Source organism: Nematostella vectensis, chromosome 2 (genome assembly GCF_932526225.1).
Source record: "Nematostella vectensis chromosome 2, jaNemVect1.1, whole genome shotgun sequence".
Classification (NCBI taxonomy): Eukaryota; Metazoa; Cnidaria; class Anthozoa; order Actiniaria; family Edwardsiidae; genus Nematostella; species Nematostella vectensis.
Genome location: NC_064035.1, coordinates 19,635,115 through 19,879,749, shown reverse-complemented (window position 1 = coordinate 19,879,749; position 244,635 = coordinate 19,635,115). Strand labels below are relative to the sequence as shown.

Sequence of the window (244,635 nt, the reverse complement as noted above, 5' to 3'; positions counted from 1 at the left end):
ACGCAAAGACAATGGCCCCCTCCCCCCTACCCGAGAGAAAAATGCAATGCCTCTAATACACAGATCAATATAGGAGTGTCGAGAATTTGGGAAAAAAAGACCAATATACATTTCTTATATAACTGTTTAATATTTGTAATCGTCGTCTTGTATACTGCGCGGCCGGGGGATATAGGGGATTTACAAAGATGGATATGGCACAGTCATCGAACATTTTTTTGTTTTTCTAGCTCTTTATCCAGAACGCTTCTCATACGGACTGAACCATTGGCATTAGGTAGTTTTATTCCCTTTGTAAAGTAAAACATGTATTTTTCAAAAATCACCAGAAATAACTAAACACAATTTCCGGATGCAAAGCAGACCAATGGTTTCCATAAGTCAAAACAAATCCATTCAACCCTAAGTGAGAAACCCGTCATTTTCTTCTTACACAATAACAGTATTTTATCTTAATTTACGAATAAATCTATAATGGCCTAGCTGGTTTTCACGAAAACATATCACGCACACAAGAATAAAAAAAGAAAAAAAGAAAGAATAAAATTTTTAATTTAATTATTATACTCATCGCAATTCATCACTCGAGACGAAACAGACGAAAACCTCTCTTCCCTAAGAGATCCTATTATTCACCAGATATACTGATGTGATCATTCTATTCCTGTTTTCTATGTTCACTGTTTTACTACACCAAGACGTGATGGCTGAAAAAAATTTACCACCCGATTACTCTGTTTTCTTGTGCAAATAAAATGCGCGCTTTTAAATAAAAATGGATTCATTTGCGAGGCACCTGTCTGCTATAGGAACACATGACTAAGTGACTTAATACTGGAGTGGAATAATTACACACCGGCCTTGGACATCGCTCGAAACCGCGGTACAGATTACATTGTACACAAGAATACAGTCTCAGAATACAGCAATAATAATAACGTGTTATTATATTTCTACTATGAAAAGAACGTAATGCTACTATGACCCATCGAACTGAATGTGAGACCAGCGCTGTTCTCACAGTAATAACAATCAATAAACATACACATCAATAAAAAAGACAAGAATAAAAAAGACAATAAACATACACATCAATAAAAAAGACAAGAATAAAAAAGACAGTCTCTACCATAAAATCCTATTAGACAAACATTTGCACGTTTCACATAATAGTTTCTCTTTTTTCAAATTTACCTTCGTCAGCCCTAAACGACAATTTTCGCTTGCGGTTTTCGGTAGTTTCATGACATGCAAATATTGAAAGAAACTTTAACACCGCGAAGGACACAGAAATGCGGTTACGAATTGTTAGGGCGTGGCCCCTTTTATCGGGTACCCTGTGACCTTCCGACGGAAATCCAAGAAAAATTAGATCAAACTTTTTGCTGATAAGAGCGATAACAGCAAGTGGGTTTGACGTCCGTAGCATTTGTACGCTTTAGCGTGCTTTGGCGTCTCGGATGTATGAAAAGAGCTTTTTACATGTCAGGGGTAGTTTGAGATTTCGGGCCGACAGATAGCCGCCCTGTGATCTTTGTTACTGACATGCCTATGACAGCTCTCTATCATCCATAACATTTTCCCTCGTTTTTGGTCATTCCTGATAAAAGCCCTCGAAACCAAAGGAAATTTAATAGATATGGGTTCGTGATAGTGGGAGGCTTTGTCACGCTCCTCTGGCTTTGTCACGCTCCTCTGGCTTTGTCACGCTCCTCTGCAGCATGACTGTGCATTCTGGCAATATTAAGAATTTCGGCAAAATGGGATTACCCGTGAACTAACGGCGCTTACAACCATCGGGTTATCGCCCTGAGGGCTCCGTCCTTTTGAAATACAAGGGCTTTGGTTTTATTTTATTAAGCCCATGAGAGAAATACAAGGAATCTTTCTTTACGTGTTACGTAAAGTCTAAAATGCATTTTTTTTTCAGTATATCGCACAGAACACGTCGCTCAAAAAAGGTCTCTACCTACCTCAAAATAAACTGAAGGAAATGGAAATCCAAAAATTAAAGGACGTACCAATGGCCGTCGAATAAAGAGCTTATGTCAAGTATTTGAACTAATAACTCAAATAACAACTTGCCCCACTAAATCACAAATTATAGTAACTAGTACATGTTTAGAAGGGGTAGTATCTTATACATGAAATCATTGACGCAAGCTCTGTATCCTCCAGTACACACGTACGTACTGTTAGATAAAAATATGGCCAGCATGGACTATGCACTGGAATCTGTCTTCGTCGTGTGTGGTAAATGATAAGGAAGTATTTCAAGGACCCAATGGACATCTAGCCATTGGTAAATTAGTGTTATCAGAAGTTTTACGAACGGACCCCAAATGAACTAGGGGACAGATAAGTATAAGAGGCTTTTAAGAAATAAGACAAAAAATCTTATTATAAAGATATCCTTTTATTGCAGGATTAAAGGAATCATATATCATATGGTGCGTACCCGAGGAAGACTGGGTCCCGGAGCAACATATTTGAAATAAGGAACTATCCGTATTTGAAATAAGGAACTATCCGTATTTGAAATAAGGAACTATCCGTATTTGAAATAAGGAACTATCCGTATTTGAAGTAAGGAACTATCCGTATTTGAAATAAGGAACTATCCGTATTTAAAATTAGGAACTATCCGTAAATAAGGAACTATCCGTATTTGAAATAAGGAACTATCCGTATTTCAAATAAGGAACTATCCGTATTTGAAATAAGGAACTATCCGTATTTGAAATAAGGAACTATCCGTATTTGAAATAAGGGACTATCCGTATTTGAAAAAAAAGCTTTGTAAAGCTCCTGCTTACTATATATTTGTCAGAATTTTAAGGTTTTACAACCTCGAAAACGTCTCTCTCTTTGCCCCCTCCCCCCCCCCCCCCAAACAATGTGCAAGTTAACATCAACCGTCTTTTTTTTCTAGCTTAACATGACCACCCCTGACTCCCACAACTCCCCCCCCCCCCCCCACCTCTATCTCCCCTCCATCAGTATTGAGGTATTTTGAACCAACTCCGACGCCCCTGCTAAACTAATATTCCTTACCACGAGCGCATATATGGTTTCTGTGGGAAGTAAAATAGTATTATTATTTTCATTGTGTTTTGTTGACTGAATTCGCTAAGTTAAGGGAGGTATTTGAGGCTGTGAGACGCTTGAGTGTAGAAAAAAAACATAATGAGTTTGGACTGCGCTTGCTGCTGGGAAGTTTCTTCTTAAGCCTCAGTCCTGGGTTATATTTGCTAAAGAAAAGGATTAGCAACGTGTTTTACTAGTCCAGACCTTTGAAATTCTATTTCCCGTTTGCACTTGTAGGTGTCTTATGGTCCCCAGACAGAGTCCTGTGTTGTCGGTATCACCACGACACTCGGGATTTGGATTAACCAATTACGTCACGGCTGACCTCTGCGCATATGAGACACTTGTTACTTCTGCGTGCAGCATTTGAGAAGAGTACAAATCCTGACATTTAGGGGATTGTACAGCAAGTCAACCAAGGGCTGTGCACAGACGTTTACATCATCATGTAATATTCTTCGACTGCGCACAACCCCAAGAATACGCTGTAAGGAATCCACAAACTTTTAAACACTTGACCTTGTACCCTTAGTTAAGAAATGTGGACAGTCGCCTCGGATTAACTCTCCTCGATTCTCTCATCGCCAGCTAACACAAACTGTAATAAAAGCGGCCCAAACCTATGTATCTGTTGAGCTTCGATGGACCAAACCCATAACGGGTGGACGGTGAGTTAAATCCAAGTACCCCAAGACTAACGTATGAGTAGTTCTATAAGTATATAGAAGAATGTATGAGTCAAAGCGATGTTAATGTAATAATATCTATAGTACAAAATAAACAAAAGAGCTTAAAATATCGTGTTTCACTCCTATATTTCATTATCCCCGGATTGAATGCCCATTTAGAGAGTTTGATGCCCCGAAGAGATGTGTGTTTCTATTTGTACAAGAAAGGACCCGTCACTTTGTGAAAATAATAAAACATTTTCACATAATGTTGGGAAAAAGCTGTTTTGAATCTATTAGTCTGTGTGGTTGTGGTTTGGTTTTGCTGTCCCATGATACTTCTAGTATCTCGTATTTTCATGTTGATCACTCTTTGTGATGTTTTAGCAAAGATGAAAATCAACGGATCAAAACTCCTTTATGCGGATTGGCGCAGATGAAAGCGGCGATGCAAGAAAACAGGCGTTTTGCAAGCGATTTTGCGATGCTGTTATTTCTATATGATTTAGGAATTCCTCATTATAAAGTTTGGATGTTTAGATGAAGACGTTATTTTGCTGGTCATTATATGGATGGACTGGACTCGAGAGACTCGATTGCCGGTCTAAGGGATTGAGGATAGCGCTCAGGAAAAATAATGTTTGTTTCTAGCTGAAAACTGTTATTTCATCTTGATGAAGGGAGCTTTGGCTTTTTTCAAGTGAGCTATTGTTTAAGGTAAAAATTTGTGGATATGGGTACGCCTCAATACATTTTTACGCCATCTTGGCTCGTTTGGTGAAATTTCTGTTTCATTGCCAATGCGTGTGTTTGTTTTTTAAAAGATGCAAAAGTCTAATGGGGTTTTGTGTATTATTTCGACGATAGTTGATGACGGACGCACCGTGATCAATAGTATAGATATGAACACAGGGAGCCCAGGCCAGTGGCTAACAAAGGGCTAGTTCCGCAATTCATTTTTGCTGTATAAACTCTTCGAATATTGTATTTTAGTAATGGTTATAATTATTCAAAAGAAATTCCAAAAAAGCTAGCTGCCTTGTTTTGCTGTAACACCGAAGTAGGTAGGTATATAGATAAGTCGTTTTGAGGCTCCAATCTGAGTCAGCTCTGCATCCTTTCGAAGCCTTCTTGTCTCCAGGTCGTACCCCACAACGTTGAAGGTCTTCTGGAATATTGTCTGCCTTTTTCGCGGGCTTATCCGCTGGTTCGACACTCAAAGCTGTCATTGCGAACGACACGTGTTTAAAGCGCTGGTTGACCAGCGCCCAGTCCAATGCCTAAAAGATATGAACAACTTGTTGTTTTACAAAGCTGCCAAATTAGCCAAAAGCAAAAGACTTCGTAACGGAGCAATAGGTGGTCCCCTCTTTGGCATCGGTGCTTTTGCTTCTTTTAGATCATTTTTAATTTTTTTTCTGCTTTTTTGTCTTTCTATGTTGTTGTCTCTCGCCTGACTGTTTTTGTTTCCTCTGCATCCTGTTGATGTAGAAGTCGGGAGCTCCACTTCCACGCAAATCCCAGCTCTTGGTGCACGGTACGTAGGTACGAGTGGCCTTCGTTGAACTGAACTAAGCCCTTTAAAGAGTACACAAACAATCGCAACAAAATGCAAATCAGAAGAATAGTAATAAAAAAAAGAAAGAAATATATAGTTATAGTCGCTGTTATCTGACCCGCCATTAAAAATGATTTTAAAGATTTTGCCTGCCAATAACGTTATTGATGCACTCATTATGCCTAGAGGAGCCCAGTGAACGATCAAACGGTTGCATGGCATTACCCGAGCCCCCGAGTCTTTCTCGTTTCAGGTCTTTGCCGCCTAGTAGGATGGAGTGACGATAGCCATCTGGCTAGACGCAATAGGCACCATGCCCCGCACTCCTTGTGATCCCCAAATCTGCATGGCACGATGGGGTTGATTTCCGTTGTCAGGTGAACAGCACAAGCAAAGCTGTATTTGACATGCTGTATGACCAGGACCAAGGTCGTGACCCCTCCCTTCGTATAGTGGTTTTGCCAGGGTACACGTTCCGTGGTCTTACCACTTCTCCATTTGGGAGTTGACTTCAATTCGGCAAATGACGGTGGAGTCTTCGCCACCTATCAATACACGATAATCATCTCACTTGCACATTCCGTCGGTGATCGAGGCCTTAGTTGATTTTGCCAAGCCTTTATGGTTTAGCCGGCAGTCATGTGGTCAAATGCTGACACATTTTCCTTTTCTGAAATTTCCGGTAATAGCTATTCCGTGTGGCGTAATCAATGCACTTCCCTGTGCTCAGCCCTACCGTGGTGCCCTGCCCAGGTTTCGAGTTATTGGCCCTCCGTTGCATCCAGCGTCATACGATCCTTTGATGCCATTATCATTTGTCCTCTCCTACGCCCTCCAGTGCTCACAGCTATGCTTTTTTTTGTTTCTCAACTTTTATTTTGTTTTCATAGAAACTTACATACATAACAATACAAGTGACACAACAACATGTATAATAAGGAAAAGAAAATAAATTACCCCACCCCGTCCATCCCCAATTTTATAGAATTTTTGTTATCAGGTAATAGCAGAGCCAGCGCGGAGCTCCATAGGTATAGAAATATGGTAAGCTGTGCGACTTGGTTTTGAGGTAATCGCGCGGTTATCCTGTGGTGTCACAAATCAGCCAGCCAGTAATCAAGCCCCAAATCTCAGGCCCCTCTAGGTCTTACGCTTTTATGTGTTTTTAGTTCAAAGTTCGTATCATTACAGAAAAAAGGCAGTATTTAATGAGAAAATATGCGGATTCAAATGGGCTGAAGTCTTTTAGGAACGTACCGAATGTACCTCGTACCGTGAGGTACGAGCCGATGGTAAAATCTACCCGAGTGTTTGTGAATCCGCCCGTCGCAGCAGTAAAAAGAGGATGGCCACACGAGTATACATGTTGCCGGAAACATTGAGGAAACATGTTTTCTAAATGTTTCCGAGGGTGGCCAAACGGCCAGGAAACATGTTTCCTCCGCAGCGCCACGCGCACTGTCTGTTAATCAAGGACCCGCGGTATAAAAGGCGCAGACTTGGTCCACGTCAAGTACAGAGCTCCGTAAATATCGAAAAAGCAGAGCCGTAGATTAACTTTGATCATTTCGAAGTTGAAAATAATGTTCTGTGTACACAAGTTTGATTATTTATTATTATCATAAAAAGTAAAGAAAAAAAGACGTCACAAGTAGGGATCGAACCTCCGGTATCTGACGTCTTAGACAAGACAGTAACACAGAAGTCCCTACAATAACTCGTAAATGCTTTGCAAGCATTCACGAGTTAAAAACAAATGCAACCCCTATTACCTATATTTTTTGCTTTTATATTGTCTGCATCTTGCATACTTTCTAATGTGTTTATTTATCTTTATTCAAATAGTTGTGGATAATTAGTAAGGTTATAAATGACATGATGAAAATATTGTTTTGAAAGAAAAAATAATAAATTGTTTTTATTTTTATTTAGGTGAAACCAACCAACGATTACCTGAGGGCCATGATTGATTCTAAAGACTGGAAGGCACGAGAATAGGCAAATGTCTTAAAGATAATATAGTAGGGGATTTCTTACTTTTTTACAACAGTTTAATAGTTTTTTAGAGCAACTTGCTCTAAATGATCTCTAAAAAAAAACATTTTTTCGATCAAGCTAAAGATAATGAGGAAAGGGGAAATGTTATGAGAGTGTTGTTGCATTACTGTTATTCTTTTTATCAAAGATATAGTTCCATTTCTTTCTTTTTTCTCTCTCTGTTGACTATTTTTGTACGCAATTGATATTTGTTGCTTCCCCTCTGCACCCTAAATAAATAAAAATAGGTTAGGTTTGAAATTAGACATTTTCATTTATCACTTTTTTCAGTAATATCAAGGGTTTTGTTTAGAATTTGCTTCCCAAGTCAATTTGATCTCTTCCATTGCATTTAATTTTGGAGTAGCATAAGCATGTGTGGATCCAGGGTTTCTATAAAACAGCAGGCCACCTTGCTAAATGCATGACTGTAATATCCTGCGTGATGGAGTATTACCAGTAAGTGATAGACGAAACTTCCGTATGAAACCTGAAATGTATATCTATATCATTCTATCTTTGGAATGCTGTTTCATCCATTATTTGTTTCTTTGCAAGGACAAAGCTGGTCAGAATGTAGCTTTGATACAAGTGTACATTTATTAATGAAACTTCTATAAAGTGAAGGGGTTTTTATTAGAGCAAGGTACTTAAATTATAAAGATAACAGGGGGGACTGGGTGATTTCATAGAACGGGCTGGGCGCCCCACGTACATAAATAATTGGGGCAGCCGTGTGTAGGCCGGGCGCGCCCCACGTACATAAATAATTGGGGCAACCGTGTGTAGGCTGGGCGCGCCTCACGTACATAAATAATTGGGGCAACCGTGTGTAGGCCGGGCGCCCCACGTACATAAATGACCAGACAATTGTGCATGTAGGCCGGGCACGTCCGTCCTCAGCGGCCTAGGGCATGCCGTCTGGGAAAGCAGATAAGGTTTCACGTACATAAACAACTGGGGCAACTGTGCATGTAGGCCGGGCGCGTCCCACGTACACAACTCTTTGGGCCGAAAAAGCGCTGGCCCCCCTTGTGTGGTAACATGTGGGAACCTTGAAATTAAACCCACGTCTGTCCTATAGTGTTATACCGAGCCTACGGAGGATGAAGTGCGGAAAAGATTACTGCAGGTGGCTAAAGGTCGGCCATGCAAACACGTGTGGCCAGAGGTGCATGGACACCTACTGCAAGGTGCACCTCCAAAGGCTCCGTAAGGGAAGCCCCTCCCCGTGCCGTGCATGGTCTGCGGCATAGGGACGCAGTCGGAGACGCGGTTGTGTCGCCCCTGCTTAGCGAATCGTGTAGGGCAGATGATGCGCAGCACAGAGAGGCGCGCTCGGGAACAGTTCGCACTCGTCCTGTCTGACATCGTAGCCCGCGATACGAGCAATTAGAGACTGAGTGGCACAAGGCATACCCAAACACTCGTCCTGTCTGATATCGTAGCCCGCGATACGGGCAATTAGAAACTGGGTGGCACAAGGCATACCCAAACATGGACGCTTACATAGAGGAGATTCTCAATAGCATGCAGGGCCCAGAAGGCTTAGATCCCGAGAGGTACTACTCTCTCTTCGTCGGCGGCGCTCATCTTCGGTTCCCAAACGTGGATGCCACTTATCGGGGCCAAGACATAAGCGCCGGTGTTTACCAGGAGATACGAGATCTTGGTGGAGCAGGAGTCATTGCTCCAAAGCCGGTTATGCGGGGGCCTGATATCAATGACGATGGCTCGGTGTGGTCGGTCTCGCACGAGCGAGAGTCTCTGCGGGCAAACGCAGTGTTGCCACCGGTGCTTGAGATGGTAGATCCTGACCGGCGTTACAGACTCTTTACGGTCGTTGGTAAGGCCCCCGCAGAGCCATTGGCGCCAATCACAGAGGAGGAAGGGCGCTCGGAGCACAAGATTGGTGGGTCATTAGTCAAAAGAGGATACCAAATCGCAGTCGGCGCCCTGGAAGGTATCGATGCGGGTATTTGGGAGAAAGGACGAGAGTACCTCGTTTACGTGAGATTCGAGCTTCGCCCTTTACCTGAGCAAAATGGGGAGCCTGGGCCAATGTTTGGACGAGAGGGGAGTGACGCCTTCGCTAACTGTGTTGTGAGTTATGTTGCCGACGTCTTGAGGAATCGCAGTACCTCACGCTCCCTTGGTCTCCCTTGATCCTCGAGCGATTTGACAAGAAGCTGGCTACTACGGGATGCACCAAAGAAGACCTCTTTGAGATGGAAAAGAAGCTCAAGATAAAGCTAGTAGCTGTGGATGCCCTGGGCAACGTTTATGTGGGACTCGGGGAAGTACAAGACTAAGGCGAGGCCTTGCCACAATAACCACGCCTGCGCGGAGCTTCCGACTGAACCACCTGCGATCACGAGCGTTCACGGCCTAGACTTCGAGGCTGAGGATAAGCTTCGTTCGCTACGTCAGGAGAAGGCTTTAACCAGTGCCGCCACGAAAACGCGCGAGGCAAAAGTGCGAGAGGTGCTCATTCGCTTCACAAACAGGGCGATCCCAAGAGGCACGAGGATCTGGTTATGCGGGCGCGTTTTAGTCACGCACGAGGGGAAGCTATACCGATCGGAGAGAGATAGCGTCGCGATCGACAGGGCGTTTACGGATGAGACGGGGCATGGTCCTCAATGGCTCCCTGATGATCACCCAGCCTACCAAGAGTACACCGAAGCTACGCACTCGATGGGCGGCGCAATAGGGTATCGTTTCAGAAAGTGGATCCAAAGAGAGAACATCAGGCCAACGCCTCTTAAATACAGGGACGTCTGGCAAGCGGCGCAGGTTGAGTCCAAAGTGTGGAATAGCAAGGAAAACTTAGGGGCGCAGCCTCATGCGCACATCGGCATGCGTGCGGCGTACCTAGGATGCGAGGACAGTGTCTTCGGCGGCGCCTCGGACGCCATTGATGTGGTACGACTTCCCTACGAACGTGTATCGTATCGCGGATGTTGTGGGACGGCCATTGAGCGAGGTTCTTCAACTAACCGGGGTCATTCAGTTGACCGAGTTGGAGTTCTCTGAGTCCTGCCACCCCTACACTTCCGGGAGGGTAGGGCAGCACTTGGAGCAAAACGAGGGCTGGATCACCACGCCAGAGCTCAAGGACCTGTTAGACTCGATTGACCTCGTCATGGCCACGGCGAGGAAGGTATTGTATAGTGTCGGACTGACTCCGTCAGGTTCATCACTCTAGCGCGAGTAGCGAAGACCCGCAGTATCCTGAGGGTCGAGATCTCGCTGTCCGTTTCGTAGGCAAGTGCGCTCGCCATGGCGACGAGTCCTCGATCGTAGTTCGTGACCGTGAAGAAGCCGTGTATCTGTCAAACCTCCTTGCCGGAACCGACCACTTACTTAACTTCGAGCATGCCGACGGGGCTCATCTGATCCAATACAAAGACGGTGTCCGACGCTCGCTTGGGATCCGAAGAAGTCGGGGAGCTTGGCCAAAGAGCCAAGCACTGCGCCGAATCTGCCGTGCGATCTAGTGGCCGCAACCTCTGCAAAGATGTATCTAGCCGGTTAAGGAGGATCGGGGAAGACCGAGTGGGCGGTGAGCATGTTCCGCGGCCGCAACGTTGTGGTGCTCATTCCCGAGAACTACCTCGCCCACGACCATCGCAATAACCCGCGCCTCGCGGTGAAGGCTCAAACGTACCACCACTACCAGCGGAGAAGCCGGTGGAGGAATGGAGACCTTCCGAGCTGGGGCACAAACTCGACCATCTCGCAGAAGTGCAGTGCAGACTAAAGTGCTACTCGCCATCCTAGCCACGCGGCCGTGTCAGGTAGTGTGTTGTGGCGACTATGGGCAGGTCCCGCCCTGGGAAGATAAAGAGGGGCCTCACGATATGCTCGAGGAGTGGGCACAAGGGAACATCCGCTGGTTCGAGTCCGACTACCGCTGCCCGTGTGAAGATGGAGTCATGGAGCCTGCCCTCCTCCAGGCTCCATGACATAAAGGACCGGATTTGGTGTCGGTCAGATTCCCAACAGCTTGAGGTGTTTCGAGAGAAGTGGGATGGGGTAGCGTTCGACGCGGCGATCGAGCAGGCCCACCCAAACGATATGTGGGTGTGCCCGACCAACAAGATAGGGGCTCTTGTTCAGCAGCGATTGACAGAGCACCATAGGAAAAATTCCCGATTGCCAGCAACCATCTTTGAGCCCGATCCTAGCGTCGCGCATCGTTATCGCAAGCAAGTGCGGCCAGTGCCCGTGCCAGGCAAAAGGGGTGAGAAAGTCGACGCATACAAAGGCACGGTAGTCGAGGTTCCTCTCGACGCGGTCCTTAACGGGCTTCCCCTCGAGTGGAAATACGCGGGCTTGGGAACCGTTCACCGGGTGCAGGGCAAGACTATCCAGACTCCAAGACGTCTGTTTATCATAGACCACAGCTTAGAGGGCTGAATCACGAATGCTGTATACACCGGCATCTCCCGCGTGCGGCACGCCTACCAGATAGTCCGCGTAATTCCCCCCGATAACGCCCCTGGTGCCTTGGTTCCCACAGGACTGCAGGCTACGCCCAGTGAAGAGCTCATTATAGCGCGAATCAAGCGATACGCTATAGACGACAGGCAAAAGGGTCGCACAAAGTACACGGGATCGCACTACGTTCTAACGGTAGACCACGTACCCGGCATGATTGCTGACGCGGAAAAGAAGTGCACGGTCTGTGGCACTCAGCTTCTGTTTCAGGGATACACCAAGAGCCATCCCCAATGCTTCAGTATCGACAGGCTAGACGACAGTCAGGGTCACTACAAGTGGAATGTCAGACTCACTTACCTTAGCTGCAATAGAAGGCACAAGCGCTGATCACGCTAGCGTCACGCTAGGGTGACGCTAGCGCGATCAGCAGATTTTTTTTATCTGTTTTGTCACGCTACGCAACTGCGAACGCGTGAAGCCGTGCTTAGAGTACGCCGTGTAATACAACACTGGCTGTTTGTCTTGCCGGATGCAAGCTCCTTCGAGTACTGCGCACGAAATAGGCGCTGTGCCAGCCAGCGATGGAAAGACTCGGCGAAAGCTTGGCTCCTGTGGTGCCCTGGCTCAGCCCGTCGGACCTCCACCCCGTGGTCTGTTAGGAGCTTTGTAGTACCACCCTTGAACTCCGTGCCGTCATCAACCATGAGGACTTTAAGCCATGTGAGAGGTCCCTCTGCATAGACGTCAGCGAGTTCGCGGGAGACGACGGCCGTGCTCTTAGCCCTCAGTGGGCGGGCGGCTTTATATCGTGAACCAACGTCAACGACAGTCAGGGCATACTTGTACCCGCGGTCGGTTGGCAAGAATAGCAGGTTCGACTGGTGGATACGGTTTGGTATCTGCTCCGAGAAGTGGGCGTAGGTAGTCGGAAGAGGGGGTGTCTGTGTGTAGCCCCCGACGGGCTGCGAGCTTACCCACCTGCGCACTCGATCTATGGAGGCTGAGCCCTTGGGAAGTTTGGCATGCAGAGCGGTCACTCCCTGGAAACCACCTCTGGTGTAGTATGTAGGACGAAGGAACGCATCGATCGCAGTGCTTCGCCGCCATTACGTGTGTATCGCAATACATTGCAACAGTCTTTCTGAGGCCGGTCTGCAATCATCATATACGTATACGTATACGTATACGTATACGTATACGCGTGCGCGCAGCATGGAAAAAGGCCGCCTAGATGCAGCGCCGGAACGGCAGCTACATCACAGCAAGCGGCTGGCTGCGTAGCCGATGACGAGAGCGCCGGCGCCAATGTACGCCAACTCGGCGTTTTTCTGCGTTTTGCTGGGGATGTAGTAGTCGGACAGCTCAGGAGTCCGCATCGACTCCAGGGATTGTTTTGGCCGGGTCTGGTTGTAGAGTTTGAGCGCGTAATCAGTGTCGGTGAAGTTTTGCTTTGCGAGGGACCCTCTCTCGCGACTTTGAGCTTGCCAATCGAGGATTTTTTGTCGCCGCTGTTGGTAGCGTCCATAGTCTTGTTGGTGTTTCTCTAGGGCCTTGTCGTGCCTCTCCTTCTCAGCTAAGGCAGGGCTCTCGTCGTTCGACAGGAACTTTGCTAGGTAGTTGCCACCAACGAATGCTGTCGCGTTTAGGACGGCGCCGCAAATAGCGATAGAGGCCATCGAGTAGTGTGTGTACGTTTCACGTACTGTGTGAACGTATGCGCATGCGCATGAATCGTGCAAAGCACGCACGAGTCTAATACATGGCCTACATGTGCCACAGTACACTACTACATGGGCAGGATCTTCTGGTCCTCGAGGTAACCCTTCAAAGCGACAGCACCTGCAACGGCGGCAGTCATTTTTGCGTAGTTCATGGCGTTCGCGGAGGGGTCTTTGGTGAAGTCCTCGCGCAAGACCTTGCGCCCAACCCAGCCGATACCGGCGACGAGGCCGGTTATGGCTGCGGCGTCGGTGATGGTCTTTGTAATCTTGCTCTGCTGCGTCGTCGACATTGCGGTGCACGGACGTGCGGATATGGGTGGGGCCCTCGTATCTAAATGTCTGCTTACTCCATGGATAACAGCCGAGATTTGCACTGTCTGGGAGCGCAAAGCGCTGTCGCCGGAACGGCAGATCCTTGGTCTGCTGTGCAGCCGCCAGCGGCGGCCTTGCGGGCGGAGTCACGTCGTCGGTAGCTCGCTGGTTAACAGCTGGTGTACGAGTGAACGCGGCAGCTAGCTCCCGCCTACGTATGTAGAGGCCGATCAATGACACTAGAAGACCAGCAACCCTGATAACCGAGCTAGCCGACCAGGCAGAGTTCCTTTCCGGGACTGGTGTGTGTATGCCTTCGGCGCGCAAGCCCCCGCATCCCTGCGGCTCGCTAGCGACCGGCGACCCAACGTGTTGCACGACACGAAGTGTCTCTTTCTTCGCTCTGTTAAGTCTGTTTCACTCTGCCAAGCGCCTTCCAGCTTCGACTCGCCCAGGGTGTTTAGGCCGGGTCGCGGGTGGTTCGGGGCTCGTGATTCTCTTCGCCAACGCCGAAGACGTACGTGCAGATTCATGAGGAGCTTGTTTGTCAGGTTCCGCTGACCCATTTGCCGTTCCGGCAGGCTGGGCACTAGTACTTCCTTGAGGTTCTTCCATTTGTGTTGACACGCGGTGTCAACTACTTGGTTGCTGAAGAGGTGGCAAGCTTTCAAATGAACGTCTGCTCTGGGATGGCAGACTCGCCACTGTGCGTTTGCCGCCCCGGCAGGCAAACCACTGGTGAGTCCGCGATTGCTACCTCGTGTTGACACCGCGTGTCAGCGCTTGCCGTTCCGGCGGTGTTCACATGACGTGCTAAGTGTAACGCCCCGACGGCTAAAGCCATCAAACGACCGCAGCGTAGAGACAGGCTTCCGCACAATGTGCGGAGCTCGTTGTTGATGATGTAGTCGGACACTAGGTCATTGTGAAGATCGACCACACTGTCTATCGGCAGCGCCATGCCTACTAGCTTGGCCGTAAGCTTCAGAAAGCTGTCTGCCAGGGCGTCTGTAGTCCGGCTGGCTAGAGCGGTCTCGTATCGCGTTTGACGTCGTCGTGAGTCAGGGCCTTGCCTACCATTTCTCTCTACTTCCCCGAGGCTACGAGAATCGCGAGTTTCTCCCTCGCGTCTGCTATCTCAGTTTGCTCACCTCCGGTTGCCGTTCCGGCAGGCTGCGCCGAGCAGCCCAACGACTCGACGGCGCTCCCGTCGCTCATCATGCACTTCTGCCGTGGCTAAGGTGCAACACGTGTATATGTGTGCACACACACGTTATGCTCTAGGGCGGTGGTTTACTGCGCTTACCGTTCAACTAGCGTTTCTCCTGGAAACGTGATTTTCAGGAGGCTCACGAGATTTCGGCCGACGTTGTTCACGACGGTATTATTTGCAGGGCCTGAGATGGAGAGATCGAGACCGACCCTCAAGGAGCCAGGCACGAGCGTGACGCTTTCCGATAGCTTTGGGACCGCCACATATAGCGTCTCGCCTGGGGAGGCCGTCGACGGGTTGAGAGTGACCCCGGTGAACAGTTCTCTCGGCTTTCAACCCTAGAGGAGTTTTGGGTGTTCGTTGGGGGTCAAGTTTATCGCTGACTGACATCACGTATTACGTATCGTATATATATATATATATATATATATATATATATATATACAAAAGTACGAAGCCGCGTGGCTATGGTGCGGGCTGTTAGACATGTAATAATATAGCATAGCACGAGTTATGCGCACGCATCATGGGTGATGTTGACGTCGACATTGACGATACCTTGCCGGGTGCGTCCGCCGATCGCGGAGCGGGGGACGACGAGACGACGACCCTTATCCCGTTTGACCCCGACGGTGGGGAGTCGATCCCAATGACGAGTACGTCATCGCGTATGCATGCTGCGCATAGAATGGCTACGCGAAGCGCAATGCAAACGACCGCCGAAACCTCGTTCATCACAGAGGGTGCAGCGACAAGACTCGGTCTCCAGTCCCTCAGGGAGAAATACCCAGACCTTAACGAGAATCTGATACGGTTCCAGTCAGACCAGAGGGGAAAGACGCTAATACAGCTTCGCAACCTAGGCAAAGGAGGTTGGTCTAAACCAAGACAGCTGTACAATGAGGAAGGGAGCGTTCGACAGGACGTTGCAAGGCTGAAGGGCTTTAAGCTGGCGATGGGGTCCGTGGCAGAGGTAGACGCGGTCATCCAGGAGAACACAGAACGAGTCCAAGAGCTGCAATGGGTGGTAGCCACAGACAGGGAGACCATCGACGACCCTAACACGTCAGAGAGTCGCCGCCAAGAGGCCCGTGAGCGCAACGAGGAAAGGCTATCCGAGATCGACGAACTAGAACGCGAAAACCGAGAGCCCGGGAACCAAAAGCCGCTAAGAGAGCGCACCAAAGCCATCTTCAAAAAGCACGGCTTTACCGCCACCGCTATCGGGTTGGCCGTGGCGACGACGATCGCGGCCATTGTGAAGTCGCTCGGCAGGTCGCTCTCCTCCGTGGCCAGAGGGGTCGGTATCGGGCTTAAGGCCATCGGGAAAAAGCTAGGCTAGCTTCTCCCTGGGCTAGTAGGCAGCATCGCAAACTCCGGGTGGTAAAGTAGACGTGAAACCTTAGAAATCCCCTGATGACAGAGGGGAGCGTAGCGAAAGCGGGGTCGGTTAGGGATACCCCGCATCCGGCGGTTGCGCACCAGACCGCAAAGTTGAGTTGCTGTGGCCAGTACCCATAGGAAGGCTCCGATAGCCACCGGCGAGACTCCTTGAAGCGGACTTGTGCGTGACTACTGTCTCTTTGAATATGTCTCGGACCCTAGTCGTGAATGATTTGTCCTCAGCCACGTGTATCTCTAGCTGCGTGAGTAGTGGGGTGATGTTTGAGGCCGTGCTCTCCACGGGGGTCGCGGGCACGGCGTAGAGCAGCTTCTGCGCGAGAGTCAGAGACCTAGGGAAATCGGTTTTTTGCGCGTTTGAATTGTTCGGCTATAGCATGTTTGATATGTTCGGCTATAGAGGCTCCCGCCGCAACTGCCGCCTTCTTCGTCTCCTCCTCCTCCCTTCGGGGAATCGCCTTCTCGTTCAGCATCCGCCAGGCTTCCCAATCCATGCTCAGCCCTATTAAACACGAAGGCGGGCTATGTTCAACACAATGGTGGTCCTACATGCTGTGTTCACCGAAGGCGAACTGACGCTCATCTTCGAGCAGCCGATAAGGCGCCCACGCTTCGTGGCGCTCCGGCAGTGCTCGCTGTTTAACAGCTGGTATAACCTCGAGCGGGAGCATCAGATAACGACTATAGCCTCCCTCCTGTCCCGGCACCACACGGCCGAGTCCATCGTGGAAACGATCAACCGCGCTGAAAGCAAGATTCTGACCGCGAAGCTGGATCCCCTAACCGGAAAGATCGCGCTCATGTCCAATTGCGTTGCGTTCCTGAATGCCGAGCTTTGCGCACTATTTGGCCCAGAGGCTAAAGACGATCAGTTGGGTGGGCGGGGCCTCGCACTGCCCTTGGAGGGGCCCACTTAAGGTGGCTTTGCCGAAAATAGAGGCCCTCTACATCTTCTGCGATATCGTAGACCGCATGCAATGCCTCGCCTTAGGCGAGCCTTCAAACGTTCTCGCTTGCCTAGAAACCCGCGGGAGGCCGCACGAGAAAGTCGTCTATGGACCCGACATCCCCGTTTGCGCCGCAACATCTTCCTCTGAGTTTGTCTCGAGTATCCAAATATGGATCAGGGATGACCGCGGTAGAAGGGTAGACTTTAAGGGCAAGCCTGTTCGTCTCCTTGTATTAGAGCTAACCTAGGCCCGCAAACGCAAATGACGCCTACCGCTCCGGCAAACATCGGCGTCGACGTGCAAAGCTTCCGACTCCAGAAAATATGTGACACTCAGGCGGTTATAGACAACGAGATAACGCATCATCGACAGGTGCGGAAGAAGTATAAGCGCGCCTTTGCCGTTACCCATGCTGTGTCTGTGGCATCCGGCATCGCTGCAGGGGCGCTTTCCAGCGCCGGGGTGGGGTCTCCTTGAGTGGGATAGGGGTTCTGATCGGCGGTCCGCTGGCAGGGGTCGCTGGGCTGGTCGGTGTCGGTGTCGTGGGCGCGGGCGCGGGCGCGGGCGCGGGCGCGGGCGCGGGCGCGGGCGCGGGGGTGGTCTCTAGGGGTCTTACGAGCAAGGTGGCTAAACACAAAGACACGATGGTTTTAGCGGAGAGTAAGAAAAACTCCATCAGCGAGCTGATCTCTAAGGCTCTGCAGGACGGGCATATCTCAGACGAAGAGTTTCGGCTAATACTTCAGGAACAAGAGAGATACTACGCGCTCAAGGCCGCTATCAGAGATCGACACGGCCTCGCACCGCGTGAGAAAAAAAGCAGGAAAGGGCCCTCCCTGGAGACACGCGAAAAGATGAAAAAGAGGCTGCGAGAAATTCGCGAGGAGTTCGGGAGCGAGGTGTTCGAGTAAAACTCAAGTTTAAACGTCACGCCAGCGGCTTTGAATTTACGGCCGTTATTCCGCGCCCCTTAGGTTGGCGGCCCTCCTCGTTTTCACGGCCCTAGCACACGTCCCCGACACGATTGCTAATTACCCATCTACGCGGAGTGATTTACCCATCTACGCGAAGTGGTCCCGACGTAGATTAATAATTAATCTACGCTTCACCGAAAGTCCCCAGCCCGGGTGGGGCTGGGAGGCCCGGAGGGGCGATTCGCGCCTCCCACCCGCTTCACTGAAAGCGGGCTGGGAGGCCCGAAGGGGCGATCCGCACCTCCCACTAGTTTCGCTGAAACCCCCCAGTCCCCCCCAAAAGAGTTTAACCAAACTGTTTACTTTCTTTGTAGAATTACAAAAGTAGTAAAATATTTTCATCGTTTGTCAGTATATGCACTAAAGAAACATTTTTTATGCGTATTAAAATTCAAAATGGTAATTATTTATTAAATTCGGTTTTCTATTCCAACAGCTATTCAGTTGCGACCGTACGATTTTTTACGCTCTTTGCGTGACCCACGATCGAGCACCATGTACTAGCATAACAAGATCAAATACTGAGATGACAAGAGCTTAAATAAAAAGACGGGCTAATCTTATAATTTATTAGGACAATAAATAACACATCTTTATAAAATAAAAAACAAGCGTTTTTTCGTCAATATATTCAGCATCTTCTTTTTCTCTACTTCCTCCACTTCGTCGCATCGCTTTCCCTAACATTCAATCAGAGACTTTTTTTCACGGCTATTTTCTTTGAGTCCAACTGTGACTTAATATAGGCAGGTTATGTTTAACGTTCACCGGCTGCATTGGCCTACGGAACTGAATAGCCGTCCCTCGACGGCCGTCAGAATAGAATAGATGCGACGGCCGTCGGAACTGAATAGCCGTCGGAATAGAATAGATGAGACGGCCGTCGGAACTGAACAGCCGTCGGAATAGAATAGATGTGACGGCCGTCGGAATAGAATAACCGTCTATGATTGGCCTACGGAACTGAACGTAAAATAATGTATTCCCCCCTCAAAATTAGTATTACCCTAAAAAATACTGCTAATTCCATACCTACCCTACTACTCTTAATTTAAACGTTGCACTCCTGCTGAGCGTAATGTTGCCTTATTTGTTTCAACCTCAAACTCATGCAGTCAAGGTTGATTTGATTTAGAGTTTCTGTCTCACGAATCAAAATCAACATAGCATCTGACTTGGAACAACAAGACATGCTCTTACCATGCAGTACAGTGGCACAGTTGTGCTCAGCGCCGCACAAGCCTTATATCTGGCATGCTGACCTTATTATGATGTTTAAGTGCAGAATTTTTTTTAGATTCAGCACAGCAGAATTGCAATGTCTGAAACGTTGCTCTTGTTATTGCTATTGTATGGTCTTACACTTGGTGTTTATTTGAAGTGGTTGATAGACCTGGATATTATGTTAAGCCAACCATTGTGACTTGGATTTATTTGTCAATTATTGTGGGCCTGGATATTATGTTGAGCCAACCATTGTGACAGGCCTGAAGCACGATGCTGAAATTGTTCACACCGAATCATTTGTACCCATTTTATATGTTATTATATATTATATTATTTATATTTTTATATTTTATATTAAATGCATGGTAAGGCAGAATCAGTTTTAACACATTAACTTTGCTGTGTCTGAGTTCTTTTTTTGTTCTTATTTTAAAAACAGACTGTTTACCCTTTACCTTGTCCTAGCTTGCAAAGTGATGTCAGTGTTCTTTATTCTGAGTACACCATTTGAGTTCTTTTGAACCCCGGAACTTTAGCTCGGGTGGATTGGAAGCTTGAAAGATTAGAGGGAGGGGAGTAGAGGGAGGGCTTATTTTAGAGGGTGACTCTCTACACTGGGAAGGGTATTTATTATACGGAATCGGCATCACTAATATGATAGAGCATGATAGCGCTTCGGTAAAGGGGCCTCTCTGTTAGAACGGCTTTGATTCCTGGAGACATGGATAGTATCTTTCTGTTTCTCAGCCCTGAATTTGACTCGTTGAACGTATGTGAGCTTATTAAAAATGTCTTTCCACTGCTTGGAGATGGGCAATTCTTAATTGTGTTTTAGGATTTTAAGAGTAAGAGCGCTCAGTATATACGAAGTTAAAAATATTTAATTTTATCAACAGAACTTTGAGGAAGCAGTCAGTTTCAACAATGAAGTCAAGCAAGGTCTGTCCAGCAGTTTGTTTACAAAGGACATGGGGAAGCTATTCAAGTGGATAGGGTAAGCAATGGCAAGTGATCAGAACAGAGCGGACACGGGGAAGCTATTCCAGTGGATAGGGTAAGCAATGGCAAGAGATACGAACAGGGCGGACATGGGGAAGCTATTCCGGTGGATTGGGTAAGCAATGGCAAGAGAGAAGAACAGGGCGGACATGGGGAAGCTAATCCAGTGGATGGGGTAAGCAATGGCAAGAGATAAGAACAGGGCGGACATGGGGAAGCTATTCCAGTGGACGGGGTAAGCAACGCACAAAGATAAAAACAGGGCGGACATGGGGAAGCTATTCCGGTGGATTGGGTAAGCAATGGCAAGAGAAAAGAACAGGGCGGACATGGGGAAGCTATTCCAGTGGATTGGGTAAGCAATGGCAAGAGAAAAGAACAGGGCGGACATGGGGAAGCTATTCCGGTGGATTGGGTAAGCAATGGCAAGAGAGAAGAACAGGGCCGACATGGGGAAGCTATTCCGGTGGATTGGGTAAGCAATGGCAAGAGATAAGGACAGGGAGGACATGGGGAAGCTATTCCAGTGAATGGGGTAAGCAATGGCAAGAGATACGAACAGGGCGGACATGGTGAAGCTATTCCAGTGGATTGGGTAAGCAATGACGAGAGATAAGAACAGGGCGGACATGGGGAAGCTAATCCAGTGGATGGGGTAAGCAATGACGAGAGATAAGAACAGGGCGGACATGGGGAAGCTAATCCAGTAAATGGGGTAAGCAACGCACAGAGATCAGAACAGGGCGGACATGGGGAAGCTATTCCAGTGGATTGGGTAAGCAATGGCAAGAGATCAGAACATGGCGGACATGGGGAAGCTATTCTAGTGGATTGGGTAAGCAATGACGAGAGATAAGAACAGGGCGGACATGGGGAAGCTATTCCAGTGGAAGGGTTAAGCAATGGCAAGAGATCAGAACAGGGCGGACATGGGATACAGTAGATTGGGTAAGCAATGGCAAGAGATAAGAACAGGGCGGACACGGGGAAGCTATTCCAGTAGATGGGGTAAGCAATGGCAAGAGATAAGAACAGGGCGGACATGGAGAACCTCTTCCAGTGGATGGGGTAAGCAATGGCAAGAGAAAAGAACAGGGAGGACATGGGGAAGCAATTCCAGTGAATGGGGTAAGCAACGGCAAGAGATAAGAACAGGGCGGACATGGGGAATCTCTTCCAATGGATGGGGTAAGCAATGGCAAGAGATAAGAACAGGGCGGACATGGAGAACCTCTTCCAGTGGATGGGGTAAGCAATGGCAAGAGAAAAGAACAGGGAGGACATGGGGAAGCAATTCCAGTGAATGGGGTAAGCAACGGCAAGAGATAAGAACAGGGCGGACATGGGGAAGCTCTTCCAGTGGATGGGGTAAGCAATGGCAAGAGATAAGAACAGGGCGGACATAGGGAAGCTATTCCAGTGGACGGGGTAAGCAACGCACAAAGATCAGAACAGTGCGGACATGGGGAAGCTATTCCAGTGGATGGGGTAAGTAACGCACAAAGATCAGAACAGTGCGGACACGGGGAAGCTCTTCCAGTGGATGGGGTAAGCAATGGCAAGAGATACGAACAGGGCGGACATGGGGAAGCTATTCCGATGGATTGGGTAAGCAATGGCAAGAGATAAGAACAGGACGGACATGGGGAAGCTAATCCAGTGGATGGGGTAAGCAATGGCAAGAGATAAGAACAGGGCGGACATGGGGAAGCTAATCCAGTGAATGGGGTAAGCAACGCACAGAGATCAGAACAGGGCAGACATGGGGAAGCTATTCCAGTGGATTGGCTAAGCAATGGCAAGAGATCAGAACATGGCGGACATGGGAAACAGTGGATTGGGTAAGCAATGGCAAGAGATAAGAACAGGGCGGACATGGGGAAGCTATTCCAGTGGAAGGGTTAAGCAATGGCAAGAGATCAGAACAGGGCGGACATGGGAAACAGTGGATTGGGTAAGCAATGTCAAGAGATAAGAACAGGGCGGACATGGGAAACAGTGGATTGGGTAAGCAATGGCAAGAGATAAGAACAGGGCGGACATGGAGAAGCTTTTCGAGTGGATGGGGTAAGCAATGGCAAGAGAAAAGAACAGGGAGGACATGGGGAAGCAATTCCAGTAAATGGGGTAATCAACGGCAAAAGATAAAAACAGGGCGGACATGGGGAAGCTCTTCCAGTGGATGGGGTAAGCAATGGCAAGAGATAAGAACAGGGCGGACACGGGGAAACTATTCCAGTGGATGGGGTAAGCAATGGCAAGAGATAAGAACAGGGCGGACATAGGGAAGCTATTCCAGTAGATGGGGTAAGCAATGGCAAGAGATAAGAACAGGGCGGACATGGGGAAGCTAATCCAGTGGATAGGGTAAGCAATGGCAAGAGATAAGAACAGGGCGGACATGTGGAAGCTATTCCAGTGGATGAGGTAAGCAATGGCAAGAGATAAGAACAGGGCGGACATGGGGAAGCTAATCCAGTGGATAGGGTAAGCAATGGCAAGAGATAAGAACAGGGCGGACATGGGGAAGCTATTCCAGTGGATGGGGTAAGCAATGGCAAGAGATCAGAGCAGGGCGGACATAGGGAAGCTATTCCAGTGGACGAGGTAAGCAATGACGAGAGATAAGAACAGGGCGGACACGGGGAAGCTTTTCCATTGGATGGGGTTAGCAATGACATGCACCATGTAGCAAAGCTACTAAGATAATAACTAGAAGTTTCTCACAGAAAGTGAAGTGCTCGCTGCAAGAGACTATGGAGGAGTCAGAATAAAGGCACTTGTTGTACGTTTGAATGATGGGGTGGGGATGATATATATTAAATACAAAGAATTATTGCAAACTCAACTTTTAATAAACTTCAATATAAACTGTTAACTTTTACAAGTATGAGGTAATTGTTATAATACTATAAAAATGAAACAATAGTTTTAACAATGTGTACATTTATCACCTATTTTGTCAATGAATATCAGTATTACTAAATGACATTTTCTTGCTTAGGCCTAGTTCAAACGTCGTTGTATAAATGAGCCGTATTCAATGCAAATGCGTGCAAATGAATTGATTGTTTCATCTTCATTTGCACGCATTTGCATTGAATATGGCTCATGGATAATACGACGTTTGAACTTAGCATAACAGAGGTTAGGTTCACAAGTTTAGGTTAGGTTCACAGTTTACAATTAACTGTCCGCTTTGGGACTTCATTGACACTGTTCTTCGAAGAGAACTTTCAAATAAATCAAGTTATCTCAGTAGAAATTATCCCATTTATCCATAAAATTAAAAAAATAGTTTTTTCTAGCACCAGTAGACAACACTTTTTTGAAAAAAGGAATAAAATCAAATAGAATCATTGCTCTACTTACTGAATAAAATCGCAGTTCCACTCTACTTCCCACGTTGCAAGCACTACGTTATACCAACGTCGCACAACAAACACGTTTTTGACTACGATATCCAAAAATATGTCTATCACCCGAAATGCCTTCTGGGAACACCGGGGATTTGGGGAAACTATTATAATATTTGGGGATTTGGGAAAACTATTACAATATTTGGGGATATGGGGAAACTATTATAATATTTGGTTATTTGGGGTAACTATTACAATATTTGGGGATTTGGGGAAACTATTACAATATTTGGGGATTTGGGGAAACTATTACAATATTTGGGGATTTGGGGGAACTATTACAATATTTGGGGATTTGGGGAAACTATTACAATATTTTTACTGTTGAGTTTGGTAAATGAAGTACAACATGGTTATATCGCGATTTTCAAAATAATATTTATTGTTTGTACACGTCTAATAATCTGGCATTTTATAGGACTAACATATCAATTACAATATTTTGTCATTTGAAGAATGATTTGCAGACTTTTTTAGCCGGTGTGTACAAACCCTTTATCCAACCTTATGCTATTTCGCATAGGCGGCGAGAAGCACACCGGACATACACATGGTACGTGACTACTCCATGCGTTATCATTTTCTTGTGTGTGTGGGGAGGTAACTTTGTATCAATCTTTCCCTGCAGCACAATCAACTATAGCGAGGATCTTCCGCTTGCGCAAGGAATAAAGTTCGGTTAGGTCAAGCGGCTGCCAAAGGAAATGAAGCACCACTAAAAACAAGTTTTCGATGGCAAACGTCAAACAATCGCAGGCTTGTAACAAAAAAAATATGTGTCTTAGTGTCCTAACTTATGAAAAGTCGAGGTAACGTGTCGAAAGGGTTGAATAAAAATTAAGTCACTTGCTAATCCACTGTGTTTTTTATTTCATTTTTGTCGTTCGTGTGTTCGTCTGATGTGTTTAGTTGCTTACCTTAGGTCATGTACAGACTTTTTTCCTTTATAAGTGGATGATGATTCAGTTACAATCATGTTGTGGAGTTGACTGTAAACTTGATTTGAACGTTCTTCTCGCAGTAAAAATCGGTCTCGTGAGCTTCTTGTTAGTCAAGACTATCCAAATAAAGTTTAGTTATGCACCTTGAAGAACTCCTTAAAAAACAAAGTTAGTATGCGAACAGGCGCTCTTCTTGCTAGATTGAATCACTGTAAGTTCGTTTAAGCGCCCTGCTTCGACTTAGCTCCCTCCGTAAAGTGAAAGATAAGTACCTTCTCCACCCAAAAATAAATGCAAGGATGACCAAACTCGCGGCTTTTACTATTCACAAGACACTTTTTCTAACCAAGTACGAAAAGCGTCTTACTGTTTGATGATTTAGCTTGAATTTTTATTTTTTTTTGCCTCAACGATACTTTAAAACTTTAAAAAGCCGTTAAAAGCCAATATTTTTATCAATCACAATATGAACCCTTTTTAGTTTGGGTCAAACGCTAGCACATAACAGACCGCTGGGTTACCTGCGATATCACGGAACTTTTAACTTTTGATTTAATTTTTGAAAGTCTGTGGTATCGGCCATTTCAACTGAAATACTATAAAATACAATTCAAAGAAAGAAAAAAAAACATTCCAGTATTTTGTCAATCTAAATATAAACCTTTTTCTGTTTGGGTCAAACCCTCGCATAACGGAATTTAAAATAAATGAGACCACTTACAATTATAAGAGTGCACTTGGTTAGCTGCGCTATGTTGTTGGCTCATAATGGCGTGATTTAAAGATATTGGCTCAAATCTGCTCTCAGTAATATGCAAATATTCGGCAAAACAAAAATCACAATACAAGTAGGTCTTATATATAACTAAACGTAAGGTGTTATAAAAACGATAGATGGAGAGTGTATTGAAATGTTTATGTCTAGAATGACAAAACATTGTGGAATAACAATTAACCGTTTGAGATGTTTTTAGAGCAATAAATAAACATCGATCTTTTGCCCTTGGTTTACTTTTTCCCATGGAAATAAATTGTTCCATCATTGCTAGAAGTAGTGCTCGCTGCATCTTTGAGTCAAAAGCAGCTAGTCCCGAGTCCATAATTTTTGAGAGTTGAGTGATGAAATGGGAAACAAACTCATAAAAAAAACATTCCAATCTTTCGTCATTCTAGACATAAACCTTTTGGTTTGAGCTTCAGAGCCATAAATGATCCCCGGGGCAATAAATGATCAGTAAAGCGCTCTTTCGCCTTTGATTTACTACTTTCCTAGCCTCTTTTACCAGCTGTTTCTTTTGATTTCATTTTTTTAAAGTCTGTGGTATTGCCCTTTCCAACTGACATACTATGAATTACTCAGCTTCTGCCTTCTCATGACCAATCCAAAGAAGGAAAGACAACAAAACATTACAGTATTTTGTCAATCTAAAACGAATTAAATGGACGATTTCAATTTAAACAATGAACACTTAAGATTCATGAGCAGCTCTTTTTGCTCGGATACCTACGCTATTTTATTGGCTTTTAGTGGAGTGATTTAAAGATATTGACGTGTAATGGCTAAATCATGTGATTTAAAGATGTAGAAGTGTAATGGCTTAATCCTGTGGCGTAAAGATGTAGAAGTGTAATGGCTTAATCCTGTGGCGTAAAGATGTAGAAGTGTAATGGCTTAATCCTGTGGCGTAAAGATGTAGAAGTGTAATGGCTTAATCCTGTGGCGTAAAGATGTAGAAGTGTAATGGCTTAATCCTGTGGCGTAAAGATGTAGAAGTGTAATGGCTTAATCCTGTGGCGTAAAGATGTAGAAGTGTAATGGCTTAATCCTGTGGCGTAAAGATGTAGAAGTGTAATGGCTTAATCCTGTGGCGTGAAGATGTAGAAGTGTAATGGCTTAATCCTGTGGCGTAAAGATATAGAAGTGTAATGGCTAAATCATGTGGCGTAAAGATGTAGAAGTGTAATGGCTTAATCCTGTGGCGTAAAGATGTAGAAGTGTAATGGCTTAATCCTGTGGCGTAAAGATTTGAACTTCAATTAAGACGGTGTTGAAACACCACCAGCATTTCTGTTCCCTCAATGACAAAAATAGCGGTAAACACCGGGTCACATCTTTTCTGATCATGATGTGATCACGGCGGGCCCAGACGGCATTCCATTCGCCCATCTGCTATTTAAAGTGTTGAGACCAGACTGTTTCAGTGCGTCTTTATACCTTATTTCATGTAATAATATTAATATTGGCAATGCGCGCTTATGGACGCAAACTAGCAAGACTGGGGACACAGAAGGGGTGAATGATCGGGCAATAAATCCTATCCATATGTAGTACATGGACACCACACCGTCAAAAAATCTTAAGCCTTTTGTTGACTTCAGTAAATACTCAAGATGAGTGTCCCATGCCAGTCGTGTGGTATAAAAACACAGAGCATGTGGAGCAAAAACTATTGCTAATTAATTGCGAACATCATTTTATTTATCTGGAAAATCAGATGTAATCTAAGATACCTGAACGCTGATTTTAGTTATTTTTGACTGTTTAAAACTTTACGAGATAACACTAGAACCAGACTTCAACCCATTTAATGTGAGTACATATTTTCCTGTTAGCTCAAAAGCAATATCAACGGAATGTTAGTTTAAAGAATAATCACTTGAGATGTTGAGCACTCTTTCGCTTGATTTACTGCGTTAATCCATTGGCTAACAAAGTGGTTTGATTGACTTAAAGATTTTGCAATAGCACTGTATATTCATTCCTTTACACAGAGCTCGCTGTGAATTTGAGTCGACAGCAGCTCTGAAAAGCTGCTAGCTATTATGAGGGCGCTACTTTTGGGCGTTTGCCTATTCACACTCATCTATGCAGACAAAAAGGAAAAACAACAAAACACTCCAATATTTTGTCGACCTAAATATAAACGCTTTTCTGTTTGGGTCAAATGCTAACATCACGGGATGTCAATTTTTAAAAAATGACCACTTAAAATTAAAGAGCACTCTTTTTCGCTTGGTTACCTGCATTGTTTTCTTGGCCCTTAGTAGAGTTATTCAAGGATCATAATATTATTGACTTCAGTAAATACTCAAGATGAGTGTCTTATACCAGTCGTGTGGTATAACAACACAGAGCATGCGCAGCAAAAACTATTGCTAATTAATTTCGAACATCATTGTATTTATCTGGAAAATCAGATGTAATCTAAGATACCTGAACGCTGATTTTAGTTATTTTTGACTGTTTAAAACTTTACGAGATAACACTAGCACCAGACTTCAACCCATTTAATGTGAGTACATATTTTCCTGTTAGCTCAAAAGCAATATCAACGGAATGTCAGTTTAAAGAATAATCACTTGAGATGTTGAGCACTCTTTCGCTTGATTTACTGCGTTATCCCATTGGCTAACAAAGTGGTTTGGTTGACTTAAAGATTTTGCTATAGCACTGTATATTCATTCCTATACACAGAGCTCGCTGCGAATTTGAGTCGACAGCAGCTCTGAAAAGCTGCTAGCCATTATGAGGGCGCTACTTTTGGGCGTTTGCCTATTCACAATCATCTTTGCAGACAAGAAGGAAAAACAACAAAACACTCCAATATTTTGTCTACCTAAATATAAACGCTTTTCTGTTTGGGTCAAATGCTAACATCACGGGATGTCAATTTTTAAAAAATGACCACTTAAAATTAAAGAGCACTCTTTTTCGCTTGGTTACCTGCATTGTTTTCTTGGCCCTTAGTAGAGTTATTTAAGGATCATAATATTATTGACTTCAGTAAATACTCAAGATGAGAGTCCCATGCCAGTCGTGTGGTATAAAAACACAGAGCATGCGCAGCAAAAACTATTGCTAATTAATTTCGAACATCATTGTATTTATCTGGAAAATCAGATGTAATCTAAGATACCTGAACGCTGATTTTAGTTATTTTTGACTGTTTAAAACTTTACGAGATAGCACTAGAACCAGACTTCAACCCATTTAATGTGAGTACATATTTTCCTGTTAGCTCAAAAGCAATATCAACGGAATGTCAGTTTAAAAAATAATCACTTGAGATGTTGAGCACACTTTCGCTTGATTTACTGCGTTATCCCATTGGCTAACAAAGTGATGTGATTGACTTAAAGATCTTTGAATAGCACTGTATATTCATTCCTATACACAGAGCTCGCTGTGCATTTGAGTCGACAGCAGCTCTGAAAAGCTGCTAGCCATTATGAGGGCGCTACTTTTGGGCGTTTGCCTATTCACACTCATCTATGCAGACAAGAAGGAAAAACAACAAAACACTCCGATATTTTGTCGACCTAAATATAAACGTTTTTCTGTTTGGGTCAAATGCTAACATCACGGGATGTCAATTTTTAAAAAATGACCACTTAAAATTAAAGAGCACTCTTTTTCGCTTGGTTACCTGCATTGTTTTCTTGGCCCTTAGTAGAGTTATTCAAGGATCATAATATTATTGACTTCAGTAAATACTCAAGATGAGTGTCTTATACCAGTCGTGTGGTATAACAACACAGAGCATGCGCAGCAAAAACTATTGCTAATTAATTTCGAACATCATTGTATTTATCTGGAAAATCAGATGTAATCTAAGATACCTGAACGCTGATTTTAGTTATTTTTGACTGTTTAAAACTTTACGAGATAACACTAGAACCAGACTTCAACCCATTTAATGTGAGTACATATTTTCCTGTTAGCTCAAAAGCAATATCAACGGAATGTCAGTTTAAAGAATAATCACTTGAGATGTTGAGCACTCTTTCGCTTGATTTACTGCGTTATCCCATTGGCTAACAAAGTGATGTGATTGACTTAAAGATCTTTGAATAGCACTGTATATTCATTCCTATACACAGAGCTCGCTGTGCATTTGAGTCGACAGCAGCTCTGAAAAGCTGCTAGCCATTATGAGGGCGCTACTTTTGAGCGTTTGCCTATTCACACTCATCTATGCAGACGAGATACAAACGAAAGGTGCGTTCGTGTCATTTACACGAGGACTGGTTGAGAGAGGAAAGTATTATAGATTTGTCTTACTTTTACTTTCTACCGAGTGACAGACATTTATTCCAGAATAACTGACAATTTCATACAAAGAGAGAGAAAGTATTATATACTCATTTCTTTCTAATCTTACAAGCGTAAACATTTATTTCCAAAATTAATGAAAATTTCGCTCAAAGAGAGAGAAAATATTGCCGACTATTTTTCTCATACTACTCTGATCTGTACTTCCGAGTGGTAGACATCTCAAAAATTACTTGCATGCCTGTCTTAATTTGTGGCTTGCTTTACTTTACTTTTGTTGATGTAGTTCTTTTTTCAAGTCAATTTTATTCCCGCCAGGTAAAAGTGCAGAAACGCTTATTACTGGTGATGTTCTCCCGGAAAGCGGGGCGTTGATGGACGCTTCATCAGCCAAAAATGTTAGGCCTGAGCCGAATAAGGAAGACAACAGCCAATTTACCGACGATCGAGTTCAGGTTCCAGACGATCAAACTCAGGATCCCAGCGATCAAAATCAGGATCCCAGCGATCAAGATGAGGACACTGGCGATCAAGTTCAGGACCCCAACGATCAAGATGAGGACACGGGCGATCAAGATGAGGACACTGGCGATCAAGTTCAGGACCCAAACGATCAAGATCAGGACCCCGAAGACCCCAACGATCAAGATCAGAACCCCAAAGACCCCAACGATCAAGATCAGGATCCCAAAGACCCCAACGATCAAGATCAGGACCCCAAAGACCCCAACGATCAAGATCAGGACCCCAAAGACCCCAACGATCAAGATCAGGATCCCAAAGACCCCAACGATCAAGATCAGGACCCCAAAGACCCCAACGATCAAGATTCTGACGATCAGGAAGACCAGGAACCCGATAATGAGAAAGAGAGGGATGTGATGTCTCTTCCCGCGGAAGAAGACACTGCTGTATCTGAAGCCGAGAAAATACAAGGTATGTCACGCAATGTATGTCACGAATTGTTTAGTTTTTGTAAAACGCATACCTATCCTGCGCTTACTCAAAAACAAACAAAAGAGCAGCAATACTTTTTAATTTTTTTTTAAATTAAAGTCCCGATTATGGTTCAAATCATTATTAATTTACAAACAGAACAGCTGTGCCGAGAACCTTTTTGATAAAATAAATCATTGTTCGAGAGGTGTCCTTCGTATCCCTAGAAGTACAGACAGTGTTACTGCGATTTCCAATATTCTGCGAACTCTCGTCAATAATTTCCAAACGCCAAAAAGATATCTGGCTTCCGTCATTCAAACTAACGGAATTACAATTGGTGATATTTGATTGGTCACCGCCTTGCAGGGGGGTGGCGTGACTTGAAACCATTTCAGTGCTAATGAATCCACTTCAATTGTTTTGAATGACGGAAGCCAGAAAGGGATTTAGCTGTTGGAAATTGTCGGCGAAAGTTCGCAGAATATTGAAAACGACAGTAATTATTGTATGTATATTTTTCTCATTCGGGATATTTCTTTATAAAACTACAGTAATTATTGTACGTATATTTTTTTAGTTCATTAAAGCTCATTGTTCTACTCAGGCAAATTTTGTCTGACAAACTATTTGCTATAAGTGACCAATACTGCAAATTCACCAGTAGAACACAAATAGTTGGGCTTCAGCCTTTGAGAAGTATAAATTAAAATAAAAGCTCACTCACTCACTCGATCGTAGGATCGTTGGATCGAGCATCCGTAAACTTTTTGTGGTCTTTCTGTTCTTTCGCAACACAGCAAATTTTAGATCTTACTGTAAACTTCCGGTGAAAGCTTAGTACTCTAAAAAAGGCCGTAAAGTATATATAAGCTAGTCTTTACAGAAAAGTCTTCGATGTGGGTTGAGCGTGCGCATGCGTCTTCGTCACTCACGTCAATCGATTTTCTACGGTTCAGTCCAATTCAAGTTGTTAGTTTACAAATCAAGTAAAATGCTAGCAAAGCTTTTAAATCTCCTTCTTCTTTTACTTGAACATTCGCGTCTCTGGGTTTTCGCGTTATTTGTGCTGAAAAAGCGGATAGCCAAAGCTGGGACTTTTAAAGTCAGAGAAACACAAGGAATCAAGAATCGATGTAGCTTGATTAATTATGTCGGGTATTTAACTTCTTTTTTCGGAGAAAATAGGGCGAAAATTGACATGCTAGCAAAAGCAGTTAGAACAGTGAGATACAAAAAAGGATAAAAACTAATTTTACTCAGTTTTTACTTCGGTAATGCCTCGGTGGTATAGTGGTTCTGTCGCTTGTTAAGACCTCAAAGACCGGAGGTTCGATCCCTACTTGTGACGTCAAATTTTTATTTTACTTTTTATGATAATAATAAATAATCAAACTGTTCTTGGTGTTTCTTCACACCGAAAAGAAAGGACATTGTTATGTACTCCCAGCATCTTGGATGTGTTAAGCCTTTGTTCAAAATTCATCCTGTATATGTTTCATGCACACAAGAAAATAACTAGAAAAACAAATTTGCATTCACGAGTTGGCTCACAGAGCCCTTTGATTTTGATTATTTACAAGAACAAAATGTGAATTCTACGGCCGCCAATGCGTTGTTGCCGTTCATTTAAGAGTTCTGCAATAACAATCCCATTGTAAGTTAGCCAGCTAATGATTTAACTATGGTTAACCTTGGCCGTTTTATTTAATCATCCTAGCATATTGATTTATCAATCACAGTTTCAGAAATTATTTTAATATAGAATAATATTTTATCGAGCGCTAACTACTATCAAGGAGGGTTGTCTTTAAAATGAAGTTCTTTTTTATTCAGCCGGATGACTGAAATAAAAGGTCAACATAATAAAAACTAACCGTTAAAAATTAAAATTACTGGGATTAAAATGATTAATTGAGAACGGGATAATCAAATCAATCCTTTTCGCGGCTTTATATCTGCAGTCAAACCAGGGTGATACGGAACTATTCCCACGTCCTCTGGGAAGCACGAAAAACTAAAAGCAATGTAAATAGAAAAAATCGCATACATTCTTTCTTCTAAGCATTCGTAAAAAAAAATGATATATGGATATGTGCAGATTTTACCTTGAATAGCGCACTTTTTGCTAAAGTTACCAATTTTAGCATAGTGATAGTTTTTAATACCCCTTACAATATAGGCTATAGAGCCAAGCTCAGTTCGGCTTTAATTTTTTATTAATAATGGATATTGATTTGGCCCCCATTTTTAACCGGAAGTAAACTAACTTTTTCCAAAAAAATAAATAAACTTTAACAAATTTTAAGAAAGTTTACTTATAGACGAATAAAATATAAGACAAAGAATGCATCTAAACCAAAGCTTTCTGAAAGTAACCGCTAATATTTCATTTTTGTAACTTTTACGGTGACAGCGACTTTGAACCGGAAGTAGTCAAGTATAATACTGGCACGCTTGTTTCACTTTGCGCCTTTCAACAAAAATAAAAAAAATCTTGTTTCAGGAGTAGTTTAGGGGAATCTTTATAAGATAGGCTATGGAGCCAAAAAAAATCTGATTAAATCACGGATTATCTTGGGATATCAAAATGGCCGATAATTCAATCTGGAAGTGAAAATCACGCGTCGATACTCACTATTTTTGAAAGTCGTCAAATGAAATAAAAGACACATGTAGCCAGCCCAAGTATACCAAATATACACGCTCAATAGCTGGACCAAGAGAAAAGAAAGAGTAGACAAAAGCAACTGCTTATGTGACAAGCCTGGCGGGGATACCAAGAACCACGGAAGCGGGCCGCTCCACCTGACGTTGACTTCAACGTTTGTAAACGACCGCTTACATAGCAAGTGCTACAAGATAAATAGTTTGTAATTGTAGGAACCGTTAATCTGGCGGCCTTGGAAGCGCGCTTATTACTCTCCTTGCCTTTCTTCCTTATTCTACAGAACAGTCAAAGGAGTATCTCTCCAAATAAATACTGGTAGAATTTCACGCATTTACAGGCGTGATACTGTATCCTGATGTGCGGGTAGGGGGAAAAGATAGTACTTGCTGTATTCCCCGAAGCCACAGATGCTTTTTGACAGCTAGCCTTCAACTGCTTCAAGCCAGTCGAGATAAAATGTTTAGCAACACTTGAGTGCTTTCCACTGCTACTATACGACCAACAAGTACAGAGAGTCGGAAGTAGACAAGGCAAGAATGTGGCTCTTCGTGAAGAAAGGAAAAGCATTTGATGTAATTCTACCGACGAAGGCAGCTCTGCCTTCAGTACTTCCGTCTTTTTTGCAGAATAGACAACAGTTGCCATAGCCGCTTTGGACAAACGCTACCAGAGCTTTTCAAGACGTGCCAATAAGCCAAGAACTATACAGATGAGGAACTAAGAGCTATTAGATGCAAGATAGGCTGCCCAGCACGCTGCACTTGCACCCAAGCCAGCATGAAATGTTCAGCCCTTTGCAGCTCCACTGAATCGTATAACGATAAAGCTGTAAGATATCTGAACTGTATTAAATGGAGATAACAATTCTCATCGTAGCTTGTAATTACGTTAGACCGACGTATATGAACCCTACTCATTTATCATTTGTGTGACTCTATTAAAATAAATGCCTTATTGCTTATTCGTATATGCATTAAGCTGGTTTTATTAGAGTGTACAGAAACGGGTTTGGAAACTACTTCCGGTTTAAAAAAAAGGTAAAATTAATAGCAGAAACCTAATCATTTTTGCCTTTTTTACAACTTAAAAGTATCAAATGGATTTCATGGATTTTTTTAGTCGCACACAAGATGTGCATCTCTGTGCTTTCAAAAATGACAAATTTAATCTCCAGTGCAAAATGGCGACAATAAACCATATTAGTCGGTGATAAAAGCCGATTTTATTTTGGCTCCATAGCTCATCTTATAAAGGTTATTTCAACCTAAAACTGCAATAAAATTGGTGTCTTTTGCTAGAAGGCGCGGGGTTAAATAAACGTCCCAGGTTTTACTATCGACTACTTCCGGTTAAAGTTGGCTATCACCTATAAAGTTCCAAAAATGACAATTTCGCGGGTATTTTCAGAAATCTTGGATTTAAATACATTCTTTGACTTTCATTTTATTCATCTAGTGGAAAACAGTACCAAAATGTGCAAGTTTATTTATTTTTTAGAAAAGGGTAGTTTACTTCCGGTTCAAAATTGCGGCCAAATCAATACTCCTTATGAATTGGAAATTAAAGCCGGTCTGAGCTTGGATCTACAGCCTATCTTGAAAAGGGGTATTAAAAACTATCACTATGCTTAAATTGGAAACTTTAGAAAAAAGTGCGCAATTCAGACACATATCCGCCGGACTAACACATCTTAACGTTTTTGGCAGAACAGACTTAGAATATTTGATAGAATAATTTGGAGATTTGCGACTACTACTATTACCAGCCAAGTCCAATATGGGGTAAAAACTGCAGTTCTTGTCGCACATAAAAAAATCCTAGTGTTAACAGGCCGTCATATTCGAGAAGACGAGCAGATGACTGAATTACGCTAATTAGAAAGCAATTTCATTACTTCATTGTGTTTGCTCTTCTTTTACGTCGGGGTTTTGATTTTTTTAATTTAACCAAATAAATATATAACCATCAGTTATTGTTACATATTTTATAACCTGTATCATATTTGATAAGATATTTGCAAAAATGATTACTCTTGCGGGGTAGTCACTATCATGAAGTATGTGAAGTACGTCTTTCTCGTATTTCTAAACTGCTAATACTGCTAATACTATTTCCAAACTTATAATACTAAGAAAAACTGTTATTTGTGGTGTTATGATAAATCCATGAGTGACGCATAAAGTCAAAAAAATAAAGCCAAGTTTGATAAGCACTTACCTATTTTCATATGCACTTCTAGCTTCAAAAAAGGCAATCTGCCCTCGATACAATCCACGCAACCAGCGATGCTGCGGCAATAGATACGTCTACAACTTCAGGACCCACAAGTGCTGCCATGGGCGCGTCATTCCCATTAAGCTGCCGTGTAAACGTCGCTGTGGAAAACTTTGGTACAACCCTTATCATCAACGCTGCTGCGCCAAAAGATACGTCTACAACTTCAGGACCCACAAGTGCTGCCATGGGCGCGTCATTCCCATTAAGCTGCCGTGTAAACGTCGCTGTGGAAAACTTTGGTACAACCCTTATCATCAACGCTGCTGCGCCAAAAGATACGTCTACAACTTCAGGACCCACAAGTGCTGCCATGGGCGCGTCATTCCCATTAAGCTGCCGTGTAAACGTCGCTGTGGAAAACTTTGGTACAACCCTTATCATCAACGCTGCTGCGCCAACAGATACGTCTACAACTTCAGGACCCACAAGTGTTGCTATGGGCGCGTCATTCCCATTAAGCTGCCGTGTAAACGTCGCTGTGGAAAACTTTGGTACAACCCTTATCATCAACGATGCTGCGCCAACCGATACGTCTACAACTTCAGGACCCACAAGTGCTGCAATCGGCGCGTCATTCCCATTAAGCTGCCGTGTAAACGTCGCTGTGGAAAACTTTGGTACAACCCTTATCATCAACGATGCTGCGCCAACCGATACGTCTACAACTTCAGGACCCACAAGTGCTGCCATGGGCGCGTCATTCCCATTAAGCTGCCGTGTAAACGTCGCTGTGGAAAACTTTGGTACAACCCTTATCATCAACGCTGCTGCGCCAACAGATACGTCTACAACTTCAGGACCCACAAGTGCTGCCATGGGCGCGTCATTCCCATTAAGCTGCCGTGTAAACGTCGCTGTGGAAAACTTTGGTACAACCCTTATCATCAACGCTGCTGCGCCAACAGATACGTCTACAACTTCAGGACCCACAAGTGCTGCTATGGGCGCGTCATTCCTATTAAGATGCTGTGTAAACATCGCTGTGGAAAACTTTGGTACAACCCTCGCTTTAAGCGATGCTGCGCCAATAGATACGTCTACAACTTCAGGACCCACAAGTGCTGCTATAATGGTGTCACTCCCATAAGGCTACCATGTAAACGTCCCTGTGGAAGACTTTGGTACAACCCTTATCATCAACGCTGCTGCGCCAACAGATACGTCTACAACTTCAGGACCCACAAGTGCTGCCATGGGCGCGTCATTCCCATTAAGCTGCCGTGTAAACGTCGCTGTGGAAAACTTTGGTACAACCCTTATCATCAACGCTGCTGCGCCAACAGATACGTCTACAACTTCAGGACCCACAAGTGCTGCCATGTGCGCGTCATTCCCATTAAGCTGCCGTGTAAACGTCGCTGTGGAAAACTTTGGTACAACCCTTATCATCAACGCTGCTGCGCCAACAGATACGTCTACAACTTCAGGACCCACAAGTGCTGCCATGGGCGCGTCATTCCCATTAAGCTGCCGTGTAAACGTCGCTGTGGAAAACTTTGGTACAACCCTTATCATCAACGCTGCTGCGCCGGCCGATACGTCTACAATTTCAGGACCCACAAGTGCTGCCATGGGCGCGTCATTCCCATTAAGCTGCCGTGTAAACGTCGCTGTGGAAAACTTTGGTACAACCCTTATCATCAACGCTGCTGCGCCAACAGATACGTCTACAACTTCAGGACCCACAAGTGCTGCTATGGGCGCGTCATTCCCATTAAGCTGCCGTGTAAACGTCGCTGTGGAAGACTTTGGTACAACCCTTATCATCAACGCTGCTGCGCCGGCCGATACGTCTACAACTTCAGGACCCACAAGTGCTGCCATGTGCGCGTCATTCCCATTAAGCTGCCGTGTAAACGTCGCTGTGGAAAACTTTGGTACAACCCTTATCATCAACGCTGCTGCGCCAACAGATACGTCTACAACTTCAGGACCCACAAGTGCTGCTATGGGCGCGTCATTCCTATTAAGATGCTGTGTAAACATCGCTGTGGAAAACTTTGGTACAACCCTTATCATCAACGCTGCTGCGCCAGCCGATACGTCTACAACTTCAGGACCCACAAGTGCTGCCATGGGCGCGTCATTCCCATTAAGCTGCCGTGTAAACGTCGCTGTGGAAAACTTTGGTACAACCCTTATCATCAACGCTGCTGCGCCAACAGATACGTCTACAACTTCAGGACCCACAAGTGCTGCTATGGGCGCGTCATTCCTATTAAGATGCTGTGTAAACATCGCTGTGGAAAACTTTGGTACAACCCTCGCTTTAAGCGATGCTGCGCCAATAGATACGTCTACAACTTCAGGACCCACAAGTGCTGCTATAATGGTGTCACTCCCATAAGGCTACCATGTAAACGTCCCTGTGGAAGACTTTGGTACAACCCTTATCATCAACGATGCTGCGCCAACAGATACGTCTACAACTTCAGGACCCACAAGTGCTGCTATGGGCGCGTCATTCCCATTAAGCTGCCGTGTAAACGTCGCTGTGGAAAACTTTGGTACAACCCTTATCATCAACGCTGCTGCGCCAACAGATACGTCTACAACTTCAGGACCCACAAGTGCTGCCATGGGCGCGTCATTCCCATTAAGCTGCCGTGTAAACGTCGCTGTGGAAAACTTTGGTACAACCCTTATCATCAACGCTGCTGCGCCAACAGATACGTCTACAACTTCAGGACCCACAAGTGCTGCCATGGGCGCGTCATTCCCATTAAGCTGCCGTGTAAACGTCGCTGTGGAAAACTTTGGTACAACCCTTATCATCAACGCTGCTGCGCCAACAGATACGTCTACAACTTCAGGACCCACAAGTGCTGCCATGGGCGCGTCATTCCCATTAAGCTGCCGTGTAAACGTCGCTGTGGAAAACTTTGGTACAACCCTTATCATCAACGATGCTGCGCCAACAGATACGTCTACAACTTCAGGACCCACAAGTGCTGCTATGGGCGCGTCATTCCCATTAAGCTGCCGTGTAAACGTCGCTGTGGAAAACTTTGGTACAACCCTTATCATCAACGATGCTGCGCCAACAGATACGTCTACAACTCCAGGACCCACAAGTGCTGCCATGGGCGCGTCATTCCCATTAAGCTGCCGTGTAAACGTCGCTGTGGAAAACTTTGGTACAACCCTTATCATCAACGCTGCTGCGCCAACAGATACGTCTACAACTTCAGGACCCACAAGTGTTGCTATGGGCACGTCATTCTTATTAAGCTGATGTGTAAACATCGCCGTGGATAAAGTGCTGCCGTGGGCGCTTGATCCGAAGAGGTAGACGTTGTTGATGTCTGCAGTTTTTATGAAGAATATCATGCATGGAAAAATAAAAAAGACCGAATAGTGGACATGAACCAAACCGACTAATGGACAGGATTTCTTTTTACTTTTAGTTTGTTAATTTTTGAATAATTTAAAATGTGTTTTTTGTCTTGATTGTCAACATTCAACGCATCTGTTACTTGTGTTGAGCTCCCGTTTTTGTGAGCAAAAGAGCCCCCCTCCTCCTCCTGCACACCCCCTCACACACACACGCACGCACGCACGCACACACACACCACACACACACACGGACACACACGCACACACGCACGCACGCACACACACACAAACACATATTCTAGAGCACACTTGTAGAATAAAGAACAAACATATGTGAACATAGAGGCAGACGAGACACACAAGGGAACATCACATAGAATGAGAAACAGACGGAGAAACTCACACAAACAGATCTTGTAAACGTTCAGGTTGTAACAGCAAAAAAGTAAAAACCGGTACCTCCCCCAGCCAAGAGTGGTCAGAGTGGCCATAGTTGGTCTAACCCAAAAATTAGTGGTGACACTTGGTGACAAACTTTCTCACTTTCTCATAGAAACTTCGAGTATTATAATATAACTTTATAGAGGACCTAAACAACACTCTTAGAACAAAAAAATGTTTGTTAAAAAAATATTTTGTTGTTTACATTAGGTTTTCAGGTTGGACTAGTTTTCTATACCTATTGTTACCGTAACTTTAAAAAGGAAAAATGATTTATAAAAAAAGCTAAACCAAAAACAGTTGTCTCTTTTGCTTTGTTCACACAGGCAGGGTGCACGCACACACCCCCTTGTCTGTAATATACACCCCCTGTCTGTTGCACACACCCCCCTTGTCTGTAATACACACCCCCTTGTGTGTAATACACACCCCCTGTCTGTTGCACACACCCCCTTGTGTGTAATACACACCCCCTGTCTGTTGCACACACCCCCTTGTTTGTAATACACACCTCCTGTCTGTTGCACACACCCCCTTGTGTGTAATACACACCCCTGTCTGTTGCACACACCCCTCTTGTCTGTAATACACACCCCCTGTCTGTTGCACACACCCCCTTGTGTGTAATACACACCCCTTTGTGTGTAATACACACCCCCTTGTGTGTAATACACACCCCCTGTCTGTTGCACACACCCCCTTGTGTGTAATACACACCCCCTGTCTGTTGCACACACCCCCTTGTTTGTAATACACACCTCCTGTCTGTTGCACACACCCCCTTGTGTGTAATACACACCCCTGTCTGTTGCACACACCCCTCTTGTCTGTAATACACACCCCCTGTCTGTTGCACACACCCCCTTGTGTGTAATACACACCCCCTGTCTGTTGCACACACCCCCTTGTGTGTAATACACACCCCTGTCTGTTGCACACACTCCCTTGTCTGTAATACACACCCCCTGTCTGTTGCACACACCCCCTTGTGTGTAATACACACCCCCTTGTGTGTAATACACACCCCCTGTTTGTTGCACACATCCCCTTGTGTGTAATACACACCCCCTGTCTGTTGCACACACCCCCTTGTGTGTAATACACACCCCCTGTCTGTTGCACACACCCCCTTGTCTGTAATACACACCCCTGTCTGTTGCACACACCCCCTTGTCTGTAATACACACCCCTGTCTGTTGCACACACCCCTCTTGTCTGTAATACACACCCCCTGTCTGTTGCACACACCCCCTTGTGTGTAATACACACCCCCTGTCTGTTGCACACACCCCCTTGTCTGTAATACACACCCCCTGTCTGTTGCACACACCCCTCTTGTCTGTAATACACACCCCCTTGTCTGTAATACACACCCCCTGTCTGTTCCACACACCCCCTTGTGTGTAATACACACCCCTGTCTGTTGCACACACCCCTCTTGTCTGTAATACACACCCCCTGTCTGTTGCACACACCCCTCTTGTCTGTAATACACACCCCCTTGTCTGTAATACACACCCCCTGTCTGTTCCACACACCCCCTTGTGTGTAATACACACCCCTGTCTGTTGCACACACCCCTCTTGTCTGTAATACACACCCCCTGTCTGTTGCACACACCCCCTTGTGTGTAATACACACCCCCTGTCTGTTGCACACACCCCCTTGTCTGTAATACACACCCCCTGTCTGTTGCACACACCCCTCTTGTGTGTAATACACACCCCCTGTCTGTTGCACACACCCCCTTGTCTGTAATACACACCCCCTGTCTGTTGCACACACCCCCTTGTTTGTAATACACACCCCCTGTCTGTTGCACACACCCCCCTTGTCTGTAATACACACCCCCTGTCTGTTGCACACCCCCCATTGTGTGTAATACACACCCCCTGTCTGTTGCACACACCCCCTTGTGTGTAATACACACCCCTGTCTGTTGCACACACTCCCTTGTCTGTAATACACACCCCCTGTCTGTTGCACACACCCCCTTGTGTGTAATACACACCCCCTTGTGTGTAATACACACCCCCTGTTTGTTGCACACACACCCTTGTGTGTAATACACACCCCCTGTCTGTTGCACACACCCCCTTGTGTGTAATACACACCCCCTGTCTGTTGCACACACCCCCTTGTGTGTAATACACACCCCCTTGTGTGTAATACACACCCCCTGTTTGTTGCACACACCCCCTTGTGTGTAATACACACCCCCTGTCTGTTGCACACACCCCCTTGTCTGTAATACACACCCCTGTCTGTTGCACACACCCCTCTTGTCTGTAATACACACCCCCTGTCTGTTGCACACACCCCCTTGTGTGTAATACACACCCCCTGTCTGTTGCACACACCCCCTTGTCTGTAATACACACCCCCTGTCTGTTGCACACACCCCTCTTGTCTGTAATACACACCCCCTTGTCTGTAATACACACCCCCTGTCTGTTGCACACACCCCCTTGTGTGTAATACACACCCCTGTCTGTTGCACACACCCCTCTTGTCTGTAATACACACCCCCTGTCTGTTGCACACACCCCCTTGTGTGTAATACACACCCCCTGTCTGTTGCACACACCCCCTTGTCTGTAATACACACCCCCTGTCTGTTGCACACACCCCTCTTGTCTGTAATACACACCCCCTGTCTGTTGCACACACCCCCTTGTCTGTAATACACACCCCCTGTCTGTTGCACACACCCCCTTGTTTGTAATACACACCCCCTGTCTGTTGCACACACCCCCTTGTGTGTAATACACACCCCTGTCTGTTGCACACACCCCTCTTGTCTGTAATACACACCCCCTGTCTGTTGCACACCCCCCATTGTGTGTAATACACACCCCCTGTCTGTTGCACACACCCCCTTGTGTGTAATACACACCCCTGTCTGTTGCACACACTTCCTTGTCTGTAATACACACCCCCTGTCTGTTGCACACACCCCCTTGTGTGTAATACACACCCCCTGTTTGTTGCACACACCCCCTTGTGTGTAATACACACCCCCTGTCTGTTGCACACACCCCCTTGTGTGTAATACACACCCCCTGTCTGTTGCACACACCCCCTTGTGTGTAATACACACCCCCTTGTGTGTAATACACACCCCCTGTTTGTTGCACACACCCCCTTGTGTGTAATACACACCCCCTGTCTGTTGCACACACCCCCTTGTCTGTAATACACACCCCTGTCTGTTGCACACACCCCTCTTGTCTGTAATACACACCCCCTGTCTGTTGCACACACCCCCTTGTGTGTAATACACACCCCCTGTCTGTTGCACACACCCCCTTGTCTGTAATACACACCCCCTGTCTGTTGCACACACCCCTCTTGTCTGTAATACACACCCCCTTGTCTGTAATACACACCCCCTGTCTGTTGCACACACCCCCTTGTGTGTAATACACACCCCTGTCTGTTGCACACACCCCTCTTGTCTGTAATACACACCCCCTGTCTGTTGCACACACCCCCTTGTGTGTAATACACACCCCCTGTCTGTTGCACACACCCCTCTTGTCTGTAATACACACCCCCTGTCTGTTGCACACACCCCCTTGTGTGTAATACACACCCCCTGTCTGTTGCACACACCCCCTTGTCTGTAATACACACCCCCTGTCTGTTGCACACACCCCCTTGTGTGTAATACACACCCCCTGTCTGTTGCACACACCCCCTTGTCTGTAATACACACCCCCTGTCTGTTGCACACACCCCCTTGTCTGTAATACACACCCCCTGTCTGTTGCATGCACCTCCCTTGTCTGTAATACACACCCCCTGTCTGTTGCACACACACCTCTTGTCTGTAATACACACCCCCTGTCTGTTGCACACACCCCTCTTGTCTGTAATACACACCCCCCTTGTCTGTAATACACACCCCCTTGTGTGTAATACACACCCCCTGTCTGTTGCACACACCCCCTTGTGTGTAATACACACCCCCTGTCTGTTGCACACACCCCTCTTGTCTGTAATACACACCCCCTGTCTGTTGCATGCACCTTCCTTGTCTCCTTCTAGAAAAGCTCTGTTACTCTGGCATTAGAGGAACTCCTTTGAAGTGGTTACAAAACTATCTCGCCAACCGCAAACATTATGTCCAATATAATGAAACTATATCAGCTAATTTTGCGGCACTTGCATAAATAGAATTTTCCTGTTACAAAAACGAGTCGCACGAATTATTACTAACTCTTCTTTTTGTAGCCACTCTGAGCCATTATCCAAGCAAGAGCGTTAATTGATAGTCTTTGATATACGCCTATTTCACATAAAGTTGCACTCGAAAATCCACGTGTCGTAACCCGAGGTGGTTCATGGGTAGCTTATCAACGGATAAATCCTTGCATCTTAAAGCCATGTAAATGTTCATAAAAAACGTGAGCAAGAATTCTGCAGCTTTTGAAACCTGGATTTGTATTTTATTTACGCTTATTTGCTTAGATACTGAGTACCCATGAAGCACTGCGGGTTACGATGCAAAGATTCTCCGAATGCAACATTATTTTCAAAGGTGTAAACACCTTTGAAATTGCTTTACTTATGCGTAAATTTGATAACAACCAATTACCCCACACTTTCGATAAGATATTTAAGCTAAACAAACAAATCCATAACTACAATCTTAGAAATTCAAATGAATATCGTACGTCATTAAAAAGAACAAGACAAAGTCAATTTTCAATTTCTTACATGGGTCCAAACGTCTGGAGCAATCTAAGCTTAGAAGCAAGACAATGCAAATCTTTATATATCTTCAAAAAACCTTAGAAAGAACAAAATTATTGAAGAAAAGCAGCATTTTTTATTAATACTTGACTTCCGTTCATTTCATCAAAATAAATACAAATTGTATAATATTTTAAGTTCAAAATCATTGTAAACACCAAGGGGTCTACGCATATAAAGTTTTCTTTTCAGTAGACTCCTCGTCGTCTAAATAATGGATATGTAAACATGCAACACTCAATTGACGAAATTACCATGATTGATTCATTTCAAATTTCTTAAATTATTAAGCGAAAATAAAGCAAATATTTGATCGTTTGAAGCTCTGCTTTTAGGCCATGCCTAAATCTATATATAAGGTGATTTTTTGTGGTGAACCAATCAAAAGAAGCAAGAATAACAGGTTTTACTTGTCCATTACTCACATAAACTTTACCTGAAAAGCTATGTACTATTTAAAACACAAGAACATATTTCTCTTTCAAGGTTGATTTCTCAAAACTTCAGAGCCAGGATAAAACTAAGTAAGTAAATTGTACTACAGGGGGAATATGTTATTGTTAATATGTCAAAACAGTTGAAAATAGTGCCTTAAGATTGAGATTAAATCTTATATGGAAAGCAAAATGCAACATTATATAAACCTTCATGACGTCATGGGGGTTATATATAAACCTTCATGACGTCAGGGGGTTTTATATAAACCTTCATGACGTCATGGGAGTTTTATATAAACCTTCATGACGTCAGGGGGTTTTATATAAACCTTCATGACGTCATGGGGGTTTTATATAAACCTTCATGACGTCATGGGGGTTTTATATAAACCTTCATGACGTCATGGGGGTTTTATATAAACCTTCATGACGTCATGGGGGTTATATGTAATCCTTAATGATGAAGTAATAGCTTTATATAATGCTTCATGTCCGTTAGTCTGCAATTGTTCTTCTATATTACCCCCAATATTTCCTTGGAGACGATTTCCATTCCCTCCTCTAGCTTTAGATTTGTTGGGTGTATTGCTAGGTATAAAGCCTTTATCACCCACCCAAAGAAGGACATCCAATTGATTAAACATGCCAATTGAATATTGATGAGTGTTTTAAATCATACATAATATTCAACCCTTAAACTAAAATCTTAAAAAAATCAATACTTCTCTCGAAGAAATCGGAAATCTTATTCTCAGAAGAAATCGGAAGAGAAGAGTTGAGTAGAGCTGAAAGTGAGAATCAGAGGCGATGTTCAAAGTAAGTTGTTTATGTACCATTTACACACAATTCTTTAATAAAAAAAACACCAGACAGGATGAGTCTGGTTGAATAATCTTTCAAAGCCTATTGTGAATGACGACGCAGACCAGGAAATGGAAGCCGTGCAGGTGGAGGTCACAATAAAGAGAAAAAATAACGCGTTTTGGTTGATTTCAATTTCAATTTCGTCGATTTTGCGTCACGACAATCACACTAGACATAAAAAGTCCTTGATAAACATATCTAATGATTATTGATTATTCAAAAATAAGTTTTTTTCTTAATAGAGTATTACTGATATCCCAAGTTGATAAAGCATTTATTAAACGTCTGCCGCAACAGATCAATCGCTGCATTTGTTTTCAATTCTCCTTTTATAAGCTACCCTATTACCCAAAACACACAAATGCAAACAAATATCGAACATTTTAATTCATGTTTAAACTTCTCATTTTTCGAACTGGACAAATAATATATTGGTACACAAATTTGATACTAATTTTCCAAAGGCACTTTTTTTTAACCTCGTATTGATTTATAGCTTTTCTACACCACGCCTAAGCAGACCATCTAGTAAGCTTTCTCTGAATTCTTTCTAGCTATGCCATGTATCTTTCTATCCTTTTCAGGACCATACACTCAGATGGTTGAAGAAGCGGAAAGCTGGTCTCTTCTCCTCTCCTCGTGAAAAATTACGCACTTACAGAAGATACAACTGTTTGAGCTACCATTATTGCTGGAATAAGTGCTTCTCTCTAGTAAGCGCATCGCTCGTGTTGCTCTTTATATAGGCTCCGATGTCTAGAGGGAACTGTACGTTAGAATAGAAGAAACAAAACCGACAGTGCTACGCGCCACAATTTTTTTTATAATAGATAGCTTGTTTTCTATTTAGAGATAAAACAGATGTCGAACAGATTTATTTTCAAATTAGCGATTCCGCCGTATAAGGGCCTCGCCTGGGACATGAAAAATTAAATAAGCAGTCGCTTGACAACTAGTATAAGGCGCCCCAATCATGATCTAAGGGCTGAAGCTAAGGTAAGGCGAGCGAGGCACTTCCCTTAGTCATGGTCTCAGGGCCGGAATAACGAAATATCGGAATAAAAAAAGAAAAAAAATTCCACTAAAATTAAACGTCCTAAGTATTTTAATTGAAATCCTGATACAAAAACAAAGGTTTTTAATGTCTCGTTGCTATATTTCCCAGTCCAGTTAGTGTTGATTCTTTTCGCTAGGGCCTAACTGGAATTTACCCTCTGTTGAAGTCACACGTGAATAAGGTCGAGTCAGCAAGAATAATCGTTGAATTCTTTACATACTTAGACGACATCAGCCAAATGAGATATCTATGATGAGATATCTAGGGTAATAAATCTAGCGATACACACCTTCAGAAGGAATTAGCCTTTTTCCATCCGCGCCGGTCGCAGTAGCATCTGCTTTGGATAGGTAAGAAACGGACTTTCACACAACATTCTTTTGTCTAAGGAGCCAATGATTTTCCAATCAAAGTCCAGTTACCATAGATTTTAATTGCTTCATCTTACGTATCTTTCTTTGGTTCTTTTCAAGACCAGAAACAATCAGCTGGTTGAAGAGGCGGAAAGTTGGTCTCCTTCCTCTTCTTGAAAGTTTATGCACTTTAAATACAAGTGTTTAAGCTACCGTAATTGCTCGAATAAGTGCTTCTCTTTGATAAGCGCCTCGCCTAAACGTGTTGGACTTTAAGACTACGATGTCTAGAAAGACTGTACGTTAGAATGAAGTATAAAAAATTGACAGTACTTTCCTCAACAACATTTTCAAATAGATTTTCAAATGAGCGCCTCACAACTAGCATAAGGTGCCCCAGTCATGGTATTAGGGCTGTAGCTAAGGTAAAGGTCATTTTTTATCGGGGGGAGGGCTTCTAAGTTAAATTTATTTCTGGTTGAAAAGTTGCAACCCTCCCCCAATCTAAAGCACAAAAATGGTGACCCTTGTACCACTGCTTAATGTAACAGCTGCCGCTTAATGTAACAGCTGCCGCTTAATGTAACAACTGCCGCTTAAGTATATATTATTACATTAAGCGGCGATTTTTGTTACATTAAGCGTTAGAGTTACATTACAAAATTATTGTGTGTAGGGGGGGGGGATGATATAGACATACCCATAGGGGTATGGAGGGGCGGCGGAGCAGGCCTTAAGAGAGAGTTAGAGTTAGTGGAGACTTAACTCTCCTGATAAAATAAAGGAAAAATAACTACGACTTTTTTTTAGAAACGAGTCATTTTTGTTCAAATTGACTCACAGTTCTTCTATTGGCCTTGATTAGCCTTGATTCATGTTCATGTCTCTTCAGTTATACATGAATCAATGGCTTTTCATTTTTTCATGGGCTCTTCTACGAAAGATTAAAAAAATACCCCTAAAAAAATACCTGAAAACCAAAAATTGCTACCCTAAAAATACTCTAGAAGCAAAAATTATCCCAAAAAAAATACCAAAACGTAGATTTCAGCATCCTATTGTATAACAAAGTCTCAAATGACAAAATTTCAAAGTCTTTTGTTTAGAAGGCGGAAGTCTGGAAAACGTTGGCTCAGAGCACCTCTTTCTGCGTGCGAACCCCTAAAAAATACCATTTTTGAGTTTTAGCATGGCACGAGGGGAATTAGTGATCCCCGCAACCGAGGGAAGATTAGCTTGAGTCCCGACGCCGCAGGCCGATCAGTTTAGTTCTCTGACGTCATTAGCACGCATGCGTGGGTGGATCTAGTCTAACGTTGGCGCAGGTTCTATCTCTATTCAGAAAGCTGCCTTCTATTTATTTCCCTGGAAATGAGAAGACAAGCTTCTTGGTTCTAAATTTCTCTCATGCATTGATGTAGAGGAAAATTTAGAAGACAAAGAATCTTTGTCTTCTTTATTTTTTCAAACACCTAATGTGTTTGACCTACTGACTCCTGGCTATTATTTGGACTGAATTTACAAAAATTTAGACCGAAAACAGATACCTCCCCTATTTTGAGTTATTTTTTTCACAGCCCGTCAAAGTCAAACACCGCTGCACCTAGTCAGCGGTATCCAAGCTTTCCAACAGTGCTTTGCGGTCTCATCTCGTCGCTGTGCTAATGCGAGCACAAGTTGATGTTTGGGAGAGTGCCCTAGGACATCATTAAGTCTATTGGGGCATAGTGCTGTGCTTAATGATATTTGCAAGTAAAGGTGAATTCATGGGGATTATTTCTTGTTTGATTTGCCTGGATGAGAAAATATATATATTATTTTTCATGAATCACCACAGCTCTTCTAAATGCTGTCTTTTCTGAAAACATAGTGATTCCAAAATTCTTTACAATGCTTTTCTGGGTCTGTATGACCTGGAATTGATTTGTTTGGTTTTGGGGTGAAAAGACTTCTCCTCGTGAATTTTTCCACTGATCTCCCAGAATGCTTTGCAATCAAGCCTTCACGGAGTGGAGATTGTGTTTTGAGGCCATGAAAATAGACCTGGAGGATCAGAATAAAGGTACCTCTTGTGTCTTGCGCTGGTGTTTGCTAATCTCTCTCCCTTGTGTGAATAAGAGAGTTAGTTCTGCAGTTTTTTCTTTGTTCGACTTGAAATTTGTCAAAGAACTTGAGCTATTATTTGGCTAAGTATTTGCTATCAGCTTGGATAGTGCATATCTTCAAGACCATTTATCCCTTAGACTGATGCCCGAGTATCTTCATCTCGTGTTTATTTTGCATTTATGAATTTTTTGGGTTGTGGGTACTTTTCAAAGCCGGTACAGGCCAGTTGAGGGGTCAATGGGTTAAAATACTTAAAAACTGTGACTACAAAATTAGATAAAATACCAGGCTAAGTAGCGAGCCATACATGACATGTCGTGGCGCGTTAACTGCATCAGAATAATGAAAATTGGTGATGGATATATGTCGTAGATAAAAATTTTGCAGGAAAGCGATTGACCTAAAAAAGCGTGCGTTATGAATTTGGCGTAACAAAGATATTCCCTACTTATTAAACTGTCACGTGGTTCCTTGACCCTAAGAAGACTTAGCCTTTTGGCGGCGTCAAAGTAGCCTGCGTAGCTGTCCTAAAGGGGAGGGGTCCGTGGAAAAGATCGGAGTGAGCGACGGGGGAAGACTGTAACCTGCAACAGCCTCAAGAGATTCGTAGCTATAAAAACACAGGATAAAGGGCTGCACTTCAAGCTAGAAAGACTTGGGGGAGAGAGGGGTTAGGAAGCTTCCCTCCTTAAAATCAAGAGGATCACTGTCTTATTTTCAAATGTATCTTAATACATTTTTTAGTTTAAAAGCTTTTCATCAGTGACACATTACTTTAGTATTGTCCAAAATGGGACGTTTTGTAACTTGTTTTTTTCCTTGACTTTGTTTTCCGCACGTCGAATCTATTTAAAATGTATTCGACAGCATTCGAATCGATTTGTCCAGCGAAATGACATCGTGTGCTGAATATAGCTAGATAAAACTTCTTTACTGCGGCTCTATCATACAACTCTCTCATGATATGGTTTTGCCTAGTTGCGGTACTGATTACGTAACGTCACATGGCTTCCTTGTTGCACCCCCTTGACCCAGGACGAAGTTTCGTCGTCTTTTTTTCGAACCGAATCAAATTCGTTTTTAAGTTTGTGGTTATTGCACCGCGTTAGTTTTTTATTACATTAAACGGTGAACCAAGCAACTTGCCTCAGTCATGAGCTCAGGGCCGTAGCTAGGATTCTAATTAAAACATCGCCGGGCTAGACGAAAAATGGGTGAGCTGGGATACTTCTGTTGGCCCAGGTGTTCGCTATTCCGCTCGCAAAGCCTGTACCACTTACAATAGTCACAATATTATTACTGTTTTATTTCTTTCACCTTTTACAGTAACACCATCACTTATTTACTTACTAAATATACTTTATCTAGGAAAACTCAAACGCAAAGATTCCTCTTCTCTTATCATTTATTTGTGGAGTCTGCTACACGTTGTAATCGGGTGGTTTTTCTTGTAACTGCCTTTTCGCTATTCTGTGAAGGGTTGCCATGGCGACCATCACGTGAAAGAGAATCTGCCAGAAGTTCCGAAGATTGTTCAGGTAATATATTAGAATAATAATTATGGCAAAACATGTCCTTGACATTGCAATTCTCCATTTGACGGCAAAAAGTAATAGATAACACTGCAATAAAAGATAAAAAGAACAAGTTATATGATATAAATAGTCATGATGATAACCCCCTTAAGGTGGCACGCTACAATTGCTCAAGAGCTCATCTTCAATTTCGTGTAGAAGACTCGATTTAAGAGCGATTTTCGCAGTTTTTCAACCCTTTTTAACGAATCCTCGCTTTATCATCTACTTTTAAAAGCCAAATCAGCAGCTCTGTGAGGGCCGTAGCAGGGGGTAGGGCACTGGGGACGTGTGGTCTGTATTGTGGGCCCCCCAATCTTGCCCCCTTCCCCCATATTTTCTTAATGTTTCTGTATTGTGACCCCCCAATCTTGCCCTCCCCCATAGTTTCTTAATGTTTCTGTATTGTGACCCCCCCCCCCCCCAATCTTACGTGGCCTGCTACGGCTCTGCCTGTACGTTTCATGTACAAACTAACACAATTCTGTAGTGTTCACAACACGTAATCTCAAAGAATGGGAAAGACGTCTTTGCAAAACTCACAACCCGGGATCACACGGGATTTTAGTTCCGAAAAAAAAAAATATTTCAAAAACATTTGTGTATAATATAGTCCCAAAGTAGTTCCACTGAAACAGCTCGATATAGCGGCTCTATTTTCAAGAGTCACAAGGCATGATTCAACCAACAATTACCCCATCAACTTGCGAAATTCAAATGAAGATGAAACAATCGGCTTGATTCATTTGCAAGCATTTGCATTGAATTCGGCTCATGGACAATACGACGTTTTAACTTAGCCTAATGCACACTTTACGTGACTACGTGACATAGATTAGACTGACTATGCTAGAGGCTCATGACAGCTCAGCAAGATAGTGATTACCGAATGCCCTGATCTTAGATAAGCTGCACAGGAGACTAAATTTATACCTGTAGGCAATTCAGAAGACCCGCAAGGAAAAATGCCACTGCAGACGAAGCTGTTTTGCTGGAAGACTAGCAAATATAACATAGTTAAATAATCTTAATTGTGCTTCCCACTTATCATAACCATCAAATAATGAATGAACAGATACTGTAGGGATCACACTTTTCCTATGCAAGGGTTTAGAGTTTGAAGGGACACTTGCATGTGTGCAGATAGATTTTGAAGTTGTTTTGGAAAACTCGAAAACAGGCAAAATCACGCAGAATAACAAAAATAGCAATCCAGGTCTATTTAATGGTCTTTGATCTTTCGGGTAAATGCAATATTCTGGTTTGGGCACCTCACATCAAGAAGATGGAAATTGATTTAAAAAATTACTTTTTAATTTATTATTTATGTTTTATTGTTCTTGTTTTCTCTACCTCAAAGTTAGTACTACTGCTAGTAAACAAGAACTATTCGAAAGTGTGACATACTGTATTGGTTTCTTGTTTTGACGTTTCACACTTGTTTTCAGTCACATGTGCACACTCCATGTGCACCTTGTGTGTTTTGTTTTCTAGTCGCGACCGACAGAAGTTACGGCGGCTGTAAGGTCGCTAACCAATGATAGAGCGCCGAGAAGCACCAGGCGTCACAAGAAAGCAGACAAGAGATACATACGCACATACAGACTAGTAAATCAACAACAACGCAAAGCTGAGAAATAATTCAAACTTTATCCAATTGCTGACTTTGGGTTTATTGGTATTTCCTTGGTGACAGTGGCTAAGAAGGTGATCCTCTTTAATGTAGTTTGGTTGTGATCAATCTAAAACTGTGACAGATGCTGTGACAAATTCAAAAGTCATGATTGACATCCACCAAAACACAGTTGTGACACGTAAAGGAAAGGCACAGTGTGCACATGTGACTGAAAACGAGTGTAATGGCAACCAGAAGTCGATAGAAGTCTTGGTTTTGCTTTGCTCTGATTGGCTACTTATATTGAGCCTATTTCCATGCTATTGGACAGCAGAGGTGGTGTAGCAAAAAGTCAAAAGAACAAAAGAGGTGTGAATTTTGCAAATCACCAAAAAGAAATTTTGATGGATTTCAGTGATCTTTCCAATGGATTTGAGATTAATACTAATATTTGAAGGTGAAAAAGGCACTTTAATTATAAGTATCACAGCCTGTTATAATTTTCTGCCAAAGGTCAGGGACACAGGGTTGCTATCCATCCTGCTGCCACCGCACAATTGTATCCATCATGAGTACGACTGCAGTCTGGTGCAAATAGGTGTGATTCCCAATAGCGGCAACTACACAAGAGGCTCAGTGATTTTCTGACATTTTTGTATTTATAGATTTCTGTTTATGTATGTAACACTACGAAAGGAGTGAATAAACCAATTATTATAATCATTATCATTATTATTAATTTACTGAGTACAAACAAGCAAGTGTCCCTTAAACAATTGTAAAAAATGTCATGCTGTGTGACCTTACCTCGTCATCAATTGAAACAAAACTCAGGAACGGCAGGCAGCGCAGGAAATTCAACAATGCACAGACTGCACTGAGCATGCAGATGGTTAAACCAACCCAGGATAAGGGTTGCAGCTTTCTGGCTGGGCCTAAAGACAGAAAGGATGAATCCTCTGAATATGATAGAGTCAAAGGTTTTAATTCGGAGATAAAGAGAGCAAACAAGCAATAGAAATACAGGATAACTGCATTTAAGACTCAATTCCCCCACTGACTTGAACTAACTTTGACTCACCTAGACACTTTTTCTGGGTCAATTCTACTCAAATAATGCAAGCTCATAACTTGAATAAATAAATAAATTAGAGTAGCTAATCACTCTCATCACAGCTGGGAAGCTGAATTACGAGAGTGCAGATTCAGACGTGGTCGAGTTGAAGGCATATATGAAGGCGCCTCAGGCAGCCGCCATACAACTCATGTCTGACCACGGATCACAGCTAAGATCGAAATTGTTGGTTTTGTGGGGGGATGAAAACCAGAGAACCTGGAGAAAAACCCTCAGAGCAAAGGTGAGACCAACTAACTCAACTCACGTCGGAACCGGGAATCGAACCAGAACCCAGTGGTGAGAGGCACAGGCACTACAGAGGGACGCTCTGCCAACTGCGCCACCTGGGCTCCCAGCTTACTTGCACTTGTACTATTGGGTTCCACTATACCAGAATTTACTTTACGTATAAATGGGGCAATCCAAAGTAGTAGTAGTACACACCCCCTGTTTTGTACGTCTTTAGTTCAACGCCAACATCAAGTGGACCAAGCTCAGTAGAGTTAATATTATATGGCGGGAAATTCTGTAGTTCCTCACTCATCTCACTGACATTAATCCTGGTGGTTAGGGTTCTTGTGTTATTGTACCTCTGTTTAGTTTTCTGGATGAATGTATCTAAAGAAGGGGATAGAAAAAGAAGGTATTTTAGCATTTATGGCAGACATACATGATTCTTGCATGCTATGTGGGTGGCTTTTTATGGTTTAGCTGATAATTGAATGCTATTCATGAAAGCTTTTTTAGATATCATGTTGGCAATTTCCAGTGAATGCGCTAAACTACCCACTTAACAAAATATTGCATAATTATATTATAAGGCTCACTAGTGTTACAACAATGTTGTAGTTGTCTAAATGGTCGACAGACTTCAAATATTACACTCACAGCATCATGAAACATATACATACTGTATATAAACAATATACATAATGCGTGAGTTCAGACGTTCATAGAACAGTGGTTGATACACAGGTGTAGAGCTGAGTGGGAAAAAACATTCAAACTACATTTTTATCAATACAAGCCTTTTTGGTTGTTGCCAACTCATTCCCTGATGGATGTGCAACAAAACAAGTGTGTGGGGATGTGCAACAAAACAAGTGTGTGGGGATGAAACTGTAGTTTGCATGTTTTACTACAGTACATACCAAAATACAAATAAATACATACTGTATATTATAGTTTATATTGTTAAATGTTGTTGCCATTGCCTTGCAGCAACAAATGAGATTAAGTTGTTGATTATTCGTGGAAATTCTCTCACCAAATTCAATAAATGAGTACGGCCTCTTAGCTCGCTGGACATCCTGACTCTGAAAAGTCACCATAAATTCCCTTTGGATTTCATCAAGGAAACAAAAAGCCAGAACTGTTGGGTATGTCATCTCACAGACGGCGAGGAAACAAACTCCAACTGCCTTGATAAAGCTGCAGAGACAAACAGCATTCTAAGAAACATTTTTTATGATCACCATTCAACAATTTATTAATATTTGATAATTGTATTGCCGTACACTATAATACCAATAGCTTTATGGAGGCTAATTCAATTTTTAAAGCCGCTAGAGAGGTTGAATCAGCTGTAACAACTGCTGAGCATTATAGTTATGGATAGACTCCGTAAAAAATGTGATAATAGTTAAAAGATACTCCAATCTAGAGGAAGTTTATCTTCAATTATAGCTCTTTAATTAAAAATCATGGTCTTTAACTTCTGAACAATGTTAGAGGGTTTCATTAGAGGTGGGGTACAGCTTGGAAATGCTACACATGTATGTACAGTAGCATGTCTCACAAAGCAATTACAATAGCCCAACACTGGACATTAAATGTATACGGCAATCATGTTTACAAATATAACGCATTATTGTTTTCTGTCCATCAAGGTTTTTATAAGATATGGCACAAGTTACTATACACCTCAGCTCAGCATGGCAGAGTCATAAATTTCAAGTTTACGGGTTGCCTTCGGCCATAGGGATACTAAAAATATCAAAGTGCTGAGGAAAAATCTTGATATACATGCTTCAAATGTAATGGACCTTGCTCATGTTATATGTCATTGGAAAGCCGAAAAAGGTTTTTGTTTGTTCATAAAATGTGACGGATATCTGACATAAAAAGGAGTGATTTACCGGATACTTTAGTCACATTAGAGTTTTAAAAGGAAGTGATTGGCTAGAAATAGGTGTGTAATATTAAGACATGAAACAGGTATATTGTCGAAGGGAAATCTATAGTGAAAGAGACTGTCAACTTGATGTTGAAAAAAGCATGTGAACTGTCTATGCTCAGCTTTGCTCATGCGCAGGGAAGAATGCTTAAACATTCATTGACAAAATGCTCATCATGTCCTTTGTTGACAGTAAACTCATGTCAGTCTTGCTTTAGCATCTACTTGTCCATGTCATAGACAACTTATACAAGTAGTAGACTTACTAAATGTTATGATTTCCACTTCTCATCCAGCACTTTATTGGGAACTGGTTGGCTTTTCTTGCTAGCGTTTTCGCCTGCTTCTTACTTTCTTTCAACTCGAAATGCATGTCGAGGTCGGTGGATGCGGACATCGCCATACCATCGCTCACCCGACTTATCATAGCAAACAAAACCATGATTACTTTACAAATAACCACTTGCTTCTTCTATCAACGACACCTTTGTCTGACTTATTAATCAGGTAAGAATTTCATTGTAGCTAAACACCAAGTTGTATTCAAAAGATCACGAAATTCGAAGAAATATTAAAAAGAATATCAATTTTGTCCGCCATTACGCGTGGCATTGAGCCCTTGATACGATCTCAGCAGTTGCATCTATAGTCTTGCGCACTATTTTCAATATGGCGTCTAAAATTACCCAGAAAACCCTGGGGGAAAGGGTAGAGCTTCGTTTCCATCACCCAGGTTGCCCTTGGTCGTGAGAGAACTGGGAACTAGTCTACGCTCGGTTACGAACTTATCACACGAACGGCGGCGAGTTCCGAACCTTTTCCCGAACAATTCTCTGAACCAAAGACTGCCAAAAATACAAATTACGTTCACATGAAGACATAAATCGTCGCTAGAACAACCCTTATGGATACGTTTTTCTAGGAGTAGTTTAATATTAACAGCACTGGCTTGATAGTCTTGGATTTACAAAAAAGGGCTGTCTGAGTTATGGAACCGAGCACATTGTTTACAGCAGGCCTCGTTTCCATAACTCAGATTGTCCTTTTCACTCACTCTTTCTGCTACTTATAAGGCTTGAAATTATAAAAGTTAGTCTATTTATCCAGGTAATTTTTTTAGATTTTACTGTTTTTATGTGAATAGCAAGTATATATAATGTTGTGCTATAAGCACAACGAGAGAGTGCCCAATGGTCCCCGGGAAGTTTGTTGTTAACTTGAGGTGGCACTTGTATACTAGAATTTGACCTGAGGAGGTGGGGGAATTGACAGTTTTTTACTCTTAGACTTGTCTCTACCCTGGGGGTCTTGGGATAAGTAAATAGCATCACATGTACTTTGCAAAAGTCATGTCAGTTTCTGGTTTGGGTCTCTTTTTCCTCTGTAGCAAGCATTTCCATGTATCAGCGTGTGGCAAGCTGCACGGCGACATGTGCTACAACGAATATGGATTATAACTGATGCCAGATGAAAATTATTTATTTTCCATTTTTTTTAGTAACTGTTATCTTCATAGTAATTGGTACGAATGGGGGCACATGTCTTCAGTGCCCCACCCCCTGCTACAGCCTTGACTCGCTTAAGTGTACTGGCTATGTAAGATAAGGGCTTGACTTGACTGCAGTTTTTTCCTGAGGGGTTGGAGGCTTTTCTCAGTTTTGTACGGGGTCAAAGTCTAATCCCCCAACCTTCCTCAGGAGCATGGGTGTGGGAGTTTCAATAATTACAAGGCTGGAGAGAAAACCACAAGTTGGATGATGGGGACCTAGTCAACTAAATAAGGTCACACGAAGACTTGATGATTGATTGATGTACATCATTAGGATAGTATAGGACAGTATAAGGCACAGTATTAGAACAAAGGTTGATCTAACCAGAACACAATGGAACTGATAATATGCATAGCTATAGCTAATATGATTCTCCATCATAGGGATAACCATTTGTAATGAGCATATTATATGTTACAAGCTATATGTACCGGGGTGGGGGGGAGGTACTCCCTTATATATGCTATACAGGGACGTGCTGCTGGACAGGGTATGGTTATTGACCTCTCTGTCCTAAACAGGGTATACATTTGAGGCCTCTCTGACCTGAACAGGGTACATATTTCAGGCCTCTTTTTCCTGAACAGGGACATAATTTTAAGCAAGGCTGTCCTAAAAAGGGTACTAATTTGGTTGCCTTGCTAAACCACTGATCCTGCCGCGGATTGAGAGTGTTGTCCTAAACAGGGTCCTTAAATCAAGGATGTTGTTCTAGACAGGGTTTGGTTTTTCAGAATTTTTGTCCTAAACAGGGTCAGGCTTCAAAACCCCCAGAGGCACCCCTATACCCAAAATCATGCACAGTTGTGCATGATTTTTCATAGCCAAATTATCAATGATAAGACACAAGAATAATTTTATAAATGAAGACTTTTTCATGAACCATTTTATTTTTTCATGTCAATGCAATATTTATATTGTGGTGTGCACATTTTTTCTTAGCCAAATTATAAAGGATAGGACACGAGCCTAACTTTAGAAATGAATAATTTTTGAATGATCCATTTTAATTTCCTGTGTCAAAACATTATTTTTATTATGGCTTGCACAATTTGTCACAACCAAATTATATGTGATAAGACACCAGCCTAAATAAATGCTTTTAAATTAAAAGCCATGATCTCTTAATAATTCAGAATAACACCTTTTTTAACATTATGCATTTTTCCTACTTACGTGTATACACCACTTAATAGCAATCCTATACTGCTGGATTTCAGCTTTGACTTTTTCATGTCAAATAATGGTACATAATTTGTACAATGATAATAAAAACAAGCATTTTCTAAAAGACACCCATTTGTTAATAAAAGTATTTATTGTCATTCTCGTGCTCAATTCAATTCATTCATCCATCATAATCCTGGGTAGTCTTCCTGGGGGAGCGGAGGGAGGTAAATATATCAGTTGTTATTGAATACAAAAATTCATTAATTTGATACCCCTAAAGGATAGCAGTATCAGAATAACCATTAAACACCCACTGAGGGATAGTAGTTGGTTGAAGTTTATACCCTAAAGATAGAATAATTATCTACACACCATCTACTTTTTTGGAGAGCCAAACCCCAGGGGGTGGGGGTCATGGCAGAAATTAGTAATGTACCCAAGACACCAGGAGTTACTTGGAAGAAATGGATATAAAATATAAAAACTACTCCAAAGCTAGTTTGCATCCCCTATATCCACAAATTTGCTACAAGTATTGCTGAAAAAGTGCATCCATGCAGGCTCCGCTTTTAGGCAGTGCCTAAATCTATATATTAGTTTTTTTTTTCCAACAGAGGTATTTTTTAGGTTGTCCGACAGGCAGTAGCCCCTTTTGTACATAATGACATGTATACAAAAACTGAAATTCATTTTGAGTTTTTTTTAAATAAGAGATGTGGGTCAATTTCAGCTGTTGTGAATTTCGAAATTAACAGTAAAATCTAAAAAAATTACCTGGATAAATAGACTAACCTTTATAATTTCAAGCCTTATAAGTAGGAGAAAGAGTGAGTGGGAAGGTCAAATTGAGTTATGAAGCGAGGCCTGCTGTAAACAATGTGCTCGGTTCCATAACTCAGACAGCCCTTTTTCGTAAATCCAAGACTATCAAGCCAGTGCTGTTAATATTAAACTACTCCTAGAAAAACGTATCCATAAGCGTTGTTCTAGCGACGATTTATGTCTTCATGTGAACGTAATTTGTATTTTTGGCAGTCTTTGGTTCAGAGAATTGTTCGGGAAAAGGTTCGGAACTCGCCGCCGTTCGTGTGATAAGTTCGTAACCGAGCGTAGACTAGTTCCCAGTTCTCTCACGACCAAGGGCAACCTGGGTGATGGAAACGAAGCTCTACCTGGGGAAAGGCTGTGTTCGCCGCCATCTTTTCTTTCTATGTTAGTTTCTTTAAGAGCTCTAAAACACTATATTTTTAAAAAAAAAGCTCGCCATAAGAGCTAAAGAAAAACTTCAAGATGAGTTTGACGACGAACTCAATGGCGGAGGAATCCAGCGCTACAAATGATTCCTTTTCGCAGGGAACAGATCTATACACAGACTTTACTTCTACTGCTGAAGTGAAGAGCGAACCGACAGAGGCGACTGACTTTACTGCTAGTGCTATTACGAGTACAGATCCTTCGACTTCTTCTTCCACGGTTTCCGGAGAAGGGCAAGAGAAAAGTAAACCAAACCATAATAAGCGGGAGGAGTGGCTAGACAAAGATGACCCACTGCATTGCAAAGTGTGTGACTTCAAAGCGTCGGACATGCAGGTTTGTTCATATATAGTTAGATGACCGGCAAGACTCAGCCTACTGTCGAGTCCTTGCTATCTATCGTGGATTTGTAGTTGGTTCTGTGTAATCTTTTTGATCCCGCATGTGATATTTACTTACAGCGAAGGTACAAAAATAGAGTTGTGCATAGCTGTGAACCTCCCTTTAGTAAAAATCTTGAGAAAATACAGTAGGTGTATCAGAAGTACCAAGATGGCTAATGCGGGAGAATACAGTAAATGTATGGATATTTCAAGAAATTTGAGAAAGGGTTCGAAATCTTGAGACTCCCGTTTAATGCGGGAGAGTTGACAGCTATGATTTATGTGGGAATTAAAAGCATGCATACTAAAAATACGAGAAGGGGATACAGAAAGAAAAGAGCCAGAATCAGAATCATAGCTAACCTAACCTGTGAACCATCACTCATTTAACCAACAGTTGAGGAGACATGGGGATTACACTCGAAGGATTTATTGACATTAACATTCCTTTAAAGTCAATCTTTTGCTTGTCAAATATGTTTAATCATCATCACCATCATCATCACGACTAACCTGCAGACATGGCCTGCAGAATCTCTCTCAACGTACTGAATTCTGCCATTGCACTTGTTACAGTAGTGGCACTGAGTATCATAACCTCTGTTTGCAAGTGTTATCCTTATTAAAAATTTGACTCTCCGTAATCAAGTATATGCAAGAGTCTTGAGTACTCGCGAGTAGAGGTCTTGATACTGAATGCTGGTACTCTTCCAAGGGATCCCCCTGTCCCTTGTGATAAAACAAGGGAATAATACCTCCCTTGAACTCACAGGCTACCAGTAGGGGAATGATACCTCCCTGGCCCTCGCAGAGTACCAGTAGGGAATGATACCTCCCTTGACCTTACAGGCTACCAGTAGGGGAATGATACCTCCCTTGACCTCACAGGCTACCAGTAGGGGAATGATACCTCCCTGGCCCTCGCAGAGTACCAGTAGGGAATGATACCTTCCTGGACCTCACAGGGTACCAGCAGGGAATAATACCTCCCTTGACCTCACAGGGTACCAGCAGGGAATGACACCTTCCTGGACTTCACAGGGTACCAGCAGGGAATGATACCTCCCTTGACCTCACAGAGTACCAGTAGGGAATGATACCTCCCTGGCCCTCACAGAGTACCAGCAGGGAATGATACCTCCCTTGACCTCACAGGGTACCAGCAGGGAATAATACCTCCCTGGCCCTCACAGAGTACCAGCAGGGAATGATACCTCCCTTGACCTCACAGGGTACCAGTAGGGAATGATACCTCCCTGGCCCTCACAGAGTACCAGTAGGGAATGATACCTCCCTGGCCCTCACAGAGTACCAGTAGGGAATGATACCTCCCTGGACCTCACAGGGTACCAGCAGGGAATGATACCTCCCTTGACCTCACAGGGGTCTTTGTTACAATAGTAACATACATCAGAGGATGGTATCATTTTACCAGTATTAAAAGTATATTATAAGTCTTAAAATACACCAAAAACTGGAAATCGACTCTGCCAAATTTCCGTCTTTAATAAGACTTCTTCAGGGCAGACTCTGCCATTGTTCTGGTACAAGATCGCGACAGTTTGGGCTTTTTGATTTTATAAGTCTTAAAGATATACACCTATTTAAAATAACATTGCACTCAATGTATCATAACCTGCAGTGTTTGATGGGTAAATGGCCAAATCCTGTAAGCTATGCGAATGTTTAAGTGAATAAGAATTCTACAGCCTAGATTAGTTTTTTTTCTTTAAGCTTATTTGCCTATTTCCTTGATACTCATGAAGCACTGTGGGTTACTGTACAATACACAGATTCTCCAAGTCCAACCTTATTTAAAGTATGTTTACTGTATTTGTATGTTAAAGAACCTAGATTCTACTTTTAAAGCATACCTATCCTTTATTTTTAGGCATTCCAAAATCATTCACTGAGTGTGAGACATATCAAAAGAGCAGCTGAAGTATTTGAAATCAAGTTCAACCTCAAGAAAGATGAAGAGAAGGAGAAGAAAAAGACAGAGTTTCACTGCCAGGTGAAGGATGATAGGTCTTGTTTGTTTGTCTGAATGATGTTATGCTAGTTATGGGTCGGACACAAAAGTGGATCAGTGACAGCCAATAAAAACCCTTCATAGTTATTGATCCAATGTTTTTTTAGGTTTGCCTTTGTTCCTGTAATAGCGAGTCAGCGTGGAATTCTCATTTAGTTGGACAAAAACACAGAAAGGTATCTAAATTGATTTGTTAATTTGGTATTTTAGTAATTTGATAGCAATGACTTTTAATTAAAATTGCTGCCTTTCTCAGCTATTAGGGTAAAAGCGCTCTATGTGCCTTGATGTACAGTTTAAACCTGCAGTGTCATGTATCTCCTTTTAGAATCTAGAAAAGCAGGGAGCAGACAAAGCCCACATGAAGGCTAAGCAAAAGATGGGGCCAGGGGGTTATGGAGCAAGCTCTGGAGGGTACGGAACAGATCAACAGTATGGAGGGGGTGCAGTGCGCAACACATACTTACAGCATAACCGAAAACCATATGAGAAACCTGTACACGCTGTTGCCAACCCTACCCAGTCAGGCCCTGTTGGCGCTAAAGATTTTATGAACTACAAAGAACCTCTGATAGGTAAGGGCTTTTTAAAAGGAATAATTTGTATACGTATGAGAGTGATAACCTTGGTTGGACACACTTCTGTGTTGGTACAGTAACAGTATTTATCAAGTTGGTGGTTTACAGTGCTATGCCATTTAGAGGTAGTTTTGCTCACTGCACTGTCATGTTGCATCCAGTAAATGATTTATTTAAAAATGTGATGAGTAATTTGCCTTTTGGTGAAGCATGGGGTATTCGGTATTTTGTCTATAACTCTTTTGCACCAGCAGCTCTAGAGGCTCTTTGCTCGTATTACAGTATGTGGCAAGAATTTACTTAATTTGTTGCACTGCCATTGAAGCCCTAATATTTGGGAATAAAATAAAATCCATTGATATTACCCATAAGTCAGCAATCGCTTCCTGCTGTATTCAACCTCTGTTTGGTGTTTATCATTATAAACACAAAACTGTAATTAAAAAAAATAATGTTTTTACTCATCATAATCATGAGAAACTTTAAGCCAAAGGAAACCTTAAACTTAAAATGCTAAATTTTAAAGGTTGTCTTGGTAGTTTATTCAAAAACATGATGGTCATTCCTCTTTTCTCAAAGTGCTCTTGGTAATTCAGGGAATCTACAGTTACAGAAAGGGATCAGTGTTTCTGGCGGGCCTCGGTCCCCCTATTTTTAGATATTTGGCTTAAAAATAACTGAAAGTATTAGGAAATCCATGGAAGAACAATAAATCTGCCCCCCCCCCTTCCTTGAAACTTTTGCTTCAGCCTCTTTTTTTGGGACTCCTGGATAGGCCCCTGCACAAGTTCTCTCACTTTGAGGAACTATTCAACATACTGTACAAACAGTCTACAGCTGATCTTGACAATCATGTCCCATCCAGGCTTTGTATGATATTCAATGGTACAGATTGTAACAGTGGATTACTTGCAAGCATGTCCCATCCAGGCTTTGTATAATATTCAATGGTACAGATTGTAACAGTGGATTACTTGCAAGCATGTCCCATCCAGGCTTTGTATGATATTCAATAGTACAGATTGTAACAGTGGATTACTTGCAAGCATGTCCCATCCAGGCTTTGTATAATATTCAATGGTACAGATTGTAACAGTGGATTACTTGCAAGCATGTCCCATCCAGGTTTTGTATAATATTCAATGGTACAGATTGTAACAATGGATTACTTGCAAGCATGTCCCATCCAGGTTTTGTATGATATTCGATGGTACAGATTGTAACAGTGGATTACATGCAAGCATGTTACAGCACAACCTATAAAACACATGAACACAGAAAATATGAAGATATGTTTGTCACGACCAATCATTTGCAAGATATTCAGTTACTAGAAGCAAGTCTCAACAAGCCTTAGTGTCTGAAATCTTGTCTGATTCGTCTAAAGACAATACACACATATTTTATGTGGACTTGGGTGTGCTGTATAGTCAAATTTGAAGGAATTTCTTTGTGGAAAGTACTGTAGTAATGTAAGTAATTTTTAAATCAGAGTCTTCTGGAATTACATGGAAAAAACTCAAAATTACGCGGAAAATCAATCATTACGCGCTAAATTACGCGGGATTTTGCAATACATTTTTCTTTAAAAATCAAAATTTTGCGGGATTCTTTACTGACTTACGTGCTAAATTACACGGAATATCAACTGTTACACCCAAACTACATTTTGTACCGAAGGAAAGCACGAAATAACTTGAAAAGGTTATTTTTTGCGTGAAAATATCTTAGGCAAGGTTTTATTGGCTCCTTGCCACCAGCCAATTAAAAAAAGTATTTTATTATTAGTCCTAGGCCTTCGCGGTAGCAAAGAATGCCTAGTCATTTCATTTGTTTTCAAAATTCAGTTCGAAATATTGCACTCTTACGAAGAATATCTCTCTTTTTTATAAGAAATAGAGGTAAGAACCCTGAAAGAACTCATCAGCTGTGCAATTAAATATTTTGTCTTTCAAAATTTAGCCAAATTACACGGGATTACGTGGAAATTTGTTGATTACGCGGAAAAAGCAAAATGACGCGCTTCCGCACACGCGCGTAATTCCAGAAGCCCTGTGAAGTGTGGCCTGTGCTGTTCCACACTGGAGATTTATTCCATAATATGCCCCGTGTTTTAGAAAATACATAAATAATGTGTGCAAAATTTCGTTAAACATGCCACATTTGAAATAACTGCATTTGAATTTCTGATTCTACCTGTTGAGGCTCAAACATTTGGCCAAAACACTGTAAAAAATTTGCTTGCAAATTATGTCATTGAATAAGAAGACTAGACTAGCAGATGAGACTTTGTGTACAGTGTGTGATTTGGCAACATTCCAATCAAGGCTGTACTGTTTTATCATAGGAGATAGGAAGCTACTGTACATGATTGAATGAGATAACTTGTATGTTTCTATTGTACAATTCATATGCATCTGCATTTTTCACCAAAAAACTAAAACCCATGAAACAAAGATTTTCCTTAAAGAGACCATGACACGAAAAATACATAAGCTTTTATAACAAAATATAGCTATCGATGTTTGGTTTTAGAACTACCTTTGCGCTTATTGATTACAGGAATTTTTGTAATCGTGTTTTGAAAATGTCTTGTCTTGGCGACTTTTTTATGATTGGCTGATGTCGAGAGTTGTACACAATTGATGGGGTTCCAGTCGAACTTCGCTTGCCATTGTAGATTTGTAGAGATGAGGACGAGCATATCTTTTGTATTTTTTCTATTTCCTCGCTTTTCAAGACTTGGTAGAGAAAGATGCTTGCAATGTTCAAGCAATGGATCCAAGAATAACTTTTTTCTATCACTAAGATAGGGGTTTAATCGCAACCTGAAGTGAATGGAATGAAATGACATCTCTGGGGTGTTTACTAGTTCGAGTCGATCAGTTCATTCAAGCAAATGAATTTCAACCGGATTATTTTGGCTTGTTTTGAGCACTACGCTTCATTTTTACCGGTAATGATGAATGGTTTGATTATTAGAATATGTTCTATTAGATTAGACTTTATTTCAATGCATTTTTATTCGCAAACTGAGTTGTAGAAAACGATTTCTTCCACGTGCGAATGCGAACGGCCATAAGTAAAACCAAGACGGGGCGAACAACTTCACTAAAGTTAGTAAACTTGCAAAAATACCAGTTCACCTTCGAACAGCATCCCGGGGTGGGAAATGTTGAAAGAACCACATGCAATTGTAATAATCTGATTCACAAGCCTCAAAGTACAACAAATTGACAAACTGGAAAAGCGAAATAGTTTGTTTTATGGCGCTGATTGACAACAGGATTTGATTCAGTCATTCAAGAAATGATATTTCTCTACAAAACGAACAGTCGAATTATCGACAAAAATCAGTCCTTACAATCGGGAGAGAGAAAAGGTAAATATAACATTCGAATTTGTTCTAGAGCCAAGAAAAGCACGGTGAAGGGTGCAAGTTTTCTTGTCGCACCGTACGCTTTGTTTTGCTAGTAAATGTCCATTTTTGTGCGGTTGTGCATTCCCTTTCACATATACCAAGTCTTGATGGCAGTTTTTCTTTAAAAAAAACATAACTATTCAGGGATTATAATGCTAGTACCATCTACTGTATGTATTTGTTTGTTTATTTATTAAAAGAGAAGTATATACAATCAAGTTTTTTTTTGCCGTTCACTCATTGATAATTTTCAGTCCTCGCATCTCAACCTACTTTTTAGATTCTAGATTTCCAGTCATTTCTCTTTGAGTTTGATATCTTGACGTTTTGTTTATCTCTTTGTGTAGATAGGTTGCTGTAATCTATAGGTTTCATTATTTAGTGCATTGTTTAGTGCATAAAAAACGTTCTTCTAAGAGCGTGTTTTGTTCTTGTGACAATTCGCAATAAATTGGATAAAAAAATATTTTTCTCTATATTACTTGAAAGCATAGACGCTTTTACAATATGCATTCTGCTTTGCCGAAATATAGATGCGTTACTTTTTGCCTTGTAATATCGTCTCGCAATTATTTACAGCGTATATCTTATTTCTTTGATCACAATTGTGATCGAAAAAGAAGTGAGTTTGCCAAAAAGTTGGGTGGTTCGCGAGCAAATGGTGTTCAAAAGCTTATAAAAAATATTAATAAAAAACACCGCTCCAATTGCTGCATGATTCCTTATGGATACTTTGCTCAGGTTACACTCAGCTATTTTCTGGGGAAGATTCGGTCTCCACAATCAATTATTGTTGGGATATTACGCTACTATACTAACTAGTCAATTTGTCAAAATAAGCAAATATAATTTCATGTCACGTTCTCTTTAATGCACTGTGGCTGCTTGTGCATTTTACTGCACTATTCTGGAATGAACTCGCACTATTTTCCAATTTTTATCGCCCTTTGTACCACACTTTTTAACTGTTCTGTTTTTAAAATGTGTCATGGGACATTGGAAATGTCTTTTTACAGATGGGCTATACCTTTTTAAGTTCAGTTGTATTTGTTTATAAGTTTGAACCCAAAGTAGTGCAGATTCGCTAGAATACAAGATTTACATAATATCTGTTTCCATAAAAGATATTTGATTCTTTTTTTTTAAATAAAAAGCTGTAAGACCTAAAACACGACCCCACAAATGTGTGACCCAAACACAGTTTGTCTCTGTGGCTGAACACTATATCAGATCACCATATCAGATTTGACCACAGGTAGCTCAGGCAATGGTTTTGAAACTTGTTCCTAGCTTGGAATCGGCTGTTATTCTTAGAGGTAAAACGAGTAGATTGAAGTCTCGATATTTTGTGAAACATTGCCAATAAAATTGCCTTAAAACTTAGAACATGCCTTTTTGTTGTCATATTTATGTGTAATATACGATTTTGGGGCTTTTTCGTAAGGGAATATATGACTTCTCTCCCCCTACTAAGGAAAGAAACAAGGTTGGAGGTGCCATTTTCGGTAGCACTCAAATGCCGTCGAAATTCGCGAGGAAAATACAACAAACGAAATATTGTTATCTCGCAGACCTATGCCAGGGTACACTTGCATTCGATATGTGGCAAAACATCCAAGCTAAATCATTTTTCCTGGCCGCTAGCCATTTTTTAAAATGGGTAAGCAGCCATTTGAATCCTTGACCGCCGCCGTTGGACATTTAGGTTCGCTCGGCTGAACACGGAGCAAAGCAAACTATTATTAGCCTGTGAGGTCTAGCTGCGAGGTGGAAAGTCTGCAAGGCTTTCATCGGCGTATAGTGATCTGTTATATAAATTAAACAAAAATAAGAGATAACAGATTATTTACCTTGCTTCGAAAACTTATAGTTCTGAGTTTTAGACCGCGAAAAATTATGAAATCCGTTTCAAAAGTGCCAGTTACAGCCTCGCGCTATAATTTGTTTGCTTCTCTCCGTGTTCATCCGAGCGTACCTAATTGTCCATTGGCGGCGGTCAAGGATTCAAATGGCTGCTTATTTGTTTAAAAAAATGGCTAGCAGCCAGGAAAAATGATTTAGCTCCGATGTTTTGCCACATATCGAATGTAAGAGATAACAGCCGATTCCAAGCTACGAACAAGCTTCAAAACCATTGCCTGGGCTACCTGTGATTTGACTCCTACAGTTCTAGCATGCAAACCATTGTCTGATGTGTTATTGATGATGTGCCATAATAAATTCAATGATGTCTCTTCGGGGAAATGAATAAACACGGGGTTGAAGCAGTTTGTTGTATGCCTTTGTGAAAACAGAGGAGCTATGCTGATGATTCAAGAATTATCCCTTCTTTGGAGCTTTTTTTGCTCTGATTATGGGTAATTGCTTGAAACTTCAATGCCGCCACTCCTGTACAACATACCATTTCATCCCTGTCTAAATTTATTTCCCTGTTTCCATCATGCCTAAGCAGACAATATTGTTTTTACAGCTTCTCTTTCTAGTTGTACAAGCTACATATCTCTTCAGCTGTCAAATGTCTGAAGAAATGGTAGTTTAGGAACCCCTCAACCTCTTATATGATTTAGTTATATCATAAATTTGGGTCGCAAAGGAACAATGTGATGTTATGACATTCTGATACATTGTACAGTTGTACTCCTGCGATGTGATTTGAATAAGCATTGTCTTTCTAATACAAAATTACACATCACCATCAAATTCCATCCATTACAAAATATAACGTGGATTTAAACATTGAAACATGTGACATTTCACATAAATGTACAGTTAGTATTAACACCAAATGAGAATAACGTGCCAAATTATTTTCTTGAGAAGCATGTTTTATTGAACCATTTAGCTTGCTTTAATTCATTTAGCTTGCTTTAATCCATTTAGCTTGCTTTAATTCATTTAGCTTGCTTTAATTCATTTAGCTTGCTTTAATGCATTTAGCTCGCTTTAATCTATTTAGCTTGCTTTAATCCATCTAGCTTGCTTTAATCCATTTAGCTTGATTTAATCGATTTAGCTTGGTTTAATATATTTAGCTTGCTTTAATCCATTTAGCTTGTTTTAATCCATTTAGCTTGCTTGCAGAAATTTACTACATTGTCACAAGTGGGATCATTTGTTTGGTTGTTTGACTGACAAATTGGCATTTCGTGCTCTAAAAATTCTGCAAGTAGCTTTGTGTTCTATCCTTAGTAGAGGTCGGTAAAAGATTCTAAAATAAATCATTTCATCATTTTTGTCTTCTAATTTACTCCTTGGATCTGAAAGCTTATTCAAATCATATCAATAACTGTATGTCCTTAACCTGTGTGGTGAAAATGACATCCATTCTCACCCCATTTGCTGTTGTTGGTTCTTCCTACCTGGTCTTTCTAGGCCTGGAATATGTCACTGAAATACAGGTGACAGGCCAAAGTCCCAGGTACCACTGTGAACTGTGCGATTCTAAGTTTGACCACAACTTGAAGTTCCCTCACCTTGTTGGAGCCAAGCATCGCTTTAATGTGCTGGTGAGTTCCCTACTATTCAACAATTCCATCATGGCTTTGTTGAATACATACCAAACACATTTGTTCTCAGGATGTAATTTTTTGTGAAAATCCTTGAAACTCTTTTATATGTTTGGATGACAAGTAGTCCGGTACACCTAGAATTTATGTCTAAAAAAGAAAGGGTTGGATCCTCCAGCATGGCTTTTAAATCCAAGATTGAACCCAAGATTTAAAAGCCTGCCTAAAGGCTGATTTATACAGCACAATTTAGTTTCATGCGACCTACTTACGACATGTTTTAGCCCTGAATTACACACTACAACATTCGTAGTCAAGCTCACTCTGTGACTTGGGTTGTCGAGGTCTTGCATACAACTAAATCGTGCTGTCTAAATCAGCCTTACGTGTCTGGAGTTCATCACAAAGTGTTTATCTAACTCATGTCTTACTGATGATTACATTCCTGGTGAAAAGACAAATGTGTAACCAAATACTGAAGTGATTCAAATCGATCCTCAAAGGCAGCTGCCTGTAGCAAGTTGCATTTCAATGGGATATTTAGGAACTCTTCTGGGCTGTATTCTAAGCCTGCAACTAGCTTTTCAGTTTCTGTAACTTGGGCCCCTTTTTCCATACATTGCTGTGTATGTATGGAAATGTTGTAACCTGTTTTATGGGTATTTTAAAGCTGCCTCTGTTTGGAGATAGGGCTGTGGTACTCCTGCCATTAGTGTATGATATTGACGAAAATGAGATATGAATGAAATTTGATGCACACTTCTGTCTCTTGTTTGAATGCATTTGAGTCTTAATCAAATTAAGGACATACTACACAGGGTTCCACAGTAAAGGCTCTGAAAACATGAACCCAGTGCGAGTGTTTCCATAGTTACTATACTGCTACTCAACTTTCACAAGTGCTTCAATGAGCCTATGGTTCATTGAAATATCCAATGCATTTATATTGTATCAAGAGCTATAAACTCTCTTTCACCCTATGTCATTGAGAGCCTCTTGAAACAAAAGACATTTTGGACATAGGTCTGCTGTTGCGACATTTTGCTTTTCTCTTTCATGACTTTGCAATGACTTTCTTTCTTCACAGAAGGAGAAATGCCCCGAAGTAGCTACAGCTGTACGCTCCAATGTCAAGAAGCGTTCTGAACTTACAGGCAGGCTTTTGGACGAGGCTTACAAGCTGGAACAAAAAGAAGGGCGTAAGCAAGTCAAGACAAGAGTAGAGGCTAGTCCATACTCTTCTGTCAACCAGACCAGTATTTCTCGAACGTCTATTCAAAACACCATGGGCAGAGGACAAGGGTCTTCAGCCAGAGGACAAGGAGTTTCTGGGAGAGGAAGAGGGGCTAGAGGCAATCACATGAGAGGAGGACAAACAAACAATTCATATGGACACCGTGGCAACAGTAACACAGGATACAAAGCCACCAACCCCCAGCAATATGACAACAACAGCCAACAAAGTTATGGGGACACAAGGGGACGTGGGCGTGGCATGAGGGGTCAGCCAAATGATCAGGGTAGAGGTGGTAGAGGTAGAGGCTGGCACCAGAGTTCCCAGTCGCAACAATATCCATCTCTCATGGGGAGTAGCTATCAGCGAAGAAGCTATGCTCCTAATGATACCTATGCTGGTTCTAGCCAAAGGTACGTAAAGCTACACCATATAGTGTATTTCCCCTTCATCCCCCTATTGCTAATGTTTGGCCACTTCTTAGTAACTCCTTGCTGCCAAGAGAGGCGTTCCATCCTCAACAAGAGTCGCAACAGCAGCACTATAATTACAACCAAAGCTACTCCCATCCCTACAGCTACCAGCCTGCAAGCCAACAGCAGACCAGTGTGGTGAGACTCTATAGATTTAAATCTTAAGCCCCTTTGAGTATTATGTGCAAATTCAATGACATCAACTAGTCATTATGTGAAGGATTTAGGCACCTCTTTGAGTGTCTCCACCAAGTTTTGTAACAGCCAAATGCATGTTCTGTCACCAGCAAAGAGATCATGGGGCCTCATACGCTAACCCATCTACAAGTGGGCCGCCCCCATATACGGCCCCACCCACCAGTGGAACACAACAACCAGCTCCACGCAAGTCTAATGTGGCTAATCAAGAGTTTATCAAAGGACTGGGAGAACTGGTAAGATGTGTTCCTTTTCCTCAACAGACATTCTAAACTTGGTAAATAACGCAGTTGTAAGGTTCGTGGTTGCTTATCCAGGTATGATGGTAATGATAATGTTTATGTAGTAGCGCATTCGATCATTAAATCTTACTTAATACAGCCGTAATGCAAAATCACTCACTCTTGAAGCATTGATGCAGAGTATATAACCTCGCTAGGCATTTGTTAAACAGCTTTTATGATTATTGTGGTGGTTGTTCCTCAGGGAAAGCTGGTAAGCTCGGAGGAAGATGCATCAGTAGCCCTACAGGTGTCAAACGTGTTGACTCAGGCCCTACTGCAGTACAGGATGCAGAACCTGCCCAGCTCAGATGAGGTATGTTAGAGGTATGCTCAGACGAGGTATGTTAGAGGTATGCTCAGACGAGTTATGTTAGTGGTAAGCTCAGATGAGGTATGTTGAGGTATGCACAGACGAGGTATGTTAGGTATGATCAGATGAGGTATGTTAGAGGTATGCTCAGACGAGGTATTTTAGAGGTATGCTCAGATGCAGTATGTTAGGTATGTTCAGACGAGGTATGTTAGAGGTATGCTCAGATGAGGTATGTTAGAGGTATGCTCAGATGCAGTATGTTAGAGGTATGCTCAGATGAGGTATGCTCAGAGTATGTTAGAGGTATGCTCGGACGAGGTATTTTAGAGGTATGCTCAGATGCAGTATGTTAGGTATGATCAGATGAGGGATGTCAGGTATGATCAGATGAGGGATGTTAGAGGTATGCTCATATGCAGTTTGTTAGAGGTATGCTCAGATGAGGTATGTTAAAGGTATGCTCAGACGAGGTATGTTAGAGGTATGCTCAGATGAGGTATGCTCAGATGAGATATGTTAGAGATATGCTCAGACGAGGTATGCTCAGACGAAGTATGTTAGAGGTATGCTCAGATGAGGTATGTTAGAAGTATGCTCAGATGAGGTATGTTAGAGGTATGTTCAGACGAGGTATGTTAGAGGTATGCTCAGATGAGGTATGTTAGAGGTATGTTCAGACGAGGTATGTTAGAGGTATGCTCAGATGTTAGAGGTATGTTCAGACGAGGTATGTTATAAGGGAAGGCTCAGATGAGGTATGCTCAGATGAGATATGTTAGAGATACGCTCAGACGAGGTATGCTCAGACGAAGTATGTTAGAGGTATGCTCAGATGACGTATGTTAGAGGTATGCTCAGATGACGTATGTTAGAGGTATGCTCAGATGAGGTATGTTAGAGGTATGCTCAGATGAGGTATGTTAGAGGTATTCTCAGATGACGTATGTTAGAGGTATGCTCAGATGAGGTATGTTAGAGGTATGCTCAGATGAGGTATGTTAGAGGTATGCTCAGACGAGGTATGTTAGAGGTATGCTCAGATCTTGTATGTTAGAGGTATGCTCAGACGAGGTATGTTAGAGGTATGCTCAAATGAGGTATGCTAGAGGTATGCTCAGATGAGATATGTTAGACATGCTCAGATGAGGTATGCTCATTCGAGGAATGTTAGAGGTATGATCAGACGAGGTATGTTAGAGGTATGATCAGACGAGGTATGTTAGAGGTATGATCAGACGAGATATGTTAGAGGTATGCTCAGATGAGGTATGTTAGAGATATGTCAGACGAGATATGTTAGAGGTATGCTCAGATAAGGTATGTTAGAGGTATGCTCAGATGCAGTATGTTAGAGGTATGCTCAGATGAGGTATGCTCAGATTAGGTATGTTGGAGGTATGCTCAGACGAGGTATTTTAGAGGTATGCTCAGATGCAGTATGTTAGGTATGATCAGATGAGGGATGTCAGGTATGATCAGATGAGGGATGTTAGAGGTATGCTCAGATGCAGTATGTTAGAGGTATGCTCAGATGAGGTATGATAAAGGTATGTTAGAGGTATGCTCAGACGAGGTATGTTAAAGGTATGATCAGATGAGGTATGTTAAAGGTATGCTCAGATGAGGTATGTTAGAGGTATGCTCAGACGAGGTATGTTAGATATGATCAGATGAGGTATGTTGGAGGTATGCTCAGATGAGGTATGTTAGAGGTATGCTCAGATGAGGTATGTTAGAGGTATGCTCAGACGAGGTATGTTAGAGGTATTCTCAGACGAGGTATGCTCAGACGAAGTATGTTAGAGGTATGCTCAGATGAGGTATGTTAGAGGTCTGTTCAGATGAGGTATGTTAGAGGTATGTTCAGACGAGATATGTTAGAGGTATGCTCAGACGAGGTATGTTAGAGGTATGTTCAGACGAGGTATGTTAGAGGTATGCTCAGATGTGGTATGTTAGAGGTATGTTCAGACGAGGTATGCTCAGATGAGGTATGCTCAGATGAGATATGTTAGAGATATGCTCAGACGAGGTATGTTAGAGGTATGCTCAGATGAGGTATGTTAAAGGTATGCTCAGATGAGGTATGCTAAAGGTATGCTCAGATGAGGTATGTTAGAGGTATGCTCAGCCAAGGTATGTTAGGTATGATCAGATGAGGTATGTTAGAGGTATGCTCAGATGCGGTATGTTAGAGGTATGCTCAGACGAGGTATGTTAGAGGTATTCTCAGACGAGGTATGCTCAGACGAAGTATGTTAGAGGTATGCTGAGATGAGGTATGTTAGAGGTATGCTCAGATGCAGTATGTTAGAGGTATGCTCCGACGAGGTATGTTAGAGGTATGCTCCGACGAGGTATGTTAGAGGTATTCTCAGATGACGTATGTTAGAGGTATTCTCAGATGACGTATGTTAGAGGTATTCTCAGATGACGTATGTTAGAGGTATGCTCAGATGAGGTATGTTAGAGGTATGCTCAGACGAGGTATGTTAGAGGTATGCTCAGATGAGGTATGTTAAAGGTATGCTCAGATGAGGTATGTTACAGGCATGCTGATGAGATATACCAACTTCCTCAGCCAATAATATGGCCACATATCCACATGGTAACTTAATGGAATAGAATGACTTTTCTACAAATGGGGGGCATTGCAAAGGGGGTTACCCATTAGGCAATGCATTAAATTGCTAAAGGCTTGGGCCTAATCTCCTGCTTAGCCATTCTTAATATCAGCTGGCTGAACGGAACACTTGCCAAATCTTAACCTTCAACCTTGTTTTCTTTTCCTCTCCAGAATCCCAACACTTAGTTTTTCTCCAGAGATCAGCATCAGCGTTCAAAGATTATACCACAACTTCTTACTTCCTACATAATATACTAATTTTGAGAGTTGGCCAGCAGTGAATGTACTGCCGGCTCACTTCATTGGCCAGTAGTGGATGTACTGTCGGCTCACTTCATTGGCCAGTAGTGGATGTTCTGTCGGCTCACTTAATTGGTTAGCAGTGACTGTACTATAGGCTTAATCAGTACGTCAGCAGTGACTACTTTAGGCTCAATAAACTACTCAGCAGTGACTGTAATATAGGCTTAGTGCGTTGGTCAGCAGTTCTTCATGATTGAGCATGCACTGTCAGAAACCACGATAGCTTGAGGATTAATATAAGAAGCTATGTTCCAGCATGATGTTTTGTAATGATTATTTTCTTGCCGAAAATATGTTTTTTACCGATATATAGCTTCCTTGTTTGATGTTGTACTCTGTTAAACCGCTCCCCTTGGTTTTCCTCAAGCCTCTTTGCCCTTCATTTCCAAGTATTATGTGTATTATATCTCCATCTTGAACGGCCAGAAAATAGACTTTTCGAGGCAAAACTAAAACGGCTGATTATACATTAGTCGATCTGCTTCAATTTCAGTGCTTCTATCGCAAACATTCTATTAAGCGCCCCGTCACGTGGTGCTATAATACGATAAATCACTGAAAAGAAAGTCACGACTTTTCAGAGTAGTATGGATTTCGGTGAGTATGAACGCCTTCTCCGTGTCCCTAACATGTTGCGATGTCAAAGAATAGCTGCTAACTAAGGCTAAGTTCAAACGTATTTTTCATGAGCCGTATTCAATGCAAATGGAGATCAAACAATTGACTTGATTTAATTATGTGTATGCATTTGCATCATGGTTAGTAGAGGGAGACTGGTTAGGAAACCCGGCGAACTTCAAAGAAGCATGTCTTTGTTCGATTTATTGATAGTCACGTGCACAGCAACGCGTCGCCATAACAAGCAAAACAAGAAAGCTTCTTGTAATCGGGAGATATTTTAAGTCAGCATCCGTTTGTTTATAGCATTAAACTAAATAATTGCGAGTCCTTCAAGTTTAAAGTATCGACAAGGATGCCAGGCGATAATTGCTAACTATGTTTGCATTGAATACGGCTCATGGATAATACGACGTTTAAACTTGGCTTAAAGCCCCGTGCAAACTGCGCCAGCACCGGCCAGCATTGCTGGCGGATTCTTGCTCGACTGACCACAAGACCAAGGGAATTGTCACAAAGTCCATTTCCCATTTTTACATGTTCTTTGTCCTATGTCAGTCGAGCGAAAACTAGCCAGCAATGCTGGGAGGTGCTGGCGCAGTTTGCACGGGGCTTAAGAAGATACAATTCCAACAAATAATAGCATTTTTTGATCACATATAGCAATTGTGATAACTTCTATTTGATAGCGTTTTATCATTATTTGTTGTAACATTTTGTTGTAAGTACCCGCACTTAAATGGCGCATTGACAGCATTTAAAATAGCAGCATAAAATAAATAACTACAGATAATAAATATTGGAATTAAATTAAAAACGGGGGTGTTTTTGCAGCACGAAAACACGCCGGCAGGGATAAAGGAAATACTCTACGGTATTTCCATACTTACTTTCTGCATCCTTTATGGATTATTATTATGTTTTTATCGTTGGTTTTACTTATGCTTTTATCATTCTTTTGACGACGGTAGATGTGTATTTTTGTATTTTATTTTTTCAAAATAACTTTGAACTTAAACGCCGTTGTAAAAAAGGAAACAGGGCGGTAAGTATGTATTACCATTTCCCCGGGGTTTACATAGAAAGTGTAGGTACTTCTTCGTTGAATTGGTTTGCGCGATGTTCATTTAGAGCTCTTTTCGTTAATGGGGCATGATATCGCGGCGTCATTAACACCTCGTGTACTGTGTCGTAGGCAAGACAGCTTGACGCCAATCCTCTAATGAGCCTCCATGAACTTCATTCTCACTCGGCATTTCTAATCTTTTTTCTTTCCTTGTTGCGCATTTGCTGTTTATTTGAAACTCAAATTATACAGCATCGGTGAATTAGATGTTTTTGAAAATGCCAAAAATTCTAGTTTATTTCTACGTTTTCTTCCATATCACATCGTTTGCTGTTTGTTTGAAGCTTAATCTCTATTGCATCTCCGAATAAGAAATTTAAATGTAGTTATCAGACTTTTCTAGTTTACTTTTTCTATTTTGTAGTTGAATACCTAATGAAAATCAGTTTTACTAAGTGAAGTGTCGAGATAAGCGAATACTGAAGGAAATAAGTTTTCTATCAAGATATTCAACCGGGGACGTTGTATTGTCTGTTATCGAATCAGTATTTTATCGGCCCCACAAGTTATTAACTTCACATCTAAAGATATGACCAAGTCATTGAACTGATATAATCGGGCATGAATCACCATGAAAAGCTCAATTCTGAGGTTACTGGAGGTGGTTGGCGTCTAGGCCAAGTGTTTGCCTTCGCTTTAATAGCTCAATTATCACGGCTCGAACGGAATACGTAGTTTACTCGAAATGGCTAGAAAATGTGATCATGACTTTAATCAGAGGTTTGGTTGTGGCCTAATTGTCCTCCCTTTAGGCAAGTGGTTTGCACCTGTCGACCTTTCACGCTCTTATAAAAGCCCTCCACGAACACCCGAGTAGCGGACACCGAGAGTAAGGCAGACGAGCAAGATGAAAAGCTTAATTCAAGTGCTACTCCTGGCTTTGGTCGTTATTGAGTTGGCGCAGTGCCGACTTCCCAGTGTTAGTGGTAAGCAAAACAGATTTCGCATCGTGCTTCTGATCTAACGTAAGCCTTTTTATGGCCGTTATTTTGCTTAATACAAGTACCCTCGTAGACTACCCGTACAAGTTGATTATCCGCTAAGCCTGTATTTTGTCTTTTTAGAAGTATCCGAAAATGATGTTGCCAGCTTATTGAGAGAAAGACGTAAGTACGAAATGACAAGGAATCCACTGTTTTGTTACAGCGTGAGAGGAAAAATAAAATTCATAAATTATTAGTCTTTGAAAACTTCCAAGCAGACGTTATAAAATGTACAGCTAAACAGTTCTAAACATCTTTCAATGCCTTAGCCTCTATGTAACGGTTAATTAAGTTCAACGTGATTGTGAACAGTTAGACAGTTTTTTTTTCTCTACCCTTTTGCTATTTAAATAGTCTATCGATCAAAAAATGGTCTGATTTTTTATGTTTTCTGTTTTTAGGAAGTCTGGGTTATTACATCGTCTCCGATTGGGACGAGGTAAGCTGCGTTCTGTCCAAGTGACATCTTTGATCGACATTTATCATACAATACAATTTGTTTTTGGTAGAATCAGTGCCTTATTAACTGTTTTTAGGGCGGGGTCGCTCGTTGTCCGCTGTAGCCAGAGATAAAGCGTCGTTCACTTGCTAATGAACTCAGAATCGGCTTGTAATAAAACCATCAAATCCTACTAACGTTCCCTTTCTAGTTTTGCCAAACAGCACTTGCCTGACAAAATTTTTACTTGAGTTCATATCACTCTTGAATTTTTAAACTATCTGTCTGTCCTTGTAGTCGTAGCATGAATAAAAAGAACATTCTGCACTTTGATTGCAGTGCGACTGTTCGACGGGATGGCAGTCCCGCCAAGTGTCATGCGCACAACCTCCATGTCACTTTTCACGAGCCCCGCGACCACGCCGCCCTTGCGTCTGCTGAACATCGCTCACTGGTCAGCGTACAACACTGAGGCAGATACTTAGTACAGAAAAAAATGCTTGTTCCTATACAAAGTGTCTACGGAAGGCATTTAAATTAATTTAGAGCCCCCCCTGGTTATCACGGACACTTTATCACCTTTCCGAAGCTTTAAACCGTGTAGGACCTCACTTAATCCGAACACCCAGTTAATGTGGACGTAGTTTACTTCTTAAGAACAACTTCTAGCCGGGTCGCAGCTATATGTTATTAAAGATGTATCTATAGAAGTTTTAATAAAGTACCTATCTTAAGACCGTCTCTGCATTGCTTTCGCCACAGACTATAGAATTATATGAAATACTTTTCGGTGCAAACAGCATCAGCATTACTGCCACTTTCAATGTTCTGCTACACCGGTTTTTGGCTTCCATGGTTCAATCGAACGGAATTACATTTGGTGCTTTTTGATTCGTCAGCGCCTTACGGAATGGCGTGATACCATTTCAGTGCTTAAAGAATTTTGAATGACGGCACCACAATGCGATTTTGCAGTTAGAAATCGTGCGCGAGTGTTCGCAGAATATTGAAAACTGTGAGATGTTTTTGCCCTTTTGCATAACATTCTCCCGCCACTGGCCCTGTTTGCAGTGTTTTTCCCGCTAAAGAAAAGAAATGTCTATCCCATGAGCACTTGCGCACTTGATGCCTGAGTGGGGCTAGGCTCTAATAGACGGTCCATCCCTGAGCACTTGTACACTTGGCACCCTGTGGAGACTGGGCTCTAGTAGGCTGTAATTCTGCATGTCTATCCCATAAGAACGTGCGGCTTTGATGAATTGGATACTGCTGTGCTTGGATATTTCGGGTCTTATAGTATGTTAATTTCTAAATCAGAAAATAAAGCGTTTTGGAGACAGCTACTGTTTCAATTTGTTCCTGGTCAAACTTGAATATTACAGGGCTAAAAGCCAGCGCACACTCGTCTATGGCTTGTAGCGCACACTCATATATGGCTTGTTGCGCACACTCGTCTATGGCTTGTAGCACACGCTTTTCTATGGCTTGTAGCGCACACTCGTCTATGACTTATAGCACACACTCGTCTATGACTTGTAGCGCACACCCGTCTATGGCTTGTAGCACACTCGTCTATGGCTTGTAGCACACGCTCGTCTATGGCTTTTAGCACACGCTCGTCTATGACTTGTAGCGCACACTCGTCTATGGCTTGTAGCACACGCTCGGCTATGGCTTGTAGCGCACACTCGTCTATGACTTGTAGCGCACACTCGTCTATGGCTTGTAGCACACGCTCGTCTATGGCTTGTTGCACACACTCGTCTGTGGCTTGTAGCACACGCTCGGCTATGGCTTGTAGCGCACACTCGTATATGGCTTGTAGCACACGCTCGTCTATGGCTTGTAGCACACGCTCGGCTATGGCTTGTAGCACACGCTCGTCTATGGCTTGTAGCGCACACTCGTCTATGGCTTGTAGCGCACACTCGTCTATGGCTTGTAGCGCACACTCATCTATGGCTTGTAGCACACGCTCGGCTATGGCTTGTAGCACACGCTCGTCTATGGCTTGTAGCGCACACTCGTCTATGGCTTGTAGCGCACACTCGTCTATGGCTTGTAGCGCACACTCATCTATGGCTTGTAGCGCACACTCGTCTATGGCTTGTAGCGCACACTCATCTATGGCTTGTAGCGCACACTCGTCTATGGCTTCAGCACACACTCATCTATGGCTTGTAGCACACACTCGTCTATGGCTTGTAGCACACGCTCGTCTGTGGCTTGTAGCGCACACTCGTCTATGGCTTGTAGCGCACACTCGTCTATGGCTTGTAGCGCACGCTCGTCTATGGCTTGTAGCGCACACTCGTCTATGACTTGTAGCGCACACTCGTCTATGGCTTGTAGCACACTCGTCTATGGCTTGTAGCACACGCTCGTCTATGGCTTGTTGCACACACTCGTCTGTGGCTTGTAGCACACGCTCGGCTATGGCTTGTAGCGCACACTCGTCTATGGCTTGTAGCGCACACTCGTCTATGGCTTGTAGCGCACACTCATCTATGGCTTGTAGCGCACACTCGTCTATGGCTTGTAGCGCACACTCATCTATGGCTTGTAGCGCACACTCGTCTATGGCTTCAGCACACACTCATCTATGGCTTGTAGCACACACTCGTCTATGGCTTGTATCGCACACTCGTCTATGGCTTGTAGCGCACACTCGTCTATGGCTTGTAGCGCACGCTCGTCTATGGCTTGTAGCGCACGCTCGTCTATGGCTTGTAGCGCACACTCGTCTATGGCTTGTAGCGCACACTCGTCTATGGCTTGTAGCACACGCTCGTCTATGGCTTGTAGCACACGCTCGTCTATGGCTTGTAGCGCACACTCGTCTATGACTTGTAGCGCACACTCGTCTATGGCTTGTAGCGCACACTCATCTATGGCTTGTTTCACACGCTCGTCTATGGCTTGTAGCGCACACTCGTCTATGGCTTGTAGCACACGCTCGTCTATGGCTTGTAGCGCACACTCGTCTATGGCTTGTAGCACACGCTCGTCTATGGCTTATAGCACACACTCGTCTATGGCTTGTAGCGCACACTCGTCTATGGCTTGTAGCGCACACTCGTCTATGGCTTGTAGCGCACACTCGTCTATGGCTTGTAGCGCACACTCGTCTATGGCTTGTAGCGCACACTCGTCTATGGCTTGTAGCGCACACTCGTCTATGGCTTGTAGCACACGCTCATCTATGGCTTGTAGCACACGCTCGTCTATGGCTTGTAGCGCACACACATCTATGGCTTGTAGCACACACCCGTCTATGGCTTGTAGCGCACACTCGTCTATGGCTTGTAGCGCACACTCATCTATGGCTTGTAGCACACACCCGTCTATGGCTTGTAGCGCACGCTCGTCTATGGCTTGTAGCGCACGCTCGTCTATGGCTTGTAGCGCACACTCGTCTATGGCTTGTAGCACACACTCGTCTATAGCTTGTAGCACACGCTCGTCTATGGCTTGTAGCACACACTCGTCTATGGCTTGAAGCACACACTCGTCTATGGCTTGTAGCGCACGCTCGTCTATGGGTTGTTGCACACGCTCGTCTATGGCTTGTAGCGCACGCTCATCTATGGCTTGTAGCGCACGCTCGTCTATGGCTTGTAGCGCACACTCGTCTATGGCTTGTAGCGCACACTCGTCTATGGCTTGTACCTGAAGCTCGTCTATGGCTTGTAGCGCTATTAATACGCAATGCTTTGTCTTTAGTTATAAATAATCCCAAGGCCTAATCCACCTGTCAGAGTCACGATTGTAAGGGCGTAACTCATCCCTTACATTGTACGCGCGATCAATGACGCGATACGAACGCGAAGTATGTTTATAATCCAGGCGTAGTCCCACTTGTTAGCGCCCTCGTCCAATCGTAACCAATTCCTAAATCTTTGTAGTGCGTGCTTGAGTTAGCAAAGAAGCTAATTCTAATTTTCCTGTAAATGAGGACGACAGCGCAAGAGAATCTTTGGCTTAAAGAGGAACACTTTGGCTTGTTTGCACGCCTTTAATCACTCGCCCCTTACCTCGAAGTCGATTGACTCCTGCCCTAGCATGCAAACAGGTGAGTAATGGTGTGAAACTCGTCCAGATCTAAAGTTTGTTTTTAGCATATTGTAGTGATTAAAGGCTTATCCCATCTTTGTTAACAGGTAGGGATGTGCGCAAAGGGCACGCTAGACAGTTCAGTTTATAACTATGTCTGTGAACCCCCGCTCCCCTTTTAGCAAACCTTTGCAACGAATCTTGGCATAGGATGCCCCGTAAGGATGCTTTAAACCGAAGCTGAGAAATCCCCACATGTTACCCTCACGACTTGCATTCCTCGCCTCTCGGTGGCACAAAGTCAAACCAAACAGATGGTGTTACAAGATCCTCTGGGGATACTTAAGAAATCGCCTGACATTATTGTTACTTCCTCGTCAACGACCATGCGTTTATGATTAAGGGCGACTAACGTCTTTCTGCGGCATTTTTGCTCATGAGGACAATTTGTTTTCGCAATCATCACTGCGGGAGGTAGGCATATGTCAGGCTTTTTCTTGCTCTTTTTTGTTAAAACTTGCGTATATACATTCTCCGGAGATGCTTGCTTTAAACCTGTATATTGAGGTGAGTGGTCTGTCAGACCGTTTCGATACCTTCATTCAACATTAAATCAAAACACTTAAATGCCATGGACCACGGTCCAATGTCGTGTGCGCATTCAGCTATACATTTCTCCCTTAAATAGAATTCCGCTATTCCTTATTGCTTCCTTAAAACAGTCACCAAAAAAATTAAAAAACATACCTCGGTTCTAATTAGAAGCAGAACATACATCCATGGTTGAATGGAAAAGCATTTCAGCTAAGTCAGCATTAAACTTTTATTTAATTTTTATTTTGCAATATAAGGGTATTAACACTTTTGCTACTCATTGTTTAATATAAAGTGTTGTAATATAAATTAACTGTCACTAGCTTATTGAAGTGAGTGTTATACATGCTAAGTAGATCTTCCCGAGATTACCGTATAAGTTCCGAGAATTGTAGAGGCTCTTTCTTGTGTTTACGTGCTCTCGTCGTTGTTTGAGGTAGGCAATTACATAAGCAGCAATATCAATAGTGTGACCTTACTTTGATTAAAAACCGGAAACAGTTGAGTACTTAAAGCCCCAGGCTCTAAACTAAAATCCCTGAGATAGAAAAACCCTTAGAAAAGATAATCGCTTTCAAAGAGATTTAACCAGTAGAAACTAGCTTCCAAAGTGTTTCGACTAGTAGAATTAAGTGATCCACGAGGTAATGAGGTGCCACGTGTAGGACATTAAGCGTATCTCACCAAGGACTGATCACATCGGCATGGTTCGTGGGGATGGCTGAGTATCCGTTACACTCATTATCGGTGAATAACTGGAGAAAATCGTGATAAGAAGCAAAACGGGTGATCTTGGGCGACGATTGGTTGACAAATCTGCACATGGGACTGTTGCAATAGAAATGTTAAAACGCATGTTCAATGAGTTTCATAAGACAGGTATCACTATCTGTCGGCATGGGCGCATGGAATCACACTTTTAGGGGTCTTCCATCACGTTTAAATTCTTTAGACCTTCATCTTCTTCCTTTGTTCCTAGGATATCGACGACATCCTACAAGGGTCACGTGTATGAAGTTTCTCTTAAACTTGTTATAAGGTCATTCAACTCGATCCTTGTATCAAGGGGAACACAGTCAAGGCACGGTTGGATGGCTGGCCAGTCGCCGGTGAGTAACGATGTTTTTCTTAACTGTTACACGTGTTGATCACGTGAATGCCGTAGCTTTTTTGTTGGCTACCACACGTGGATGGATGCAGCTCAGCCTACCCAAGGTGCATTGCTAAGCCAAAGTAAAAACTTGCCCTCTTGTACATTACCTGTAAATTAGTACGAGTTATCTTGGAACTTTTGTATCAATGGAAACGACGTCATTCATTTATTTATTGGAGAGGGTAAATTGGTATCTCCATACTATGCTCTTAGATTTCAATATCTTGATAGAATTGAGTGCTTGGCAATTGTATGCGCTGTATTCTGTTCGCTACTCATTAATTCATAGCTAACAGTGCCCTTTTTTATTTAAAAAGAAATCGTAACGAGTCTTCTAGTTCTTGTCTTGAATTCTACAGATCGTAACAAGTGTTGTAGTTCTTGTTTTGCTTTTCTACAGATCGTAACGAGTCTTCTAGTTCTTGTTTCGCTATTCAAGAGCCCGAAACCTCCAAGAAAGAACGCCACAACGCCCACTTCCAAGACAAAGAGATACAGCACCACAGGGTTACCGTCACAAAGCCCTTTCAACCAATTAACGGGAATAGTACGGACGCCGACATTTCGACGAAAAGTCAAGCTGTACTGTAAGACGGGATTTCACCTCGTGATGTTACCGGGCGGTACGCTCAAGGGCAGTCTATCGGCGAATATCACTAGCATGTATGGTAAGTGCGGAGGAGGGGAGGGAGTAGGATGAACATCCAAGCTTTGCTGGACGAGTGCTCCGCCTACTTCACTCTCCTCATGAGGATCTATCGGTCTATCGTCAAACTTGTGAGTGTGAGGTCAGAGTTATATTTTGACATGCCAGGTCACATTTAAATGTGATTCCTAGTGGGTGGGATTACTAGCACCAGATCAAGAGGACACTTAGCTTAAGTGATGATTTCTCTACTTGAACCCTCTTGAGGCTTGGTCAAAAATGCATTGTCTTGCAACAGAGAAAAATAATGGAGAGCTGCGGATTTTTAACCTGCTTTCCGGCTCTCATTTAGTGTAATCGGGATCGAACTCTTTTTATTTATTTTATCATCGTCGAATTCGCATCTGCTGTAAGCGCACAGCCTATCATTACTTGCTGCTTGTGACTAGTCTTTTAAGTTATTGTTTTCTACCATTCTACCATTCTACCTGGTCTTTTACCGGCCTTGTATAATTCGAAAAGGAGTCATTATGGACAATATGAAATCCTTTACCTAAATGTGTTATACAGTGACGTCTTTATACAAGGTCCAGTCATGTACCTCTTTTCCAGCCTTACATTTACGGCAGGCGCGCAACTAATTATTGAGAAGTATGGGTGGGAAGGGGAGATGGGGGATGGCAGATAATTTTTATTGTTTAACAAATTTGTAAAACCTGAGAACAAGAAGAGAATGGTTCCTTGGTTACCAAGTAGTGCAGACCTTGGGCCCCGCCAGTAGCAATGCGCTTGTATGATGAAATATTTAGGGAGTTTATTCCTGTTTATGTTATAGGTCTGTTTGAGCTGGAGTCTTACGGACGTAGCCTGATCCGCGTGAAAAGTGTTCCCCATGACATGTACATTGCCATCTCCAACACAGGACAAGTTTACGCGACGGTATGGCGTAAACCGTGCATAGCAATCACGGTGTGCAGTCTGACTGATATACGCGGTGCGCAGTCTGACTCTTATACGCAGTGCGCAGCTAACTCTTATACGCGGTGCGCAGTCTGACTCTTATATCGGTGCGCAGTCTGACTCTTATACGCAGTGCGCAGTCTGACTCTTATACGCGGTGCGCAGTCTGACTCTTATACACAGTGCACAGTCTGACTCTTATACGCGGCGCAGTCTGTTTCTTATACGCGGTGCGCAGTCTGACTCTTATACGCGGTGCGCAGTCTGACACTTACACGCGGTGCGCAGCTGACTCTTATACGCTGTGCGCAGTTTGACTCTTATACGCGGTGCGCAGTTTGACTCTTATACGCATTATCACTCATGCGCTCTGTGCATGAAAACTCTTGTAATTTCTGGTACTTATTGTTTTCTCAATTTGACAGGCAAACACGAGCGTGGAAACCCTTCTGCGTGAGACCCGTGCAGAGAACTATTTTCACACATTCAGCTCATATCAATACAACGGTGAAGACCGACACAAGCAGTGGTACCTTGCCATTAAACAGAATGGACACGTGAAAAACGCTTCCACGGTATTAAAGCAACATAGGTCTCATCAATTCCAGGTTGTGGACCAGGTAAAAAGCAAACCCCAGTCAGGAGTGGAACATGAAATCACCAGGAAACTCTATGAAAGATTTGAAGCAGGGAACAGAGATGAAGAAAGATGACAGGAGAGACAAGTTATGAAAGCTATTTCAATTCAACAAAGGCCTGGGACCGAGCTTATTTCGCCTTGGCATATTTCTAAGGCGCGAGCGAAATATTATTTCGGCTATCATAAGAAAATTCTCCGGGTGATTTGACCGAAATCACAGTATTTAGTAAGATGAAATGATTATCAGCGCTCCCTGAGGGAAAGAAAATGTTATGCCAAACATTTCCCAATTATTTGTCTCTCCATTTCCAATTGGTGGCTATCGCGTGATTCTAACGCCTAACGGGTAACTACACCCCTAATTTAAAACGACGGGTTTTTTTTATTTTAGACAGTGGAACCTCTTCTCCTTGAACCTTCAAAGGACGAAAGTAATGTAAAACAGCATAAGTGTAGATTTCTTTAAGGTAAAAAAATCCGCTTAGCCAGTCTCTTTAGATTTTTGCAGCGCGCAGTCCCGAGGGCGAGTGCAAAAATAAAAACATTTAATACCGCCTGGAAGCAAAAAGAAAGATCCCGCTCAGTTATTTACACAAAAAAGAAAGGCTGAGCAAGATAATAGGCACAAAAACATCACCTCACGCCAGCGGTTAGAAAACTACAGTCAACCTTTGCATAATTCCTTTGCATAAATCATCTGCCAGTGTGAATAAGTATTCGACATCCTGCCGAGATTCCAGCGATCGCGGACCAGCTGTCAACAGTCACACAAACGAGCCAATATTCGCGGATTATTGTCTATGGTTTTTTACTCTTCTTATTCTATAGCGGAAATGGGTTTAGATGGCTTGCACACATTGGTGTCAAACAAAACCAAATGCCGTTGTTATATGATAGCAGCCATATCAACCTACTTGGAAGGAGCACGGAGAAAAATCTTTGGCGAACCACAGGTGTCAAACACTCGCTGTTGTTAACACCTTAATGTTTTCTTTTTTCGTATACTAGAATCCTTTGTCTGTTAGCTTATTAGCGTTGTCTTTTGGAAAACTCAAAAATATGTTTTTACGAGCCGGAGTTCAACTATACCGGTGCTTTCTCATCAAGTACGGCACGGGGTGCAAATTGGATCAAATACAAGTCATAAGGAGGGATTGAAGATCACAATTCCGCCTTTGTCTTGAACTGAGAAAATCGCAATCTCCCGGCTGAGGAGGAAAAAACATTAGCTCAAACTTTTAGCCTTAAGCGTCGAAATCACGGATTTGGGTTTGTCGAAGAATGCTTCTGGAAAACGCTTCTTACCATGATACGCGAAATGCTACCGACTTTTCATCGCTGGATTCTTTGAGCCTCTTCGAGGCAGCCAGTGCAATAATCGTCATAACATTCTCAGTAACACTGAACATAACTGTTAGTGCTGTCATTATGCGGAACAAACATTTGCGAAAACGAACGACAAACATATTTATCGTGAATTTGTCGGTGTCGAACAGCTTCATCGCTTTATTCATCATCCCACTTAGCTACCGTGGAGTGGTCCATAGGAACTGCACTTACGGGAATGTCTTTTGCACGGTAAGGCTTTCCATTCTCTTATATTATATATGGATATAACATAAATGAGATCAAGCAATCTGCCAAATGCAGAAAATGTAACAATCCAAGAAGATATGCCCTTACAATTTGGCCTTATGAAACAACACGCACTTGTTCCTTGCAGTGTCTACGAAAAACAGATAATCATCAAAACACTTAGACTCCAATTTTGTCGTCAACAGCTCATATACGAGAAAATCTTTTTCGATGAGGTTTTTGCTTGAATGCATTTATCCGATAGCCGCAGAGACTTGAGAAGCGAGTCCAATTCTTTTATTTGAAAACGTGTCTTTGCAAGAACAACAGTTAAGCTTTGGTATTTTGTAATAGTGGACTCATCTGAGATGCGGCATCGCACTTTTTAACAAAGCGTTGAATGTATATATCCGTCCGTCTAAAATCGATGTTTTTGTCTGATGTGATGAGTGCCAGGATTTGTTTTTGGGAAAATCTTGTCTCGAGGCCTGTCGGCCGATAACGGATCCCTATCGCGGTGATATGGATCTTCTGTCAGTAATCAGGTAATGGCATTATTTGTTATCTAGCGAATAAACACACTATAGGCAAGGGTCACTATACATGATTATTTAATTAGAAAGAAAACAAGAATACGCTTCGGCCTTTTTCGGAGTATTTCAAGATACTCTGTAAGCAATCTGAGGCGTTAATTTGCGGTTGGCATCAAACCATCTTGTTATACCGAGCCGCGAGGGGAGAGGGAGAGGGGCCTGGGACAAACAAGATTTGCGGTCATGTGAGTTGACGTATCGCCCAGCACAGAATACACACCAGAAGTTACTACATTGCACGACCATTTTTCGACCCTTTTTTCCCTGAAATACAACTTGCCACTTGGCGGGAACGTAGCTAGGGGCTGCATGTCAACGCCTGCCTCCCTCTTCTTTTTCGAACACCAAAAAGCGGTCATAATTTTGCATATTATATATATGACTGCGCTCCCCCCCCCCCCCCCCCCTACACTGGCGAATTCCAGTGTTCTGCGCATTTACCAGACCAATCTGTTGAAGACACTTGCAGAACACATCTGTTGAAGACACTTGCAGAACACTCTTTGCTGGGAAATCATTCGCATACGAATGAAAACGCCATCTGAACACGGCGAAGACAAGGGCCGTGCACGGGGACACAGACGGCGATTGCTAAGCTGTTAGCATATTTGAGCTTTATTGATTTTGAAATAGAATGCTTCCGGTTTCTGGGTATGAATATATATTGTTTCCTAAAGAGAAATAGTTATTTTGATATAGACAAAAGTTGGGGGAAACATATAGTTTTGGGAAACGTCTAGAGTGTGGAAACAAAACATCTATAGCGAGTTTTGCTATATCATGAACAAATTGAATTCCCACATTCAAGAAAGTCAACACAGGTTGGCTGGCTGATCAATAATTATTGCAATGTTGAACGGCCTGGGAACATTTTAAATTTGCCACATGACCTTGATTTACAACACAACTATATTGTTATAATCGAGCGAGACATGGTGGAAATACTAGCTTCTTTGCCGTCAACTGCATGCCGGTAATGCACCAGTCAAATGACGGCCCGGCCCCCCAGACCCCCGGGACACACCGGGAAGGTTACGGTTATACGGGGATTTTAACACCTATTAGCCCTGTATCGGGGTTTTAACAGCGTCACAGGTAGTCGGGAAAGTAACGAGCATTTAACACCACATAAAGGTTATTTTACCCGCTATGTCCCGGGGTGTGTCCTCGGGGTGCTGTGATTTCAATTGACTGGTACATAAACCAGAAGGCGTACAAAAATATGCTTACAGCTAAGCAATCGCCCCGTGAACGGCTCTTGACGTCGCCGTGTTATGTTCAGAGTAGCGTTTTCTGGTATCGTATACGAATGTTTTTCCAACAAAGAGTACTAATAAACTAACAAAAATACTGTTTATTGATAGAGTCTCACATATTGTTTCATTTTTTTCTTGGTCTGACTCACTTCATCATTACAAAATTATTGATAAACTTCAGAGGAGTCTTGCAAGAGCGGCTTATTTTAGCCTGACGCTAAGAACGGCTGTGCAGAAGTAGGATAGGAAAAGTGAAACATCATTGTTTCACATAACAACAAGTTACAAAATTGATTCTGGGTTTTAATCGACATATACTTCCATCATATGATTAAAAGATCAAAAGCAGCTTCCATACAATAAGCAATTGTCCTTTTGCGAATTATCTCCCAGCATCATCAGCGAAGATAACGAAAAAATCACATTCGATCTGAGGAAACAAATCTCAACTGTTCCGTCGGCAGAAACATTAAAATAAAAGATGATTTATGTTTGGCGGCAGCACTAAATTGTGTTTATGCCCCTCCCTCTGCTATATAAATAAAAGGGGAGGGTAAAAACAAGTTTTTTTAGCCAGCCTCCACAAATTTTTATACTGCCTATTTAAAATAAAATAAGTAAGATATTTTTTTATTTTTGAATGAACAATAAAAAATTATAAATAATTTTCATTCTTACACGTTCTTCCTAAAGGTTTTTTTTTTATACACGGATGTTTTAAAACAGGTAAAAATTATATTTCCGACTTTGATTGACGTCTTTGTAGCCTTCCTTAAGGGTACAAGCCTGTTTTTAACTTGAAAATGAGCTTTCTAATTGTCGCGATAAACAGGATAAGTACAAGATATAACGAGCTTTATTCCCATGAACTGCACCGTGTTGTTGTTCGTCTCTAAAACTTGCTGAGTACTAGGTGATAGTATGAGAGCCTGTACAAGAGCCACCGAATGTCCTTAGCTAGCACTTACCCGAGGAATTTCGGGACAATTCGGGTACCAGTTAAATAGCATATTGGGTGAACAAGGTTTTTTTCGGGGACCATTCGGGGACCTTATGTATTATATCATTCACTTTAAGTACCTTTTTATTCATTCCACTTGGCATTTGACATAGACCCTGGTGTTTATTATGGTCTTATCGTAAGTAACGCTGCCGTAGGGTACTTCGGTAATTATTTTTTGAATATTAAAAAGCTTGTATGGAGTAGATTTTCAACGCGGGCTTCCCCTGTTTGCAAATGTCCTGAGCTTCAATTGAGTAGAGATAAAAACAAAAACAAAAATACAATCGACAGGTTTCTTTTCTGCATTTTCAAACCAAAACGACGCTATAATAGCACTACATGCGATATGTAGAACGGTAGATGTAATTCATATTACCTAATTATCGTGCCACGATAATTAGATTCGGAATCTTTGGAGTCGAAAAAAAACTAGTTTCCTTTTAATATTTGACGAAATGGATGGTGCAGTGCTGAATACGAGGATGTCTAGTAACAGTATGCCGAATTTGGTGGGATTTCGCGAAAGTATCAAATTACGTGCTACTAGCAGTTAAACATGACGTTTGTTTTTAGGTAAATGGCATGCTTTGCATAACTCTCCTCGTGGCATCAGTCGCGACTTTGTGCTGCATAAGCGTCGATCGCTACTTCGCTGTCGTCCGTCCGATGAAATACAAGAACAACTTTACGGTCAAGCGGGCCCTGCTAATGCTTCTAGTCACGTGGCTACTGGCGATGTTCTGTGGCTCCCTACCCCTGACGGGCTGGACCGAGTACTCCTATCACCCGATAACTATGAGCTGCTCACCGAATTGGCAAACGCAATGCGGCTATTACGTCTTTATGCTTGTTGTGGGGTTTGGAATTCCCATGGCGGTGCTTGTGTTGACTTATGGCTTGATTTTCAGCGCTATACGAAAACACGATCGCAGGGTCTCCACATGGAGTGCGACTTTGCCGAAAGCGACCTTGGGTATACCCCTTTCTACTGGATCCAGAAAGCGCAAGATTTCTGTAGCAAATAGCATGTTCGAGAGTAGCACTTGCACGGTAGCTGAGATTAATTTTCCCGCCCTTCGCGATCGCACCGCCAGTCTCTTCCCCGAGCCGAGTCCATGCGCATCTCGCCGAAACACAGGCCATTTCCTAGAAATTCCAAAAGTGAAAAAGCAAAGCGCAACACTTCAGCTCCGAGCCTTGACCCAAATATCTGCAAAGCTGCGCTCACGTGCGGTGATCCCACGAGAGTACAAGATCGCCAAAACTGGACTTATGCTGTTTTTGGTGTTCTTTTTATCGTGGGGCCCGTATTTTATGGTGAATAACTGCGGCAGTGGTGGGTATGTTACTCCGCGGTGGTTATATCGACTCGCTATGTGGATGGTGTTTTTATCTTGCCCTGTAAACCCCTTGGTTTACGCATACTCCAGTAAGCATATTAGAGACGCATTTAAGCGTGGTCTCAAGTGCAAAAAGAACACAGCGACTATTGGGGTCGTAACCAGACGAATGAGCAATGATGCAAGTTCAATCGTGTGTGCTTAATCTAGTCAGGGGTTATTATCTGTGATTTGATTTGAGTATCAGAAATGAGGGTTTAAAAAGTATGTTGGTGCTTTACTAACCTGATAAGTGGGAATAAAGTGAGGAAATGAAAATGGTATTTTGTCGAATCGGATAATGACTGCTGGTAGTTGCAAATTATATAACAAAACACGGGAAGCCCGACAACTATATACAAGATTGGCACCTCCAATATCTACATTTCGTATGACGTTGTGTTGATAACAATAAAAACATCGTAAACACCATTAAGCTCTGTTTTGAACCAATTATTAGATTTCATTCCTCTACACGTCGTCGTTTTAGGGTTTTAGAGTTTTCACATATCGGATTGGGATAAAATGCCATGCAATATGTATCAGATAAATTCCATTTCAGACTGCATTTCACGTCTGGCTCTTTTTGTTTTCAATAGACTTTTTCTCAGTTTAAACTACAATACTTGGGAGGCCTGTAGTTTAACCCATTGACTCCTGGCTATTTTTGAGCTGAATTTACAAAAAAAAACAGACTGAAAACAGATACATCCCCCCCCTATTCTGAGGTTTATACAGCCCGTCAAAGTCAAACACAGGTGCACCTAGTCAGCGGTATCCAAGCTTTCCAACAGTGCTTTGCGGTCCCCACTTTTAATCCCTTGTCGTTGTGCTGAAGCCAGCACAAGTTGATGGTTGCTTGTATTTTTCATCAACAATACAGCTATGAGCATATTAGGAGAGTGTCTCAGGACATCATGAAGTCTTTTGGCGCATAATTGAGTGCTTTGCTTATGGATATTTGCAAGCAAAGGTGGATTCATGATGATTTTTTCTTGTTTGGCTTTGCCTGGATGAGAAAATAATTTTCTAATGAATCACCACAGCTCTCCTAAATGCTGTCTTTTTTGAAACCAAAGTGATTCCAAAATTGTTTACACTGCTATTATAGGTCTGTATGACCCGGAATTGATTTGTTTGGCTTCGGGGTGAAAAGACTTTGGGGAGAGGAGTGTTGACTGGCCCTCCGCTCGTGAATTTTCCCTGGATCTCCCAGAATGCTTTTCAATCCGTAAAGGCATCTTCGTGGTTTTACAAGCCTTCAAGGAGTGGACATTGTGTTTTGAGGCCATGGAAATGAACCTGGAGGATCAGAATAAAGGTATCTATTTGTGTCTTGAGCTGTGTTTGCTGATATCTCTCCCTTGTGTTGTATTTTGAGCGTTTTATTGAGAGGGGTGATTCTGCTTTTCTTTCCTTGTTCGATTTAAAATTTGTCAAAGAACCTGTGCTATTATTTGGCTTAAGAGTAGTTGCCAACACCTTGGTTGGATGCATATCTTCAAGACCATTTATCCCTTAGACTGATGCCTGAGTATCTTCATCTTGTTGTGTTTAGTTTGCATTTATGAATTTTTTGGGTTGTGGGTACTTCCCAAAGCCGGTACAGGCCGGTTGAGGGGTCAATGTGTTAACACCAAAGAGAGGCTCTAACGGACGTGCGCGTGCAACATTTCGTAAAATTGCATAGCATTCCCGCCATTATAAAGATTTAGGCATTGCCTAAAAGCGGGGATCCAAACGACCAAAACTTTGCTTATTTTCGCTTAATAATTTAAGAAATATTAAATATAATTATTATATTTCTGTTTTTGATGATGTCAACGATTTAACAGATCACGCTACCAGCTTGTTAAACCCCCCCTTCCCCCCCAGTCTTGACATCTACATGACACATAACAAGTTAATATGTCATACGATGTTTCGGCGTCAGGGTAGTTTACTTTTAGTGACGCCATTGATGACGTCACGTGACCATCTCATTGCACCCCACTTGAAACATACATGACACCTACAAAATTTGGTTGTCGTTCGATTGTTCTTTCATGAAATATATATATATTTTTTTGTTAAAGTCAGCATATTTTTGCTTTAATTGACTTCATTGATGTGGACTTTAAAAGCACACTATCGTACACACATTGGCATCAGCCGGGCCAAGCGTCAACGTAGCTGATTGGTCCGTTCGTGCGCGTGCTTCTAGAAATAGCCTGATCATAGGAAACGCCGTGGCACTTATAAATACACAGTTGATTGCCCCTACTTATGAGCCCCTGATTTCTAGTATTTCTTACGGCGATAAGGTCAACTATTTTCTACCATAGCCTCTCAAATTGGAAAGGTCCTTATAGAGTTGACCGCTAAACATTTTTTGTCATGTTCTCCTTGCCGTCGCCGTCGTTTTGCGTAAGGTACATATGAAAGAATGATGTGGAGATGTGGAAGTGCAAATCCCTTTGTGTGAATTCTTACCTCCTACAGTTTCGCCCGTTACCTGTTACCTGTCCTCCTCGTGCCGTGTGGCACATAGGGCCTTCACAGTGCTTTTTCACTTTTCCCTGTCTGCTGCTTTTGACCGCACCTCGTCCCAGTTCCTCCACCCCGCCTCGCCTCTCTCCCTTTCCACAGTCCTTCGCCATTTTGTTTTGGGTCTTCCCTGTTTCCTTCTGCCTTCTGGTGTCAAAGTTAATGCTACGCTGCAGTAAACCATCGTCTCGCCATCTCTCAGCTGCATTTTCCCTTGGCCTGTCCAGTGAGTTTCCTTGCCCATTTCCCTCGCTGCTTGGGCAACATTGCCGCTACTATCATTCCAATTACCTGTTCTCATTGCATGTTTTGGGTGGACCAATGGTTTAGTCAGCCCAGGGACGTCCGGATGGCTTTGGCCTCTGCGCATCATACAATCTCTTTCATGAGATGCAGCCACGGTCCTCCCAAGTGAATTTGCTCTGCTTCTGGTTTCTGTGATAAGCTATTTTTTTATGGGAGAGGGTTATCAACCCTTTGCCCAACCCCCAACCTGGAGGACCAGTGGATCACTCTTCGTCTGGCCCCTACCTTTCGGCCTGTTCGGCATGGGTGTCCCTGCCAGGAGTAAAATACTCCCGCCGACATAGCTCTAGAGGTCATTGGGACACATAAACACCCTCACCACGATAAGGTGGCGATCCCATCGAGGATGACAGTTTCGCACAGCCTTCTTTAAGTGCTCCAGGCATGGTTTCCATTTAAGCTAGTAAGTATAGGCGTCACCCCTAAAAATATATTTAGAGACCAAAAATCTCTTTTGCAACATCATCCCACATGGTCTTTCCACCTCCTAAAAATATCTATTACACAGTCCCTCACAGGCTATATTTGTGTATGTAATGGACTATGCCACATGTGTTTTTGGGTAGCGTGTAAGGGAATCGTAATTGATATTTTTGGGAGGTGGGGAGTCAGAGTTTAATAACAACAACAACAAAAAGTAACTTATTCAGCGCTTAAGTCAGCGTATTCAGCGCTTAAGTCAGAAAGTTTATTCGTTAGAAATGGCTTAGTTTTATCTAGAGATTTTATTTTTTCTCCGTTTTCTGGCTCATGGTCGCAGTCATTTTTGTGCCTGCCACTCAAAAAGTCACGTGCTCAGTAAAGCGATTCACTGGCTATATCGGCTTCCAAACTACTAAGAATTCTTAAGCAAGTTTCGACAAGTTCTTGTGCTGATTCGGATGGAGCAATAAGTGTGAATGGAGCAATAAGTGTGAACTTTAGAAGCACACTAGCATACACACATTGGCACCAGTCGGGCCAAGACGGGACGCTAGCACAGTCTATTACCCGTGCAGTTCGGCAACCATGGACAGCTGTTTCGTCCTTATTAGGACTCGTCAGCATGGCATAGCCGGTTTGCCTCAGTTAAACTTCATCGGCAAAAAAAACTGCAGGGCGACTTCGACACGAACGAAGTGCTTTAAACCACAGCTTAGATCCATGAGGGATCTAGAGCTGCGACCGGGCTAGCGTGATGCCAATTGTGCGGATCACGCATGCGACCTTTGCTAGTCTTAAACTCCGTCGGATAGCCAAACTATCCTTGCGAGTATGTATACATAAATGTGAACTTTAGAAGCACACTAGCATACAATAAGCAGAGGTGGGGGTGGAGAATGAAGACTTTGTTGCCTGTGTAAGGGAAAGGAGGGGTACTGTTTAGCAAAAGTCGTCAGCGAGGTGGGGGGGGGGGACTGGACCTAATTTGTTACCTCTTTCTTCCCCCTATATAAGCCCACTAGTTAGTTGACGATCAGAAATTTCTCAAAAATCCTCTAGATACTTATTTGACTCTTGCGCGCAAATTATCTTGTTTATTTACTAAAATATATTCTTGCATTTTCCCCTGAATAAGGGGGTGTTCCTGGGTCGTGGCTTTTCCACTGTATTAGCTGTATGGCACCTTATATCCGGTTATCCTGTGTTATTTGTCATGTGTGTCAAGTAAATGAACCTAAAAACTAGTGCCCAGTTTCACTCTCTCGCGAAATGACGCCTGGACGACAACAACGTTCTGCAACAAACTAAGTACCAAGCAGAGCCTTTGATTGAACAGACAGTTCTATACAACCATATTTCACGTGTTGGTTTGATCGTATGACGGAAATTATCTTACACGTAAAGAGTATTTATAAAACATGCCAAAGAAAAAGACGGGCGCGCGAAAAAAGGCCGAGAAGCAACGAGCAAGGCAAAAGGACATCCAAGCCGCATCGGGAAGGAATAAAGCATTGATTGAACACCCGTGCAATCTACAAATGGTTAGCTTTGATTTACAATCGAGTTTGTATCATATTTTACAAAGGTGATTTTAGACATGCTACCTTACCGGCCAAGGTGTCTATCTCCTAATACTAGTAATTCTATGTGTTATGGCCAATATGTGCTTTATTGTGATGTTTTAATCGAACTGTATTTTGTTTGTTTTCCCATGTTGCGTTCGTATCGTCAGGAATGCGACAAATGCAAAATGTAAGTTATACACCTATTTCAACTAAGGTTGCACTTAGAGTATCTATGTGTCGTAACATGCGGTGGTTCATGGGTATCAAGTGAATAGGTAAATAAGCGAATATAAAATACAAATCCAGGTTTCAATTGCTGCAGAATTCTTGTTTCATTCTTATGAACATTCACAAAGCTTTCAGATATGCCTAGTGCACACTAGCGACATATCGACATAACGACATGGGCGCGCACACTCTTATATTCAACATAACGACATGGACATAACGACATAAGAGAAAAAACATGTTTTTTTTCTTTTATGTCATTATGTCCATGTCGTTATGTCGGGCTAAACATAGTGCGCCCATGTTGTTATGTTGCTAGTGTGCACTAGGCAATACAAGAAATCAGCCATTTATGTGCTACCCATGAAACACACCGCGGGTTACGACACATGGATTCTCGAGTGCAACCTTATTCGAAATAGCTGCAAATAACAAGTGATGCTTATTGTTTGGTACATAATGCCCCAATATATAGCAGAGATAGGATAGGCTTCATATTATAACAGTTTATTGCAAAATCAAGGCTGATTGTTATATGAGTAAATGGGCCAAAGTGTCTTACTTGATTTTTCTCAAAAAATTTTTAGATAATTTTTAATCTAATCCAGTAGAAGTTTTCACCTTGAGCCAAAATAGTGCTCGACTTTGTAGGAGCTTATGTAGACCAGTAATGAAAATTACCTGGATGAAATGAGTCGTTCATTACTGATCTAATTTTTAATCTATCTAAAAACATACATTTTTTTGCATGTTTTTACCACATTGTCACATAATCATGTTTTTACATGTTATATAATTTCTTAAGCTGAAAATGCTAGGTACATGTTTGCAATTTATTCAAGAAAGCTTATGGAGTTTTAACACTCACAGACATTTTGACTTATTTCTGATATGCTATTAATTTAAACAAGAAAATTATCTTAACACATATTTTGTGTCGCTTAAAACTCTGGATTATCTTTAAATAAAACATTTTTTTACATACAGGAGACAAAAGAGCAGAGCATTTTGTTATTTCTGTAATGCTCTACAGAAGCTTCCTGTTTGTGGACATTGCGGTGAGTAAAAACCCTATCCTGTTGGTTTAAGAGTACAGTGTGTATGGTCTTTTTTGTACCTTTTTCAGTGTGCATTTGTATATAAAAGAAAAATCTTTGATGAAAATCTGATTGTGCAGGTAAATCCAAGTGTATGATGAAGACTGGTGACTGTGTTATCAAACATGTTGGAACGTTTACGACTGGTCTTGCCATGGTGGTAAGGAAATGTTACATGTAAACAGTATTGTGTTATTTGTAAACAGTGTTGCATTATGTTGTGTTAACAGTGTTGTTGTCTTGCCATGTTGGTTAAGTGGGAAATTTCTTGCCGTGTCGGTTAGTGGGAAATGTTATGTGTAAACAGTATTGTTATTGTTATTTGTAAACAGTGTTGCATTATGTTGTGTTACCAGTGTTGTTGTCTTGCCATGTTGGTTAAGTGGGAAACATATGCCGTGTTGGTAAGTGGGAAATGTAATGTGTAAACAGTATTGTGTTATTTGTAAACAGTGTTGCATTATGTTGTGTTAACAGTGTTGTTGTCTTGCCATGTTGGTTAAGTGGGAAACATCTTGCTGTGTTGGTTAGTGGGAAATGTAATGTGTAAACAGTATTGTGTTATTTGTAAACAGTGTTGCATTTGCCAGTGCATTTCTTGTGTAATAAAAGTTGTGTCAACAAATTTCTTTAATTGATGCTCATGTTTGGCTAAGGGTACTATTTGTAATCCATGTTGTATGATGTTGTGAAGGGGATAGTATTTCAACATGTTATTTGGATAAATGAATATTAGCTATCGCTATCACTATCTATAAGAATAGATAGTGATGTAACACAAATGTCCATGACCTGAGAACAATAAGAATCAGGTACTTCACAAATTCAAGAGAATTGCTTTTATTGTCATTTTTTCAGGGAGCGGTTTGTGATTTTTGTGAAACTTTCATTTGTCATGGAAAGAAGTGCCTGACAACACATGCGTGTGAGTGCCCGCTGAGAGAGGCGGATTGCTTGGAGTGTGAAAGAGGGGTGTGGGACCAGGGTGAGTGACTTACTGTTATCTTTATATTGTAACATGTTATCTTTATTACATGTGATTACAGTTGCTAGCCTCAGTCACCCTGAGAAAGGCTGTTGTAAATACCGAAAATATAATTTTTCTAAATGTCTAGTTTTCTCTGTCTCAAAATTCAGAAAATTTGAAAACCATGAAAGTTAGTAGATAAGTGCTCAAATTGCACCCTGGATTCCTTAATATTAATTATACCTTGTTTTTATAGCACTGGTCTAGAAAACTATTCAGACAAGGTTAATCCACATTGCATTGGTACTAATTTTGTGATATGTACCTCAGTTTGATTGGGAACCACTGTACTTTTCACACTATTTGCAAAAAACATAAATGCAAAAATATAAATGCGAAGGGAAAATACAAAATAGCATGCATAATATGTAGTAGCTTTATCAGTTATGTGTTATTAGTTATGGTAGACTGCACCATATCTATACTATAGCTAGGAATAGTTGTGGTGGTAATAAACAACCTTCTAAGGGGTCTTGTAAAGTTAAAAAAAATCTGAAAAAAAAATACTGGATAAAGGTGACCCCACCCCCACCCCCTCAATGACCTGCCATATATCTGGTAAATATGTATTATGTTCAATGACCTGCCATATATCTGGTAAATATGTATTATGTTCAATGACCTGCCATATATCTGGTAAATATGTATTATGTTCAATGGCCCGCCATATATCTGATAAATATGTATTATGTTCAATGACCCACCATATATCTGGTAAATATGTATTATGTTCAATGGCCCTGCCATATATCTGGTAAGTATGTATTATGTCCAATGGCCCGCCATATATCTGATAAATATGTATTATGTTAAATGACCCGCCATATATCTGATAAATATGTATTATGTTCAATGACCTGCCATATATCTGATAAAAATGTATTATGTTCCACCTCCTTATCCAATGACCTGCCATATATTTGATAAATATTATTTATTATGTTCAACATGCATTTTGTTACAGGTGGGAGGATGTTCCGGTGTGCTTACTGTGACAAATTCTTATGTGAGGATGATCAATTTGAACACCAGGCCAAGTGCCAAGTACTGCAGTCAGAGTCATATAAGTGTGAGTCTTTTAAAATTTATAGTGTGATTTTTCAAGAATTATTTCATTATTTTATGACCAAATACTAAATGCTGCTGCATTGCATATTACAGTTTTATTAGAAAATAAAATATTGTTTGCTAGGTGGCTCCTGCAATCGACTGGGCCAGTATTCCTGTTTGCGGTGTAAGGTATGGTTTGCAATATCCATTCATTTAGTACCAGATACAATTCACTTGATCACTCAATCAACATCACATCACATCACATCACATCACATCACTCATTGAATTTGCTCTTCTGCTTTAGCTATTTTTGTAGTTGTTTTCTAGTGCTTAAAGACGGCTGCGGCTTGTTAACATAACTTAGGCTGAGGCAGTGAACATAACTCTGAATGTTATCCCCTCAAAAGTATGTTTGATCTCTATTGAGTGCTGATGTGATGTGCTTTTCGTTCACTAGGTGTGTTTTTGTGAGGACCATGTGCGGCGCAAGGGGGTGAAATACACACGTGGCCAGGCCATCCCTTGTCCAAAATGTGGACATGATACTAAGGAGACAAAAGAACTCTCCATGTCAAGTAAGTTTGTGAAGAAGGAAAATAAGGTTTACCTTATTGGTACTAGAAAAATAAGAAAAATAAAAAATTGGAGGTTATTTAAAATTTCGCAATATTAAAGTTGTTGGAATTTCATGTCTCTTAAATTTAATTTTTTTTTAAAAAAATTCTTGATACTCTCGGAATTTAAGGTCTCGGTAAAGGTAAACGACATGTCTGCGGAAAAAAATATTGTCGCACCGCGATTTTCACTGCATGTACAAACTATATCAAATAAAAGATAAATTTATAAATTATCTCCTGCAAGTTTTAGTTTTGCAATAGCTAATTCCGTGTTTAAGTTTTGAGGCCTCAAACTCAAATGTATGGAGTTTACTTTAGAGCGTAATGCACCTTCGCATTATTGTTCAGATAGATGATCTAACAAAGTGTGTGAGGACTTTTCGTTATATGACACTGTCAACAAAATATAACGAATCAAAGTTGGAACTCTCATTTATGGCTAAATTTGGACATGAAAAGTCCTATAAAAGCAATCTTCGGTCAAAAATTCCTCACACACTTTATGACATGGCATAATTATCTATCAGATCCTGAAAATTTGCAGGCGATATCTTAAAACCCGTCACGAGGTCGCGATGTTTTGCAAAAACCACAAAAACAAATAGTGTCAAATTTACCTTTACCAAGACCTTAAGTAATGTGACAAATATAATACCAATAAGGTATTTACAAAAAAGAATAATGATTTATTACAATTTTTTTGAGCAACTACAATATAAAATTTTCAATTATGTCATTTCAACAAGTTAAGGTTTTTTTTATTCACCAGTACTGAGATTTATAATATTATGTATGTAATGTAATAACCTTGGTATTGTAATAACCTTCCATTATACTTATTTATTCTGATGATCTATAGCAAGGACACATGCATATGGCCGCCAAATGCAAGATGATGATGATGATGATGACTATGGTGGCAGTGGTGGTTTTTCTTATGGGGGTTATGGTTCTTCTGCATCTACACAAAACTATGGTGATGATGATGATGATGACGACGACGATGAGGATTACGATGAAGATGATGACAATGATGAAAGTGAAGAAGAAGACGATGACATGGAGAAAGAAGGAGATGTTGAAGATGAGACAAGTGACAAAGACAGTGTCATGGCAAAGATGGCACAGCTACAAATGCCAGACAAAGATGGCTAACATTTTAATGTCAGGGTTGTCCCTAAAGGCCAGCCAAACAAAAAAATATATTTGCTGCTGATTAAAGACTAGTGAACTACATTTGACGAACTTGATTTTCTAGCTAACCTGTAGACAAATAGTGTAGGGGCAACAATAAATATTGGGGAAAATAACAGTCTATTATTTTAATTATAAGTATAAATCAATAGTTAATCTTAAAAGTGTCAGACGTTTACAGAAGAACACAATTGACTGGAATATAAAATATATTTATAGAGACATCACAGACAACTTTACTTCTCTAAAGAAAAGAAAATTAACATAATGTTTTAAGAATGAGTTGTGTCAAGTCGTTGAGCTAAATAGTCTTTTATTTTACTAACTTATTCTATACTAATAACTATTTGAAGGAGTCTTCTATTCATTAAATTTTTCAATAACACAAACTTTAATTACAAAAATATGTCTGTTATTTGACCTCAAGATTTAGATTATAAAAAATAGGAATAGGGGAAGTGATATTTGATAACTGATTGGATGTTTGCTTGAAATTCTCAGTACAAGGAGTGGTGATATCGTTCAGGTACAGCATCTAGAAGTCCTGTGAGAAATTACAAAAAATTATTACAAACATGACTTTCATTACTAAACGTTTTATACTGCTACCCAAGCCTAGCATACAATGCAACAGCAATGCAGCCAGAGCAAGTGCTATTCATTATAAAAGAACCATGAGCTCTAGGATTGTACAAATTATCACAAAAGGCTTTAAAAAATTAAAATTGAAAATTTATGTGGGCATTTATTTCTCATACATCACAGGTGAATGACCCATTTCACCAAGCTTATCTAGCAGAAAAGTGATTTTGCATGATATTGGATGATTCTATTGCTCTTTGGCCACAGAATCAAATCTCAATGTTGGCAAGTAAATATTACCATTATATTATCACTTTATTATTTAAAATGCTCACCTTTGCTTTCTAACCAACTTTTATTATAAAGCCTGTTGAAATAACGCTAAAAAACAAAAAGAAAGCATTTTTCAGCATAGTATTACATATACCGATAACAGTATATATAATAATATAATAATAATTTATAGAAATAACAAATAAAATATGAAACAAATAGTGTATACCTGCCCTGTATCACAAAGACATGTAGCTATTGTGTGGCCTGGCCCAAGCATTTTGGCAACCTGTTGAGAAAATAAAGCTACTAATGGAACTTCCAAGCAACATATAAGCCTTCAGAGTTGTACCACCAGAAAAAAAGGTGGTCAAAATCATAAGACTTTTCACAAGCTGATTTTGCTGGTGTAGTGTAATCTTACCTTGACAGCAGCACTGCTGGTGTAGTGTAATCTTACCTCAACAGCAGCACTGCTGGTGTAGTGTAATCTTACCTTGACAGCAGCACTGCTGGTGTAGTGTAATCTTACCTTAACAGCAGCACTGCTGGTGTAGTGTAATCTTACCTTAACAGCAGCACTGCTGGTGTAGTGTAATCTTACCTTAACAGCAGCACTGCCGGTGTAGTGTAATCTTACCTCAACAGCAGCACTGCTAGTGTAGTGTAATCTTACCTTAACAGCAGCACTGCTGGTTTAGTGTAATCTTACCTTAACAGCAGCACTGCTGGTGTACTGTAATCTTACCTTAACAGCAGCACTGCTGGTGTAGTGTAATCTTACCTTGACAGCAGCACTGCTGGTGTAGTGTAATCTTACCTTAACAGCAGCACTGCTGGTTTAGTGTAATCTTACCTTAACAGCAGCACTGCTGGTGTACTGTAATCTTACCTTAACAGCAGCACTGCTGGTGTAGTGTAATCTTACCTTGACAGCAGCACTGCTGGTGTAGTGTAATCTTACCTTAACAGCAGCACTGCTGGTGTAGTGTAATCTTACCTTAACAGCAGCACTGCTGGTGTAGTGTAATCTTACCTTAACAGCAGCACTGCTGGTGTAGTGTAATCTTACCTTAACAGCAGCACTGCTGGTGTAGTGTAATCTTACCTCAACAGCAGCACTGCTGGTTTAGTGTAATCTTACCTTAACAGCAGCACTGCTGGTGTAGTGTAATCTTACCTCAACAGCAGCACTGCTGGTGTAGTGTAATCTTACCTCAACAGCAGCACTGCTGGTGTAGTGTAATCTTACCTTAACAGCAGCACTGCTGGTGTAGTGTAATCTTACCTTAACAGCAGCACTGCTGGTGAAGTGTAATCTTACCTTAACAGCAGCACTGCTAGTGTAGTGTAATCTTACCTCAACAGCAGCACTGCTGGTGTAGTGTAATCTTACCTTGACAGCAGCACTGCTAGTGTAGTGTAATCTTACCTCAACAGCAGCACTGCTGGTGTAGTGTAATCTTACCTCAACAGCAGCACTGCTGGTGTAGTGTAATCTTACCTCAACAGCAGCACTGCTGGTGTAGTGTAATCTTACCTTAACAGCAGCACTGCTGGTGTAGTGTAATCTTACCTCAACAGCAGCACTGCTGGTGTAGTGTAATCTTACCTCAACAGCAGCACTGCTGGTGTAGTGTAATCTTACCTTAACAGCAGCACTGCTGGTGTAGTGTAATCTTACCTTGACAGCAGCACTGCTGGTGTAGTGTAATCTTACCTTGACAGCAGCACTGCTGGTGTAGTGTAATCTTACCTCAACAGCAGCACTGCTAGTGTAGTGTAATCTTACCTTAACAGCAGCACTGCTAGTGTAGTGTAATCTTACCTTAACAGCAGCACTGCTGGTGTAGTGTAATCTTACCTTAACAGCAGCACTGCTGGTGTAGTGTAATCTTACCTTAACAGCAGCACTGCTAGTGTAGTGTAATCTTACCTTAACAGCAGCACTGCTGGTGTAGTGTAATCTTACCTTAACAGCAGCACTGCTGGTGTAGTGTAATCTTACCTTAACAGCAGCACTGCTGGTGTAGTGTAATCTTACCTCAACAGCAGCACTGCTGGTTTAGTGTAATCTTACCTTGACATCAGCACTGCTGGTGTAGTGTAATCTTACCTTGACAGCAGCACTGCTGGTGTAGTGTAATCTTACCTCAACAGCAGCACTGCTGGTGTAGTGTAATCTTACCTTAACAGCAGCACTGCTGGTGTAGTGTAATCTTACCTTAACAGCAGCACTGCTGGTGTAGTGTAATCTTACCTTAACAGCAGCACTGCTGGTGTAGTGTAATCTTACCTTAACAGCAGCACTGCTGGTTTAGTGTAATCTTACCTTAACAGCAGCACTGCTGGTGTAGTGTAATCTTACCTTAACAGCAGCACTGCTGGTGTAGTGTAATCTTACCTTAACAGCAGCACTGCTGGTGTAGTGTAATCTTACCTTAACAGCAGCACTGCTGGTTTAGTGTAATCTTACCTTAACAGCAGCACTGCTGGTGTACTGTAATCTTACCTTAACAGCAGCACTGCTGGTTTAGTGTAATCTTACCTCAACAGCAGCACTGCTGGTGTAGTGTAATCTTACCTCAACAGCAGCACTGCTGGTTTAGTGTAATCTTACCTTGACATCAGCACTGCTGGTGTAGTGTAATCTTACCTTGACAGCAGCACTGCTGGTGTAGTGTAATCTTACCTCAACAGCAGCACTGCTGGTGTAGTGTAATCTTACCTTAACAGCAGCACTGCTGGTGTAGTGTAATCTTACCTTAACAGCAGCACTGCTGGTGTAGTGTAATCTTACCTTAACAGCAGCACTGCTGGTGTAGTGTAATCTTACCTCAACAGCAGCGCTGCTGGTGTAGTGTAATCTTACCTTAACAGCAGCACTGCTGGTGTAGTGTAATCTTACCTTAACAGCAGCACTGCTGGTGTAGTGTAATCTTACCTTAACAGCAGCACTGCTGGTGTAGTGTAATCTTACCTTAACAGCAGCACTGCTGGTTTAGTGTAATCTTACCTTAACAGCAGCACTGCTGGTGTAGTGTAATCTTACCTTAACAGCAGCACTGCTGGTGTAGTGTAATCTTACCTTAACAGCAGCACTGCTGGTGTAGTGTAATCTTACCTCAACAGCAGCACTGCCGGTGTAGTGTAATCTTACCTTAACAGCAGCACTGCTGGTGTAGTGTAATCTTACCTTGACAGCAGCACTGCCGGTGTAGTGTAATCTTACCTTGACAGCAGCACTGCTGGTGTAGTGTAATCTTACCTTGACAGCAGCACTGCTGGTGTAGTGTAATCTTACCTTGACAGCAGCACTGCTGGTGTAGTGTAATCTTACCTTGACAGCAGCACTGCTGGTGTAGTGTAATCTTACCTTGACAGCAGCACTGCTGGTGTAGTGTAATCTTACCTTGACAGCAGCACTGCTGGTGTAGTGTAATCTTACCTTGACAGCAGCACTGCTGGTGTAGTGTAATCTTACCTTGACAGCAGCACTGCTGGTGTAGTGTAATCTTACCTTAACAGCAGCACTGCTAGTGTAGTGTAATCTTACCTTAACAGCAGCACTGCTGGTGTAGTGTAATCTTACCTTAACAGCAGCACTGCTGGTGTAGTGTAATCTTACCTTAACAGCAGCACTGCTGGTGTAGTGTAATCTTACCTTAACAGCAGCACTGCTGGTGTAGTGTAATCTTACCTTGACAGCAGCACTGCTGGTGTAGTGTAATCTTACCTTGACAGCAGCACTGCTGGTGTAGTGTAATCTTACCTTAACAGCAGCACTGCTGGTGTAGTGTAATCTTACCTCAACAGCAGCACTGCTGGTTTAGTGTAATCTTACCTTAACAGCAGCACTGCTGGTGTAGTGTAATCTTACCTTGACATCAGCACTACTGGTGTAGTGTAATCTTACCTCAACAGCAGCACTGCTGGTGTAGTGTAATCTTACCTTGACAGCAGCACTGCTGGTGTAGTGTAATCTTACCTTGACAGCAGCACTGCTGGTGTAGTGTAATCTTACCTTGACAGCAGCACTGCTGGTGTAGTGTAATCTTACCTTAACAGCAGCACTGCTGGTGTAGTGTAATCTTACCTCAACAGCAGCACTGCTGGTGTAGTGTAATCTTACCTTGACAGCAGCACTGCTGGTGTACTGTAATCTTACCTCAACAGCAGCACTGCTGGTGTAGTGTAATCTTACCTTAACAGCAGCACTGCCGGTGTAGTGTAATCTTACCTTAACAGCAGCACTGCTGGTTTAGTGTAATCTTACCTTAACAGCAGCACTGCTGGTGTAGTGTAATCTTACCTCAACAGCAGCACTGCCGGTGTAGTGTAATCTTACCTTAACAGCAGCACTGCTGGTGTAGTGTAATCTTACCTCAACAGCAGCACTGCTGGTGTAGTGTAATCTTACCTTAACAGCAGCACTGCTGGTTTAGTGTAATCTTACCTCAACAGCAGCACTGCTGGTGTAGTGTAATCTTACCTTAACAGCAGCACTGCCGGTGTAGTGTAATCTTACCTTAACAGCAGCACTGCTGGTGTAGTGTAATCTTACCTTAACAGCAGCACTGCTGGTGTAGTGTAATCTTACCTCAACAGCAGCACTGCCGGTGTAGTGTAATCTTACCTTAACAGCAGCACTGCTGGTGTAGTGTAATCTTACCTCAACAGCAGCACTGCTGGTGTAGTGTAATCTTACCTTAACAGCAGCAGTCACATTAAGCCCTGATGATGCACCAACAAAGAACCCTTCTTCATGTAACAAGAAAAATGTCTGAAAAATGACCACGTCTTCATGAGACAGAAAAGAGGTGTGTGCAGAAGTAGAGTACATTCGTGCCTGGCCTTAAGGGCCTATGGTATCTTTTGAGCCCGTTGCTAGGGAAATTTGTTTGTTTTATAAAATCTTCTGTTTTATGTCAAATCTCTTGGAACTTTCAACATAAGTGTTTTAGACATAAATGACACAAGTGATGACGTCATCTGACCCCTCCCATATGTAAATAAATTCCATAAAAAAGTGACCTATGATAGATGGGTGGGGACCAGGGGGAGTACAGCATGTGGTAGGATGGGGGTGGGCATTGTATGGAAAAGTTGACAATACAAGACTGGACCAGAATTTAGACCTGAAACATTTTCAAACTTAAACTATTTTCAAAATCACTCAAATCTTGTTACTCTTTATTTCTTTTCAGTAAAAACAATCGATAATGCCTTTTGAAATCCAGCACAGGCACTAGCAACTGTTTTCTAACAGATACCTGGACCCAAAATTCTAACCCCTAAAAGATGAGCCAGAGGGGGGGGGGGGGGGGGGCAAAGCCAGTTGCTTCTCAATTAGGATGTCTCAGACTTTCAGCTCAGGTTTTCATGGCTTGCAAATTAATGACAAAAAAGGAACAACACAATAGCCTGAGTTGGACTCACCATTTCCACCGCTTCCTTGTCAAGTACGAAAACAGCATCATCGATGGGAGCCCCCTGCAGGTTACTTGTAACCCTGCCTTGCCCAATTCCTAGAATAGATACCAGAGAATTAGCTTTTGTTGAAGTTTTTAATAACATCTTCAATATTGTACACAGTAAAACTCTAAAAAAACAGATCTAAACAAAGCATATCAAATTGCAATTATTTTGTTAGATTTAAAACAAAGTGGTTTGTTTCCATCAGTGTTCATCAGTAAAATTGACATGAATGTTAATTAATGTTCTCGTCTTTTTGTCTGAATAACGGGACAGGGCCAAGATTCTTGATATTCCTGTAATTGAGACAAGTGAGGTGTGTGGCCCACACACTTCATTGTAACCCATGACCCAATACAAACTTCACTGAATCCTACTGTACCTTCTGTTATAGAGCTGCCTTCAGTTCGTACAAGTTCACCAATTTTAAAATAATTATAGAGGACACTTCCCTATAAAAAACAAACTTGTTTTGGTTGCGGGCAGAGCTAATTTAGATGCTGCGAACAAACAGGCAAATATGAGATATAGGGGAGGGAGTAAGGAGTATATAGGGGGGTATGGTAGGAAGGTATGTATTGTGGTATTTAGGCAGGAGATATGCTATGTAGGGAGGGGGATATGGTAAGTAGGGAAAGAGATATGGTATGTAGGGAAGGGGGTATGGTATGTAGGGAAGGAGATATGGTGTGTAGGGAAGGGGATATGGTATGTAGGGAAGGGGATATGGCATGTAGGGAAGGGGATATGGTATGTAGGGAAGGGGGTATGGTATGTAGGAAAGAGATATGGTATGTAGGGAAAGAGATATGGTATGTAGGGAAAGAGATATGGTATGTAGGGAAGGGGGTATGGTATGTAGGGAAGGAGATATGGTATGTAGGAAAGAGATATGGTACGTAGGGAAGGAGATATGGTATGTAGGAAAGAGATATGGTATGTAGGAAAGAGATATGGTATGTAGGGAAAGAGATATGGTATGTAGGGAAGGAGATATGGTATGTAGGGAAGGAGATATGGTTTGTAGGGAAGGAGATATGGTAAGTAGGGAAAGAGATATGGTTTGTAGGGAAGGAGATATGGTTTGTAGGGAAGGAGATATGGTATGTACGGGAGATATGGCATGTAGGGAAGGGGATATGGTATGTAGGGAAGGAGATATGGTATGTAGGGAAGGAGATATGGTATGTAGGGAAGGAGATATGGTATGTAGGGAAGGAGATATGGCATGTACGGGAGATATGGCATGTAGGGAAGGGGATATGGTATGTAGGGAAGGAGATATGGTATGTAGGGAAGGAGATATGGTATGTAGGGAAGGAGATATGGTTTGTAGGGAAGGAGATATGGTAAGTAGGGAAAGAGATATGGTTTGTAGGGAAGGAGATATGGTTTGTAGGGAAGGAGATATGGTATGTACGGGAGATATGGCATGTAGGGAAGGGAATATGGTATGTAGGGAAGGAGATATGGTATGTAGGGAAGGAGATATGGTATGTAGGGAAGGAGATATGGCATGTAGGGAAGGGGGTATGGCATGTACGGAAGATAAGGTATGTAGGGAAAGAGATATGGTATGTAGGGAAGGAGATATGGTATGTAGGGAAGGAGATATGGTTTGTAGGGAAGGAGATATGGTAAGTAGGGAAAGAGATATGGTTTGTAGGGAAGGAGATATGGTTTGTAGGGAAGGAGATATGGTATGTACGGGAGATATGGCATGTAGGGAAGGGGATATGGTATGTAGGGAAGGAGATATGGTATGTAGGGAAGGAGATATGGTATGTAGGGAAGGAGATATGGTATGTAGGGAAGGAGATATGGCATGTACGGGAGATATGGCATGTAGGGAAGGGGATATGGTATGTAGGGAAGGAGATATGGTATGTAGGGAAGGAGATATGGTATGTAGGGAAGGAGATATGGTATGTAGGGAAGGAGATATGGTATGTACGGGAGATATGGCATGTAGGGAAGGGGATATGGTATGTAGGGAAGGAGATATGGTATGTAGGGAAGGGGATATGGTATGTAGGGAAGGAGATATGGTATGTAGGGAAGGAGATATGGTATGTAGGAAAGGAGATATGGTATGTAGGGAAGGAGATATGGTATGTAGGGAAGGAGATATGGCATGTAGGGAAGGGGATATGGTATGTAGGGAAGGAGATATGGTATGTAGGGAAGGAGATATGGTATGTAGGGAAGGAGATATGGTATGTAGGGAAGGAGATATGGTATGTAGGGAAGGGGATATAGGTATGTACGGAAGGAGATATGGTATGTAGGGAAGGAGATATGATATGTAGGAAAGGAGATATGGGTATGTACGGAAGGAGACATGGTATGTAGGAAAGGAGATATGGTATGTAGGGAAGGGGATATGGGTATGTACGGAAGGAGATATGATATGTAGGGAAGGAGATATGGTAAGTAGGGAAGGATATATGGTATGTAGGGAAGGAGATATGGTATGTACTGGAGATATGGCAAGTAGGGAAGGAGATATGGCATGTAGGGAAGGAGATATGGTATGTAGGGAAGGAGATATGGCATGTAGGGAAGGAGATATGGTATGTAGGGAAGGAGATATGGTTTGTAGGGAAGGAGATATGGTTTGTAGGGAAGGAGATATGGTATGTAGGGAAAGAGATATGGTATGTAGGGAAGGAGATATGGTATGTAGGGAAGGAGATATGGCATGTAGGGAAGGAGATATGGTATGTAGGGAAGGGGATATAGGTATGTACGGAAGGAGATATGGCATGTACGGAAGGAGATATGGGTATGTAGGGAAAGAGATATGGTATGTTGGGAAGGAGATATGGCATGTAGGGAAGGAGATATGATATGTAGGAAAGGAGATATGGTATGTAGGGAAGGGGGTATGGTATGTAGGGAAGGGGATATGGTTTGTAGGGAAGGAGATATGGTATGTAGGGAAGGGGGTATGGTATGTAGGGAAGGGGATATGGTTTGTAGGGAAGGAGATATGGTATGTTGGGAAGGAAGGTATGGAATCCAAGGTTGTGATAGGGGATATGGTATTGGTACATAGGGGGGTTATGGTATGTGGGAGGGCACATGGTATGTAGGGAGTTGTGGTGAGGTATCTAGGGAGGTGGGGTATGGAATGCATGGAGGAGGGTTTAGTATTTAGGGAAGTGGGGTATCGTATAAAGGGAAGGGGGGTTTAGTATTTAGGGAAGTGGGGTGTAAATGTATGGTATGGGGATGGGAAGGACAGGGTACAAACTTACCTGGGGATCTGCCAGTATCACTTTGACATTAGGGTTTTTTGATTTCAGAAATGATCCCACACCTTGAAAAACAAAGCAATATAAGAAATAATACTATACAATTAATATCAATTTTTCAATATCTCAAAGTTTGGTCATCACCTGCTAAGGTCCCCCCTGTACCAGTGCCAAAGACAACAGCATCTATTTGCCCATCCGTCTGCTGCCAAATCTCAGGGCCCGTGGTCTCAAAGTGTGCTCGCCTGTTAGCTGTATTGTCAAACTGCCAATTACAGGAATAAAGAATTTTGTTCAAGGTTTCTGTTCCCATGCAGAGCATCCAGGCTTAAAAAATGGCTTCAAAGTGAGTGTAAACAAGGACCAAAATTCTTGTAATAAAATTGAAAGTTTGCTAATCTCTCTACTTTTCAAGAGCTTGAATTAGAGAAGCAAATGACTCCAGTAGTGTTAAAACAACTTTTTTTTAGTAAGCCATTGGCAAAATGGCAAGCCAATTACCACTCTTTCAGTGTATCCTTATCTTTTTGCATACAAAGTAAAAATAATCAGAGGATCTTGTTAGTATGGAAACAAACATGGACCTTGCTCCTTGATTCAAGGAAAACAAATGACTTACCTGATTTGTCCAAACACCATTCTCAATACTCTCAGCATATCTTCTTGCCTGGTGATTATAGTTCATCTGATCATCAAATGGAACCACAGGTACAGGCCTCACCTCTGCACCTAAAGCCTTCAGCAAATCCATCTTCTCCTGTGTAGGAAATCAAGACCCTTAGATGTCAATCACATGATTAGAAACACCCCTCAACCTCTATGTGCCATGGAAAAATACCTGGGGTGTGAAAATCCAGCTACATGCAAAGCTTGTTTTGAGTTAATTAATTTTTTTGGAATACAGGGAGTGGGGCATGTCTACTCCAGGGCCAATAAGGGTGAGGGGCAAAGGGGGGCATGTCTACTCCAGGGCCAATAAGGGGGAGGGGCAAAGGGGGGCATGTCTACTCCAGGGCCAATGAGGGGGAGGGGCAAAGGGGGGCATGTCTACTCCAGGGCCAATAAGGGGGAGGGGCAAGGGGGGCATGTCTACTCCAGGGCCAATAAGGGGGAGGGGCAAGGGGGGCTTGTCTACTCCAGGGCCAATAAGGGGGAGGGGCAAGGGGGGGCATGTCTACTCCAGGGCCAATAAGGGGGAGGGGCAAACTCCAGGGCCAATAAGGGGGAGGGGCAAAGGGGGGCATGTCTACTCCAGGGCCAATAAGGGGGAGGGGTAGGGGGGGCATGGTCTCACCCCTGATATTTTCAAAAATCCTAAAGAAATGAGCAGTGCGGTAGCTTGGCCATCCAATCTTCTGAATGTCTGTATGGTGCCCCCACCGCACCAATATGATTTAAAGCCATGTAATGGCCCACCCCTGTCTATAATTTCAAACAACCATTTAATTTTAGTCTGCCAAGCAGTGATTTTCCACTCTTATTTTTTGTAGAGACTATAGGGTGTCCCAGAACAATCCATGACAAAGACATGGGAATATTGCTGTAAGATATTGCACTGTTAGCTTTTGTTATTAGCCAATGTAATTAATTTCAGTGTAATATAAGCACCCTTTAGTCTAGCATCTTCTAAAAGGAATATTGTGGCTGCTATTTCCAAATGGCACCATGGCGGCACTTTTCCAACAATTTCCAACGCCCTTCAACTATCACCGTTTTATTCCTTTACAAGTTCTCTCATTTAACATTTCACCGCAGCGAAAAGCGAAGCGGTTCCTAAACACACAAATACACCACTTAAATAACTATAAAACAATACAAATAGCATCTAAATTTACAAATGAATCAAATAAAACAGTACTCAAATATGTCCTCAAAGTCCTACAAACTCTGATAAACTAGCTGATTAACAACAACTTTTGTGGCCCCCAAACTCGCCACAACACGTCTTCCTTTCCTAATCAATACTGCAATCGATAATCCCGCGGGCGTGCGGGCGTCCGCTACAAATATGTTAATTACCTGTGATTGGTTGTTTGGCATGTATATGACACATTTGTAGCCTTTAGCCAAGCAAATATGTGCTAACCCAATGCCTGGTGAAAGATGATTGTAAAGGAAACATTAAACCCAGAATTTACAAGGTTTCAACCAGCTTTCAAGAATTATTACACCTGTGTTGCCAGCTGTCCCTTCTACTACTGTCCCTCCTGGCTTTAGGAGACCTGCAACCAAATAGGAGGTAAGATAGCATGGGGTGTATATATATTATTATCATAATAGAACCTAGTGAAACTAGTGTCAATATTGGCCAGGTCTTGTTAAGAAACTCATGAAAAAAAAAAGGGGAAAAAAGGGTGCTTGTGACTTCGAAATATACACAATAAAATACCTGCCAATGCAGTTATGCAATAAGCATAAAACAGAAAAGAAACAAAAGTTGAAATTAGGTTTAAAGTGTGGCTAGTGGGCCTGGCAAGAGATGTACCTTTTTCCTCCGCTTCTTTTATCAAAAAGAGTGCTGCTCGGTCCTTTACAGATCCGCCGGGGTTCAAATGCTCGCCTTTCACTGTGATATTACAGCCTTAACAAAGAATACTTTCTCTTGATAAACATGTTTATTTAAGAAGGATATTAGTTCTAACAAGTTATTGGTTGTATTTTTGTAATTATAGTATTATTGAATAAATTATCATTTATAAAATATCATTTTGGTTAAATTATTTGCTGTTAAAGAATGTATATATAAAAGACCTCTACTACTATAATAGCAAGCTATCTACGGAAGGCCTACCAGTTTCATCGCTCAACTTGTTAAGTCTGATTAATGGGGTTCTGGAATGAAAAGAAGCACAAACCATAAAACTCACTTTAAAACCCAGATCACTACCATTTAAAAAAAATTAAATTAACACTGAACAGCAATAGAGCGTCAACTATCCAATATTCAAGTCAATTTCAGGTTTGAAAATTCTGTGAACTCTTGTTTTTGACTTTCAACAGATAAATTGCCTTCTGGCTTATATCATTCAAAATCCTTGAAGCATTTTCATTGGCCAGCACATAACTGGCAACTCAGTTTTCAAAGGACACTCCTGGTTTTAGCCTTCATCTCCCAGCAAAAAAAATATCTAAATTTTCTAAACATTTACAGTTATCTCCCAGAAAAATTCATCAAGAATTTCTTATATAGTTCTTGTATTTGAAGCACAATCTCAGGGTTTTTAAGCTTTCAAGGTTGGCAAGTATGCTAGCAATGAAATAATTTCCAATCATGTCACTTCTCTGCAAGGCTGTGACCAATCAAACAGCACCAAATGCTTATCCATTAGTTGGCTGTGACCAATCAAACAGCACCAAATGCTTATCCATTAGTTTGAACCATAGAAACCAGAAAGTGGTTTAGTTGAAAAATGGTATATCAAACAGTCACATGCTCTGTACCTTCCAACAAGATCAAGAAACCCATGTCGAATGTCCTAAAAGACAGCAAAATAAGTCCAGATTTGTACACCATGTGCCCCCTCCCCCCACCCTTCATGACAATAATTAGAAGGAAAGTTTTTGTTGCTAACCAGGAAGGGAGGGTGGGAGGGTAGGGGGGGGGGGGTGGTAGGCACCCAATGCTTTTCCCAAGGAGCCTTGTGACTTGACTACCCAACGAAACTCCCATTCTCCTACGTACCCTGTTGCTACAAAGCACCAAACAATGATTTCATGCAGACTACTTTCTGTGGTAGAGTTTTACTTTGAATAACTAAATATCGTGATCTCGTGGTAGACCGCATCGAGACTTTGAGGTCAAAGTTAGTGTGTTCTGAGGTTAATCAAGTTAATACTGATTAAATATATATTGCCTAAATTTCCAACAAACCCTGACCCCGGTTTCTACAACTATTCTAATGTATGATAAGTTCGATCATAACAATTTGGAAAAAGCTAAGCTTATAGTTATAATCCCTTATAATTAATATTTCTTTATTGTTAATTTTAATCCTTCGCGGGCTATTAAATTATATCGTCGTAAAAAACATCTACTAACAGAAATTGGCATATCTTGTTTCAATAGTTAAATAGAATTATGATCAATATTTACAAACCTTGCTGACATAGCGAACTCTTGCATTTCGCGGAGAAAAGTAGGAGAATTTTATTAGTCCCCTGATGGCGGCCATTGTTTTATTTTGGATGTCCTACGGTTATATATCGATAGTTCGATTTTCGTCGATAAATCATCGGTCGGTGCATTGTGGGTAATTTCCAGGGCGCGAGAGGAAAGTTTACCGAAGAAAGAGCGTCAATGGACTCGCTGTAGCGATGGATTAGACCACACTTTGTGTTGTTTTTGGCCGAATATGGGCGGCCATGTTTAACCCAAATACGATTTATAAAAGAATTGTAGCTCCCAAAATGAAATGGAGCTGGCAAAGCCCTATTAAGTTGTGACATGGATTGGGTCGGAGCAGGCCCTCTTGGAGATGAGGATGTTGAAGAACTGCGCTCTGAGCGCTCAATACGAGGACTCAAGGTTGGTTTTGTTTGCTAAATAGACGTGATAAGCATATTTATTTGTGATGGATGCGGTGTGAGGGCTCTATCTTACTTGTTTAATTTTTGGTTAGTCACCTGAAGAGATAGAAAGGCTCACAGTGGACGAAAATCTCGATACCGTAGAGCGAGCAGTTCTTCTTGTAAGGTGAGTGTGCCGATGCTTTCACTGAGTCCCAGGTAAAAACCAAACCGTTATTGACAAAATGAGCGATAATCTTCCAGGCCTGTCTTTATTTTCATTAATAAGCCAGTCATTTTGGGACCGAAACAATGCATTAATGTCTACATTACATTAAACTGCTGAACTTATTTTCACTACCACAATAATCTTGACAGGAATTTCAAAACGCCGTCCTCGACCCTTTTTTGGTTGGATAGCTAATTTATCTTTAGAACTGTGATTTGTTTTCACTGTTTTCCACTGTACACTGATATCTGTGCTGTATGGAGTAATAATAGTTAAACAGAAATCTTAATTATGGGTCAGTTATGTTTACAAGATATGTGGAAATAACGCTGTACTATAAGTACTGTTAGTACCTGGGCAACCGTAAACAATCAATGTGGATTGTTATTTTGCGGGATTTTCAGTCGAACAATTCAATGGATACAGCTGAAAATCAATCAGATCAAATTATTATTTCAAGGAGTTACCAACAACAAACGCTTTTAACATATAGCAGGATTTTTCTATCTTTTTGGTGTATTATTATGATTATCAGCGAAATTAGTTTTATTGTAGGCAACATTAGGATTTGAATGTACAATACGTTTTTCGCGATAATTGAAGTGTTTTTTCTGGTTTTGTTTGAAAATAAAATTATGATAAACTGCATCCTATGGGTTCTATTTTGTTGTTGTATGGTTATACGAAATCATTTTAGGAGCTATTAAAGTTTATTATATTGGCCACACATGTCATCAAAGCATTTTGACATGTGTGCTTTTCACATGTAATATTCCAATCTTCTGTACAATAATGCCTAGCTAGGGTAACAATATTTTGAAATATTTTAAACTCATTCTGTATCATTTATTTTTTTAGACCTGTATTTTTAGAGAAAATGGCTATTTCGGTTTCTATTTTCCTTACTTTTTACATCTTCTATGCATTACTTGTTAACTAATTTAGGCTTTTTTTATATCTCGTTATCTCAGTGGCTCTCTGTTTTTTTTTATAATTATCATTTTCAAATGATGATAATATAGTGGTTGAGATACTAGATACTAGATATGTATGCAAACAAATAGAGAGATGGTATTTGCTGATATATATTTTAAGACTAATTGCTAATTTGATTTAAAAAATAGAGCAAAAGTTAGAACTTTTTTATATCCAATTGAATTTTTGCCAGTGAGAGAAACTATGCTTATAGTGTGACAGGGAAGAACAATTAATGTTCTTTCAGAACATAAAGTTGGTAAAACTGTGAGCCCCCAAAATAATGATAATGATAACATATTACTGTATGTTTGGGATAACACTAGAAACCCCAGTGCAACTACTCTGTTTCATAGAGGCGAAGTAATATGATTATAATTTTAAATAGCGCTAAAAATAGGTATTACAGACATTTCAAGGGGCCTGCTTTTTCATTAGTGTCTAGCAGCAACTGAATGGAGCTCGATTGTGTTGAATTAATGCTTGTCTACATCACGCCTACCCGGACCATCTAGTTTTTCTGCAGCTTGTGTGTAGTCTTTCTAGTTATACCAAGTGATTGGTTAGCCTATTTGAATATATCATGTGATTGGTTGGAAAAACATTTTAAACATATTTGTGCTGTATAAAAGCTTACTGCAACCAGAAAAATACTCATGGCTTTGTTTGTCAACCCATATCAGGGCTTTAACAGGAATCGAAATACTGGAGCGGGGCACAGCTACGCCCCTGATGGCAATTTTCTTATAATTCAAGAAAAAATATTGGGGGGAGGTGTCCCTCCTGCCCTTAAAGGCTGAAAGGCCCTGCATAAAGATATTTCTTTTTATATCATTTTCATCTCAGAAATCCTGGGCATTTTATCTGTGATCTCAGTCAAGCATTTATTGATTATGTTATTTGTATGCTGTAGTTTCCTTTCTTTGATCCTACTTATATGTTACCAGTATTTTTTAAGGGGGTTGGGATTGCTGTATTTGTTGAATTTATTGTTTTTCATTCTATGTAATTTCTTTTAATTTTATGATTGTGGGTCTCATACTCTTTCTTATGACATGTACAGATTTTCATGACAAATGGTTTGGCAAGGGCCAAAAGAGGTTAACAATTTAATTATAAAACCTTTTATGTAGGATTTATTTTTAAAAAACAACTCTGCCTTAATATTTGTTTAATTGTTTGACAGCTCTGGTGTGGAAATTCAAAAACTTAGTGTGATCACTAACCTTCCAAAGCTTCTGGAGACAAACAGTGCAGATGTTAATCGAAGAGTTGTACCTTTACTAAGAGTGAGTAGTAAGAAGCAATCAATGTCTTCCTGATGGAACTTCCCTTTTTGCTTTGCAGTTATCCTTTTTAGGGCTGACTCATTTGATATGGAAATAAATTATGGGATTGAAATTAATTATGAACCAATGACTTGATCTTAGCTATTAGTCTATGACCGGGACATCCACGAAGATGTGCCCCTTTTTACAGAGCTTTAGTACTGCTCTCTTATTGTTTGATAAGTAGAAGGCTCACTCAGAATGCACCTCTTTGCACTGAAAAATTGTCTCAAAATGCTGTATAAATATCTTATTTTTATTTTTTATGAAGCCTGAAATTCTCACATCCATAATTTGTTAATGTTAGAAAACAAGGTCGTATAAGTTTTGCCTTCATTTATCTTTTCAGGAATATTTATATATAGCACCAGTGCATATCCAGCTATCAGCCAATAAATCCTTTGTGAAGATCCTCCAAAATACTTCACTCCCAACATATTTATTTGCATCATCATTCCTGCCCATTATTTTGCACAACATTGACAACAAAGACTCAGGTAAGATATTCTTGCTTGATGTGTATTTATGGATAGAACTCTTGTATACATTTTGTTGTCAAGTTTGGCAATCCAGGTGACAATACAACATTCAAGTGAAGACTAGTGTCTGTGACATTTAGTTGGCTTAAGATGAATTAAGATATTAGAGGTTACAGTAGCTCAAATTGCCAAGTAAAATACCTTTCTGATAACAATAAACTGAGGCATCAGGGGCATGTGTAGGCAGGAGGGGGCCATAAAGGCCCTTAGAAGACATTTTCTTAGGATTTTGAAAACTGTGCCATACATTAACTTTATCTTTGGCTGCTGGAAAGGGATCCCGAGTCCCTTGAGCCTTCCCCTGGCTATGCCCCTAGGCATAGATTCCATATTGTAAATAAAATATTTTATTTTGTGAAGAAAATATTTTAATGTGACAGTTACAAACCTAAAGAGCTCTTTAAAAAATCAAGAGCAGGCTTAGCCAATCACAATACAGATAATCATTTTGGAATGCGCACATTTGCCAGTATCTGCAATCATGTGGTATTATGACAGTTCTAAAAATAATAATGAATTTTTCATTTTTTATTGGGTACCCATTTAATTACGTGAAATAGACAATCGCTGGTATGCTCACTATTGTTCTCTCTGTTGTAGTTATAGGTAATGCCTGGCTAGACACACTACTCATCTCTATAGACTATCTGCCCAAGGATGTTATTAAACGAGAGGTGAGCAATACCACAGTTTTACTGTTTCTCTGATTCCTTTTATTATTAGTGTAAATTGATTGATTTGTTTTGCAGGTCTTGCCTGTTGCTATATCCAAGGGACAACTTTCACAGTCAGTCAGCTCTCGGCTTGCAAGCTGTAAACTACTTGGACATATTGCTCCAAAATTTGAGCCATTCTGGTATGTTTTGTTTTGTCATGTTTGTTAAAGGGTAACTGCAAGCTAAATACAACCAGGTCTTATACTTAGATGTAAAAACAAAAAATACGCTTAACCTAGGTGTTTTCGCGCGGTTATAATTCTTTTTTGAGAAATTCGATGTTACGCCGCCATCTTGGATGTTTTGCTCGTCAGCACATAAGCTGTCAGCGGTCGCTTTTGTGACGTACAGTATGAACAAGGTGGCGTTTGTTCCCGCCTTATGCAAATATTTTTCTCATCGCGGGCGCGCCTCTTCGAGTAACACTCGGACTACTCCCTGTAAACTTGCTGCGAGTTGTAATCACCGAGGTTTCAGCACATCAAACTACTCCGTAGGACGCAGTACATCAATTAGGGGAAAACTGTTTAAAACAAGATCGAAAAAGTGTGACAGAAGACCATGAAGTCAAACCCATTATGTGCAACTTCATGTACTCAAACGACTGTTCGATAAGCTTACAACATAGAACTCATCGTTTGATCCGCCACAACTACCTGGATCTAAGTACTTTTCCACGTACTAGAAAAACTGTAAGTGATATTTTGAAATATTTTGAAATACTGTTGTAAATAGAAGGCATTTAGCAAATTGGAAAAAAAATCGATAAAAGTAAGTGTTTACATTCAGCTTTTTTAGCGAGGGAAATAGTCAATGAAGTAGATTTTTTTAGATTATTTGTTGATTTTATTTATACTTACTTATTGTATGCTGGCTCTTACTGCCGAACAGGCCTTCTAATAAAATTATGTAGATGAACTGCTAAAAGTTGTGTATTTGATTGTATACTCTCGTCGCAGTGAGTCTTTGCATTAAAAGCTGTTGTAAAATGAGGGCCGTTCTTCGGGGATTGAACAGAGCAGGAGAACTGGTATAAAGAACCTGAAGGATAACATAATAAGTTATATGCTACCCAATAATAAGACAAAAAAATCTACCTGGGTATAGCAAGCATAATACAGTTTATATGTGGGCTATGTGTGCAGAATCAAAAACAACTCCTCTTTCCTTGAATGGTTCCAATCTCTTGAAAATATTTCATAGTCTCGGAGAGTGTTGATACAATGAAATAATCAGTCATCAATTGTTTCGGAATTAAAATTGCTGTCTGGTTTATTAGATGATTTGGCCAAAAAAACTCAAAGTACCAGATTCAATTTAATTCTTCAGTTCTGAAATACCAAACTCTACTAGAGACTATGATTAACATGCTTACTGGAATTAAAGCGCCAAATCATAAAAACAGGCTTATATTTACGGTAAAATTCTTGTAAAAAGCAACCCTTTTTTTCAGTGCATTTCAAGTAATCATGCAGTAGAGAGCGTGCATGGTATTGTGTTCACCATCTTGGTAAAATATAAACAACTATAACAAATTTGGAGTCGCCATAACAGCATCAAGACTTCCCTAGTAAGCCTCACTAGTCAGCTCCCGGGACAATTTTTCTTTGTCTAGAAGGGGTCTTAAAGGAAAATAGATAGAGGGGGTTTAGAATGATAGAAATAGGGGTTTTATTTCAAAATCTCTGTCTCTAGCTTTTGGCACTTGGTGACTTTAGCACCTAGTTAGCAAAGCTTTTATTGTGTTCACATAGTAGGTAGCACTAAGCAAATAAATGTTCATATAAAATAAGACAATACAACTCCTCTCTATTTCCGCCATTTATTGGTTCAACAAAAGAATGAATATAAGATTTCTGCTGAGCATTGAGCATTTTCAAGGGAATTGCAGCCCCAATCCAACAACCACCTCCCCCTCATTGACACACTCCAGGCTACAGGCAAGGGGTACACTATACAAAATCATATAAAAACTAGTTCAGCTATTGGCAATGTGTGGTGCCAACATGATTTTGTCCATAGAAAACTAAAAGGGTTGATCTTTTTGCCCAATCTATTAATGATTGATGTTGGTTGTGTTCAAGTAAAAGTCTAACACTGACCCATAACCCTAGGAGATCACTCCAAGCAATTTAGTGCTGTGTGAGATTCAGATATTTGCAATTTTATTGAAACAAGTCTGTTAGTATATTCCACATAGTCAAAATAATTGTAGATTCACATATATAGCACAGCTGCACAACCTTTTATTGTGGTACAGGTGTGAAGCATGAAGTTATTCTTTTTAGGTTCTTCATCAGTGCAATCCTTGCATTTAAACATTCTGGTAACATTTGATTGGACTTTTATCATGCAGAGGTGGGGAATGCAGTCATCAACCACATTTCAGAAAATGATAAGCAGCACAACACATTGTGATTGCCACCAAATGAACAAATAAAATGACTGTTTGTACAATAGTATTTTAAGTCACTAGCTTGATTTTTCATTTTTAGAGCATAACTCTAATGAAAAAAATATTTTGCTGCTATCTGAGCATTGGCATGTTCTTAGCATGTTCTTAAAATTTGGTGAAACCCCAGTCTGGACGTTCTTATAAAAAAGGTCTTATAAAAAAGGGAGTGTATTTATTATAACTTACAGTACTTTCATATTATGAAAGAGTCCAAATACCAGCAGACAGTCAAGAGGCTATATTGAAACACTACAGTAGGCATCCATGAGTTCAAATAATTGTGTAAAAAGTAGCCAATAAAATGATGGTTGTACTTTATTGACTGAAAACCATTACAGCATCACTGCAGTATAAATTTTAAATAATATATAATGTATAATAAAAAATAAATGATATATGAACTATGAAATATGAACGCCATTCGTATTATAAAATACAGATTAAAACCATAGCCAGTCAAAGCTATTACAGTAACATTACTAAAGATATTTCGCAAAATAAAGAAGAATGAAAACCCGAAGTGTCTAAATAAATTCTCATATTAGCCTAGCGTATGAAGGATGCAATTTCGGATGTCATGTAACACAATTGACTTCAAAGCAAAGTACTCGAAATGAAGAATATAAGACAAGGAAAATGATTTAAGTTTCAAGTACTTAAAAGCTTATTTTACCCATTTTAAGGCTTGCAATAACTTCATTAGCAGCACGACAAAGTTTTTACGCACATGTACACCGATTCCTCAGATCCATTGTCGTTTGGTTGTGATATGCCTGCTCTTGCGTAGTTTTGAGCTTGGATGATTCAACGTGAGGTTGTTTGATGCAACGTGGAATGAGACGAAAACAAATGGCTGCCACAAAGTTTCAGCGGTAATCTCAAAGAGCAACTTAGACCACGCCATCTTGTTCATACAGTACGTCACAAAAGCGACCGCTGACAGTTTATGCGCTGACGATCAAAACATCCAAGATGGCGGCGAAACATCGAATTTCTCAAAAACGAATAATAACCGCGCGAAAACACCTACAGCAAGCGTATTTTTTGTTTTTACATCTAAATATGAGTCTTGGTTGTATTTAGCTTGCGGTTCCCCTTTAACAGACCACTTTAGTACAGTATCTCAGCCACAGTTTCTTGTACTATAGGCAGGTTGAGAGAAATGTCACTGTTTCCTCCATTAACATGCTTTTACATATCCATAACTACATATATCTGTAAAAATAACTTACAGTAGCTTGTTTTTGCTGTTTTATTTTACCCACAGCCTGAGACTATTATGCATGTATTATTTCAGGATTAAAAAGGAAATCATGACTCTGGTTACTTCACTTTGCCAAGATGTTGATTATGAAGTCAGAGCCTGCATGTGTCAGGAGTTGGAATCAATTGCAAGAGCTCTGGGGTAAGTTACATTGAATCATGCAAACTATGAGCAAGTATGCAAAAGTTTCTAAGATCTAGTCTAACATCTGACATTTAGGTGAATATGAAAGTGTTGCTTTCCATCTGTGAAAGTCATAAGATTCTAATTTCAGTCACAATGTAAACATCATCACTTAGGGGAAGTTTATTTATTATCCAGAGGAAGAGGGGGCGTGAGGATACTGTCGGGGGCCTCGAAAAATTTCCCAATTCTAAAGGGGGGCATCGAAAGGTTTTTGAATTTAAAAAAGGGGGGTCACTGATTCCTTTGGGTGTTGTCTCTAGGCACGTTTTAATGCTATAAGCGCTCATTCTCTATCATCAAAATCCTCACTCATATCTGATTCTCCTGTTTTCCTTGCTCTCTTTCTTTTCTCATGCTGTGCTTTTCTTGCAAGGAAAAGATCGAAAAGCCTTTTTTGCTTCTTTTACATCATCTATAGCATCAACCATTATCAAGTTGCAACCTGGAGTTAGTCGCATCTTTGAGAAATTGAGTGCCTTCACTTTTTATAAATTGATGTTTTCATCCAATGCCTTCCTCTCCACTTTTTGTCTAGCTTGCAGCTAATCTCTTGCTCACGTTCCTTAGACATTGTCATTGCCGCTCCTTCCTTTGTTCCTTCTTTCTTCGGTTTTTGGGGGAGGGGAGCACCGAAAATATGGGGAAGTGTGAGGGGGGGCATGAAAAAATTGAAAAAGGCCTGCAGGGTTTATGTTGTACTTGAAACTAGTTGAGGACGTAGATTTAGAAGGACTCCCTTCTGTTTAAAATGCCATTACAGGAGGCCATACCTTTCTAGGTATAAAGCTTATAAGCGCTTAAGTAATTTGTCTTCTTTTTTTTTTAGAACTGAGACAACCAAAACTTCTGTCATTCCTGAGCTTGTAGAGCTGACGAATGATGAGGAGACTAGTGTTCGACTTTCTGGTATGGAGACGATTACCAACCTGCTCAACCTTCTTGATGATGGTATGCAAGAGTGATAAAGGCAATTGGTGATGGTATCATGAAAATATAAAAAATGTCAAATCTTCTTTACTAAAGAACTTGTTTATTTTTTAGATACTTGCACAAGTACTATAATACCATTGGTAAAAAGGTTCTGTGAAAATGCACCAAAATCTTCAAAGGAGTCTCTCATAATGGTAGCCAAGCTACTTGGAAAATTGTGTCATGGACTTTCAGGTACTATTTACTGTAGCATGTAGCACAAGCTTTTTTTAGTTACTGACCAGGAAATATAAATATTTAGAAATAATAGCTTGGCTTTACTTTGAAGATATGGTCTTGTACAGTAATGTATACACCTATTTCAAATAAGGTTGCATTTGTTTATTTGTTTGATACCCATGAAGCACTGCCAGTTACAACACAACCTTATTTGAAATACCACTTTAAGATCTAACTTTCATTTCGAACTGTGTTATCATGCAGTGAACTTTGATGAAGTCCAGAAAAAATGGTTCCTTGACTATTATCGAAGAATTAGCAAATGTGGAAGTCCAAATAAGAATAACAGAGTTGGAAGCCTGTCACTGGCATTACAGGTAACCCCAGTGCGATGCAATCGATGCATTATAGCGTTTGACTTAGGGATGCAAATAAAAATCAGGGCTGTTATCATGCTAATAGTACTTGCTTAACTCAGGTTGTTTGCCATAAAATACTGCTAAATTGTTATTTGTTGTATTAGTGTTCGTTCCAATAAATGTCTAATGCAAAATATGCTCTGAACCTTGTACTAAGAGTAGAGAGTACTAATATTTTCTGTTGTTATTTTGAAATACAGAGTTCAAGTTTGTCCGGAGCAACCATTCATGATGATGATGACGCAGAGTGCCGTAGATGCTGTGCTTTCAATTTACCTGTAAGTAACATTTTAAAATGCTGATGGGAAAAAGACAGGTTTGATTATAAACTTTTTCCACTTCAGGCCATGGTGCTATTTGCTGGCCCAAAGAATTTTAGTGCAGAGCTGTACCCGACTTTCAATGCCCTGGGAGGTGACCCTCATGCGTTGGTGCGCAGGACAATAGCATGTGGAATACATGAGGTACAGTATTATCTTATGCTATAAGTGATTGTATTTTCATTTATTACTAGTCATAAATATAGCCTGCATTTCATGTCACCAAACGTGTGTTACTCTTATCACAAACTCTTTTTAGTCAATCAGAGCTTGTGTTTTACTAGTATTGTTGTATAAGAGGCTGTATCAGAAGATATTGTCGGGATGTCTGCACCCTTGTGCCACATTGGACAAAATTTTGCTAACAACAATGTGGTGATGTTGCGCTATTCCCACAAGGCTTACCTGGGAGGAGTCATAAAAAATAATAGAAAAACACTGATTGTAGATCCAGTATCTTTTTTGGTTTAATTTTCTTATTCTTCTTTTGTTTTGCTTATTTGGCAGGTCGCTAAGTTATTAGGCTCAAATGCTGGATTAATACAACAAGATTTAGGGTTATTATTAAAAGATGAATCTATTGAGGTGAGGTTTTTGTTTGTTCAATCTCAATAAATTGTTTATTATTTATACCAGACAGTCATTATTTGTTGCTACCCTTAGGTTCTTCAAGGCCTTATTCATAATTTACCAGAGAGCTTGGAGTGTCTAGCTACATGCGGGCTTACATCCAAGGTAAGTAACAATCATAATGTAAAACCAGCTTTTGTTGTTTGTTTAGGCAGATACAATGTCTTAAGCCTGTCTTTTCTTAATTGAAACCATTAAAACAAAGTCATTCCATCAGAAATAATAAAGAATTGAGCCCAACTGTAAGAAGGAAATAATCTTTTGGATCCAATATCTTAATCGTTGTCTCCATGGCCCCAGAAATAGTCCATATCAATGAAAAATAGAGAATAAAGGATATGATTTATTCTTTCCTGCAGTTGAATAATTTGTCAGACGTCATCCCTTCACTGGTGGCGTGTGAGCTGGCGATTGCATCTTCCAGTAACTGGCGTTTGCATGTGGAACTACTTGAAAAGTTTGCATGCTTCCCAAATTGCTTGAGTTCAGATCAGATCTACTACAAGTTTGTGCCCCTTTTATTCAGGCTGCTCTCTTCAAATGTAAGTAAAGTTTATGTTGTTCAAGGAGTTTTAATTAAATACCGTAAGGAGGCGAGGGAAGATAATTTCTCGTGTAGCCCCTTACTCGCAAAAAAACCCAAGAAGATTTACGATTAAGCGGCTACACTGTAGGGTAAACATTTTTTTTTCAAATAGTAAATACATAACGAAGAGGAAGACCACCCTTATATTCCTCTTTCTCAGTTTCTCTATTTGTTTGTTCTTGTTAATAGCGAGTTTTACCTGTAAAGCTGGCAGCAGCACGCACATTGTGCGTTTTTATCCGGTACAACAGACGGTATGAGCAGCGCCAGGAATTGTGCTGCAGACTGATACAAGGTGGGTAGCCAGACGAGTCAATTAACACAAGACAGAGGAGGCTTACTATATATTCGTCAGTGTCTTAATATATCTATTTTCCATTTATTTGCGCAGAATGTGGTCGTGGCAAAAGTTATCGAGCACGACTCCTATTCATTGACATTTGCAAGTTTATAATGGAATTATTCTCAAGAAGTTTCTTCAAGGAGAATTTCTTCGAGTTTTTATTGGAGCTAGCATCGGTAGGAACGTGTACATGTTTCTAATTAAGGTGTTTCAGCTAATCGCTCGTTCTATGGCTGTGCATTCATAACACTTATTTTATTGTTGTGGATGGTGACCACTTGTTCTGATGTGTATTTTGAATTATTTTCTATTGTTGTGGATGTTGATCACTTGTTCTGATGTGAGTTTTGCTCACTTATCTATTGTTATGGATGTTGATCACTTGTTCTGATGTGTATTTTGATTCAATATTTTATTGTTGTAGAAGTTGATCAATTGTTTGATGAGAATTTTGCTCAATTATTTCATTGTTTGTGTTGCAGGATAAAGTACTTAATGTGCGGCTCAAGTTTTGCTCAGTTCTGCCGACGCTCAAGTCCGTGCTGAAGCTCTCGGATCGTGTGCTCTTGCAACAGCTGGAGCAGTGTGTGCGCCGCCTGCTCAGCTCAGAGCAAGAGCCTGACGTGTGTGCTGCAGTTCGCGATGTATGTAGTAAACATTCGGTTCGCATATGATTACAGTGCAGCTGGGTTCGCATATGATTACAGTGCAGCTGGGTTCGCATATGATTACAGTGCAGCTGGGTTCACATATGATTACAGTGCGGCTGGGTTCTCATATGATTACAGTGCAGCCGGGTTCGCATATGACTACAGTGCAGCTGGGTTCGCATATGATTACAGTGCAGCTGGGTTCGCATATGATTACAGTGCGGCTGGGTTCGCATATGATTACAGTGTAGCTGGGTTCACATATGATTACAGTGCGGCTGGGTTCGCATATGATTCGGTGCAGCTGGGTTCGCATATGATTCGGTGCAGCTGGGTTCGCTGGGGCCTATTTGAACTACTTTAACGGATAGCTTTGGATTTTTTTGATGGCTTATATCCTCTGAACTTATTTGCAGGCGGTGATGAAGTTAGATAAAATCGAGATCGTCATGGATACGGTAAGATTAAGAGTTACATATAGCAAAACCATTTTAAATACATTCACGAAAAAAAAATTAAACGTTACACTATTGAAAACATATTTCAATTTTGTTACCTGAATTGGTAAGCCGGACTTACTTATTCGGGCTTTTTTTTTTAGCTCAATCAGAAACGTTCTAGCTGCGTAGGAATTTTGATAGTATAGATAGATATAGCCTTACCATTTGAAATCCCTTTAAGTAGCATATCCTTGAAACGAAAGGCTCGAATTAAAGTAAGTCATGTCGCTTTCCAGATGTCACGCCGGACGATGTTCGAAGATGATGTGAACGACCAGAAGAAAGAGGAGGAGGAAAGGCTGTTAATAGCAATGGTATGGCACCGCAACTGTTTTCCCATGTTCCACATTTCCCTCCCCACTCATTTGAGCGTGATTTGTAGGAGGAAAAGGAGCGCGAAGAGTTGGGCGGAGGCCGCCAGCAATCAGACGCCAGGAAGAAGTCGAGAGGGGATGACAAACTGGTGAAGAAAGGTACAACTGGTAACCTTATAAGAACCCTGTGCCGAAAGTCCTGAAATGTTAAACAACCTGATAATAATAGAGAGAGAAAATAGTTGTGTACGTTGTGCAGTGGTGCCAATTCATGAGATCCGAACAGCGACGTTTGGTGTATGAAAGAAAACTGGAATTGGACATTCCTTCCGTTTTACCGTTGTCTTACTCTTCCTTTAGCTTAAACTAAGAAGACATAGTTATTATATTGCATTATGTGATCTTTCACCTCATACAATGCTACCTGTCTACGTTAAACTTCTTGCAGAACGTGCCCAATAGGAATGATGTGATCCTTAATTCCTCTGGGTTCTATCACACTACACGCAATTTTTAGTGTTGGGTAACACGATATCTTGGGGATTTATCTTACATAACTTTCCTTGTCTTTTAGGCTCACTCAAGTCTAAAACGGGTAAAGAGCAAGTGAAGAGAACAACTTCAGGCTCCCACCCTTCCTTAGCAGGTAAAACGCAGTTGCATTTTGTGCCAGCTATTCCAAGCGATCTTGACCTTGACCTTGGGTCTTTTAGGGGGGGCCTCGTCATCCAAACAATCTCAGAAGTCTTCCGTCACCTCGAAAAGCAGTAGCTCACCCAAGAGCTCTCCATCGTCAAGTCTACAGCGACTCCCTAACATCTCTTCGGCTTTGCCTTCTGTGCCTTCGACGTCTAGCTCTAGTAGTATAGGAGGCACGGTGCGGAAAAACTCTCCAAGTGCGAGCAGTCTTGCCGCACGAGTATCCATCGCCAACGCCGCCAAGAGCAACTCTAAAAACACGAAGCCAGACAGATCGTAAGTAGGCGGAAGAGGCAACACTGACAACAACTGCAACACTAACAACAACATCAGCAATTGCGACAACAGCAATTATAATAACGACAGCAACAACAATACTGTAGCGACAACAACAATACTTTAAAACACGAGGCCATAGTTTGTAGTTCGTAATTATGCCGAAGAGGCACCACTTATAACAACTAGAACAGCAACAACAGTAGCGACAACAACAACAATACAAACGACGACAACAACAGTTACTGCAACAGTTATAACGAAAACAGCAAAAATATAAGCCACAACAGCAACATGGCGATAACATGACATCAGTAATTCAACCGGATCTCAAAACTGTGTAATCGATAACAATGGGAACTGCAATCACGGCGGTAAAAATAATGATCTCAATCTACATGACCGCGGCAGCAACAATAATAACAACAACAACAAAGGTAGCAATAATGATGGCTATAACCATTATGATGACATTAATCGTCAATCATCACCACAACAACGATGATGAAGGACCTAAAACAATCCTGAACTTAGTGGTTTTTTTTCTTTCCACAGCAGTGAACGAAGCACTGGATCAAAGAATAAACGTCTGACAGCTGGGTCCTACATGAAATCTTGATATTGACACAGACTGTAGACTCGGCATAGAGGAAGAGAAGATGAGCGACCTCGACTCAAGGGCTCCCCGCCGCGCCCAAACTGCACGTTTTGTGCTTCAGGGCCCACAAATATGAATGAGTGGCGCACGTGCTGCAGTTATGAGGTTCATCCTCGCTACAAATCTAGGGTTATTCATACCAAAGTATGACATAAAGGATCGTGGCGTCCTTTATTTAGTTTGTATATATTGTTACAGAATTTATGGCCATTTGACGGGTTTGAGCGAAGACCTAAGGTCCACACCTTCACGCGAAATGTATTTATTTTGTCACCCTCCGTTCCCTGTGATACACATATAGGGTCATACCGTTTTCCTGGACTTCAGTGCGTTTGAATATTTGTTGCTAGACTGTGGCACGACCAAAGTCGGGCGACTTTTAATGGCCTGAGAATATGTGCATATATTAGCCAGACAAATAAGAGGTTTAATAAAAAGCAATATAACATGTATTGTATATATTTACTACTCCCACTTCATTACTTGCTCTGAAAGAGTGAAACCAGTGCTTCTGCAAGGGAAAGAGGAGCAGAGTTTGTTATGTTAACATCTAAGCCACATAATCTCTAAGTTTTATCTTTACTCTAATTTTGGTGAGTTAACTTCCCTGTTAACTTAAAAAACAAACAAACAAAAAAACTCGGCCAAATTTCGTTGCGTGCTCTGAGCATTACCCTTGGCGCGCGAACAGCTACCTACCTGCTAGCCGAAGCACGTTTTTCGCAACGTGACATGGCCAAGTTTTCTAGTAAACACGGAGAACGCGTCGGAAAATACAAGAACGAAACAATAAAACAAAACAAAAAGAAGATTATTGAGACAAAAACAACTGCGTGCTTGCTGCGTTCTAACTAGAAGGAACTAGTCAGCCGAGTTGCGACCTTGTGGTATACTGTATACAAACTAACAGCATAAAACGTGATGTTCGAAAACAGATTGAAAGACTTTACGAATGTGTCATCGGCAATGGAAACTATGGAATTGATTTGGGAATTCAAAAGCCTCACGTGAAAATGTGACATGTCTGATAGATTTACAACCGTTCTCCACCAAACTAGGCACGAGAACGGAAGCGGTTGAACTATTAACTCACCTTTTCCTTTTCGCTATTACTGTTAAAATAAAGTTTGCAACTTTTTTTAAATCAAGATTTGAGGGGGAGGGGGGGGGGTGTTGGGGTCCACATGTTTCCCTTGTAGTTGATGCTGGCTCATTTTTATTTCTCATAGTTCTTCAGGCTGGTCAGCGGTAGCGCAATGGCTGGACCAGATATGCGTAACTCCGTTGGGATATATTGGCAAACTTTTTTTTTAAACGTTTTCGAAATCTTGCAATCCTCGAAGTAGTACATCCCCTTTATATGCCGCAACTTTCTGTATCCTTGATGCTAGAATGAAATTTTCGATGGTATTTGTGCAAATAGGGTGTTGTTTTTTCGGTTTCAAGTCACAAAACAGAGGCAAAGCCAAAGCGCGGGGGTAGGGTGAGTAAAAATACTTTCACGCAGTGGTGGGGTAGTGGTTACTAAAAATAGCCAGATTCGGAATCACATGGCGCGCGGACCAAAGTGTCCCTCTCTTATCTTATGCTCTTTTGATTCTCGCCAATGCTCTGAATCGGGTGATGCATAAAGTCATCAACATCCAACATTCAAGTTGCCATCAAAAGTTGTTGAATGTTTCTGCTACCTGTAGGGGATCGGATATTAGCCTATCCTCCTCTAGCAATACAATCTTAGAACGAGACTTTATTTTGCCATGGATAAGGGGCTTTATTTTCTTCCAAAATTCCCCGTGTTGTTTGGTGAGTCGTCCATGCAAAACGACTTCATTCCCGTTCGCTTTAGCCACGTCACTTTATTTCTCTGTTTACGATAGGCCTCCCAGGAAACGTCAGATGATTGCGGTGAAAAATTTCACGATGAAGCTGCGGGGTGATCCAGGGTAGCTGGTCGCCTCTGATGCGTTTTTTCTTTAGAGGAGCGTGCGTGTCCAACACAGGTATAGGCCGAGTCCCATGGGACACGCCCAAGGTCTTTGAGGAACTCGCTTTCGTTGAAGTGCTTCATGCTTCTGTAAACACACTCTCACGCCATTGGTCTCGGTGTTTTGCTTTTTCTGATAGCGTAAACAAGTTCGTGGTCGCTTAGTCCGAGCTTCAATTTCCCGCATGTCGCAAAGCGTTCGGAATGGCTAGCTAACACAACATCGGTCAATGCTTTTGTTTTGTCAGTGACGCGTGTCGGCTCCTGTATCTGATTGTAAATGCAAAATGCATGCATGATACGAACGAACAAGGAGTGAATATCCATACTTTTAGTTTTGTTTTTGTTATTTGTTGTGTGAGCTAATATAATAAGTAAAAGATCCAATGCCGGTTAATACAGAGAATGTATGAAAAATTCTCACAAAAATTCGGCTTTTGATGAGGTCCAAAATCTTGTGACACCCGCCTAATGCGGGTGAAAAGACAGCTATGATTATGGATTATACCCTATTTAGTGTGCCACAGGTACCCCAGGACACGCTACGTCGTGACTCTTAGTTTGTAGTAAACGCATGGAGTTAAAATGAGCCGTTCATTCTACTATGATATAAAATCTTAAAAATCTAAATTATTCGTACTTAATTGTTTGTTTCAATGTAGTCTGGGTGAGTTCTAAGCTATTTGGGCGAGTAATTTACGAGCTACCCTTGTATTGGTGTCATCGTTTCGGGTCTACGGGTAGCCGGATCTCGTTCCCATATCCCGCACGAGCTGGGCCTATTGAGCCTGCAATAAGTAGGCGCATGCGCTTCGCATTCCAAACGGTGACGAGAGCATGTGGCGAGAGCTGAAAGTTCCTCCAATTTCTCCTCAATTTTCAATGATATTTCCAGCCTCTATTCGACTTTTTAAACTAGGTAAGCAAGTATCTTGCTTATAATCTTTCAGACTTTTGTTGAGTATCTAATTTGATATTTTGTCCCTGATATTTTTGCAGAATATGCCGACTTTGTAAACACGAGCTGTCGAGGATCTCGTTAACTTAATTCACCGCACGAAACGACAATGTTACCGGCTAACTTAAGCTTTACATTCAGGTAAGCAAAGCTGAGTACTTAACGGCTATCTATTTGGTGATATTTCATATAATGCATTGCAAACAAAGCTCGAAAGGAAACGGAGAAACATTCGTATCATGATGGTCACGGCGTGCATGCGTGAGCCCGCAATAACGCAGCGATGTACCTGGTGCCTGCCCTGAAATGTGTCTGTTTGAAAAATGTACTGTCACCTCTGCTTTTATCTGATTTGCTTCTGCTGTATGTCTATGGAAAGCTTATAAAATGGGCTACACATCGGTTAACTTTTTTTATTTCTTCATTGTTTACTAATTATTTTTAGTATTTGTTGTTGAGCGAAACACAGAAAAAATACTTTGTTTTCCGAGGATCTTTCTTTATTTTTATACGAGGATAACTCTTTCGATGTTCACTTCTTGACGATAACTTGTTAACTTTTCAATTCTACTTCTGTGTTATTTTTCGATTTGACTGTTTAACTATATTCAACTGTCTTTTCGACTATGTATTTGACTTTTTATTCGACTTAATTCAACTGCCTACGATACTATTGCTTCTCTTTTTATACTCTTCTGTTTACTAAATATAGCTAATTAACCAATTACTAAGAACTTTCCCGAATTTATGTGATTTTGCTATTGCTCACTCGAGCAAGTTCCAGTAACTACTAAATGTCTTTTCATTTGTATTTGTCTCGCTACTTTCTAGAACACCCTAGAAATAGTCAAAACAATATGGCGTGACTGCGTGCTTTCAAGAAATATCTACAAAAATATGCCTTATTTACAAAGACTTCTACTACTATGCTAGAACTAACAATCTAGGTCCTACTTTTTACAATACTAGAACTTACTAGAATTTCCTATTCACAAAATTGCACTTATAAATCCTATATTCTAAGGTCCTTTTACTTTAAGTCCTTCGTAACATTAATAATCTAATTATGATGTTACCTTATGTAATATTTAAAATATTAAAAAAAAATTAAGCCCAATACACAAGAAGTAAAAGTTACAGTACAAAGGTTTACCATATGTAAACTATATAAATTTTTAGGGGATTGTAATTTAGGGGACTATCTATTTTGGGGACTGTAATAAAAATGTTTTTTTTTCTAAAACCAACAACAATATTTCAAATAAGAAGAATATATCATGGTTTAATAGTGTCTTGTACACACTAATAGGCAGCTTTTTGTTATTCTGCCTAGCATCTCTTGCTTATAATTGCTAATATTCACTAAATAAATTATGAAAAACAAGACAACGGTAATAAAATATGATCTGTACATGGCATTGTCCTAGCAAACTACACATCTCAATACACTCTTACTCATGGAAATACTAACTGTGCCATACTTTGAAACAGTCCTGGGTGCTGGTGAGGTGCAGGTATGCCTGACATTGTGGTGCTTGTCAAAAGGTCCTGACCTTCAGTTTCTTTCTGTGTTTGCATAACAAACCTGACAGTTTTGCTTCACATCTGACATCATTGGCATGTACACAATCCCAAACTGGTTAGGTGCCCTAGTTGGTGGCTTGTAGGTAGGAGGGGGGGGGGGGGGAGGCAAACTTCTCTAAACCTGTCATTTGTTTTACAAGTTCTTCTCTTAACGCAGCAACTGAGTACTTCTTTGGGCAATGAAGTGCTGTGTTGTGTTGGTTCTAGGCACGGTGAAGCTTGAAAAGAATGTAGCTATTTACAACAGCTATATCATATCAATCATGTGGAAGAAGAGCACTTTCCACCATCTCCTGCACATTGACAGATCATTGTTCTTTGTCATCAACTGGTGAGATCTGTCCACCCAGGGACATTATTGTTGATGGCCATTGGCTGCTTCACAGTGTAGACGCCGACTGTTCTCTGCACTTCATTTTTGGTCAAACATGGCAAAGTCATTGGCACATGAAAAAGGGTACATAATTGAAGCACGAATAGAGATAACAACTTGTCAAACCATGTGCTTCTACTTCGCTGTCATGTGTCTGTGCGCATACTCAACACAAGGATTCCAATATTTAACATCCTCCTCTGTAACACAAGTAATGAACATGAAAAATATAAGTACTATCTGGACAGTTCAAATGTGTCTTATACTTTCTCCATTGCATTCCATCTACATGCACTACATTATTCATGGTACCCTCAATACCAGTAACCGTTCCTTTCATTCACTTTTCTCTCCCTGGTGTCTTAACAAGTAAAAGATCCTTTAAAAAAGTCACTGACATGTAAAAGTTGTCACAACTGGTGACACAAATGGTAACCGTGATTCATTATATTTTATTTTATGTATGACATTTATGGGGATGATGGCCGAAACGGAGATAAAAGAATAGGAAAGGGGTCCCTAACAAGCTTTAGTCTCCGGCGATCAGCAGACAGTACATACAAAACAAATACATAAAAATAGAAACAATTGATAAATGGTAAAAAGCTAGCATAAACATGCTGCATATGGGGCAGATAATGCTCCAGGTGCGGATATTGTCTGCGTAAAAGAGTTGTTGAAGTTGATGCGCAAGAAAACTTATCTTTCAGTCTCTGCTTGAAGAGAGAAGTTCTCTTAGAGGGTCTTATTTCGAGAGGGAGAGCATTCCAGGTTGGGCAGATGCTTACAAAGTAAGATTCACGGATGGTGGAAGTATGCAAACTAATCAGACAAAGATCAAGGCCTGTCACTCTGCAACAAGTGGGAGACTGCAAAAACTGGAGTATATTAGAGATGTCGATATGAATTCCTCTCTTGATAGAGGGTATTAGGGGAAGAATGACAAGCGTAAAAGACTGAGTTTAAGGACATGTTGTTTATAGCTGAGCTCCAGCCCGTAAAAGCATATAAATTGTTGCCCTTCTCTGCATGCGCTCCAAGATGCGCTTTAAATACAGAGAGCCCAGCTAACAGTGTGCCCAGACTTGACTCGCCTAAGTCAGGTGAGACCGTACAATAGAGACATAAAGTGGCTACAGAGAATGCAAAGCATCTTGTTTGCTTTCGACACACTGCCTTTTTTTATGTTACGCACCAGGAGAGATCTTTAGGGATTTGGACACCCAGGATACGAACGGACTGCACCTTCTTGGGAATCTCACTGTCAAGAGTGTAGTTCCTTGGGAAGTTGCTTCTTTTACGTGTAATGGGGAGGTTCTAACATTTGGTTGGTCGGAACAGGGGCTTGTTATCGAGTGCCCACGCTGAGAGCGAGTGGAGATCTCTCTGCAGTTTTGGAACGTAGTTTGGAGAGTTTATGGCTCTAAAACACTTTGTGTTGTCAGCAAACATGGCGATATGCATAAAGCTGATGCAATCTGGGAGGTCATTTATGTAATTTAAGATTGAACAGAATCGATCACGTCTATCCTCTTCACTGCGTCCACTCCAGAAGAAGGTGTAGACAGCGCCAGTTTCTGTGAGCTGACCCTCGTCTGCAAATCATGTCTCACTCAAAGCCTCCATGTCTATGCTGTATCTGGCGAGTTCTTGGGCGATGAGGGCAGTCCTGTGTTCTGGTCTGTCAGCGTGGGGGTTGTCCAACAGGGTTCTGACATTCCAGGATCTGATTGTCAGGTGTGTAGTTTTCTTTTTCTTCTGTGTTATTCGACCATTATTCATACCCTGGTCCTCTTGCTTGAGAAGCGAAGCCTGTACGACTGAGCTATCGCACCACAATCTCACTTTCTAAAGACATTTCACATATTTATTAGAAAAAGTCAACAAATCATTAATCCTTTGTATCAGTACTTGTAGCCATTTTGGCGGAGTTTGAGAACTAAGAAAAGAGCACTAAGAAACACCGCCTAAACCCACAACACAACGGCCAAACAAATAGATACAATATATTTGTAACAATTAAATTTCAATGCCTATTGGCGAAAATGTCAAAGCAAAGGTCACCTTTTTGAGAAGGTATCCTGCGAAGATCATGACTGGAAGGCAAGACTCCAGTGCCTCCAATGAGGTCTCCACTGCTTTCCTTGCCATAGTCGTCATCAATACAAAGCACACCACCTTTAGCAAAACAGTACCTTAAAGCAGTTTTATTTTACTATAATAATCACCAGTGAAACTGTGGCCGTTAGCACCTAGACTCGTGTACCCTTTGGGTACCCATTTTTCTCGTTTGCTTATGTTTGCCACCATTGTAAAATGGCGAATGTTTTTTTTTCGGGTTCACACGCTGCTCTAAGATTTCGAGGTAGTTTCACGGTGCAGTTTCACATGTTTTGCCAGTAATGCCTGTCGGCAGTAATGCTCGATCCCCACAGCTTTTTTTGTGATTTTGTCTATTTGGTCGTTGACTGTCTCGAAAACCAGTTCCTCATCTTCTATATTGGCCTCTAGGACATAAAAAAACTCTACCTCTCTCTCGGTCAGGCAAGTTGTTGGACGTTATTCCCTCGTTAGAGGTATGACCTCAATAACTCTCCAATTTCCTCATATTCCTCGGTGTGGCGTGGTCTGCTTATTCCCGAGTGGGCGACTCCGGCTGTGGCTTTTTCTTGAAGCATTGCTGCCCTAGCCAGTTTGCGAGTGGGGACTTTTGAAGAAGCCAAGGTATTTACCATTGTAGCCATACTCTTGTTAATACTGTCTACTGAGTACCTCGTGACTTTCGCCATCTTTCTGGTGGAGTTCAGTTTGCATTGGTGATGCCGTTTGAGGGAGTACTAAAAGAAAGCAAGAAAAAGTGGCTATCTGTTAGTATAAACAATCATCAAACACAATTGCTGTTGCGAGTGTTCAATAGCCCAAAAGCAAGTGTGTGTGCTTCTCATGTTGCTCGTTGTTGACATGACTGATGAGAGATAATACAGTTAATACATTGTGTCCTTATTTTGGACTGTTCGGAAAGGATGCAGAAGTTGTGTCCATCTCTCCATGGATGCCGGTAAATGTTAAATTTCGCTTTTTTTTTTCTCTGGTTTAACAGCCCAGCTGCACATACCAAGGAATCTGCTGCTGTTGGGAGAAAAAAAACTGTATAACGATGATTCACAAATGAGCAGTTTAACTTAATCATGTATAGATCAAAACAGATCAGACCGATCACACACTTTGAAAGGGCTACTAACGTGTTTCAGGTTGAACAAATTTTTGAAAACCAATTACCTGCTAGAGGCCTTAACTCAAAGATACAAAGTTTTCTTGCAGGTTTACTGTAGCTGCCTGGTTCTCCGAATTTGATCCAGCATTAGATACTGCATTTGCTGCCAATTCCTATACAAGATTTCCTACTGCAATTGGATCAGCAACCAGGACTTGGTCTGCTATGGATTGTGTAGCCCGGTTGATCTGTGATACGAATAATAATTTTGTTAGTACACTCGCCCCCACTCCTTTTCCTTGTGGAAGTCGCACAAAAGTAAAAAACACTCTGAAAGAGAAATGTAACTCATATTACTTTGTACCTCGATAAAAGCTTAATATGACGCTATTTGGTTCCGTTCTAGCGAGAAGTTAATTGCATATTTGCTGCCATTTCGGCCGTGAAGTCCAACATAAAATACTTGGGATTGCAGTCAGGTTTCCATTGTTGGACAATTCTCACAGTCTCGGCAATACTTGGCCTGTCTTCATTCTGCGCAGAAAATGATGTAACCACTTGATAGGAGATATTAATACACAAACACAGAAAGAATAGCGACATTGCGTAACAGGTTCTGTATATAGCAATAAGGCACATTTTGATCGATGCGTTCTTTCGAGGTACCCTCCTGGTAATGGCGGAAGAGATCATTGATTACTCCTTCCACTTTCTAACGAGGTGTTTTTCTGATCAACCTTGGAATGGCATTGTTGAGTCCCCCCCGCTAATTCACAAGTGAGCTCCTTTATATACTCTACTTGGGTGTTTCTAAATATACCCAATTACATCATAAATGTTGTTACTAATAAATAGAAACATAACATCATCCATTTCATAAACTGCTGAGTCATGGTTCTAGAATAATCTGGCAAACAGAACAACGATCCTAAGAAAAAAGTCCAATTCTAGCATGTTCTAACACCACGTATTCATTTCTACAATGTTCCAAGCGTGAGAGCCTGCACGTAAACAATGTTCTGGACAGTTCCACTAATTAATATAACATTGACTCCGTCACACTTCCCCCTCCTTCCACAGACAAAAATGGTACATTTTTGTACAAAGCGGCATAGCATATGACATCAAATCCTCGATAGTGAGTCCGCATTTGGAGTTATCCAGACCCCTCCATTATATTACTTAATGATACATCTGTGAGGCCAAGCTCCATCTTGTAAGCCTTCCATTCTTGTTTTTCATCTGATCCAGCCATTGTAATGCATTATGATCTGTCTGAATAGAAAACTTGCAACCGTGCAGGTATACTCGAAGCTGCTGGATGGCCTATACTATCGCTAGGCATTCTTTTTTCACTACGGCATAGCGACGTTCCCTATCAAGCAGCTTACGGCTGATATACATAATCGTATGTTCCTCTCCGTCATCTCCAATCTGACTCAGAACTGCTCCCAGGCCTAGATCTGATGCGTCAGTTTGCAGCAGAAATTCTTTGTTGTAGTCTGGGCTTCTTAGAACTGGCGACGAGCACAAGGCCTCTTTGAGTTTTTTGAAGGCTTGTTCACAGTCTTCAGTCCAATTGATCGTACCTCTGCTTCCCTTCTTGGTTAAATCTGAGAGTGGCACAGCGGTGTCTGCGTAGCCCGCGATAAATAATAACTGGTCAATCCAAAGAATGATTGTACTTGCTTGTTGTTTGCTGGTCTCGGGGGGCTCCTTGTAGTCGCATAGGCATTGTACGGAACTCGAATAACCCGAACAGGGTCGTGAATGTGGTCTTGTGCATCGAATCTGAGCTCAGTGGTACTTGCCAGTAACCCAGGGCGAAAACGAGAGTCGAGATGTACTTGGTATTGCCTAATCTGTCGTCGACTCGTCAACTCTAGGTCTGTCGACTCTATTCATCGGATATTTGTCAAATGCAGATACCTTGTTCAGCTCTCTGTAGTCTACCCATACTCGTATTGATCAGTCCTTCTTGGGAACGATCACCAAGGGTGCTGCCCATTCACTATTGAAGAACTGCTTAATGCCCATGTCCTCCATCTTCTGTATCTCCTGCTTGATCTTCTTGTATTGAGACTGGGGGAGATGATATGGTCGGCTTTGTGTTTCCTGTTGCTATCACGTGTTAGTCACATTTGTCCTTCCCGGTTTGTCACGGAGAACATGCATAAATTTCTGTAGGAGATTATCAATTTGCTGAGCTTGGGTGACTGTCAACTTGTCATTTATTGTAACGGACTGCCAGTTTGCTTCGGACGACTTATCATGGATGGCCTGAATAATGTCTCCATCATCATCCTCTATCTCATCCCTTCTAACTGTTGTTGCAAGGTAGCTAACATCCATAGGGGTGTGCCAACGAGTTAACATGTTGACATGGAATATATCCGCAATCGCTTTCTCTTGTTAGTCAAGTCAATCTCGTAGTCCACCGGGCCGACCTGTCTCCTTACCTTGTAGGGCCCCTGCCACTGTGCTTGTAGCTTGTTGGCGCTTGTTGGTAGCAAGACGAATACCTCATCTTCTTTAAAGGTCTTGGCTCTCGAGTTCCTATCATACCACGTCTTTTGCTTTCTCTAAGCTTGGGCTAAGTTCTCCGGGGCGGTTTCCATCGTTTTAGTCAGGTTCTCCCTAACCTTCATCATATACGTTATCTTCTGGTGCTTTGTCACTTGCTTTCAATGTCTATTTGATCACGCCCAGTGGTCCACCTACCTGCCTTCCATACAGGAGTTCGAATTGTGAAAAACCAGTGGACTCGCTTGGCACTTCGTGATAGGCAAGGAGAAGGTATGGCAACATCTTGTCCCAATTGCGTGTGTCATCTGCTGCTGCCTTCTTCAGCATATTTTTAAGAGTGTCGTTGAACCTCTCACATAAGCCATCTGTCTCAAGATGGTAAGGAGTTGTTCTGAGGGATTTTACCCCGAAATTCCTCAACCAACAGCTTTGACATATTAGACAATTAGAGCCTTGACAATTAGATCCTTGATCTGTCAAGATCTCTTCCGGTACCCCAAAACGACTCAGCTTCACGAGGTCCTCTGCAACGTGCTCTGCGTCAATACTCTTGAGTGGTACTGCCTCAGGATATCTCGTCGCATAGTCAACTATCACCAGAATGTATTTGTTGATGCACTTCTCTCCAGGGGACCAACGATTTCCATTGCGATGTGCTTGAAGGGAGTATTGATGATAGGCAGAGGTACTAGTTTAGCGCGGTGAGTTTTCTTTTTCGGCAATGTGCATTAGCAGATGTCACATGATCTGCAATATTCACCAATGTCGTGAAACATTTGCGGCCAGTAGTAGCGTTGAATAATCCGTTAAGTAGTTTTCTTGCGACCAAGATGACCCGCCAAAGGTATATTATGAGCCAAGTGTAGGACAGTGGAACAGTAGTGTAGGACACTGGAACAGTAGAACCAGCTGTTCCACTGTGTGTGCGCTCTCAAAGGTTTCTCCCGCGGGGCACCATTGACGGTAAAGGATCCTGTCTTTCATTACAATTCGTGTGTTCTCCTTTGGAGATTAGTTCGACTCTGCATACCTCTGGCATTTCTCTAAAGATCTATCGTTCTTCTGCATAGAATTCATGTCTAAAGCGTTCAACTCTGCAGGGATATGGTCAATGATCGGCATATCCAGGGAGGTTGGGACGCTAGGTTGCTCTGGTTTCTGTTCTGCCGTAGCGGGTAGACTCCTCTCTTTTGTCCTGCGTGTACCAACGTCTCTTTGCTTTCTTCCTCTCAGCTTTAGGCTTATGTCTCTTACCCCCTTTCGTAAAAAGAGGGTCATCAAATGACGCCGCCATGTCTGCATGGTCTCCTTCGAATTCGTCCAATGCCCTAGACTTCACTCCTGAAGTTAGCTCTCTGGCCAAGTGAAAGCTTCCTCTCGCTCTTGAGCCTTGGCCTTCTCTCGCTTGAGGACTGAAAACGCTTCCTCTTCTCTCGAGTCTTGACAATGCTTGTTGGCTATATCAGTTCCCAGCAGGATAGATCTTGGTAGAGTTCGCGACACCCCTACTCTTGCTACGTATTGATTTCCCGGTAATGCAATCGTCACCAAGGTGGTAGGGTAGGTGACAAAATCTCCATGTGCACATTGGACTTGTATTGTCAGATCCTCATTGATTTTGCTCTCCGATGGGGGGTGGTCTCTGTAACTTTTTGTAGAGTAGAATCTATCTCTTGGACTGGATTTAATCAGGGGTGATTAGGACCGAATTTACCAAAAAGTGGAGCAGGTTTAATAATTTGTTTTTATGGTATTCAAATGCTCAAATATGACTATCAATTTACTCCAAGTTTGCAGAACACAATATACACATAAACAGCTACAATTGTGTGAGCTATATTTGTGGTGAATATCGAGGCTTTATTTTGCATATTCTTTATGTTTTTAGCTTTTTTTGCTTCAAAATAACGAAATCTGGGAAAAAAAGGATTTAAATTTCTTGTTTCTATATTTTCAAATTATGCTTCATGAAATTGTAGAAAGGACCATATACCCTTTGCTTCTTATTTTACCTTGCTTTCAGTCTGCGCTGTGGCGTATCCTTCTGAACTTTATACTCTTCCCTGCTTATCCTATCGAAATCCTTCTTCCTGGCTGCTTCCCTAGTAAACTTCTTTGTACCAATACCAGCCCTCTGGTATAAGGACCAGTCTTGCCTTTATTGAAATCAATTGTTGCGATTATTGCAGCAATTGATTATTGCAGCGCTGGCTTGATACATCAGTGTTGGGAATGAATGTTCAGGGGTCGCATTTCTAACACTCCATCAACAAGAAGCTTCCAATTCCCCAGTTCATGGTTGACGAACCTTTCAGAGAAGTGACTTCACCGCACAATTTGTGAGATTCTCGGAGTCCTTTCACAAGCATATTCATCGTAAAAGCTTGTAGCCGGAAGCCTCAGGATCGTCGAGGATTAAGTCGCCATGTGTTTCGTTTGAACAGCCAACAGCCGGCACAAGATAGACTTTGAGAAACCCTAATGAGATGTTATCGAGAATTTGAACTAAATATACATAGATTGTATAAGTTTTGTGTAAAGCCTAGCAAATGTTTTCAGTATGGCAATCTAGTTGAAATGTGTGTTGTTGACTTTTTATCCTCGGAAAGACGTGTGAGGTAAAAACGATAGCCCTCAGTTTGAGGGCTAGGGAATTGAATTTTCCCTAAATAACCCATAGCAACCATTGTAAACAAAATGCAACAAATGTTGCAACTGACGCTAGGTCATATCCTTTTAATGCACTAAATGCCTATAAAGTGAGCTTATCGGACAATAAGGGACAGCAGTTGTTTGCGTGCGCTGAGGCAACAAAACACCAATAGAAATAAATAACCAATACATAAGTATATAAGAAAATAAATGAATTGACGAATAACTGGCTGGACTATCTCGCTGCTAAAGAGAGAACATAGCTCCCTTATATTATATGAGGAGTCAATGCTTCAAGCTAAAAAAATGTGAAGCTCAAACAACAAATCACGCAATGAAAGGGGGAAATCGAACGAATATGTTTTGGCTTGGTTGTTAGCTCAAAGCTTACCGATGGTCGATCAGTCTCTTCTATTGAAGACAATGTTATTTAAAGTATACATGTAGAGGCTGGGCAAATTTTATACACTACGAAATCGGATGAGTACCCCCTGTATTTTTAGGGAAGGTAGAGGATTGACTGAAAAACAAACAATAGATCACCAAACTCTGGGCTGTTGATGGTGGTTTCTTGACACAAGACATGTCTTTCTGATAAGAAATCATATTGAACTGCAACGTAAAATGCCATTAAATTTTTTTTCAATTACTTGTAGTTTGACACAGTGATTTTTTTGCGTAGATCACACTGCTGGCAGTGGAGTGCGATCTTTTAAAATTCTTTTAATTGAAAAAAATATTCAACGTACCAACTGTAACATATATCAATTGTCACCTATTGTGACACCCATTAAATATTCCTTTGTTGACTATATGTGTGTTGTTCTTATAAATGGTTCATATACTGCTTGACCGAAAATATATTTATCCTATATAAATCATATAAATCGTGAAAGTCATCAAAGAAATACGCAGAATTGGAAGCTGAGACATCAACAAATGTTGCCAACCTCTTTAACTTGGGTTCTGTACTCAAGTTTTGAGGGAGAATAACTCGTTAATATGCCTTGACCTTGCAAAAAGCGTATAGCTTTTATGGATTTAAATGTAAAGGTCTACCCTGGGTACCAGATTCTTGAGTTTCGTTAGTTTACTATGGTTTCGTTTACTTTTCGAGGAGAGGAGTGATAAGCCTTTGGGCTGACGGATAGGGTTTGCAAGTTCCTTGAGTACAGATTTTGTACTTAGAAGCTAATTCGCTGGCAATCATTTATCTGCTAAGGCGCACGCTGATTCGTCTATCCATGATCTAGGTTGTAATAAAACAACAACTTGTTTTTTACATACAAGCTATGCCAATGGCCGACACAACTACTAGAATAAGGATAGAATAATCAGTTTTAGAAACCCTTGCATCTAAATTTCTCGATATCAAACAGTTAAAAATGGAACAGAAAGAAGCTTCAGTTTCAGTTATTAAGAGAAAGGACGTGATTGCCATTCTTCCGGCTGGGGAAAGTCTTGTACTTCCAAGGGATACCGTGGCTGTGTGTTGTGTTATCAAAAGGATTGTCGAACTACTTATTGACACCTATAGTAATCATGGTTTGTTGAACGTTGAGGGATGGAGGCATGCAACATCTCAAGCGATGAAGGGGACGCTAAAAGTGTTTTGGCAAATGAATATCTTTTTGTGTTCACGGGCCAGTTGTTCAACTATACGCTCTTTCTTTGCTTCTTGACCAGATAATAAGTTGTAGTGTTTACAGTCGAATGCTAGTTTTCATGGAGTTTTTATACATATCGGCGCATGCTGGAGAAAGGGCGCGACTCGTATTTGTGTCGAGATCGCAAATGTGTGACAATTTGTTAACAGACTTTGACAGCTCTGACAGCTCATGTGGTGGAAGATGACGTCATAATCCCCAAACCAGTTTTTCTAGAAATTTGAACAAATGTGTATCTGGAACTATGAAAACCACGCTTCCCTCCTCATTGTCGATAAAGGGCGCTTAGTAAACAAGCAAAGCTCGAGACTCCGGTACCCGGCTAGTCAAGGTCTGAATTTGGCAAATCGATCAAAGTAACATTATAAACTAAAAAGTAAAGTAAAATGTCATAACATATTGCTTTGTATAGATGGTTTTTTTTATTTATTAACCGAAATTATCTTCAAGTCGGAGCTGTATGGTCATTTATGTTTTGCGATGCGAGTAGTGCCTTTTCAGGTTTCAACAATGTTGCACTTAACTGTACATCATTTATTTCTAATATTGCTCTTAATTCGGCATCAAATACTGTGACATAGAACTTCTTGTTATTTTCTTTATTTTTGATATAAAGCCGACTGTACCAACTTCTGGTTTGATGCAGTGATGCACTGTTGGCAGTGAAGCAAGTTGCCTCGTTGGGTAGCTTTTTTGTGACATGAAGAGCAGCTGATAAACTCAGTTGTCTTTGAAGACATTGCTAGGGGGGGATACCTTGATTTCGGCCAGTGCAAAGAAGGGTTCGAATGGTTGTATTTCAAAGCTATTTGGCGAATTAGTTGGAAATATTTCTTTTTTATTGTCCTTCTTCAATTGCATGCTTGTAAACTGTCAGCATCTTCTGCCAAGTTGTTTTTAAAATATCACTTAAGCAATTTATGTCAGGCAACACTAGTCACGTAAATTTTGTTTCGTTTTATATCACTTACTATAATTCGATTGAGGTTTTCTACTCTTGGCTCTGCTCTGCTTCTGTAGATTAAAAGTTTGAGGAGCAATGACATATAATAAATACACTACAACTCATTGGGGGGCATCTAGGTCTTTATTATTAGGATCAGCGCGAATCCGCAGCTGGTAAAAAAAATTACAGAGTGGATTCGAAACGATTTGATTACAAGAACGCTTCACGTGAAGTGAGTGCACGCATGCGTAGGATCATTGACCCTACCAGTCAGCCTTCATCCGCTTCCGGTATTTAATCATGATAAACAAGTCTATCATCAACTAAATACACTACAACTCATTGGGGGCATCTGGGTCTTTATTATTAAGACCAGCGCGAATCCCGCAAACCCCCCAAGAAATTGCAAGTTATCAGGAGTGGTTGATAGCCTTGCTCATCATGTTTACAGCTGCCAGTTTGTATTTGAGTGAGCAGTCTAAGTAACGTCCATAAGTATTTGATTGCCAGTCCCCTTGGAGTTTAATATATTGACCTGGTATGCCACAAGCCTGTGCGAATGTGGCGACTACTTGTCTGAATGAGTGCCCAGAATATCGTTTGCTTTCCACCCCACACTTCGCCAATTTAGATTTTAGTTTCGAAGTAAAGGTTGAGTATGTGAGAGGGGAAGCTTTTCCGTTCTTTACAAATGTGAATGCGGGGCTAGGGTTGGTGTTGTCTGAGTTTCCATTGAAGGAGAAGGCGTGCGCAAGTGCTGTAAGCGGACACAGGATTGAGTCATCTACCCTGGGAACTGGGACAGACAGAGTGCGGTTTCTATATTGAATGGTTTTGACCACCGTACCACTAGGATAAGTCCGCATTTGAAAAACTGTATGTCACCGCGATAAAGGTGCTTCTGTTGGTCAAATTGGTTTGCTGCTTGATTTTGCAGGTTCGATTTACGGAAAAAGGAAAAGAACGCCACTAGGCAGGCGGCCCAGAAAGTTGCGTCTAGTAAGATTGAAAAATCCAGATTTTGTGCAATACTCTTTAAGATTGCTGGAGTTATAGGTAGTTTTTGTGTTGCTGTGCTTCCCTTTGCCCTCATAATCCCCCTCAGGAAAAGTTTTTTTGATGCTTGGATAAAGGCTTTTGTAGCGGGTTCGGAAAACCGTATTGCAAATGGAGCAGACGAACAACATTGAGGTAGCTTGTTGTGGATAGGGTTCGTGCGAGAAATACAACATAACGTAGATGGTGCGGTTTGCACGGTACTATGTTGTAGCCAAAATACAAGCAAAAGCGTAGGTATGCCTGAAGCTGGGACTTGTAGGTGTTGATGGTCGACTGTGCATAGGCTCGCCCGCGGAACTTAGGAATTTCTGTGTCTAGCTGAGACTCTTGAGCCCGCACTGAACCTTTTCAGGTAATGAGGCGAGAGCGTTATAAGACGTGTAATAACCAGCTGGTGGATTTGTTGTATGTAATTCTACAAGAGAATTTGGTAGCCTATACAACGTAGTGGCAATAAACGGCTTTCAAAGGGGTTTGCGAATTTCTATGCAAATAATTTTTATATCTGTTATTTTGAGATTTTCACGTACAACGAAGTAAATAGATTGTAATATTCAGTTTTGAAAGATGTCTTTTCACCACAGCCATCTGAGCATTTTTCTTTCGTTTTACCCCGTAATAAAAAAGTGCAACGAGCATTGTCTTTTGGAATTTGGGAGAGAATGCACGAAAAAGTAATCAGATAAATTTTACGGTAATTTTAAAACTTTTGGAAGTTTGCTATATGAACCAATTTGCTCATTTATTTAGTGCTATCTACGCGATCAAATTTTCACTGATATTTTACATTTACAAAGTTTTTCGTTAAAATATATACGCGAACAATGTTCCTACTCTTGTCGAAGTTTCTTTGCCAAAGAAAAACAAACATGTAAAGATACCTTGATTTTATGATGCATTTTCTTTCTCTAGAGGCATATCATTAAATACAGATTCCACTGTTGGTATATTCAATCTCATTTTGTCCGGAGGCAGGGTTACCTTACAGAGCGTAGCTTTGTAATAGTGTTGCGAAACCAGAACAAAAGAGTATTTTCTCTTGTTGCGTTTCTCAATTATGAAGTTGTTTGAATTGATGTCATTGTGCAAAATGTGTTGCTAATGTATGTGACTGTTGCGTTCCCGGTTTAGTCAGACACGCTGGTGTGTTGAGGACCAAGTTCGCTAGCATTAACCACTTCGAGTAGTGTGTAAAACTGAGCCCAAACTGGTTTTTGTAATGGCTTTATTACTTGGCTGGCAGAATTACAGGATCACAGGCACGATGCGGTAAAAAACTAGGAAGCGAAATAATTACAGAAAATTACAATTCTAATATTTACAATGATTTCTAATAAATTCAGGTAAAGACAAAAATGGCAAGAGCGGAACTTAGAAACTTACGTCTGTTCTGGACTGTAAAATAATAGAGTTCTCCGACTCTTTGAGCGCTGTTGCTTCCTGATTGCTGGCTTTGACTGAGTGAATAATGTGGGCACCGAACGTGTCCCAATAGAGGATACAATGCATTCCAAAGTGATTACAACAGGAAAAGCCAGATGCGGCTAAGATAGGATCGTAAAATAAACTAACGAGCTTAACAGCGGTTTTCCTTTATATGTCAAAATGTTGAGAGCTAATCATAATCTTAGGCGTGCGTTGATATAGCTGAGTGATAACAAAAACATTGAAGCATCGGACATTGATGCATGTCAGTTACAGTGACTAATAAGCAAAGCACATATCATACATCACAGATAGGGGAGATTCCTATCAAAGAAGTTCCAAATTTGGGGTTTGTATTTAAAAAGTGACTATTTCACTAAAATTGGTCAGATTTCCATAGAACTTGGTACAAATGTTCTCAATAAGGTTATCTACATCATCATGTAATTATATGTGAATACTAATGAGCCCCTGGTTAAATATTAACTCTCAAAGGGAATATTTCAAAACGCTTTATTAAAACTGCCCCCACCATTTTTTACACTTTCTATTTACATTGAAGGCTTTATATTGCATACACACATCATGGACATAAGGAAAAACAAACCTATGGGACAGTTTGTTGATAAGCCAATTCTGGTTACCATAGCAACTAAAACCTCTTCATGAAGACTTATACTGGTATTTCACAGGCTAGGTTTAAGTTTTTTGAAAATGCTCCCATAGGTTTGTAATATGGACTATACACTACAAGTCTTCCAAATTTGAGCTAAAACCGTTAAATACCTGTCAAGATACTTAAGGGGGCAATAAATTAATACGAAAATTAGTGTATTAGAGAAATCAGCTCTTAAAGTTTGACAAAAGGGTTTTGAAAGCAAAACCACGGTAGTTAGGCTTTATGCTTGGTATAGAATAAATTAGACTGCCATAGAATAACAATTTATCATCTACTTAATGTTTCTTTGCCCTTTTCTTCCTCCTAGCCCTCTTCTCTGCCTTTTCTACTCTCTCCCTATCTCTCCTCTTACTCTCTTTCTCTGTATGACTACCCACTTCAATCCCCGCCCTTCTCATGATTTCATGCTTCCCGGTAGCACCCAGACTGAAGTGGATAGCCGCAGACCCAACAGCCATCTCCACTCTCTCCCTACCATGCCATTTATGCTTTGGGCACCTGGCCCACACCAAAGCATTTAAAGATTCATCGGCATTCTAAGTGTAGCCAGTATGACACCTCGCCAACAGAGCAGGATCTGTTAGCCGAGTAAAGATGGGCTACAGGCAGTTGATGAACACCGGGTCCAGGTGGTAGTCCTTGTCTTCACAAGGAAGACCTTTCTTATATTTGCGCCAATAGTTGGCTGGGCAGAACTGGTGTCTCTGCTTGTCAGGGATTTTGCTGCAGTGATACCAGGATGCTTTGATTGCATTTTGCATCTGAGCAATGGCTGCGTCTCTCTCTATCGGCGTATTTGCATTCTTATTTACATTTTCCCTGATAGCTTTTCCATAGTATTTTTTTAATTTTTCAATAGCATTCTTGGTCAGTCTGCCAGATCTCCCTTTCACAGGTTTGCTATCTTTTAACTTGTTTGAAGAAGTCTGGAAGTAATACAAGGCCTTGCCCATCCGTTTCTGGACATGGCCTATGCAGTCCAGCTTGACCACTCTGTTGCAGTCAGCACTTCCATCAAGGTGACTTGACTCCCATTCCAAATAGTCCTCAGACTTGAGCCACTCCTTGTACTCTGTGCTTGCTCTGGACACACACACACCATACTGGTCCCAAATAGAGTCGTAGGTCTTAGAGTCCCCGTCGCAAATCATTTACTTGTACATGAGATTGAAGGAAAGACTCCTCCCCCACAACCTCTTTGCGCATTCCTTTTCCATACTAGGGCTAGACCCATCAAAGCTTCCAAAGCACTCATGTGACTCTACCCAGACCTCAAACTCATCACTTGGAAGTGTGTTCTTTTTTATGTCACAAGCATGGCAAGTCTTGGATAATACTTTTTACTTACCAGCATCGCACGTGGTGTTAGCATGTAATCGCTTGGCAAAGTTGAGAAGACTCTGCATCAAAACAAAGCGATATCCAGTGGCTGATTCACCCTCAGCTTCAAAAGCATTTAAGCTATCATCAGAAGATAAATCTTCAAGAACATCATGAAGCCTCTGAGCCGAAGCACTTGGCTGAGGAGGAGGAACTTGCTCGCTCACAACATCGTCGTCACCGACGAACGCGATCTCAGTAACCTGCCGTATTTCTCGTTGATCCTGAGCTTTCTTGTCTTGTTTCTTAGTTCCTTTGAACTTAGATTTCCTCTTTCTTGTGTTAGTCTGGACTACAGATTGTTTGTAGCCGTGTTTTGAGCCCTTTAGCATGATTAAGAAGCGTATAATTTTCGTGTGTCGAGTGTAAATAAAGCGAATTTTAGATTTGAGACTTGGACGCGCTGAAACAGCAACCAGGCCTCTAAAACTATCTTTGGAATAGCCGGAATGGACATCAAAGGAGTCTGGAATCGAAACCAACCATTTAATTTTATTCTGGGGGTCGCTTTGTGCTGAAAAAAGGGCGCAAAACAAAAGAAAGCTATCTCGTTACCATGGTAACGGATAACACACAACATCGTATTCCTCAGTATTTGTCTTTTTTATGGGTATTTCTTTTAGAATTTAGCATAAAAAGGTATAGAACAGAAAAGTATAATGCTTGAACAGTATTTAGAAGCACTTATTAGAAAATCATCACTTTTTTATTTTTTTGGATTTTTTGATAGGAATCTCCCCTTTTTTAAGGAGTTATGTTTTTTCTCTTTAAAATGATTGTGCAGAGTTTGGTTAGGAGCAGAAATGGAATTTAATCTGTGGATACTCTCACAAGCATGACAATGTTTGGATGGCTTGGTAACTTAGTATCTCAAACTTTTTGTTGACAACTTTGTAATCCTGGTTTGACAGTAACTGTTACTCTTTTATACTTTCCTGAAAAGCACTTCCCAAAAGTCTTTTCACTTATGCAGTCTTGCTGGCTTAATTTGAAATCTTTTCGGAATATATTAAATCAAAGTATTTTGTAACATTTAAACTGAGTACCTGGTTGATTATTGTTTGTTGTGCTTAACTTGTCTTAACCGGCATGGGCTGTTAGTGCAGGAGTGCTTGGTCTAACTAGCAGTCTCGTTTGGCAAGTTCAGATGCACCATTGTAGCACCCTTGTTTGTTCATATGGTTCTCAAATGTTCCCCAAATCCAAGATGGTAGTTTTTGGAAGGGTTTTTCTAGCAGTACATCCAAAGATAAGGGGAGAGGCTATTGAATCGATTTAAGACACTTCATAGTGAAAAATCAAATCGGTATGGTATTTAATTATTATTTTTTTAGAAACCAAGATGGCCGCCGGAACCATATAAGGTTACCACTAGATATGACCGTTCTACAAAGGGTTGGGACAATATTTCTCGATGGGAACATCAAAATTAATTTTCCTGGCATTTCAAGGATTCTAAAAATACCAATTAAAACCCAACGTTCTAAGATTGTTTTTTTTAATGAATCGATCGGGAAGAAAACACTAAATCTCATTCGTGGAACAAATAAACAATTCAAATTTTACAGTTCCAACGCCTTTTCAAGGTTTAGCCTTTAATCTTTATTGTCGGTTTCAGTAACAACTCTTCTCATTTTTCTTTGGTGAATGGTCACCAGACCATTGTAGATATTAAAGCTGCACCCCGAGATGTTTTCGATACCGAAAAAGAAAGCTGACACGTCAAGAGTCTCGCATTAGAGCAGCATGAAGCATGAACTTATGACACAAACCAAGTGGTTTGCAAAGTTGATTTTATCTAGGGTAGCAAAAGAAACAAATGATATCTTTATATGAAGGAAATCACTTAAGGATTTAATGAATGCAACGACATCTAAAAGCAAAGTATATTTAAAAACGATTACATATGTGGGTTAACGTAAGTTGTTCGATCGAGCAAGGTCACTGCTGTAGTGAACAGGCGTAAAGTGAACGTCGGATAAAGGTGTCATGAAATGGATGGATTCTAATTTTCTCAACCTGGATAGCGCCACATCCATACATACAATGCACTAGTGCAAAGTTTGGCCTTGGGCTTTGCAAATTGTTATTGCATAGCCCAAGACCACAGGTAAAACGGTTCGCTTAAAAGTAACATTGTTGCCCAGATTGTCGTGTTCGGTAACAAGGGTTGTACGTGGGTAAACGTTTACCAATTGCCCATTCGGCAGTCTAAGAACAAGCTTGTTCTGACTGTGGAAATGTACAATTGCTGTTTGCCCATGTACAACCCCTCTAGACTTGTCAAGGTTTTGGGTAATAATGACCCTCATATTTTTAGAAATATGCATAGGCGCGTCATCATTATCCAGCTGCATTGTACCCAAAGATTGAGTTAATGGAAAGAAATTCTTGACGACTATTTTGTTAACACGTGCTGTTGCGCGTTTAGAAACAGTAACGATAATCGATTGTGGATGCATTTGTAATGCTTTCTTGATGTCAACATCAAGAACATTTGTGTGCCTGTAAATGACTCTGTTATTCAGAGTGCTAAGTATTTGCGGTGTAGGTTTCCAGTACCGAAGGTGGTCTAGAATGTTCTTGTATTGGTCGTCCACACAGCGTTGCTGTTGATTTAAAGGAATGGTATGGCACATTCTATTGATGTTTACATCCGTGTAAGCATTGCATGCAGTAAAAATACGGTTGTTCACTGTTTCTATGGGCTGTTGTTGGTATTTATCACCGCTTATTAGAACAACTGGTCTACAAGACAGGTCTTGAAGTGTTCTGAGAATGTGTCTAAAAATGAAAATTGGCACCATAGACACCTCGTCTATAATTATGACATCATAGAAAGAGACAGAATGATTCACAGTAGGCGCAGAATTTCCTACTGGAATTGAAAAGGCAGAATGGATTGTGTTGCAGTCTATGGATGCCTCGAATTTAGCTCGGTAACTTGAAGCCAAAAAGCCTGTTGGCGTAGCAACAAGTACTTTTTTGTCTTCTCGAACTAAGTAGTCTATGCATCAATAAATGCACTGTGTTTTTCCAGTACCAGGCTCACCTATGATTGACAGCAGTTTGGTCCAATCATTCAATGAATGATCTTCGTCATACTGCTGTTCAATGATAGGTGGTGGTCTGGGTGGGGGTTGTGGATCGTCGTCGGCAATTTCTTCCTCATCATCGTCATCATAGTTTGCTTGGAATTGTGGCTGTACAGTTGCACAAACTGTTCCGTAATGGCGAGATCATAAACGAAGAAATGACTTCAGCTTATGTAACACACGTTGTTACTCTACATTAAGCGTAAAGTCATTATCAGTTGGTCTATTTACGAAATCCTCATTACGGAGAACTTGTACCTGCCAGAGATGGTACATTTGCCTCGTACTATGTAGAAACGACAAGACATTGACTACATAATACTCTTTATTGCCCTGTTCTCGGAATAAAGTGGCAATTGCAACATGATCGTTCCATAGTTCCGGTTGCAATGCTAGGGCCGCTGCATAATACTTAAACTGTTCCGGAATGGTGTCATGGTTTGGATGTCTAAGTTCACTGATATTCTTGAAAGGTACGTTCAATAATAAGTATAAGAAAAAGAAGCAAGGATTGAAACGTACTTAACCCCGACAAGGGCAGTTTGCCTTTTGTAAGGGGTGGGAACACTTTTGTTAGTGTCGTGCGTCCTTAGCCATTGGAGCAAACTATAATCCTGGATATCCTGGCCCCTGTTAATATATTTTGTGACAAGAACACTTTCGTCAACGTTACTTGGACGCCGAGGAACGTAACGTTTTGTGGGGTTGTTGGTCCAGGCTGGCTTAAAAGATGAGAGAGTGACAACCATCTCTGGTTCGAGTGGCTTTAAATCTGACACATGACGGAAGCCAGCCATGGCAGGAGTAACGTGTCGAGAATACAAGGATTCTGAAGTTTGTTGGTCATGGAATTTTGAGACGTAGGAAGTAACGAACCTTAGAACCATAGATTTCTTATCAGAAATTTGGACATCCATTTTGCATTTCAGGAACGGAAGTATTGTGCTTATATAAGCTCGAAGGTTTCGAGAAAATGTGTCATTAGGGTGGTATAACGACACCATTTCCTCGCCGTTCTGATCAGTTTTAACTGAGGTTCTCATTGCATTCTGGGAAGGCATCTTTGTGGCTTGGCTGAAGGTCATTGACTAAGTAGGCAGGTTCCGCATCTAACCAAGGAATTTCTCCCCTGATTAGACGGTAGTCTGCTTGCTTAAGACTCTTCAGCCAAACCAAAAGATGCACGTGTGCTGTACCCCTGCCTTGGAATTCGATCCGATAGAAAAAGTTCTCAACATTACATCGGTTTCTTATGTGATTATAAGTGAACATGTTGTCCGTCCACCGATTGGTGTTGGATCCATAGAGATATCCTCGAACTGTTTGTTCTAAGATGTGGATAATGTTGAGAGTTTCAAGGATGGAAAGTTCCGTGGGTCCTTTGCCAGAAAGATCTCTAGATTGGTGTAACCACTGTGCCCATGGAAAGGTCCACTCGAAAGGGCTTATGGTGATGAACAACGTAGGATATCCATATTGTTGCAGTGCGTCCAATACAAAACGATGGTGCCAACGCCAATATTCTATAGAGAAAGTCTTTGTATCTAAAGAAGTTGCGGCTGAGCGCCTTGACCTAGCAGAAGAGGAAATTGCGCCTGGCACAGTTTTAAATAGCCACCGGTAATAAAAAAAATTGTAAAAGATCGAATCTCAAAGAGTAGTCTAGAATGGAGGAGAGAACCTTAGTCATGAATGATGTCTTGGAGCTTTGGCGGCTAGTATTGCCACTGAGTCTCGATTCACACCAAGAATGATAGGGATACAAGTGTGGCCACACTGCACAGTCTATTCCATCATTCTCGCGGTAATCGTACATATTTAACTGGCGGTTTTCAGTCAAATATGTGTCTCTCAGTTCGACAAAATGCTTATATGTAGACTCGGTTGAATTCATTAAGTAATGGTATGCCAATATGCAACGAAACTTGCTTGCCAAATCGTCCAATTTTTCTTTTTTCTCTAACAGGCTGTCAAGACTCCAAGAGACCCTGCAAAAACCATTTTTTTGGCGGTAGCCATGCTGGTGTCTCTTGTAGTCTCCAGTATGGAGATCAAATGGCCGCAAAATTTGGATTTCTGATTTTGTCAGATTTTTTAAACATATAGGAATTTTGTCGACTGTCGGAACTATGTAACGATCTTTAGTACAAGGGCATTCTTCAGGAGTGATTAGTTTTGGTTGCACCTTTTAAAACTAGGCAACATGTTAATTTTAGCCAACAGTTTACAACGGTCACAATACGACCACGAACAAAACGTCGCCCAATCGCTCAACTTACGAGAAACCTCCAAAAAGTCGTAATTATGAATCATGTTATCAGTGATGTTATTTTCATTAAAAAATATTAAACGTTTTTGCTGTTGGCGTTGTAGTCGTTGGTTTTCGTCAATAACAGATTGGTTACGCCACTGTTGGAGCGGAAAATTTCCTACGAAATGGATTTCCCTGTTTTGCCAGAAACGTAGCATCTGTAAAACATAATAACATGTCTTACCTAGTGTTTAGGGGGCAGCCAAGCTGTTATCGTATAAAACGCGAACTCGTAACCTCTAGTTGCTAACATGAATGGCTCATCCGCATTATAGGGTTTAATTATAGGGTTTAATTCTTACTGTAGGCGGTAACCTAGCCCAAAAGTTTTCTATGCATTGCTCATTGACACGACGGCCACAGCAAGGCAGCGTGCTGTTAGCAATTAAAGTGCAATTCATATATGTATAAAAAGATAAAATGGTGTATTTACAGTTTGATTACTTAAGAAGTTCGTTGAAAGTTCCTGTGAAAGCAAAATTAATAACGTGAATAAGCGCACTATTCTGTTTATAATAGTTTTCATTCTATGCCATACGGATGTATTTTTGGTCTTCTAAAGACCACTAATGCAATGTTTCAGTTATGACTTTCTTAATAGGAAGTTATACAAGCTTGTATATCTCATTTGTTTCAATTACATAAATGCAACGATGTGCCGTGAAACCATGGCCCCGCAACATAAGCAACGAAGTTTAGCCTAACACTGCTCAAACACCCTTCACGAATAGTCAACTAAGGAGTCGTTCTCCGTTGCTGCAATTCGTGTTAACCGATATAGGTTAATATCGAAAAACCTCACCTGTCTACATCATTCTTAGCCTGGCCAGAGAAGCGACTTCGAAATGTATACCGTGAAACCTGTGTTATGGCTAGTCAACCCAGCCACCAAACGCATCTTGACAATACACACTCCGGAGTTCCTTCTATGGGCATTCTAGACCATCCCCGAAGGGTATGCTGACTCATAGGCTAACCCTTGCTGAGTTCTTTGACAAAGGAAATCAGAGCAGTGCAATACTAAAAATCACTGTATGTAAATATGGCTCTATCTGAACATTGTATTATTGAAATACGTTTCGTTACATGTTCATTAGGTTAATACGTGACAAATATGATATGAGGTTGTTACCATGGTAACCAATTGTTTCATAAACTAGGTATTGCCAGATTCAAAGTTAATGCTTGTATACAAGTCAACTTGGAAAATAGTATTGTGACAAGAATAGCAGAGATATTAAGCCTGTTTTTATTGTGTACATGTTAAATAATAAGTTGGACATAAAAATTGCCATTCTTGTTTCAGGCCTAACTGAAGCACTGTTCACAATGTACAATTAACACATGAAATTTATAAAAGCTAGGCGAATTACGATAGCAAAATAGTATAGAATAGTATCATACTTACTAAATTGGTTTTTAGTGTTTGGTTGTTTTGTTGCTTGGTAGGTGTACTAAGATATCCTTAATGAAAGACATTTTTTTTTCACAATCCATTTGTACTTTGCAAAGAGTCTGTAGTCCAACAAACATAATGTTATAACCGTGCTATGTAATGAATAGTATTATACTTACTTAACTTGGTATGTCAAAGTACTTGTTGCTTTCTGTACCAAAAAAATAGATTTATGTAAGTATATAACTGTGGTTTGTAATGAATAGTATTTATACTCACTGAATTGATGTCCTTTATCGGATACAATATTTTTATAATATTGGAGTTTTTGTTGTTTTCTAAGATTAAATGATGCCTTAGCTTAGGGATCATGGGGTTTGAAAGATGGGTGATAGTAGGCTTCTCGGCATTAAACTGGACCCATAATGAACTTTATAGCGCTCCGAATGCATGGCACCCTGCCGTATTAAGACTGTTGAACAGTCTGAAAGATTAGGGATTAAGCATAAATCTCATGATAAATGTCATAAACACAACTGTAAATATTAATACAAAAAAAACCAGTTTGTTGCGTAATATGCTGGTGTTTATTTTTTTGAACGCCGTTTGCGTTAAAAATTAGGTTTCAGCTCGTGTAGGTTGACAATTGGAATCCAGGAAATACAAAACCTGTGTAGGGTGTAAAACTTTCGGAGCTTAAGAGTACGTTTTAGACTGTAGTATCGGCATAGTCCACGATTTCCTTTTAATACTAACTTTTGTCGATACCTCACCAGTGTTTTCCAGTACTTTCTAATAATATGGCACCTTTTTATTCTGTTCAATGTCCCGATTGCCACGGAACCTTTCGAACACGAAAGGCCTTAAAAAAGCACTTCTTAGGGCGGCATAAAGGTCAGGACATGCCATCAATATCAAAATTCATTGAGGAAGATGGCCATGAGGTCGCGACGCCTCAGGCAAAGATACTTCAGCGCTCAAGTAGACTTTACGCATCCTACCTTTGCTGGTTGATCGAAATCGTCGAGGGGATAAATTGGGCACACAATCCGTGTGCAGGTAAACTATTTTCATTATCAAATAATTAACTATTACCATTCTTTTACCGTGTTATGCTACATTATACTTTTGAAAGTTCCTAACTTAAAAGTTAAAACTCCTAATTTGTATTACCATTTCTTCTTCTTTTATGTTGTGTAATAATTGTGAAGCGCTAAGAACATTTTGCATACGCTTTTTCTTTTATTGTAAATGCCTGTTTAAGCGCCCAGTTTCCAATAATTGGTATCCAATAAGTGGAAATAATATCAGCTGTGTTCTTACTTCCTTAAATCCAAGCCCAGCGTTCGTTTATTGTTTTATGTTAGGTATTGCAATACCAGTAAGCGATTTCTTTTTTTTTAAAGCGAAGTGGTATCACTTGACCATCACGAATGTGCCAATCTAGTACCTCCAGCATCTTTTATTTAAAACGGGGGGACTTCTCAATAGCGTTAAGACGGCAAGACATATGCGGCCTCCGTTATGGAAAGAGAATGTTCCTACCTATTCCTTCCAAACCACGCAAGAGTGCTAAGTGCCCTCGAAGAGCAACCACCCAGGCATATAATGGGAAGGAGCAGGTGCCGGTTGGACATTTCACGGTATTGACAGGCCGTGCTGCTTTGGAGGCAGCCAAGCAAAAAAACATACAAGGCAGCTACAGTGCGCACAGAACTTGAAATAAGCGATGGAGAAGGTAGAGCCACTAGGGAATTCGAAATGATTTGGAGGCCACTTTACTCTTGCTCCACTAGTGGCTCGCTAACTCTCCGAATGTACATTGGAAAAGTTTTCTTTTAGTTGCTTAGGGTACTAAATAAATGCCTTCGTGAAAATATTTCAAAAGTAAATAAACTGTAAACAAATGTGACGTTATTACAAGCTTAAAAATATAAATAATTGTACATTTGTTCGTTATTTCTGAAAATTACAACAAATCAATGACAAATGTGTGATCTTTGCTGTGGCATTCTGCAAAAACAGCAGAGTTTAACAGAAATATTAGCTGCTTTGCATTTCCCTGCGATAATGGTAACTTCTGGGAATTTGGTTATCACCTGTCGGGTGAAACAGTCCCTTAAGTGTCTTCTAAATTTTCCCTCGTCGTAGTTTATGGAATGTGGATCTTGGCCTTTTAATATACTGGTCATGTAGGCCACAGCAAAAAGCCCGCATTCCGTAGGTTTCGTTTGTTGTTGCACAGGGATAACATTGATTGATATATTTGGGCTGTTGGCCCTCATTATAGCAGCTATTTGCTTTATGACCTGTGAATTCGGCCTACCAGAACACAAACTATCGAAATAGTTGACCGTTGCTCTCGGGCAGCCAACATTTGACACGGCTATCCAATGGGAAGTACCTGTGTGAAGTATCCCCGGCACATACAGTGAACTGCAAATGGGGTCCAAACCCTCGTACAAAGGATGCTGTTGTTGCAAGATGCGTTGGGCTGCATTAATGGTAATGTCATTTAGCATTCCATTTTCGCTAATGCAACGGTCAGAAAGAGATAGAGTTGCCATTCTTCTTTGCTTTCTAGGGGCATGTCTTGTAGAAGGTACATGGCTGGCAGTGGGCGCATGTCTTGTAGAAGGTACATGGCTGGCAGTGGGCGCATGGCTGGCAGTGGGCGCATGGCTGGAGTGGGCACATGGCTGGTACTTTGTTTAAGCAGACATTTCCTAGTACATTGCACATTGCTGTGCGGAACATGAGCTGGGAACTCTTGCTCCCAAATACCATGGTCATAGGCGGACTTCTGTCTTGGGTCATACTCAAAATCAATTATTGTTCCTTTATTCGTGTACGTTAGGTAGTCATCTCCATAGATATTGTTCAGTAGCTTTGTCATAACCAGGATCCAGGACTTGTCTTCTGCTGACCAGTTGGCGTCCTTCTTTTTCCACCCGCATCCACGGAAGTGGAATGCCTTCTTACCTATGAAAAAATAAAATAATTTTAGGCAAGCATTGCGAGCAAAGGTGGGCACTTCAGAACACGGATTCTCCTAGCCTTGTAAACCTTGTAGACTGTAACACTTTTGCTAACTTTTATGAACGTTTACTTGAGACCACGGTAGCAGTGCAAAGTGCTTACGGTTAGTAAACATTCGTTTGAACAAACTTAAATCCCAGAGATGCCAGATTATGGCCTTTATGGATTATCCTTTGATTGATTCATAATATCTACGTTCAGGTTGCATGAAGAACGTTTTATCATTTACTAGGAATTTTCATTATAGCGTAGACAGTTGTCGGACAATTCTCCTATTTCATCTGCATTAAAATCATTAACATGAGTAAAGACATATTTCACCAAATCTCCGAAGTAGTAAACATCACTCGCCATACTTTTTGCCTGTGATGTAGCTATCCAAGGATAGTCTTTTTGTTGCCTTGCTTTGGAAAGTTTGACTTCATCGCCGACCCGCGATGCTTTCCCCCAGTCAATCACAACCGGTTTCTTAATGCTTAAATGTTAGACCCTATTAAAGCTTGCGCTTATTTCTAGGGGGCGCCAAGGTAATCTGAAGGCGTGGGATGGCTGTGCTGTGACAGCGTGGGAATATACGCCCTCGCCCATTATTTAATGCCATAGATGTCCTCCGTCTGGATAACATCGGGGGAGGGGGTATATGCCCTTCTGATCACGTCAACCAGGTCGTCCTTGGTGAGCATCACTTTTTGACAGTGACACAGATATTCTGCTGAACATCTGGAAACACAAAAGGCAAAACTTATATGGATAAGTAAATGGATAACAGCACCAAAAATGTTTGGCATACCTGATCAATGTCATGCGTATGCCCCACCATCAAATAAGAAAGCCGCACCTAAATAGATGATTCGTTATTTATTAACATTTTTTTATCCAACTGTTGTTGGTCTTCTAATGTGGCTATCTATTAGAGTATTTCGAGTTTCTTTTCTTTCTAAAAACTCCTGCCTTGACCAACAGGGTGCAAAAACCTAAAATATGAATGTTTTTGCAATCCCGGTAGCAGTTGTCAAGCTGGAGATATAGCGTTGGCACTAGTCGTTTTTTATTAAAGGTGATAAAAAAGTAGTCCAGTCCTTAGTTTATCTAATTTTAAGTATATTGTGTCAGTTGAAACGAGCCTGATACCTTTTGCAAAATATGCCTGAAGCAGCTCATCAGGCAATTCATTGTTGGATTGGCGTCCTATGGCCAGCGGAGATAATAAAACATCATGCCATTTTTTGCCCGTGGAAGAGAACACCAGTCACGTGTGTTTTTAAAAACTCTGCTGACTCTCCCTCCACCTTCGCAACAAAGAAAAAATGATAATTGTATAGTAAACATTTTCGTGTCATAATTATAGTTGATACCATTTTTTAACCTTAGATTTCTGGATCCAGTGCTGGAGATGGGTCTTACTCTGGTCCATCCCATCAATAATTAAGGATGGATATTTGTCGGGTTGCTGTTCTGCCTTTTTCTGGTGTTTTTTGTATTTGCCTCTCTGTCCACTCCAATAAAAAAAGTTCAATTGTAAATTTAATACTAGTATGTAATTATATTCTTTGCCATTTAAACATCGAGGGTGCATACTAACATGCGTACAAAAGTAAATCAGTTTTTATATAATACACCAAAAACTGGAATTCGACTCTGCCAAATTTTCGTCTTTAAAAAGACTTCTTCAGGGCAGACTGAAGAAGGTGAATCGTTACAAGCTTCTTTACATCAGAATAGTGGCGCGAGACGCAAAAAACATTACAACTGACAAAAACGCGCATTTTCTAGAATAGCGCGCGCTATGGATAAAAAGAATTTACACATCTCTACGTGGGTTCCTACTACAAAAAAGTCATCACTATTAAGACCTCGCGGGTAGATAGACTTAAGCCGATAAGCCCACTGGCCTTTCCTTTCCCTAAGCTGAGCCTCAGAGTTACGCTTATCTATAAGTTGTACCATAACATTATTAAGACCTAAATGATTGTCGCAATGAAAATGTTGATAGATAAGGTCATCCTTAACTCTTTCACTAACCGGTAAACTAGGGTGCTTATTGAACCTACTTTTATGATTATTAAAACGCTTCCTAAAACTATTGATTGTAGACCCTACGTATTGCTTGCTACACATAGAGCAAGTAATTAGATAAACAACAAAATCTGAGTTACAGTCCAAGTCAAAATTATTGACATATTTCTTATTAGTAACTGTACTGCGAAACTCCCGCCCTGTCTTAAGAAAGTTACACACACTAACCACAACCTCTAACCTGAGTACTATCCTCTTTAAGAGAGGAGTGCACCAACATATTTTTAAACTTCTAGGTTTCCTATAAGCCACCATAGGTACCCTACCAATAGCACCCCTACATCTACTAGAAGATTCTAAAACTGGCTGTAAATTACGAAGAATACCAGGTAAATTAGGTAAAGCTGGATGAAAAGTAACTACAAAAGGTACACGATCATTCTTACCTTTACGCCTGTCTTTCAATGTGTCGTCCCTAGGAACACGTTTAACCCGGTCAACTTACCTCCCCACAATCCTGCTGTCATAACCCCTATTAATTAAATAACCTTGTAACTCTAATACCCTCTTTTCGAAAGAAGAGTCTTCCGGACATATCCTACGAATACGTAGTGCCTGCCCAAAAGGAATGCCTTTCTTACAAGCAGACGGATGACAGGACGTATGAAAGAGATATCGATGCTTATCAGTAGGCTTACTATACAGATCTGTAGAGATAAACCCATCCCCAAGAGTAAGTGAAACATCCAAAAAATTTACCTGACTAGTAGACCACTCAAACGTAAATTTTATAGTTCTTTGTATAGAGTTCATGTGAGCCATAAACTCTCTCAGAGCGTCCTCACCTTCAGTCCAGATCATGAAAATGTCATCGATATACCTACGCCATAAATAAAGCTTAAAAGGAGAAAAGTCTATGATTTCCTTTTCCACTTTAGCAATAAAAAGATTAGCATATGATGGTGCCATTCTAGTACCTATAGCCGTACCTAATACCTGTAAATAATGCTTCTTATTAAATACTAAGATATTATTCTCCAGGACAATGCGAGCTAAGTCAACCACGCCACCAGCCTCGACAAATGAGCAGAGCTAACTCATGAAATTTGGCAGTTTGATCTCAAACTCCATTATTAATCTCCAAAACTATGCAAGATAGTTGTTCAAAGCTCCAGACCACAATAGAGGAGACCTGGTACGAAGACGGCTCGGGTCCACAAGAGGTTTTGCGTTCTCAAATAAGTGAGAGCGGATTGAGCGGAGATGAAAGTGCTGATGAAAATCAGCCCAAAACCTCCAAGAAACCTCGCATTGGTGCCTCACCAGTGGACCAGGAAACTGCTGCCAGGGTATCGGACCAACCCACAGATAAATCTGCAGCAAGCAGAAAAACGTCTTTAGACAACGTGCTAAGCGCCATTGCTGAGAGACTGAACATGAAGGAAAAGACGGAGAAGTCAGTAAATGCACAACTCGCAGAGTTGGTAAACAACCTTATATTTAAGGATGAAAAACCTGACGAGGCGGAGATGAAGGAAAGCATGAAAAAAATCATCCGCCCAGAGAATTGCAACTTGCTAGTGGCAACTAAAGTAGACGAATTAATCTGGAATCGTCCTCGCCCACAAACACGCTCTTTTGATTCACGCGCACAAACTGCACAGAGTGCGCTTGTTAAAGGCGTAATCGAGCTCACCAAACAGCTCAACGGCATTATCGGTCTACAGGCCCAAGTAAAGGAAAACAAAATCGATAACAGTGATATTGTTATTGAACTTGACAAGCTTGTCGAGAAAGGAATGTCATCTATTGAAATGCTAAGTTATGCAAATTACGAGCTGAACTGCCGTCGCCGTGAATGCATGAAACCTGACCTCAATGATGACTACACTTCGCTGTTTTCATCATCTGTCCCGATCAATAAATTTCTTTTTGGGGGAGACACATCCAAACGCTTGGATGATATTGACAAGACTAACAAGGTGGTCAGGAAGGCGATGGAAAAAGACAGAAACAAAAGCCGCCATGAGGACCTTGTGGACTTCCCGCCACTCCTTTTGTGTGCCTTTTTTGGCTCCAATCCTTCGCCAAAGGAGTACTTGCCTCGCTCATGTCACTGGGAATGAATCTCCTTTCTTTCGCTTGTTTTTTATCTCCATTCGCAGACATGTCTTTCCGCGAGATTTCTCCACGGCCACGCCGTGAAGTTCAGTCACCGCTCGCCAAAGTTTGTGCGGGAAGAAAAAGGTCGTAGTTCTTTCGCAAAGTTTTTTGGCGGTTGATGCGTGACTGTTTATCACTATGTACACTTCTGCGAATTGTCTAAACTATTTTTCACTTCTACGAAGTGCAAATATGATCAAGAACACGTCCCTGACAAACGTTTGACTGTCGTTGCACTGAAGTTGCGCATGCGCATTGTTGCTATCTCACTTGGTCCCTCAATTTGGTGACGTAGAAGAATTGAAGCCCTCGAGACATGACGGAGAAACATGACATGACGCTTCAAATAAGCTCATTTCACATCTAATAAGGCAGAAAATTCCCCTAAGTACTTAGTGAGTAATATCAAACAAAATTCCAAATGCGCCTACAAAATTCCAAATGCGCCTTTTTTTAAAATTGATGCGGCTTTTTGTAAAGTGTCATTAAAATTTGAGCTTTTCGTCCCTGAGCCCATACATAGCGCAAAGATGATCGAGGAAAATATCTGAAAAAGCCTAAATCAGGGTATACGCATTTCGGCTTAACGTTATTTGTGTGTCGAAAATCAGTCCGCAATACAAGGAACAGGTGGCCATTGTAAGAAATTGTGCTTTCTTTCTCTATATCGAATTGCGCATTTTCAAAAAGTTTCCGGCATGTCAGCCCTCGATGAAGCTGGATAGACAGTTTCGCTAACCCGAAACTGTGAAAATCATGCTTTAAGAAACCTCACTGGAAGCACTACAAAGACATCGTTCCCTATCATTAAACTCCGCCATTTCTTGCTCATTCTTGCTCTCTCTTCAAAGTCACATCAACATCTTTTGATTTCATAAATTGCTTTTTCTGTCTTATCAACTTTTCAGACACTCGCAAATTTGTAAACTAATAATAGCTCAAAATCTAAGAATGGCGGCTACGAGGGCTTTGCCTGTTTTCCCCTTTTTGATTAAATACAGAACCTTTGGCAGGCCACCTTTTTCAAGAACAAGGAATATTAAGACCAGAAAACCCGAGTTGTGTGAAGAATTGGGGTTTTCTGTGCAACAAATTTATCAGAGCGCGTCTGCAAGCCATGCGGAAGGAGTATTAGAAAAAGATATGAATATGTTTTATTTAAAGTTGAAAGATGCTCTCTCCAACGAGTTCAAGAAAAAGAAACTGGTCAAGTTGAGCGAGTAAAACAAGGAATTCACACAACAATCACACCTCAGCGGCGAAGTCTTAAAAGACGATGTAAAGCGGGATAAGACTGCTGGGTGTGGAAGCCCTTAAAATTTGCCAGTCAAACCAAACCACCACGACACACAATTTTCGGTATTTATTTGCCACGATAAGGACGGCAATCTATGACAAGAACTAGATCAGCTTTTAATTTGAAAATTAAACGAGGCTTACCTGAAAGTTGAAGTTTGATTGTAATTCCACCGAGTTATAGAATGCTGAGAGATTACATGAAGATAGCAAGCGCATGCGCCAATCAGTTTTTAAGACATGGCCGAATGTGTATGTACTTATCAGCCTATAATGGAATTATAAGGGAGGGTATGGGAACTTGGGCATGTAATCTCTCAGCATTCTATAACTCGGTAAAATTACAATCAAACTTCAACTTCCAGGTAAGTCTCGTTTAATTTTCAAATTCTACCTCGTTATCATGCTGAGAGATCCTATGAGATTTCAAAGAATCATGCACATGAGGCCTGAGACAGCAATATTTTATTTGTCAAAAATGACAATATCTTATTTGTCTGACACTTCGGATAACAGTGATCTAGCATATGCAGATGTACTTGTGGTTATGGGCTTATTATTGTATTTGGCAAAGCAATGTGCAGATGCCCACCCTGCAGTCTCTAGAATATCATGTAGAGAGACACATGCTCTATTAGCAGCAGAAACAGAAGCTGCTCTAGTACTATGAGGTGCATATATCGACGTGTCAATACCAGATAAACTCATGACTTGACGAACCCACCTTTACATAACAACAATTTGGACTGAGCGTCCGTTCTACAAGCAACATTAACATAACAAGTTTATAAGGCAATTCCTTCAATGATAGCTTGTCAACTGGATGAAGTGTAGACAGATTACCCAGCACAACCTGCACATCCCATACCTCTTTGTATTTAGGTTGAGCTGGTCTTGCCTGATGAATTCGTTTAAGTAAACGTATGACAAGAGGATGTTGTCCTACACTAACTCCTGTGTCTGTCGAAATATATGTAGACAATGCACTGCGTGCTGTGTTGATAGTACTGTGACACCCCTGTTATAGAGTTCCGTAAGGAAATCCAACAACAATGCTATAGGTGGCCTAGTGTGATCAATTTTCCGTTTAGCACAAAATGCTGTCCACTGTCTAATGTAGGTTGATTACTGCTTCCTGGTGCCTGTTTTCCAGGATTGCATGAGTAATTCAACAGCTGGTTGCTATATTCCCTCTGTCTGGAAATGTTGCTGGACAATAGACATGCCATTATTCTGAGTTTCCTTTTCAATGGGTGTTGTACCCCTACGTGAGGTAGGGTCAAGAGTCCCGGTCGCTGTGGAAGTATGATGGGTTGTGCACAGGCTTGAGTTGGCCAAAGAGGTACTACCAAGAGTGTACTAGTCTGATCTTTCTCTAAGTTCTGTATACACCTGGTTATAAGGCAAAAAGGGGGAAATAAATAAACAAACATGTTAAATCTTGATGCAAATAAGTCTACATCTGGTGTACCCAGTACTTGTGTGACTTGGGAAAATTTCTCTGGTTGTTAATGCCACTCTGTTCTATCGTTAAACTGCCTTGAGTACTTGTCTGCTTCCTGGCAAATGACAGGCAGTTAACCAAATATAATTTTCTATGCATAACAACCGGATATTTTTTGGGAGGGAGTTACACTCAACAGGCTTAGTACCTCCCATGGCATTTATGTAGCATACAGTAGCAGAGTTGTCACTTTTTATAGAGACATGTTTTCCCTTCAATTCAGTAATGAATGATTGAAGTCCCAGGTAAACAGCTAGCATTTCAAGTTCATTAATGTGTTTCCCCTGTTCTAAGAGAGTCCACCTGCACCGGGCCGCTTGGCCCTCATACACTGCCCCACCCAGTTTTTGAGGCATCCGTTTCCACCTCAACCTCTATGGTTATTTTGCAGTATGTTCTTGTATGCAGTAGGCAAATTAGTTATCCACCATTTCAAATATGTCTTAGATTTGGGTGTGATTCGATTAGTGTCGGTGATGTCTTTCACCGCTTTTGGTAAGTCATCACCGAACAATTCAGTAGTTATGGGATTAGAAGGGGCACACAAGTAACGATAGCTGGGGTGTAGCTCATATCTGAGAGCTTCTCTGCGTCTAATGTTTAGTTCACGGCTGGCATTTGCCAGCAGTTGGACCCAATCCATAAGGGTGTCCACAACCTCTTGTTTTGTTGGCCATTCAGCTTTGGTTAGTAAGTCATTTAAGACTTGTATAACTGCTGAAATGCCTTTGATCAGAGACTTTTGTGACCTTTGCAGCTTTACGTCTTTCGTCCTTGCCTCCTCTGAGATGTTATTCCAGATGGCAAGGTTAACTTTTGTTTCAGTAAGCGCCTCACAATTTTTTGGTTTGCCATAGCGCTTTCTTAGTTCAGTGAGCTTGTCATCGTCAACTTTTTCGGTTAGCAAATTCTTAGCAATGTCGGCTAACCTTGCATTAATTTCAGGAATTTCCTGAACAGTTGTGGAGTATTGCTTTGCGAGGTTTTTCAAAATATCTTGTTCCTCGCAAGCAGAGTTTTGTGAGTCGTCAGCTTTAGGCGGCTGGCGGGCCCGTGGACGTGTTTTCATCCTGCTCGTTGTCACTTTCACTGTCAGAAAACGACTCATCCGGCCGATTTTGATTCTTAATCAAGTTGCCTAGGGATAAAAACCCTGTATTCATATTTTTTTTTGCAAGGTCTGCAAAAACTTCTTTCAAGACACCTGCGATATTTTTGCCGGTATTTTGTTCTGTTGAACATGATGCGCCGCTAGTGGGCTCTGTAGGCAAAGATGGCGATCAGGCCTAGTTTGAACGCCGTTCTAGTTTCAGGCCTAGTTTAAACGCCGTTCTAGTTTATGTGCCGTTTCAAATGCACGTTTAGCACGGTCGTAATAGACAAAAGCACGCCTGGCAATTAAGACGCCGTTCTTTAGGCGTTCATTTAGCTAAAACTGTTTGATTTGTTTTTCAAAACCGCACTGATCTTTTATGCTCGTACACTCTTAACATCGCAATTCAGAGGGGCAAGTGCTACATAATTTATCAATCAGTTGGCCATATTGATATGTCTCACTGATAAATTTTAGCATCTAGTTTGTCTAGGTCAGGTAGATTCAAAATCGTATCACCTAGTAAAATACTCTCTTTACCCCCCTCGTCTAATTTTCGTGGTCACTAAGAGGGGCTTACACTTCGGCTTGGAGAATTCATTTGTGAGAATTTCCAAGTCAATATTATCAAGGTCTAACCAAGTTTAGTAATTGGGAGACGATCTAACATAAATTGCAACGCCCCCTCCGTTTCTTTTCGATTTCTACGAACAATATCATATCCATCAATATCAACTTCATTATCTCCTTTTGGTTGATCATTAATAGCTAATATGCCATTTTAAAGCCTCTAACCTTAGGAATTGGGAAGTAGTCCTTAGGTCCTTGAGTGTCTCTAGACTGAGGCGAGGCTATCCTGGCTAACGGCGACGCTGGGGTCTTCCTCGAGACTGACTGATTGCCACGCTACTTGAAAGCTTCGATGAGTTGGCTGAAGAGATTGTTCCGATGAAAACACTTATTTTGGCTGCTGCTTCCTGTGCCGGTCCGCATAAACTTGATAAAGTTTGAGGCACTTCCTTTACTACTCAAGTGAAGCTTGTGTTGATCTAGACATCAGCTGTCAATCTTAGAATTGTCTATAAAACCAACGCCAACGCCAGCTTCTAGATTCCGGTTTACTTAAAAGAATTTGCTTCGAAATCATGGTCTTTTCTGTAGGTTAGAGCAAACTTCAGGGAACTTTCTCTGAACAGTTGTTATTAGCTCCGTAGTTTTCTCGACTACAGTGTCTACAAAATCTGTTTGCAAGTTGTTTGTACCACGATGGACGATAACGTGTTGGTGTTCCACTGTAGCTCTTTGATTTCAGCACTCTGATGAAAAGTTTCTAAATTATGTCTAGTTTTTGATTGCCAAGTTTCAGTTCGATCGAAAACATCCTGATACAGATAGAGCGTATTTTTTTAGTCTATTGTCTCGAGCTGAATCCAGGCAATTAAGCTTAGTTCTATAAGACTATAATAAATAATATGTACTCTCGGCATCTTGGATGTGTTCATCCAAGTGATCTTGGGTGCCTCCATTGTCTAGGGTGGGTGATAGACCTGTGACCGCTACGGTTATTCTCTGGTCTGACAGTAAAGTATTGTAGATTGAGCATTCGCATGCGTCTTCGTCACTGACGTCAATCGGTCTTCTACAGTTTAGTCCAATTCAAGCTGTTAGTTTGCAAACAAAACAAGTAAAATGCTAGCTAAGCTTTTAATTATCTTTGTTTTCGTACTTGCCGATTCACGTCTCTTGGTTTTCGCGTTGTGTTAGTTCTTTGTTGTGCTGATAGAGCGACTAGCTAATACTGCGGCTTTTAAGTCCGAGGATCATAAAGGATAGAACAGGATAGATTTCCACAAATTAATTTTTCACAATTCTTCCCAATCAGCAAAACTAAATTCAAACAAAACTCGTGCGTATTCTGGGCTCCTTTGAATTGGTCCGATAGGGGATAGGGTTATTTTACAATTTGGCCGCGCGTAGTGATAATAGTGATGATTTGTGCATCTAAGCATCCTTCTTAGAGGATTACCTTATAAGGGCTGCCTTGTCTCTACATGAGGTTCACTAAAACAGCTTGTACACTGCATCAATTTCCTCTGGTGGCACATCTCGTGCATTTCACTACGAAACGGCTGCAAAGCTATTGCAGGCTTAGCAACCAAGTCATCTACAGCCACATCCTTGCCATAATCTTCAAGAATATCGCTAACACGTTTATCAGGGAATGATGCAGCTAATTTGCTGGGAAGAGCAGAGGAAAGTTTTTCGCGTTGCTTGGCTGAAAGAGTTTTAAGGCATTCGTCCTAAACAAAAAGGGAAAAATGGGAAATAAGGAAGGGAAACATTCCGTTAGCATGAATCCATGATGATAGATTCTATGAAGTATTTCGTACGTTTCGGGTGCAATGCTTGGACCCGAAAGTGGAAGGGGTATTCCTCTACTTTCTTCACCGTTTCGTACCAGGGATTGCTCCCAAAAACCTGTAATTCTCTGAGCACAACATTTCCTGTAAAAGCCAGCAAACATTCTATTTGTAAGTAGTTTTGTATTAGAGACTTGTCTTTTTATAGTTTCAGAATCTCTGTAACAGTGTTATTTTTATCTAATTCCTCTATATTTGTTTTGAGGTACTTAGTGAGTTCTTCTTGTCTTTTCTTGTTTAAGAAGTAGAAATGGTGGTTAAGGGAAATGGCTTTTTCTGTCATAGGCTCGTCGTATCCCAAAAGCGAATACTTTCTGGTATTGCGATACCCTTATCGATATCGATGTATTCCTCTCACGCGTCATTGATGTTCACAGAATCCTCCTCACGATGTACTTTGTACCAAAATGTCATATGAATAAAAGTGTACTTGTACTTGAATAAAAGTGTAGTGTTGATCCGTTGTTGACAGCCACAGCCCCAAAGAAGAGGAATTTAGTGACCGCGACAAAAGGATTGTGAGATTGTAAGATGGTTAGAAGTTTTGTTTTCATTTATTTGCTGTTGTTGGCAAACCGTTTTATTATAGGATGGGTAAGAAAGTTCTATTTACTTAGTATCAAGAAAAGTCAGCAGTAATCTGTTATTTTTCTTCGACGCTTTCTGCCAATTTATATAATTTTCAAATGTCGTAGATTTTCCTTATCTAAAAGGAAATCTCTGTTAATTGTAGATAATTTCTTTTAAAGGTATCTATGTGAATTCAATTTTTTATTTTTCATCTGTGAATCCGTGAATATTTGTAAGAAGATTGTAAAATGTAATAGACAGAAGCCATTGCTTTTGAATCATAGAAAACTAAGTACCAGAAGGTGAAAGAAATCTAAAGCAATATAGTCTACAAGTGTGTATTACTATACTAACAGTTAGATGTAAACAAGCCGTAGACATAGGAAAACAAGTTTATTGTAATACAAGAAAATAGTGATTGTATTGATAAACAGTATATATACCTACTGTATTATAAAAACATTATTTGTCCATCATACTGATTGGTAAACTTGATAACTGCTTATAACATTTCTGATCTGTCTAGTTTTGAGTATTGTTTAGTAAAAACACTAATTGTCCAACATGTTAATGGTAAACAGTGTTTTTGTTACTGAATGGATTTTTTTATGTAGGGGGTAGGAGGAAAGATAGAGAAGTCTAGTGAGAAGAGGTTTCGCATTTGAGACGTGTTTCTAAGTGAAGTGGCTAGGCACTCATTCACCTTACCCCTTCACGTCAACCGGATTTTAATTTATAGAATATGTTGTTAGAGTACCCAGGTTTTATTTTTTTGCCATGCAATTCAAATCGGTATATATTAAAATCCGGCCAAAAGTGATGATGTCCTATTTGTTGCAAAGCAAAGAAATGAGGTGAGGCGGGCAGAGTATCAGAAAAGGGACGCTCGATTTGTTCCAGAACAAGTGTTATTTATTGATGAATCATCTAAAGATGACAGAACATTTCAGGTAATTTTGAAAGCATTGATTTTTTTTATATCTAAACACACAATTTGTAAACAAGCACGTAATTGTGATTTGTCCCCTTCAACTCTTACCAAGAGGAGTTCAAAGCTACATATGTGCATCTTTAATATCTTTAGATATTATAATTGCCAATAGAAAGAGCTAATCCGGCAATGAGGGGCATCTGCAAATACATTTCATTCACTTGTAGAAGAAGATGATTGAAATTTAATGCATGAGTATTATCACACATTAAGAAGTCAAATTACTTTTTGGGTGGCAAACTATTACTCATGCTCATGCTGCTAATGCATTCACGCTCTTCTATACATAACTCTTTCTTCTAGAGTCTCAATTTGCAATTTCCTTTTTTATGATGTTTTTATAAATATAAATGATATAATTATAATGATTATTGCTGGGGCGATGAGAGCATTACCAAAATGTAGGGCATACATTTGCACCCTTGAGTTAAAATTCAAAAATTAAACAAGACTTACCTGTAACTTGAAGTTTGATTGGAATTCTATCTGTCACCAATCACTAAGGGATTACGTGAAATAGCATTACGCACTTATGTTTGCAGGTTAACCCAAAACACATGTACAAAGGGATGGGTAGAAAATAACAAACAGTAAAGGGTGGGCACGTAATTCCTCATTGCTTGGTGACAGATAGAATTCCAATCAAACTTCAACTTACAAGTATTCTGTCACCGCACTGAGGGACCACGTGAAACGTCAAAGCAAACTGCACACATGGTTACTTGAACCACAAGAATGGTTTATTAATCCTTGCTGCCAAAATGGTATCAGCAAATCCATTGTTAACATCAAATGGTTTGTTATAAAACTTCGCAAATGTGCTAGCTGAACTCCAACCAGCAACTGACATAATCTGGTCTACAGACACAGAGGAAATATTAGCTCTAGATGTAGACGCAGCTCTAGTACTATCTGGCTTGAACTTATCTGTATTAATACCAGCTGTCTTCATAACAACTTTGACCCAGCGACTGATTGTGCTCCTAGACACTGGTTTAAACGGTTTCAAGTAACTAAGAAACAGTTGTTTACATTCACCTGACATATTCTCTTAATGCAGTTACCACACAAAGTGTTTGGTTAACATGGTATGGTTTAAACTGAACAGTAACTGATTTCGACCCTGGTTTTGTTTGTTTAATAGGCACAGACATAACAAATGTTATCCCTGTTTCTTCATTAATCATGTTCTTGAGATTTAGCATCGCGGCTTTAAGTCCTTAAGCGTAGCATCAGCTGCACTTGGGATTGTCTTGAGGTAGGCCAAAACTGTACCAACATCCCATGATTCTGTGTACCGCGAAATTGGAGGCCTTGACTGAAACACTCCTTTCAGAAACCGACTCACTGTAGGGTGAGATCCAAACGAAATGCCATTCACTGGCTTTAGATACATGAAAGAGCATACCTCGCTGTGTTCATACCGCTATAACCAATACCTTGATTATATAACTGGACGAGGAAATCTAATGCTTGAGGTATAGAGGCATCAGTGCAATCAACTTTCCTTGCAGCACTATACTTAATCCACCGTTTGATGTACGATACATACTGTTTTTGGGTTCCCTGTCTCCAAGATTGGAGTATGATCTCTGTAGCTTGTTGAGAAATTCCCTGTGTCTCAAGGGATCTCCTGATACTCTGCAAGTCATCAATGTCATCTTTCCTATCAGTGGGTGTTCAATGTCCTCTCTCGCTGGCATTCTCAGAGTGTCTGTCTTTCGTGGAAGCATCCTTGGAACATCTGTTAACATGTGAAGTAGCTGTGAGTAGCTGAGTTGGCCACATTGGAACGATCAGCAGCCCCTCTGAGTTCTCCATCGCTATTTTCTGGAGAAGCGTGCAATCAAACTAAATGGAGGGAATGCATAAAAGAATTTACCATGCCAACTGATTAAAAAAGCATTTACATAGGTTGCATCTGGATCTGGTTTCCAAGATGCATAGCATATTACGTGCTTGTTTACACTTGAGGCAAACAAGTTAATGGTTGGTTCACTCCATGTATCAGTAATTTGCTTAAATAATTGTGGTGCAATCATCCACTCATTGTTATCACTGAATACCCTGGATCATTTGTCTGCTTGTACATTCTCTTTTCCAGGGATATAAGCTGCAGTTAAGCTGCATTTTAGTTGCTATTGAATTGCATTCCATGGATTGTGACCCTCCTCCCATGGATGCAATGTAATTTACATCAGAGTAAACTCTAATGTGAACTGATCTGGCAGCGCTGCAGATGGCTTTCAAGCCATAAAACACAGCCATTAATTTTAAACAGTTAATGTGACTTAGAGACTCAAACTCTGTCCATCTTCCTCCGGTTTTCTCTGAGCCCCTAAATCCTCCGTTTTTTTCTGAGTTCTGATAACTGCCCTTATCCCATTTTTGAGGCATCAGTATGGAGAGCGATGTTTTCTATTTCCGAGTTAAGGGTGCAAATAGGGTAATTTACTTTATCAATGTTATTGACCCACCACTGAAGTTCTGCTACGCTTTCCTCAGAAAGTTTCATTTTCGCAGAATAATTGCCCTTGTTTAATCTCAGGGCAATGGTTTTGTCATGTTCAAGGTGTCTCCCTTCCTGACTAGGCTGGCATATTTATCTTGAATGTTGGAAATCTTTTCAGGCGTTAAGCTCACAGTCATATTGACAGAGTCAAGAATAAATCCAAAAAAATAAGAGTTTGGGTTAGGAACAGCACTGATTAAGTTGGGTGGATAAATAATTCCAACTTAGTAAAGAGGTCACACGTGTTAGCAATATTATTATTGTATTCCTCTATTGTGTTCCCTTGTAAATATGAATCGTCTATATATCCCACATTTAGGTGGCCTTGTTGTCTGAGCTTAACATATACAGGTTTTAACAGTGAACAATCTAGGCCCACAAAGTCTATTTTGCAAACAGGTGAACTGAAGCAGTTTTTCCTTCCAGGAGAATCTTAGAAATGTCAATAGGTATTGAGTAATAAGCATCTTCGATGTCATGAAGCAATTCTTTTTCATGAGCCTTATGGGTGACTGTAAAGTATCCATCTTAAAAAGATGGTACTGCACATACTTATTAAGATTTTTCAGATTAAGAATTAGCCTGTAGCTGTTATCTTTTTTTTTTGGTGTGATGAATAAATTAGAAATATATTCTCCTGTGCAGTGATTGGCCTCTATAAGGACTCCTTTACTCAAAAGTTTACAATTTTACTCCTCTACAAAGCTTTCCTCATTGGCAGTGAAATTGATCTCTCGATGTACAAAATGTTGCTCACGCTCGTGAGCAATAATGTCACCTCCTCGCGCAGGCCCGCGAGGCGATGGGGCTCATAAACCACGACGACAACCGATTATAAACACAACGATTTATTCCGATGCTTGAATAACACACTTATTAACTTCCGGAACCTGGCAGCTCCTTCTACAATGTAGCTTTCTAGCGGTTTTCTACAATAAAATTACAGCTATAAGTGCGAATAACAAACGACATAAGAATCGAGAAAATGAAAAACTCACCAAGCTGTCGGCCATTACAAACTCTGACTTTCTGACTTGTACAAACTTGTTTAGTCATGTGACACCGATATAATTACCACAGGTATACCGCGCGTCGGTAGCCACACCGGCCCCTAAATATAAACAACCTGAAAGTTTTTATTTACACTTAATCAAGCGGCAACCGACGATATCTCCGTTACTTTACATTACGCAGTTCACTCTCTAGTTATCCATCTCCAATTTACAGAGACGCGTCACCGGTCTCGTAAGTATAGTGCTGCTCACTTGAACATCTCCTCGCCTCCGTCTTTTCGCTCGCGTCGCGACAGTAGATACCGTCTTCACCATGGCGCTGCGCACACGCCATCACTACTTGGTAGGACTTCCATCACACGTGCAAGTGGCCATTCGCCTCTCCGAAAGTTCTCATCAGCCAAAAGAACTACATCACCTTCCTTGAGGTTTTCTCTGACAGTAGTCCACTTCGTTCTCTCCATCAGCGTTGGGAGATATTCACTTGTCCACCGACGCCAAAATCTGTTGCTCAGATATTGGGCTTGTCTCCAGGCTCGCCTACAATACATATCTTCCTTTCCAAATACGCCTGGTGGCACACTAGGCGTTGGTCTCAAGTGAAGCAAATGGTTGGGAGTTAGGGGCATCTCATCCTCGATATCATCACTGTTACGTGTCAGTGGTCTGCTATTGATGATGTTCACGGTCTCCGCCATTACCGTGAGAAGCACCTCATCGGAAACTATTTGTTCATTCAACAGCGACTTCAACACACGCTTGGCAGTCTGTACCATCCTTTCCCATGCACCACCCATGTGGCTTGCCGCAGGTGGAATAAAGCTCCACTTAATCCGCCTTTGGATACAAAACCTGTTGATCCTCTCGAGATCCCATTCTTCGAGGGCTTGCTTTAGCTCCTTATCTGCCTTCGTAAAATTTGTACCATTATCACTATGGATCTCTTTAGGATATCCTCTAAGACTGATAAACCGTCGCAGGGCGTTAATCATGGAGTCCGTGTCCATTGAATGCGTTATCTCAACATGCACGGCTCTCATGCTGAGGCACGAAAACAAACATCCATACCTCTTAACCCTTGACCTTCCGACCTTGACCTCCATTGGGCCAAAGTAATCGACCCCTACGTAAGTGAAGGGTGGCTCCTCAGCTGCAACTCGCATAGCCGGAAGGTCTGCCATGAATTGCTCCATTGGCTTTGCTCTTCTTCCCTGACACTTAAGACACTTGCCAATCACTCGACGAACTGCAGATCGTCCCTTTATTACCCAATACTCGTTTCTCAGAGACGACAAAACTGACTCTTGACCCATATGTCCAACACTCTGATGATGATCCATAATAATCAGGTCTGTAACATGATTCTTGTAGGGTAGTATTATAGGATGTCGCAACTCGTAGTCAACCTGTGCCTTCCCGATCCGTCCTCCGACACGTATCAGTCCGTTTTCTTTCTGCGGACATAACTTACTGATTGACTTGTCAGATTTCTCATGCAATCTCTCGTCAGGGAATTCTTCTCGTTGAACATGCCGCAGAATTATGCACTCTGCCTCTTGCAACTCCTCAACCGTCATTAATCCTCCGACGTCCCTCTTCTCATGCTCACCTTGGGCTTCCTTGCGTTGCAACACCTTACTCCTTAAGAATTGCTTGTATCGCAATAACCAGGCGATCGATAACTTCAACTTCTGCCACGAAGAGTGGTACATGATGATGTCATTAATAACATTTCTCCGTTTCTCCTCACATGTCACATACACTTGCGCTTCCTTTCTGACTTCTGGGTCATCGTCCTTAATCTCAGGGATTGTGATCACCTTAGGCCAGTCTGCATCGTCCTCCAATAGGAAGCTCGGTCCCTTCAGCCACCGATCGTTCCTGATTAGAGTGTCCATCTTGAGTCCCTTTGAGCCATCATCAGCTGGGTTGTCATCCCTATTCACATACCGCCATTCTCCAGCATTGGAACCATCATGTATAATTGTCAAACGATTGGACTCAAAGGTGTGAAACCTCTTCGTTTCATTGTTAATGCACTTAAGCACCGACATTGAATCAGTCCAGTAGTTCACTTTGTTTACCTTAAGATCCAGCTCTTCCCGGATAATCTTACTCAACTTTACCGAAATAACAGCAGCGGTTAGTTCTAGTCTTGGAATAGAGATCTCTCGCAGGGGAGCTAGTCGTGCCTTCCCCATGACAAATGAGCAATGTTTACGACCCTCTACATCTTCTAGTCGTAAGTAAGCCACCGCTGAATAACGTTGCCTTGATGCATCCGAGAACACATGTAGTTGAGCGTCTTTGAGTTCCTTGAAATCTTTCGGCTTAAAACATCGATCAACCTTCACCTCTTCTAGCTTGGGAAGATCTTCCACCCACCGCATCCACTGGGCAGAATCATCTGGGTTCATGGGATCATCCCATCCAACTTGCTTTCTGGTCAACACTTGTAGAAGCAGCTTTCCTTTCATGGTATAGGGTGCAATAAATCCAAGAGGATCAAACAGAGAGTAGACAATTGATAATACACTCCGCTTGGTTGCAGGTTTCTCCTTTGCACGTCTGTTGCTGTCCGCAACATCCCATACAAATTGATCATCTTCCACATTCCACTTCAAACCGAGTGTCGAAGTCGTCGGCCGCTCTAGCTCGTTCAACATTGACTTGGCTCGATGCTTCTCTGGTACCGATGCAATCACATCCTTGTCGTTACTGCACCACTTGGTCAAGTTGAACCCTCCCTTGTCCAACACTTCTCTGATATCACTTACAAGTTTAACTGCATTCTCAGTCGTATCCGTAGACTTCATAAGATCATCCACATACATATTTCTAACTATTGCGTCAGACACTTCCGGGTTGGTGTTATCCTTAAGTTCTATTGTCTTCTTCAAACAATAGTTCACTACACTTGGTGACGATGTCGCACCGAACAAGTGTTTCACCATCCTGTACTCCTCCAACTCTCCAGATAAATCAGAGTTGGGCCACCATAAAAACCTTAATGCATCACAGTCCTTTGGATTCACCCGTACCTGATGAAACATTGACTCCACATCCGCGACTAACCCGATCTTCTCCTCCCGAAAACGACTTAATACTGCAACAAGATTGTTTGTCAAGTCCGGTCCTTGTAACAATTGTTCATTTAACGAAGTTCCTCCATACTTTGCTGCACAGTCAAAAACAATTCGCACTTTATCCTTCTTCAATGGGTGTGTCACTGGGTGGTGGCTTAAGTACCACAACCGCCCATCACTTCGCGCCAACTCTTCAGCCGGTACCTTCTCTGCATGACCTCGCTCGATGTAATCATTCATTGTCTCCTTATACTTATCAAACAGAACACCGTCTCTAAGAAATCTCTTCTTCAGAAGACCGCACCTTCTTTCTGCCATAATCTTGTTATATGGTAAATAGGGCGGGTCTCTCCTCCAAGGAAGTGCTACCTGATAGTGCCCGTCGACTATCTCTAGTGTATCTTCCATTATCTCTAGTGCACGCTTATTTTCAATAGAAGGACAGACGTTTGAACTGACAACTGAATCCGCAAAGTCAGTTTGCCAGAGTCTTTCTAATTGTTGCTGCAATACCTCTTTATCAATCTCCTTCTCTATTTCTAAATCCGCAGTCTTGAGCTTAGCAGTTCTAGAGACATTGTCCTTAAACAAACAATGCTGTGGTGCACCTGTACCATCATGCTCAGCAAGCTTGGTATCTTCCGGGTGGGTATGTGCTACAAGACATGATTCTTCATTATAAAGTTCTTCAGGAAATTGCTTATTCGCTACATTAATAAGGTTAACCGAGCACTGGTCACTGTCCCTTTTTCCGCACATGGGACCCATCACCGTCCATCCAAGAGAATATCTCACACCGACCGGTTCTCCATCGTTACCAGCCTTGTATTCTAGTGGTACAAACAGCAATGGATTTTCCTTAAGTCCAATAATGAGTCCAACTTCTGACGCACCGCATTCTTGCAAGTTAATGTTCCTCAAATGAGTAAATTGTTCAACATCTTCCCTCCTTGGTATACAACTAGAAGATACAGGAATTTCCTTCACTGTCCTGACATTTAACAACTCACTTTCTACCATTCCATCTTGTGACATTACTACGAGATCAACCATGTGACCTTTGAGTTTCCTCGTTCCCGTTACACCAGCTAGTTCAAAGTTCATGGCAATGCCATCACATCCAAGGTCAGTAAACAATTGTTCCTTACACAATGACACTTCACTGCCACTATCTAGCAATGCATAAGTCTCCAATACCCTGTCATCTCCTTTCACCTTGACCTTGACCGGAATGACACCCAGGCACACTCTGCGCTCACCGGCCCCAGTTGCGACAGAAACTGAGGCTACACTTGTACTACCCGCATTAACACCTGTTGTTTCTGGTGCCGATGCGTTAGGTCTAACTTGTCCGGGTGACTTGTCAATCTTGTTGTCAACCGTATTATCCTTTCTTTCTTGTACCGAAAAATGTAGTAAAGTATGGTGTTCTTTACCACAACCTTTCACTTGGCACTTAAAGGTTGTCTTAGGACATGTGTCCCTAAAATGCCCTCCACTTAAACACTTAAAACATATCTATTAGACAAGACTAATTTGTTTCTCTCTTCACTGTTCAGTTCCTTAAACTGTGCACACTTCCATAATCCATGAGGTCCAGAACAAATCACACACTTCCAGCTTGCATTCCCCTGTCCCCTCTGTTGTCTCTGTTCACTATTCTGGGGTGGGGTCACTCCAGTTACCATGCTTGACCTAGGGGTTTGTTTCTTATCACTGTCATTCCTTTTCTTACCCCTCTGAGAGCTGGCAGACACAAGATCTTCCCCAAACTCATTGTTCACAAGTTTGGCTCTTTCCTTGATAAACTTCAAGAAATCCGAAAAATTAGGCCTTGACCCTGATTCAATAATCCTGCCCGCACGTTCGGTCCATTTTCCCTTCATGAAATATGGTAGCTTGTTGTTTAGTTCTCTAAGAGTACTTGTGTAATTTAATTCACTAACATAATCGTTTCCCATGCCTGACAATGTGCGGTGAGCTACTTCAAGGTGTCTAGAAAATTCCAGTAAAGCTGGCCCTCCACCGTTCCGCAATGGCGGGAGGTCTTGTAATCTTTTCAGGTGTGCCTTAGCAATAATGTGCGGAAGTCCAAAATTCTCCTTCAAGGTGTTCTTTGCTGTATTATAGCCCTCCGAAGTACATAGGCAAGTTCACACAACTTTCAATTGCATCCCTTGCCTTGCCTGTGCAATGTTGTATTAAGTACTGTAATTTCCTAGAATTATCACTAGTTAGGCTCTCGAGGCATGTCTCAAAGTTATGCATAAATGAAACATAGTTTATGGGATTACCGTCAAAGTGCATGTATTCAATCCTTGGGGTACTCATTGCCTGAGACAGTACTCTAGCCACATGTTCTCCACTATCAAATAATCCATTGTTGCTGTTAGTTGATGGTTGTGAGCCAGGTAAATTCAACCCAGCTTGGGCTTCCTTTGTTCCATTGTTCAGCATAGTTTCTTCACCACCCCGCACATGGCTACTAATCTCCCGATTCACCCTTTCACTCTCATGACTCTTATCAACACTTAACTCCGATGATAAACAAACAGACACACAGGATTCCTTTAATCCAGCACTAGACGATACATTGTTATTATTTCCAATACAAGGCTCCACCATTAGCTCCTTATTAACAACAATTTCCTCTGTTAATTTCACAGTAGGGTTTGTACTCACATTTCCAATAGGTGCATGCTGCTCAATTTTGTTTTCAGATTGAGCCTTGAAAACATCACATACATCCTCTGACACAGCAGACTTATTACTCTGATCCACATTCAAGTCTTCCCTTTCCTTCTTATAAATCATGTAGCTTGTTTGAGCCTTTTCACATTTTACTTCAGCTTCCAAAAGTTCATGAGCATATTTTAACTCATCAAATTTTCTATTGAGCTGCTGTTTTTTCCGTAAATGTCCCAGATCTAATTTACTCAATGCTGCTCTCTCCTCTAAGGCAGCAACACTCTTAACACTTGATCTTGAATATCTTGAACTATGTCTACTAGAAACATGTGATCTGCTTCCTCTATCACTCACCCTTGACTTCGTGTGTCTCTCAGAAACCTGAGATCCACTTTCAATATCCTGCATATCCTGTTCGTCAACAGCAGAGTAAAGTTCGAGTTTCAGCGTGAGTTCCATGTCATAAACTCTTTGGGCCTCCATTTTCTCTTCCCCTTCATCCATTAAGTCCATAAGATCGGAGTGAACACGCACGAATTCCACCCACGTGTTGTGGTAAGACTGAAGTTTGCGTCTAACTTCATTCTTGTTTCCCTTGTACATCAATTCTTCGATTTCCTTTCGAAACCTTCTCAAACTGCCGAGGCAACCCGACCTCGAACGCTTTAAACTGACAATCCTCTCTTCCATGTCTTCTCCTCAATTTCTTCGAGTATTATACCTCCTCGATCGAGCTCCTAAACCTGCAGGACAAGACCGAGCTGACATTGCGAAATCCGTATTCGCTCCACTCGTAACCGAAACGTTCACACAATAAAATCCAATATTCACTCTTGTTATGGCCACAAATCACGCCACAAATCCTTCTGTATCACCGTAAATACTTCCTTCTCGTCGAACTAGCTCCAAATCCTCAGACTAGCTTGACAACTTGACTCTAAAGCTTGAAAACTGTCACCTCCTCGCGCAGGCCCGCGAGGCGATGGGGCTCATAAACCACGACGACAACCGATTATAAACACAACGATTTATTCCGATGCTTGAATAACACACTTATTAACTTCCGGAACCTGGCAGCTCCTTCTACAATGTAGCTTTCTAGCGGTTTTCTACAATAAAATTACAGCTATAAGTGCGAATAACAAACGACATAAGAATCGAGAAAATGAAAAACTCACCAAGCTGTCGGCCATTACAAACTCTGACTTTCTGACTTGTACAAACTTGTTTAGTCATGTGACACCGATATAATTACCACAGGTATACCGCGCGTCGGTAGCCACAAATAAATTCTATTTTGTAATGAGTCATCACATGTCAAACAGGGGTAAGAAATGTGTTTGGAAAGGGCGGGGCTTCTCTTTTGGCAGTGCCTAAATATATCTAGCATTAACACTACTTTTCCCTGAATTAGTTAGCTTAAGTTATATATTATTTATTTCTAGGCCACATTCTCCAGATCTGAACCAAATTGAAGAGGGTTTTGGTACTTCTAAGAGTTGGCTTCAATGAAACCAAGACATCTATCAAATATCCAAAAATACCCAAACTCTAAGCGTTGTTTCTTCTTCCACAATAAGTGCCACAATAACTGCAAGACTGCCAAAGGACACAAAGGACTTTTTTGGACATTTGGCTGTTTTTCGAAACACCGTCTACAGAAAGAATCTAACACTAGTAGTGGTAGAGTTGTCTTCGAAGTACATTGACGACATTGCCCACATCAGGGACAACAGCGGGCAACGTGGAATTGTTTATTGTGTATTGCCACGGGATGTGACAAACTTGCACAGTGAGCTCATCAAGAGGGGGATTTCGGCAGTGTAATACCATGGACAGCTGTCCAACGAAGCCAAACAAGCGAGCTATGCAAAATGGCTGAATGGGGAAGTACTCTGTATTGTGGCTAATGCTTCTTTTGGCATGGGGATCAACAAGCCAAATGTTCGCTATGTCCTGCATGCTAGGCTTCCTACCAGTGTAGAAGAGTACTCGCAGCAGTGTGGTAGAGCTGGCCGTTATGAACTGCCCGCCTATACTATTCCATCTCTCTAGACAAAACCACTGCCTTCAAACTGTTTAACTATTACCATTCCTTTACCGTATTATGCTACATTATACCTTTTAACTTAAACGTTCCTAATTTAAAACCTCTTATTTGTATTACCATTTCTTCTTCTTTTATGTTGTGTAATAATTGTGAAGCGCTAAGAACATTTTGCATACGCGTTTTCTTTTATTGTAAATGCTCGTTTAAGCGCCGAGCTTCCAATAATTTCCCGGAAGTGGAAATAATATCAGCTGTGTTCTTACTTCCTTAAATTCAAGCCCAGCTTTCGTTTATTGTTTTATGTTAGGTATTGCAATAACAGTAAGCGATTCCTTTCTTTTTTCAGCGAAGTGGTATCACTTGACCATCACGAATGTGCCAATCCAGTATCTCCAGCATCTTTTATTTAAAACGGGGGGACTACTCAATAGCGTTAAGACGGCAAGACATATGCGTCATCCGTTATGGAAAGAGAATGTTCTTACCTATTCCTTTCAAACCACTAATTAACTAGTTCTTAGTGCCCTCGAAGAGCAAGTGATTGAAGTGTCAACCACCCAGGCATATAATGGGAAGGAGCAGGTGCCGGTTGGACATTTCACGGCATTGACGGGCCGTGCTTCTTTTGGAGGCAGCCAAGCAAAAAACATACAGGGCAGCTACGGTGCGCACAGAACTTGAAATAAGCGATGGAGAAGGTAGAGCCACTAGGGAATTCGAAATGATTTGGAGGCCACTTTACTCGGCTTCCAAACTTTCCGAATGGACATTGGGGAAGTTTTCTTATAGTGCCTTAGAGAACTAAATTAATGCCTTCGTGAAAATATTTCAAAAGTAAATAAACTGTAAAAAATGTGACGTTATCGATGTTGTTCGGCCTTACAAGCTTAAAAATATAAATAATTGTACATTTGTTCGTTATTTCAAGTCAATTCTGAAATTTACAACAAATCAATTACAAATGTGTAGTCTTTGCTGTGGCATTCTGCAAAAACAGCAAAGTTTAACAGAAATATCAGCTGCTTTACATATCCCTGCGGTACTGGTTACTTCTTGGAATTTGGTCATCGCCTGTTGGGTGAAACAGTTCCTTAAGTGTCTTCTAAATTGACCCTCGTCGTAGTTTACGGAATCTGGATCTTGGCCATTCAATATGCTGGTCATGTAGGCCACAGCAAATAGCCCGCATTACGCAGGTTTCGTTTGCTGTTGCACAGGGATAACATTGATTGATATATTTGGGCTTTTGCCCTTCATTATAGCAGGTATTTGCTTTATGACCTTTGAATTCGGCCTACCAGCACATAAACTAACGAAATAGTTTACCGTTGCTGTCAAGCAGCCAATATTTGAAACGGCTATCCAATGGGAAGTACCTGTGTGAAGTATCTGCACAAACTCCCAGGCACATACAGTGAACTGCAAATGGGGTCCAAGCAATGTGAACCCTCGTATAAAGGATGCTGTTGTTGCAAGATGCGTTGGGCTGCATTAATGGTAATGTCATTCAGCATTTCATTTTCGCTAATGCAATGGTCAGAAAGGGATAGAGTTGCCAAATACTATGGTCATAGGCGAACTTCTGTCCTGGGTCATACTCAAAATCAATTATTGTTCCTTTCTGTGTGTACGAGTACGTTAGAAAGTCATCTCCATATATATATATATATATATATTGTTCAGTAGCTTTGTCATAGCCAGGATCCAGGACTTGTCTTCTGCTGACCAGTTGGCGTCCTTCTTTTTCCACCCGCATCCACGGAAGTGGAATGCCTTCTTACCCATGAAAAAGTAAAAGAATTTTAGGCAAGTATTGCGAGCAAAGGTGGGCACTTCAGAACACGGATCCTCCTAACCTTGTAGACTGTAACACTTTTGCTAACTTTCATGAACGTTTACTTGAGAACACGGTAGCGCATGTCACACTGTAACAAAATACTTGCGCTGTTATAACTACCCGGTTGCTCTCGGTGAATCTGTATCGTTACCTGCAGTGTTTCATGATTATCAAGTAAAAAAGGCAAAAAAAAGTCCAGGTTGGAGAAGCTGTAGAAATCTTGTTTACCTTTTTTATGAATATTAACATAGCTTTCAAATACATGGACTCTGCCGTTTACATGCTACACATGAACCACCGCTGATTACGGCACATTGGTTCTCGAGTGTAACCTTATTTGAAATAAATAATTAAAGCCCAAACAGCGTCGCAGCAATGTATTTTATTTATACTGTAGTTATTCCGGGCCCGCTTTTTGAAGGTAACAAATGATTGTCACAACAGTGTATTTTTAATGATAATTCAGGTATTCTATATTACATTGGTATGAGAAAGACCGACATCATCTTGGTTATACAATATGTTTTGTAGCTTTGAAGTATCATTTGTCCCATGAGTTGCATGTTTTTTATAGCATTGCACACCTATTTTGTCAGTGTAATGTGCTTACGGGTAGTAAACATTCGTTCGAACAAAATTAAATCCCAGAGATGCCAGATCATGGCCTTTATGGATTATCCTTTGATTGATTCATAATATCTACGTTCAGGTTGCATGAAGAACGTTTTATCATTTACTAGGAATTTTCATTATAGCGTAGACAGTTGTCGGACAATTCTCCTATTTCATCTGCATTAAAATCATTAACATGAGTAAAGACATATTTCACCAAATCTCCGAAGTAGTAAACATCACTCGCCATACTTTTTGCCTGTGATGTAGCTATCCAAGGATAGTCTTTTTGTTGCCTTGCTTTGGAAAGTTTGACTTCATCGCCGACCCGCGATGCTTTCCCCCAGTCAATCACAACCGGTTTCTTAATGCTTAAATGTTAGACCCTATTAAAGCTTGCGCTTATTTCTAGGGGGCGCCAAGGTATTATAGGCGGCGAAGGTGGCCAGGGATCCGTAAGGATCTTAAGACTGGCAGTGCACTTGATTTAAAGGAGTCAATCGACGAGGACTCGACAACCTTGGAGGGAAGCAAGTTCCAAGTCCTGATAGTTCTAGGAAAAAAAGAGTATGAGTGGGAAAGTACATTGGACTGAATCTGGTTATATTTAGAGGAGTTTGTTCTGGACGGTCGAAGGTTTGGCTGAAATTGTTGAGGTAGAGCAATGTTCACTAAATTGTTGCGGATTTTATAGAAGAGGCATAGTTGGGCGAGCTGACGTCGCACTTCAAGCGAGTCCCAATTCAGGGATTTAACAAGGTCAGATGAGCTTGCCCTGGGGTCGTAGGTACCAGTAACGAAACGCGCCGCATTTTTCTGCACTTGCTCTAATTTGTTGATGTCTCTATCCGTGAAGGGGTTCCATACTGGAGAAGCATATTCCATGACCGGTCTTATCATTGAAAAGTACGCACGTTCCTTTACACTCTGAGAACAGGGTTTAAGGGTACGTCGTAATAATCCAAGAGTCTTGTTGGCTTTCAAAGAGACTTTACAACAATGCCTACTCCAGCGGAGATCGTGTGCAACGCGGATCCCTAGATAGTCATGCTCGTCTGTAGAATTCAGGAGCTGGGAGTCTAGCGAGTAGTTGAACAAGCTGCTATTTCTCTTCAAGGTGATCGGCAGTAATTGGCATTTAGAGGCATTAAACTCCATCTGCCAAGTCCGAGCCCAGGCTTCAAGGTTGCAGAGATCGTGTTGGAGGGACACATGGTCAGCTGGAGATCGAATGGTCCTGTGGACCACTGTGTCATCTGCAAATAGGCGAGTTACCGAGCTGCATTGGTCAACTATGTCGTTAATGAACACAAGAAAGAGGGTTGGGCCAAGCACGGTCCCCTGTGGGACACCTGATGTCACAGGAACCTGACTGGAATGGGACCCGTCAACTACTACGAACTGATTTCGGTTGTTTAGAAAGGCTTCAATCCAACCAAGAGTCTTTCCACGTATGCCACAGTGATGTAGTTTATGGGATAGCTTTGCGTGGGACACCTTGTCGAAGGCCTTGCTAAAGTCGAGCATAATGGCATCTACCTGGCCATGAGAATTAAGTGTGCTGGCCCAGTCATGTGTAGCAAGAATCAATTGAGTCTCACAGGAGAAACCGCTGCGGAAGCCATGTTGCAGGTCTGACAGGATATTAAAAGCAGATAAATGTTTGTTTAAATGGCTTAGCACAATGTGTTCCATGACTTTACAGGAGAGGCACGTAAGAGAGATAGGGCGGTAATTGCCGGGGTTGTCACGGTTATCCTTCTTGTGGACTGGGACTACTTTGGCGGTAGACCAGTCTAGAGGGAGCGTCCCCTTATCGTAACTCTGTTGGAAGATGATGCATAACATGTTGGCTAGGTAGTTTGACAAGTCGTGTAGGATGCGTGCTGGAAGTTCATCAGGGCCTGAGGCCTTGCATGTCTGCATATTGTCTAGTTGTTTTTTAATGCCAGTAGGGGTGAAAATGATATCACTAATATGCGGAAACGGGCTTGGGCCAAGTCCAGGGAGAACTCCGTCGTCCACAGTGAACACACTTTGGAACTGCTTGTTGAGAACCTGAGCTTTGTCGCGCGGGGATATGGAGACACCATCGTTAGACCTTAGTGAAGGGATGTCTGATACTTCTGATCGACGGCTCTTAACGTAGTTCCAAAATTTCTTTGGATTTGAAACTAGGCTGCCGCCCACAACTTCGTTCAGGTGGTGATTATGAGCTTCTTTTAGTGCCTTGGTAACCTTGTTACGATATTTCCTGTAAGCCAACCAGGCAGGCGAAGACGGTGACTTGTCCCCAGAATGCTTTGCCCTGCAAAGGAGGCGTTCGCGCTTGCGTATCTGCCGCTTAAGTGCCCTGTTCAACCAAGGGACGTCTGGTTTGCGTTTGGTCATTTTATGAGGGACATTTGCGTCGATTGCTGATTTAATACCCGTTTTAAAGATTGACCAGTTTTCCTCAACAGATCGAGAGAGCGGTGAGACCATGAAGGATTGATTAAGCAAATCCATGTCGTGTTGGAGACCTTCCAAGTTCATCCGGTCAAACAAGTACACCTTATGGGGGGTTCTGGTTGCACGCCGTGGGTTAGTGTTGATATAGAAATGTACTAGATCGTGGTCGCTCATGCCAGGATGAACAGAGAAGGAACTGACGAGCAAACAAAGTCCAGTGTCTTCAGTGAGGCAGGGCGAGTTGGATCGGAAACATACTGTGTGAGGGCGTGGTCATCAATAAAGTCAAGTAACTTATTCATCAATGAGGCAGTGGCCGGGTTGGTAATAACAGGAGGGCTGACCTTCCAGTTTATATCCCCACAGTTAAAGTCGCCTGCAATCACGACGTTGGGATGGGACTTTTTCTGCTTGTCAAACACCCTCAGTAGAGCCTGGGAAAGAAGATCGATGCGGGAAGCGGGCTGGAGAGGAGGTTTGTAAAAGGAGCATAAATGCACAAATTTCCGCCGAGATATCTCAATGGAGACCCAAAGCGACTCGTCCTCAGGATCAGTTGATATATTATCCAGTGGGTGTGAGACAATTGGAGATCTTACAGCGATAAAAGTACCTCCACCACCGCAGTCCTGGCGTTCTTTCCGATAGATAGTAAAGCCTTGGGGAAACGCAGAAGCTGATGGGACATCTCTATTCAGTTTCGATTCACATCCAAAAATAATGTCCGGGTTATGATGAGACACAAGGCTAGCAAAGAGCGCAGATCTCTCAGCACTCAATATGCTGTTACAATTGATGGACATACAACGCAGCTTGTGCTTTGGTGACGGTGTAAGCACAGGAGATGAAGAAGCGATCGGAGATGGAGTGGGATCGAGTCCAGGGCTGGCTGTAGAGGTGCTTTCAATCAAACTGAAAGAGTTGGAACTGGAGATGTCCAGAGAACGACTGAACAGCGACGAGGAAAAGTTGGGCAAGCCACAGTTACAGCAGATCCAGGTCGTATGAGAGTTATTAAGTCCCTGATAAATATGCATTGGCATCCGAAGACACTTGATATGATACCAAGTATCACAATCATCGCAGCAGATAGCGAGTTGGTTTGACTTAGTGGGCTTACTGCAACATCCACAGGGGAATTTCACAGGTCCAGGATTGAGAATGGATCCGTTGGAACTAATCACTAGCAGGATCGAGAGCCAGCAGGACGATGAGGTCAGCGGTGCCGGGAATGGACGAAATACTGAACCAGTATGTTGCTTGGATGTAAAAAAGCACGCAATTGAAGCAGAAGATGGTAGTTGAATTGACGTAGGCTTCAACTTCAGAGTAGTAAAAGTAAAATGTTGATGGTAAAAGCCTCTTAATAGCAACGAGATGGATAATACTAGCAAGGCGAATTTCATTGTTCCACACAAACAAGATGGCGGCCGTCACAATGGCTACGATCGAGTCGAGGTTTCCGCCAAACTCGAAGGCAAATCACGACGGGAACAGACCAAAAACCAGTCCAGAAGACAGACCAGAAGTTTAGTAAGCTGTCTGAAGTAATTTGATATTAGTAATTGAGTAACCAGGTAGTTTGCTAGTAGTGGGAAGGTAGGTCGGGTTGAGTATTTGCATTACAATAATGCATTACAACTTCAAAACGTCGCATAAATTTTCACATGAACCATAAAAAAATACTATGGCTTAATTTCTTTATTATTTATCTAAGAGCCTTTTGAAGAAGTGGCGAGCTTATCTACGCAGCCAAGACCTTATATTTCGCAATTTCGTGAAGATAACTCAACGAAGGTCAACACGAGGCGAACACGTCAAAAAGCAATAGATATAAGGGGATTTATTCACTATTGAAGATAACACAGGTACAATCGAAGCTGACCTTACTATTTCTTGTTATCTATAGACTTGAGGTTTCGAAGCTGAGGGAAATCACACCAATAATATAAGTGTGAGAAGCCTTCAAAGATCCCCATGAGTTTATATGCTTCGGGCCGCCATTTTGTTTCTTTGCATTGAATTTTTCTCTAGTGCGCATGCGTGACATTTTTTTTTATCCTGTCGCTAGAGGACGTATTTTAAGAACCTCGTCATACTGCCCCTTTAAGATCGTTGTGTAGAAAACCTTTCTGGTGACAAAACAACAGCGTTTCCGCTATCGTCTTCAGGGCAGCAAGCCACATACCCACTTCTGTAAAAAGGCCTTTCTTCACTGCGCTTGACAGTGTAACGCTTTTTTATCTCCTGCCGTGGAGCTGTCACGAGTAGATAAGGTCTGTCTTTCAAGGCGACGTCAATGAGAAGAGGAAGAGATGGGTGGTGATGGGCTTCTCGAAGCTCTTGTAGCACGGTTGCTTCATGCACTGCCTCTTCTTTCTGCAATGCCCGGCGAAATTTCTTGACAACAACAAGCATATTGCCCCGATATTGTTTTATCTTGCAAGTTCCGTAGCTGCCCTCCCCAATTTCTTTATTCTGATCTTTGATCGCCGTTAACTCTATGCGTGAAACTTCGGGTAAGCTTCGATGTTTTTCTGGCTTGCTTTAGCTCTAGTTTGCGCATTGGTGTTGTATATGAACGCCACAGATTTCAAGTAATTTTTTGCCTCTCGTTTGTGGCATTTGAAGCTTCTTCGGTTTCTTCAGTGCCACATTCTGCTTTCGTTGTGGCGTTTGTGGGTCAGCGCGGTAGAGGGGTGCGGGTTCTTGTGTCTCCCGTTTTGTCTCTGACTCCTCTAGCCTCGGGATTTACATCGGGTTTTTTTTCTTATCTGTATCAATTTTATTCCTTCATTCTTCGCTTTCTTTTTCGCTTGCTTTCTTCTTTTACTAGCAGATTGTTTCGCAGCAAGTCGCGTGTCCTCCATGGCTAAGACTATGCTTTGTGCTAAGGCGCATCATGTTCTGTGCTAAAGCGCATCATCTATTTGCTACTGAAGCGCAAATTTTTGTTTCACACGCCAAATATTTTATTCAAAATAGCAGAGGCAGTTCTTCTCAAACCACCCGATAAATTCCAAAACCCGGAGAGGGGCTTCATCACTTTAAATAATATGACATTCAGTGGTCACCGTGCGCCTAAAAAGATAGTTAACAATTTTGCTTTGAGAATGTGAGTACTTAACTTAGTAATCAAATTATTTGAGCATAACAAGTTTTGTTTTGACATTCTTCGTTTTATCTATATTCTTGATTGTGTTGAATAAAATACAATACAACAAAAACTGGAATTCGTCTTTAATAAGACTTCTTCAGGGCAGATTGATTGTGTTGAGATATCTCATAAAGGCTAACCAATATCGTGTTGCATTTGTCAAATACTGCTAAAAAAGACCGTTCTTGTCTTTATATCCTGTGCTCTCAGTCCTAAGAAGATACATATCCTTAGAAGATACAGCAGCTTTTTCAACTTACAAGATAAATTTTCCTTACCGAGGATAAAAAAAACCCTATTTTCAATATGTATTGTTGTTATTGTCTGCATCTTGCATCTCATGTGTTTATTTTTTTTTAAATAGTTGTGGAAAATTAGTTAGATTATAAATGGCTTGATAAAAAGATTGTTTTAAAAAGAAATAATAAATAATTGTTTTCGCTCTTTTATGAACCAGGAACTACCTGAGGGCCAAGATGCATGCTAAAGACTGGAAGACATGAGAATTGAAAATCATGTCTTGAAGAGAATAGTAGGATGTTCTTATTCACGAGTCATTTGATACCCCCACACCCATGGTCCCAGGGAAGGGTGGGGGATTAAACTTTAATAAAAGCCTGTTTCCAAGTTAAGTGTCAAAAACAGTCAATACCACCACCCCTATTGACATATTCTAGTTAAAAAGTGGTCTAAAACCCCACATTAACCCCTGACTTCTGCGGGACCATAAGGGAGGGAGCGCAAATGACTAGTTCATTACTATGTGATTCAGCAGTACACACTCATAGGTTTTTTTAGAACAAGATACTTATATAATATAAAACTAAAAACAAACTTTTGCTTTTTAAATAATAAATCTGTAAAGAAAACAGTTTTCTATCAACCTAAAGATAATGGGAAAGAGGATATTTTAGAAAAGTACTGAATATAATTATCACATTATTGTTATTATATTTTCTTTTCAAACATTTAAGGAAGAGTCATATTTCTTCCTTTTTCTTCTCCCTGTTGACTATTTTTATGCAATTGATGCTCTTTGCTATTTCCCCTCTACACCAAAAATAAATTAATGAACAGATTTGATTTTTAAATTAGAAATTTTCATTTATTACTTTCACTTATATTTTCTTTTTAGGATTTTCTTTCCAAGTCTCTTGCCCATTACATTTATTTTAGATGTTTAGATTTATTTCATTGGAATAGTTAGATCCAGGGTTTCTCAAAACACCAAAATAAAATGCATTACTGGATGTATATTTGTAGATATTAATTCCTATGGGGATGGAAAATCACCACTTAAAATGGTACATTAAATCTTCAGCATTGCATCTTATCTAAAATTGTGTCTGACACTTTGAAATTCTGTTTCATCCATTGTTCTTCGCAAGAACAAAGCTTGTCAGAATGTAGCTTTACAAATGTAGATTAATGGAACTTTTATTGAGGGGAAGGGTTTTTTAGGGCAAGATACTTAAACTTTATAACACTAGCAACAACCTTGTTCTTTTTCAATAATAGAATTCTGTTCACATAGCTTGGGTAGCAAAGACATGGCCTCTTTAGAGGCCTGTGGTGGTGAAAGGGTTAAGATAATGGGAAAGGGGAAATGTCAAGAAATGCTCAATCAAATTATTTTCATTACTGTTATATTTTTTTCACCAAACCTTTCAAGTTGAGTCAACTCACTTTATATCTCCTCTCCCGTCGATTATTTTTTAGTTAATTGATATTCTTTGATTCCTCTCTACCCCAAACATAGATCAATGAAAGGGTTTGGTTTGAAATTAGAAGTTAGCATTTTCAATCTGTTTTTTTCTTCATTGCATTCATTTGGGAGTAGGCCACCAACAACAAGGCCACTATATGGTAAAGTGGGGTGCACCAATATGTAATGCATGAAAGGAGATATATTTTTGGATTTTAATTTCCAGACATTTTTCTGAATATTCGGTCCAATGAAGGAGAGAATCGCCACTAAATCAATACATAAAAATCACAGTATGGCATCTAAACAGTCTAAATATATTATTTTGAATCTTTGGAATGCTGTTACATCCATGACATTTTCTGCACAAGGGCAAAGCTTGTGGGAGTATTGTTTTGATTAAAAAAAAGATATTCATAATGGAACTTCTATGATGGGACATAAGAATTTACCATTAGACTCTTGACAACTTTGACAGCCATATCCACACCAGGAATTGTGTTTGTTAACTTTGATGTACTGCATAATTTAAATTTAATAAGGCCTGGATCCATTTGGTTGGTACAATAAATAAATCTCAGTAGAGAGCAGGATCCTAGATCCCCCAATAATACCTTTGATCAGTCAACACAAAAGGTGTTTATGCTGGCTCCGCTTTTAGGCAGTGCCTAAATCTATATATTATCAAAGGCGCTGGACGTCATAGAGGTTGCTTAATACTACGGTCATTATTAGTAGTAGCTATCAATTTTTTAGACAGACCAGGCGCCAAATATTCGAGAAATTTATCTGTGAGAGCACGAAGAATGCTTGGGATTGTTTGCGGCACTTCCCGCGAGTTGTTGATTTTGTGAGCTTATCAAATAATGGCATGTGTGTTCAAGCAGCGGTTTGTCTATTTAGACGAAAAAGCCTGTAGTAAATTGGTGATGTGAATATGCTAGTTGTAAGTTAGTGATGTGTGGATCTGTAGTCTTATCGTAAATCTCCTGAGCCGTGAATTATCTTTGCGTTTCAAATCATTTAGCGAACCGTGGTTCGTCGTTACTAAAATTATTACCCTTGCATATAACACCAATGTAGTTTTGTTTTACACAAAAGCTGTTTATAATTTCATTTGGGCATTTGATTGTGCCACCACGCGAGTCATTGGAAAATTGACCAGTGCGGTCTTCAGCCAGTTCAGGAGGAACGCGTAACGCAATCATTTCTATTGTCTCACCGAGGTCACGCATCAGTCGTGCTGGAAAACTACCGCAGACCGGAAAAGCTGTATTTTTTCGCGCCCGTGCTATACATCCGTGAGCTGATTGTTGCGTAAGCTAGAGGAAGATTAGAGGAGTAGATCGACTTGAAATACGGCCAGATTTACCAAATAAATATCTCTTTATCGAAGTTCGACGATAGCGCACCGAGTGTCTCATCCGCCATATTGGAAGAGGAATGTGGTAGGTACACATATTGGACATTGATTTTAGCTTGCTTATGTTTTTTTTTCAGTGATGAGATTATTTTTCCCCGGTTGTGTGGTGAATAATCTATGCCCTCGCCAAAGTTGGTGAGGTACATCTCTAGTAAAAAGTGCACATCTCTGAGAAGCAACGTCTCTGTTATTCATCTACGCGATAGAGTTATCAGAGCAGTTGGAGATGAAGCCTGTGTTTCGCCTTACCTATCGTGTGTGTAATTTCAAATACAGTCTTTATAGTCTATTTATAGTTCTAAAAGTGTTAAGAGGGTTAAAATGTGCCAAGAATTGCCAAAGACAGAGCATTGGAATGGTCGACGATGATCGGTCGATGATACAAAGGAAACATTAAAATTGTAAGTTTTATTTATTTGAGCATTGATACATCTTATATGCCTCTACTATAATATAAGGGTCTTGTGAATTCCAACTATGTGACTTTCATTGTTTGACTTGCAGCTTCAAGACAACACAAAGAACAAGAAAGCAAAATTTACTCTTTAGTGTGTTGATTTTGTAGAGTAGACAATAAAAACACAAATTGGTTTTGGTTGAGCGCTTGTATGGGTTTTAGATAGCGAAATATCCAATAAAATGTTAAACCAAGCAAATTTATCGTGAAGGCTCTAATTCCATCCATGTAATAAAACAGAATATCGCAGAGTACTACCATCGCGGTTGAAATCAGGACACAAGTTGACTTTGCGAAGTAAACAACCTAAACAAAAGTCTCCTCGCAGTTGCTGTTCCATCCGCTATACAATATACTAACCAAAAAACAAATAATGTTCAAAGTTACTCCATGTAGTTACCTTTTTACTGGTAACTTATATAAGTCCCATATCATGACAAATCTTTGCACGACTCCAACTTCTTCCTAGTATACTTTATCCGATCGTCTCGGAATGGCGTATAGGTTCTTCAAATCGCTTTACTAATAAACAATGTCAACAAGTTTGCTCGTTGCCTTACATAGTTATGCGATAAACAGAATCGAGTTGAATGGACAAAACGCTCTCTAATCCGCAATCTTGAAATCTGGTGTGAATATGGTTGAGAGCGATAGAGACCGGGCCTCAATGTTTTTATCGATGACGTCAGGCTATTGTATTCACGTTCCTCCTGATTTGGCTGAAGACCGCACTGTTGACAGCCGACGTATTTTGACAGTGGCCTGAAAAGGGGCGGCAGGCGTCGCAAAACTGTGTCGCGTCTAGTATTTTTCAGGCGTACTTTTATTTTTCCTCTCCGACTTTTGAAAAATAAAATCGCCTGATACTCAGGCTACTAAAAGTAATGACCACAGAGTTCCTAATCCTGCTTGATGGATGGATGGATTCAGGTTTCAGAAATTCTCCAGTGACCTAAAAAAATTTAATTCTTTTGAAAGGCTATCATTTTAATAGATCTGCACAACTTTTAATAGATTAATTAACTGATTGTTTCTTTGTTATTAACTATGAAATGCTTGACTTATGCCTTTTCTTAGCACAGTTTGCATTTGCAAGTGGATAAACAGAGGGCACTCTGGTGTCCAGCTTTAATAGGGATCATTGGGACTATTCCTAGTGATACTTGGTCCCTTCCTGGAATGGAAAAAAAAATACTATTTAAAAAAAATCTAGTACAAAGATGGTGCTATTCAAAAAGAATTACTGGAATAAATGATTAAGATTTTTAATTAATGATCAGAAATTATAAACTCCAAAAGTGGCTATGATAACAACTATAATTATGTAAGGGAAAGATATGTACCTGCTAAGTTCTGCCATCCAACTTCAAATTAAATTCTGTGTTTGTCAAGATGTTGGCATGGAGACGGAATTCTCTGTGGCCCATACCAGAATCATCTCAAGTGAAGCTCCATATAAGCGCCTGCACCCGCAAACGGGTATAACACAGTTTGTATTTAACTGTTCTCCGCCCTTTTACGGCGAGCTTCCCTTTGTTTTAAATAGGTTTCATATCTTCTTTTGTCGTATGACGTGCAGATGTTATTTGTGATCGCCCTCCATTCCTTTCTATTATGTACATGATAGTTCCACGCTTCAAGGACGCATCCAATTTTGAGGTCTTTTTTCAAAATGTCCTTGAATCTTAGTTTAGGACGACCAACTGGGCGAGACCCGTGTTCTAGCTCCGAAAATAACAGCTGCTTAGGCACTCTGTCATCGTCCATTCGGCAGAGGTGACCAAACCAGCGGAGACGATTTCTAGCTAATTTTGTTTCAATATCATCTACGTTTGCACGACGGAGGACGTCTTCATTGCTTATATAGTCGTCCCACTTGATCTTGAGGATTAGGCGTAAATGGCGTTGTTGCAGAGTACGAAGTTCTCTAACTTCATGCTGATATACAGTCCATGTCTCACTACCGTACAATAAGAGAGGCATTAGACATTGATTATAAACAGCGATCTTGGTTGGTACAGTGAGATCACGAGAGTCGAAAACTCTCTTTCGAAGGCGACTATAAGCACATGATACAGCTTGTATACGAGATGTGAGCTCCGCTCTCATTGAGCAGTCACTTGACAGGATACTACCAAGGTATTTAAAGTGAGTAACATTGACCAGCTTAATGCCATCAACATAAAAGTCGGCAGTATTACCAATACACATAGTCTCCGTCTTTTTAGTGTTAATGCGCATCCCCATTCTCTTAGCAAGTTCATTGTACGATGTAAGTAAAGACTGCAGACCCTCTGGGGTATCGCTAAATAAGGCGATATCGTCAGCGTACTGTGCCTCCCTGATGAATTCCGTGAGGACTTTTGTTTTTGCTTTGAGCCTGCGAAGATCGAAGAGATTACCATCAAATCGGAATCTTATCTTGATGCTGCAGGTGTGTTCAATTTTATTAAAGGCCAACCAGAGCAGGACAGCAGCATAGATGCCGAATAGAGTTGGTGCTAACTTACATCCTTGCTTGACACCACAGTTGTATTCAAATGCTCGAGTTAGCTCTCCGTCTACGATTAGCCTAGCATGAACATCAGAATATAGCTTCTTTATTATACTTATGAACTTTGGTGGGCATCCTAGTTTGCCAAGGATCGAAAAGAGAAGTTCACGATTGACAGTGTCGAAGGCTTTCACAAAGTCTACAAAGACTATATACATGTTGTTACGTTGCTCTCTGGTCTTTTCCATAAGCTGACGAAGAGTGAATATGCCATCAATAGTGCCCCTACCAGCTCGGTACCCTGACTGGGACTGGGGATATATAAATTCCGCAAGCAGCTGTAGTCTTTGCAAGATGATATCTGCGAATATTTTCCCCACGACGCTTAGTAGTGATATCCCCCTGTAGTTTCCACATTCGCTTCTGTCGCCCTTCTTAAATAAAATGGTGATAATTGCATCTTTCCACACTTGAGGAATGATTTCAGACGCCCAGATGATATTAAAGAGGATGAGAAGAAAAGCTCTCAGGCAGCGACCACCATAAACAATGACTTCTGGAAGGACACCATCAAAACCAGGGCTCTTACCAAGTTTGGTGTTTGAAATGGCTTTTTCCAGCTCCTGGTCTGTAACAGGATCATCCATAGACAGCATGATTGGTAATTGGTCAAGTTCGTCCACGATTTTTAAGTCAACATCACTCGGGAGATTTAGCAAATCACTAAAGTGCTCCACCCATCTACCTTTGACTTCTATGGGATCGGCCAAAAGAGTGCCTTCTTTAGAGCGAACAGGATGAGAATTTCTTGATCTTGGGCCATAGACTGCATTCAAGGTGGCATAGAACTCTCTTGGATTTTTTGTTTGAGAAAAATGCTCAGCTTCTTCAGCTTTCTTTTGAAACCATGCATCCTTGATTTGTCTGATACGTGTTCTTAACGAGTGCCTGTCTAGGCTTTTGTCTTGAAGTAAGTTTCGAATTTCCTCATCTTGGTCATCAAACCAGTCATTTTGGATCCTCTTTTTCCTTTCGAAAACATGGTTTGCAGCTTGTTGAAGAATATCTTGCAGATCTTCGAAATCGTTATTACAAGCAGGAATTTTCTCATCTAAAAACTGAACGAGCTTCACTTTCTTATCGTCATTGAGACGAGTGTCTAGCTTTTTCGGGGGTCTTGAGATATTCTTCTTGCGCTTCAAAGGAAAAGCACAATTAGACATTAAAAGCTTGTGGTCCGTGAAACAGTCGGCAGCTTGATTGACTTTGGTTACTTTAATAAAAGGCTTAGCAGCTTGATTGGCTAGCACATGATCGAGTTGGTGCCAGTGTTTAGAGCGGAGGTGTTGCCACGTGTTCTTCAAGCTATCCTTTAATTGAAACATTGTACCCATGACACTTAGCTGCAACCGAGTGCAAAACTCAAGGAGCATGAGGCCATTCGAGTTCATCTTTCCAACACCGTGCTTACCGATAACATCAGGCCAGGATTTGTAGTCTTGACCCACACGAGCATTGAAATCGCCCAACACAATAAGAGGGTTGTTCTGAGCTGAAGGAAGGCAACAACGGAGCTTTTCGTAAAATACCTCTTTTTCCTCAGATGTTCTTTGCATGGTAGGAGCGTATACGCTAACAAGGGTGAGGTAGTTACCACTTTCCAATGGAACACGCATTTGCATAAGTCTATCGTTGATAGGTGTTGGACAAATCCCTTGCGATACAAGTCTGTTGGAGATAGCAAATCCGACACCGGCTGTTCTCTCACTTCCCCCACTCCAGAAGATAGTATGACTCCTTTCTACAATGTTACCAGTGTTGGGACGTCGGACTTCGCTTAAAGCACAGATATCGATATTAGCATGCTCCAGCTCACGACAAATGAGTGCTGTGGCTCGCTCTGGTCTTAGAGAACCATCGCCGTCATTGGTAGTACGGACATTCCAAGCTCCAAGGGTTAGAGCTTGCTTTCTAGAAGATAGAAACTGACGATTGTCGATTGCTCTGGAAGTTATAGCCGAGTGCGGTCTTCGTCCATTTTTCGCCACTGCCGCACTGGGTGGCGCATCGGTTCCCCCGAATGCGGTAGCCATAGCTCCAATACTACTAGATTGACTTTCCATAAAAACTGTGAGGCTGCACCACTGATGACGACACTACCTGGCGCGAGGGTAGTGTCCCTTGGCGAGAGGTCCTGTTTATCGACAACCCAGCATAGCTGGGATGGCCGCAGAAACAAATTCGTTGCAACTTGTTGCCGGAAACTGAAGCCGGGTTGACCATCAGATCCGCCGGTGCTGGCCGTTGACCTATTCGAAGCTCATCCGCCCAAAGAAGTAACAAAGGTTTACTCCCAGATTTTTCTTCGAGGTTAACTCCTGAAGCCTTTCCCAGACCGGGTATAGCCGCAAGGCAGCGGAGGTTTGGAATCAGGGTTTTCCTTCCCCTAGGTGGATTGCCAACCAAGGCTAACGAGCTCCACCTACCCAGAAAGGGAATATACCGTCCCTTACTCGGTCCCTAGTGTAACTTTTTGTCAAGGACAGGTGCACCACGTGAAGGTAGTTACACAGGATTTAAGTGGCCAGAGCCGTGGGGAATAGCCGCCCTAAGCACCCTCAAGTGAAGCTCCATAGCCACGCACATTAACTCAACTTTAAACAACTAAGTCTGGCAGCCAGCCCGTTATACCTTGCACTAGTGTCTATACAATGTTTTATTGTGAATTCTTAACAAGAAGTTGGTCCATAACAATAATCCGATTGATGACACTTTTTTGCTCTTGAGCATTTCTATTTATACCGAGGTTTTGAAATTAGCTAAAAACTACAGGGTACCCGCATAGTGATTTTAGAACATATGCAATAAAAGTACTTTAAGCTGGCAATTTTGACGGCAAATGGTCAATATATTTTAGTTGTTCGCACAGAGAACTAAAATAACTCAATACTCGGTCAAGGCCACTATATACACACCACATATTTTCGAAAATATGCAACTTGTTTGTTTGACCGCAAATGACCGAAATCTTTTAGTTGATCACACAAGAGTTTAAAAATTGCAAAACTCGGCCCAGAACACTTGTGTAAAGCACCATAGGGTACCCATGTTAAGAACACCATTGCCTGACTTTTTCATAGTTACATGTGAAAGCAAAGGCAAAGGAAAAAAACAGTTTGAAACATGAACAAATAATTGAAAACGTTTTCCGGCTTATCTTAATAGTGCTGTTACACGATTAAAATGTGGTATCTACAAAACCACAGAAGCATATATATTATGACATCATGGCCATTGACTCGAATGCTGGTAGCTGGAATCGTCAGCTCAAGTATTAGTCAGTCTATTGCTTCCACTCGTGTGTTTTCTCCATTAGTCAACTCGCTGAAGCATTCGTTGCTGGCGTTGCATTTGCAGAACAGCGTACATGGCAACCTGGCACGGCTGCAGCTGCATCTTTGGGTTTTGCATCTCTTGTCGCCCTCATAATTACACTTGATCAAAGGCAAGATTTCATCTGGCGCAAGTGGTACTCCAGTTGGAACTGTAGTAGGGATAAGAGATCTAGAGGGTACGTGTCTATTGTATCCATATTCAACTGGGTCGATGCTGGGAGGATCCAGTGATGCAGCTTTCCAGATGATGGTCTGTAATTGGGCCCTCTTTACATTTTCTGTAAACGCTTCAGTTGATGGAGGGAGCGATTGGATCTTCGGGACCGAGGTTGCACTGTTGCCGAACTTGGAGGCCCAGATCTTATATCTGATCTCTGACATTTTTGTTTCCCCTGTGATCTTGCAGCTGTAACATGAGCCAGTGAACTTAATGGCCTGCTCAACGACATCAGTCAGTGGCGCATCTTGACAACCCAGTAGTGTAAGCGAATCTGGAGCTGCGACCAGATCGTTCCTTTGTCGATTCCAAGGTATGTGGGCACAGTGTCACAACCGGAAAGAGCATGGGCTCCGAGTAAACCAAGTATGATATCATGGTGCGCTTGCACGGTTGCCTTGATGTCGATTTGTGGCCTTTGTTGAATCGGGGAGCTCATGAGCATGGGACAAGAAAGGTCCTCGTAATGGAAGTAATGGAAGAGTAGCAAAGCAAACACGTCTGTATCATCAGCAACAACCATTTTTCCTCGGTGCTCCTTTGCACACATGATGGCTTGTTGAACTATGAAGTTGTCAGCCTCTTCATGAGAAGTAGATATATCGTCTCTGGAAATAACAACGCCTTGATGTATTTCTGTTGGGACATCGTCTCCAGTGATCACTAGCTTGTGTGTTGCTGTGTGGGCGTGAAATAAGACATCCCTGATAACACTTCGGCAAATGATCGACATAAGCTGCTGCTTGTTAGCAGATACAGTAAGAACAGCTTTTTGTGAGGGTAGGGGCGTTGTCTCCGAGTGCTGGTAAACTCTTCTTGCGTTGCATTCTCTTGCATATCTAGTTGAGCTCTTTGTGCTATATTCTCGGTATCGATCGAAGACCAGGTAGACATTACTATCTTGAAGCTTTCATGCTAAATATTTCATGAAATTGTCAACAAAGTCCTTAATCACACCTTTAGTGGGCCAATGTATTACCCAGAGGACAGCCGAGCCATCCACAATGATTCTTTTGCTAGTTGTTTTTTCAGCTCTGATTTTGCTGGGCAGATCCGCATTGCTCCAGAATCGTGGAACATTGCTGTTGGCACAGGAGCAAGTTCATGACTTAGGACTTTCTTTATGTCGACATCTCTATTACTCGCTTGGATGCCAATGACAGGACTGTAGATAATCGTGCTATCATACGCTTTCTCTTTACCGACTTTGACTTGCTTTTGGCTGTCTGAAATGGTCTTTACCTTCTTGGTGATTGTCTTTCGAAAGCTTTCAGGCCAGCCCCTCTCGAACTCTTTCATGGACTCTGTTCCTACATTTAGTGCATCATGAACATTGACATCTCCATTTGTCTGTCATTTTCTGTCATTTTCCCACTGACAATGTTAACAATACTGGCGGGATGTGACGCGAGAGTTAACGGGTCGATACACAGGGCAAGCTTGTGTCGGATGCTTTCTCGATCTCTGTCATCTGAATTAACGCGAGCCTTGGTTTCCTTGTACGTTTTCTGGTTTTCAGCCTGGTTATGTCCTGCTCTAGCGACAGCAGATGTGCAACCCAAGGGCCCATGTCTTCAGTGTTTCAGGCTACAAATTGATTCAAATGATACCTCCTGGTCCATGTCCGTAGCGCATGAATGTTGTTTCTATGAACACGCACTGGGTGAAAATATAGATTTAAGGCTATTGGAAAGATTCCGAAAGTCAACTTAAATATCACTTTTAACTGTCTTTACGATGTCATTTAAGAATTTTAAAATATTACATTTAAGAACATTTATGTGACTTTAAGAAATCCCTAAATGCTGTTAGAAAAAACATTTAAGAACCTTCTTAAATGTAGTTAAAAGTAATTTTTAATCAATTTTAAGGAATCTTAAACTTCTCAAATATCATCTTTAAAATGTTTTTAAATGTAATAAAATGTTCTAAATTAATATATTTAAGGGCATTTCGGGCAAGTTAAACGTACTTAAAGGTCAATTTTCGAGTTCTTTACAAAGAGCTAATGGCCTTAAATATTCAATTGAATTGAATTTAAGGACAATCAATGTCTTTGAAAATCCAACTTAAAGAGCTTCGATTGAGGGCTACTAAATTTCTTATAAATTTTAGGGTTAATGTCCTGTAGTTTCTGTGTGGTGAGACTGTGTGAGACTCTGTTTACTAGTAAAGGACCTATTACAAATCATAGAAAGTCAAAAATACAAAACTCTGCCTTCCATTAATTTTATTGAAATAAACACTTTTTTATAGAATTACACACAATCAATGCTCTGGTTTCTCTACAGCAACTATAACATATTTTCAATATTTTTGTTATTTGTGGGTACTCTATATATGTTTTTGGAAGTTTATAAAAAAAAATAACGAAAAATTTGCTTGCATTGGCTGTTAGAGCTAACAGCATTCAAAATATAAATAAATATATAAGCAACTGTAACATATTTTTTTGATTTTCAATAATGAAAACTTCTGCATTTTGCCTAGATTAAAGAGAACAATATCCAAAATACACTAAAAATATATGTTTAGATCAATCTGCTAAAAGCAACTTTTTTCCTTTTTCAGAATTATAAGAACTATATATTTATATAAAATGTTGTAAAAAAATATTGTTCATTGATCAGTTATTGCTCATGACCTTCGTGAGGTTCTGGGCGTTTCTTCGGTGTTGAAAGGTACTGTTGAGGGTTGAGGGTGTCAGGGGAGGTAGGGGTGTTTTTTCCCTCACGACTGCCCAAATGATGGGCAGGAGGGACGAGGGCGGGCTGAAAATTCTACGCTCCTTATTCTTCGTAGACGCTTCTGCAGGGCCCGTTTAGTTAGCCCTGCCACATGTTTTCTATCCAGCTCTCGCTTTCTTCTTCTTAGTTCTTTCCTTTCCCAAGCCAGGGGTTTCACTGCCAAAAACACCCGCCTCTCTCGATTCTCAATTTCTTCCTCGCCACTTTTTTCTGATGACATGTAGTCTATGGTCATGACTTTCTCCCACTTCTCTTTTTGCTCTGGCTCCCACTCCATTTTCTCAATTGCTGCTTGGCGACAGTACAGTTTCTGAATTTAAAAAAAAGATAAAACCATTATGATTTTTCACAGTTAACCTATATTTGATAAAGTGAACTCCTGCACATATAAACAACAACAAAAAAACTGTTATTACAAAAAAAGTCCTTGTGCCTGGTGTATACCGTATTTACCCGCATATAAGACTCTCCCAGAATTTTGAGCTCAAAATAGTTAAAAAAGTCAATATTCAAATTCCAAACTCTCCTTCGACACCTATTTCCGTTTTCCTCAGCAAAGGCAATTATTCTTAGCTTCTCGATCATGGTGTACCATTGACTTTTTGTTGACATGAAGTGATTATTAGTTTGTGCAACACAAGATGCCATGCGCAATTTAAATAGGATCGAGATCCCAGTGTGTTTAGTCATACACACAAACGATCAATTGACCAATTATAGACTATCTTTTGTTTCCCTTATTATGCAAATTAAAAAAAGTGGCATTCTGTGTATAAAAAGCACCCTAATTTTGAAGGTTATTTTGGAGTATAAAAAAGTGCTGCTTATACGCAGGTAAATACGGTATATATATGGAGGAGCAAGTATGACCACAACAGCTTTCTTATATAAGGCGGAAGTGATTAGCTAAAAACATAAACATGTTCAAGCCCATCTAAATTTAAAGCACCCTGTAACATGAAGCTAATGTCTACATTTCTGAATATTACTTACATTAGCTCTGCGCTGGTGATGTTTACATATTCTTCTATGTGATTCTAGCGTCCCTTCAGTCTTTCTCTTCTCAGTCTCTTTTTTCGTCCAGAAGTGTGTATTTATTGCCACTAAAACCAAAAATAATAATAATAATAATTTAGTAGGGGTCATGTAAACAATAGTGCACCTGCCAGGTACTCAATCAAGTGCACCTGCCAGGTACTCAATCAAGTTAAACAGACAGAACCCTATGCCATGGGATGACATGAATAACCTGCCACACCCAGGCAATAACGGTCACTGCAGTAGAGTAGGCCGAAGTTCTACAAGACGGAAGCAGTGGGCGTAGCCGTACTTGCCAAAACGAAGCCTTTTGGTTGGTACCAATCTCTCTATTCCAGTAATTTTTTTTTAAATCAGTGTATAAGCAGTTCTATAGACCTACAGAATGCATTTATCAAGCACTTTAAGTAAGAAATCACTTTGTCTTTGGAACATGCAAAGAGGTTTATTTCTACCCAAAAGCACCGTGCGCAACAGTCGAGTAGGCCGAAGTCCTATGAGACGGAACCAGTGGGCGTAGCCGTACTTGCCAAAACGAAGCGTTTTGGTTGGTACCAGTTGGCGTGGCATGTAGAAGAATGTCTTTTTGTATTTTATGTCTCCAAAATAGTTGCTCTATTCCAGTAAGTTTTTTTAAATCAGTGTATCCTAGTTTTATAGCTTTAAAGAATGCATTTATCTAGCACTTAAGCAAGAAATCACTTGCCTTTGGAACATGCAAAGAGGTTTATTTCTACCTAAAAGCACTGTGCGTAGCAGTCGAGTAGGCTGGAGACCTACGAGACGAAACCAGTGGGCGTAGCCGTACTAGCCAAACCAAAGCCTTATGGTTGGTACCAACCAGCAAAATAATTCTAAACAATGTACTTAATGGAAATCTGCCACTTTATAAATCCAATTACTGGTGTAGTCTAAAAATATTTCTCCAACAGGCTTCACTCCCTAAATTAAAGGTTATACCATTCTGGTGGTCAATTTCCAGCATAGCATATACTCTACAAATCCTTGACCACAATTAATATTAAAGAACTCTCCTTTCGAAACTTCTTCTCGAAGTGCTTAAAGAGAAGTTGCCACACTAGACATTGAAATTGGGGCAGCAACCGTGATAAAAGCCTGTATAATTTGAACCAAAACTATTAGAAAAAAAACATTAGAAAAAGGAATCGCCACCTGTTCATGTGTCGAGTAATTCTTGAAAACCTAGAAAGCCAGAAGAAGAGCTGTTCACAGACTTCAGTGTTCACATTCTAAAAAAAAAGGTTTACAGTTATGTCAACAACATCTCCTCTTTACTCCCACAATAAAGCACAACTTTTTTTACTTCATTTGGGGAGTGAATATTTCACTTGCACAAATCAAGATGTCGCATTGATTGGCTCCCTTTCGAGCAGCGTATGTAAATGAGCATATACTTGCGACTTGCCTTCGGAACCAAAAAACTCCACGTCAACTACAATAGAGCATGGCCTCTGAAACACCAGGATTTCTAGAAATCATTTTAAACGTTAGGTCAATATCTATACTAAAAGCTATTTTTCATTGCTTTTCTAATAACTGGTTTCTTCTCCTGTTATTCAAGACAATTAATTGTAATGCCCAAGCAATATGTGCAGTTTTATGGACACAGTATGCCTAAACTTTTTATGCCAATACTAAGGCCACAACATCAAGCCATTCTAACCATCTTATTCGTGTTTTATGTCAGGTCTATTTGTGACCCCATTCAATTCATTTCAACGTTGTTGAATATGTACCATATGCATTTCAAAGAAGGGTTTAGTGGTGTATCAACCACAAAAAGCCTCGAGAATGTAGCTTTAAATACCATTTTAAGTGGGTTTTTTTACAAAGAACTCTGGGGTGTGGTTGCTAGTGAAAATCATCCTAAATTTTCTTTATTTTTCCCTAATATTTTACATTTTCTTCACCCTTTAGGGGCATTGACTGTTTTTCTAAAATATTGTATTTGAGACAAATACACAACAAATTTTAAAGCTGTGCTAAAAACAGTTAACAATATTACATAAAAATACCTGCAGTTCGAGTGTTCTTTGCTTTATGCTTGCCCTTCTCCGTGCCACAAATAACATTTTAGACACCATTATCTGTGACATTATTTGGCTCTGCAACAAACCCTGAGTTTTTTGGGTGGTAAAGTTTTACCAGATATTAACAACTTCAAATCATGCATAGCACATACTCCAACTTTACACTGTTACAGAACATAATCTCAATTCTCAGGTTTTGCTCTCTTTCAAACCAATTTGGAGCACCCCTAAATCCATCAAATTTGTTTGGCGTGTTGGCAAATTTCTTTAAAATAGGTTCCTACCCAAAATGTCAGGTTTCTATCCTCAAACGGCAAAAAAAAAAAACTGGGCTGGGTCACCAACAACTGATGTAAAGTTTTTTTAAATTGTTTTTTACAAATTTTAACCAGTACATCAAAAAAAAAAATAATAATTGCTTCAATTTTAACCAAAAGCACACATATATTATTTTGTTATCAGGCCTTTTTTCGGACAAGTGTTGGACCATTTACATTTTGAGGTGTAATTGCGAGCGCGAAGCGCGAGCATACTAATTTTGAACCTGTGTGGTCTGTGGCACTTGTATTAGGACAGCGTTTTTGGTACGGCATGGAACTTGAGCCTGGACGGTCAACGGCACCTGATTTAGGACAGCGTTTTTCCCAACCGGGTGTAGGAACCACAAATTTTTGTGAATCTGAGGCAATATCTGACCCACCCCTAGACAAGGTAGAAATATCACCACGACAACACGAGGCATGCGTTTTTAATTCGCCTCTGTCATTCGCCAGTGGTCTTGCTTCAGCGGATTTATGAAGGTAAGATGTCGTCGTTTATTAGAATAGTGATAGTTTATCACAGCTTTCATTCTAAGTTTCTAACCGGTCAAATGAGTGGTGTTTTAGCAACTGCAGGTCGATTTCCTTGGAAAAATTCGGTGCAGCGTGCGAGACGAACGGCAACTGGGATTAACCAGCGGAACTCGAACTTGATTACGCAAACGCTGCGAGAGAAAATATATAATCCCGTGAGGATTATGGAGCCCCATTGTGGGATTGCTAAGCCCGTGCACGGGATTTTAAACGCCCTTCGGGGGAATGAGACCGCTTGGCTGGGCTTTGTGCCTATAAACAAACCACGTGCTTCTCAAATTGCTAAACGACTACCCATTGACCCAAAAACTGGATTGAACGCTGTGATCACCCATTATAGTAGGTCTTGCGTTGAAAGTTGTTTCGGCGATATATTGAGTGATCAATCGTGTGGCGAACTAAGTATTTTTGTTACAGTTAGAAAACTAGATGCTTCAAAAATCAAGTCTCGGTTAAGACACAACAGAGATCGTGCCCCATCCAGAATTCCACAACGTAAAATACTGCGACTTTTAAGAAAACGAAAGCTCAGAAAAAAGCTGAAACTTTTTTTAAAAATCACGCCTGTATGCAGTAGCCAAAAACTACAAGCACACTTATGTTTCATTTGACAAAAGAGAGAATAGTTTTTTACCAGATATTATTATTGCATGACAAAAAGACTGAGCTGTTTCTCTAGACAGATTTGACACAAGAAATCAATTTTTATAGACTGTGAAGTCAGTGGGTCCTTAGATGTAAATAATAAAATTGAAGATGTCCTACTTAATTGTAGCTTGAGAGGAGGCATGGAATGTAATAGAAGTGAAACTGACATTATGCCATGGAATATTTTAGTTAACAAACTCCCATTGTTTGGCTTATTGCCTCTTGATTGTGGTGGCCAGGGTTCCTGTTTTTTCAAAAGTTGTGCTCACCAGCTCTATGGTAATCATGAATTCCATAATGATGTTCGTTTGGCTGGGATAGATCACTTGCATAGATGTCCCGAGCTTTATATTGAAAGCTTCCCTGGTAACTCATGGGAGGCCTATATCGAGGAAATGTCAATACAAGACACTTGGTGTGATAATATTATTATACAGGCTATGGCAAATGCATTTAACTGTGTGATTCACATCACTGATTCCACAGAAAGCTCCCTAGCAACTTTGATAAACCCTTTTGTCAATTATCACCTTCAGAATAGGACAATTTTCCTTGGATACATAAATGATTTGCATTATGTCTCTACAGTTCCTTTGTAAAACAACTCCCAGTATAATCAATTAAAGCGACAGACATTATCGCCCTGTTTCTTACAGGTCTTCGCATGTCTATGCATTCGTGAATTTACTAGCTCACTCATATCATCAGATGATTGATCATTTAGACAGGTAATGTACTTATCTACAAATTCCACTATATCTTTATTAGATGATTTCCCAAACCGAGGAGCATTCTTTACCCATAGAAGACAACGAATGTGAGGACTGCCTCTTTGCTGAAACTCAACTCTGTAGAAAAAAGTCCACTATTTCACCAATATGCATTGCATCACTTTTCAGGACATCTCTGAAAAACAACCGGACCATGTGTTCAAAATTTATTGCACAAGTCACAGGATCCTTCTGTATAAGATCTGATTTTTGTTGCCAAGTCAAGTTTTGTATGTGTTCATCACTAAGCTCTTTTTTATTTACAAGTCTAAAGAGTATCTTGAGAAGATGGAACCATCTTGTTTCTGCAGCAGAAAATGAACAGAACCAGGTGGGGTTGCCTAATTGACGTATCATTGAGAACAAATCTTTCTTGCACTTCTCAAAATAAGGTGGTGACCCACTTAAATTCCTCAGGACTCTGAACCCTTCATCAAGATGTATTAATTTGTTCACATAATCATCAGATTTCAAGTCACCTGTAGTGTACTTTTTACCCTTAGTTTGTTTTACATTTCCTGAGGGACAAGCTTGCACTATCTTGTATTTGCTTAATCTGAAGTTTCTTAAGTTTGTAAAACATATTTGGTACTGATTGAGCAACTCGCCTATCCTGACTTCTCAGTTCCCATTTGCACACTGTACTGTAATGAACAGGGACATCCCTCTCGCTGTTGTCAGGTCTAGTGTTACCACAGTGGATGGAGGGAAACGCTAAGAACTCAGAGTCCTTGTCCTGCAATAATGTATCTGTGACACCTGATGGCCGTTCCTCTACTTCACACCATCCATCATTATTTTTATCATTATCTATTTTCTCATTAGTGTTTACTTGAGATTTACTCTTCTGTTCAGATTCACTAGGGAAATGGTTTTCAGACATAACATCAGCCCTTGGGAGTTCATCATTGCCATTACTAGCATTAGCATCAATCATAAACTCTTTCCATTCAGTGTGACCATCGTCTGTTTCTGAAGAGACAGTAGGTTCAGTAATAAAGTTATTTGGCCAGTCATCCTGCATTTCTATATGCTCCTTTTGGAACAATTTGCTGGTCTTAACAAGATGCCGAGCTGCTTTCGCAGGCCTAACATTCGGAAACTGGTGATGATGTTTGTAGTTCAGTCTTCTCTTTAATTTGATAGGAATCGTTTGTGACTCATTGATAGGCCGGGGCAGTACACTTACTGTTGAATTGACATCAGCTGGAACATTGACAACATTTCCATGTATAGAAAGCTGACCACCCTTAGGCAGCTCACGTATTTCCATGAATGGGATACATGGATAAATTAAACGCTCTTCTAGAGGAGTTACATTGAAACATTCTGGCTTAATGGGAAAACACATTTTGTTTGCTTTTGAGAACATGTTGGTAACTTGCCTTCTCTTAGGTTTGAGTCACAAGTGAAACAGATCCATTCAGTATTTTGAACACTTTTTGTACCAGTAACACATTTGTCTATCAAGGTTTGCGGACAAGTGGAACTGTATTTACTAACAGCACACTTTAAGACATGATCTATACCACAACTGATCACAACAAGTACAAACATATTCTGGACCCAGCCTTATATTATCATGAAATGATTGAATCACTTTTAGCATAGAACAAAAGTGGGACTTAAATCAACATCTATAGCAGAATCATTAGGAGTTGAAGAAAGAAAAGATCTCCTTTTCTGTTGAGCAATTTTGTTTATGTTTCTTGGTTTTTCCCTTAATGCCGTTGAAATCCCTGTCGACTTAATTCTCTTACATGCTTAGGGTTTTTCTCTTTGTGCCTTTGATATCCCTGTCGACTTAATTCTCTTACGTGCTCAGGGTTTTTCTCTTTGCGCCTTTGATATCCCTGTTGATATAATTCTCTTACATGCTCAGGGTCTTTTTCTTTTCTATTCTGATAAGCCTCTCTGGCTCTCTTCAAAATATAGTCAGGGTTGGTGGAGGCCTTGCGCTTATGATAGTATTGCCTTTCATATTTTTTAAGTTTTTCAGTATTCTCAAACCTTGTCTTTTGATGTAATATTCTTTTAACTTTCAGTTTGTCTTTTTTTTTCTCATGTACTCTCTCATATAGGCCCTTTTTTGCTCCTTTTTTGATAAAGATGCATTTTCTGCAGGTTTGTTAGTGCTATATTTTACCCGAGATTATTGTACGGCTGTATCTCTTAAATCATCTGTGTGCATCTCACGACTCTTACGTTTAATGCATCTGATACTGCTTGTACAGCAAGATGATCACACCATGTACCTTGTTGGGACATATTATTTAGATAACTTGCCCATGATTGCTCTGTGACATACTCTATGAATCTGCCTGGGTTAGCCCTCATGTAATTAACAGCTGCAGCACGCACATTCAAGTGATAGCTGACATTATTATAGAGTTGAAATGAAATTGATCTAAAAAAGCATGCTCCATCTGAGACAACATCTACAGCTCTTAAACCTTGTTGTGCTAACCGGGCCTGGAATACTGACATGGGCGAGTCAATTATCATCATACCTCTGGGAGCATATGGGGAGAGAGTTCCTGGATTTTGTTCCACATCATTTGATAGCAGCAACTCTGTATGAGAAGCACAATATGTCTCACTTTGCTTGCTAGACGAGGCTAGTGCTTTATGATAAAATAATGTAGGAGAGGTTTTGTGATTTGCGGTTCTTGTTCTCATGACAAAAATACAATATTTCTCAGTGTAGTACAATATTTCTCAGGGAGAAGCATTTCCGTGTCTGCATTGGGGTCTAGCCATAGACATCTTTATTGCAATATAAATTCGAAACGTGGGGAACAACATTCTTTTTAAAATGGAAGATTTAGGTATATTTTGCTTCAAGTAATACAGCAAACACTTTTTCATTACTTTTCCCTTTTACTAATCCTTATCAGGATTTTATTGAAGGGTACTCTGGATGGTTCTCTCTCACGTAAATTGCGATGGCCTGTACGGGAAACCTTCGTTCGAGACCTAGGGTAGCGTTAAAGCCTCGAAGTACTCAACAGTGGTTGACTTTTTATTACTTCGCGTTGGATATCCTCATAGTTCTCCAGGTCATTGTTCACTGTGGTGTCTGTTGTGTTGACGGTCTCGTTCGATACAGTAGCACATTTTGATAGCATTGTATAGCAGTTGTATAGCATTGATTGCGATTTGATAGCGATACGATTGACGCTCGATGGCGTAGATTGGTCTCACTTTCCTGAAGGAATTTATTCATTCCTCGTGAGATTAAGGGATCTACGACAGGGTAAAATTCTGTCTCCTCGTCTTGCGACACACATGCCAATTCGATTTCGGCAAATCGCAGTGTTTGCCCCGACGATTCAAAGGCCTTGGATCACATTCGATCCTTAGGTCACGAATGTGCAGAATGTTGGTATCTGAGGTCCTTGAAAGGACAACCATGGCTTTCGTTTGACGAATGCGGGATAACTTTCCAAGACAGAATGCAGAATAACTTTCCAAGACACGCTTTTCAAGATGGCGGCTTTATCTGTTCATTCGTTTTACATACGTGACGTCATCGACAGTCTCCTAAAACGTTTGTTTTGATTCGCCAACAGTTGTCATATTAGAAGAGTCATGATTGGCTGTGGGTTACACTTGATTCGACGATTAATAAGCTATTAGTGATTAGCCAGTGACACAACCCCGCTAACGCAAAAAGTCATGCATAGCTTCGCTATCCACGACTTAAAAACGAGATATGCAAGCGTGAGTAATTTCATCCGTCCAGTACCGATGCATTGCAGACTAATATTTTCCGATATATGTCAAGCTAAGCCTCGCTAACAGGAAAAGAGACCAGTTTTCCTCGTGGAACGTGTCAAACAAGGAGTAGTGAGCAGCTTGTTGACGGGATGGACATTGTCGTCAGCTTTATCCCTACTGCTTGAACTGGGAAGCCATTGCCACTCGACAGTTAGGCTTCCATCCTTTGCGGCCCCTATGTTTTCCGCCGTTGGAGAAGCTATTCTGCTACCATCGGGAGCAAACATGCCAGGAAATCTGATGTCTCCATGGGCAACCATGGGCAACCATGTTAGGAAAGTCTATGATGCTCACGGTGGTTGGCTGCGCGCGAAGGCTTCGCAGAATGTCCACATGATCTCGCTTCACCCTCTTGGCGAAGTAGCTATTTGATGCCATAGCATCAACGACAAGTCATCCCTAGCCACCCACCTGCATATAAAAGGTGCCAGTGAATGTTTGAAAGATAATTGCTTAACGTTTACGTTCCTTCCTAAAAAAAACAGCAAGAATATTGCGGTTTTACTGATTGGTGATACCGAATGGCAATGAATGGTGTCTTAATGCATGTAAAAGCAAAGTATCTACTAAGGCCGATGTCATTGGAAGACAATAGTAAAAATACAGGAAATAATTTAAAAAAAGCCCGCTCGTTTTTCTAGAAAATTGGAAGGAAAAGAATGTTTGTTCTTTAACTTGGCCTAAATTGTAGTTTTTGATTATGTCATAACCTGATCCACCGTGAATTTTCGAGAAGACTTTAATAAAGACTTCAGGTGCACCCATTGCTGTCTTCAGTAATCTGAGGGTGTCGTAGCGTGAACCCTTGACTCCAACCTTCCGCGCTAGCTCCTTTATCACGGAAGTCTAAAAAAGTGATATTTACGATTTAAATTGATATCATTTACTTTATGCTACCGAATATCAATTGTTCGTAAACGCCTGTACCATAAACCAACATAGTCGTACAAAGTTTTTTTTACATTGCAAACATTGCAATGATATTATTTATAACTGGAAATGACTGAATAGTCCATGTTTTAACCTTACTTTCCAGTAATGGCGACATTTCATCGAAAAATTTAGACAAATCTTGTCGCATATCAGGCGTACACCTACAACTGCAGTGCACCACACATAAGTACGCTTATCCAAAGAGCTTTCAGCGTCGACACAGGAAGGGACGAAAACGACGTCCACCCTAAGCATCTTTGTAACAATTGTTACAGCAAAGCAAAAAAATATCAACCAGTCAGGCCTATCAATGTGCAACACAGGTCGTGGAGTAGAATGCCCACAGCGATGGCGATGATTGTGAAGCATGTATCTTACTTAAGAAACGAGGAGGAAAAAAACGAAAAAGATCTCTAGGCCGTGGAAGACCTAAGAAACAAAGCATCCCATCCCCTGTCAGTATCCCCCCAGCGGCTGTATCAGCCAAAGTGGTGGGGGTAATGCCCCCACCACTTTTTCCGAAGAAGTGGTCTGCCCCATTTGCAAAGAGATTTTGCAAGCAGCGGTTATAGGTAGCTGTGAGCACTTGTACTGTGCATCATGCATAAGTCAATGGCTAGGTAGCACGGGCGACGGTGGGCCTTGTCCGGTGTGTAATCACCCGACATTGGTAGCCGAGTTGGGAAAGCCTCCCAAACTTCTTGTTAGCATCATTGCTAAGCTGAGAGTTTCTTGTGTCCGGTGCAAGAGAGATAAACACCTACAGGAACTGCGCGAACACGAGTCACACTGCGAGACCTACAACAGGGAGAGACAAGAGCCAGTGCTGTTAAACTTGTTGCAAAAAGATCTGGACCACTCTCTTTCTAAAGGTGAGGAGACATTAGTGACGACACTAATGAAAAGAAAAATTGCAACCTCCGGTAATGGAGAGATTTCACTCCGTCAGGTGGTACAGTAAGTATAATAGTTTGAGTTTAAAGTGTTAATCAATTCTGAGAGGACACCTCATCTGTGGTTTCTACCCCTTGGAAGTCATATCAATCAATCCTATTTTGAAAACTGTTGCTTGTCGTTTCAAAGTGGCTGTTTACATGATACCGGATCGAGTTTCGTTCCGGGTTGACTTTCAGTTTCGTTCCATGTTTACATGGCGGAATGCCTGACGGCGAGCCTGCATTGCTTCAGGACAGCACTCGCCTCAGAAAAATAGTGAAAAATGGCGGAAGCTAGAGCGATTGCACGACTCAATTTGCTGGCGGCATATATGGGAATGATAAATGAGCCGATACTTTTACTCTTTACCGCTTTGAGACGCCGAATTAATTTACAAAGAAATCTCCTGCTCTTTTGTGCAACTATTAGGAGTTCCTTCTCGACTAGATTTGGTAAAACACGGAAAAAACGAGCAACGCCTAGGCGATTCTGGATAAAACTAGGGCGAACAGATCCGTGGTGAACCAATTTTTATGAGGCTAGTGGATGAACTTCGTCCGTATATAACTCCATCTCCTAGATCTCCAAGACCTGGGATTTCCGCAGAAAAAAGGTACTTAAGTTTAAGCTTAAGAATTCCAGAAAAAGTCCATACCCCCTACGGAGGGAATTTTACAAAGGTACCCCCACCCCAGGGGGTCATGGGTGACTACCCCCCACCCCCTGATTTTTCAGCCATGGAAAAAACTACACCCACTCCCCTCTGGAAATATTGTAGCTGCTGAAAATTAAGGAAATTTATTAGAAAATATGAATAAAATGATTTCCACTTCATTTTCTAATGTTTTCTATTAAATATTTTCGATGAAACAACATTAGTTTTCCATTATCTTGGACCAGGGAAATGAAAGTCATAGATTTGCGTCCACCGCCCGCATGCCCCAAAAGCTACCGCCAAAACATTCATTATTTTACAAAAAAAGTCATTATTTCCAATAAATATAGAAACATTGAAGTATTGACAAGTTTTAATCGTAAAAGTATACCGTACAACAAACGAGAGTGGATTCTTTCCGAGGTTTACTTAAACTGTTAGGTCTTTCAAGTCCGATATGGCCATGTTGTGTGCTTGAATGCAGTGGATACTACCAAGTCTACCAAGTGGCATGACGACGTTCAACTGGAACTGTATGAAATGACTGAAATACACTTCAAAAAAAAAATAATGGATAATAATACATTAAAAATAGCCTCGTGTTTTGAAATTTGTTCGGACGCAAATCTATGACTTTCATTCCCTTGGCCTAGGCAAGATCTAAGCAAACAGGAAAACTCGTGTTAAAAGAGAAATTATTTTGGTCACATTAGGGAGATGTAGCTAGACTTCACAAAAAGAAATAAGAAATTATGGGGGACTGATATCTCATGTGTATTTAAATTGAAAATTTGAGGGAGATTTCTGTTGCTGTTTCCAACTTAACAGGAATGGTAAATGTTCTTGATAAAAAATGTCAAAGCCAAATACAAAATGACAAATTAAACAATCAACCCCCTGGAATCGTTCAGTGCATCAAAGCCCCCCTCCTACTGGAATTTCCTGAGACTTTGGACCCCCCACCCCCCTGAATTTCCAATTCCCTCTGTGGGGGCTATGGATTTTTTTCTGGAATTGTACATTTTGTCAAAAGGGGGGAGGGGGCAGCGGTGGACACAATCCTCCCCCCTCCATATGAGTTTTTCCATATGAGTTTGAATGATTTCCCACATGTATGTTTATATGTCAAATGTCCCAAAGTGGGTGGCTAGGTTCCCACCTGTCTACACCAGGGTTCCTTTCAGTCTACGGACTGAGTGTGAATTAATAAGTTTTCACACCCGGGCCATGCATTTAATGAGGTCTGGGCCACGAAGCGTAGCGAGCAACGGGTTTACAACGGTTTCAGGGAATTTTTTTACTGAAATGATTATAAATCGTTTGGATAACGATATGATATTTTACATCGTGTTTAACTTATATCCTGGTCAAGAATCATGTGAAGAAAACTTTCTCGAGAAATTCTCGCTTTCTCGAGAAATTCACGCGTTTAGTTAACAGAACAGTGCATTCGAGAATGGCGCCGAAAACGGAACCATGGACACGTCAAGTAGTAATGGCGAATGAGCCTCTTCTCTGGCTACAGTCACTGATTTCCAGATAGGTAAGGTAAAGTTTATTTTAGAAGTGTTATGCCTCATTGGTAAGATATGCGATTGCTTCCACTGTTTGTAGATTGTGAGTTGTAAGGCCTTTTTAAAGACAGAAACCGTATTTGGTGTCGAGTTATGATTCGAAATTCTTGTTGACATTGCATTAAACCTCGCCTTTATATATCTAGGTGATTACCTTGCCTAGTCTTGTGAAAACTTATCGGTTTGACATGTTTGTGTTTAAATCAAGGAATTTGAGAATGTTAAAGTAAGGAAGGCGCGTCTATCTACTTATGTTTTAGTAGCAGCAACAACGAATTGCCACCATTACGTCTTTGTTATCAAACACTTTTTTTCACTCCCTAAGTTTTCTCTATTTCTGATTCATATTTATAAAATAACCTGATTTGGAGAACGTATTTGAGTTAGCGCCTACATTATCGGCGTATTTTTGTTAAAATAGGGCTTAGAGCCTCAAGTCTAATTCTGATGTGCAGGTTATAGTGTATGCATAGTGCATAAAACCTATAGGAGTTTATTACAAAAGTAATTGTGAATTACTCACGACAGTCTTTCGAAATCCGCTCTATGAGACAATAAATGTACTAATTTGCGGTCTTTCTATACCGTAAGTAACGATTTTCAAGTACAATATATAATTTATTGTACATTATGAAAATGTTGACCTGTTTTGTTTCCCCAACTAGCACTCGTGTAAAAGAATTACTTTGCTTGGTTACACAAGTAATATACTTACATATGATTGAAGCAATAAAAATGAAAAGAAATATATCCTTTCATGTAAACTATTTCAGGTGAATACCTTATTCGTCAAACTCAAAATCTAGGTAAAATCACGATAACACCCTTGGCAAATGAAGCATTCTCCTGTGATACCCTGTGTTACGCCCAAATAACTCTTGTATTGATTAAAGTTGTCTATCTCCTTAACAGGGGGTATGCCTCGTTGGGCCCTGGTGTTTGGCAAGAGTACGGTCCTCTCCACCTGTTGCCTCCAACACACAGCATGTCGTGCAGATGTGGCTGTGTTTAGTAGGACGGCCTCTGGAATTTTTTTTTTGCCTTATCTAGTCCGCTGAGCGCGGAACCCGCTTTCCTTTTCCTCAAGGTAGCGCCAGAACTACCGGCAGGCAAAATTGAAAGCCACGTCACTCAAAACCAGTGCAATATCCAGGCCCGTACCCAGGATTTTTCTTAGGGGGGATGCGAAATCCGAAACCCGGGGGGGAAGGGAGAAAGTTTTCTGATAAAAGTCTGACCACCCCCGAAAGAACAAAAAGGGTTTTTTATGCCTTTGGAGTGTCCACGGGACTTTAATTGTCGGTTTTAGCTACGAATAAAGTCTGACTTTTGGATAAATGACATAACAGATTGGATCTAGCTTATGCTTTATAGTTTTGTCTACGAATAGCACGTCTATTGAGAACCGAAAGTTCGGCAACAACTTTCGGCTGTTGTTGCCCCTGGGTGTGGGCCTGATATCAGCCTTGTTTAGTGACATTATGAGAATAAAATTTGCATATTAAATTATGAAAAGAGTCGGTTTACTTAAACAAGAAATTCTACCCTAAGAACCGGTTTAACAGTCTTATCGTAAGCCAAAGTAATATTTAAGTTTTTCGCGATCTCATCTTTTTTACGGAAGAGGGTATTAGAAACGGAAAGAAATCGCGTTACCATTTAGTTTCTGACGTGACTAAGCATGCATGGAATGTTACAAGCTGGTGGTTTTCCCTATTCAGCCGCTAAACACGAGTGAGAACACTTAGAATAATTTCCCGCGAAAGCATTGATTATGACATGTATCGCTAGTTGTTCTTGAGTTACTTATCTATTTATATACGAAGTATATACGAAGTATATAAATAGATAAGTAACTCAAGAACAACTAGCGATACATGATCTCTTATTTGCTGGCTTACATAGTGCACAAAAAATATTTTTATACGCGAGCACAAACTTACTCAACCATAGGACATGTTTAGCACTTTCGAACATTACTTTATTCTGCCGAGCCCTCCTGACATACTAACGTTAGGCACATATTTTTGAAGTATTACTTTACAAACCCCTCATACAAACTTCTTAATAATATTCTACCGTTTCCTGGATATTCGAGCTTAAAGTCGTAAGTGAACAGGTGCTCGGAGCTACTAAATACAGCTTGTGTCAAATATTCATTTGTTGTATCTCGGTACTGCGTTCTTTTATCCCCAAAATTTCCTGACTTGTAGACTCTTTCTTGAAGCGGCAACAGTTTTTTTAGCTTTTCAAAGTGCACTGCCAAACGTCTAGGTACTCATATTTCTGAAGAGCTATTTGCCTCAAATTTCCCGCCGTTGTTATTAGGTGAAAGCGTCGACCCCGTTGCCTAGCAAAACAGCACCTCAGTAAATGCATGGCCCGGGTGTGAAAACTCATTAATTCACACTCAGTCCGTAGACTGGGTCTTTACTAAAATTTTCAATGTTTGGAAGACCTCAGGATTTCGATTGACAAAAGTCAAAAAGCAGTTTGACAGGGAATTGTTGACTAGAGTTTGCAGAATATTAAAAATTGCAGTAATTTCAAAACCTGGAAAATGATTGATTTTACAAAAGTCTTTTTCAGGCATGGAAAATCATGTATTTTTTACCAAAAAATTACCCTGCTTGCATGCAGAGGCCTCTTCATCAAAGTTATGGATTGTGTATATTGTACTGTAAAATAAAAAAGGACACCAAATAAATGCAATTAGTGCTTGATCTTTGAAACTGTAATTTTCACTGGAAATTCCAGAGGGGTGGGGTCAGGGGGCAAATCTCAACCCCCTTCAATAAGGGGTTATGGATCATTTCTGGAATCACACAATGTGTAGAAACAAGCAATCATTAATTCTTTTCAAACATCCTTGATAGTCATGGAAAGCCTGAAAATGTGGAAAAACCCTATGCACCCCTGTATTATTTTTCCACTTTACAGATCGTGCAACCTCATTTAAACCCCTTAGAGGATACACCGAACAAATGGTTAATAGAATTTAATATTTTTTGTTATTGCAGGTTGCAATTGCTTTGTATTTTCTGAAGGATTCTGGAGCTTTGATTATGACAGCCAACACATTTGGTGTTGCCATCCCAACTGTGTCAACTACTGTTCGGAAAGTCTGTATGGCTATTAATATTCATCTAGGTCCAAAGTACATTTACCTCCCACAAGATATTCAATCACTTGAGGAATCTATTGCTGCTTGGGAACAGAAAACAGGCTTCTTCACATGATTAACAGTAATTATTGTAATGTTGTTATATTAAAAGGAATGGTCGACTTACATGGTATAATGGTTTTATCCCAGCAACTGAGATCTGGATAAAATTTGGAGGAGACAAAGGAGGAAACTCCTTTAAGATGACCTTTGAGATGGGTAACCCAAACTCAACCAAGAACACAGTAGTATTCAGTCTGTTCGAGGGTCCAGATAACCCACATAATTCCTACAACAATGTGATTCGTCCACCAATTCTGAAGATACCTGTTTCTCAGGTAGGCTGCCAACTACAAATTATGTCACTTTCAGGGTGAAATGCAATAGTGACAGCAGCGAAATACTAATACAAATATATAATAAGGTGTACAAAATGACTATATGACAAAACGAATATATGTACATCTTCATCCATGAAGGAGAACCCTATTGAAACACAATGTTATAAAGTATAAGTGCTTCAATCCAGCTAAGATTATAAACTACTGTATGTAGAGATTGCTTTATACAGCCTTCTTTGAAAAAAGGCCCAAACTATTCCATAACAAGAGAGATTGAATGTATTGAGTTGAATTATTACCATTTTTTGCTAACTACAATTCATGTTTGAAGGTGTGTCTCCACATCAGCATGGGGATTTTCAACCGTCTGTTCCTGCTTTTTCAACAATCGTTCCATGCACCTAATCTGGAACTTGCAGCATTCCTTGTAAACAAAGAAAGAACGTAAGTATGCAAAACTGAGCACAATAAGAGCGAGAGGGAGAGAAAGAGAGGGACTACATATACTTTAGTACCTTGTACAATTAAATACTTACATATTTGCCATGATTTCCCAAAGGTTGGCAACCAGAAGTTTGAGAAACACATTGCCTTAAAGAGCAAGCTGATGCCAAGCAGATGACAGCTCTGAAATTCATACAGAAAGCATCGGACCTTGATGATGCAGCTGCATGTGCAGTATTCCAAGAAAATGGTTGTCAAACAGAGGGTCTTATTAAGCAAGCAGACATCCTACGCAAAATGGCAGATGACTTCGTAAAATGCAATTTAGATATACAAAAATACTATCTTGCTTCAGGATAATGACAAACAGCCTTGATAGAAACAATCTATAATGATGGCCAAGAATTATACATAAAGAAGATAATAATAAGGTGAGCTTTGACATAATTTTTGCAATGCAGGAGAAGGAGTCTGAGGCTTTACGAATCAAGCTTGATATAAAGGATGGCCCATCAAGTGAAGCCCTTGAGAGCACATTAAAGGAAATTGGGGCAGAGCGACAGGCATACCATGGTGGAAGTTTTAATGGCAACCACACTAGACTTTCTCAAAGTCGTTTAAAAAATTTGAGGTTTAGGAGCCATTTTTTAAGCGACTTTTCATTCCTGTTTCGCGCCATATTTACCGGTGGAAAAATCCACCGGTGACGTCAGTCCGAGTGACCAATAAGAATTTGTTAATTGCGTATGACGTCATCATCTTTCAAGTTCGACATTTCAAGTTTATCGCCATCTTGTCACACGTTATTCATCGCGTTCTTTGCCTTTACCTCTGATCAGGAAGACATTTTAAGCTTCGGCCTCCAAAAACTTGGGTATGAAAAGTTCAGGGAAGGTCAGGAAAAGGTAGTATTGTTATATTTAGACGGAAAGGATGTTGTGTTTTGTGTACCAACGGGTTCCGGAAAGTTGCATTCGTCTTTGAAGCCATCGCCAATGGAGTCGGAAATGCAGAAAAGCAAACGAAAATATTGTCCGTTTGTCTTCTGGTGGCCCCTTCTGGTGGCTCATGAAAGACCAAGTACAAGGATTGAGGAAACGAGGGATCTCTGCAGCAATGATCGGGCCCGAGACCAGTACGGTTGAGCTGGAAAACCTCCGAAAAGGCAAATACAACCTTTCGGAAGCCCGGAGGCGCTTGCTCAATTCCCACAGAAATGTCTTCAGAGACCTAAAGAACAACATCAAAGCCGTTTTTATCGACGAAAGTCACTGCATAGCGAAATGGTAAGAGTGCTTGTATAGTTTTGTAAAGTTCTGGTCGATCGATCATTGATATTTTTAATTTGAAATCGTCAAATACGCGTTCGTGAATGATAGTTCAGTTGATTGTAAAGAGTCTGGCACAACGATTTCCATTCTCAAAACTTTTTTCCATTAATACCTAATGTTAAACTATGTTAAATTATTTTTTTAGGGGCAAAGATGATAAAAAGACCGCAGCATTTCGAAAAGATTACGGTCGCCTGAGATCTCTTCTCAAGAAAGTGCCATTGGTTTGTGTCACAGCCACTGCAACTGCGAAAACAATGGAAATCATAACAAAGGATCTGTGTTTAAATGAATGTGACGTGATAGATAGTAACCCAAATAGGCCAAACACAAAATACTCGGTGATTTCTATTGACATTGATGACCTCTGCGGAGCTTTCCAATGGCTGATCAAGGAATTGCGGGAGAAGGGGCAAGAGACAAAAAAAGTAATTGTGTTCTGTAGGAAAAAAGAACACATGAAAGAACTGTTTGATCTTTTTGGAGAACAATTGGGGGACCAGGCATATCATCAGCCAACCGGGGCAGAGCCAAGGGATGATAGGAGTAGGCTTTTTGCCATGTACCACAAAAGAACCCATAAACTTGTGAAGGGAACCATTGAGACTGAATTTTGTAAGGCAGATGGTATTGTGAGAGTTGTGTTTTGTTCCATTGCATTTGGCATGGGAGTCAGTTAGAAACATTTATTTGGATATTCATTTGGGTCCCTCAACTGATATTGATTATTATGTTCAAGAGACCGGGAGAATTGGGAGAGACTCAACTCAAATGAGTTATGCGGTAATTTTAAAGTTTAATTAAAGCTTGTACAGCTACAAAGAATATCAGCAAGGAAATGAGAGACTATGAGAAAAACAACGCTCACTGCAGGAGAGAAATGCTTTTGCGCCCATTCAAGGCAACAGCTGCTAAAAACAAGAATTTGCATGCTTGCTGTGATGTCTGTGCCTTGCAGTGCAAATGCTTGTGTTTATGTTTTAGTCCAGAATGCTCTTGTGATTTCAAGTGTGACCAGGAGAAACACAAGTCGGTGGTTGAGAAGCATCTTTTAAGAAGAACAGAGCCTGGTAATGGGGCTGAAAAAATGCGAGTGAACACTGTGTCACAAGAAAAGGCTTTGGCTATTGGGAAAGAATTGATGGACTACAGATCAGAGCTGGCATCAAATGCCAAGGATATGCTTGTAACAGGAACTGATATTGCTACTGGTTACATCAAGCAATTGATTAATAGAATTGTTGCAAATCTTGCATACATTAGAGATAAGAAGTATTTACAGACAAACTTTGCATTTTATTCTGATGAACATGTCACTAGAACATGGATAATTATTCAGGGACATCTACAAAGTGATCAAGAATCCATGGATGATTCAACTAGTGACAATGAGGAGTCTGATGAATCTGAGGTAACTGATATCCAGTCTTCTGGCACCTCCTATGATTCCAGCCCCATATTTCGTAGGAAGAAAGTAACTGGAATTGTTTTTTCTGATGACGAGTTTTTGTCATCTGAAGTAGACTCAAACTAAACAAATCGATGTAGGGTAGATGCTATTACAGATCTTTCAATCTTATTAGGTCATATGGATCTTATCTATTAAACAATAAAATCGTGAACCCTAGGTACATTGTTTTGTTCTAAAACAGCCAACATTTTGGACAAAAACAGTGATTTAAAAATTGGAGGTCAGTTTCCGCCAAAACAAGTAACTTCCCATTTCTGTGCTATACACCTTGTTGACTATTGACTCATTGGAACTCAGTCTAATTGTTAAGGTTATGGGGAGCCTACAGCCAGTGGGACACAGAAAATACCAAAGTGTCAAGGAATAATCTTGATACGCGCATCGGATTTAATGGACCTTGCTTATTTTATATGTCATTGCTATTTGTTATTAGATTTGATAAAATGTTTTATTTTTTGACGGTTTTTAATCATGCACTTAACTAATCACTTCAAAATCTCTCAAAAGCCGAACACGGTTTTGTTTGTTGATATATATTTATGAAGATCTCCAATGAAATATAACATGAGCAACATTCATTGGACGAAGATTTTTCCTCAGCAATGGTGAAATTGGATTGGCTGAACTGAGCATCACCTTTTTGTGATGTTTCAAATATATTTATTCACATTATTTTTGGATGAGAAATTATTGTTAACTTGCTTTGCATCACATTTTTGACATGATGCCATAGATACTCGTGTCCCATTTTGCATGGGGTTTTCTAAGCCAATGTTATTTGTATCACAGATGTTAATAAGCCATAAGGGAGCAATGCAACCTTATAATGTAAACACTATGTCTCTTGTTCCTAAAATGGACGAGGTCACTGAGTTAATTTTTCGCTATGTCAACTTAGCGTTTATATCAGAGACATGGTTGAAAGATGTTGTATCGGACGGTGTGGTGCATATGCCAGGGTATGCTGTGGTTCGCAAGAATAGAAAACAATCGACCATGGAGGATTATGTGCCTATATCAGGGAGGAGTATTGCAGATACAAGCATTTGAGCGATTTAACCTGCTGCGAAGATCAGGAGACTCTCTGGCTTTATCTAAGGCCAAACCGGCTCCCCCGCGGGTTTTCATGTATTATCGCGGCTGTCATATACCACCCGCCAAAGGCTGATGACACGTACCTACGCGAACACTTGTTCCAATCGCTCGCCTTAGTGGAAGCACGCTACCCGAACTGTGGTCTCTTGGTAACCGGAGATTTCAATCGCTTAAACATCAATTGCTTGTTAAACCACTTCCGGCTAAAACAGATTGTGAAAGTACCGACGAGGAAGAAAGCAACCCTAGACCTAATATTGACCAACATGTATGAGTAGTACTATAGCCCCTAAAGACGGAAAGCGCAACATCAACATCAGTTACCAAGTTGCCCCGTGTCCGCCATGTTTTGCAGCAAATGTGGAATCGCTCTTGAAACTTGCTTTGATTTCTGTCCAAAATGAGGAGAAAAAGTCAAGAAGGAAGGCGAACATGAACATGATGTAGATGAAAAACAGGTAATCGAGAGTTACTTTTATGCAGGATATGAATACGATGCGATACGTTGCTTTCTTGATCAACATCATGGAATCGAAATGTCAATGTCGACATTGAAGAGGAGATTAAGAGAATATGGCCTTAAAAGAAAGGGAGCTGATCTCGATGACAACGAGGTTAAATGTATCATCCAAAAAGAGCTTGATGGTCCATGTTGCCTTTCTGGTTATCGTGCAATGTGGCATACCCTTCGCCTCATGCATGGAGTAAACATTCCAAGAAGTAAAGTGCAGTTTCTATTAAAGCAGTTAGATCCAACTGGCACAGAGGAAAGGCGGAAGCATAGATTGAAAAGGGGGACCTACAAATCAACTGGGCCAAACGAATGCTGGCATGTGAATGGGTATGACAAACTTAAGCCAATTGGCTTTCCCATCCATGGTGCTGTTGATGGTTACAGTAGACGTGTGCTGTGGCTAAAAGTGACATCAACAAATAATGATCCATCTGTGGTTGTCAGCTTTTTTCTTGATTGCGTTAGAGAACTTCAAGGCTGCCCACAGCTCTTGCGAACTGATCCAGGTACTGAAAACGGCAAAATGGCAATTGCTCAGTGTTTCCTAAGAGCAAATGATACTGATTAGTTTAGTGGAGAGAAAGCACACAGATGTGGTCCTCCAACAGGAAACCAAAGAATAGAATGTTGGTGGTCACACTTCAAAAAGTCACGTACTACATGGTGGATCATTTTTTTCAAGAATCCCACAGAAAGAGGAATATTGAAGATTGGAAACACATATCACAATGAGTGCTTGTGGTTTTGTTTTTGTTTACAATGCACTTTCACACAAAACAATTTGGCCAAATCTCCACAATCTTAACCACTTCCTCTTATGTTAAAGATGTCTTTGACCATAAACGCCTAAGTTGCCACAGGGGGAGGGACAGGGGTTTGATATATACAGCAGACTGTTGTCTGGTCAGCAGTTATAAGTAAGTTACATATCTATTTTTACTTTGAAGATACCATAGGCAAACTATGGCAATGTGTTTTTGTTCAACAAACTTTTACAGCAGGACTTGGACTTTGTGAAGCTGCATTGGAACACCCACTATATCCGTCCCTCTAGGCACGATACAGTGCCTGGCAAACCAGAGGAGCTCTTTTTCCTTCCAGAAAGATCTGGCGGAGAGGATCACTTGAGATTTGTTGATGACCAACAAATACAAGAGGCCATTGCTGGGGTTGACGCTGAGCATGATAATGTTGATAATGATTACCAGCAATATTTCAGCTATGTATGTGATCAGGAAGGCCTAGAGACCCCCAAAACATGGCGTGAAGCTTTATCATTATTTCACCATATGTTAGCTCTTGAGAGCTAGAAAAACAAGGAAACAGAGGAAAATATAAAGGAATAAGGGCATAATAAAAATACTAATATAATGCTTTTAAGTGGTATGCTGCAAAATATCCTACAAGTGTCACTTGTATTATGTTTTTTTTTTTTCCTTTATCGACTGTGTAATCCAGTCAGTAACAAGAATATTTGCATATCTTTTTTATATGTTACAGATAATAAAAGATATAGTGGTTTTAATTACCGGTAATCTGTTAAACACAAACTAATTGTAGTTAGTATAAATTCACTCGCATTCTATAACGAATCGTGCAATCTGATTGGCTACCATACTCACTATCTATTGAGCCATAGATAGTGAAAATCTCTAAACCCGTATTGAATGTAATTTGATGGTAGAATGTGAGTTGATTTATATACAAAAACAAGTAGACAACTCGTACGAATGTCGTTAATTATCTATTGACCCATAGAAAATGCGAACTTGAAGTCTAAATTATTACTTAGTGTGTGTCAGTGAGTGATAAACAAAATAAAATGAAAGATGACTTCACATTGAAATTTTGTATGTGACAATGTCTTAGCATTCTTGTAGTATGCCACTATTTCATGGACTAATTTAAACCACTCCAAAGAAAGTGCATAGTGAGAAGGTTGAGTGGTATACAGTACCACTTTTCCTGTGTAACTGAGATATTATTCAAAGCATTAATGCTAATAAATTGAGTGCTTTTCATCCGGCTGTGAAATAAATGCTATTATTATATCCCCACTCACTGGATATGAGCTATCCTGCGATCTGATTGGCTCCCTACTAATAGGCTATCAGCTCATAAACCTTGACTTGATTTTAATCAAGAAAAATACAAAGATTCACAAAATAGGTTTTAAAAGTCTTTGTCAGTTTTAACCTTTAATTGATGTGGTATGTATAAAATTCCAGGGTGGGTGAACATGAACTCCAGGGTCAAGAAAAAATTGGCTGGAAATTCAGGGTGCGTGAGGACAACCCAGAATTTCCAGGGTGTGGATCTGACTCAGGGTTGCTTCACAGTGTCGGTTCCATTTTTAAATGCCACTGCGCAATGTACAGCCCTTCGCAACATGAATCCATAAATAAGCTGATTTAGGGAGTCCCCTTTTCAATTGACTTCTATCATACATTTTCTGTGTTTGTAAGGACAAGATTCAATTTTGGCCTTTTTATCAACTTTGAACCTATCTGAATAATATTGGAAATAAAGAAAACCACATATTTGCAATTAGAAGAACACTTTAATCCAAAAAAATCAATTGAGAATGATCAAATAATAACAATAAACGTTTTCTTTTTCTGCCACTTTCCACAATGCATTGCAATGTTGGTTTGTTAAATTCAATAAGTTGGTCATTTTTTTGTTAAAACTTGTGAAAGGGAAACATTAATAAAGGAGAAAGTCATTTTTTAGGGCAAATTCCCATGAAAAAATCCCTGATAATCATTTGAACGGAAAATGCCAATCAAAATACGGAATTCAGGTATTATGTCTGTTGCAATGTATTCAGTGGTCAGAAATTTTGAAAAATGTAGAGAGATCAAGAAAAATATGATTGTAAACATCTAATTTGTGCTTGATAAACTCTGAATCAAGGAAGGCTAAGTAAAACCATGAACGTTTTCACAAATGTGTGACAATCACAGGGTTTCACTACATACCTAATCAACATATGGTTCCTATTGAAGTCCTTGTTATGAACAAAACAAAACATTTCTGGTTAAGATGCCTACTGAAGCACAGTTATGCTAAGTAGTTTTTGTATATCAAATTTTTTGATTATCATATATATAATTGTCATTCTTGTTTGAATAATAATATTATTCTATGGGTAATTCTCTGTTCTATTTCTTGTATTAATCAAATACAACCTGACAAAGATCTTAACTCAGAGTTAAAAGTGCATAGAGCAGATATCACAAGAGTGTCAAAAACTACGTAAACGCAAATACAAAATCACAGGCCAATCAGGAGAGAAAGGCATTTAACCAAAATAACAATCAGGAGGCGAAAGTCAAACTTGCATTTTAGTTTTGATGTCAGAATGGCACGATTTTGATGATTGGCTAAAAGTTTTATGATTCAGGTCTGATTTATTTTCACCACTCATCTGAAATCTGCTCTATCCAAACGTTTTAAAGATAACAACTCAATATCCCATACAGTAGTTCTAGAATTCACTCTCATTCACATATTCACCCTCATTTATCCAACGCCGAGAGAAATAAAACTTTTTTCCATCTACCTCAACTCCAATGGGCAGTAGAATTTAAAACCATATACCCCCTGCTTATGACCTGGAATTCCAGGGTGGGTTCCCTAAGAGCACATTGGAAATCCAGGGTGGGTTCCCTATAGATGAGTAAATTCTCATGGTAGTTTTTCTGAAATAAAGAATTTCCAGCTGCTGCCCAATGATTTCTGCGTTCTTAAGCCTTGAAGCTATTTGGAATAAACAATTAGATGTTATAAAACTATCCTTTTACTTGTACATATACTCTATACATACACTATACGTAGATCCTCACTATGCTTTGGCAAGTGCCTGTCCTTACTTCAATGCAGTGAAAAACACATTGTTAAATTCTTCAGCATGCTTCATGTGTTGGACAGGAAGTGTAATTTCCTTTCCACATGCCCCAACATATGGAAAGCAAATAGTGTACCCATGGCGAACACGAGGCTACTTGCTAACCGATCCTTCCTTTGATATAGGAGGGAGCCTGGGTCGAATGTGTTTTTGAATTTGCGAATGTGTTTTGGATTTGCGAATGTGTTTTGGAATTTGCGAATGTGTTTTGGATTTGCGAATGTGTTTTTGAATTTGCGAATGTGTTTTCATCTTTTGCGAATGTGTTTTCAATTTGTAAATGTGATTTGCTATTTGATTTGTGTTTGACCCCTGTGGGCCACCGTACAGTGACCTGGCTCGCAACTGTTTTGCCGTGTTGACCCTTCCCCTGAACTACCCCCCATATCACAAATTTTGAGGAAGAATGGACATGTACATGCATATCCTCATGTTAATGGTCAGAAGGACCAAACGATTTTGTCAGTTTGTTTGCTGTTTACCTACACATAGGGGACATCTATTACACTAACATACCCATATGATTCACCAAATGTTACAAATTGCCACAAACCATGTCATTGGTAATCATGTTATTGCTAAGGCTAACCTGCCTTAAGGACATCCATAATTGGCTTCAATTTTAGCCTAGATTTCACTAAAAATGCAAGCACAAGCAAGACGCAAGAGGGTTATTAAGCTGTGAAAACCAGTCGATGCAGCAATAAGTTTTATATATATATATACTCTAGATACTTTACTCTAGATATATACTCTATATACTCTAGAGTTTTCCAGCTCGTATACTTGATGTCTCAAATCATTCCAGAATATTCATGACATGCGATGGTCGAATAAGATAAAAGTTCTACACCTGAGCTCTATGAAATGAAAAGATATTACTTGCTTCGTTTTCACGTATAACTATTTGAATACTTTGGAAATATGGCGTCGTACCACGTCACTTTAGAGTTTTCGTGCTGGTAGACTTGAGGTCTTTAATCTTTCAAGCGTATGCCGATGAATGATTGAATAAGTAAAACTAACCAGTACACTAGAGAAAATATATCACTTGTTCCTGAGAATACAAGCGAATTACCATTTGTAGACACATTTGTAGACACATAGCGAACAGTGTATACTTGGCGTTTCAAATCACTCAAAGGTGCACGTGAGACGTCAATTCAAAATTAAAGATTTAAAGTGGCCCAAAGCAATAAAAATCGTTTTGGTCCAGATAAGCCGATTTTATATCAATCAAATGGACTGCTTTTGTCGTAGGTGAAGTTGGCTTGGGACGTGAGGCTCTTGCTACCGTTTGTGAGATTTTAAATATGCCCCATCCTGTTACTGACCGTGCATTCCAGAAGCACAACAAGTCGATTAACACTGATACTAACAAGGTGTTGAAACAAAAGCTTATTGACGCTGCCTCACGCTTGAGGGAATTCCTTGGAGAAGAAGCCTTCTTGCATGAGGTACTCGGTGTTATTATTGCGGAAAACCCTCTCCTGATCGGGCGCCACCTTGTATTTTAAGACGCGTTGTTCCTGGGGGCGAGCGCAAAAACGGACGCAAGGCAGGGGGGAAAGGAGAGGAAAGAGGGAAAAACTTGATTTTACATCATTTATAGCTCTGACTTAGAAATCCATGAATTAAAAATAGTTCGCACTTCTGTGGTGGTAGACGATGTGGCGAATGCATCAGCTGGTAAAGAAGGCAAAGAGCAGCTAGGGCACGAGTTCCAAAAGAACCACCAGCTACACATGATGCAATTCTCGTGTCTTGCAAGCACGTATCACGGACTTTGTACTGAATAAGATTTCATAGCAATGACAGGATGCGTACCGTGTATGACTGGCTTGGATCCTTATTCAATTGGCCACAACAGTTTATCATCCACTTTGCCTACCACGCCACTGAACTAGCCATTTCTCCTTTTGAGTTTGTAAACAGTCTGCTGTACATGAAAGAATGTCACAATGACAACGAGGTCACTTTTATTGGAAAGGACACTTCACAAAATCTTGATGATACTCTTGAGGTTGAGAATGAGTTCAACTTGTTTGAAACGGCGTCCCGTCATTTAAAAGAATGTCTAATAAATACTAATGATATAGTATCTTTCGATTAAGGACGGTAGCACCTATTGCTACTGCACACATTTTTCTGCGCATGCAAGCCTGAACCCGCGGGACCGTTTGTTGTTTAACAAGAAAACACTGCCGACACAAATTACTCTAGCTTGAAACTCCAGCTTGTCAAAAAAGCTTAAATATTTGCTGCTTTGTTTTTTTATCTTCCACTATTTGTTGTTTTTCTCCCATCTTCTCGAGGTCTTCGTGTTGAACCGTGCTCGGAAAACAAGTTCTCAGTACTGAAACAACATAGTTTGCATCAAGTGGTATTATTTAATCAACAAAGAGCTCTTTGCATAGTTCTGCATTGTCTGTCTAGCCTTGCCTTGTTTCCATATAATCGCCACCTATCGACTCAATCGCCTAAAACAGTGCATACGCGTTTCTGCCAATCTGTCACGATCGTCGCAATTGAGTGTTACCATATGATCGTGCCAATCATCGACGGGATTCGTTTACGCGCGAAAATTAAATAAAAAATAGCAGCGTTTAATCGGAGAGCGCAACTTTTTTTTCCTTTTATTTGTTGGTTCTCCTCCACCTGCGGCGAAGACGAGCTGTAAAACGTACTGAGAGAAGAAAACACAGATTCAAGGTTACACTTTATGAAATATCTCATCACAATCAAGAATATAAATAGAACAAAGAATGTCAAAAGGAGGTGTTATGTTCAAATTATTTTATTACTCTATTCGATTATTTGTATACGCACGCATTCTCAAATAAAAAAAAGGACAACACCAACAAAACAATAACTGTAATATTCTTAATACAAATCGTCGTCCAAATCTCACCTTAGAAGTGTTTTTCTTTTTTGTTTGTTTGTCGCTTTCTGTTGGGCGCTTGTGGTTGTGCTCGCTTTTTAATGTGAACTCTCTCGTTGACACAACAAGTTAATAATTTACTAGCTGAAAACAGACACACCAACTCACCGCCCTTTCTTCTTGGAATATCCTCGCATAAACCTTGGCGTGAATCAATATTTGTATAGCCCCCCTAGTTGCGTTTATCCTTTAGACACAAAATTTGAGGGGGGGGGGGGGTAATCAGGCACTGGTTTCATAATCGACAAGAACCTTTTTCCTTCCTCTGTGCTTGCATTTCGTTGCCATTTTGGGGCCTGGGATTTTCATTTAAAAGTATGGAATCTACCACCAAATAAAACGCCAAGAAGCCCAAGAAAGCCAACAAAGTGAGGATTCACGATCCTCTCTTTCAATCACAAAACCGAACGGTTTACAGTCACTTCGTCCACAAACCGTGTCGTCCACAACCAACTCGTCCACAAATTAAGCCAACTCGTCCACAAGTAGAGTCAACTCGTCCACAAAAATAGAGTCAACTCGTCCACACATAGTTTTCACAAAAATGTAGCCTCGTAGCATAGTTGTTAACAAGTGTTAAGCATAACTGTGAAAAAGAGAGTCTTTTTAGAACTTCAAATGCACAGTTACTCGGAACGCCAATTCGACATAAAACGTTGCATTAAAACGAACCCTTAGGAAACCCTACGTAGCTAGAAACGAATCGTGTAGTTATTTTTATGCGATTTCAGCGAAGCGGTTAAGATTAGCATGTCTTTTATGCCGCTACGACCGTTGTATATAAATCACCAAGAGCAATAGAAAGCAAGACATAAACAAACTTAGTGTAAACCAATCCTCTTTTGAACCCTTAGGGTTTTTTGTTTGCCTGACTCTCAAAAAAACTTAAATCATAAGAAGGAACTACAGATTACCAAAAAGTGATGGAGGATGGCATAGCCACAGGTGAACGTAGTTTTCCTTACATGTCCTAAAATCATTTTTGGTTTGTTATGAACAATTCCTAGTGTAGCTTCTAGAGCAGCTGTGCACTAGCTGCTACCAAGTACTCACTGATTTTTTAATGCAAAGGAATCTTTTTAGCTAAAGAGGGGGGTCAAGTATGCCTACCTGCAAAGTTCTCCATACAGTAGGTCACTCAAGAAATAAAAACATAATAGACACCCTTTTTTTATATGTGAAGGCACTAATACAAATGAAATAGATGTTGGACTTGTCACATTCCAAAAGTTAAAATACTACGATGCTTCTGATAAACATGGTAAAGTCCTACATGAAAAAGCCCCGGACTCACTGGCCAAAACATAAGCAATGGGTGGTAAATTTTACGGGTCACAATTCAGTTTGACCATGATTGTTATCACGGGTTGGATCCCGTGGGCAAGGGGTTCCCAGTATGTAATATGGTGGCCTTTAGAAAAGTTCAAGCTTTTGCGGTACAGTGATTGTATGCATTGGTTGCACTTGGGTAACAAAACTACACAATTATACTGTAGTTAGCTACAATCTTTAACATAATTTAGTGCCTCAAATATATTCATGCGGTTAAGGTTTGACTACAGGAACAACTGCCGGATTGCAGGCCTATAAAGTTTTTAAGTGTTAGCCATAGCAGGTATTTCTCAGTATTAATCTAGGTCTTCAACTGGTATACATGGACTGACTTATTGTCGATACTCTGTTCAAGTTGTTCTATTGAATTTTAGGAATGATTTTACATTTTATTAAGGTTGCCTGCGTCAATTCAAAAGGACTGCTTAATCGAAGGTCGAGGTTTGGAAAAAAGCGACTGTAGTACAAAAAAACAAAATGTAAGACCCCTCCAAAATATGCTGTAATAAATAAATCGGGTTTCAAGTATCACGCCTGTGAAATATAACGATATTCCGTTGGGCCGATCTTGCTTTTGTTACCTTATAATTTGTGAAAACTCGAGTAACATTAAAAATAAACCGAAAATAAACCACACAGAAACAAACATGGCGGTCAACACGTTTTCTTCTTCTTCTACACACACTGCATTATGGGTAATACAATATTTTCCTATGGGGGGGTGGGCAAGTGCTTAATTCCAAGGGTAACACACTTCCCCCCTGAAAAGATGTCGTCCTCGACATTTAAGTTACTAGTATGTTTCAATACTACAATGCAACTGAGGAAAAAAAAAAAATCTGACTACTCTACTATTTCAATGTTCAGTTCCATGAAGGCATGGTGTAGGGTGATCAAGTCCAACCATGGCTTCCACTTGTTTCTTCATACAGCTGTATCTTGCTTATTCTTTACTCTACAGTTCTCTTGCACAATGTCATTGCCACGTAAATACCCAATGCTGCTCAAGGTCTTACACCTTGTTACCTACACTATTTGCTAGGCTATACTAGTATTATTCAACTAGTGTCTCTAACTAGACCGTTTTTTTTTTTCTTGTAACAAACAAACAAATATAAGTCAAGTAAGTGTACTAGTGTACTTGTAATTACATTGCTGGTGTCCATGGTGAGAAGGAAGGACATCTGTAGGGTACCTGTAAACCGTAGGGTACCGGATAACCGTAGGGAGTCTGTAGACTGCAGGGTACCGAATAACCGTAGGGTACCTGTAAACCGAAGGGTGCCTTGAACCCGCATGTGGCACATGGTAACTCTTGTGTAGGAGGTGCACCGTAAGCACTCCATGCTGACTCATTTATAGTTATACCATGGTTAGCGACCGGTCCCCGATAATAGGATGGCTGACCAATAACATCATAAGTAACCCGCAAAGGTGGATGCCTATTCCGCTCGGGTCGTCCAATGATGCTGCCATTAGCATAGTTCTCCTGGCTGTCCCTATCACCTTGTTCCCCTTGCTGCTGCTGTGATGCCCTCTCTGCCTGCTCCTCTATTGCTTCATCCAGCTCACCTGCCGTTCCTTCCTGCTGATCGGGTGCTCCATCCAGCTCGTCTGAAGCTTCCTCTTGCTGATCCAGAGATACATCTGACTCGCCTGATGCTATTTCCTCTTGCCGACCCGGTGCTACATCAGACTCGCCTGATACTTCCTCCTGCTGACCCAGGACTACATCCGATTCGCTTGATGCTTCTTCTTTCTCGTCGGGCGCATATCCAACCTGTCTACCGTAAACAAAGTCTGGTTCCTCTTCACTACTCGACTCCTCTTTCAACTCTGCTGCGTTCCTTGTTGCAGGTTTCCGTGTTTTGGTTTTCCTTTTTGGCTGAGTAATCACGTCACTCATGAGATAATCACATGGCAGTAAGAGGTTATAATGCAGAGTCCGGTTCCTGCCCTTGCCATTCTCAGGTCTGACCTCATACACTGGGCTCGATTCTCCCTTCTGATTCACAACCACAAACACCTGATCCTCAAAGTATGAGCGTAGTTTCCCTGGACCGCCTCGTTCTGACAGGTTTCGTACCAATACCCGATCACCCGGCTTAAGTGATGAGCATCTCACTTTCTTCTCGTAGTACCTCTTACCCCGCGCGGCTTGAGCTGTCGACTTGGAACGTGCGATCCTGTAAGCTTCTTCCATGGTTTCTCGCCACTTTGTCACATATTTCGGATACTGTTGCGGAGTGCCTTGCAAACTGGTACCAAGCATTAAGTCAATGGGAAGTCGAGGTGAGCGACCATAAAGTAGATAGAAAGGAGAAAATCCTGTTGAGTCATTTCGAGTGCAGTTGTATGCGTGTACAACTTTGTTAAGACTATCTTTCCACTTGGATTTCTGGTTCTCTGGTAGTGTGCGTAACATTGCAAGAAGGGTCTGATTAAAACGCTCGACTTGTCCATTGGATTGTGGATGATATGGTGTGGTTCTTGAGTGAGCTACCCCACTAAGCTTTTCCAGATGTTTATGTAGATCGTTCTCGAACTCCTTCCCCTGATCGTGATGTATTCGAAGGGGAAACCCAAACCTCATGATGTAATCATTATACAGCTTCTCTGCCACTGTAGGGGCCGATTTATTCCGTGTTGCGTATGCTTGGGCAAATCGAGTAAAATGATCAATCACTACGAGGATATATTCATACCCACCACTGCTTTTTTCTAGATGTAAAAAGTCCAAAAAAATGAGTTCAAAGGGAGCTGTTGTTTGAATACTCTGCATTGGTGCCCGTTGAGCATGTTTCGGTCGTTTTTGCTTGATACATCGACAAACAGAGGTAACATAGTGTTCAATGTCCTGTTGCATACGGGGCCAAAAGAACCTATCCCTCGCAAGTGGCAATACCCTCTCTGCACCGAGATGCCCCATTTCCTCATGTAGTTCCTTATAAACGAGATGATGAAGTTTCCGTGGAAGGACCAATTGGAGACGTGGTCCAATTCTCCGGCGAAGGATATCATCCTTACCTAGTTCCAACTTCTTCCAGTGACGTAACATGGCCTTTGTTTCAGGAGTTTCCTTCTTTCGCTCCTTTAAGCTGGGTAATGACTCATTAAGTATGAAACCAATCACCTTTCCAATTGTTGTATCCTCACGCTGAAGTCTCACAATGTCCTCTGTCGACCATGCTTGCGTGCCTAAGGTGACATTATCGTCGGGAGAATCTTCAAGGCATGCTGACAAAGAGATAGTCGGAATGCCATCTTCACCTGCCTGGAACTTTACAGAATTCACAGTGGCTCCTATGTCTTCTTGGCATATGGTCTTCTGACATTCTTCCATATACTTCTCCATGCCTTGTGAAATCCGCGAGAGACCGTCTGCATCCCCATTTGCCTTTCCAGGTCTGTATTTGATGACAAAGTTATAGTCAGCCAATTCTGATACCCAACGCTGTCCGGTCGCATTCAATTTGGCAGTGGTCAGAATGTATGTTAACGGGTTATTATCCGTGTAGACAGTAAATTTAGGGGCATAGTACAAATAGTCTCTAAATTTCTCCGTAATTGCCCATTTTAGCGCTAAGAATTCGAGTTTCCCCGAATGCAGATGGTAATTGCGCTCGGCTTGAGTTAACGATCGTGACCCGTAGCCAATGACTCTCAAGGTTCCTTTCTGGCGTTGGTATAATACAGCCCCAAGTCCCCGCTCCGATGCGTCAGTGTGAAGAATAAAGGGTTGTTGGTAGTCCGGATAAGCCATAACGGGTGGTGATGTGATAGTATCTATAAGTGTCTCCAGTATTCGCTGATGTTCCTCAGACCAAGAGACTGGTTGGCGTAATAAGGACTTACTCGACCTACTTTTCGATTTGGTACTTGTACCTCCCTTGGGTTCCGTCAAAAGATCATAAATGGGTGCTGCTAACGTCGCAAAGTTATGTACATATCTCCTGAAATAACTTAGAAGTCCCATAAGTCTGCGAACTTCTCCGACTGTCTTAGGTGGCGTATCCTTTAAATCCGTAACTGCCTTAATACTCTCCTGATCCATCCGATAACCTTCTTCTGACACAACATGTCCAAGGAATGTAACTTCCCTTTGAGAGATTTTACACTTGCTGGGTTTCAATTTTATCCCGTGTTCCCGCAGTCTTTGCAAAACTTTCCTCAGATCACTAACATGTTCTTCAAAACTTTGACTAAGGACAATGATATCGTCCAAATAGGGGATACATGTGGTGTCTCTTAAATCTTCTAAACAATCTTGCATATATCTTTGAAAGGCCGCGGGGGCCTGGGAAAGACCCATGGGAATGCGAACCCATTCATACAGTCCCCAAGGGGTCACAAAGGCAGTCAATGGTCTACTGTCTTTCCCCATGAAACCCTGATGATATGCGCGTCCCTGATCCAGTACTGAAAACCAACTATTTCCCCCTAGGGTGTCTAATGCATCTTGAATCCTTGGGATGGGAAAACGGTCAGGAACACTCTTACGATTCAGTTCACGATAGTCAATGCACAGTCTTAGAGACCCGTCCCGTTTACGGACGCAGACAGCCGGCGACGAGTAGGAAGACTTTGACTTCACAATCCATCCCTTATTTATCAAGTCCTCAATATAGCCTTTGACTTCTGCATACAATGGGCGGCTAATTGAGACATATGTTTTCTGAACAGGAGTCTTATCCATTAGGGTTAAATTTAACTCAAGGTCTTCGATGCAACCGACATCCTGACTATCACGGGCAAAGGTCTCCTCCTCTTCCTGTAACAGACGAGTGACTTCCTTTTTTTGTTCTTCATCCAGATCTCCAATCACCACCCCTGGGACCCTCTGTGATGAATCTATGGTCGCCCCCCTGGATTCTTGTGTTTCACCTGGGTGTACCCCCTTGAATCAGACAAGTTCATCTCACTAAGTTTCACTTCTGCTGGGGTAACTGATCTGATAAGGTTAAGACTACCCAAGATGGTGCCCCCCCTGAGGGTGATATCATGCTTGGTGGCATTACTGACGTAAATGTCAACTCGCGTAGCTTTCCCTTTCGGGATGGACAATAGAGACTGGGAGAGTTCTAGCCCTGTAGGCAATGTCTGGTCTTCATCTGGTTCAAAGATAACTGGGCATTTCTCCTCGACTGGGCCGGTATTTGCACGACAATTAATTCTCAGGGTCTGCCCCCCCGGTATGCTGACACTCTTCTTAGGTGACTTTAAGATGCACAAGGGTTCTGAGTTGTCACATGTTTGGATAAAGTTAATCAAGGCCCCAACTGCCTCCCCTCTGACTTCTGGAAATGCACCTTTCATAATATCCTGTAATGGGCTCCCTGTGGTGTTGCTATTATCCCCTGGGAAATCTTTAATCACTGTTTCTATGACATTATATCCAATGATGGGACACTCTAACTCTCCTGGGGTCACTAAAAAAGGTACTTCTACATCTGGCCCTGTATACCCATGGGATTCTAGCTTCAATGTTATGGGGATCCATCCCTCATATGGGATCTCACTGCCATTTGCAGCAGATACATTTAAGTTTCTATCCCGACCCAGGAGTGTCTCAATATCTTGTAAATCAGTGTTCAAACCATTCTCATTGACCCATGATTTAGATAAAACTGAAATTTGCGCGCCCGTATCCCAGAGGGCCTCTGTGCTAATATCATTAAGCATGCAGGAAACTTTGCATTTTGGTCCTACCAGTTTACAAATAACAGCATGTTGTTTTGGAGTGAGATGAGACATAAATACACTAGACTGAATTCGCTCTGCGTACTCACTGTTTTTCTTGGCTTGTAACTCTTGTATCGCAGTGCAAAGTTTCTTGTGTTCCAACCAATGAGCCCGTTGGCATTGCACACCGCAGTACAATGCTGACTTACAACCCGCACATTGAACTAAACAATCACTACCAGATGGTTGATGCCCACATAACACACATACTTGGGACTTTCCTGTGGAAGCAACTTGCGACCCGGCTACCGCCTGTCCCGCGGTGGCAGCCGGTGCTGGTTTCCCGAATCCTTGTTTTGTGTTGGTCTCCGCTTACGACATCCCCGTGCCCAATGCTCAGATGAACCGCAATAAAAACAATGATCACATGCATCAATCGTATTGCTATCCTCACACTGCTTGCAAACTCTCTTGGCCTTCTGTACATGTATATCCCGATTATCAATATTGCCATCCCTTTCCTGTTGCACTTGGGCCACTGTCTCCCGCAATGTGGCCATCTCCGACTTCACTGACTTGAGTTCTGCTAGGATCAGGTCTTCTGTTGAGACTGCGGCTGGAGCAGTCTTCCCTTTGTCCTTACGTCCACCATTCCCTTGTGATTCGACATTATCACTTGTTAGCTGATTAACTTTCTTAGTTATTTTGGTTAACTTTGATTTCCTCTCTAACTCCTCAGATGCCACAATATTTACATGCTGGATTAAATCTTCATCAGTGGTATCTGTGTTCTGTAGATATGGTCTTAGTTTCATCCTTACACCATCATCCATTAATCCAGTCTCCACAGTTCTTAAAAATAGTCCTTGCACCAATTCGGGATCGTATTTCATTTTGCTATCAGACTCTTGTGACGCAAAACAAACTTTCTGCCTTTGATCCAAAGCCCTGATCACAAAACTCTGAGGGGTTTCCCCGGGAGCTTGAGCCAAAATTGCTAATTCTTGATACAGTTCTGTTGCATTTTTTTCCTGATAATGCGAGCGCAAAATGTGTCTTAATTGGGCCAGAGTCAAGCTTGGAATACCTTCCAAGTAGCTGCGAAGTCTCATTCCTGGGCAAATGGACTTTATTACTACATCGACCACCTCAACTTCTGTGTGTCCTTTCTTTAGTCCAGAGTCAATTTGTCTCACGAGACTGACAAAACTTAACTTATCTTTCTGTCCTGGCTCTCCAATTTGCCCAGAAATCTTCATTTCTCTCTTTATATCCGAAATGTAGAGACCTTTCTTTGATTCCATACCCATAAGCTTGTTCATTTGATCCTTCAGAGCTTGGAGCTCCTCGCTCGGACTTGCACTTGCACTCGTGTTTGGCTGGGCTTGTTTTTCTTGTTTGGGCTTCGTTGCTCCAGAAATCGCCGAAATAACCTCCTCTAATCCCTTCAGATAGCTGACTGCTTGGTCTCCTTTGCTCTCAAGCTCGTTATCCACAGCTTGTGAGATCCTTCTGACCCGTTTCAACCTAGATAGTTTGTCGTCCTCGTGTAGCTTCAAAAAGTTTTCCACTTCGTGTAACTGTTCGGCCGTCAAGCGACACAAACTCTCTTCGATACTAAGCTGAAGTTCTTCAGTCATCTTCTGAATCCGTTTTCTTTGTCTGAGCCCCCAATATGTTACCTTATAATTTGTGAAAACTCGAGTAACATTAAAAATAAACCACACAGAAACAAACATGGCGGTCAACACGTTTTCTTCTTCTTCTACACACACTGCATTATGGGTAATACAATATTTTTCTATGGGGGGGTGGGCAAGTGCTTAATTCCAAGGGTAACACTTTAAATCGACTATAACAATTTGAACATCTCGAGATAGACGAGAAGAATACTGAGCATACTGCAGGTCAAATCGCTCACAGAAAGAATACTAGCATTTAAAAGTAAGGATTATCATGTCCCTTTAAAAAGATTTGTAAGTATTAACATTTGGAGACGTGTTTTAGAGTTTTGCGCTTGGAGAAGTAAGCGGCACATTTTCGCCAAACTTTTGATTCTAATGCATCTATTTTGATCGCCTTTAGCTTTTGATGGTTTGTGTTTAAACACTTACATCTTGAATACGACCAAAGCTTAGGATATGGAAAACCCGCTGCACAAGATTAGAGTTGAAAATCTATGCGCGTTGCGTCACAATGCGGCAATTTCGCTGTGTAGGTTACTCTTCCAAGCTCCCAGAAGCTGCAGAGCTATCTTCGGGCTTCTGTTGTTTTCACAGGTTGGTGACTCTTGAGGGATATCGAAGTATGCCCATGCCACCCGAGACCCCATGGGTAGCAACGCTCTTTATATATAGATTCGCTTTGAACGGTTGGCTTCTTGATAGTCTTTATCGAATAGAAGGGCCTACCACTGTTAAAAGATTTTCAGCTGTGGAATGAGTGAATCTAAACTCAACATTAGTGTGGAAAAAAGCAATAAATCTGCCGAGGAAAAGCTGGAGAAAGGTAGGTTGTTGGCTTAATTGTTTCTTATTTCCCCCCTTGATAACTATTAAGGGGATTGTTGTTTATTCTTCTACACAGACCAGACGAGGAAAATCACAATGGGACCAGTCATTCGGGAAACACACCGTAGAACGGAAAAACAGAAAATGAAAGCACTACCAGAATAATTTAAAAAAATCTAAAATAGAAAAGACAAGAAGGGCAGCAAAAATTAAGAGTATAAAAAAATTAAGAGTTTGCTCTCGTTTCCAGGTTTCGGCCGGAAGGATTACTCAACCATTGGCGTCGAGCGTATTTATGGTGGAGAATTGGGCAAATAGCTGGCGGCTGTAGACAGAGCCTGCCTCGAATAAGCGGGCAAGTATTGGAAGAAGAGAAAAAAAATGTAGTTCGACGTGTTTTTCTCCGAAAATATCCACCCGATTCTAAGTGTTGTCGGTTCGCTCGCCTCCTACCTTGTCTCTCTCTTAAAGTGGGGAAGGATGCTGATATGTTTTTCAAGAAAAAAACCCGAAATTAAACTCTAGATATTAAAATCCGCAAGTAGAAGTCATGTTGTAAGTTTGTATGTAATTTGTTGATATTCACAAAAAAACACGCAAATAGCGGGGTTAGAAATCACTATCATACAAACACTGTTACTTCTCATCGGTTTACAGATATATTGCTTGGGCTTCCTGTGGTCTATTCAGTTTTTGAGGAACACTTTTTCATTAACTACTGCGAAGGAGCGTCTTAATTCACGCTTACTATATCACCGGAACTTGGTGAAGATGAGTATGTCAAGTTTGTTAAGATCCTAACACACCATTTTGTACGAACAGGTACTTAACCTGTCAAGCTCAGCGAGGCATGCAGAAGGCGTTTTGCTCTCCGATAACTTTTGAAATTTCTATAGCTAGAAATGAAAATTTCTAGTTATTAAAAAACCAAGTGCTACTATCGTATAAAAAGAAGTCAAACAGATGTACAAAATTCAGTATACAGGAGAGCCATAAGTGTGTGATTTTTTCCTGGTTGACAATATTATAGCTAACAGACTGAACAAAAGATTTTCAGTTCATAAATTAATTATTATTGTGTTAGAATATTTTCTACAAAGTATTAACTATGGATAAAAGGACTATAGTGTCCAAACATGACAGTTGCTTCAATGAAATCAAATTTATTTCGATGAAATCAATGCAAATTGACCCAAATAATCACATTATTAGAAGTAGCCAGTATTTAATTTACTCAAGGCAAGGAAAGTGGTGCGATCTCAATCTAATTAACGTGGATGAGTTTGGTTTGATTCGGATCAAACGCTATTAAATAAAAGCCAATTGTCACGAAAGGCATTCTGTTAATTTCTTCCTGGAAATTGGTGCGATCTCAATATAATTAACATGGATGAGAGACTGTACCAAGACCCTTCATCTGTATGAGTTTGGTTTCATTCGGATTAATTGCTTTTGAATAAAAGCCAATTGTCATCAGTTGTATTCTGTTAATTATTTCCTGGAAATCGGTGCGATCTCAATGTAATTGACGTGGATGAAAGATCTTAATTAGACCCTTCATCTTTATGAGTTTGGTTTGATTCGGATCAATTGCTATAGAATAAAAGCCAATTGTCACGATTGGTATTCTGTTAATTTCTTCCTGGAAATTTGTGGGATCTCAATCTAATTAACGTGGATGAAAGATCTTACTAAGAACCTCCATCTGTATGAGTTTGGTTTGATTCAAATCAATTGCTATTGAATAAAAGCCAATTGTCACGAGTGGTATTCTGTTAATTTCTTCCTGGGAATTAGTGCGGTCTCAATGTTATCAACGTGGAGAGATCTTAATTAAACCCTTCGTCTGTGTGAGTTTGGTTTTATTCGGATCAATTTATATGAAATAAAAGCCAATTGTCACAAGTGGTATTCTGTTAATATCTTCCTGGAAATTGGTGCGATCTCAATGTAATTAACGTGGATAAGAGATCTTACTGAGACCCTTCATCTATTTGAGTTTGATTCTCAATGTTATAAACGTGGAGGAAAGATCTTACCAAGAC

At 41.1% G+C, this 244,635-nt stretch overlaps 10 protein-coding genes, 9 long non-coding RNA genes and 1 pseudogene across 26 annotated transcripts; 12 read left to right on the top strand and 8 right to left on the bottom strand.

Annotated features, from left to right (window-relative positions):
- Positions 1 to 23,426: 23,426 nt before the first annotated feature.
- On the bottom strand, positions 23,427 to 26,795 carry LOC116615556. Its single transcript, XR_004294997.2, has 2 exons — positions 24,930 to 26,795; positions 23,427 to 24,704 (listed from the first exon to the last, which is right to left on the bottom strand). It is a non-coding gene; the product is annotated as an uncharacterized LOC116615556 (long non-coding RNA).
- LOC116615555 lies at positions 24,422 to 24,865 on the top strand. The gene is made up of 2 exons (XR_004294996.2): positions 24,422 to 24,565; positions 24,641 to 24,865. It is a non-coding gene; the product is annotated as an uncharacterized LOC116615555 (long non-coding RNA).
- Positions 26,796 to 29,627: 2,832 nt separating the features above from the next.
- Positions 29,628 to 39,964, top strand: LOC116615554. Of its 3 annotated transcripts, none has more exons than XM_048724214.1 (5): positions 29,628 to 29,652; positions 29,835 to 29,952; positions 30,325 to 30,942; positions 35,853 to 36,885; positions 37,012 to 39,964. In XM_048724214.1, exons 2-5 carry the CDS (start codon positions 29,886 to 29,888, stop codon positions 39,146 to 39,148), a joined length of 3,855 nt encoding a protein of 1,284 aa, XP_048580171.1. In that variant the 5' UTR covers positions 29,628 to 29,652; positions 29,835 to 29,885; the 3' UTR covers positions 39,149 to 39,964. The 3 variants fall into 3 exon arrangements, with proteins under 3 accessions (XP_048580171.1, XP_048580172.1, XP_048580170.1); XM_048724215.1 differs by having other exon boundaries at positions 35,853 to 37,893; positions 38,146 to 39,964; XM_048724213.1 differs by having other exon boundaries at positions 35,853 to 39,964.
- A 5,580-nt stretch (positions 39,965 to 45,544) lies between these two features.
- Positions 45,545 to 46,855, top strand: LOC125561051. The gene is made up of 2 exons (XR_007307060.1): positions 45,545 to 45,678; positions 46,311 to 46,855. It is a non-coding gene; the product is annotated as an uncharacterized LOC125561051 (long non-coding RNA).
- Positions 46,856 to 50,527: 3,672 nt separating this feature from the next.
- LOC5508497 (vesicle-trafficking protein SEC22a) lies at positions 50,528 to 56,362 on the bottom strand. Its single transcript, XM_032377256.2, has 6 exons — positions 55,991 to 56,362; positions 54,816 to 54,979; positions 53,993 to 54,166; positions 53,239 to 53,366; positions 51,750 to 51,815; positions 50,528 to 50,864 (listed from the first exon to the last, which is right to left on the bottom strand). Exons 1-6 carry the CDS (start codon positions 56,164 to 56,166, stop codon positions 50,664 to 50,666), a joined length of 909 nt encoding a protein of 302 aa, XP_032233147.1. The 5' UTR covers positions 56,167 to 56,362; the 3' UTR covers positions 50,528 to 50,663.
- Positions 56,363 to 59,586: 3,224 nt separating this feature from the next.
- On the top strand, positions 59,587 to 75,357 carry LOC5508508. 2 transcript variants are annotated; one of them, XM_032377255.2, is made up of 10 exons: positions 59,587 to 60,034; positions 61,973 to 62,095; positions 62,221 to 62,289; positions 62,442 to 62,688; positions 69,485 to 69,618; positions 70,706 to 71,265; positions 71,337 to 71,463; positions 71,613 to 71,759; positions 72,010 to 72,131; positions 74,918 to 75,357. In XM_032377255.2, the coding sequence occupies exons 1-9, from the start codon at positions 59,735 to 59,737 to the stop codon at positions 72,127 to 72,129; spliced, it is 1,827 nt and encodes a 608-aa protein (XP_032233146.1). In that variant the 5' UTR covers positions 59,587 to 59,734; the 3' UTR covers positions 72,130 to 72,131; positions 74,918 to 75,357. The 2 variants fall into 2 exon arrangements, with proteins under 2 accessions (XP_032233146.1, XP_001629070.2); XM_001629020.3 differs by having other exon boundaries at positions 59,588 to 60,034; positions 72,010 to 72,120.
- Positions 75,358 to 82,612: 7,255 nt separating this feature from the next.
- LOC5508501 (fibroblast growth factor 9) lies at positions 82,613 to 86,749 on the top strand. 3 transcript variants are annotated; one of them, XM_032377275.2, is made up of 5 exons: positions 82,613 to 82,742; positions 83,842 to 83,971; positions 84,416 to 84,683; positions 85,497 to 85,600; positions 86,047 to 86,749. In XM_032377275.2, exons 1-5 carry the CDS (start codon positions 82,705 to 82,707, stop codon positions 86,332 to 86,334), a joined length of 828 nt encoding a protein of 275 aa, XP_032233166.1. In that variant the 5' UTR covers positions 82,613 to 82,704; the 3' UTR covers positions 86,335 to 86,749. The 3 variants fall into 3 exon arrangements, with proteins under 3 accessions (XP_032233166.1, XP_032233167.1, XP_048580236.1); XM_032377276.2 differs by having other exon boundaries at positions 82,736 to 82,835; XM_048724279.1 differs by lacking the exon at positions 82,613 to 82,742 and adding an exon at positions 83,499 to 83,741.
- Positions 86,750 to 86,852: 103 nt separating this feature from the next.
- On the top strand, positions 86,853 to 92,499 carry LOC5508510 (5-hydroxytryptamine receptor 1D). The gene is made up of 2 exons (XM_032377274.2): positions 86,853 to 87,839; positions 91,262 to 92,499. The coding sequence occupies exons 1-2, from the start codon at positions 87,543 to 87,545 to the stop codon at positions 92,231 to 92,233; spliced, it is 1,269 nt and encodes a 422-aa protein (XP_032233165.1). The 5' UTR covers positions 86,853 to 87,542; the 3' UTR covers positions 92,234 to 92,499.
- A 4,088-nt stretch (positions 92,500 to 96,587) lies between these two features.
- Positions 96,588 to 102,145, top strand: LOC5500406 (zinc finger protein 330 homolog). Its single transcript, XM_048723529.1, has 9 exons — positions 96,588 to 96,863; positions 97,055 to 97,074; positions 98,103 to 98,173; positions 98,293 to 98,372; positions 99,071 to 99,197; positions 100,204 to 100,308; positions 100,432 to 100,478; positions 100,750 to 100,867; positions 101,769 to 102,145. The coding sequence occupies exons 1-9, from the start codon at positions 96,741 to 96,743 to the stop codon at positions 102,062 to 102,064; spliced, it is 987 nt and encodes a 328-aa protein (XP_048579486.1). The 5' UTR covers positions 96,588 to 96,740; the 3' UTR covers positions 102,065 to 102,145.
- Positions 101,651 to 115,921, bottom strand: LOC5508502 (cysteine synthase 1). Of its 2 annotated transcripts, XM_048723527.1 has the most exons (15): positions 115,788 to 115,921; positions 115,132 to 115,166; positions 114,482 to 114,522; positions 114,176 to 114,271; positions 113,862 to 113,912; positions 113,710 to 113,783; positions 112,310 to 112,447; positions 111,835 to 111,955; positions 111,694 to 111,755; positions 108,816 to 108,885; positions 108,398 to 108,486; positions 107,667 to 107,741; positions 103,188 to 103,247; positions 103,021 to 103,066; positions 101,651 to 102,647 (listed from the first exon to the last, which is right to left on the bottom strand). In XM_048723527.1, the coding sequence occupies exons 1-15, from the start codon at positions 115,860 to 115,862 to the stop codon at positions 102,601 to 102,603; spliced, it is 1,080 nt and encodes a 359-aa protein (XP_048579484.1). In that variant the 5' UTR covers positions 115,863 to 115,921; the 3' UTR covers positions 101,651 to 102,600. The 2 variants fall into 2 exon arrangements, with proteins under 2 accessions (XP_048579484.1, XP_048579485.1); XM_048723528.1 differs by lacking the exon at positions 115,132 to 115,166 and having other exon boundaries at positions 115,788 to 115,897.
- An 18-nt stretch (positions 115,922 to 115,939) lies between these two features.
- Positions 115,940 to 130,882, top strand: LOC5508503 (serine/threonine-protein phosphatase 4 regulatory subunit 4). Of its 2 annotated transcripts, none has more exons than XM_032377262.2 (24): positions 115,940 to 116,215; positions 116,310 to 116,383; positions 118,587 to 118,689; positions 119,078 to 119,225; positions 119,868 to 119,941; positions 120,017 to 120,123; positions 123,736 to 123,843; positions 124,715 to 124,836; positions 124,930 to 125,052; positions 125,302 to 125,414; positions 125,657 to 125,734; positions 125,801 to 125,920; positions 126,284 to 126,361; positions 126,440 to 126,511; positions 126,766 to 126,948; positions 127,182 to 127,287; positions 127,384 to 127,511; positions 127,818 to 127,979; positions 128,402 to 128,443; positions 128,722 to 128,799; positions 128,868 to 128,958; positions 129,374 to 129,445; positions 129,513 to 129,774; positions 130,333 to 130,882. In XM_032377262.2, the coding sequence occupies exons 1-24, from the start codon at positions 116,135 to 116,137 to the stop codon at positions 130,391 to 130,393; spliced, it is 2,586 nt and encodes an 861-aa protein (XP_032233153.2). In that variant the 5' UTR covers positions 115,940 to 116,134; the 3' UTR covers positions 130,394 to 130,882. The 2 variants fall into 2 exon arrangements, with proteins under 2 accessions (XP_032233153.2, XP_032233152.2); XM_032377261.2 differs by having other exon boundaries at positions 115,941 to 116,215; positions 130,330 to 130,882.
- A 2,321-nt stretch (positions 130,883 to 133,203) lies between these two features.
- LOC116615542 lies at positions 133,204 to 134,741 on the top strand. Its single transcript, XR_004294983.2, has 2 exons — positions 133,204 to 133,335; positions 133,416 to 134,741. It is a non-coding gene; the product is annotated as an uncharacterized LOC116615542 (long non-coding RNA).
- Positions 133,884 to 141,081, bottom strand: LOC116615030. Its single transcript, XR_004294816.2, has 2 exons — positions 138,611 to 141,081; positions 133,884 to 138,168 (listed from the first exon to the last, which is right to left on the bottom strand). It is a non-coding gene; the product is annotated as an uncharacterized LOC116615030 (long non-coding RNA).
- Positions 141,082 to 176,117: 35,036 nt separating this feature from the next.
- LOC125560567 lies at positions 176,118 to 180,816 on the bottom strand. Its single transcript, XM_048722313.1, has 2 exons — positions 176,284 to 180,816; positions 176,118 to 176,214 (listed from the first exon to the last, which is right to left on the bottom strand). Exon 1 carries the CDS (start codon positions 180,486 to 180,488, stop codon positions 176,607 to 176,609), a length of 3,882 nt encoding a protein of 1,293 aa, XP_048578270.1. The 5' UTR covers positions 180,489 to 180,816; the 3' UTR covers positions 176,118 to 176,214; positions 176,284 to 176,606.
- A 13,672-nt stretch (positions 180,817 to 194,488) lies between these two features.
- On the top strand, positions 194,489 to 195,996 carry LOC116611987. The gene is made up of 3 exons (XR_004293737.2): positions 194,489 to 195,332; positions 195,593 to 195,708; positions 195,812 to 195,996. It is a non-coding gene; the product is annotated as an uncharacterized LOC116611987 (long non-coding RNA).
- Positions 195,997 to 201,258: 5,262 nt separating this feature from the next.
- Positions 201,259 to 202,877, bottom strand: LOC5504321 (annotated as a pseudogene).
- A 7,914-nt stretch (positions 202,878 to 210,791) lies between these two features.
- Positions 210,792 to 215,844, bottom strand: LOC116619675. Its single transcript, XR_007307129.1, has 2 exons — positions 215,699 to 215,844; positions 210,792 to 215,489 (listed from the first exon to the last, which is right to left on the bottom strand). It is a non-coding gene; the product is annotated as an uncharacterized LOC116619675 (long non-coding RNA).
- Positions 215,468 to 219,366, top strand: LOC116615567. Its single transcript, XR_007307127.1, has 2 exons — positions 215,468 to 217,825; positions 218,769 to 219,366. It is a non-coding gene; the product is annotated as an uncharacterized LOC116615567 (long non-coding RNA).
- On the bottom strand, positions 218,897 to 222,505 carry LOC125561107. Its single transcript, XR_007307126.1, has 3 exons — positions 222,374 to 222,505; positions 221,897 to 221,987; positions 218,897 to 221,784 (listed from the first exon to the last, which is right to left on the bottom strand). It is a non-coding gene; the product is annotated as an uncharacterized LOC125561107 (long non-coding RNA).
- An 88-nt stretch (positions 222,506 to 222,593) lies between these two features.
- Positions 222,594 to 224,762, top strand: LOC116611989 (ATP-dependent DNA helicase Q-like 2). Its single transcript, XM_032372594.2, has 2 exons — positions 222,594 to 223,090; positions 223,281 to 224,762. Exons 1-2 carry the CDS (start codon positions 222,873 to 222,875, stop codon positions 223,813 to 223,815), a joined length of 753 nt encoding a protein of 250 aa, XP_032228485.2. The 5' UTR covers positions 222,594 to 222,872; the 3' UTR covers positions 223,816 to 224,762.
- Positions 224,763 to 244,635: the final 19,873 nt, after the last annotated feature.

What these genes read in the sequence shown, in the direction of transcription:
- LOC116615554 (XM_048724213.1), top strand. Translation starts at nt 29,886, where the DNA reads ATGAGGGCGCTACTTTTGAGCGTTTGCCTATTCACACTCATCTATGCA. An exon ending in AGACGAGATACAAACGAAAG is followed by an intron (nt 29,953 to 30,324) that starts GTGCGTTCGTGT and finishes TATTCCCGCCAG; the next exon opens with GTAAAAGTGCAGAAACGCTT. An exon ending in TGAAGCCGAGAAAATACAAG is followed by an intron (nt 30,943 to 35,852) that starts GTATGTCACGCA and finishes ATGCACTTCTAG; the next exon opens with CTTCAAAAAAGGCAATCTGC.
- LOC5508497 (XM_032377256.2), bottom strand. Translation starts at nt 56,166, where the DNA reads ATGGTTTTGTTTGCTATGATAAGTCGGGTGAGCGATGGTATGGCGATG. An exon ending in AGTGGAAATCATAACATTTA is followed by an intron (nt 54,980 to 55,990) that starts GTAAGTCTACTA and finishes TTGTCTCTGCAG; the next exon opens with CTTTATCAAGGCAGTTGGAG. An exon ending in GTACTCATTTATTGAATTTG is followed by an intron (nt 54,167 to 54,815) that starts GTGAGAGAATTT and finishes CCCCTTCTTTAG; the next exon opens with ATACATTCATCCAGAAAACT.
- LOC5508508 (XM_001629020.3), top strand. Translation starts at nt 59,735, where the DNA reads ATGAGTTTGACGACGAACTCAATGGCGGAGGAATCCAGCGCTACAAAT. An exon ending in CTACAAAGAACCTCTGATAG is followed by an intron (nt 62,689 to 69,484) that starts GTAAGGGCTTTT and finishes TGGTCTTTCTAG; the next exon opens with GCCTGGAATATGTCACTGAA. An exon ending in TATGCTGGTTCTAGCCAAAG is followed by an intron (nt 71,266 to 71,336) that starts GTACGTAAAGCT and finishes GCCACTTCTTAG; the next exon opens with TAACTCCTTGCTGCCAAGAG.
- LOC5508501 (XM_032377275.2), top strand. Translation starts at nt 82,705, where the DNA reads ATGAGGACAATTTGTTTTCGCAATCATCACTGCGGGAG. An exon ending in GAATATCACTAGCATGTATG is followed by an intron (nt 84,684 to 85,496) that starts GTAAGTGCGGAG and finishes TTTATGTTATAG; the next exon opens with GTCTGTTTGAGCTGGAGTCT. An exon ending in CAGGACAAGTTTACGCGACG is followed by an intron (nt 85,601 to 86,046) that starts GTATGGCGTAAA and finishes TCAATTTGACAG; the next exon opens with GCAAACACGAGCGTGGAAAC.
- LOC5508510 (XM_032377274.2), top strand. Translation starts at nt 87,543, where the DNA reads ATGCTTCTGGAAAACGCTTCTTACCATGATACGCGAAATGCTACCGAC. An exon ending in ACGGGAATGTCTTTTGCACG is followed by an intron (nt 87,840 to 91,261) that starts GTAAGGCTTTCC and finishes GTTTGTTTTTAG; the next exon opens with GTAAATGGCATGCTTTGCAT.
- LOC5500406 (XM_048723529.1), top strand. Translation starts at nt 96,741, where the DNA reads ATGCCAAAGAAAAAGACGGGCGCGCGAAAAAAGGCCGAGAAGCAACGA. An exon ending in CGACTGGTCTTGCCATGGTG is followed by an intron (nt 98,373 to 99,070) that starts GTAAGGAAATGT and finishes TCATTTTTTCAG; the next exon opens with GGAGCGGTTTGTGATTTTTG. An exon ending in ATTCCTGTTTGCGGTGTAAG is followed by an intron (nt 100,479 to 100,749) that starts GTATGGTTTGCA and finishes TTCGTTCACTAG; the next exon opens with GTGTGTTTTTGTGAGGACCA.
- LOC5508502 (XM_048723527.1), bottom strand. Translation starts at nt 115,862, where the DNA reads ATGGCCGCCATCAGGGGACTAATAAAATTCTCCTACTTTTCTCCGCGA. An exon ending in TTTCTTGATCTTGTTGGAAG is followed by an intron (nt 114,523 to 115,131) that starts GTACAGAGCATG and finishes TTTTCATTCCAG; the next exon opens with AACCCCATTAATCAGACTTA. An exon ending in ATGTGACTGCTGCTGTTAAG is followed by an intron (nt 103,248 to 107,666) that starts GTAAGATTACAC and finishes TTTTCTCAACAG; the next exon opens with GTTGCCAAAATGCTTGGGCC.
- LOC5508503 (XM_032377261.2), top strand. Translation starts at nt 116,135, where the DNA reads ATGGATTGGGTCGGAGCAGGCCCTCTTGGAGATGAGGATGTTGAAGAA. An exon ending in GCTCAATACGAGGACTCAAG is followed by an intron (nt 116,216 to 116,309) that starts GTTGGTTTTGTT and finishes ATTTTTGGTTAG; the next exon opens with TCACCTGAAGAGATAGAAAG. An exon ending in CATGCGGGCTTACATCCAAG is followed by an intron (nt 126,512 to 126,765) that starts GTAAGTAACAAT and finishes TCTTTCCTGCAG; the next exon opens with TTGAATAATTTGTCAGACGT.
- LOC125560567 (XM_048722313.1), bottom strand. Translation starts at nt 180,488, where the DNA reads ATGAACTTTGAACTAGCTGGTGTAACGGGAACGAGGAAACTCAAAGGT.
- LOC116611989 (XM_032372594.2), top strand. Translation starts at nt 222,873, where the DNA reads ATGAAAGACCAAGTACAAGGATTGAGGAAACGAGGGATCTCTGCAGCA. An exon ending in AGTCACTGCATAGCGAAATG is followed by an intron (nt 223,091 to 223,280) that starts GTAAGAGTGCTT and finishes TTATTTTTTTAG; the next exon opens with GGGCAAAGATGATAAAAAGA.